The sequence below is a fragment of the Podarcis melisellensis genome (genome assembly GCF_964234715.1).
Source record: "Podarcis melisellensis genome assembly, chromosome: 9".
NCBI lineage: Eukaryota > Metazoa > Chordata > Lepidosauria > Squamata > Lacertidae > Podarcis > Podarcis melisellensis.
The window spans coordinates 42,763,572-43,051,929 of NC_138541.1; the positions used below are offsets into that span (position 1 = coordinate 42,763,572).

A 288,358-nucleotide genomic window follows, 5' to 3' on the forward strand; every position below is an offset into this window, starting at 1 on the left:
TGCAGTGATCAGGCAAGCTGATGACTGCCTAGCACTGAAAGAATAGGCATTTCCATATGGAGCGCCATTCACCTAAACACAGGCTGATTGTTGATCACTATTTCTGCTTCTATAATGGCAGTTCTTGAAAGAAACAGAATGCCTACAGTAACAAGTTCTTTTGTGGTCTCGCTCCCATACTATACAGTGAAAAGAAATGCAAAATTATACTGCGGTGGAAAAGAGAGACTCGTATTGCCTTGAGTAAATTATAAATCATCAAGAGGTACTTTAAGATCTTTTATAAAACGAACAAAATGACTACCTGCCAACTATGGAAAAACACAAATATATGTACTGAAAAACTGACAGGTAGCTTCTATTATGAATCAAGGGCATTATTATTCACAGTGGAAGAATCGATCATAATATATCTCCATAAGACTCTTGCTTTTCCAAGCCATTACTGTATGTCCTTGATTTCCCGTCCTGTCTCAATGGCGAAGCACAGCCCCTCCAGCAAAAAAATAGGAACATTCCTCCTTCAGGGTATTTCCAGATGATCTGGGTTGTTGTTGTTGTTAATCTTGATTTGATTGCAGGGAAATTAGATGACATTGGCTGTTGGGCATTAAATCTGATTTGTGGTGGTGAGGTGAGATGATGTTGCATCAAAGCTAATGATATATCACACTTTCCAGTGCGTTTCCTGGTCACCTTTCTTACCCCCAAAAGTCCAATCTTCTGGATAAGTGGGTTTGTTGTGCAAGACCTCCCAATCAACCCTCCAGCATGCGACTAGATCTCACTAAAAATAACGAATTGCCCTCAGACACACATTTCAGAGATGTATAACAGCAATAATTTTTCCCAGTTAGTGTCTCTAGAGACAGTGTGTTAATTTGATACATGGTGTTTAATTTTCATAAACACTAGAATATTTGTTTTCACTTCCCACCCACCCCTGGGACAGGATGAGGAGATATAAAACAAAGACAAGCGACCTCTGGCACCTTCTCCTAAAGAAGACTTTCATTGTTACAAAGCTCTCTTAAGATGGATAGCTTTTCTCTGTCTCCTGTAACTTTATTTTGTTGTATTTGTTTTAACTGGCACATGTCCTTAAATGATTGCTAGTGCTGCAGCTATAACCATGCTTTCGTACTATGTTTTTATGCTACATAAGTTAGTTTGGGCTCAGCCACACTTCTGCTTGTCCTGAGGAAACCTGCTGTTCACTGCTGAAACGGAACAAACACCAATCAGGTTTTTTGTGGAATGACATTTGTTCCAATTCAGCAGTAAACAGTTGGTTTTCCTGGGGAAAGCAATGGGAAAGGCAAAAAAAACACAAAAACATTTGGACCCCAAACCTCTCAGACTTATACTTTCTATGCATGGGGCAAACCAGAAGTGTGGTTGAGCCCAAACTGACTTTTTAAAAATGACATAAAAATAATTATATATAGATACATATAAATAAATGTTGTAGTTGTGTATTTTAATCTATAGTTGTAGAATATTTATTATAATTATATTTATTAAAGTTAAAGGTTAATAGGGCAAGTTAGAGAGCTTGATAAAATTTCTATTTCTGTTTTCACTTCTCCTTTGTAAGCTTTTATATTGTCCATAGAAACAAGTATAAAGGCTGATGAAAAGCAATCATTCATGGAAACCAATTTTAAAGGGCAAACTTTTAATATGCAATCACTCCATTCTTGCTTGCCTTTTTAATTATTGCTGCAATCAACATTCTTCTTTGTTGCAGATAATTCTGTGGCATAGTAAATATTGTGTTTAGACTCCCAGAAGAATCAATGAGTAGTTTTATTCAGTTCTTTTAACTACGCTGATTAAAGATAATCAAATGTAGTAGCTTTTCAATCCTTTTTCCTGCAGGGCAACAAGCGTTTGTTTGCCTTTGCCATGACTTCTGTGTCCTGGGTTTTGTTTTCAATCTCATGAGAAGGATTTATTTTTATTTTTAAGAAAAGGTTGTAAGTTGCTATTTCTTCCCTAAAAGTTAAGGTGTGCTGCATATTGTGATTTTGGGGGCTGACTGACAAGTTGTCAATACCCTTTTGAGCTTTGCTTCAATTGTTCTGCAGACTACAGAGTGAAGAGAGCAGGTTAAGAGCCCAAATATAAGAGGTGTCTATGTGCGGTGCCATGAAGCTTGGGTTGAAATTGCCTCTATGAAATGTGATTTGGAGGTATACTGATATTACATGCCCCTTTGGTACATGGGGTCCATTTTCCTTTCTCATCAAACTTGTGTTATTGAGTTCCAACTAGGATCTTTTCTAGGCATCAGTAAACTTTAAGTTAGTGATTGATAAGCGCTAAGACAATTACTGTTTTGTCAATGAATGTAACATATCTGTATACAGTGGTACCTCGGGTTACATACACTTCAGGTTACAGACTCCACTAACCCAGAAATATTGCCTCGGGTTAAGAACTTTGCTTCAGGATGAGAACAGAAATCGTGCTCCGGTGGTGCAGCCACAGGAGGAGGCCCCATTAGCTAAAGTGGTGCTTCAGGTTAAGAAAAGTTTCAGGTTTAGAACAGACCTCCGGAACGAATTAAGTTCTTAACCCAAGGTACCACTGTATGTCTAAGAGAGCTTCATACATTCATAAATGGAGTGATGACAGCTATCTTTCTGCCTAAGCCTATTTCATATGGTTATTTAAAAACAACAACAACGCCTAAACATTGATCGCAGACCACATTTTTTGCTTCCTTTATCTTGAGCTGTGCCTTTGAAATAGCAGTTTGGGATTTAAATGACGTTGCTTCAAAATGGAGCACAGAAAAACCTACCTACATAACCCTTAAATCTTTCCACTTGCCACAGGCAGAAGGGGGGGGGGAGACTAATATTTGATCCCTCAGTAAGTAAATTGTACTCTTTAAAGCCAGTGTACCTTTCATGGAAAACATAGAGCTCAAAGACGGTGTTTTCAAAAAACAACTGTCTTAAATGAGTTATTGAGCTGATCCTGGTGGAATCTGCACACAGATAAAAAAATGCCGTGAAAATGCTTTTTTAAAAAAAAGTTTTGAAAAATAGATTGAATTTGGCATAGCTCACTGTCGCCATATAGTGTCACATTTGTATATTGCAATTTATAACATTTAAAACTTTTCATTTGCAGCTGTATAGCTGAGTCCCCTCTTGAGACTCAGGCTGCCACTCATGACTGCATGACATGAGGACAGTACGAAACAGGGGTCTGTATAGATTTTACATAAGAATTCTGTTCATTGATATATGGTAGCTATCAGAGCCCTTTAAGATTTCACATAATATTTTCTTAAGCTTATTGAATTTTGTTCAGTACAAATATATGCAATGAATAGTTGATTAAATGAGCTGAATTTTTTTTAAATTAAACTTCAAAGCACTCTTCAATTAATAAATGTCCCATGCTTTTCATAAGGGAAAGGGGGGTTGGAAACTGGTGGCAAGAAGTCTTAACATTTTATAGGAAACCTATGGAAAATTCCTAGTGACTAGAAAATAGAACTAAATTAACCTTTCTCTCTCACACACACACACAAATTGAAGTCAGCATGATATATTGCACATTTTTATTTGTTCAATGGATTTATGGCAAATGAATCAATTGTACATAATTGTGCAATTTATTCTCTCTCTCTATTAATGTCTCGTTGATGTTTTTAGTCTTGTAGAAATTCATAGACAGGTTTTATTTTATATGTGGTAAACAACTTTGCTATATCTTATGAAAGAGCAGCTGATAAATTTTTGAATAAATAAATGAGAGAAGGTCATGACATCTCAAAGAGGTAAGAGTCAAGATTAAGTGATCTGATACAGTAAAAAGTGAAAAGCAACATATTTAAATGTATAAATGCAAAGCACAATAACAAAATGCCCATCCAACACCCTCTGGGTGCTCTTGTCAATGTGTTAAAATATTAGGCGAAAATATTCTGTGCTTGCAAATCAGTTTACGTATACAAAATAAATTATTTGGTTTCCTGGAGTCTCACTCCTAACACATCGATTCTACACAAACTGGGAAAGCAGGGTGGACACCTTCACATAGTGTGTTGTTGCAATAATGCTATGTGGGCTGATAGGAGAAGGGAGATAAAAATAGGAAAGGCAACTGCATGCTTATAACTGTTCCTCATGTCAGCCTACACTATAATTTGAAACACCTGTGAATCAGCAAGTCCATGTTTTACCTGAAATGGCAAATATGTACCTGAAACTGGGAAGTATGATCCCCCAATGAATGGCCACATATGGCATTTCAAGAACTTGTAGCTACTCAAGGTTTTCAGTGGCTGTTTTTACCAATAGCAACTTAACACAGAGAGATCCCATCCACCCCAGTCAATGGCCCACAGGAAAATCTGCTCTCCCCCCCCATACCTTCATTCTTGCCTGTCCCTTTCTCACCCTACCCTTTCTCACCTGTTGTCTGTCCTGGTTTATTGTTTAGCAATGGCTTTGCTAGAAGTTTGCCATATCCCATATATGACCACTCAACTACTAATTTCTATGTATATTTTATGTTAAGCAAAATTTTAAAATCCTTCCAGTAGCACCATAGAGACCAACTAAGTTTGTTGTTGGTATGAGCTTTTGTGTGCATGCACACTTCTGATTAAGCTGTACAGTGGTACCTCGGGTTACATATGCTTAAGGTTACATACGCTTCAGGTTACAGACTCCGCTAACCCAGAAATAGTGCTTCAGGTTAAGAACTTTGCTTCAGGATTAGAACAGAAATCATGCTCTGGCGGCATGGCGGCAGCAGGAGGCCCCATTAGTTAAAGTGGTGCTTCAGGTTAAGAACAGTTTCAGGTTAAGAATGGACCTCCGGAACGAATTAAGTACTTAACCCGAGGTACCACTATATGTCAATCCTCTTAAGTAGGTAATGTAAGTAGCTGAGGAACTGTGGGATGCTGACCATCTCCTTCATCAAATACCAAACAATGTGTGAGGTAGATGGTCCATTATAATACCCAACGGCACCATTTCTCCCCTTCCTTTCAGGAATAAAAATCACCTGAGCAGGTTGTGGAGGAAAACTAGCATTTTCTTGAAGGGAGCAGATGGATGATGCAAGGCCTACATGAGAATCTTCTGCTGGTGGATGAACTGGGATGGCTATCTCCTGCTCATTACTTCTATCGTCTCTCATTCTCCTCTCTCATTTGTGGTAAAGCTACACCACCACAAGCACAAGAGTATATAATATTTACATCACAATGTTAAGTTGTGGGTGAACATATCAGATGACACATCGATTCTTCAAACAGCTCTTCTTTATTCAGAGGCCAGAACAGAACTGAACTGAAGGGCTCAGTCAGCCTGCTTATATAGAGCTCCAGTACCACGTTACTGTAACAACTTTCTAAAACTATCCAATCACTGAACGTCACTTTCGATCCTTCATTTGCATAACTATCTACAGTATCCCCCTGCTGGCCCAGGGTGAGAACTTCAGTACATAACACAGGCAATGGAAAATCTTTATTGTGGAGCATCTTGCCTGATGGCCTGAACATATCTGGGGTTATAGGAGCCACAATTATTGTAGCACATCAACTCATCTTTTCACCAATTGCATGTACTGCTGCCATGAATAAGAACCTCTAACCCTGGACATGCTTGGTCACTTTTGGTTTCTGTGTGGCTGCTTGTCATGGAGAATTCCATACAAGCTCATAGCAATCAGAAAATATTCTGTTGGTCAAATTCTGCTTAGGTTCTAGTGCGGCCTTTGAGAACGCAACTTCTCCCATCAACTTCTGATGGGAGCTATAGTCTAAAATATCTTGAAAAATGCTGACCTATCATTATTACATTTCTTGTGGAAGGCACACCTTATCGGTACTTTATTCCTGCTGTCTTCCACAATAATTTTGAGTTGCTGAGTTGCAGGCTCAGAAAATTAATATAAGCCATTCCAATGACTCAGCCTTGAGTGTTATGACTCAAATGGTGCCCTTGCGGCACAGTCAGGGAATCCATTTCAGGAGCATCTGGTACAACTACTGGCGCTGCTTGCCCTGTTTTAATATTGATGGTGCTTCACAATCTGTAAGCAAAGCAAACAGAAGAGGATGGCTATCCAGGGAAGGGGGGTAGGTTGAGAAATAGAATTATGCAATATTAAATATTTCATGCAATATTTAATTAACATTAGATTGTTTTGACCTTATCCTTGAAATATTGTGCCAGCAGAATCATATTTAGAATGGCAGTAGAGCTGCAGAAAGGACGAGGACAGCTGTGAGTCCAAAATGACTCCAATGCACTGTAATTGTGTCAACTACATGTTGTAGAATATCTCCACATTAAAGGAGGAGGAAAAGCCCTGTGTTCTTCTCAAATCTAGCTTTTCCTCTAACTACTGGGAACATCTGCAACAGTCCAGGACTGTGTGCTTCAGCAAATGTATCTACAAAAGCAGTGAGGGCTTTCTCATTGTCCATTATGAAACAGGTTGTATGCAGAGTCCTTTGTATTGCTGACAGTGGGGTTTGGCTATGCCTGGAATAGTGAAGAATACAGTTCAGGAGCTGGAATTACGACACTGGAAGCAAAGGAAGGCAAAAGTCAACATAAATCTATTTAGTTGGGAGGCCAGGTCATGCTTTTCCAATCTTCCTCAAATGTGCTTGGTGACTAATGTCCTAATCTGGTGTTAGATTGTCCTTCTGAAGGGCATTCTAAAGACTAAAAGAAACTCATGCAACTTCTGGCACTACTGGTCTGGCACTAGTGCAGAGAGGATTCCATATAGGGTCACCCTCTCTTTTTCTGTATCTGCATTTGTGTAGAGCACACAGGTAAACTCTGCTTTCCGGGGGTCCATATAGCATGCAAAGCCAACCCTGCCCAGACACCCACCCAGCCCATCATAATGGGCACTTTGATAATATAGCTAAAATATATCTAAAGCCAGTGCTTTTTTTCTAAAAAAATATGTTTTGGGGTACTCTCATTTTCCTATTCATATTGAAATACTGCCCCTCAATGAGGCCAAATGTTATGTACTGAAGTCTCACCCTGGGCCAGCAGGGGGATACTGTAGATAGTTATGCAAATGAAGGATCGAAAGTGACATTCAGTGATTGGATAGTTTTAGAAAGTTGCTACAGTAACGTTGTACTGGAGCTCTATATAAGCAGGCTGACTGAGCCCTTCAGCTCAATTCTGTTCTGTCCTCTGAATAAACAAGAGCTGTTTGAAGAATTGCTGTGTCGTCTGCTATGTTCACCCACAACTTAACACCAAACTTAAATGTTATGGGATATGCATACCCCTGCGTCCCCCCAGAAAAAAGCACTATCTAAAGCACCAAGTCACAAAATCTGGCAAAAGGATGCACTGACTCTGCCCCCTTAAATTGTTCCTTGTGTAGGGGTGTGTGTGTTTTTATTTGGATTTGAGGAAGCAGTATTTTGTCTAATTCAGCTTAAGTACCCCCAATGATCTGGTCCATGGGGTCACGAAGAGTCGGACACGACTAAATGACTAAACAACAACAACACCCCCAATGACCCTTTACTCTACAAAAGTTGTAGATCTTGTAACACCCGGACCTTTTTCTGGGGTGGGGCAGAAGCTGGAGTTGGAGACAGTGGCAGACTTGGGGTCTCAAATTTTTAACAAGCAAAGCAAGTTTCCCTTCATACCTGAGATGTCCTTCAGGAATGCAGAAACCACTTTTCTCTGGGTTCTTCCATTTTGCTGCCCACATCTATCTACAATTTTTTTTATTTAAAGCTATAACAACATCTGATGCCCTCCTCTTAAATGGTGTGCTTTGGTTAGTAATAAACTCTCTTTAGCCCTCGGATTCGGGTTGTTGGGAAGGGTGGGAGTGTGGAAAGTAATTAAATTTTTCAAATTAGACCTCAATGAACAGTCTGAGAGAGAAGAACAGCTGGAAACTCAAATCCACTTCATCCCACAGCCAAAGACAATTAAGAAAAATCTGTATGTTGCTAAATCAAAAGTGTCAGCTGTTGAACCCGCCAGTCCCAAATACCCTGGTCTTTTTGGAACATAAAAAGTAAGTTCCAGTGTACTGAAATATTTCCACCACCACCCTCCCCACTGAGCCAGTTCCAGCTGCACCTCTATGTTCTACTCCATCAGCATCAACATTTCTCACAGTCAAAATGGTCTTCTCTACAAAAATTGAGCTAAAGATAAAATCAGATGGTAATGAGGACTCCTGACCAAATTTGATCAGATGCTTCAGAAATCCATAGCAGTGGCTGGTGGCATGATTCTCTTGTTTGCACAGTACTGACCAAGACTACCCCTGAGCCATGTATAGTGGTACCTCAGGTTAAGAACTTAATTTGTTCTGGAGGTCCGTTCTTAACCTGAAACTGTTCTTAACCTGAAGCACCACTTTAGCTAATGGGGCCTCCTGCTGCTGCTGTGCTGCCACCGTGCAATTTCTGTTCTCATCCTGAAGCAAAGTTCTTAACCCGAGGTACTATTTCTGGGTTAACGGAGTCCGTAACCTGAAGAGTCTGTAACGTGAAGCGTATGTAACCCAAGGTGCCATTCTATTAGACCACCCTGATCCATGATCCGGGGGATGGAAGCTAACATTAACAATCAATTCATGGTGGAAAAAGAGGTCCTTTGTGAGATGATGGTGTGGATTTTTCCTGGACTGAGTAGCTGCACATTCCTCTCCCCCCATGCAAATATAAACAGAATTCTTCTCATCTATATAACTACACCCCCATCACTGCACCGTTCTTTTAATTTTGTCAAAACAAAACAAAAAACCAACATCACTAAAGGAAAAACATTGTGTTTATTTTATTCAGTGATCATCATGTAAATGGATTCTAGTGGCATTAAAAGAGCATCCTTGTGCTGTGTTCTCACTTTCTCTTTAATGAACTATTCCCAGGAAAGAACCTGGGGACCGTAGGAAACAGAGGAGGAAATTAAAATACTGAGTAGCTTATTTGTCAGCGTAATGGTTGTTGATCAGCAATGCTGATATTTGTGCAGACTGGGAGGGTATCCCAGGCGCTAATGTGCATCTGACGACTCAAATTAAGAAAAGGTCAGTCTATGTCTGGGTTACGTTGAGGGATAGAGCAATAAGTAGAAGACCATCACAAGCATAATGGTTGTGGCTTAAGGAAATTACGTTCTTCATCATTATTTGCATAATGAGACCACTAATTTCTCTGCAGTCCATTATATAAAACCAATTTCTAATTTTATTTTAATATCTAATCAGATTATGAAATTAGAAGTGCTGAACGGATTTTATCGTAGTGCATCTCAAAATCTGGAATCACTTAACTCTTAATGTCACATACATATTTGATTTTCTCCCACATGTTTAGTTCAGTATATTTCAGGGGAAATGAAGACTAAAGGAGCCCAGAGGGCCCAAAAATTAACCACCACAATATTTTTCTTAAGAGTTTCCTCTAGTTTGCTTTCTGGTTTAGACAGCCCTATTCAGCTTGATTCTGTTGCATATTATTGTACATAATTGGCTTTGTCAGTGATTCTTGCACAAACACCCATATGTGGAGAATGGTGGTGTGAACCTGTACCAATTGACAGCCTAGCTGCCCATGAGATCTGAAGAGAAAATACCGGTCATCATAATCTCTTAACCAGCAACAATAGAAAACAAAACTTGCAGTCTGAAGTAAGCTCCGCTGAGTTAGATGGGGCTTATTGTCAAGTGGGCTCTGCCTGGCAGTACATGGGTGGTTTTTCAAATTTTGAAAAAGATGTAAAAACAATTAATGTAAAAATATGAAATTATACGGAGAAGTAATTTATAGCAAAGGGATGAAACTGTTATTTGAAGCACGAGCTACATCCAAATGACCCACCACTAAGATTGGTCAGGTTGACAGGTATCAGGGACAGAGCCTTTTTAGTGATGGCTCCCATACTTGTGGAATTCCTTCTCCCAAGAACTCTGATCGGCTCCTTCCCTGTTAATATTTAAAGGGACCTTAACACTTCTTAAGCTCACCAAGCTTTTTATTGCTGATTCCTCCCTTCCCACCCCTATGATTTTACACGATGCCGTTTTTTATTTATACAATTTGTTTTATTTGTTTTATTGTGGGCCACTTTGTGCTCACTTGCCCTAAAAAGTGGGATAGAATTAATAGCAGAAGCAACAACCACGAAAACAGATACAATAATATAAATTGAATATGGGCTCTGCAATAACTCACGGCGTTGATTCCTATAAGGCTTCACAAACTCCTGATAACTTAATTATGCATTTTGCCTCAGTGCAAAACCTCCTGGAAGTATGAACAAAAAACAACAACCAAATGCTTAATACCTCTTTATCTTGACTGCCACATGTGCATAAAGTAGTGTTTTCTTGTTGTAGGTGTTATTAAGCGCATTTTTTTTTTACCATGCTGAGGTCATTTAGATCCTTCCCAGCACCATCAAGTCATTCCCCCCTCCCTTCAGTTTAATTAGGGTCAAAATGATCCCGATGCCATTCCAGCGAAGTCCTCAGATTCACTAGCACACACACAAAGTGGTGTGCATAGATGGAAACACCAGAGAACAGTCAAACCCTTTACTGGATTACTAAGTTGTACATGCTAGGGGGAAAGGATCTGCATATTTTACACATAGTGTCAGTTATGCTATGACCCTAAAATATTAGATGATTCATTTTTTAAGGCTCCTTCTGAAATCAGAGAATGAGAAAGAGAGAACTACTTTCAATGAAATTTGGATTAGCAATGCTTTATTTGTTCATGTGTCTGAGGTATGCAAAGCTGTTGAAATTGGAACAACATTCTTAAATGTTGAGAGTTCTCAGCGGGTCACCTTGACAAATTAGACTGTTACCCAGCTATAGTTACGTAAGCTTTCAACAGGGAAATTATCATCCTAGCCCCAGGTTTTTCAGAAAATGACACTGAATGCAGTGATTTCACTTTTCTTTTGCTGAAGAAGAGTCTCACATTAGCATGCCCTACCTAATATAATGAAAACTCCCTCGTAAGTTCATAAATCTCTTTAAAGGCATCATAAATAGAACTATGAAATGAAGAAGTAGGTTTCAAGATCCTAAATCATCTTTGTTCAGAGAGACACACAAAGATTAATGCTCACATTCTTCTAAAAATTAGAGATATAATGGAACTAAATGCCAATAAATGAGGTGGTTAAAATTTAAGAGGCAATATACTGTTAGAATTATTCTTTTGCTAAATGAACTACAGTGGTACCTTGGGTTACATATGCTTCAGGTTATACTATTTCTAACCCAGAAATAGTACCTCGGGTTAAGAACTTTGCTTCAGGATAAGAACAGAAATCATGCTCCGGCGGCGCGGCAGCAGCGGGAGGCCCCCTTAGCTAAAGTAGTGCTTCAGGTTAAGAACAGTTTCAGGTTAAGAAGGGACCTCCGGTACGAATTAAGTACTTAACCCAGGGTACCACTGTATTCAAATATTTTTGTGATAGGATTAGGAGTGAAGGAACAGTTAAATTTTGGGTATGGTTATGTTGTGCTTTGGACTCTTCCCGATGACCAGTTTAATGAGCATTCTTTTTTAAATAATAATATTTTATTAAAGCTTTTTTCACAATACAATAAGATAAAAGAAACTAATCTAAATAAAATCAAAAAGAGCGAGAGGAAAGAAAGAAAGAAAGAAAGAAAGAAAGAAAGAAAGAAAGAAAGAAAGAAAGAAAGAAAGAAAGAAAGAAAGAAGAAAACACAGGGTCCTCTCTCAAAGTTGACTCTCTTAACCCTTGTCTCACACAGAAAGTGATGGCCCCTCCCAGCTCTCACCCTGGAGTTTTCCTTTCTTCTCCCAGTCCCTCACCCTGGGAGGTCTTCCCTTCCCTGCCTCTCACTCAGGCTCCTTCCACCAGCCATCCACTACTTTCGTGTGTGTGTAATCCTTGCACCCAAAAAGCAGCCCAGAGCAGAGGACACTAAAGGAAAACAAAAAACTGCATTCTTTCTCATCTCCTTTTGCAAAGCTTATGCAGAGGTTAGACCAGGAAGACTTCCAGACTGTCGTTATTTTCAGGGGGCAAATTCAGGACACACAAATAAAGCTCATTTGGAGCTCTTGTGGAATACACCTGCTTCCCTAAAGGTTTGGACGTTTTGCAATAAGGAAAGTGACGGGGAAAGGGACTGGAAAGAGTGTGGATGATGCTTGATGCAATGTCCATTCAAATCAAGATCAATGCTCATTAAATTGTTGGCAAACAGTTCTCTAATTGCTTTGCAAACAAATCAGGCAGAATGGTTATTAAACAGGTCACCTGGAATCGGTCTGCATCCAGCCTTTTTTGAGCATTTACATGACGGTGTTATAGGACAATGAACATAGATTCTGAATTCAACCTGATTTGCTTGCATAATGGTTATACATCTTCCCATTAATCACCATTCTTCCCACACCTTTCTGCGCATTTCCCTGTCACCTTCCTAACTGCAAAAAAATCATTTTTAAAAGTGGATTTATTGCTGATGGAAGAAGAGGGGAAACTCATTTTGCAGTCCTCTCTTTCCTCTACCAACCTGTTTGGTAGAAGGCAACTTTAAAAAAAGAAGAAGAAAAAACTTGTGTACTCTGTATTGCTTTGCAGGCTAGTAGTATTTGTTATCTTACTTGCAGGGCTGCTATAACTGATGCTCTCTGTTAGTGGGTAACAGTACCAACCTAAATTACAAGGTTGTTGCAAATCTTGCAGTATGTATAATGTTTCATATCAAGTGCTTTGGCTACTTGAAGGAGCCATAAAAATAGATGATAGCTAGATAGATGATAGAGATAGATAGATAGATGATGATAGATGATAGATGATGATAGATTAGATAGATAGATAGATGATAGATGATAGATAGATAGATAGATAGATAGATAGATAGATAGATGATAGATAGATAGATAGATAGATAGATAGATAGATAGATAGATAGATAGATGATAGATAGATAGATTAGATAGATAGATAGATAGATAGATAGATAGATAGATAGATAGATAGATAGATGATAGATAGATAGATGATAGATAGATAGATAGATAGATGATAGATAGATTAGATAGATGATAGATAGATGATAGATAGATAGATGATAGATAGATAGATAGATAGATAGATAGATAGATAGATGATAGATAATAGATAGATAGATAGATAGATGATAGATAGATAGATAGATAGATAGATAGATAGATAGATAGATGATAGATAGATAGATAGATAGATAGATAGATAGATAGATGATAGATAGATGATAGATAGATTCAGTGTCGTGTAGTGGTTAGAGCAGGGGTAGCTGATGTGGTGCTCTTCAGATGTTGTTGGACGGCAATACCCATCATCCTTGAACACCAGGGCAGATGGGAGCTGAATTCCAACAATAGGGTTGTGGGTTTGAGTACCACAATGGCAAAAAAAATCCCTGCATTGCAGGGAGTTAGATTAGATGACCCTTGTGGTCCTTTCTAACTCTACAATTCTTTGATTCTAAGCCCATGGAAGCCACATGTTGGCAGCCCCTGGATTGTTAGAATAGGAATGGGGGGGGTGGGCTAGGTTAAAATCCCCCACAGCCAAAAATCTCTCTGTGTAACCCTGGACCAGTCACTGTCTCTCATGCTGATCTACCCCAAAGGGTTGTTGTGAAGATAAAATGAAGGGGGACCCATGAATGCCTCCTTCCACTCCTTGAAGGAAAAATGAGAAATGCACCCTGTGATTAGTCATCATCTATTCATGTTTTGCTCCTGCCAACCTAGCAGTTCGAAAGCACGTCAAAGTGCAAATAGATATCGTAAATAGGTACCGCTCCAGTGGGAAGGTAAACGCCGTTTCCGTGCATTGCTCTGGTTTGCCAGAAGCGGCTTCGTCATGCTGGCCACATGACCCGGAAGCTGTACACCGGCTCCCTTTGCCAATAAAGCAAGATGAGTGCTGCAACCCCAGAGTCGGCCACGACTGAACCTAATGGTCAGGAGTCCCTTTACGCTTTACCTTTTTATTCGTGTTTTGCTTTTCCATACTGAAAATCTATTTTTAATTATCAGGACTATTTGTTGCCTATGTGCAGAACAGGGGTGTTTGTCTCCTGTTTTGTAATTACCTTAAATTTAGCATCACCTCTTGAGACACACTGAAGATCATTAAAATAGGATTAACGGAACAACAGAAACCTAAAGCAGATAATGCAACTGGCTTGGTTTCATAGTGCAGCTTTGGTTGTCTACACATTACCAGCTTGAAATGCAGCCAGGTCATTCTTTTTCTCAATTTGAATTGAAGCTGGGGTTTTTTTGGAGGGGTGAAGGTGAGGGAGAGAATGTATCAAGATGCTGTAGTATGTGAGGAATGACAGGATAGTTATGGATTGTGGCTAATGTCATGTGTACACCACTTCTGCATTGAGTGAAATGTAGGTGGGAACACATGCACAGCCTTTATTTCGAAAAATAATTATTGTGGGGTGGGGGAGATTCCACTCTGCAGATTCTACCCATCTTGACAGTTCTTGTAGATTTCCCCCTAGATATCTGCAGAATGTGATTGGCATTCTTTTTCATAATCTTTTTGGGAAGATCAATTTTATACGTGATGAAATGCTTGTCTTTCGAGTCTGTGTTTATTGTTTTAAAGTTTGATTGACTGGTTTTCTTGTTATTAGAGCTCGTGCTTCTGTGTTCTATTCTGTTTTTATCCTATACATTGCTGTTGTGGCTTTGCATTTGTTTACAAGTAATAATACTATGTGGTATACAAGCAAACAACAGATTGGCTGGTTATAAAAATCACACATCTAGGTAGAGCGATTAGACGCAAAGGAGGACAGAGTGTCTGTATCTTCCACATTTACGTAGACAAGGAAGTGCAGCTTTTCATGTCATAATGCTGCAGGAAAAGTTCTACCTATTGAAATCCCCTCAGCTACACACCATTCACATTTCACTCCACAGATTATGCTACCATTTTAATACTCCTGATTATGCAATTGGAGCATCATTGCTAAATACATAGTTCCTGACAATGCAAGCCCACACAATCTACTCCTCTCGGTGACCTAATTTATGAACATTCAGGTTGCTTCCATCCATTTTAATGGAGGCAGGATCTCTACACAAATGAAAGGCTACAAGCTCAGCACTTCTGCATTGTGTTGAAGTGTATGGATTGACCCTCACGGGTAGGAAAGTTAAGTCTTCTGCAATGATAATGCAGAAGACCACGGTGAGAGGTTTGGTTATCCCAAAGGTTGCTAGATGAGCAGATGATATATATATATATATCCCTAGCAAGACAGAAGTGCTGATGAAACTTTGAACATGTAAGCACTCCTGTTGACTAGGAAACGAGCTGGGAATGTATTCAGGGAGCTGTTCCCAATCTCACTGTTTGCGAAGAGTCATCAGAAACCCATGTTCATTAAAATGCTTCTAGCAGCCTTTTCACTGTATAAACTAACACAGTTGCTTTTTGCTGCTCTAATAATCAACAGGGTTTTTTCCCCCTTCTTATTACTTCTGGGTGATATTGCAGGGAATCCTTGCAGGGAATGGGAGATCACAAAGCCATCAGATATCTCATTATGTTTCTCTAGTAACCGAAGAACTGAGTAAAATGGGAGATGGGCCCGCACCACCAGCTCATGAAAAGGAGGTGACATTAAAGGAAGCAAAGTATCTGAAGAATCTGTGATCCTCCAGGCATTGCTAAACTAAAATCCCCATCATTCTGAACGATTAGCTGTATAAGCTGTAGATTACGTGAGTTGGAGAACAACAACATCCAAAGGACACAGGTCCCCTGCCAAGGGACAGTTTAAAAAAATCAGATTCAGATAAAGATATCTGTGAAATGGAGAGTAAACTGACCCAGATCCAAATCAGGAAGAGCTTTGAGAAGTGAGGTCTTGGTTATTTATACAGAAACAGAAAACTGAAATCTGGCATTTTTCATTGGTCAAATAAGTGAGCATTCTGCCGCACCTCATTGGACAAGAACTGTCAGATTTAAAATGATTGGCTTGAGGAAGTCCCCGCTGGAGCATAAAAGGCAGATCTCTGACCAATGTGAGTGGGTGGGTGGAAATGTCCCTGAAGGTGAGCAAAGAAGATTTAGCTAAAGGTGGAGTCAGTTGAGGGACCTGGGGAGCCTGAAGAAAATCCAAAGAGCTAAAATCACTGCTAGAGCAGAAGAAGAGCAGTGAAGAAAAGGAGAAATCCCAGAAGACAAGTTTTGAGGGAGCTCAGAAGCCAAAAGATAGCATGGAGTCTGTGCTAAGTTCCTGAGGCAAGAGAGGATTCCTAGACCAGAGGGAGGACTTTGGCAGGATCCCTCCACAGTAGCCTGAGCATCTCCAGAGGCCTGGATTTATGAGAGTCAACTTATAGTGGGGCTGGCATAGGATGACTGACAATTGGTTTTGAGTAGGGGGAGGTGCTATAGTATGCATCATTATTTGAAGCAATAGAAGCCAAATTAAGTTTGATATAAAGCAACCTTTAACGTTAGCAACATCATTTGTTTTATTTATTGTTATTTAAAATACATCTTGCTTTTTCTCTGCCTGATTTTAAACAGTGTCAGGACTGTTTCGTACCATGAATAAACCACAGTTACTGGTGGATGAATTGGGCTTTATAATTAAATGGTAATGAACTGCAGCAGCAGAGAAAGCAGTTGAATGATAGATGACCAGATGATAGATAGATGATAGATAGATAGATAGATAGATAGATAGATAGATAGATGATAGATAGATAGATAGATAGATAGATAGATAGATAGATAGATAGATGATAGATAGATAGATAGATAGATAGATAGATATATGATAGGTAGATAGATGATAGATAGATAGATAGATAGATAGATAGATAGATAGATAGATAGATAGATAGATAGATGATAGATAGATCTAGATAGATCTATCTAGATAGATAACAGTAGAGATTTAAAAAGAAATATCCAAAACTGGTAGCAGTGCTGATGGGACGATAACAATAGACAGAAATCCTCCACAAGCAAAAAATAGTCCCCTGGACCCATTTGCCTGTAACTTTGCATGCTTTATCCACACTGGAGGGACTAGCATGCTGATTTTACACACTTCTATCAAAAGGGTGCAGGAGTTACACTCATTTTTTAATTTCCTAATAATGAAGAGGGAAAGCAAAGCAGACTTAGACAGCTAGGTTGAATTGGGCAACCAAAGAACATGCTGGTCTGTTTTACAAAGTTCCAAATCCAAATCTAAACCAGTTCTTGTGGTCAACACAAACCCCTGCTGGCTGAGTAAATGAGCTGCTCCTACTGCTCCATTGGTGGACCACGGCTTTACTGTACCTGGGAACAGCCATTTCAGGGTGAAGATAAATGCATAGTCCTCTCCAAGGCCATTAAATCTTTAGGCACTATGTGAAGATGAGTGATAGCTCACAAAATGAAAAGATCATTAAGACATTTTTAAAAAGTTCTCATTGTGCCAGCTTCGCTGACCTTGACAGCGCAGCAGACTTTCGTTTTGTCAAGATGCTCCTTCTGGGTGAATCAATCGGGATTTCAGGCAAGAAGAGTGGAGGTTTTTTTCCACCCAGACAGTATTCTCCAGAGTAAAGATAATGAGGAGTCTCAGCAAGATGTGTACCTGTCACCTTGGCCCGCTGATACGAAAAACCGATGCTTCCAACAGGAAATGATTTAAACTAATAATTATCTCATGCATTAAATTCAATCAAGGAAAGGACAGCCTAGATAAATGCAGTTATTTATGGGAGAAATAGGAAGACTGTTTATGCCATCTTATCTTCATCAGTTTCTTTTTGCAGTAATTTTTCCCTCCTGAGCCTGAAAAAAATAATATTAAAGAAAACATTTTTAAAGATGTGCTGTTGAGACATGAGCACAGAAACACTGAGCGCAGTTGTGATTCTGTATCGTTTACTAAAAATGGAAGATATTTAATTTACTGCTTGAGCTCTCTATCATCAGCAGGAACTTAACCTGCAGAGAGAAATGTAAGTAGATAGAAGTGACATTTTGAGAGCTGCAATCCAAACCCCATTTGCGCAAGGCTGGAAAGGTGGGGTTGAATTGGAAGGAGGTATGTCTCCATACATACCTCTGCTGGCTTCCACTGACCCCTGACCTCAGAGTGACCCTAGGATCACTCCGCTGGTGCAGAGCTTCCCATTCCACCTGCCAAATGGGTGGATGGATGTACTGCCAATAGGATTCCAAATGGCAGCGGCAGTCCACAGAAAGTGCCAAAATGGATCATTCAGGGTGGGGAATGTCTGCGATGACCCAGGATCCGCTGGATCCTAATTCAGCCCCATTCTCATTGCATGATCCAGAAGATGGCAGGGGGCACATGAAGGCTTCTGAAATGTGTTTGCAGAATGGACAACATTCTTTTAGCCTGAAGGCATGTAGAAAAGAATGATATGAAAACAAATTCATATTTGCCTTCTACCCTGGCCAGCAGGAGCTGCAGATGTGGTGGTGGCCCTTAAGCCTCACTGTTGCCCCTAAGGCTTAGTTTTCTTCTTAAACGTTTTATGTCTATTATATGCACTGAACAACTGATGACTCATTGAGGTGTTGCTAAAAGCATGCCATGATAGGGTTGCCATATTTCAAGAGGTAAAAATCCAGAGACAAAAATTCCCCCTGGGTGGGCATGTAGGACTCCAAAAAGAGGACATGTCCGGGAATTCCCGGACATATGGCAGCCCTAGCCATGCATCAAGATTGCCAGACCCCATTTCCAGAAGTCTCTAATTTGTATTTAGTGCATTTGCAAAAGACTCGTTAGCAGTTGTTTTTATTTCAAGCTTCACATCCTTCTCATTTTTCTTAAGCACTGTACAGAAAGCAGCTGTACAACACTTTTCTTTGTGCTGTAGGCTGCATTACAGTCCGCACAGGTCAGAGGTTCCGCATATATACCCACACATACCTACCTTTCTCCTCCATGTAAGCAAGCAAGAAATACAATTACACTTCAAGTACGCAATCCAGCCAGGCAAACACATTTGAGGGGGTTGCAGAGCAGAGCCAGTGAGGGGTGTGACCTGGGGAGAAAGGGCATGGCCTGCAGAGAACCCCCATGTTTGAGGTTTTCCACCCATGATTTGCAATGCACCTCTTTAGATGTCTAGCTATAAGCACATCCCATCCATTTCTAAATGTTGACAGTGAAAATCTGTAAATAGGCATGGGATTGCAGCCTCAACTAATTATCTACTGGTTAAAGCTTGCAATTTGAAATATTTCAGATGCTATGAAAGCTCTGCCTGTGGCCTTCAATCTGTGATGGCCTCTTTCACACATGAAAGTCAACACTTGGGTGTTGCATATGTGAACTAACCCTTACTTTCCATAGTACTGTACAGTATTTCATAAAGTCTTCATAGTTCTATCATTTAAAAAATGGAATTAGCAGTTGGATTGCCAGCTGCTCCTTTCTCTAATAGTGGTCTGACTATTAGCTGAAATTTTCCATTGCTTTACCAAACCCTTATCCAGGCTTATCTCCAGGAAGATTTCATCCACTTACTTTCTGAACGTCTGGCATGGGAGCACATCCAGTAAATTTGACAAGTTTATAAATGTGATAAACGATCATTCTTTAACTTAACAGTATTAATGATTGATAATCACCATTACTTACTTAACCACCATTCTTACAAGGAGATCAAGGCTAATTTGTGCTAATTTGTGCTCCCCTACTTCATCCTTCCTCAAGACAACTCTTTGAGGAGGTTAATGCTGAAAGAGACTGAGTGGTCTACTGTTACCCTATGAGCCTCATGTCCAAGTGAGGATTTGAACCCAGGTCTCCCTGGCCTTAGTCCCACACTTTAACCACCACTGTACGCCACACTTGGAGAAAGTCCCAGTTGAAAATGGTTTTGCCTATGGGTGATGACAACCTTTAATTCCCACCCCCCTCCACCCCCCCCAGGACAGAGAAACTTTAGTTCTGAAACAACTGACTTTAGGTAGTTTCTCCAGTTAACGAAAAGCCCCCAAGCACCATGCCAGTGCCTAACCAAGCTCATCTAAATCCTTTTTATAACTCAGCATCCTTATCAACATTAGGTCATCAGTCGCTTAGCCAGAGAAATTGGATAATAATCTTTTTAGTCACACAAATATTATAAGGCTTAATTAACTGCTGTTTGCATAGCTCTTCGAAACAGAAAGCATTGTGCATATAACATATAATCTTGCTCATCGAATGACCGGTAAATGAATGGAAGCAACACACTGAGTATAATGAAAGTCATAAAAGAATATAAATGGTAATTGGGAAGAGGCTAAAGTGAGATCGGAATCTAAAAAAGGGGGGAACTTAGTGCAAGACATTGCGTACCAATGGCATAGTGTCGAATTATGGGGTTAAAGGCATTTAGGTTTGACTGACATGGGCCAACATTGACCATGGCTCTCCGTGGTCTCAAGACGCCTTTCTCATCACCTGCTACCTGAATATTCATTCACTCATGAATATGGATATGCATTGAGAAAATAAGGAACAAAGACTGGGAACAAAAGAACGTTGTCGTAAAACCAAAAGGCAGCACACTGTGAAAACTCAGATGTACAATAATAAGGCTGCAATCCCATACATCCTTACCTAGGATGAAGCACAGCTGGATAGAGCATGGTGCTGATAACACCAAGGTTGTAGGTTTCATCCCCGCATGGGACAGCTGCATATTCCTGAATTGTGGGGGGTTGGACTAGATGATCCTCAGGATCCCTTCCAACTCTGTGATTCTATAATTCTATGATTGTGTGAAGTCCTGTTGAACTCAGCAGGGCTTACTTTTGCATAGAAATGCTTAGGATGGTGCCACCGGTTGCTTAAAGCAAAACTGCGTCCGATGGCTTTCTACATTCTCATTGTGAATTGTGGCAATTACTGAATTGCAGAAGTCGGAAATTTTATGCCAAGACTAGGAGGTGACTGGAACTGAAGACCATGGATTGCAATTGTATCATTCTTCCCCAGGGAACCTACCAAACTATTTTGGTGTCTAAGCTTTCAATATACTGTATAAGTTCCTGGGGTTTATAACCTTTTCAGCCCCAAAAAGAAACTTCAAAGCAGAAAAACACTGGATTTCACTAGAAGGGAGTTTTATAGAAGGTCATTTCTTTAATGGCACTAGAGAACAAGAACTACAAAACAAAACAACTAAGGCAATTCATTTATTTTTTTTATGTCATTGTTGTGACTGTTATATGCCTTGTCTTTGCCTTTAGGGCTGACTCCGGCTCCTGCTTGTGATGATTTATGTATTTGTTGTCCATAAGACGGGTACCAGTCTTGCAGCTCTAGATATTAAGTGAGGCCACAAACAGGCAGAAAATAAGCAACCTCGCTTTTGTCTGCCTGCCTGTTTAACAAAAGTCTGACATGCAGAAATCAGGAAGTGAAGCTCTGCATGGTATAGAAAGTATATGATCATCAGCTATTTGCTGCAGAACAAAACTGCTATTAAAGGCATCTAGAGGGGCCAGTTCAAAAGCTGGAAACCCTAAAAATATGGTTATGGACTGCTGAGAACAAATTTGAACTGAAAAATTGGCTTCCCAGCAAGATCAAGCTGTCATATGATAGATAGACAAAGCCCCAAATGGCATCACCAAATCTTTAATTTTTTCTAGATATTTTCCGCTGAAACTCCTTTGAATTCAACGGGGATCACTCCAACCTAACGTATCTGAATGCAGTCTAAACCCTATAACTGCTTTGATCAAACATGTGATCACTGCAGGAACAGTCTTGGCTTTCTCATTGTTGGCTATAAAATTGCCTGCTTTCCTGGTTGGAGTTCAGTTTGCATTCAATTCTCTCTAGCTTTTGGCCCTTGGGAACAATTTAGAATCCATTGACTAAGGGCCAATCCTCTTCTAACCTGATGGAGCTGAACTGCACCCCCCCACACACACACAATCAAAAGGTTTGCGTTATGTCTGCCACTATGCCATTCCAATTGGACCTGAGTGCCCTCTCATGCAAAACGATTATTACTTCATTGATTATCATTCTATTATTGCATTTAGTTACCTTTACATCATACTAGTACAGTGGTACCTCAGGTTAGGTACTTAATTCGTTCCGGAGGTCCGTACTTAACCTGAAACTGTTCTTAACCTGAAGCACCACTTTAGCTAATGTGGCCTCCTGCTGCCGCCGTGCCGCCGAAGCACGATTTCTGTTCTCATCCTAAAGCAAAGTTCTTAACCTGAAGCACTATTTCTGGGTTAGAGGTGTCTGTATGTAACCTGAAGCGTATGTAACCTGAGCTACCACTGTACTTAAATTTTGAACACTTGGTAATCAGGCATAACTTTTTCATCATATATGGCTCAATTTTTTTGAGGGACTGAAAGAATAATCCTAGTAGTTACTGTACTGTTCTTAATCGATAACAAAATTCCAAATAATAATAATAACAACAACACTCACAATCATTAGCAAATGCAGACTTTGGGGAGTTTTGAATAGGGTGGGATTTAAAGGAACGGTCAAAATGATTACGTAGATATATAGCAGACAAGTGCTAAGAGCTCAGTACACACTGCAGCTGGAGCTAAATGTTGCTTTTTTAGTGTTTCTTTCAGTAAGTCTTAAGAATATATTGCAAAATGTTTGTTGCTATTTTTGAATAGCCATCTGCTTTGACCAAAAGCAACATGGAAAATATAAAACACATGCTGATTTTGACCTTCTTTGGGCAGTCTTCTTTGGAGTTAGGTAAACACATGCGGTGGTTCAGAAGGGATGAGCATGGCAACTCTGCCCCCTCCCATGCCATTTCTGTTGTCTTCCATGAGTTAGAGAGCGTATGTCTAAAGTTCTTGTGGAGGTTCCCTGAGTGCTTTAGAACCATGATTCTAAAGTGCACTGGGAGCACCCCAGTAGTCAGGACTGCCCAAGACATTTTGGCACCTGAGGCAAACCACAAAATGGTGACCCACTTCCAGGGAAGAAGGAGTGAGTGGAGATATACATAGGGAAGAAGGGGAAGGGGAATCAAATCAACCTTACTTGATGGTTGAAGTGGGAATCAAAGGTAGCTATGGTACGATAGCTCTGAATCGTGCTAGGCCACAGTGGCAACAACAGTGAGAGATGCATTTCTTGGGGGCCAGATCAGATGCTCCTGTGAATCCTGCCGCCTGAGGCAGTTGCCTCACCTTGCCTCATGAGTGGGCTGGCCCTGAATGTAGTGCAGGAGGCTCCCTGCTTCAGGTATTTAATAGTAATAACAATAATTTTGTTATTTATACCTTGCCTATCTGGCTGGGTTTCCCCATCACCATGGAGGGTGATGGGGAGAGGGGAGAGCTAGTGAATTCATGCTACCCCCTCTAAACTGATTGCTTAACTCAGAAGAAGGATACCTCCATAAGGCTTATAACTTACTGCTGTCGGTGCCTGTTAGCAGCTCACTGCTTCTGTTCATATACAGTGGTACATAGGGTTACATACGCTTCAGGTTACAGACTCCGCTAACCCAGAAATAGTGCTTCAGGTTAAGAACTTTGCTTCAGGATGAGAAATAGAAATCGGGCTCCGGCGGCGTGGCAGCAGCAGGAGGCCCCATTAGCTGAAGTGGTGCTACAGGTTAAGAACAGTTTCAATTTAAGAACGGACCTCCAGAACGAATTAAGTACTTAACCCGAGGTACCACTGTAGTGTCTGAGAGACCCTTATCTGTGTACCCCCTCCAATAGAGTTCCAGAGGGTGGGCCTTTTCAGTGATGGCTTGTGAAATGTTCTCCACGGGGGCATGCCATCCTTTGTCTGTTTCTAGATGCCAGGCAAAAACATTTTTTATTTGTCCAGGTCTATGGTCATTAATTTGGAGGACCTCTTTTAGTAGGATTGGGTGAATATGTGCTTTAAATATCTATATTTATAGATGAGCATTTTAAGTTATTGTTTTAATTGATGTCTTCATATTTAGTTTTAATGTTGCTCGTTATTTCTTTTCTTACTTTGTAAGTCACTTTGAGGCACTTCCGTGTAAAAAGCAACACATTAATAAAAACATTTTTAACAAATAACATTTTATTGCATTTTGAAGAAGTTCAGCCAAAAAACGGAAACACAATCTATAGAATCATCAGGTGTTTATTTCACCAGTTTTTTTAAAAAAATATTAGAGAGGCATGCTCCATTTGACATGGAAATGAAACAGTCAGAGTAGAGCAACCTACTGCAATTTTGATCTCGATTAGAGCCAAGAAAAAAAAATCCAGTGTAATTTATCACTCTTTTAAATTGCTTCCTTATCTCCCCCCTCTATCCAGCTGTATTCCTTTTAGCTTTAGAATTAATCTGTATTGTACAACCATGCTATTTAAAAAGCAAACAAACAGCAAAATCAATTTCCTTTATTCCCCTAGGGATGGCTCTCAAGCATTTTAGGGAAGGGGGAATTCTACATTTTTTATTTGAAAATAAATAATGCATGGTGCACATCTAGCACTCACTAAACCCTTAAATGCTTGAAGGAGCTTTGACAGTCACAAATCTTGCTGAGGAAAAGTCATGTGCCATGTACATTCCCCGCTCTGAAGCTTCTGTGTTGGTTGAAAGACTTTGTATACTTCCTTCAAACTTCAGCGGCTGCACATCTGTTTGCAATTAAACAAAATAACAAGAATCCCTTTAACTCTCCTAAGTCAGGGTGAAACTCCCCTCCCAAAGTTTACCCAAGGCTAAGCTGTTGAGGTTGTACTTTGAATGGGGTGTCTGCTTTGTAATAAACAAAATTAAGGTCTTATATATATATAAAATGTTCATAAATGTACCAAGCAAACACGTACATAAATATATAAACCACATGTCAGAAGCAGCACAAGAAGACAGTCCTGAAACCATTTTGATTCCCAAACTGACCAAATGTTTCTCTGCAAGGAGGGAGGGGGTGAGGGAACCTTCCCATTGTCTCAGGAATTAAGTAATTACCATCTCAAAAGAATGGCCAAACTACCAGAAAAGGCAGTCAGATAAGGCATTATCAGATAACCTGGCAGACAGGAAAAACAACAACATTCCAATTCCTGTTGTAGACCGCCATTTCTGTGATGTAGGTATGATGTATGGAGGGGTGGTCTTGAGCTCCAGGGCAGGGCAATTCAAAATGTCTATATAAGGGCGGGCACACCTTTGTTCTGGGCCCTCCTCTGCTCTCCTGTGTGTGAGGGGACAGCTTTAATAAAGATCAGGCTTACTAGCTGCTTTGCTTCTCAATGTTCTCTGGTTGGCCTCTGTTATTTTCTCCTACCGATGGAGAACCTACAAAAGACTCTATAAGGGCAGATTTTGTTTACAACAGCTTGCAATATTTCCTTTCTGAAAATCACCCTCCCAGCTGATTTCCACCACCACCCTCTGGAGAAATACATAATAATTTATTATTATAATAATAATTTATTATTTATACCCTGCCCATCTGGCTGGGCTTCCCCAGCCACTCTGGGCAGCTTCCAACAAATGATTAAAAATACATTAAAACATCAGTCATTAAAAACTGCCCTAAACAGGGCTACCTTAATGCCCGCCTCTTTCTCCTAGCACCAATCTCCCAGTTGCAGACCCAGTGGCTATGTTTGATAAAAATATAAGAACTTCCCATAAAATAACCAAGAAACTACACACAGCATGGAGTTCCACCCTCACTTTGGATTATTTCTGGGAGCTTGTATGAAGCCTGCACTGATGGGCCCATATGCAGATCAGCTGATGGGCAACTAGGCAACACCCTGTTATGAGTGCTTACTGGGGATCCTTAGGGATTTAATTTGGTCCACATTTTTAAGTTATTTGCATCCTTCGATGTATACACTCTTCCAAAATTTGTGATAAAGTTCTCAGCTCAAAAAAAGTTCCAATATTCAAATTAAAACATGTATTTACTAGGTTAGAGTGCAGACATAAAAGTGCACATTAGGATAAAATGTCTATTAAAATACATATGGTGTGTGTGGGGGGGGAGATGTTAAAATATAGTGGAATTTTCATGTGATTTTAAAAGAAATGGCAAATTGATGGGAACGTAGGACAGAAAAAAATTATGAATGATCATATTAAAAATTGACACAGATGGAGAATAGAATGATATGTCCATCCCCAGAGCCTCTGTCCAGCTCTACCCTTGCAAACATGTACCTGAGACCCCCACCCATGAGGAGGAAAGCAACTGGGGAAGAGGGGCTGAGAGGGCAAAATGCTCAAACGTTCAGCTTCCAGTTGCTGCTTTTCTTTTCACTTAGACAAAGGAGCGTTGTCCGTACTGCAGAACTATTTTGCTCAGGCCCTTGAGATGCAAAAGAGTAGCACTCCTTGAGTCAGGACCAAGAGGGTTGCAACTGTAGGTTTCCAGCGAATGGAAGAGAAATGGGGCAGAATGAGAACACCATGCTGTTCCTCGTGGTTTCAAGTAGCAATGAAGGAGAGCAAAGAATCTGCTGACTCTTCCAGGAACCTGAGCAGCTGCAAGCTGTGCTGTTTCTCCTTAATTCAAGCCAAGACCTTAGTGCCAGTTGAGTGTGTCCTACTCCCAGAATGGGGTTACTCTTCAGTGCATTTGCTTTTTATCCCTGTACATTTTCCTAACCCCGTCACTTAGGGCAAGGCAGAGGAATATGTAACCCTCTTGAGGTTGTTACTATAGCTCCCACTATCTCTGATGGTTAGCTCCATCTGGCTGGGGCTGCGGGGAGTTGAAGTCCAACAAGATCTGGAGGGTCACAGTTTCTCCATCTTTGATGTCGTGAATCAGTATATGACTTCAGGTAAGAGTTTAACTTTGTTTACTGGATTTCAATAGCCCAGGCATACCGAATGCAGAGTCTTGTGCAGCAAACTGTTTAACCAGAGCAGGAGGGAGAAGAAGGGTACATGGTAACGTGAATATTTAACTTTCCATTATGTTCTCTGTTTAGCAGATAACATTGTCCTAGAATACGTTAACTCATAAGAGTATGATGTAATAGTGCAGCTCATAACAACAAGGCTCAAGGAAGGGTGTGCAATGAAATATGAGATTCGGGGTTAAGTTCAGGTTCTCTACACCAATTTTGTCTGATGTTACTTGTAATGTTTCCAGACATACCAAAGGCCTAGGGACTGAACACATTTCCTCGCTCTGATTAAGAAACTACTCCAAATATATCAAAGACAGCATTTTATTTTATTTTATGCCATGGCTGATTTAGCACTAAATCTGAATTGAAGCATAAATATGCCACTAAGATGCCTGGGATGGCAGAGGGAGGAAATGCAGAACAGCTTCTGTTCTGGACTGAGCCACCCAAACAGATTCTGCTCTAGCCCAGTCCATCAGTAAGAGCAGAAGCAATCATTTCCATTAGTGTCAGGCATGCTAAGGGGAGCTAGGAGACAACTATTTGGCAAATGTGCTGTCCCAATGGGTTCAGCAAGAGAATGGCCACACTGCCTATAAAGTAGTGACTGAACCCAGAGGTGGGATTTCACTAGGCCCAGCAGAGTGAGATGATGGGGACAATGAATGGTGGTGGTGAATTGAAATACAGAGCTGTGCGAACCTGTCTGACCTGCCCTGGATCACCGAAACTAGCCTAGTGTCCTCAAGTGTGGTGGAGGATGCTGTTCCCTCAGCTGTGTTGAAGTAAGATTCAGTTACCAGTCTTGTTTGGTCTGGTACATGGGATGTGAGAGGGCGCCATCTTGTCTTTCACCTCAGGAGGCAAAATGTCTTAGGCCAGCTCTAAAGGTAAAGGGTAAAGGGACCCCTGACCATTAGGTCCAGTCGTAGATGACTCAGGGGTTGCGACGCTCATCTCGCTCTATAGGCCGAGGGAGCCGGCGTTTGTCTGCAGACAGCTTCCAGGTCATGTGGCCAGCATGACTAAGCCGCTTCTGGCGAACCAGAGCAGTGCACGGAAATGCTGTTTACCTTCCTGCCGGAGCGGTACTTATTTATCTACTTTGATGTGCTTTTGAACTACTAGGTTGGCAGGAGCAGGGACCGAGCAATGGGAGCTCATCCCATCATGGGGATCAAACTACCAACCTTCTGACCAGCAAGTCCTAGGCTCTGTGGTTTAACCCACAGCGCCACCAGCTCTACTCCCACTCATGACATAACCCTCCCTCTGCCTTGCAAGCAGGACCTAAATTAAGGCCCATTCAGTACCTGCAGCTTTTGAGTACCATGGAGCTCTGGAAAGTGCCTATTCTGCAAAGTGCCTCTCTGGGGGATCTGATATAGTGCAGTGGATTTGCTGTTGGGAGTGTTTTAACATTGTGCCGCTTGTGAGAAATGTAGCCAGGATCCAACGCACTGTGAAACTAGCTGTGTGAGCATAAGGTAGGCTGTAACGGCAAATTGCTTTGGAAGCCCACAGGAATTTCAAAAGCACTTTGCAGCAACACTGTTTGTGGCATGTGTGTGTCAATTGCTGAAAGACACAAAATTCCACTGGGCTACTGTGAACATTTCTTCGGATTCCAGGCATAGCATGCTGCACTCCAAAATAAGCTGAGAAAGGTAAATGGTTTTTAAATGAGGATAAATAAACAAGATATTATTAGTGCAGAGACAAAAATCCAGCAACAGCTAGTTGCTCTATTCTACTCATAATAATAATGGCTCCCTCTGGGATGCGAACACAATAATTCATAACAGCAATGATAAATAAAAGCCCTGGCATGCTATAACTGTCCTATGATAGCCTATTGTAGACTAAACAAATACCTAACGAAACTAATGAAATCTACAAAACTTCAGTGTGGTTTGAGGCTGAAATCAAATGCACACCAGGCTGGGAGTAAGCTCCAGTGAAATTAGTGGTTCTTGCATCAGAATAAACCCGGATGGGACTGGGCCTCACATTTGACTGGCTTGTAACCTAAATGTTCTTTGAAATTTGAAATACAGACATGTATAGATGGAACCAGTGGTTTTTCCCTGACTGTGGCTATCAGAATTTATGACTTTGTTTGCAGAATGAAGAGCCAATATTTGTGAGTTGATCAAAATGTCACAAAGAACGAATCAGCAATGTACATTGGTCTACATTTTATGTACAGTATTGAGAACACCCCCTTCATGGATCACTGCCTTGCCGTGGCAAAGGGGCTTGAATAACTCAGAGAAGCTATGAGCTATGCCGTGCAGGGCCCCCCAAGATGGACAGGTCATAGTGGAGAGTTTTGACCAAATGTGATCCACCTGAAGCAGGAACCGGCAAGCCACTCCAGTATCCCTGCCAAGAAAACTCCATGGACAAAGACAACAGACATATAAAAGATATGACGCTGGAAGATGAGCCCCTCAGGTCGGAAGGCGTCCAACATGCTACTGAGGAAGAGCGGAGGACAAGTACAAGTAGATCCAGAACTGATGAAGCGGCTGGGCCAAAGCTGAAAGGACGCTCAGTTACGGATATGCATGGAAGTGAAAGGAAAGTCCAATGCTGTAAAGAAAAATATTGCATAGGAACCTGGAATGTAAGAACCATGAGCCTTGGTAAGTTGGATGTGGTCAAAAATGAGATGGCAAGAATAAATATCGACATCCTGGGCATCAGTGAACTAAAATGGACGGGAATGGGTGAATTCAGTTCAGATGACCATCATATCTACTACTGTGGGCAAGAATCCCGTAAAAGAAATGGAGTGGCCCTCATAGTCAACAAAAGAGTGGTGAAAGCTGTACTGGGATGCAATCTCAAAAATGATAGAATGATCTTGATACGAATCCAAGGCAGACCTTTTAACATCACAGTAATCCACGTTTATGCACCAACCACTGGTGCTGAAGAAACTGAAATTGACCAATTCTATGAAGACTTACAACACCTTCTAGAAATGACACCAAAGAAGGATGTTCTTCTCATTATAGGGGATTGGAATGCTAAAGTAGGGAGTCAAGAGATAAAAGGAACAACTGGCAAGTTTGGCCTTGGAGTTCAGAACGAAGCAGGGCAAAGGCTAATAGAGTTCTGCCAAGAGAACAAGCTGGTCATCACAAACACTCTTTTCCAACAACACAAGAGATGACTCTACACATGGACATCACCAGATGGGCAGCATCGAAATCAGATTGACTATATTCTCTGCAGCCAAAGATGGAGAAGCTCTATACAGTCAGCAAAAACAAGACCTGGAGCTGACTGTGGCTCAGATCATCAGCTTCTTATAGCAAAATTCAAGCTTAAACTGAAGAAAGTAGGAAAAACCACTGGGCCGGTAAGATACAATCTAAGTCAAATCCCTTATGAATGCATAGTGGAAGTGAGGAACAGGTTTAAGGATTTAGATTTGGTGGACAGAGTGCCTGAAGAACTATGGATGGAGGCTCGTAACATTATACAGGAGGCAGCAACTAAAACCATCCCAATTAAAAGGAAATGCAAGAAAGCAAAGTGGCTGTCCAACAAGGCCTTACAAATAGCGGGGGAGAGAAGGCAAGCAAAATGCGAGGGAGATAGTAAAATATACAGGAAATTGAATGCAGATTTCCAAAAAAATAGCAAGGAGAGACAAGAAGGCCTTCTTAAACGAGCAATGCAAAGAAATAGCGGAAAACAATAGAATGGGAAAAACCAGAGATCTGTTCAAGAAAATTGGAGATATGAAAGGAACACTTCGTACAAAGATTGCCATAATAAAAGACAAAAGTGGAAAGGACCTAACAGAAGCAGAAGACATCAAGAAGAGGTGGCAAGAATACACAGAGGGATTATACCAGAAAGAAATGGATGTCTCGTACACTCCAGGTAGTGTGGTTGCTGACCTTGAGCCAGACATCCTGGAGAGTGAAGTCAAATGGGCCTTAGAAAGCACTGCTAATAACAAGGCCAGTGGAAGTGATGATATTCCAGCTGAACTATTTAAAATTTTAAAAGATGATGCTGTTAAGGTGCTACACTCAATATGCCAGCAAATTTGGAAAACTCAGCAGTGGCCAGAGGATTGGAGATCAGTCTACATCCCAATCCCAAAGAAGGGCAGTGCCAAAGAATGCTCCAACTACCGCACAATTGCACTCATTTCACACGCTAGCAAGGTTATGCTTAAAATTCTACAAGGCAGGCTTAAGCAGTATGTGGACCAAGAACTCCCAGAAGTGCAAGCTGGATTTCGAAGGGGCAGAGGAACCAGAGACCAAATTGCAAACATGCGCTGGATTATGGAGAAAGCTAGAGAGTTCCAGAAAGACATCTACTTCTGCTTCATTGACTATGCAAAAGCTTTTGACTGTGTCGACCACAGCAAACTATGGCAAGTTCTTAAAGAAATGGGAGTGCCTGATCACCTCATCTGTCTCCTGAGAAATCTCTATGTGGGACAAGAAGCTACAGTTAGAACTGGATATGGAACAACTGATTGGTTCAAAATTGGGAAAGGAGTACGGCAAGGCTGTATATTGGCTCCCTGCTTATTTAACTTATATGCAGAATTCATCATGCGAAAGGCTGGGCTGGATGAATCCCAAGCCGGAATTAAGATCGCCGGAAGAAATATCAACAATCTCAGATATGCAAATGACACAACCTTGATGGCAGAAAGTGAGGAGGAATTAAAGAACCTTTTAATGAGGGTGAAAGAGGAGAGCGCAAAATATGGTCTGAAGCTCAACATCAAAAAAACGAAGATCATGGCCACTGGGCCCATCACCTCCTGGCAAATAGAAGGGGAAGAAATGGAGGCAATGAGAGATTTTACTTTCTTGGGCTCCATGATCACTGCAGATGGTGACAGCAGTCAAGAAATTAAAAGACGCCTGCTCCCTGGGAGAAAGGCGATGGCAAACCTAGACAACATCTCAAAAAGCAGAGACATCACCTTGCCAACAAAGGTCCATATAGTTAAAGCCATGGTTTTCCCAGTAGTGATGTATGGAAGTGAGAGCTGGACCATAAAGAAGGCTGATCGCCGAAGAATTGATGCTTTTGAATTATGGTGCTGGAGGAGACTCTTGAGAGTCCCATGGACTGCAAGAAGATCAAACGTATCCATTTTTAAGGAAATCAGCCCTCAGTGCTCACTGGAAGGACAGATCGTGAAGCTGAGGCTCCAATACTTTGGCCACCTCATGAGAAGAGAAGACTCCCTAGAAAAGACCCTGATGTTGGGAAAGATGGAGGGCACAAGGAGAAGGGGACGACAGAGGACGAGATGGTTGGACAGTGTTCTCGAAGCTACAAACATGAGTCTGACCAAACTGCGGGAGGCAGTGGAAGGCAGAAGTGCCTGGCGTGCTCTGGTCCATAGGGTCACAAAGAGTCGGACACGACTAAACGACTAAACAACAACAACATTGAGAACACAATGAAATGATAACTGGACTGATGTTAGTACAAGGACATACTGTATGATTTTTGCACTGTGTAAATGCATTATTCAAAATATTGCACAAGGCACAATTTAGTTTGAGATTTTTCAAGTGACTGGAGAAAAGTATTTTAATCTCATAGGCATTTATTCTTGGCAAATTTATAATAATATATAAAGTTCATCATCATTATTGGTACAAAGTCTGTCCGTTACTTATACTAAATTCCTTGGTCACTGCATGGATAATAACAAGAACAAGAACAAATACCTGACCTGGACCCTTGGTGATTATTGAATTGACAGGCACAATCATTATATAGAAATTTTAACAGCTGTAAGAAAACAGTGTCTTTCCATTTGCTTCAATAAATTTATGTCAACACAGATCCCACAACCCAACTCTGTAACTATATATACTGAACACCAGAAAGCCTTCTAATATAATATAGTTATCTACAAGACTGTACAATACATTGTTACCCTGCAATCCAAAGCTCTGCAAGAGCCCAACCGAGCTCTGAGTTTTGTGTGAGGTGGTGATGGCCCAATCACTTCAGTGTTGGGGGGAGCGATGATGCTACAGGTGCACACGCCAACCTGCTGTGTAAGACATTTTGCGCTGAGGAGGCCTAAAAAGATGTCAGTTATAGGGAAATCAATGCAGAACAGTTGGAATCTAACTAAAGTAGCCTAATATGTTTAAAGTTATGTAACAGCATTACCTTTTATTATGAGGATGTGACTTCAAAAAAGGGTTATATAAGGATATAACGAGGGGGGCAACCCTCTTTGTCAGTTAGCCCAGTAAAGGGCTCTCATTGACAAATAAACTGTGAGGAAAATATCAGTTTATTTCTTAAAGAGCTACTGGAATAAAATACTAGATGTATATGTATTTTTTTCCCCTCTACATGGCCATAAATAAAAGGTCTATTTAGCTTGCCTTGCAATCCTGTGTTGGTGGTGGTGAGGTTTTATGGTGACTGCTCTGCCATATCCACAACCCCACCAGCTTATTTCATGGTGGTTGCTCTGCCATGTCAAAAATCCTGCCATGGTCAGCTTTATTCTGTTTCCACCACAATTTGGTTTGGTTGCTCATTCCCTTCAACTGATATCAGTGAGGGAGGGAGGAATCACTATGCCATCTTCAGGGCTGGTATAGTTTTCAGGGGCATGTCAGCAAAATGAGGGGACCTTGGATCTTGTGTCTCTAAGCCAGGCATCCCTAAACTCGGCCCTCCAGCTGTTTTGGGCCTAGCTAACAGGACCAGTGGCCAGGGATGATGGGAATTGTTTTGTAGTCCCAAAACAGCTGTAGGGCCACCGAGTTTGAGGATGCCTGCTCTAAGCCCTCCCCCCCCAAAAAATTATCCACATTCTACCTGCCCTCTTTCACGCTTAACACCAGTGGGTATCTGTGCCCACAGATCTTAGCATCTTCTCGGGTAAGGTACATCACCACAGAAAAGCACTTGCACCACTTCAAATGGTCCCTCAGCAGGCTTTTGGCCAGCTTTAGGGTTGCTTTGTTCATATTTTAAAAGCAGTGGATCAACAGCAGTTGTATAGGAAGGGTGGAAAAGCCATCAAAAGCCAAAAGAAAGAAGAGTAGATATGATTCCCAACGTGTGACAAGGAAACCCCTTCATCAAGGTGTTGTTGGTTAAAAAAAAAGAAATACTTCTGAAGAAGGATAGGTTGATAGGAGAGGGTTTTCCAGAGTAGCACACCTAAGCAGACTTCCATTTCCTCTTTTTTTATTTTATGGGGTGCTGGCTACCTTGTGGCTGCAGCCCTGAACATTTCCCCAGATTGCTATGGTACACCATAGCTGACAGACAACGAAGAGCCTCAAATAATCAAGTTAGTTTTCAGTCAGAAATCACAATGGATGCAGTCGCTGCCACTACCTTTCAAGAGGGTTAAACCATGAAAATCTGGTCACAGAGCATGAGCATAATTATACTACCGAATTAGGCTAATGACTCTGAATAGTATCAAGTCACTGGGACATATTTTATGTAATAACCTGAGATGCTTAGAAACAATAACAGTGGCTAATACTGCCTATTAGGTTGTGAGTCAGCCTGCATACTGAGTTAATCAAATGTGGCGCCTCAGAATTAGGACTTAAGTCCTAATTTACCATCTCAGTGTGCTTTCTCCCTGTGTACATTTGTGTAAATTGAGCTGCCCTTGGGATACAACTAGATGTGGCATTAGGAGACCTGGGACCAGAACTCCTGCTCTGTTTTTTTTGTTTTAAAGAAAAGGACTTTAATGGCAGCTGTGGGGTCAGGAGACTCTAATCAGGGCTGCGGCACTGGGCTCAGGAGTGATAAACCTTGCTCCCTGCCTCATTTTCCCAATTAAACACCCACACAGACATTTAAGCTGCTAGTTACCCTGTGGGACAAAATATACGGGTACAGGTAGTTTCTTTACAAAACTCAGTCAAATATATTTGTGGATACTGCTGTCAAAGTTACTGTGTGTATGAGCTGCACAATTTTAAGACCCAGTGACTTACAAGAGAGGGTGCTAAGCATGTAACCAACTATCACCAGTATAGATATTAAAATAATAGTCAGGATTACACATCACACCCCATGGATGCTAAAGGGTGTGATCCGTAATCCTAACAATCCTTATCTAGAGGGAGGTGCTGCTTAGCCAGGGTGATTTACTTCCTTGCATGTGTGCTTAACATTGGGGCCTTAAAGTGCTAATCCTAGGCTGGACAGGATCCACGACTGGCCATTTAGTTCCATTAATCCTGTTCATTTTTCATTTTGAATTACACACACTTTTAAATAACTCAGATGCAGTTAGCGATTCGAGTAAATTTAAGTATAATCTGCAGGTTTTGGAGTAATACTTCAATGGCAGTCTGTTGTTTCTGACACAGGAAGGTATTTTCTAAGACTAAGGCTGAAATCCTTGCTTGTGAGTTAATACATGGTTAGGATTCTGCTGCAAAACAGCTGCTCAAAGCAGAATGGCCTGATGCTGTTTAGAAGTGGGTTTCTGCTAAAGGCTTTAAGGGGAGCCTTATGTGGGGGAGGGGTCCATGGTAATCTACCCCATTTACTACCATTCCTCTGAAAATATTTATTTTCCCCATTCCTACAGTAATGATATTTGGGGGGGGGTCCCATTTTTTCTAATTGCTTAGTGTGGGGAACAAATACATAGGAATATAGATAGCTATCAAGTCGAGACAGCTGGCCCATCTGTCTAAGTATGTTCAATACAAACTGGCAGAGGATTTCCAAGATTTCAGGAAGGAGTCCTACTTGGAAATGGCACAGATTGATAGCTGGGACCTTCCAGGTATACCTGCAAGTATTCTTTGGGCAGGGAAGATAAAACCTAGGAAAAGAAGGGGTAACACCTCCCCCCAGGAAATAGTATGCATTCCCAATTAAAATATACTCTTTTAAATAAATACACTTAACAAATCTAAAGACAGAAATGTATCAATGCACAAAGAAAAAGACTCAAAAACGTTCTTTTGATGAGAGCTTCAAGCAGAAATAGACCCAACTTTCATTATATATTAGGGATTAGATAGATTCACTCTGGTTTTTACAAGCAGCAAAAAGGGGGAAGGGACCAGCAGCAGTTGAACCACAGATAGGAAAGTGACAGTTTAAAGTTCCTCAGTGAGGGAGAGGGGAAGATACTGACTTCTTTAAAGCATTGTGCTTGATCCCTGAAACTATATCATCTGTTGCGGGAGCTTTGGGAGCTATAGTCTTTCATCGTCACTGTCACTAATTTTCTTAAATGCAATGGGGCTCGCTTGCTTCAAAGAGGTCTTTGAAATGTCTGTATGCATGGTGGACATGGCTATCGTCTCGTAGTCGTCATCCCTCGGGTGGAAATCGCAGAAGCGAAAGAAAACCTGCAAATCCCTCTGGAAGTTCTTGTTGAGGAACCCATAAAAGATGGGGTTCACGCAGGTAGAGATCATAGCCGTGAGGTGACAGATCAGGAACAGCAAATTGTGGCTGCAAGAAGCAACAGGTAGAATTTCATGGTTCCAATCAAAGACTGTGTTAAAAACGGTCAGAGGGAGCCAGCACACCGCGAAGGCCACCACAATCGAGATGAGCATGATGTTGATCCTTTTCGTTTCAGTGGATCGGTATTTATTGTCTCTCATCTTATCCATCATGTTGCTCCTCCTTTTTAAGCGCATGTATATCTGCGGAAAAACAAAAATTCAAGAACAACTCTGTAACCTAAAACTATGGATCCTACAGGCATTTTTTTGGAGGAAACAAAGAACGGGTAAGACACATCATGAAAACAAGATTCTCTCTTACCTTTAAGTAGCAAATAAATATAAAGCAAAGGGGTCCCAAGTACTGTATCACCAAGAGAGCTGTGGTATACGAGAGCCTGATTGTCTCCAGTGGAAAGGAATCCAAGCACACGTACTTCCCTTTGTATTCCTCTATCGTTAGATTGGTGAAAGGTTCGTCGGTCAGTATGTGATACACCAGGAAAGGCAAAGATGAAGCCACCGCTAGAGTCCAGATCGCAGCAATCCCTATGTAGGCATGTCTGTTGTTTGGCCTCCAGCCACGAGGGTTGATAATCAGCTGGTGGCGCTCAATAGCAATGAGGACCAAAGAGAAAACCGAGACTGTGATGGAGACACACTGCACAAAAGGGTTCAGCTTGCACATGGCCTCGCCAAAGACCCAGTGGTCCATTAAGGTGTAGACAAAGGTGAAGGGAAGACACATGATGGTGATGAGGAGGTCCGAAAAGGAAAGGTTGACAATGAGGATGTTCGTCACGTTGCGCATCTCTTTTTGTTTTAAGATGATGATGATCAAGGCCAGGTTCCCAGAGATGCCCAGAAGGATGACGGCCCCGTAAGCCAGAGCCAAGGTGAACACCATCGCCAAAGGCACGTGACAGTCTTCATCCTCAAAGTGCACGAGTCCAGAAGCCTCCTTTGAGACATTCTGAATGGAATAGTTTCCTGCCGAGGAAAGAAGTGATGAATTCATGTTGGGTTTCCCCACACGCACACAACAATCTGGGCCCACGCTGAGCAGTGGTCTGAAACGGCAATCGGTTTCTCAGAAGCACATTCAAGACGTTAATGTTGTTCTCCTTACACAAAGAACAGGCTCCCAGCAGAAGCTGCCACAGAAATGTTCATGCCATCAATAATGCACAACCTGCAAAGGCAAAAAGAATGTACACGGATTTATTTTTCTTGGGTTTTCAAAAATGGAGGGATGTGCTTTGTACTTTATTGGAAAACCAGGGACCTCCTTAATCACAGTTGGTATATTTATTCCCCCTCACTGCCAGGAATAGGCTATTGTTTTCTATTATGGAGTGGCTGTTTAAACCTGAATTTTCACTGCTGAGATAATATTCAGAAGGGACTGTAGGGTTATCAGTTGCGTGTCAAGGCCCCAAGCCAGCCCCCCATAAGAAATAAATTCACATTAGCACAGAATTTTGGTTTAGGTTTAATGGGCAAAATTTAGGCCACAACTTTATTGATTACAGCAAATGTAAGTGGTATTGGCTTAGGCATTGGCAATAAAGTGGACTTCAGACAAGATCCAGGCCTCGGATTCCTTTAACGGAATATCCTTGGACATGGAGGGGCAGGCGATGGCTGACATGCCCTCCCCTACACATCAATAAGCCAATGCCTAACCGCCAAACCTTACAAAGTTGTGATGATTGCTAAGAGGTAGGCGAAAACCAAGTGGCCAATGCCAGCCTGCCAAATGGAAAAATTGCTACCTGGCCCCCGTCCCAAGACAGGTGACCAACCGAAGTCCAAAGCAAGGCCAGAGGACACCTAAAATAAAAGGGCGGGTGGATGGGTGGCAGCACAAAGCAGGTGCACAGCACATGATGCGCTGCCACTCATATAACCCCCCCCACACACACAATCACCTCTTTCAAAGTGATTGGCCAAGGAGGCCTGGGATGATTGTCGTGCCACCCCGGCATGGAAGGCTTCATTCCACCTATGCTGGGGTGGAGCTGTGTTGAGGACCTGCCCACAACCAAGAACATTTTCTAAAATGATCCAACTTCTCATTCCCTACAGCAGGCGTGGCTAACCTATGGTGCCTCCAGATCGCATTGGAGTACAACTCTTATCATCCCTAAGCGTTGGCCATGCTGATGGGCACTAGAATCCTACAACAACTGAACACCCACATGCAAAGCTCCCCTGCCCTGCCCAGAGACAATATTAATTAGACCTACATCTTCATACCCAGAGAAAGGATTCCTCTTTGCATAAAGCTTACTTGCAATGCATTGCACCCAAAGACAAAAAGCAATATCAGGTTAACTCACAGGCATCTGGCTGAAAGTCGTCCCTGGGGTGCGAGTTCCCAAGGACTTTGAGACAATAACCACGGGAGATCTACACATGCTGCTAGTTTTAGTGCCCAATGTTAAGCATGTTTACCCAGAAGCAGTGCTGGATTAACACACATGCTAAGTAATCTGCAGTTTAGCACCCCCTAGATACTAAATTTCAACTTCTACATAAATTATTTAAACATCAAAGGGAGCAGGGTGTAGAAATTATGAAACCAGACATTATTGTTCTGTTGTGTATATACTTCATAAGTATGCAATTATTGGTCACATCACGTACAGAAATAACCACAATTAATATCAAAATTTCATTCGGCCAGGTGTCCATAAGCTGTCAAAGAGCACTGGTGGCAGACCATACCAGGCTTGACTGCAGAAAATATTTGGCCTAATCATAAATTAGTCTCATGTCTCATTTCAAAGGTTCTTTTTTAAAAAAAATCATGGAAGTGATTTAATTTTGATGTCATGTGTAGAACACACCTAGTGCATGTTGTATTGTTTCTTCCAGTGAATAAGTGTTATAAATGCTCTTGTGTTGCTGGAACACAAAGTCTTCAAATATGCTAACTAAGAAATCATAAGGCAGCTTCACTTAAAGTTATTCCACATGCAAAAAGGCTTATTGCAAAAATATTTGTTTTAGTTAGATTGTTTCATTTTCGTCTGTCTCCTTGCCTATGTGGTGGAATGTCTGCAAATATAAAAGCGTGTTGTTTCTATTTTCATTGTCCTTTCTGTTGAAATAATAAACATTTTTTGAGTAATGCTCTGGGGGCTCTTAAACTTGACACAACCCTGCTCAGAAGTAAGTACTACTGAGTTGAAATGCAATTTTCTGCCAAGTAAGTGTGTCTAAGGTTACAACAGCGCAGCCTAATATAAGAGAGCCTCAACAGGAAATCTATCATTGTGCCAGCATAAACCCGCAGATGAGTTACGATTAAGAATGATGCCATGGTACGTTCATCTGCACTATTTTCTGACACTCAGTTTAAGGGTTTAGCTGCCATAATTTGGAATTCAGACTGAACGGTCACATATAGGAATTTTTCTATAGACCCAGAGCATACGAGATTCCAGCAGCAAGCACAGTTTAATGATCAAACCGAGTACTTCTTGAGTACTAACAAAACAACACATAACACATTCTTGGCCAGTTCAAAGCACTTATTCATTTGGAAAGGTCACGGAGCAGAGAAACACTAAGCAATCATCAATCTCATTCACATTAGGAATAATATTGCAGGTCACTGTGAGAAGCCCAGTCCTCAAAGAAATCCAATGGAGGGGGTCATCCCACTGAAAAATTTCCAGCCACCAGTCAGGCTGAGAACTCATGAAAGTTTTCTCAAAGGTGAAGACTCCTTGCCCTTCAATATCATCCTAATGCAGGATTAGCCAATGTGGTGCCCTGCAGAGGTTGCCACAGACTACAACTCCCATCACCTCTGACCATTCACCATCCCGGCTGGGGCTGATGGAAGTTATAGTCCAACATCAGGTCACCACATTGCCTACCTTTGTCCTAATATCACCAGAATTCAAAGGCCATGATCAAGACGTATTCCTTGGTTCTTCAGTCACATTGCAAAAGCATGAAGTTTGACATGCGCTGCAGAGTTAAAATGACAAGCGCCTAGAATTCTGCGTACGGATATAGGTTCAGATGATTGAAGTTAATTGCTAAGTATTTCATTCCAATAGATGTTGCTACAGGTTTGTTTGTTTTTAAATTTGTTCCTGTTCTTTATATTGTAATGTACAGCAAATGTCAGTGGAGCAGCACGGTTCAGAATAAATTCCATGCACATACAAAACTGAAAACATTTTACAGTGACTCTAAGGAGAGGGGTTAAAATGACTTGTGACCGACCCAGCTGAACCCAGGGCAGCAGATATATATGATGGTCCACTGAAGGTGTGGTAAAGCTTATGGGTTTGCCTCCTTTCTGCCTGCCTGTCTGCCTGCGATCTCAAAGACAGAAGGGCACGATGCAATAAATAGATTGAGGACTACATTTGGACTGGTAGGTCACTAGTTGTAAATGCCTGAGACAATGATAGATGATAGATAGATAGATAGATAGATAGATAGATAGATAGATAGATAGATGATAGATAGATGATAGATAGATGATAGATAGATAGATAGATAGATAGATAGATAGATAGATAGATAGATAGATAGATAGATAGATAGATAGATATAGATAGATGATAGATAGATAGATAGATAGATAGATAGATAGATAGATAGATAGATAGATAGATAGATGATAGATATAGATAGATGATAAATAGATAGATGATAGATGATAGATAGATAGATAGATAGATAGATAGATAGATGATAGATAGATAGATAGATAGATAGATAGATAGATATAGATGATATAGATAGATAGATAGATAGATGATAGATAGATAGATAGATGATAGATAGATAGATAGATAGATAGATAGATAGATAGATAGATAGATAGATAGATAGATAGATAGATATAGATAGATGATAGATAGATAGATAGATAGATAGATAGATAGATAGATAGATAGATAGATAGATAGATGATAGATAGATAGATGATAGATAGATAGATGATAGATAGATAGATAGATGATATATAGATAGATAGATAGATAGATAGATAGATAGATAGATAGATAGATAGATAGATAGATAGATAGATGATGGATGGATAGATAGATGATAGATAGATAGATAGATAGATAGATAGATAGATAGATAGATATAGATGATAGAGATAGATAGATGATAGATAGAGATAGATAGATATAGATGATAGATAGATTAGATAGATAGATGATAGATTAGATAGATAGATAGATAGATAGATAGATAGATAGATGATAGATAGATAGATAGATAGATAGATGATAGACGATAGACAGACAGATATAATGGAGCTATACTTTCATTTCAAGGATCTAATTAGCTGTGATAAGCACCTGAGTGGCTGTCTCACACACACACACCCGCCCTCCAGATCTCCTTGGAGCTTGCTGCCACCTTGTCAGGCCCCTATGCATTCTCCATCTACTTCACGAACCACCATAGCACGAATCCTGTGCTTTGTGCTTTGGATTCTGTAACCTGAAGCGTATGTAACCCAAGGTACCACTGTACTGTGTTTCTGAGCTGGATCATGCCCCACACTAGTTTAAAGTGGAAAATTCCAAGCACGGCTTCAGAGAGAGACACATTTAACTTGCGATTGAGTTTGGCACTGATCTAGACTGGTGCCCATTGGGACAGAAGGCAAGGAGACCAATAGGCAGAGCCTGATGATGATAGTTTTGTCCCCATCCTCCTCCCTGCTGAGTGCTACAAGGGGCAGGATGCTGACAGTCAGTGCTACCCCCTGGAGTGCTTGTAAGTAAGTAAGGATGCAGGCAGGTGGGGGCTGACTGAGGGCAGAGTGAGCCTGGTGCCCCATTCATCCTAATGGGCCAACCTCCACCATATATATATTTTGTGTTGTGACCTACCCTGAACCTCTTCTTTTTCTTTACTCCCCTTTGCTCCCACTTTAAAAAAAAATCCTTTTGGCCATGCTCTTTTCAGCTACCAAGAGACAAGCTCCCAGTGCACTGGAGCAGAGTTACTCCAATGGTTCTTGCAAGCAAACTCCTTCCCTAGTTAATATTCCAGCTGGCCTCTGGAAGAACAGTAGGGGGGCAAGCACAAATAAGCTATCCTGGTTGCTTTCATCTCTGGCAGAATTGCTGTCTAGCAGGGATAGGGCAGCCACTGAGGAGACAGGAACAAAATGAAAAGGATTCAAAATTAAAGAGGATTTGAGGAGGGAAAGAGCAAATCAATATTTATCCACGGAACTCAAATATACACACAACAGAGCAATCTCTTGCCATTTACGAAAAGGCAGGATAGAAAGACGGAATCAATGGAAACTTAAACCAGCAATTAATTGACCCACATTTGATGCAATCAATAGACCGCAAAGCCTTGTGGGGTATTTCCCCCCTCTTCGGAAACCTCTTCATGCAACTTAAGTTTCCCCTTAAATGGAAAGGCTTGAGCTGAAGGCTGAGTTTACCAAGGCAGCCCACAGCCTTGATCCATAAGAGCACCTACTATTCATTGGCTTATATCACAGATGGGGAACCTTTAGCTCATGGGCCAGAGGTGGTCCATGGGTCCCTCCAACCTGGCCCACAGCCTCTCCTCCTCAGCCCCTTGCCTGTGCTTAAAAGGGGAGCTGGTGCTAACAGAAACCTGACTGCTGTCCAGTGGGGTGAGAAGCGAATACAGTGGTACCTCGGGTTAAGTACTTAATTCGTTCCAGAGGTCCGTTCTTAACCTGAAACTGTTCTTAACCTGAAGCACCACTTTAGCTAATGGGGCCTCCCGCTGCCACCATGCCGCTGCCAGAGCATGATTTCTGTTCTCAACCTGAAGCAAAGTTCTTAACCCGAGGTACTATTTCTGGGTTAGCGGAGTCTGTAACCTGAAGCGTATGTAACCTGAGGCACCACTGTACAGCTGGAGAGGAAGAAGGGAATAAAATAATACACTCCAGCCATACTAGAAGAGTCACAGTTTCTCACACACACACTTACTGTATTTTTTGCTCTATAAGACTCACTTTTTCCCTCCTAAAAAGTAAGGGGAAATGTGTGTGTGTCTTATGGAGTGAGTGCAGGGCTGTGCAGCTATCCCAGAAGCCAGAACAGCAAGAGGGAATGCTGCTTTCACTGCGTAGCGATCCCTCTTGCTGTTCTGGCTTCTGAGATTCAGTTTGTTTTTTTCTTGTTTTCCTCCTCCAAAAACTAGGTGCGTCTTGTTGTCTGGTGCGTCTTATAGAGCGAAAAATACGGTACACACTTCCATTCAGGCACTATCAACTTTCAAGGAAGGCACATTTCAGCCAGGCAAAAGTACTTGTGAGAGAACGAGCAAAACTGGTGAGGGTCTGCGGCTTAGGAAGGGGAGGGAAGAGTCCTGAGGATTAGATAGGGAGGCCTACATTCAGCCCCTAAGCCTGAGCTTCCCCACCAGCTTAAGCCCAAACCAGCTTCAACGGTCTTTGGAGCTTGCTGGCTGCCCTGTTACTTGTCTCCGAGTTCTGATAAACAAACTAGCTTCATTTCTCATGGTCAGCAAATGCAACATAGATGACGAACATGAAAGCTACAATAGTGGAAGTGTGGTAGAAGAAGACATGGCATTTCAACCAGGGAGGTTATCATTCACCAGCATCCACTGCATACCCTCCAAGATTTCTCTGTTGAAAATAGAGACGTCTCATTCCATAATGATAATTTTACTATTTATACCCCACATATCTAACTGGGTTGCCCCAGCCACTCTGAGCAGCTTCCAACATATATAAAAACCTAATAAAACATTAAACATTTAAAAAACCCTTCCCTATACAGTGGTACCTCAGGTTAAGTACTTAATTCGTTCCGGAGATCCGTTCTTAATCTGACACACCACTTTAAGCTAATGGGGCCTCCTGCTGCCGCCGCACCGCCAGAGCACGATTTCTGTTCTTATCCTGAAGCAAAGTTCTTAACCTGAAGCACTATTTCTTGGTTAGTGGAGTCTGTAACCTGAAGCGTATGTAACCTGAAGCATATGTAACCCGAGGTACCACTGTACAGGATTGCCTTCAGACAGCATGTGGGTCAAATAACTCCATACCGTCCATCATTTCTCCAATAAAAATAGGGACATCCTAAAGAAAAGTGGGACATTCAGGGATCAAATCAGAAACCAGGATGGCTTCTGTAAATGCGGGACTGTCTCTGGAAAATAGGGACACTTGGAGGGTCTGCCACTGGGGTGTGTCTGGTTTTTTTAACAGGAAGCCTAACACAGGAGGTAAGATGAACCCAGGGCCCAAACAAGGTTTCAATAACAGGACTTAGACTTGGACTAGAAAGCAGAACCTCTCAGCATGAAGAAAAGGTGAGCTTCTCCATTTAAAAGAAGACCTAACCTGGGGGGGGAAACTGTAAAGACCTGATGAAGAGAGCACAGCAGAGGTTATATTTTCTGAGAATGCTCCGGAAAAATAATCTCTCAAAGGACCTGTTGATGGCATTCTACCATTGTACTGTTGAGAGTGTATTAACTTATGGTCTGTGCGTGTGGTTTGGGAGCTGCAGTCAGGGGGAAAAACAATGCTGTCCAGGGTTGTAAAGACTGCAGAGAGAATAATTGGGTGCACTCTTCCCACCTTGAATCAAATCTATGCTCCAGGTGTCATAAGAACATAGCTGTCAACGTTTCCCTTTTTTAAAGGGAAATTCCCTTATTCCGAATAGGATTCCTCGCAAGAAAAGGGGGAAGTTGACAGCTATGCATAAGAAAGCTGCAGAGATAGTGCAGGATAGTGTCACCCCGGAAATTATCTCTTTCAGCTTCTGCCTTCTGGAAGAAGGCACAGGGTTATAAAGACTAGCCGCCTGAGAAACAGTTTTTATCCAAATGCGATTTTGGTTTTAAACACAGTGTAAGGTAGTCTCTGTGAGAGTATATTGTATTTAATTATGGAGTATCAGAGTTTTTAGGGGGTTAACCAGGCTGGGATAGCTGGGATAGCAGGCTTGTTGGTTTTTGAATGTCTGATGTAGATTTTTTCAATTTCGTTGTTCTGTATGGGACAATGACAATAAAGATTATCGTATCGTATTGTATAAAATGCACCTCATCTATGCATCTAGAACTAAGAGGAAAAGCTTCCAGGCTAGATGGTGGAGTTGCATTCATGTGCCAACATCCCTAATTTTAGAAACATGTGGTGTGATCCTAAACATGTTTAATCAGAAACAGGGCTGCGAGTTTAGCGAATTTTATCAGCATGATGAATCCATTAAAATATATTGGTCAGCTAAAAAGGTTCCCCTAACTTACTGACCATCAGGTTTTAATAATAATAATAATAATAATAATAATAATAATAATTTTGATCTTGTTGTTAATTTATTTAATTTGTTATTCAGCTAATGGCCTCTCTGCAATTTACAGCCAGGTTTTAAAACATGCATTTGTAAAAACAAAAGCCACCAAAAGTTAAACAATTGATCAGAACATAAAATGAACACCAGATTCCAAATGGGATGGGGGCTTTATCAGCAACCTAGACTGGGAGCAATAGAAATCTTGGCTTAGCTGGGTCATATTCTCGAAGCTACCAACATGAGTTTGACCAAACTGCGGGAGGCAGTGGAAGACAGTAGTGCCTGGCGTGCTCTGGTCCATGGGGTCACGAAGAGTCGGACACGACTAAACGACTAAACAACAACAACAACATTGCATCAAATGCCTAGGTGGAGAAAAAAAGTCTTAATGTGGTGCCAAAAATATGTCAATGTCAGTTCTAGGACAGTGTGTCACAGTATGGAGATCTGGGGATGTCAGGGAGGAACAAAGACAAGTCCCTCTCTACTGCTGCCACCCTCCAAAGCTTTCTCAGACAGGGCAAACAGAGAAGGGGCTCAGAGGACACGCATATGGTTCAGTTAGAGTTTTCTTAACAACAACAATTTGCACAACAAAATTGATAAAATGGATGACAGAATTTACTAATAAAACAGCAGATGACAAACACCATCTTAGACAGGGAAGGGGAAACTGTGTTCCTGCAGATTTTCACGGATTCTGGCTCCAGCACCCATCCTTGAGCATTGGACATGCTGGCTGAGACGGATTAGAGTTGTCGTCTAGCAATATCTGAAGAGCCGGTGGCCCAGTGCTCAGGGATGGGTGTTAAGCTGGAATCCACGAAAATCTGCAGGAACACAGGTTCCCCTTGCCTGTCTAAGATGGTGCCTGTCATCTGCTGTTCTTATTAGTAAATTAGCATATTAGTAAATATGAAGCATCTATAAATTAGAAGAGGTTTTCCCTTCTGTGTGACAGAGAAGAGGGAATGCGTCTTCTCAATTATGCTTGCTGCAACAATACATGTATCATCATCTAAAAATGAATAGGGCATATTATTCCCTTATTTTTTTCTCTCCTTTATGCATATTGAATAATCAATCAATTAAAACTCATTTTGGGCTTTTTCCATGTTTGCACATTATTTAGCTGCTAATACACTTCCCCTCTATTTGAATTAGATGGGGGCTGCCCACACCTCCACATATCTGAATTTGTATATAAGGTGCAGCTTCAGTTCTTCCTATTCATGCCTGTAGCTGTTTGTGCTTATCTCTGCCTTCCAATTTGTTGATACTATTATGCCAGTTAAGTACTGACAGGGCCTGTGTGCTGGTAGCTTCATGAGCCTTGTTTTTAATAAACATTTCCCCACCCCACCCAAGAACTGTGCAAAAGCAAATTTGTTCGTTCCGTTTTCTGATTTTGTGCAAAAGAAAGAAAGGAAAACACACTGGAAATAGTTACAAGAACGGCCATAAAAGAAATGAAAGCAATGAAGAAGTACTGGGTATGGGAAGGGGAGGAGCAGAAAGTGGCAATCGCTCCAATCAACCAAAATCACAAAAACAAATAATAATACGTGATCCCGAGTGGAGTGGTTTGGAAGGGAATTTGCATTATTCCAGTATCAGGTGAACCTGAATTTACAAGCAGAAGCATTAAGATGGGCATTGTTCAAGGGTAACATCATGTGGACAACACAAATTAAATGCGAATGCAAACAGCTGCAAACACACAGTAAACTGGTGTGAAAAAGCCCATGATTAATCAGTTAAGATTTCTTTAATTGGAAAACTATCCTCCTTCTAGGCCCCATGGAGTAAGTTACTTCCTAAGTGTGATTAGTTTTGCAGCCTTACATACTGTTACACACAACCCCAATCTCCACAGCAGTGCAAGATTCCAGGGGACCAAGTGCTTACACAGGACCTGTGTTTCCTTTGGAAATGAGGCACAGCGGAGAATGTAGTTCATTTACACATATATACAACCTGAGTCCAAGCTGGAGGGAGGCAGCATTGGAATTAAACAGACACCTGCCATTTCTCTGCCTCTCTCTCCAGCCCACTGCTTACTAATTCTGTTGAATAACTCTACTACACTCTGCACGAAGCTTCTGCCCACATTACTTCTAACTCTCTATTCTCTTCCTAGCTTTTTGCGACACAGGCAGAGGAGATGTCCCACTCGCTTTGATCCTGTGTTGTGCTATATTACCCCCAGGCTGCCATCTCAAAGGGGATGCGTCTGACTTAATTAACACTTAATTTATGTTGATTCCCTTGGATTAGCATTGTCTAGCACACAGCCTAATCACAGGGGTTAGGCCTAATGCGCACACACAGAATCTGGCTTTTTCCTGCTTCTAACACCCCCAAGCCTTTGTTAAATTCTAATACTGCTGGTGCCAGGAATTTAGGAAAAACTTTGGTATCAGGCTGCATAGGTGCCACCCTAAACACACTAATAGTGCAACAACAACAATGGTGCAATCCTATGCATGTCAGTCTTTCTTACTTCAGTGGGGCTTGCTGTCAGATAAGAGGGAATGGAACTGCCTCTTTGGAATGTATTCCTGTACCACTTAACTGAGAATTAGCCTCATTGAACCCAATTGTTCCCGGTAGAACAGGATTGCACTGTTAAGTAAGGAAAGGCATGGTTAAGATCATGCTGGTGTTTAATATTCACACCCTGCCTTCTTTCCCATCTATCAAAACTTTCCAAAGTTGATTGCCCTGAGCAGAGGCTGCACTGCCAGGCAGAAGAGTTTGGATTTGATATCCCGCTTTATCACTACCCTAAGAAGTCTCAAAGCGGCTAACATTCTCCTTTCCCTTCCTCCCCCACAACAAACACTCTGTGAGGTGAGTGGGGCTGAGAGACTTCAGAGAAGTGTGACTAACCCAAGGTCACCCAGCAGCTGCATGTGGAGGAGCAGGGAAGCGAACCCGGTTCACCAGATTATGAGTCCACTGCTCTTAACCACTACACCACACTGGCTCTCACTGGGCAAGAGCCTATTCCTGAAAGGGAATCTTGATAATCCTTTCTGACCCAGATACAGGCAAATCCTCACATCAGAACGCAGGGGTGCCAACTTGAATACAATATTGGGGGGCATAATCAATCACAAGACACACACATGCACATGGTTTGAATGGCAATGCCCATCAATGGGGGTGGAGGGGCTCAAATATTTTATGATGGGGAAAAGGGACCTTGGCCCCTAGGAGTTTGCTCCAATGTCAAAACATAGCTCCAGAGGATCACAGTCACTGACCAAACTTCAATCCTTTCTGTTTCATTAAAAGGGCAAAAAGCAGGAGGTGTAGACAGAAAACTTTCATGGACCCCAATATAGCCCAATCCAGAAACCAGTTAAGCCAAAGGACGTAGGATGGGGAGCTGAGGAACTGGCTTCTATGCATGGCAAACTTTTGGACTTAGTGAGACTTGATTCCAAATAAACATGCACAACCCCACTCCCTACTCTTAAACACTAAGAAAAGATCTCTGTTGAAATCTTCTGAATACATTTATACTATTGTTGTTGGGAGAGACCTATTATTATTATTAAGTTGTCTGCCTTCACATATTGAGGATGAGATGTCAGGTTGCAAACGATGTACCCTCCCATGAGAAGATGCTCATTGAACTCAATGGGAGAAAATATACATAGGATGAGACTAGACATAGTCAAGTGCATCAGCAGAACGCGCTGTGTGTGTTTTGAGGGGAGGCAGAGAATGCAAGACTTCCAATTTTCCTCTTCAGCCTTGAAGCTCCCACATTAAGTCAGCATCTTCCACAACCCCCTCTCTCACAGGTTGCATAGCTCCTGAATCCTGGGAACCTAAAACAGCACCCTAAGAGGAGGGAGGAGGGGGAAATGATCCACCTGTCTGTGTCTGGACGCAACCAAGGGAGGTTAAGGAAGTGGGATCTAAACCGACTTCAATCCAATTCATCCTCACGACCAGTCTGTGGAGTGCAGCAGACGTCAGGCCGTCTTCCTCCAGTTGTCTCCCATTGTTTGAGCCTCTCTGCTTTCATGCAACAAAAGCCCCCACTTAACATGGGGAGAACCCTCCACCAACGACGGACCCCCTCGTGGGAATTGAGGAGACGTGGCTAGTTCATTCCATCTGCTCTAATTCCATCTGCGCTTGCGCTTTTTCTGCGGAGGAGACCTGAGCCTCCTCTGTGTCTTGGTACTGGGGAAACGGGGGTCATTTATTTGCCACGATCGCCTTCCCTTCCAATACAACATTACCCACAGTGCTGTCCTCCCCGCCCCCCGGGTCTCCTGGAGACCTCGTGCGCTCCTGAGCCGACCGGCTGTAACTTGACACCCACGCGGTCCCATCCCACCGCGTCTCTCCAATCGGACCCTCCAGTCCGGATCTGCCCTAAACATTAACTACAGGCGACTCCCTGCAGCCAAAGCTGCTGCGTCTGCCGAAGGTTCCTAAGGGTCAAGGTTCAGCGGGGTATTTACTGCCCCTTCCGTATACTTTCTGGAAAATACAGGCTTGGAGAAGGATGGGGAACCTCCAAATGTCTCCAAAGCCCATCACCCCTGACCACTGGGGATGCTGGCCGGCGAGGAGGGCAGGCGGAGCCCCACCACATCTGAAGGGCTACACAGGCTTCCCACTGTTGTCCCTTTCGACGGAAAGAGCGGTCCTACTTCCCTTCCGCGGGTTACCCGAACCCGAAAAGACTCTCACTTCCAGCAGACGCTAGATGGCCATCTGTCATGGATGCTTTAGTTGAGATTCCTGCTTTGCAATGGGCTGAGGGACCCCAACCCCCTACAATTCCCCTCCTTTCCTCCCTGTATACCAGCTTCTTCCCCATGTTTACATTCCTTCTGGCTGGGAGAGCCAGGCGTGCGGATGAAAGGGGCCAGAGATCGCGCGCCTAGGTCCTTCTGCGAAGCGCTCCGCTCCTCTGCCTGCCCTTTCGCCCTTCGCCGTTGCTGGCAGATTCTCCCCAGTTTTTCTGTATCGGCTGGTTTGAAGACCTACAGAACAGCCCTCGGCTTCTTCTTACAGCTTCTTTCCTTTCTCTTCTAGCAAAAAAAGAAAGAAAGAAAGAAACCCTTCTCCCCTCCTTCTCTCCCTCCTTCCCTCTCTCTCCGATCTTTTCGGAAGTTTTGGTGGCTTGAGATGCGCCCCTTACAAGATGCCCAACAGGCGCGTCCGACGGCGCTGCCTCGGCTCGGCTGGAGAACTACGCTCGAAGCGGTTCTCTTGCCATTCCTGCGAAGCCCGGGTCTAGCACGTGCCAGATTGGGGAGATGGCTCGTTTCGCGGGCACGGTCATTTCGTCCAATGTGCAAATGGGAACAGGTAAACGCCTTTAGGGGGTGGGGAGAGATCCGCTGGCTTTTTTTAAAAAAAAGGATAATACAGTAACAGCCACAAAAGAGTCTCTCACCTGCATTCTTCCTTTCTTCCAAGCACCATCCTAAGTGCTGAAGCGAGAGGATAAGAGACGGCTGACTTGGGAAGCGAAAGGCGAAAGAAGGACAGACCCGCTGGCATTTGCCCACCACGGATCCCGAAGATTGGGTGAGCGGAGCAGGAGGCGTCCCCCTTAAAGCTGAACTCCACCTTATTCTCCCACTCTCACATGACGGTGTGCGGTGCGGGATGTGAAGATCCCAGCACACGCGCCTCACCTTTAAGCTGCACATCTGGAGGTGGGTTGCCTAGTAATTCCGAAATAAATGTAATTAAGTATGGAAACTGCAGGGAAGGAGGGGGAGCGGGGAGGAAAGGGGCTGGGAAGAGCTCTCGGGTGTGGGAGACAGTTTCTGAAATGCTTCTGCAATCCGGATTTTTGTCGGCGTGGTGGTTTGCGAGCCTGCGCCACCTCGTGGCCGAAGCCCGTCGGTGCCGAACCCTTCTCTGTGCATGGGGTTATGTAAAACGATCATTAGCGGGAGTGGCGGCTGGTATGTGATTTCATGTGCGACCCCCCCCCCCCCAAAAAAAAACCAACCCTCGGTTTTTTCGAATGAGAAAATTCGACTGATGGAGAGGCCCAAACGCTCTGTGTGTGTGTGTGTGTGTGTGTGTGTATTAAAAAAAATCTGAAAAATCTGTGTATCTGAAGAGGTGTGCATGCACACGAAAGCTCATACCAAGAACTAACTTAGTTGGTTTTTAAGGTGCTACTGGAAGGAATTTTTTTTTGTTTTGACTATGGCAGACCAACACGGCTACCTATCTGTAACTAAAAAAAATCTATTAGTTAAATGGAAAACACAAAGAAGATGAGCTATCACTTCTGAAATCAACTAACAGAGCAAAAAAGGTAAAGGTAAAAGGACTGCTGACCATTAGGTCGAGTCGCAGACAACTCTGGGGTTGCGGCACTCATCTCGCTTTACTGGCCGAGGGAGCCGCCGTACATGTGGCCAGCATGACAAAGCCGCTTCTGGTGAACTAGAGCAGCACACGAAAACACCATTTATCTTCCCACCGGAGCAGTACCTATTTATCTACTTGCACTTTGACGTGCTTTCGAACTGCTAGGTTGGCAGGAACAGAGCAATACATTAGTCCAGAACTGGAGATATACCATTGCTATGCTGGCAGTACAGGGTACCACATCCAATATGTGCCTGGCGGAAGATGGCAGGGAGAAATTAGCATAAAATACAAAAGTGATGTTTCTGGGGAAATGACAGATAGTCTCCTGGCATCTCTGGAAACTCCAACCGCAGCCCACCATTCCACAGCTGTGCTGAGCCCAGCGATGCCACTCCCCCACAGAGGCAGTCAGTGAACTCAGCACAATTGGGACACACCCATTGCACCCCATCATCACCACAAAATGACAACACGGAACCCCCTACTCTGTTAAGCCATGGTGATGCAGCTAGCAAGCACCCTATTGCCACCAGTCCCCAGGCATGCTCTCAGGCAGGGCTTTGAGTCCACATGTGTTCCTTACTGTGGCATTTGCCCGTTCTTTTTAAAATGCCTGTACAGGGGAAGAGAAAGAGTTAATAGGTAGACTAATAGAAAAGCCAGAGGCAGAGCCTACCTGTTTATAAAAGGGCTTAGTCCATGGTTTGGTTGGTTGGTTGGTTGGAAAAAGGCAGTTGGGAAAGCAGTTGGCCGACAGTTGGAATTAGAGAGACAGTTAGTGCAGTTGGTTCTTGAGTGAGGGGAGGTAGAAGAGTTAAGAGACAGGATAAAATAAGACTAAGAAGGTAAAGAGTAACAACATTTTGAATGCAGTTAAAGTTTATTTGTGTTTGCAATAAACTACACTCTTCTTTGTTAACTTAAGAACCTGACTGAGACTAAGTGATTTACCGGGGAGGACCTAGTTGGTGGCAGCGGATTAGTGGTGTACGGGTCAATAGTCTATGAGATGACCGGGGGCTCCGTTCGAATGCCACACTTACAACTACTGTTTTTCAGCAAACACACACAAGGGAAGAAAGAGAGTCCACATGACATCACTTCTATATAGCTCCCTGGGCAGACCCACACGCCAACAGACACACTGGACAAGGGTGCAAGACCGACCCAGGGTGGGGCCAGGAGACACAGCAAGTGCAGCCACAGAACATATGAAATGCCTGCTGGATCAGGCCAGTGGCCCACCTAGGCCAGCATCCTCTTCTCACAGCAGCCAACTAGATGCCTGTGAGAAACCAAAACAGAAGTGCACTCTCCCTGTGCTTTCCTGGAATTCAAAAGCGTACTACCTCCAGCCATGGAACAAAAGCGACATCCAGCGGCTCATTGCATAGGGCAGCAGAGGGGAGCCTAATGAGGTCCTTGTGTTTTGATGGCCTTCCTAGTTAGCCTCCGAGGCTAAATGGTGGCTCAGTACCACTTTCCAAGGAATACAGAGAATATCACAGAATAAATAACTCTGTATGTGGTTTACAAAAATTCATTGACAGTAATGTACCAAAAAAGGAACCATGCAACGGTTGAGCAGTGAATTGCCATTGCATAGTTCCTTTTTGGCCTAACCAGAAGAAGATTCATGAAACAGAGATTGAAATCTCATTGTCAGAGTTCTGTTGCAATTGCACCAGCAACAAGTATACACATCGAGAATTATGCTCTTGGACTCATTGCAGGAATATTTGGAATGCCTTTTTTTTAAAAAAAAAAAACCTTGATTGCAGGCTTTGCTGGCTTCTTGCCACGGCCAGACATCCTGGATCCTTCTTCTTACAGCAGACAACTACAAAGATAAGAGTTTTCTATTTGGAATGTTTGACTTCGATATATTGAATTGTGTATGTCACTATGATTTCGGCATTGTAGATAGCATTTAAAACTCTTAAGCATTAGACGGTGTTGATTACTGTCAATGAATTTTTGTAAACCACATACAGAATTATTTAGTTTGTGATACGCTCTGGTGGCAGCAGCAGCCATCTTGCTTGTGCTCCCTGAGAGGTCTGTTCCCTCGTGGTACAGGGCATCTGAGTGAGCAGGGAAAGGAGGGACTGCGTCCCCTGCCCACCTCCTTCTGAGACCCATCCTGAGGCAGGCAGCTGATGCTGGGTCATATTAGGGTCCGACCATTGTAGTTGCAGCCCATGTGATAGGGCAGAGCCATGCAGCAGCCACCCTCTGGACACCAGTAGCTCTGCACCTTGGTCACAGCATACAGCTGTATGTACATTGAGCCTGTTTCATTGAACTTGTGTGCAGAACTCCCTAGGCCAGGCTTAGCAAAGCAAAAACAGCAGAAGTTTGATGCCCGTGGATGTGACTGTTGTGATTGGTGCAGAAAGGTGGTTTTTGGCTGCCAAAGTTAAAATGTAAGAGAAATATAGATTTTTGACACCCACGAAAAACGGAATAGATCCTGCATATTGGTGGCTCACGCTTCAGAGGCTGCGAGTCCAAGGCCACATTCATTTTTTTTAAAGAAAAGAAAGGAAAAGAAACCCAACTGAGAGCACCTTGTTTTGTAGCTGTTGTGGCAGGCTCCAAGCCAAGGGCCAGCTTGTCATTTCAAATTGCCGGATGAATGCCATGAATAATTATCAGTCATACTCCCAACAGACTCAGGATACTAAACAGATACACATCTCAGTGCTCCTGGAAGAAGACTATTGATTAAACAATAACTGGCAAAGGAAAGAAAATGTCAGACTGACTGCTGCGTTTAACCCAGATGCAGTACGTGGAGAGCATATCCATAAGGCCTAGGTGGTCAGATGAGGGTGTTTCACTAGCCCAGCTTTTTTCATCCTGGCATATTAAGCCAAACTCATTTTATTTTCTAAAGTCCCTCCTTTGCTTCTGGTTGCCCTGTTTAGACTGCATGTAGTTGCTTCTGAGACGGGTTTGGGATAACTGAAGCAGGAGTAGTCAATGTGGTGCCTTCCCAATGTTTTTGGACTACACCTCCCATCATCACTACCCTTTGGCCATACCAGCTGGGGCTGATGGGAGTTCTTGCCCAATAACCCCTTGAGGGTAACCACACAGATTACCACTGAACTAAAGCCTAATATCTTGATTTAACTTTAGTATCTCTCTGATATCGAGCAAGGGATGATCATTGTGCACCTAAAAACTCATTGGTGCTCCTAGACAGGGTTTGGCTCCTGGATGTTCAGGTTCCAACTGCAACTATGAGCATTTCTCCATAGCCTTGTTTGTGCACCAGCTGCATCCTTTTCTGGAGAAGGCAGATCTTGCTATTGCCAGCCATGCTTTGGTCCTGTCCAGGTTCAGCTTCTGTCACAAATTCTAAACCTTAAAAACTACAGGTGGTGCAGAGTGCCTTGGCCAAATTGCTTTTGGGTTCCCTTTATAGCTGAGGTGGGAAACTCGGCTCATGGGCCAAATCCACAACTCCAGGCCAGCCCCCTCACTGGCCTTGGTTCACACCCTCCTTGAGTGATTTTTGCCTGACTGGAAGGTGTCCTTGATGTCTGATAATGACTGTTGTTCGTTCGGATGGAGGACAGAGTGTGTGTATATTCAGAAGCTATGAATGCAGAAGTACAAAGGTGTCCTGGCTCCCAGTTTCAGACTCAGTATTTGGACTCTTGGCTCAGGTATGATGCTTGTTCCAAAATTCACTACAGCGCCCCAACATAGTTCATGTTACAGGTTACAAAGTCAGAAGGCACAGCAGAGCATTAAGGTACATGGCCAGGTGTAAGCTAAGATGCTGTCCAAACAGCTGCCATGTCCCATAAGCTTTCCTTCTGCAGAGTGGGGAGGACACGGTCATTTGTGTGGTTGTCCCCAACCTCAAGACTGGGCAAGCAAGTGGGCACTCCTTCAAGTAGGCTGAGCGTGCAAACTGTGTTCATGCCACTGAGGCTGCCTTCACAGCCTTGAAGATAGAGGTGGGGCTACCTTGATGTCCAATTTATCCATAGGCACCTCTCTTGAGAAGTATGGTTCTTTGCTAACAAGAGGTGGCTGTGGAGTCAAGTTAGCTGGTTGGGATGCAGTATGCAAAGTATCCATTGACACCTGGACCAGTTGCTGTCCTAACCACCCACTGGAGTCCTTACCTGGGTCCTGATCATTGCCTCCCAACCTGCTGGGTCTCCTCCCAAGTCTCCCATTTCCTCCCACTGCCTCCTCCCCATCTGACCACTCACCCATGAGGCGGACTGAAGCAGCTGCTTGGGGAGGCAGAATCTGATGGGACGGCAGCCCTGTGAGCGCTCTGTTCCTCCCCCACCCCACCAAACTCACCAAATGATACCATTAGTTTGCTGTGCAGACGAATCCCCTGCATGTTTCTCCAAAGTAGGTTTCAATTAGTTCCTTGGGACTTACTCCCAAGTTATTGTGCAGAGAACATTGCAGCTTTAATTAAACTGGGCTTTGAAATCCTGCCCAAAAGTGCCAAGTTCGTAATAAAATCAGCATCCAACAATCTATAATTAGGAAGGCAAAACAGATCAAGAATGTATTGCTCTTTTCTAGGCATTAAGGAACATTGAATTAGCCTTGTAATTAATGCCTACCATGCATTAAAAAACTTCATACTTTTATAACTCCCAGCCCTTCTCAAACAGATTCCTGCCTATTGACGTGTCTGCTTCAGTGGAAAAATGTAATCTGAAGGTTTATTGAGTGAAGCACACTAATGGTTTTGGGCTTTCCCTACTCCAACTCCTAAGGGGTGGGGATTATTGAAAAAATAAACAGTTGAAAACTTAACCCAGTTGCATTCATATTTTTCTTTAAAACCAAAAACCTCTCAGTAGCTGCTGTTGTGAAATATAAACTCCCAATATTTGCATAAAGGATTGGGGGTGGATTTGCATTGCATAATGACAAACACTGCAATCCTCTACTCACCCGAGAATAGGATTCACTTCAGATTAGACCTGGTTAAGTCTAAGAGTGCAATCCTATACACATCTACTCAGCAGCAAATCCCACTGAGTTCAATGGGGCTTATTCCCAGGTAAAGTGGGCATAGAATTACATATCTCATGGACTTGTGAGATGCACAGGACTTCCAGGAGTGACATCTGGAGACTGCAAAAGAGTGTGATGGAACCCTTTGCATCTGGCTATCACAAAGAATTTATAAAATGTTTCACCTGCAGAGTCCAGCTCTGTGTGCGCCTCTGTGCTAACTATACACCAAGCCGAGTGGACGCAAAATTGAGAAGATCCATAATTGAGAAGGTCCATGTGGAGGCACCAAATTTGGGCCTCACTCTGGGCACCATATTACCAAAGTCCACCTCTGGGAGTGAGCTGTGGAGAAAGAGGAGGCCAGAGCGGAGTGAATCTGAGCAGCACTGGAAGCCGGTTGGTGAGCACAGCAGAGGAGCAGAGCCCCCCTAATACAGCAGATGACAGAGATTTGTTCAGCGCAAGCACACAACACCACTATTCCATCATCCAAGCTGTTTCCCTATTAATTTCTGGGCACAAAATGTTTGTTTTCAGCCGTAGAAGTCCCTTCAAGTCTACACACATTTTTTCTATCATGACTTTAAAGCCTTAATGGCTGTACCCTTTGAACACTGTATTCAAGAAGGTGAGAGCTGTTCTTGGTGGAAGCTGTGAAGCTTCTTCCCCACAGAAATTACTTTTGGGAATGCTGCAACACTTTCTTATTTGGGCTGCCGGGTAGGATTCAACACCCAGTTGTGATTTAATGGATTAGGAAAACATGTCTTGAAATCCCTGTTCAGCCATCTCGCTCGCTGCATGACTTAAGCTGACACAGGCGTTCTCCGTCAGCCTAACAGACTGCCCTTTGGCTGCTGTGGTGATAAATAAACTCGTGTATGTCACCCTGACCTCCTTTGGTAATAATATTTTTTAAAGGTAAGTGACCTGAAACAAACATTGCAGTGTGGAGTGCTTTTGCTCAGGGTTCCAGCCAGCCAGCCAGCTATACCCTCGTCCAAGACACTCTAATCCATCCTGGATAGCTCAGTTGGTTAGAGTGCAATGCTGATAATGCCAAGGTTGTGGGTTCGATCCCCAAATGGGACAGCTGCATTATTCCTGCATTGCAGGCGATTGAACTAGATGATCCTAAGGGTCCCTTCCAACTCTACAATTCTATGATTTCTTTCATTTCTGTGATCTCTTGCCTGGTTTTTTGTTTCCCACCCACCCCAACAGTCAACCAGCAGTCACAGCAACTCAACACACTCAGCCTTCATTGGGTTATCCTCCCTACTTGCTACTTTTAACTATTTCCCCCTAAGCTTCTTTTTTTGTACTTTGCCATTCCCCCAAGTCTCCTGAGAATTCACTTTTCAGCATGGATGCCACCATTTTGGCTACATAAACGCCTGCATCTGCACTCTCGTTTGAACAATAGAAATAAAGAGACAGATAAATTAAACGTCTTGGGTTTAGCAAACATGAGCTAATATTCATTGGTTTTACGATAATGCATTCTACAGTTTAATACAGAGTTTTATCTTACTGATTTGAGCAGAAGTTTCAGTAGTATTAAGTGTCCCCTTGTCCTTCAGGTAGACAAGGAAAAAATCTAGCAATAAAAACAAATAGATTGACTTAAAAAAAAGTTATGACATCAGGGTGCAAAACTCTGTACACTTACGTGCAGGTAAGCTCTATTGAGCAGGTCCCAAACTCTATTCCACAAGCATCAGCTGGGTGGGCTGTGGCATGTCTGTGGATTTCAAGTTGAAGACACAAGATGACACATTCATCATATTAAATATTCCTATTGATTTTAATTCATAGACTCATAGTTGGAAGGGACCCAAGGGTTATCTAGTCCAGCCCCCTGCAATACAGGAATTAATAATTGCATTTTATTGCATCTTTTATTTCTGATATTGTATTTCATTGTATTGCAATAAAAGCAATATAATAAAACACAATGTATAATAAACAATTGAAGCAATAAAATACAATAAAAAACCATACAGTATTTAGAACGGCACATTATAATTGCTACAATAGGCAGAGAGATCCTAAAGTAGTCCACTGAGGCCCTAAGCAATTTGCAAGTGGTCTGGGGAAAGAATGGGAACTATTGTTCTCTTGAACACAGATGAACTTTCTCCAGAGTAAACTTACATAGCACTGTGTTGTAAAAGTTGGGAGACCCATACAGTATGTTCAGAAGGTATCTTATGTACCCAGCACTTTCCTAAACAGACAAAGAGACTGTGCTTTTAAACAGAAGTCACACCACACCACACATCTAAAGCAGTGTTTCCCAACCGGTGTTCCGCGGCACACTAGTGTGCCGCGAGACGTTGCCTGGTGTGCCGTGGGAGGGAGGAGGGCGAGTCGGGCGGCGAGAGGCCTTAGGCGCCCTGCAGAAAGGCTCCTCTTTGTGGGTGGGTTCTCCCCCCTCCCTTAGTGCATCATATTTAGTTGGGGATTCTGGAGAGGGGGGCGGGGGCGCGCTGGCCCCGAGCGGAACAGATGCGCCGTCGTCCCCACCTCCCTCTCCTCAGTAGCTCCGAGCCGACTGACTGAGGGTGGGACGCGGCCAGCGGCGTCCTCTCTCTCTCTCTCTCCGCCTCCCAGCACCGCTTTTCCCGAGGCGGGCGCGCGCCTAAGGCTGAATGGGAGCAGCCTGGAGGCTTGGCGGCCTCTCAGCGGCTCATGACGGGCGTCCCCGAGGCGGGAGGTGCTGAGCAGGGGCTCTGCGAGAGGGCACGAGGGATGCGTGGTGGTGCCTGCGCGCGCGTGACTTAAGAGGGCGACCTGCTCCCTCTCCTCTCTCTCCCCTCCCTCCCCTCATGGGCACGGAGTCCCCGGCACAGCTTGGCGCTACTACAGCTACAGCTGCTGCTGCTCCTGCTTGGATGAAGGCGGCTGCTTCTTCCTAACGCCCAGCCTCTGAGGGACCGCAGTCTCCCGCCCTTTTTTTTTTTTTTTTGGCGGGATGCTGAGGTAAAGGATCCCCTCGCGCGCGGGCAGGCATCTCTTTGGGCAGGGCGCGTGTGGAGGCTTAAGGTGGGGAGTGTGGAGGGGTTGCCGCTTGCGAGGGGAGGGTTCATATTGTATTGGGCTGCGGTGTGGGCGACACGGCTCTCCAATGGCCAGCCCGCGGAGGAACATTGAGTTGGAGCATTTCGAGGAAAGGGACAAAAGGCGCACTGAATAAAGTATTTTATAATTTTTCATATTTCTGTTTACTTAATATTTCATAATAAAGTAATTATAAAATACTTTCTTTGTGTTTATTTGATTCCTATTAAAGAGAGTTATATATAGTCAATATAGGCACAGAGTTAATTTTTTAAACATTTTCTAATGGTGGTGTGCCTCGAGATTTTTTTCATGAAACAAGTGTGCCTTTGCCCAAAAAAGGTTGGGAAACACTGATCTAAAGCACACTTATACCGCATTACATGGCAGGCTAGTGTCTGAAACAAAGATGTGCTCTCCCAAGCTCACATTCCCAACATGTTTGCACTCCTCTCTCAGTGACTTCTCTCCTGGCTTGGTCATGTCCACAGAATGGGAGATGGCAGGATCCCCAAGGATGTGCTCTACAGGGAGCTGGCTTCAGGCCCCAGGCCTGTTGGCGGACAAACTCTGTGTTAAAAAGATGTCTGCAAACATGGCATGAAGGCTGGCAACATCAACCCCACCATGTGGGAATCCCTTGCTGGCGACTGCAGTACAATCCGTAGCAGTGACTGGAGGAGGAATGACTGCTGGTAGGAGCACAGAGAGAAGAAACGCCATGCTGCATTTGCAGCAGCACAACTGGACACCATCATCTGCCCCAGCTGCAACAAAACATGTCTCACCTGTATCAGTGTCTGCAGCAGGTGCTGCAACCTTCTAACAATTTGACTTCACCCTCAAAGTCACATTCTTCCATTGTCTTCCAAAGCAGATGGATGCCAGCCAGCCAGCCAACCAACCAACCAATACCACTTTAAAAGTCATGGCTTCCCCCCAATTAATCCAGAGAACTATAGTTTGTTACAAGCACTGGGAATTTTAAGGAGCCCTCTATTCCCCGCACAGATCTACAACCCCCAGAGGTTCTTGGGAAGAATAATTCATAAACCACCATGAGAATGATTGATCAGTTCTCGGGATTCTTTGGAGAGAAGCCACGGCTGTTGATGTGCTATTATAGTGCTTTAAATGTAAGGTACGGATGTGGCCACATCCCACACTTCAGAACAAGCACTGCTTCTGTTCCTTTGGCTGTGGTATAAAAGTCGCAAATGTTCCACTGAGCAACTTCTAACTTCGCAGAAAGAAACGGCAGAGCTGTCACAGAACGTATAATCTAAAGTTCAGGCTAAGTTCAGCATGAAATATTCAGAAGTCCCTAAAACAGCCCCTTGACAGGGGTGTAACCAAGCATTTTTTGCACTTCTCTAAAAGATCCCCTTTCAATAAAGCTTTTTCCACACTCCTGCCTTGACGTCCCCTGTAATAATGATGTGACCTTTTGTTTCAGAAGAACTTCAAGAAAGTGTGACTCTTTAATGGCTTGCATAGATGGGATGGGGGAATAAAGACTATAGTCATCGCCATGGCTTTACTTCAGCCAGAAGAAATGCAAGGACATGAGCCCTGCTGGATCAAGCTGTTATAAAATTAGTTAACCCGTTTAGCATTTGATAGAATGTATAGAATTTAGCATTGAATAAAAATGTATGTACTTTTGTAATCCCTGCATCTACACTCTATAATGGAACCTATGCATCAATGTTCTAATTTCTATGCCGTGTGGACTTCTCAGCCCTGACCCTCCTATCTTTCTAAGTGCTGTTTGCATAGTTTAGGAATGGAATGTTAGTGTGAAATTACCTTGAATCCTTCCAGGCATAGGAAACTATAGAAATTGTATGTTGCGCACTCTTTGAGGGTCTGGATGTCAAGAAAAAGGACAATAAGTGAGTAAAATGTTAAATCCTAAGATGCCAAGGGGCACCCAAGATAATGGATGGAATGAGCTAACGAAGCCAAGCAAGACAGTTTTAGCTCCCTGACCTGTGACCTTCCCTTTCATGCATACATTCTATGAGCGAAAAACCCTATAAAAGCTGTGTTAAAACATGTCTCAAACACAGTTCTCCTAACTGGTGGTTCTCTGAAGTCCTGGTTTGAGTAACTGTTGCTATTGCAATACTGTAGCTCAAACTGGGTCCCTGGTGGATGCTGAGCTCATATTTCTCTCTTGGTTGTGTTTTTCTTTAAAGTGTCATTCCATCACCTGGGCATGAACTATTGAGAGGTGGTTTAGAAGTAAATTCTCACCGCAAGGCCAAAGACCGTATAGTCCAGAATCCTGTTCCCAAAGTGTTCAACCAGATGTGCCCATGGGGAGCCCAGAAGCAGAACCTGAGGGTAACAGCACTCTCACCACCTCCCCCTGTGTTTCCCAACTTCTATTCAGAGGCATACTGCCTCAGACAGTGGTAAAAAGGTAAGGTAAAGGTACCCCTGCCCGTACGGGCCAGTCTTGACAGACTCTGGGGTTGTGCGCCCATCTCACTTAAGAGGCCAGGGGCCAGCGCTGTCCGGAGACACTTCCGGGTCACATGGCCAGTGTGACATCGCTGCTCTGGTGAGCCAGAGCTGCACACGGAAACGGCATTTACCTTCCCGCTGGTAAGCGGTCCCTATTTATCTACTTGCACCCGGAGGTGCTTTCGAACTGCTAGGTTGGCAGGCGCTGGGACCGAGCAGCGGGAGCGCACCCCGCAGCAGGGATTCGAACCGCCGACCTTTCGATCAGCAAGTCCTAGATGCTGAGGCTTTAACCCACAGCGCCACCTGTGTCCCATCAGACAGTGGTAGTAAAACACAAACAAGTGGGACTTGGATGGGGTAAGCCATGGAGTTTAGTTTCTTCCCTTTTGAGCCAGCCCCCTGATCTTCTGACCCTTTGAAACCTTCTTTTATTTTTTCAGCTTTCCTTACAGAGCGTCTGTCACACTGCAAAGTGCAGTGTTGCTGAGATTCTGGCCATCTGAATCTATGAAAAATGTTTCAGTGCAAAATGCTCCTGTTCCGGATACTCCATTTCATTCCCTTTCCCACATTCCTTCACCCTGCATTCTGCGGCCACTGAGCATGCTCATTCCTGATTGGGCTGTTTTTGGGGTTGATGCCCAGAATACTCTTCTAACCCTCCCACCCGCTTTTGTATTTCAACAAACTTTGGGAGTTTCGCCAAGCCTCGGGATCCCTCCTTCTTGTGTGGGGATGATTACCACTTTGGCTATCAAAGGACCACCACTCTGAGATAAGAATGGGAATACAGTGGTACCTTGGTTCTCAAATTTAATCCATTCCGGGAGTCCGTTTGGTGTGGCTTCCTATTGGCTGCAGGAGCTTCCTGCACTCAATCAGAACTGCGGAAGCTGCGTCGGATATTCAGCTTCCAAAAAACGTTTGCAAACCAGAACACTTACTTCCGGGTTTGCAGCATTCAGGAGCCAATTTGTTTGGGAGCTAAGCCATTCGACAACCAAAGTACCGCTGTACATACATTCTAAATGTTTTAAACGTTTAAAATAAACACCATAACAAATAAAAAGAGCCTTTCTTTTGAATGCTTTCTTATGCAAGAGCTCTTGAAGCCCACTCCTTATGTGAACCCTGACAAAGTATGCATTTCCCTTTGTTATTGCACCACTGCTTTCATCCATCCATAAATCTGAAGTTGAAAGGCCAGAGTCAATTAGTGGGTTTGGTCTCTCTTCTACCCTATATGAACATTTCAAAATAATTGGACAATTAGCATGAAGGAAAGACTTGCCCACAATTATAAAAGCCCCCACCTTCTTGATCAAGGATGGAGGTGAAAAGAAATTATATTGCAAGGGGTGCTTTAAAGAAGACACAAATACCAACATGGAATACTCTACTGCAGGCATAGGCAAACTTGGCCCTCCAGGTGTTTGGGGACTAATAATAATAATAAATTTTATTTACTTTATCAGACTGAGGAAGGCTGAGCCATGCAATTATTTCAGGCCAGTTCCTTTGCAGTAGAGCAGGCATAGGCAAACTTGGCCCTCCAGATGTTTTGAGACTACAACTCCCATCATCCCTAGCTAACAGAACCAGTGGTCAGGGATGATGGGAATTGTAGTCTCAAAACATCAGGAGGGCTGAGTTTGCCTATGCCTGCTCTACTGCAAAGGAACTAGCATGAAATAATTGCATGGCTCAGCCTTCCCCAGTCTGATGCTCTCCATATGTCTTTGAGTACAATTCCCATCAGTTCCAGTATGGCTGTACTGTATTGGCTGGGGCTGGTGTATCCAAAACATCTGGAGGGTACCATATTGGCAAAGATTGATGTAGATGAAGGATGGGAACCTGCAGCTCTTCAGATGTTGCTAGACTGCAACTCCCATCATCCTTGACCATTGGCCATGTTGGCTGGAGCTGATGGAAGGTGAAGTCCAGCAACATCTGGAGAGCAGGGCATTTCCCACCCTAGTATAGATAATTGGTGTCATGATTCATATTCGTGCATGCTGCTGTATGTATAAAGTAAAGGTAAAGGTACCCCTGCCCGTACGGACCAGTCTTGACAGACCCTGGGGTTGTGCGCCCATCTCACTTAAGAGGCCAGGGGCCAGCGCTGTCCGGAGACACTTCCGGGTCACGTGGCCAGCGTGACAAAGCTGCATCTGGCGAGCCAGAGCCGCACACGGAAACACCGTTTACCTTCCCGCTGGTAAGCGGTCCCTATTTATCTACTTGCACCCGGAGGTGCTTTCGAACTGCTAGGTTGGCAGGCGCTGGGACCGAGCAGCGGGAGCGCACCCCGCCGCAGGGATTCGAACCGCCGACCTTTCGATCGGCAAGTCCTAGGCACTGAGGCTTTAACCCACAGCGCCACCTGCGTCCCATTGTATGTATGTATACACATTGGGAAATGATCGCCCATTGTTTCCAGTTGCACATACACAAAAAGGGTATGTACAATAATAATAATATACAAACCTTTTTCATACAGGCTATTTCCTATGCAAAAATGTGTTCCAGGTGGAATTTTGCTGTTTCAGGTAAGCCTAAGAGGGACTCTAAGAACATATAATTACACCTTTGCGCTAGAATTAATGGAGAAAGTGTGAGTGGATTGGTGATGTCTGTGATGAAATTAAGTCAGAAAAGAAGATAACTAGGCGTGGGGTGGCAGGGGAAGAAACTCATCCAGGAAACAAGAAACAGCTCCAGGGGGGCTGGCCCCTTAATTTTAAGTGTGGCCCTCTAGTCTATGAGCCTTTTGCATGCAGACGAACCCAGGGTCAGTTCCTGTGTCCCAAGGCAGGGCTGGAATGTCTGAAACCTTGAAAAGCGATTGCCAGTCAGTGTGGAGATCGATGGCTCGATGATGTAACACAGCCTCCTATGTTCCTAGATAAAATGAAGTCCAGGTGTGATGGGCTTGTAGGTTTCATTAAAGGGTCTGCTACCTTGCCCCTCCCCACAGCACTGAAAGAAGCAGATGAATTTTGAAATGATGCTTGGGAAAACATTTTGGCTGAAAAGCCAAAGTCCTGCCATAAAATGGTGAAGAGTGGCCTTTTTCGTGAAATAAAATAGGGAAATGCAGAGATTAAATTGACACAGAGCTCAGCTGTGGAACGTCATTTTAACACCAGGACTCCGCTCTGGACAATGGAAATAATGACATAGAGAGAGGGGATTGTTCAGCATATGCAGAGTGCATCTCCCTCTCACCTCGCACAGGTTAACAGCATGGCAGTCCGAACGGGAAGGGAAAACCCTTCCTTCCACCGCTGAACGATATTTTCCTAGTAACACAAAGTGTGAATTATGAGAAACAAATCTTAAAGAAGAGGAGAAAGAGGAAGAGGAAGACTTATTTCAAACGTGATAAATCTCCTTGTGTGACTAACTCGCCAGGCAGGATATTCCGCGCACGACCAACTTATCCAATATGCCACCATAGCAGAAGTTACAGCCCGAGGATTCTGCCGGTCTCCACCTCCTGCAGCTTTTGCAGCAGCGGACCCTAAAAAACGCAGGCAGGCAAGGTGCGGCTGGTGTCTCCCACCCCCCTTCGGCATCTTAATTGGGAAATCGACGCGGAGAGAGGAAGGGAGATCGATCCGGCGGAAAGTTAGCCGAGGGAGACGCTGCGGTCGGGGGGCCAGGCGAGGCAGCGCGCTGTGCGCAGCAGCAGCAGCAGCGCACATCTCCTTGGAACCGAGCGGACGCGGAACGGGCAGCCTGGCTCTTCCCCATCCGGCGCGGAGCACCTCGAGACCCCGGGTAAGCGCTGCTCTCCCCGCTAAGCGTTTCGAAAGGCAGATGCCCAAGTGCAAGGCAGCTTTAGCGGGTCGGCGAGAGCTGCTTCCTGGCTGCCCGGGGGCGCTTTTGATAGACCCAAACCAGGCACAAAGCGGAGCCCCAGGGGCGAGCCGGTCCTCGGGGGGCGCTGCTGCCGGAAGGTTTCTGGAAGCCGAGCTTAGCCTCCGGAGCGAGCGCGAGGTCCGGGGGAGACGCCGAGACAGGGCCCCGCTGCCGTGCCCCAGGAAGGCGCGCAGGGCCAGTAAAGAAAGACGCGCAGCCCCGATCCTCCGTAGCTTTGACTCCGCGTCGCTGCCTACGGCGGTTTCATCGACGCGCCTTTGAGATTCATAACCGCTTTGTCAACAAACCCGCCTTTCCCCATTTTCCCTCTTAAACCCAAAACACTTCTCAGCGCGCCCATCGGCTGGAGAGCTTGCGTGCGCCCAGAAGCTCCAAAAAGAGCGTTTTCTTCGCACCAGGAACCCAGGGAACTCGACTCCGTGCCAGAACGAATCTCTGCCTTCTCTTCTCCCTCCGCGGTCTGCAGTGCCGCGCGGTTAGGTGGTGGATGAAGGGGAGAAGGCGGCCCTGGGGAGGAAGCAGGGGCGAGGATCTCCGGGCCCTGCTTCTTCCACCCGCCCCTGGCGACGCCCTCCAACGCGCGACCCAGACGGGGGAACCCTTCTCTGAAAACGCCCTTACTTTGGATATTAGGGGGTTAAGGAACTTCTTCTCTTGCGGCGTCCTTCAGATAATGAGCGTTTCCTACTTTATTCAGCCTTGCTTGAAATAGAAGTGGGAAATATTCTTTTTTTATATAAAGAAGAAGAAGGTGGAAACTTTCCGCCACAGGCGAAGGCGTAATTCGCCAAACCGTCACTAATTGCCTTGTGCTTGACTTGGCTGCCAATCGGTTTCTAATTATCCCACGTTTCGTGTTTTATCTAAAGCTAAATCAAACTCTTGCTCTTTTGGGGAATATCAGCCAGGCTTCCTCTTAAACGGAGCGTTCAGAAACTCTGCCTTCTGGATTCGCGGTGGTGCAACAGGTTAGTTGTAATCCATTTGGCAGATTCACAATTAAAGATTATTTGTAAAGACCACTGAACCCACTAGGAGCTACTCCTGAGAAGATATGTTTAGCACTGCGTTGTTAGAATAAATTGTTAAGTATTTATGTGCTGGTTTTTTGGATGCATAGCTAATGTATAGAAACCGAGAACAATACAGTGGTACCTCGGGTTAAGTACTTAATTCGTTCCGGAGGTCTGTTCTTAACCTGAAACTGTTCTTAACCTGAAGCACCACTTTAGCTAATGGGGCCTCCTGCTGTTGCCGCTCCGCTGCTGCACAATTTCTGTTCTCATCCTAAAGCAAAGTTCTTACCCTGAAGCACTATTTCTGGGTTAGTGGAGTCTGTAACCTGAAGCGTATGTAACCTGAGGTACCACTGTACCTTATACCAAATCAGACCACTGGGCAACCTAACTCAGTGTCATCCACTGCTTAGCAACAGATATCCAGGGTTCAGAAAAATAGTCTTCCAGTCCTAGCTGGAGAAGGGAAAAAGCGAAAAGGCGGATCTAGACGGATCCTCGTGAATTCATATGATTTTTTCATTCAAATTAAGTAAAACCACCATGATACTAGTGTAGACCATGTCTTACTCTGTAGACAGCATCAAAAAAAGCATGCATCCACTATTTCGTGGGGCCGCAGGGGCACAAAAACCTGGTTAAAAAACACAGATCCTCATGGATCCTCATGATTTTTGCACACGTCATGGCCAGGGGCACAGCATCCACCACAAAAAATCACAGATCCACAGCTTCCTGGCCATACCGTGGCCCAAAAACATGGTTTTGAAGGCCAGATCCTCATGATTTTTGCACAAGATCAGCCCAAAGTCATCATCAGATCAAACATCATGGCCAGGGGCACAGCATGCAACACAAAAATCACGGATCCACGGCTTCCTGGTCATACCATGGCCCCAAAACGTGGTTTTGAAGGCCGGATCCTCATGGATCCTCACGCTTTTTGCATTGGGCCACCCTAAACTCACTGTCAAATCACACATCATGTCCAGGGGCACAGCCTGCACCACAAAAATCATGGATCCACGGTTATCTGGCAATGCCATGGCCCAAAAATGTTGTTTTGAAGGTCGGATCCTCACGGATCCTAATGCTTTTTGCATTGGGCCACCCCAAATTCACTGTCAAATCACACATCATGTCCAGGGGCACAGCCTGCACACACAAAAAAAACCTCGGATCTATGGCTTCCTGGTGATACCATGGCCCAAAAATGTGGTTTTGAAGCACGGATCCTCACGGATCCTCTTGCTTTTTGCATTGGGGAACCCCAAATTCACCCTTTATTCAAATATCTTGTACATAACCACAGATCTGACCACAAACATTATGGATCTACTGCTTCATGGCCCTGGCCAGATGCTACCCTGGATATACAGACCACTTTTTAGGTGGGTGTGCTGGGATAGAGGAAACGGCTGAATCTCTATCTATTAAAGATGGTCTTCCAATGGCTGGGCCAGAATGATTTTGGTTCAGTTTGCCTGCTCCCAGCTCTTCATGGGGTGCAATAGTCACCTGTAGCCACCATCAGGAGTCCCGGTGTGATCCTGGCGGCTTCTGTCTCTATGGTCACAAATGTAGCCAAACTGGCATTTTTTAATCTATGTCAGGTTAGGAGATTGGTACCGTACCTGTCCCTTTCCAACCTATCCATGGTGATCCATGCAGTAGTCACCTGCAGACTAGACTACTTTAACTTGCTGTACACCTGAGCCTTGAGGGCAGGGTAGAAACGAGAGAGAGAGAGAGAGAGAGAGAGAGAGAGAGAGATATGCAGGGCTACCCTTGAGACTGCTCCAGAAACTCCAAATGGTCTAAAATGCATGAGTTCTTACTTGGACTTTGTGGAGAGCCCACATTCAGTTGGTTGTTCATCAGCTGGATTGGCGCCAGGTGGAGTATTGAATCAGGTTCAAGGTTTTGGTGCTAATCTTTAAAGCCCTAAACAGTCTGTGACCTTTCTTATCTGTGGGAAATATCTTCCAATACACCCCCATGAGTGTGACGCTCATCTAACAGCAACCTACTGGTGGTCCCTGGCCCAAAACATATCCAGCAGTCCTCGACCAGAGCCAGAGCCTTTTTGGTGGAACGCTTTGTCTAATGAGACCAGGGCTCAGTGCAATCTATCTCAGTTCTCTCACTTGTCATGGTGAGTGGGCTTGCACATTCCTATGACCCTTGTGAGTGAAGCCGTTGGGAATCTCGTACTCCCAGCAGGGTCACCCATGGCGGTAAGGTCAAAGAAAATTAAATATGTTCAGAGTCCTGTAGTGATTTAATGCTCTTTATTGCAGCATGTAAAACAGTGACTGAATTTCCCCCCAAACCTCAGGCCTTTATATACATTATTTACACAATGAGTCCCGTCTGATTGGCTGATTCTGCTTCCCTCCTGGAGCCTGATTAATCTTTTCCTGCAAGCCAATCAGTTCTTGCATTCTAGGATCCTATTGCCTATTGTTCTAGGATCCAAGCTTAGTACATAACAGGGAAGGAGCTAGACAAAGAATGATCCAAGAAGTCCTCAGTGGCAGAACAGGCGGATGATAACAAGCAGTGTGTTACAACGGCTGTGAAGGCAGATGAAGGCTGCAGCAGATAGGATCCACCAGTTTGTCGTGACTACTCATGCCATCAGAACAGAGCCCTACTGCGAAGACTGTGCGTTGGTCAGCGTGCACTGATCTCTACACATAAAACAAATTCACACACAGGCGTCTTCCAAAAACCCAACCCAACCCCCACAAACCCTCCCCCCCCATGGCGATCACTAAATGGCTACAGAGGCAGGAATGTGAAATCTGGAAGCCCCTAGTCATGAACCGACACATGAGCAGTCAGTCATTCTGACTCAAGGAATGAGGCAGTTGAGCACCTCAGCAGCTGTATCCATGACTGAGCAGCCCTTTTAAGGATCCACTCTTCTCACCCAAAAAAGGGGAAGGGGCTGAAAACGGTGCCCTAAACATAGTCTGCCTCCCTTTTTCCCTGACTGGATTACCGCGCCCAGTGGGGTCACCACCCAGGGGTCGTAAAAGACAATTGAACTTTGGAACATGGAATATATGGACTGTCAGATAACACAGACAGCGAACGTCCTAAACGCAGCGCTTCAAGACTCTCAAAGAGCTGGCGAGGGACAACTGAAGGAAGAAAAAGGAGGCTACACATTCTTCTGGAAAGGTCAATCTGAACAAGAACATTGAATACATAGGTAGGCTTCGCTATGAAAAACGACCTTGTGAAGCTCCTGTCAGAAGTCCCTACTGGCATTAATGAGCGATTCTCAACCCTTTGAATAAAGCTCACAAAAAACCAACAGACTACTATTATAAGCACTTATGCACCAACACTGGGTGCTGATGAAGACATTAAAGACATTTTTTACTCTCAGCTGGATACCATCCTATCAGAGACGCCTAAGGAAGATAAAATTATCCTTCTGGGTGATTTTAATGCAAGAGTTGGGTGAGAGTTTGATCTGTGGCCTGGGACTATTGGGAAAGAAGGAGTTGGCAACAGCAACCAGAATGGAATCTTACTTTTGACGATATATGCAGCGCACAACCTTGTTATTACCAAAACACTCTTTTGACAGAAAAATAAATTTAAAACTTCATGGAGGCATCCTCGGTCAAACCACTGGCACCTCTTAGGCTATGTTATTGTCCATGCCAAAGATCAACTTGATATGCTCCTTACCAGAGCTATGACGAGCACCGACGACTGCTGGACAGATCACCAACTAATACGCGCCACGATGGCTATCAAGATTATACCTCAACGCAGGCTTCAGGGAAGAAAACCAAGGCACAAAATGAACACTCAAGCCCTTCACGTTCCCATTAAGCGGGATTGCTTCTAAATGACTCTTAAGGACCATCTGCTTTCAGAATTCCCTGATAACATCAAGGAACATTGGACCAAGCTAAAAACATCCATTATTGCAGTCTGTGAACAAACTATTGGATACCAAACCAAGAAACACCAGGACTGGTTTGATGAGAATGACAGTGAGATTGAATGCCATGATTGACCAGAAAAGGAAGGCATTTCAGATCTGGCAAAGAGAAGGAAACTGTGCCACTAAGAAAAAAACCATATGCCAATGCTAAGAACCAGAGAACTAAAAAACACCTGGTGGATTTAAAAAAAAAAGCTCAAGAGATCCAGCACTTAGCCAACACTCATGATGCACAGAGTTTCTTTAAAGCCACAAAGACCATCTATGGACCAATAAATCATGGCATATGCCCCCCTACGCTCAGCAGATGGTACCACACTTCTAAAAGATAAAGAAGCTATTGCACTGTGCTGGAAAGGACACTGCCAACATCTCCTTAACCACAACTCCCCCATAGCTGCTGAGGTCCTCTCACAAATCCCGCAAAAACAAATTAGAGATGAGCTTGCAGTATCTCCAAATCTGGGAGAGTTGTGTACAGCTATTAACCAATTGAAAAACAACAAAGCCAGTGGACCTGATGGGATACCTACTGAAATCTTCAAAGTGGGTGGAATTGAACTTACACAACAACTTCACAAGCTCATCAAAAAAATCTGGGAGAGAGAAGCGATCCCAGCAGACTTCAGGGATGCCAAAATTATCAATCTCTTTTTAAAAAGGTGACAGAACTGGGTACAGCAATTGTCTGCTGCAGTGGGGATTGCCTAGTGATAAATATGCTGTTTGCTTGAACCTGGAGGAAAAGAAAGACCCCCCAAAAAGCTGTAAGAGAAGAAGTAGGTCCTCTCTTGCCAGTTGGCATTTTACATCATGAGTAAAAACAATGGTTTCGTCTCCCGTGGTAGCTAACTGTACCATATACACTACCCAGAAGCAACATGGAGGAAAGTAAGACACAGAATGGGCCAAACTTGAATGAATCCATGTATTTGTTACAGTAAATTTATCTTTCCGCTTTCTCATCTGTGCCAGTAAGTGCATATGACCCCAGTGATAACTCCAGTTGAAAGGTGTTTTTTTTAAAAGAGATCTGGAAGATCAGGAAAGTGAAACCTCAGGTGCCAGGGTAGAATGTCTCCACATTGAGCATATTGCAAAATAAGTTATCAGAGCATGGAGTTCAAGACATTTCTGTCCGAAAGAGGTTGTAGCTGGTGAACCTGCTGGAGCTGAAAAAGACACTCCTAGCCACTAAAGTCATCTGAGGCTCCAATGACAGTGTTAAATCCAGGAATATCTCCAAGCTTCTTCCAGGGGAGTGCAACCACATCCAGGGCAGGCCGTCTCCCCACCTCTTAGACATGAGAAATGAGGACATGCAAAACCTCTGTCTTTTCAAGATTCTGCTTCTGTTTATTGGCCCACATCCAGCCCATCACTGCCTTTAAGCACTGATCTAACATCTCAACCACCTCTCCTGTTTCAGATAGAACAGAGAGCCAGAGCTAGGTATGATCTGTATATTGATGGCACTTTGTTCCAAATTTGTGACACCAAGAATCAGATGCCTGAGGTGACCACTATGTCCAATGGTAGGACTGGCTGCTGGGGTGAGGCAACAGTAAGTAAAAAGGCTGCCTATTTAGTTGGTATCATTCATGAATAATACTACAGTATGTTGCAATTCTGAAGAGAAGCCCATGTGGTTTGCTAATCCCTCATCTCCATAACAAACAACCCCTGATTCATTCATGTTAAGCTGTTGGCAGAAATCAAAAGTCTAACAGGAATACATTTTCACCCTCATGAAAGAAAGAACTAGCAGTGGAAAATCATGTCTTGGCCCTTCTTATATGTGGTTTGTAATCTATGTTCAATACATCTGATTCTCGGGAGCCAGGGTTGCTGTCACTCAAAATGATAGCACGTGCCTCTGCTGGTATTAAGGCATATTATAAACTAGGGGAGGCAAAGCAATCTAAAAGTTACAGTGGACAAACAGTAGGAAGCAGTTGTTGCCTTCATGCTTCTGACTTCCCAGAAAGCTTTGGCTGGAAATAGAATGGACCATCAATGATGATATCACTTCCTCCTTGTGATACGCAAATTCCTAATCCAGGGATGGGGAAACCTGTGGCTTTCCTCATGTTGTTGGACTTTAAATTACCGTACATCCATCCCAGCCAAGATGACCAGTGGTCAAGGATGGTTGGAATTGCAGTATGATGGCAAACATTTGATGGAAAACAGGTTACCTACCCGTATCTTAATCTATTCTCATTATGATCATCATGGTAGATGTGAGAAGAGCCTGTGAGTTTTGATTCTTTGAGCATGGCAAGTTGATCATATGCAAACACTGCCATGCAGAGAATATAATTTTGCTGGGAACCATGAGAAAAAGGACTTCTTAATGCATAAAGTATAGAGGCATGGTTGGTGCACCATAGACTGGAAACCAAAGACAGTTTATCAAGCAACCTCTATAGGCTAAAGTGCCATGGTTAGGAGAATAGGCTCGTAGTCTTTAATCAGAGTTATTTTAGAACACAGTGTCTCTCAATCAGTTGGAAAGAACAAAATGATTGTGTTCTCTTTTTTTATTAAATGCAAAATACTTGGGACAGCAATGGCCCCACTGTCTGGCCTTTGGCAGATTCCAGGCTTTGAATGAGTAGAGCATGAGAAAGTGTGTGCCTCTTTGTATAAGTGTAACCAATGAGAAAATATAATACATGAATCAGAAAGGTGAAGTCTGGGTTTGCTCAGATCTCTTACATCCTTCAGGCTAGCCCTGTTCGCCTAAGCAGGTTTAAGAATTCAATATACGCTTACTACCCATTTTTCAGAATGGTGTTAGAAAAATTATCCCAGGCTGTTTAAAGTATATAAGAGGTCTGGTTATTTCACAGTGGGCAGGGAACTAGTGAAGCCTGTGACCGAGATACAGGCAATCAATAGCAATTTTCATGCTGACAAAATATAGGCACCTGCTAGAGAACTTAAGCTGCTGGAATTATATCATCTATCTCTATTTGTTTTTCAAGAGTGCTGTAGAACTTAATGATCAAATATAAGGCAGTAACCTTCAGGGAATGTGTGGTGTCGTTTTGCAAAAGAAAATGGTATTTTATTACCAATCCATTTCAGGCAAAAGGGGATAGGGGGAAAAAGTAACTCACAACCCCAGCATGTTAATTGCACACAAAAATCCCTTATCTAATCAGAAGAGGTCCTTACTTCACCCTAGTAACCAAAATCAAGAGCCATCTCTTGACACCACTGAAGAGCTTTTTCACATTAATGCTGACTGCCTAGTGAGAAGAATCAACTATTGGAATAATTCCAGGGAATTCTGTATTTTTGTGAGGTTTTTATTTTATCTTAATTTTTTAAACAGAGACTGGTATTTCATCCCAGCAAAATTATATATAAGCAGACAAAATACTGATCCTCAAAATACAAATAATACAGCTACTGGTAGCACATATGCGGTACCCAAAATCTTGCTGGTACACAATCTGAAAATTTCCTTCCATAACAAATAATACAGATGTTTGTGGAAGGGAAAGGCAGAACTCACATTTTGCATAATACGAATTATTTGTATTGTAGAAAGTATGGCTGCTATTAACTGCTATGTGTGGGTGGAGAAAAGGAGTCGCAGTACAATAAAAGGGGGATTGGTAAAATAATTTTGTAGTCTCATTGGTTCATGCTTTAGTTGAGAGGCTCCCAAACTGTGGTCTGTGAATCACCAGTGTTTTGCGAGCTTCATTCCTGTTGTCCGTGGCATTTCTGTGGATTTGTGGTTGAAGGCAGAAGATGGCACATCCAACACGTTAAATATCCATACTCATTTCAATTGTATTTTTATTGCTTCTTTTCATTCTTTTATATTGCATTTTATTGTATTTGAAATCAAAATTAAAATCATCAAGTCATCTGCCAAAAGCCTCAGCAGTCTTCAAGTGGTCAACAGGAGGGAAAGGTTTGGGAACCACTGTTCTAGTTACCACCAGATATGATGTGCTGTACAAAAGACTGTCCTTGAAGTTCTGATGTTTCTTAGAACCTGCCTGTGTTCTCTCTCTCCTCTCACAGAAAAGAACCGTTTTCAGTACTATGGCTGGGTACTGCACAGAGTTTGGCCGTTGCATCCAAGAGCTGGAGTAGCCTCCTGCTTTTAGACAGTCAGCAGACAGTTTTTCACTTTGGTGAGCTTTTGCAAATTATTTCCATTAAGTTGATTTTACACTGCTGCTTCTTTTTTAGCTGATTGTGATATGTGTCGTTGTTTGTATTATTTATGTATTATCTTAGTTCTCTTGTTTTGCAACTTGCCTTGAGAAAGGTGGGAAATACATTTGGAGCATCATTTTTAAAAAGCTGCTTCTGAAAGATGATTGAGAGAAAAATCTGTTTTTTGAAATTTTTAAGAGGGAAATTTAGCTTTGGATAGAATACATTCTTTGGAATACATTTGCCATTTAACTTAAGTAAAATTACAGCACCACACTTATTTATTAGGTATTGAAATGTGGTTTGCATGAGTGCCCTTGTTTCTGCAGCTCATAATCATTCTATTTCTGGTTCCAAACAGGACTTCATTATGGACAGAGACCTCAAAGATTACAGTAACAGGACACTTGCCACAGAGAACAACTCAGCCCCTTCCAAGGGCTCCCATTTTCCTACCTGGGAAGACTATAAAAACAGTGTAGATGACATTCAGTACTTCCTGATTGGGCTTTACACTTTCATCAGCCTCGCTGGCTTCATAGGAAACCTGCTGATCCTCATGGCTCTAATGAAGTGCAAGCAAAAAACCATAATAAACTTCCTCATTGGCAACTTAGCCTTTTCCGACATACTAGTGGTGGTCTTCTGCTCTCCCTTCACCTTGACCTCAGTTCTACTTGATCAGTGGATGTTTGGCGAAGTCATGTGCCATGTGATGCCTTTCCTCCAATGCGTGTCTGTCCTGCTGTCCACCTGGATGCTGATTTCCATTGCTGTGGTCAGGTACCGTTTGATCCGCCACCCTCTTTCTAGTAACCTGACGCTGAGACACGGCTGCTACCTCATTTTCGCCATCTGGACTCTTGGCTTAGGCATTTGCTCCCCTCTGCTTGTTTTCCACAAGCTCGAAGATCTCCACCTGGAAGCACTGAAAAGCAAGCGCTTGTGTGTGGAGTCTTGGCCATCTACATGCTACAGGGTTGCATTCACTATTTCTTTGTTGCTCATGCAGTACATTTTGCCTTTGGTTTGCCTCACCGTCAGTCACACCAGAGTCTGCAGGTCCGTAAGTTCCAGATTGTCAGGCAAAGAAAACAAACTGGAAGAGAACAAGATGATAAACCTAACCCTCCATGCACCCAAGAGCCAGGGGCCTCAGGGACAGCTCTCTAGCTCCGAGAGGTGGAGTTATAGTTTGGTTAGGAAACATCGGAGGAGGTACAGCAAAAAGACAGCTAGCGTGGTGCCAGCAATATTAAGGCACCATCGGGGCAATACTTCTGGGGATCTCCCTGAAACATCAGGGACAGAAAGAAGTCATCTTTCGTCCAGCAAATTCATCCCAGGGATTCCCATCTGCTTTGAGGTGAAACCAGAGAGTTCTGAAACACAGGATGGGATTACAATAGCCCGATCCACCACTCGGATTAGGAAAAGGTCTCGGAAGGTTTTCTGCCGACTGACGGTGCTGATCATAGTTTTTGCAGTCAGTTGGATGCCTCTTCACGTTTTCCATGTTGTAACAGATTTTAATAGCAATCTCATCTCAAACAAGCATTTTAAATTGGTGTACTGTATTTGTCATTTGCTGGGCATGATGTCCTGCTGTTTAAATCCCATTCTATATGGATTTCTTAATAACGGCATAAAAGCTGATTTGATGGCCCTTATTCCATGCTTACAATTATCATAAAACTGCTGTAAATGGAACAATGAATCTCAAATTATTATCCTCACAGGTTCAAACTGTGAAACATATCATCTGACTGCTTGCCGAAATGCGTTACGGAAAGTTCCTGTTGGCCATTTAATGTGACAAAGGTTAACTCAGTGGTTGGATGATTTGATAACACTTCTCAGTTTGTAAACATGCCAGGTGTCAAGGTTTGACTGGTCAATCTACAATCCTCTCATCATTCCCTCTATGACAACCACTCATGTCAGATTTTCTTTCAGGAGGCATCTATTCGATGTACAAAAGAAACAGACCGTTTTCAATATGTACACCATGGGTGGCATCCAGCAAAGTATTTCTGGTAGTGCAAGGATTCTGACCTGTGCAAGGGAACTTCCCCTCCCTCTACCCATAAACCCCATGCCCTCCCCAAATCTGCTCCAGAGGGTTGGGGAAATCCCCCGGACAGATTTAGAGGATGCTCAAAGAGAAGAAAACAGAGGGGAAGGTCTCCTTTGTAGTCAAAAATCCTTGTGTCAGGAGCAGCACTGTGTTGGCTGCTACCAGGGCTTTTTTTCACCAGAACTCAGTTCCTGCACTTCTCAGATGCACGCCATTGCCATTATAAGAGAACAAGAGAGGCGTTCATGGTGAGTCCCGGAACCTCTCTTTCTAGAAAAATATCACTGGATGCTACCTTATAAGCAGAAATGCAATATTGAAACGCAGTTCCACAAAGTTCCTTCTAAAGCTGCTTTAACATCATGTCAAAGATATCTAGATTGCAAATCTTGTATTGTCATGAGGTAACAATCAAATATTAAGAACAATGTATCGTTGTCCTAAGTGAACCCATTGCTCTTTAGGCAATATTTCTTTTTAAATAAATTGTTGGCTTCTGTGTGAATGGAATAAATAAGGCAATCTCTTTATTGCTTGATATAAACAATTTCTATTTTAAGAAACTGGATGCTATTGGATAAACCTGGTTGAAAAGAAGCTTGTGCATACATGATGACTTTCTATTGTTTAGTACTACTGTATCAGAGTTTTTGGCTCTAGAAGCTTGCAATCTAAATAAGACAATAGAGGGAAGGAAGAGACAATGCGTTCCTGGTTTATAAAACTTTAACCAGCAAATTATCACCTTATTTCAATTCTTATTTTATAAATTTCCAATATTGTGTCCCTAGCTTTAGATACTTTTATCCAGACATTAAATACTTAATTTAGACATAATATTTATCCAAAACTTATCTTTTCTTAGATTTCACTTATGTTCATAATCTTTTCAACTAGCTTAGTGGTGCCATGTTATTTACACTCTTGCATCTTTCTTAACACTCATACAATTTGCAATGTTTTTGTAAATAGTCCTTAAATTTCTTCCAGTCCTCTTCCACTGCTTCCTCTCCCAGGTCTCGGATTCTGCCAGTCATTTCTGCAAGTTCCATATAGTCTATCAGTTGCATCTGCCATTCTTCCAGTGTGGGCAAGTCTTGGGTTTTCCAATGTTTGGCTACAAGTATCCTTGCTGCTGTTGTTGCATACATAAAGAATGTTCGGTCCTTCTTTAGCACCCTCTGGCCAACAATGCCTAAAAGGAAGGCCTCTGGTTTCTTAGGAAAGGTATACTTAAATACCTTTTTCAACTCATTATATATCATTTCCCAGAAAACCTTAACTCTAGGGCAAGTCCACCAGAGGTGAAAGAACGTTCCTTCAGTTTCCTTACATTTCCAACATTTATTGTCAGACAGATGATATATTTTTGCAAGCTTGACTGGAGTCATGTACCACCTATATATCATTTTCATAATATTTTCTTTCAAGGCATTACATGCCGTGAACTTCATACTGGTGGTCCATAACTTTTCCCAGTCAGCAAACATGATATTATACCCAATGTCCTGTGCCCATTTTATCATAGCTGATTTAACCGTTTCATCTTGTGTGTTCCATTTTAACAGCAAGTTGTACATTCTTGAAAGTACCTTAGTCTTAGGTTCTAACAATTCTGTTTCTAGCTTCGATTTTTCCACCTGGAATCCTATTTTTTTATCCAAATTAAAAACCTCTTTAATCTGAGCATAATGTAGCCAATCTCGCACTTTATCTTTTAATTTCTCCAAACTCTGCAGCCTCCAATTATCTCCATCTTTTTCTAATATTTCCCAATATTTCGGCCATTTGGCCTCCATATTGAGTCTTTTCCGAGCCTTAGCTTCCATTGGTGATAACCACCTTGGGGTCTTGTTTTCCAGGAAGAGACAATGATAAGAAAGAACCAGCATTACATTTTAGCACATACCCATGTTGTGTATATTGAGTGCTGTCTCAACTAAGTCATACTCAGAGTAGATCCACTGAAGTCCATGGACCTAAGTTACTCATGTCCTTTAATTTCAGTGGGTATTCTGTGAGTAGGATTAATGTGGGATGCAAGCTACGCTTTAGACAAGTACAATAGAAGCATGTGCATCAGGGAACTCTTGCTTGAGATTATTTATTTAGAAAAAAAATTGTATAACACTTCATTTTTCAAAAAAAAATCAAAGCGGTTTACAACAAACATACATAGATATACAGTAAAAAAAAGAGGCAAAAATTTAAAATCAGCATTCAGCTAATTAGTTTTGCTGGAGTGCAGCTTTGAGAGAGGAGACAGAAAAAAGTAAATACTCTGTATCACTCCTGTTCTGGAGCCACCTACTGTATTATATCACATCAGAGACTTCAGTGGGATTGCATGAACGTAAATCCTTGCACTTTGGTATGTCTGTACTGTGGATCAAGCGGCTATACTTTAATACCAAAGTTTAGCTCAGCAAGGGGATGTCTTGCTTCTGAAAGAATTGAGCTGTGTTGCTGATCTTTTCTTTAAAGTGCAGTATGACAACTTGGTCATATCTCCCATTATATCTCTCTCAGCATAAGCATATCTTTGTGCCCCAGAAGGTGCTATAATCACATTGGCTGTTTTCCAATTTGGCTACAGCTTTCCAGTTCTGCTCTAGCTGCCTCTCTAAGACCCATTGCAGAGCCTTTCTATGCTAGCTTGGCAAGTGTGAGGTTGTGTAAATAAAAGACAGATGGGACTATAGGTTTAAGGATGTCAAACTGGTACCATGAAAACATCCCATATCCCCATCATGTCTGCTCTTCAATTGTAGGTGGACCTTTCAATGTTAAGTTTTCAGATTACTGGTACTCCAACATAAGGAATGGGACTCATTCCCAAAAATTGTGAAACTGCAGTATCCCCCTGTATTGGGGACAGAAGACCCTAGTGACTGTTCCTGTCATCTACCACCATTTCAGAGTGAAGAAAAGAATCTGTGGCCCCCAACCATGCTCTTATAGCTACAGTCTAGACTCTCTAACTACCCAAGCCAGTTGATATATAAGAACTGATCAATATTGCAGCCTGCCTTAAGTGCACAGTGGTGAGTTTATGTGCAGAATCCAATACAAAGTTAAAGTCTGGCAAACAAGAAATATCAACACAGATAACTGGTAGTTGATCCAGGGTCTTAAATGAAAAATTAAATTGATCTTTGGGAGCAGAACAGCAAGATCTGATAGCAACAAGCCGAGAATAAATTCATTAAATTAGACATTTTAATAAATCCATAGGCTTACAAAGAAAAACATGGATAAATGAATGCTCAAATGAGTGTCTTTTTCTAACTTGTTATTTATATGAACACATCTAGATGAAATTAATATTATTTCATGCTGTTTTGCATTCATTTTGTGTGTGTGTGTACAAACATAGAATGATGAGAAAATTGAATAAGCACTAAAATGTTGCAGCAGTATTTCTACCAGGTAGTCCCTTATTTTCAACCAGGCAGCATGGGATTGGTACATAGTGAAATCCTGATCTTATGGTCCTACTTGACTGGCAGCTTTTATGCTCTTGATACGTTGGTGATTATGTTAGTGTAAGATAGCGCCCATCTCATGCATTCCTAGTAGCAAAAGAGAGAGCAAAATGGTATCAGTAGAAATGAGATTACGTGACAACATCCAGAGAGAATGTCCATGGTAACACCATTTACCAACCACAGCAATTATGCATTAATGATGACCGCACCCCAAGCAAGGAAAGCACCAATCAATACTCAGTAATTGCAAAGTATGCAGCATATATCTCCCATCACCCTTGAATACTGGTCAGGCTGGCTGGGGGTGATGGGAGTCAGACTCCAACTGTCTCTGGAGAGCCACAGGTTCTCTGTCTCTACACACACAATGCACGAGACAGCCAATGATACCCTATAGAGCAGGCATGTCCAAAGTCCGTTTTGGGGGGCCAATCGGGCCAGTTTTATCTAGCCCCTCTCAAAAAAAAGCTCAGCAACTTCAATCCTTTAAAAAAGCTCAACTTTAATCCTAAAAACTTTGGCTGGCCCTCACACATGTTCACTTCATCAAATCTGGCCCTCTTTGAAAAAGGTTTGGCACCCCTGCTATACAGCATGCACATGCACCAGAACAAGCCCTCTTAGTGCAATGGACAGGTCAGAAACAGCCACCTGTGAACTCAAGCTCCAGCCCTTTCCTTAGTTTGAATCCCATGTCAGCCTGCTAACAACTGCCCTTTTGCCAGGGAAACTGTAGGAGCAAAGGAAGGCCTCACGGCCTTATCATAACTGGTAACCGCCCTCCAGTGCCAGCACAATACATTTTGGCACCTGAGGTAAACTACAAAATAGCTACCCGCCCATCACCAGACAATAAGGGATGAGTGAATATCTACATCAGGAACAAGAGGGCAATAAAGATATAAGGATCTGCTGCCCCTGTGGATCCTGCTGCCTAAGGCAGTCACCTCACCTTGCCTCATGGATGGGCCAGCCATGCCACCCTCATTACCCAGCAGGTAGGAAGCCTGCATGGAGAACCCATGGGCTCCCAAAAGGGAAGGGCCTGAATCTCACCATGGGAATAATGTTCCCACAGAGATTGTTTTCAAAACACTCCACCAAACACGCACACATTGGCATCTGTGAGGGGAACAAGCATTTTGCAAGGGCTACATGTGCAAGGAAGAATAGCAGCAGCAACAAGCTTAAAGCAGGCCATACCAGGAGCTGCCTGGTAAATCTGTGGGCAGCTTCTGGTAAGAGCAGCAGAATGGAAACCAGGAGATACACAAGGCTTGCTATAGGGAGAGGCTGAAATTACTTGAGCTGTGGTCCCCATTGCCTTACTAGTGCTTCATCATTTATTTTCATAATGCATGGAGCTTACCTGCTTATTTCTTTGAACGGTCCCTGAGTTGGATGTGAGTCACTAATGTGCATCTCTGCTTTACAAAGGTACCGTTTTACAATGTTTTACATGGGATCCATTGAAAACCTCAAAACAAGACTTGTCCTTTGCTTCTCTATCTAAGGTGTGGATTCTGTCCACAATCATTGTCTCGTTGGCAACACTAGCCATAAATGATTTCACACCTCCTGGTGATTGAATGCTTATTAAAGGATACTGTTATGCTTGCTAAAAGACAAACATATTGGACTATTGACTTTCATCAGCTGGTTATAAATATCAAATCAATTTATGAAGGAAACAGGATGAAGATCAGCACAGCACCTTTGACAAAGCAGTCCCCATGAAGCCTGGAATAACTCATCTATGAAACTCTCACTCTGTGATATGACTCTCTTGCTAAAATGTGTCAGATAGGTGACAAACAAGTGAGCACAGCAGGAAAATCCTCTTGCATCCTAGAGTTTAGAACAGGGAGGGCAAATCTGTGGCCTGCCAGATTCAAGAGAAACACAATAACAGCTAGCTTTTAGCTGTTGCTCAGTCAGTGGGTAAGACTAATGATAAGTAAAACACTGTTGTCTCAGTTCTCTTCTCTGCTGGTCCTTCCTAGGTAGGCTGTCTGATTATATCCATGTAGCCAAAGGGAATTTTAAGAGCATGGTATAATGGTTGGACAGTGTTCTCGAAGCTACGAACGTGAGTTTGACCAAGCTATGGGAGGCAGTGGTAGACAGGGGTGCCTGGCATGCTCTGGTCCATGGGGTCACGAAGAGTCGGACACGACTAAATGACTAAACTACAACAACAACATAATAAATATTGATTTTGTTTAGCAACACCCACTATGAATCTATCAGTAATGACAGATACGGGCTGTAGGCAACCTGCTTTCTCTCCATCCCATCCCAGGGGCAGTTTATTGCCCCAATATACAGCAGGACACAGTCTCCTCTAAGATATTTCACACTGCGTGCACTGCTGCTCTATCTCACCATGGCTTTATTAAAAGCAGGGCACTTAATAGGAATACTGCATGTGAAATTAACAAGCAGATACATTCAACATGTCTTTACAAATGCAGCAATGAACACAAACAGAAGGCAGCAGCAGAAGCAATGGAACAATTTTTAATTGGATTCTGGAGTAGCCTATTGCCCTTGTCAATACCTAAACCTCTGCCACAACTCTCATCTTCTTTGCCCGAATATTATTAATTTCATGGGCTACATTAATGAAAGAATTTTAATGAGATTCTAATTGCAGAAATAACTGCTAGCCTGCTTATTTGGGTAGCAGTGCGATTTGCTGCAAATGCCATTGTCGCTTTCATAGATCCTTGGCCAAATTTCTCAACTTGATGGTGTGATAGGAAGGTGGTTTGATCTTTACGTAAGGTCTAGAGAAATCAGGGCAGGTAAAGTGCTTTACAATCAGTTTGGTTTTGTAGCATAGAAGGCTGAATGATTTCCTGGAATCAATATTATTAAAATATGGTTGGGAGGGGGCAGGAACATATGTCACCAAGACAAAGCATGTTTACTTAAACTTCCCTAAGAGTGAATCTCAAGAAAATTATGACTGAAACAGGATCTGGGGTCTTAGTAGACCACAAGCTTAACATGAGTTAACAGTGCAATGCAACAGGAGGGGGGGGAGAGATAATGCTATTCTACACTGCATTAACAGAGGCCACAAGCTTAACATGAGTTAACAGTGCAATGCAACAGGGGGGGGGGGGAGAGATAATGCTATTCTACACTGCATTAACAGAGGTAAAGTGTCCAGATCAAGAGAAATCATAGCACCGCCCTATTCTGCCTTGGTCAGACCACACCTAGAATACTGTGTCCAGTTTTGGTCACCACAATTTAAGGAGGAGATCGACAAGCTGGAATGTGTGCAGAGGAGGGCGACCAATATGATAAAGGGTCTGGAATTCAAGCACTATGAGGAACGGTTGAGGGAGTTGGCTATATTTAGCCTGTAAAAGAGGAGACTTGATAGCCATCTTCAAGTATCTTAGGTGCTTTCGCATGGAAGATGGATCAAGCTCCTTTTCTCCTGCTCCAGAGGAGGTCCGAAACTAATGGATTCAAGTTACAAGAAAGGAGATTCCAGGAAGAACTTTCTGACAGTAAGCGTTGTTCAACAGTGCAATGCACCCCACCCAGAGGTTGTGGACTCATCTCTGTTGTAGATTTTTAAGCAGAGGTTGGATGGCCAACTGTCATGGATGCTTTAGTTGAGATTCCCGCATTGAAGGGGCTTGGACTAGATGACCCTTCCAACTCTATTCTAATGAATAAAGAATACTCAACATCACAAATGAATCATAGAGCTTAAAGCATAAGTTTGTTTTCACTGTGGCATACTGATTGATTGATTGATTGATTTTTTAATTATTAAATTTATTACCCACTATTTACTAGCAGGCTCCCAGGGTGTGTTCCAACAATCAAAAATTCAGAATTATAAACAGTTAAAACAGAATACCTACAGTTAGGTTGCTAAAAGTCATGCCTATAGCAAGGATGTTAAAAGAAAAAAAATATTTCTCATTATTGGTTGCTATGTTTACTGACATATTCAGTCCAAAGGAAAAGATGGAAAATCTATTCTGAGAGTCTTTTTTTATTTACCAGTTAGCTAACTTACCATATCAGGCAGCAGAATATAAAACCAACCTGAGACAAGACAGCTATTAATATATATTCATATGGAAATATTGTCCACTTCATACCGAGGAGGTGATTATTTTACCAAAGACATAATGCAGCACAGGAGGCTGGTCTGTTAGGGTGAATGGCATGTTGCCTCACCAGCCTCTGTAGGCCATCATTCAGCCCCCATCACCACCTGCCTGCCTTCTTCATTACAGCTGGTTTAGGGGCTAGACTGGTGCTTGGAAGTGGTGTTGGGCTGGATGTGGATCAATAAATTGAGGGTTAATTATGGTAAGACAGAGGTGTTTGAATTCTGGAGTCTGAGAGATGAGGAGATGGTCTGTTCTGGCTGGTGTTGCACTCCCCTGGAAAGAGCAGGCCTATAGCCCAAAGGGGCTCCTGGAGTCAACAATGTCACTAGAGTTTCAAGTGCCTTTGGTGGTTAGGAGTACCCATTTCCATCTCTGGCTGGTTTGCCAGCTATGACCACTTTTCAGCAGAGACGATTTGCTACTGTAATCAACACAGCACAAGACTCTGAATCTCAGTGTCATGGCTTCAAGGCCCACATTGGGCAAAAGATTCCTGCATTGGACTAAATGACCCTATGGATCCCTTCCAACTCCATAATTCTATGATTCCAGATTTGATCATTGGAATGCTTTCTATTTATGCCTACTCTTGAAGATGGTTCAAAACTTCGACTGGTCCAAAACACAGCAGCCAGATTTCTAGTTGGGGTTCCATTTAGAACTCAGCCCTTTTTAAAAACAGCTGCACAAGTTGCTAGCTCATTTCTGGGCCCAATTCAAGGCGCTTGTGTTGGTGTTTAAAGCTCTAAACAACTCAGGCTCCAAATATTGGATGGGCTACATCCTTCCCTACAGAGCCTCTTGCATGTTAAGGTTAGCAGAGGGGGACCTCTTGGTAGTTTCATCACACCCAGAAGTTCAGGGAGTGGCATCCAAGAGGAGGATATTCTTCTAGATGTCCCTTGGAAGAGACATTGATTGCTAAACCACTCTGGCAATTGTAGTCCTGTGAGGGAAATAGAGGACTTCTAGCACCCATAACAAACTCAATTTCCCAGGATTCTTTGGGGGAAGGAATGACCCTTTAAAGTGGTGTGCTGCTGCTTTAAATGCATAGCGCAGTAAAATGATAAAGTGTCTTTTTAGCTCCTTGACTGGTGTGTCCTCAAAGACTTCCATGACAACTGCCTGTGGTTAATAAATGACACTTGCTCATAGCATGTAATGGAAAATGTGCTAATCTTATTGTTCCAGCCAAATGAATGAGCGCTATTATTTACTCCTCAGTTATTGTGGTAATTCTAAAATCAATTAAAGATTTGCTGGTGTGTTGTTTAGCACTGACTAATCCTACCTTCCCTGATAAGGACAGCTTCTTAAGTTGTCTAGTGGCACAGCCACAGGGATTAGCTGTTGATCAGCAAGTTTCTTTTATTAAATAAACCAAACATATGATAAAGAGCAGGATAATTTAAAATAAGAGAGATCATTTTTTTTTACATTACTTGTACTTTTCCATTCTGTATCCGGGCTGTAGATGCACATCACATTTATTATTACTCTTACGACAATCAGTTAATATAGGACTTTCATTTTGAAAAGTGGTTTTTGGTCTTTTGGTTCTTTTAAACCAAGCAAGACCATTAGTAGATTGTGAATTGGACCTACTTCCCCTTATTTTAATCCTATAGTTGGAGTGGAGGGGAAATATAAATACTATGCACTATAGGAGGCAAGCTGTGTAGTTCTTGTAATAAAAACAAGAACACAGTCGAAACCTGTCTATAGATATTTGAAAATGTGTTTCAGTGTTTTAAATTTAGAAACTACTATTCCAAAATGTTAATAGAAAATGCCCTATCAGACCCTAACTCCCATCTATATCTTACTGAAAAATAATATTTATCCAACCAGACTATGTCCAGATAGCAGCTTCTTTGAGTGCTAGTCTTTAACACTGAACTAGAAGTACAGTACCTTTAAAAAAACATAGGAAAAGAGGTACCAATTTTCATGAGGATTTGTGCAATAATCCTCAGGGAACCTGAGATGTAGATTCTGTTATCCACTGCTGTGCTGATACTTCCCTGATCTGCCATTTTCTTTCCACCCTTTTTGTAAGGTGCAGAGAGAAGCACTTTAGCCTCACAACAATCAAGCAAAGTAGATTAGATTGCAAGAGAGTAACTAAGTAATCTAAAACCACTGAATAAACCGCAGAGCCAAGATCCAAATTACGAATTGTGTGCGCGGGTGATCTATGCCTCCCTTGTCATGTGTAGTTGAAGAAACAAGCAGTGCAGCATAATCATATACTGTATGTTTTAACATGCCCCATTCTACACCTCCCACTGTCAAACCTGACACTCTAGCACTGTATAAAACTAGCTCTTGTTTCAGAAGAATTTTTTTATATATAAGCCCCCCCCCCAAAAAAAAACCCCTCTTGAACTGAATCTGTATCAACTGAAGCATTCCAATAAAGTACAGTAAATTTCTTCAGAAGCCTTGTAAATGTATTCATCTGTACCTAAATCAGACTTGGCAGAATATCATGACTGGCATCTGTAGTTACCATAATCAAGGCTCAATAAAGGGCAATCTTCTCTTGAAGCCGTGAAATCGTATTCATTATTTCTCACCTCACTCATGTTATTTAGAAAACCGCTTTTCAAATACCTTGACACTGGATGCAGCATTACAAAAAGCACCTCACGTTTCCCTACACAAATCAGCATGGCTGTCTAGCTAGAGAACATGAAGCCTAATAGTCAGTAAGCCCTGAGAATTAACTGTGTTAGGCAACATATAGATAGCAGGCAACAACATGGATAACCAGAGTTGGCCCAGCCATTAGGCAGGATGAGGCCACTGCCTTAAATGGCAAGTGCCCCCCAGGTGGTACACCCATGGGTGCCATGGGCATAGCCAATGGGCGGGGAAGGGAGCAGCTGCCCCCCAGTCAAGTAAATCAATAAAAATAACTAACTGTCCCCCCTCATGAAGCTTGCCCCTGCTAACATAAATCCTGGCTATGCCCATGATGGGTGCCCTGCCTGCCCTGCTGCCTCCACCAGAAGTGGAGAAGCACTACTGTCATTGGTGCTGATTTTGGGCAACAAAGCATCCATTTGGGGTGAAATATTCCAAATTGGCACCATCTCACCTAAAATCAGCACCGATGCAGCAGGGTGCATGGCAGTGGCTGAGCAGGCAGCTGCAGGAACAGGTAGGCAGTGGCAGAAGTGGCGGCGGCAGCAGAGCAAGCAGCATTTTCAATTTCGCCTCGAGTGGTGGAAAAGGATGCGTATGTATATAACCATCCAGGCAGTGTGAGCAGTGTAAATTGTTGTAAGTTGCTGCCGTCTTTACAGAAGGAGATAGGGGGCAGCGCTTGGTGCCAAGGCTGCAAATCTTATGTGCCTTTAAATAGGAATCAGTCCCACGAAATACTGTGGATTGTATCCAGTGGTGGCTTTGCCTTAATGCAAATAACTTCCGCTTTTGCAACTTGGGGTGGTTCTGTTTTTCCTTACCTGACTCCTTCTAACCAGAGCCATTAAGCAGGGTAAGGCCACTGTCTCGGGTGGCAGAAACTCCCCAAGGTGGCATCCCTGCAGATATCCTGCCTGCTCCTGCCAGCAGCAGGAAGTGGAACCACCATAGGTGCATCTATTTTGAAAGAATCCTCGCCCCGAATGGGTGCAATCTTGCCTGAAATGTGTGCCCATGCTGGTGGCACTTCACCAGTCATAGCTGCGGCAGAGTGGCAGCAGAGCAGGTGATGTAAGCAGCTGTGGCGGTAGGTATGGTGGTGGCAGCAGTGGTGGGAGCAGAGGCAGGGGCAACACTTCCCATTTCGTGCTCCTGAGAGTTGTAGGACCCTCCAGAAAAACCATTTTGGACTTGTGAAGACCTTTTAATGTTGTGAGCCAACGTTTCCATAGTTTGCTATGGAAAGATGGCATACAAATAAACAACGGTTCATTTGGATGCTTGTTTTGCTAGCTGATTCAAGTGCCCTGTCCCAATTTACTTTATCAATGGGTGGTCGTCTAGTGGGTCATGGGACCTACTGCTATTTCTTTTTAATAAGACCAGTAGTACCCTGGAGGAAATGTGGGGCTAAACTGAATAATAAATTACGTTAAAAGAACAGCAACAACCATTCAGCCTCCTGCAACCTCGTGGTAGGTGGCCGCTTCTAAGTAGGAATACAGTATTATTATTACAATTTATTTATTTATGCCCTGCCTTTCCCCCTGAAGAGGACTCATTTCTTGAATTCAAAATAGAAGTTCATGTTCTTGGGGGGACCAAATTAGTGGTGGATGGAATACGCACCACACTTTTAAAGCACATTCAAAGCACCACTTCCCAAAAGCACGGGAGCTACAGTTTGTTAAGGGTGCTGGGAACTGCAGTTTTGTGAGCAGGGATAAACTTGTTTCCAGGATTCGTGTGTGCGCTCTCAATGTGCTCTAAAGTTCTGTGCATGCAGGCGCTATTGTGAATAAAACTCACCAGAGAGCTAATTTAAAAATAGACCTAGAACTGAATAGCTCTCATTCTAAAGGATCCTTTTTGATCGTTAAAGGAGCTACTGTAAACGCTCATAAGAGGCAAATAGCACACACGCAACCCGCGTATTTTGCGCTTTTTCGACGCGCACGCAGCTAAAAGAAGACTGATACTTTCGCTCTTCTGACGGTTGAACAACACCCGCTCCTCCCAATCACAGCTCGGAAGCAGGAGTGACGTAGCCAACGGCGAATCACCGGGAGGCTGCTGTTAATTGGCGGGAGGAAGCGGAACTGAGGGCTCGTGAGTCGCAGGGTCTAGCCGGGTGGTTTACAGCGACGGACTCCTTCCCCCACTCTGAGGCGCACGCCGCGCGTGCCGGGAAGCTCTGCTTGGTTTCTTCCTCCGCCAACATGGTGAGCTCGGGAGGGCGATTGGGCTTCGGAAAGAGCGGAGGCGAGGGGGAATGTACACGACTCTTTACCGAGCGCGGTTGTCGCAGCAAAGGCCCGTGCGAGAGAGACAGGCCTGTTCCGGCTCGTTTCCAGTGGCTGCAACCCACGAAAGCTCTGGCCAAAAATAGGTTTTCTGTCCTTTAAGGGGCCCCTGAACTGCTGCGGCCACTGCAGCAGGCCGCGAATGCTGTTGGATTGCAACTGCTACTATCGGGGGGGGGGGGAATTATTGGTGTATATGTGTGTGTGTGTGTGTGTGTATAAACACACATATATATTGATTTTGTTCTGTCTCTATGGGTATAGGGCGGTATACAAATTCATTAAATCATCATCATCATCAGGACTTGAGTCCTACTGTGAATTCAGTGTGACTCATTTCTAAGCAGACGTGCCTGGAAACTACATTGCAAACGGTTAACAACGTTCCGTCCCCCCACCCATTCACACCTGCTTGTGCTTAGTAAGTTAGTAACTGGCTGTGTCCTGTCGATGATGGTTATTTAATGTTTATGGAGAACATTTGTGCCCTGCTCTTCAGTCAAAGAGGCTCCCAGAATGGCTTACGTTGGCCATCAATTGAAACAAGGCAGTCCCTGACTACAGGTTTTACAATCTTAAAACACAGAACACTGTGGAAAAGGGGGTAGGGAGGGAAGGGGGGAAAGAATGGAGGCATGGGTAAATAAGTAAGTACGTAAGAAAGAAAGATGCTACAGCCAATCTGGCTGCCATATATTGTAGAAAAGTACTGCATATAGTAAATGGTTGTCTGTATTATTGCTTGTGTATGAGCACATGTTTAATCACTAGTGGTTATTCACTGCTAGCTAACAGCCAGCCTATATCAGGTGTTTGCAGCATTTGTTCCTAGATAATCTATGGTATTTGGCAAGTTATTGGTAGCATCTGTGCTCAGATGCTACAAGAAAAGGTTATTCTCTGCACTGTATAATTAATATTTTTATTCTCTTGCACAATTATTTTCTGCTAGTTTTAGGGAAGATGAAGAACCTATAGGGGGCAGTGAAGTCTCTCTTTGAGTCCTTGAGATATTTTTAGGAAGTCCTGTCTTAGATTTCAACAGGTTTCCCCCTCAAACTTCCAAGTACATCTTTGTGACCATTCTTCTTTTACATGTTATGTGGAAATGTTTTGTTAACTGAATCATTATATTATTTTGGTAATTAATAAATAATAATATGAACTATAAAAATGAACAATAATAAGCAATACTAATTTTGTAGCACTTTAAAGTACCCAAAGCACTTCACTTGTATTGTGTAATTGTAGTTCCTACAATAATGTTGCATGGTGAGTCAATATAATTATCTCCCATTTTGCAGATGGGGTGGGATTGAGTTTGAGAGTGTCTTGCCTCAGGCCATCTAGTGAGTTTATGACAGAGGTGAGATCCAAATTTCCTGACTTCTGATTTGTAGGTCAGTCTCTTAGTTGCTGCAGTATGGAATAGTGTGGTGATGCTACTCATTCTGTAACCACCCATAGCCTTTACTTGGAAATAAGTCTCATTGATGTTATGTTCATTGATCTTTTTTGAGTAAATATGCTCAGTGCTTCAGTCTAAGACTAAAATTCTATCCATTAAACTTAGTGAGATTTCTGCAAAACATATTATTGGGCAGCATAAGTGCATGAATAACTGCTTTTGAATACTTTTCATCATCACAAGAAATTCAGAAGAGGAGGTGAAATGTTTTGGCTTCATATGGAAAAATATAAAATCTGATTTGAAATGCTTCAGAGAAAATTAAGGCTGTAGTCCTGTGCCTGTTTACCTGGAAGTAAGCCCCATTGAACTCAGTAGGGCATACTATTGAAAAGAGATGCATAGCATTACATTGTGCAATACTTCTATTTTTGATTGTCACCCTCTTCAAAAATGTCCCCAGTAATACTGTACTGAATACAAAATGAAAAACACACCATCTGCGCAACCTATTATCATAATTTGCTGCAGAGGAAACACATTTTTATTTTAGTTCTGGATGTCCCCCAACTGTGTGAGTTGGCTGGCAGTAAAATAAAAAATGTGATGGAACACTATGTTTGGAAAATGATTACCCCCTTCTTAAACTAAGCCTGCCAAGGTGGAAATGTGCTTTTCATTACACAAGACTCTGGGAAAGTTTGTTGTACATAGAATAATAGTGTGATTTAGAACTCTTGGTGATTGACACAGAATATAAGGGAGAAAGCACGAAGGGCTGTTTACTCAAACCTTTAATTTTGAATTGAGTTTGGAAGATAATAGGGAGATTGTGTCAAAGAATACACTTGAGGTTAAATTATATTGGAGCCATCCTACATAATCAACAGAACAATCCTTGTGGAAAGACAGCATATAGGTAGAAGGGTCCAAGTGTAGCCTTCTCCAAGATATTCGGGTTTTATATGTGTTGACATTCAGTTATACAACCCCCACCTACACATCCAGTTTGATAGCTGAATATGAGTGTATTGTAATGTTTCTGACTTTAAAAATCGCTACCGGATAATGCAGCCTTTATGGTACCCTTCTGCGGTATGAATACATAAAATGTTGCTATTCCAATTCTCATAATGCACCTTAGGAAAATACACCCTTTAACCAAAATCGTGCCTGATTTTACAGAAATACATTTAAATAGAACAATTAAGCAACTGTTACATTTGTTAATGAAGTTGCTAATATAGGGTGTGCAGTTTTGTCTCTGGCTTTCTTCTCTTTTCATACCAAGAATGTTGTTGAATTCCCATCATCTCTGACTCAGCCATGTTAGCTAGGAATGATGGGAGCTGAAGTTCAACAACATCTGGAAGGCTACTGGTTGCCTCTCCCTGCAGGAGACAAATACAAGATATACTTTACTATAAATCCAGAAATAAACTTTATTTTGATGTTTGTAATTTCTTTGTAGCCCATTCAGTGTATTTTTTCTTTCTTCATAGTGGTAGGTTTTCATTCTATTCTGGCTACTCATCTTTATCTCTCTTTTTAGGGGGAAAAACTTTTTAGCAATTCAATATTTTTCATCTTTTTTTAGTTATAGCCCCTTCTATTCTAGAGTAGCTGGCAGGATAACAGTATGCTGAATTTGCTTTGCCCACTGTATTTGTGGATAGACACCAAGACTTCACGTGCTGTTTTTATTGTCACCAGTGTACTGAGGAAAACTGAGGGAGAGGGAAATGGGTCCTGGAAGTTATACAGAATTTTCATATGTACTAGACATGCAGTTTTCATTGGTTCTCTGCAACAAAAAGTATATTTTATCTATTCTTAATCTTCTGACAATCAATTTCACAGAGTGACCCCCAAGTTCTAGTCTTAAGGAAGAGGGAGGGGAAAAAAATCTCAGTTTTCTCTACAACAGGTGACTCTGGCTCACAGGCTAAATTTGGCAGTGTGATAGTTTTCCACAAACCATGCCCACCTGCCCTACTTCTGATTTCATAAGTAATCTTAGCTGTGGGCAGGTAAAGACATGGCTGGATCACCTGTGCAACAGAGCAGCTAGCCCCAGCTAGCTGTCACATATGGTATATGAGTAATAGGGGAAGTTTCCCACCTTGTTCTATTCTACCCATAATTGTGTACACCTTGTCGATGTCTCTATTTGGTCATCTTTTTCTTCCCTCTAAAAAGCTCAAACACCATAGCCTTTCTTTTGTGTGGAATGCATCTACTCTTGGATTCTTTTGATTATCCTAGTATGTACCTTTTTCATCTCTCTCTCTCTCTCTCTCTCTCTCTCTCTCTCTCCCCCCCCCTTGGTGATTAGAATACCATTCACCTGCTAGACACTATGCAGATAGTAAGGCCACCAGTGCATCTCATTGCTGTTTCCTGGTTCACAGCTAAGAGTCCTGGGATTCAGAAAGCTGATGTACTATAAGTGTTCGTGGAGTTGGAGGACAACAACACATTTAATGCAGATGTAAAAACTGAACATCCATAGTGGTTGTTTGAGATTAATTACCAAGTGCCTTATATAGATCCTGTTCATAATTCTCCCCTTGGTTGTTTTTAGTGCTCCTTCTAATATTTGTTAGTATGTTCTCATTATTGTAAACCTAGTTTTGGCATCAATCCTACAAACTGAATAACACTGTCACCAAGACACATCAAGGGCACTGGATGTATTGATTATTATCACTAACATATCAAGAGGTAGACTGCAACAGGAGCTGTGTAGCCAGTAGCACCCCCACAATCCCATTGCACATACCAGCCAGGGTGAAATTTGCTGGGGGTGGGGAGGGAAGAAAAACTGGCCCTTCACTGTTCCCAGGCTGGTACAGCAAAGGCCTAGATCAAGTCCATTGCTGCCACGTGATGACAGCAGTGCTCAGGATCCAGTCTGTTAGCAGTGGGGTGTCGGGAATAAGTCTTATCAGCTGTGCATTTAGAAATTATTATTGGTATGTAAATTTGCTTTATTGTTTTAGCTGGGTGTGTTTGTATTTCATCAATATGTAGTTAAATACATTGAGTCTATTAAAATCTCTCATTTTAAACCCTTACTTTGGTAAATAGAATGTTTTAAGTGACATAATCTGTCTTGAATTTAAGGTTTGACTGTTTATTTTTCATCAGGTCCTGCTGCTTCTGAGCTGCCTTTCACCCGCATGCAATAACTCCCAAGAAGCATTTGAAGGAAAATACTTCTCAAAATTCTTACTGTGTCTTTCTTCTGATTCTTTTTTTCAGCCTAAAGCAGCAAAGGGCAAAAGGGGAGCACAGGAGAAGAAAGTCATCCATCCCTACAGCAGAAAAGCTGCTCAGCTTACAAAAGAAGCACACAAACAAGAAAGAAAGGAAAAGTGAGTCCCTTTGTACTCTTCAGAGGCAGGGAAGAGAAATACTGTCCTGCTGGGTTCTTCAGAGATTTTTCTTGCCCTAGAAATGTCAAGAAATAACTGAGTTTGCAAAGCTTCTCTTAAAGTGGGTTAACAATAAGATGAATTTACAGGTAGATATCTCCCTGACAGCCAATTACCACTAAGGCCATAAACACTTTCGCCTGTGATCTCACAGGATTGCTGACACATTAGAGGCTGTGATGGAAAACATCAAGCTACTGAAAGGCCTTCCTCTCAACCTGTTGCATCTTGACCATGCAACCACTGCACAAATATTCTTCAGCATAACTGTTTTCTGATGTCTGCATCAACGAAAGCGACTGTCAGAAGATCTTGCCATTTCTCATGATTCAGTTTTATAACGCTTGACATTTCTCATGTGGTTTTCGAAGGAACAGAATTGTAGAGTTGGAAGGGACCTTGACGGTCATCTAGTTCAAGCCCTTGCGATGCAGGGATCTTTTTGCCCCCTTTTGCTGTAGGTCAGGGGATTTTCAGGAGTGGCTTCGGATACAGGGTAGGCAAATACAGTTGGAGTGGAGAATTGGGAGACATTGGACAGGTGGTGTAGACGTTCACTTGATCCTGCTCCAGAAAAGCAGTGCTTTCTTGGCTTGCACATTCTTGACTTACCTGTGTGCATGTATGTGAAAGGGGTGGGGGAAGTGAGAGGTTGCATTTTTCAGGGAGCGAGTGCTGTGAAGGAGCATCTGCTAAAGGTCTGCAAATGCAGATTGACTGAGCTTCTACATATTACCTGCTCTGGGTGAAATGCTCTCACTAGATCCCAGGAAAGGAGGTAGAAGAGGAGAAGCTAGTACAACAGTCAAAGTCAGCAGTACCAGAGACAATGACAGTGGCTTTTCTCCTGTTTTACAGCTGTATGGATCAGGGTTACAGCCCATGAAAGTCTGGTATATGTGTGAGAGGGGGGTGGGAAGGGTGATGGTACACAGAGAAGAAGGTATAAGGAACCCATTTGCACTACTTCATAATAATCTTTAACATTTTGTGACCTTAAAAAAGCACACTTTTCTGTAACATAGTGTCAGAGCTGCCTCCAGGTCCCAGCTCACAGAGGACCAACGCTAGCCGGTAGTAATGTACAAAAGTCTTTATTGAAGTTCAGTTTCCATTTACAAGCTGCAGCGTGCAGCTCTACGTCTAGAAGCTAGATCGGCGAAGCTCCGTCTGAGTCTCCACCCCCTGTACACCAGTTTAAGACTCTCGCCTTACTCCACCTCTTCCGTCGCTCCTTTCTCCTCTGGGTCCTTCTGCCCCCCGGGGTCTCCTCCTTCCTGGACTCCTCTGATGCTGACCCCCCTGACTCCTGTCCCTCCTTTCGGCGGGCTTTAGGACCTGGCTCCCTATCCGGGCTACCCACTGTGCCGCTCGCCTGTACATTTGAACTTGGCGCGCGCGCCCAGCTTCCAACCTTCCTCTTGCCCGTTTCCTCGCTCTCCGATGGAGGCGTGGCCAATCCTGACTCATCTCCTCCCGCTGGCAGTGCGCAGCCTGATCCCGATACCTGGGACTCCTCCCCCCTACTGCGCTCTGGTGGGGAAGCTGGTCCTGATTTCCAACTGCTGCTCTCTGAGTCCCCTCTGGCCCCTTCTTCCTGGGGTGTCCCCCTAGGCACCCCCCTTGCTCTGACCATGGGAGCCCCTTTCTGTGAGTCTTCCGATTCGCTGGAAAGACTCAGAGACCTCGGACCACTGTCATCGCTTACGTTTCCTTCGGATTCCTCCCCCTCGCTCTCCATTTCCTCCCTTTCCTGTGCTTCTGCTCCTGAGCCCCTGACACATAGTTTTAATATACAGGCGGACTCTTAGAATAGCATCTATATTGCCAGTGAATCATGCATCATGCACATATTTTAAAGTGCCAGGACATTCCTGTATTTCACAAGAAGTAATATGTCAACTGAGATTCTAACTGTATTTATATCCTAGAAATATACGCCTTCATGTTGACATGCAGAGCTTTTTACATATAGGATGCTCTTTCAAAGGTGTTCACCTTGTCTTCCCGAGTAATGATGTTTTGCTTCCGTTGACTATTATATGGCAAAGTATTTATGGCATTTGTAGGCGTGTAATGCTATTTCTATTGTAAATATATGTTGCTCACCTATTGAAATAAAAGATTATAAAAGAGCAAAAATACTTCAAGGGAAAATATTGAACTGACAGAAGAGGACTTTCTGGAGACTCTAGCAAATGATGCATAATTTTTCTTCCTTTCTCACCCCCAATATTTACTTCATTCCTCATCTACTTACAGCTATGCCTCAGCTCAAGAACTCCCACTAGCAGCTTCTCTGAAGATCTGCCACAATCTGAATTTGTGGAATAGCAATGCTAGTAAACTTAGTCATAGTATGGATGACTAACTTTATTTTTATAACTGCATTCAGGCATGGCCTTGCCTGTATCAGCTATTACAAGAGAAAATAGAGCTGGGTATCATCAGTATACTGATCCTAATCTCCTGTTAACTGCCCCCAGTGGTTTCATATAGATTTTGAATAGCATTGGGGACAGATTTGTGCCCTATGGCATCCCGCAGGGGGCTGAGCCACAGTGACCCAATAATGCTCTTTGGTACTGACCCCATAAGCAGGAGTCAAACCACTGTAAAACTCTGCCTCCTTCTCATGAACGTGAGAAATTTAATCTTACCATTCTGTCTTCCACCCCGCTATGTGTGTGTTTGTGTATGTGAGAGAGATAAGTTCTTTATATAGGGAATTATTAAACTGGAGCTATCCTTTTGCAGGTTGAAAAATGAAAAGGCTTATCGTCTCAGCGTTGTGGGTGAGTGTGAAAAACTATTTTATTTTTAGGCTCCAAGTTCAGCAGAATTAAGTTTTGTAGCATGCCTTAAGCCTTTAAGCCTTTCTGGAAAAAAGGCAGCCTACATAAGGCAACATGCTCTATACCTTTAGAATGACAATGCTCTCAGCTTGGCTTCATGAAAGCTGGTGAAGTCACTGCTACTGGGATACTTGGTTCCTTTGATGTCTGTTCTTTGAAGCACTTGCAGACATTTCTATTACTGCTTCCTTGTGGAGCTGCAGTGGGCATTTTGGCATCCTTCAGAATAGAATTGCAAATAGAATTTGGCCACATGTGGCTAGCTAAAGGTATCAGCTTTTTGCTTTGGATTTAAAGTGTGCATCTTGGGAACTGTGTTGTGTGATTTTTTTAAAAACAAACAAACACCAGTGTTTCTAAAGTTCTGATTTGCCATTACAGTGGTGCCTCGCAAGACGAAATTAATTCGTTCCGCAAGTTCTTTCGTCTTGCGAGTTTTTCGTCTTGCGAAGCACGGTTTTCCATAGGAATGCATTGAAAATCAATCAATGCGTTCCTATGGAAACCGCCTTCAGACCAGGTCCGGGGACAGTCTGTCCCCGACCTCTTCTGAAGGCTGGGGGGGGGGGGCGGACAAGGGCTTTTCTTCCCACCCCCAGCATTTTAAAAAAACCCCTCCGCTGTCCCGGGGTTTTTTAAAATGCTGGCGGGCGGCAGCGAAACCTTCGCTGACGCCCGCCAGCATTCTAAAAAACCCTGGGACATTCTCCGCTGTCCCGGGGCGATTTAAAAGCCCCCGGGAAGGCAGGCAGGGGGGACAAAGACTTTTGCCCCCCACCAGCCTTCAGAAGAGGTCCAGGACCTCTTCTGAAGGCGGACGGGGGGCAAAAGTCTTTGCTCCCCCCCCCCCCCGCCTGCCTTCAAAAGCCGTCGGGGAGAGCGGAGAATCGCAGCGCTCCCGGGAAGGCAGGCAGGGGGGAGCAAAGACTTTTGTCCAGGACCTCTTCTGAAGGCCGGCGGGGGGCAAAAGTCTTTGCTCCCGCGCCTGCCTTCAAAAGCCGTCCGGGATAGCGGGAAGCGCTTCCCTGCTATCCCGGACCGCTTTTAAAATGCTGGCGGTGGGGAGCAAAGCCTTTCGGCCCCCGCCGGCCTTCCTGGACCTCTTCTGAAGGCCGGAGGGGGGGGAAAGGCTTTGCTCCCCACCGCCAGCATTTAAAAGAGGTCCCCGGAGATTTCCCTATGGGCTTTCTTCTTGCGAAGCAAGCCCATAGGGAAAATCGTCTAGCGAAGCGACGCAAAAACCGAAAAACCCTTTCGTCTTGTGGGTTTTTCGTCTTGCGAGGCATTCGTCTTGCGGGGCACCACTGTACTCACATTTAGTGCATCTAAACTTTTTTGCCTTTTACAAGCAAGTGGACTAACTTTGTTTTCTGCATCACATTGCCAAGATGCTTAACTAGCAAATACCTTGCCTGACTCCTCTTTCTTCTCCTTCAGTGAGGGAATGGGAAAAGGTTGCAGCTCAGTGCTTGAACATACGTTTTACATGCAGAAGGTTCCAAGTTCCTTCCTTCCCCACAAAGGATTTGGGTAGAAGGGTAGGGAAGAACCTCCTTCGACATAGGAAGAGTTATGGCATATCCTGGCAAGCAGTGTTAGGCTGGCTGGACTAAATTGTCTGATGGTGAGGCAGTTTTATCTGTTCACTGTTAGTATTAACAATAGACACGGCTCCTGCATATTGAAGTTTTAGTTAGGAACATCACTGTCACATTTGTGCTCATACTTTTTTTCAATCAAGACAAGGAACTCAACTGGAGTCACACAATCAGGTGGCACAAATATCTTCAATGAGCTGATTTTTTTTTTTTAAAAAAAGTTACAGCTACTACTAAAAATCCCTCTGGGTGTATCCATTTATATTGTCACATGTTATGTTACTTTATGCAGCTGGTCTGTTTGAGAATGTTTAAGAGCAGTTGCTTAGAGAAAAGTAAGCAGCAGGACAGATGTGTGAACTGACTCCATGTGTAAAGTGTCTGAACTCATATGCGTCTTTTCCTGTAATATATGTTGCACGTACAGTGGTACCTCAGGTTAAGTACTTAATTCGTTCTGGAGGTCTGTACTTAACCTGAAACTGTTCTTAACCTGAAGCACCGCTTTAGCTAATGGGGCCTCCTGCTACCGCCGGAGCACGATTTCTGTTCTCATCCTGAAGCAAAGTGCTTAACCTGAAGCACTATTTCTGGGTTAGCAGAGTCTGTAACCTGAAGCGTATGTAACCCGAGGTACCACTGTACCTTCTTTGCATTTGGGGGTTTATAGCAGATACCCTTGAGCTGAATTAAAGACTGTCCTTGACAGATAAAATAAGTGACAAAAGATTGCCATAACCCATCATGCCTCTTGGGCATTCTTCTGACTTCTAGGACATGCATGGCTCTTGACCACCTTTTGTCTTCTAACAGCCACTTCATGGGAGTTGGCAGCAGGGGCCTGTCCGGGAGCCGAGACTTCATTCTTAGATCCCATACAACTCTGTGGAACAAGTTCTCATCATTTAGCTAACTGCCCCTTAAAATATTTATCTCTTATTTGTTCCAGAAACAGTGAGAGGCTTTTACTTCACCTGTGTTATACAACAGGCATAGTAAGCTCTTGAACACTTTTTTTTTCTTATAGGGGAAAAATTGCTTTGGTTCCAAAGTCACCTTGATCCCGACAAAGTGGAGTACACAAAAAAAGAAGCCTGTGAACTAACAGAAAAGTAAGTTTGCAGCACACAAGGAAACAGAAGGCCTGTTTTGGTGGATGCAAGAGTGATGAGGTGCCTTCTCCCAGCTGGTGTTTAAATGCATGGGATGCCTTTCCTTTGCCATTATTTTCCCCTTGATGTTCACCAACTCTGTCTTATTTCAACATTTTATGTGCGCTCAGTTTTCACGACTTTGTAGAAGACTTAAGTATTACATGGCTAAAAAAGTAACTGTAATAATTAGTAATGTTCCAGAATCATTTTATTTCAGTTGCACAGAATTATTTTGCACCTATTTACAAGTATCTGTGAAATACTTGACCTCGTTTTTTATTTAAGTTGTTTAAAGCCAGGAGATAGGGAAAGTAAGTGAAAGCAACATAAGCAATCTAGTACTTAATGAATTGATGTTATAATCCATATGGTTGGTGAAAATGTGTTCAAAAGAGGTGACACAGGTCTATTTTCTCCTTCCGAAAGCTGCTTACTGGGTGGGGTGGAGGAGCTGGGACAATTTCCCAGCTAGAGGGTCTCAATTGCTTATCAAGAGGAAGAGGTGAGAAGACAGCAACCTTGCTCTTCCTACAGCAGGCTTTAGTGTGAGTGTGTATGGTACTATCCTGGAAGCATGAATAGCCCTATACTCTCCAATTTTATTTCTACCTTCTGCGAAGCTAGCATAGTGGCTTCACCCTGCCACTTTGTTCCCTTCATAGCTTTCTCCTGCTCTGTCATGTGAAATCATGGGTGGGGAATGCTTTTCAGATGGAGGGCGTCACTACATGGCAGCTATGAGTGGAGCCAAAAGTGGATGGGGCAACCCCAAGTCTCTCACATAGCACACATTCATTCATTCATATTCTCACACACAAACACCCACACCACGCTGCTCTTGTTCCTCCACTCCTTTCCTTTGCAGCAATGACACCTGAAGAAGCCTCCCTTTGGAGCCAGTGTAAGTCCTTTAAAAAATCTTAATTGCTTCATCAGGGATTTCCAGAGGGAGGGTGATCTCAGATATACTGTCTGCAACCCCTTCTGCCACCCCACCCCCAAGCAGTTAACACTTCAGTGCCAGTGGAAGGCATTTTTCAAGCCTAATTGCTGCATGGAGTTGGAGCTAGGAGCAGAAGGCCCTGTGGGCTGTATCTGTCCTACAGGCCAGAGGTTCTTCACTCTTGTGATGCATATAGATCATAGGTATAGACCAGTGTTTCCCAAACTTGGGTCTCCAGCTGTTTTTGGACTACAAGTCCCATCATCCCTGACCACTAGTCCTGCTCGCTAGGAATGATGGGAGTTGTAATTCTAAAAGAGCTGGAGACCCAAGTTTGGGAAACTCTGGTATAGACAGTGACTTGTTGTTGTTAAAAAGGTGCCAGTACTTAAGACCTCTGTTAGAGCTGGTTCTTGTGGGCTTTGTAGAGCAACTGCAAGGGTGTAATGTTTGAAGGATGAAAACCTTTCCCCACATTGACATTTTTACTGTGATACAGTTATTTGCAGCGTTTCAGCGATGAGTTGGAGCAGATTGAACTGCGTAACAGTATTAAAGGACGGCAGGGCAGACAGCACAGTTCCAGAGAAACAGCCATCAAACAGACTATGGAACGTGAAAGACAGATGTATGAAGGATATGGGCTAGGTATGACTGCGTTACTGCCTTGCCATGCTACTGAATCTGTTATGAATAATTTCTTGCAGGCAAATCAGAACTCTATACAGGGCAGTAGTTCACTGGATTTCTGCTTTTGGACATAACCCCTTCCATAACCTGAACAGTTTCCTTAGCATTATTTTCCTTTAATTTACTGTGTGACACCCTCCCCTCCCCAGTGCAGTTGTATCTCACATGGCCTTCACAATAGTGGGTTAGAATCTCCATGGGAGGAAGCTGGTGAGTAGATATTTGAGTTGCTTGGGAATCCTAGGAATCAAAAAAAGGCAGTGCAGTTTTGAGAGGGTTAGTCTGCCATCTTGATTAAAAACGACATCCATTTGTATCTAAACGTAGATGAAAACCTGCCTTTGATCTCAGGACCCACTGTGCAAAATTTGGTTACAATATCTTAAGGTTTCCAAATGCAGAGTAAACAGACAGACACAAGACAGGCAACTCTGTATTATTCAAGAAGCAGAAGGAAAACTCATTTTAAAGGTTGCATGTTGTATACAAGCTAAAAATACACCTCAGCAATATTCAGAAAGTGTGATTTGTTGGTGACCCTTTCCTTGTTACAGGTAACCTCCAATAATTCATTCCTTGTTAATGCTCCTCCTGTGGATGTTGGCACAATGTCTGTACCGAGCTTCAATTTAAGGAAAATTGTTGCAGCAGATAGTGTAATTAGAACCTGCAGTCTAAAATCAAGAAGTCATTTAGACCATGTAGCGTAACTTAGTTTTAAAACCTTTGGCATCTCCAGGAAGTCTCCCCCCACCCTGCAGTTTCCTTTCTCTTAATGAGAGAGAATTTATGTAGGCTTGATTTAATTAATTCTTTTCTTGCTGAAGATAAAGTTTCTCATCCCTTTTCGGAAGAGAAAAATACGACTGTCTGGACTTGTATAAGCAGCAAAATAGGAAAGCTTATGTGTCCTTCCAAGATTTGTAGGTGTTAAGCAATGAGTAAACTGTCTCACTTTATGTTGTCATGATGCGTGGTGGCGCACTGCCCTCCTAACCACGCCCTGGAGCCAGTTTGGGGCATGGCAGTGAGGGCAGGGAAATCACAAGATTGGTGGCAAGACTTGCAAGTGCCCACACATCTGTTCCTGTCGCTACTGCCATCAACCTGGTACTCCTCTGCCATGCACTCTGGCTTCTGTCACAGGGTTCCATTGTGCCAGAAGCAGTTTACTCATGTTGGCCACATGACCTGTGTTGGCCACATGACCCTCATGTTGGCCACATGACAAGCTGCCTGCAGACAAACGCCAGCTCCCTCGGCCTGAAGCGAGATGAGCGCTGCACCCCATAGTCGCCTTTGATTGGACTTAGCAGTCTGGGGGTCCTTTACCTTTTACTCCTCTGCTCTTGCTGTCACACCCCATCCTGGTCCTGGTGAACAGTAGCACTACTGCAGTTGAGAGTGTGGTGTGATGGCAGCTCACATAACACAAGTGTTTGTTCAGCAAGCTGCATATGTTTTTTTAAAAATAGTACAGTAACAAACTGGGCTGTCCAGGCAAATGAGCAGGTGTTGCCTAAAGATCAGAGGCTTTCTGGCAATTGGAGACAGGGGTTTCCAAAGAGATTCTGTGACCTTCCCTGAGTTTCTATACCTGCCTTAATATATCAAACCCCCAAACACGTGGTTGATGTTACTTTCCATGCATCATTCTTTTCACTTTCCTTTGCTGTGCTGTGTCATTGGCTGAAGGCAAAACGGAATTAGGAGGTTTTACTGAAAATTTTATCTTCCCCCTTCCTGTTCCCATCAGTATGGTACATGAGCAGTTTGGGCTTTCAAGCACTCTGTTCTTGGCTGTTAATAGCTCCATTTTGGGGAACTGCATGCTGATGTCAGTAATCTGCAAAATAAATCCAAAATCTTACACCCCTGACACACACAATGGCTGTATGAATCAACTACTAGACAATGGACAGTTTAGTGTTAATTCAGTCAGAGCATTGCAATATATATTTAGTGTCAAAGCGTCCATCAGAATAATCTCATGCAGCAGTCAAATTGGGAACTGCATGCTTTAATGCTCTCAGTGTCAAGAGTGTTCGTTCTGCACCGATAATTTTTTTCTGCTCTACCTTTCTCACGATCACCTATGTTGAATGAGCAATTTGCTAGTATTACTACCCTGCTCTGCCCCAATCGGCTCCCTAAAATTGCAAGGCGGCTGTGACACCTGCTTGTTATGGGTCTTACTTCAGTGGATTCTCAAATGAGCTAATTCTATTTGACAAAGAAATATACTTCTCTGATTAGGAGTGGTTTGATTAAAAGCTTTAAATCAACTAAAATGGTGTCCCTGATTGGGCATCAGATTTTTCAAAACATATTTTTAAACACAAGTGTTTCTAGAAACTCCATACGGCAAGCACCACCTTGAAGCATTCTCCCTTGTGTCAAACACAGGAGATATGCTTCTTCTAAGACTATGTTTGCTGTAATACTTGTTTCATCCAAAATGAAGGGGGGGGGGAGTATTCTTGCTTCAGAAATGTTTATTAATTATATACAAATTTAATCAGCCAGCTAACACTCCTATGCAAATTTAATCAGTCAACTGACACTCATATCATATGATCAATTTAAAGTGTCTTCAATTGAATTGCAGCCCTGCTTTTAATGGTAGCTTTCTTTAAACAATTTGTTTTTTCTCTTTGTTAGGGCCATGACCTTGAGACATCTAAAGCAGCTACCATTTCATTTCAGTGCAGCTTTCCCCAACCAGGTGTTCTCCAAATTGTGGGTAGGGGGCTGACTGGGACCAAGAGGAGTTGTAGCTGAAAACATCTGGAGTTGCTATGATTTTGACCTTTCTAAGTAGTATAATCAGTAGAAAAATGATGAGAATTCAAGTAGATGAAGTGCACTATCTGGCAAGGTTTTCTTTTGTTTCAGAATCTCTGAGCACAGATGTTATATAATCTACGGTGTTGTGCATTTGGAGATACTGTAAGATTTAGTATGTGACCAGTAATATAACCACAGCTGTAAACTGTTGGACAAAGGAATCAGAAGTGAGGTATTATCATTATCACCACTGATACATGCACAAAGATCATTGAGGTTTAGCCAAATTCAAAAAGCTCTCAAAAGAAGCACCCTCCCCTGATGTACAGTAGTACTTAACAGGTTGGTGCTAAAGATGCTTTCCCTAATAATTATTTATTTCATAGTAGACAGAATTCTTGGCAAGAGTCCAGTAGTTGTTTTTTGTTTTTTGAAGGTGGAGAGTGTGGAAATTCTCACTTTCTTCTAGGTACTATCAGAAGCAGAAGTAGAGGGTCCTTCAGCTAGCTTTTTAAAGTGTCTCAAATCAAAATTTCTATTTAGAAATGGTTGGATGATCTTGGTTTTTATTCTGTTTCCAACAGAGATCCCGGACATTGTGAACTCTAAGCACCTTAAAACATTCAGGTGAGTTGTTTTCTTATTTAAACTCACTCATGCTGTAGCAGTTCTGGGGGGGGGGGATGTCAGTATGGGGCAGTCTGCATGTCAGAACAAAGTTTGGTCACTCCCAAGTCCTTAATTTAAGGCGGACCACCTTAAATTCACTGGTAGAAATGTTTGATTAGCAGTGGTTTCCATGGTCTAAACTACTGTCATTTCCCCTCCTTTCCCTACTTCACAGTACCTGGGATGGTGATTTGCAGAAGCTACCAAACATTAAAATGAGGAAGATATCCAGTAAAGATGCTCTTAGCAGTTTAACTAAGAAGGCAACAATTGAAGCTGAGATGGACTTGGATGCAGCAAAGGATACAGAGAAACAAATGCTTGCTGGTATGGGAAATGACAGTTGAAGCAAATTGCCAAGCTGCTATTTTAATGTTCAGTTAGAGCTAGACTAAATTACATTTTGAGTGTAAATGTGGCAGGACCCAGCTATCTTGACTATGACCAGCACTGTAATTTAGCCTTCAATTCATGATGTAATAAGATGATGTTGCATCATTGTCTTTTGAAAAACATTAAAATATTTTAAGTTCATAGACGTAGCAACTAGATGCGGGGTACTTTGACCATGCTGAATTTATTTAAAGCAGCAGGAGAAGGGAAGGGTGAAAAAGCTACTCCTTTTGACAGGTTCTTCCCAGCTGGTTTTTTCCTGGAGTGTAAGGAGTGGTTTCCTTTCAGACCTGAGCTCAGCAGTCATTAAACCTGCTGGGGTATATCAAGCTGGGAAGTAAAATAGAGACAAGGAGGCAATTTCAGTCCCCTTACTCCTGCCTGCTCACACTCTGATTTAGCTACATTCCTCCTTGCTTGAATTTGGTGGCAACCTGACTCCTAAAAGGGGTTCTGCTGCCATAATGTCTATTTTGGCCCAAATGGATCCATTTTTATCATGTGCTTTCAGGGTGTTGCTCAGTAAGTTTAGGGCAGGGATGGCTAATCTGTGGCTGTCCAAATGTTGTCAGAGTCCAATTCCTGGCATCCCAGTCAGCCATGCTGTCTGGGGCTGTTGGGAGTTGGGGTTCTGCAACATCTGGAGGGGTCAGTGGTTAAGCACTCATGCTTGGGCTAGGAGGAGGATGTTAACATGGTGCGTTCTTGAAAACTGGTGTCTCCTTGCCACCCTACCTCCCTTCTTCCTGGCTAAGACTGTTATATAAAATTGTCACCGTGTAGTGGCAGCTTTCAGGTTTTACCAGTGCAGAATTTGTGGGTGCCAGTACCTCCTGCAGTGCCCTCAAAAATCCAGAGTGTATGACCACTTGGCCCTCTTGCTCAGTGCCTGTTTGCGCTGGCTTGGCCTGTTGTGCACTGAAATGTTCTTTTCTCCATAGGTGGTGCATGGTGGGATGTCTCTTACCATTTTGTGGCCTTGTTATCTTTTTCTGCTCTTTAGATCTTGCAGCCTTATTGTGTTGTGCCACATACACCCCTCTGCCCCAAGTTGCCGCATCATTTTCTCAAAATTGGAAATGCATCCATTGGCTCGGAAAGGTTGGCAATCCATATTATCAACATATACGATCGCACTTTAAAAGCAAATGACTTACAAGTAACCCCTAGAGGCATCTGTTTAATACAAATACAAATTTGTTCCACAACAATTAGTAGTTTATATTAAGTTTCTTTCCCATCCCAAATACCTTTTTAATACACAAGTCACCCACAAAAGCATCTAAGCTCTTTTGCAAAAGAGAACTGGGTAAAACAAGTAACAAAACTTTTGGGTCTCAACAATATACACAGTAAAATATTTGCATCGTAGATTGCATTGCAGTGCAAGTTTCAAAATTTGACTGCTAATTTTGGTGGTGGAGTTGTGTACTGATGTACACATTTTAGAACCAAACTATTGACTGCTTTCCAGCTGTGGCAATAGCACCAGTAGGCTGCTTAGTTATGCTTGTAAAGCTAATAGAACAATCCATAGGGGAACGCCCCTGATAGCCCCATACAGAGTTGATGAAGACAATTAATTTGGCATTTAACACTACCTCATTGTTAACATTTCACCATCTTTGTTTTCTAAGGGTAACCTTATTCCACCATGTAAACATTTTCTTTGATACAACTTCTGATATCTCTAATGGTCATCTATTAACTGGCACTAGAAAAGACAGATAACAACTATAGTCTGTGTGTGACAACTGGCATCTCCATTTCATGAAAAAAAGTGGTAACTATTCCTTCATAGCTGCTTCAGCCAGCTGCATTGAATTTCAGAAGCATCATCTTAAAAAGGAAAGGTCTTGCTTCTAAGCAATGGAACACATGGTCCTCCTGGTGATAAAAAAACTATTTCTGCCGTATGCATTGTGATTTATAGTCATGCCCGTCTCCATGAATCCAATGCTTGATTGCTATGCCATTGGGAGAAATAATCAGTTGGCCTTCTTTTAATGTGCTAAATGCATGGGGACCTGAAGATGAAACATTGATGATTTGGTTGCATTTTAGTGGAATTCGGTAAGCAATTTATATTGTGCCCTGTCCAGTATGGTGCGATGTGCTGCAGCTGCCTTATCTTTTAAAGTATTTATATCACAGTAGTCAGCTGTTTATGCAAAGCAATGGTACATCATTATAAATGGCTATAGCTGGGCAGGAAATCACCAGGTTAGCTATCACTTCAGTTTATAGTTAGACTATATCTGGATGTGTGTGTGTCTTTTTCCTAGTGAAATGGTTATGAACCACTCAGTTTGGAATTAATGTTATTCTGATCTTAATTTTGTTCAGTCCCTCCTATGACCTCTATTCAAATACACAGTGTTCTAAACCCCACAAAGAATTTGTGCGGCTCCTTCATCTGACAGTTTAAATGTTAAAATGCATTTCTTCATTTTAGCATTAAAGTCTTCATCGATGGGTTATTTATGCAACTTCTACTCAAGATCCCCATTATCAACTCTTTTTGCTAAACTATTATCTTACATAATCTCATTTTAATGTTTCCAACTAGTGCCATGATTCCAATAAGAGAGGCCTTATTTCAGCTACTGAAATCACTGGGGAAAGGCCCATTAATTTTAAGGAGGCTATGTGCTTTTTGCAATGTCTCAGCTTATCCATCACATACATCTGCTGAGTCTTTTCAGAATCTATGTCTTACTGTGTTTTATAAGTATGAAATGTGAAATGTAGTCCTTTTTAAAAATTACTTAATCCACTGCAGTTTGCCACCATAAGTTCCTCTCATTACTAGTAACACTGTTCTTGTATAACTCACATTACTTGGGCACAACTCACAATACATTCAACAAGCATAAGAGTGGTATAAGGACAGGTGCAGTGCCCTTTCTTTTTAGGACATCCAATCACTTAGTCTGCTGAGGTACATCATTCTGAAATGGTATGCCAAAGTTATTGGCTTTCCCCCCATGCATGTCATCCCTGCTGGGTACAACATGATACTGATATATATCTTCTGCACTTTCTATTTAGTCACACTTCAGTCTTACATTACTATGCTAAAACCACAATAGTAACAACTGAACTACTGAACCATTAATGATTCAGCTTTACTCCTGTATAGAAGGTACCACATACTTTGTCAATTTAGTGGACATCAGAGAGATACTGCCATATGGGTAATGCTGCCTACTTTGACTCTTTCAATACTGTCCTAACAAGTTTCTGAATCTGTTCTATCCTGATCTCTTAAACAAAAGAATAGAATTTAATCTCCCACCCTTTGCATATTTTACACACTAATATGTAAGTACTAAAAACATGTTTTCAAGGTTTCCTGCTGCTCTGTCTGCAATATATCTCTGATTATAGAACATATTACCCTTTAGCAGGATTTTGGAGGTGGCAGGAATATTCTGTCAATTTTAGCTCTTATGAATAAGCAGCAGTCAAATTGCTGCACCAAATGAATATAAAAATGTGAAAGAAAATGATCATTTGTGCATACAAGGGATATTTTCAGCTACCTAGTTTACAAATACTCACATTTTAAACATACGTTTTCAATGGTAACTTTTGGAAAGGATTTCCTTCATATCGCCTTCAAACCATATATGCTGCAGGTCAGCCACATCTTTGTAAAATCATCACATTACGAGGTTCGGGTACTTTGTGCTATGGTGCATATCTGTTTCCATGACTTTAAGGGTAAATGTGAATCATTTTAAAAATTGCCTTGAAGAGAGTGTGTCCAAGATTACGATAATTAGCAAAAAAGACCATAGAAACAAAGAGATGTAAGGGTTTTCTCCTTGTAAACAGAACACTGGTAGTAAATCTGCATATGCAGCTCTTTTCAGCCATAAACAGTGGTACTTGCCATGTTTGTTTGCCTGTTCGAAAGTCATCTCTGATGCGCTTTCTTCTTTGCATTTTCACTATGCTTAGCCACTTCACAATTACATTCCAGAGGTAACGTGTAGCGACTCTTGATCGATTTCCCCATTTGTTCTTCCCTCAGATTTACTTAGTGGTTTTGCTGTTTTAATGTGGCTGAACAGTAGGAAAGCACATTACTTTGTTCTTCAGTAAAGAAAGAGAAACACAGTTTCCATCAAACCGGCATCACATCAGAAACAGTTTCTTCTCCTGATTGTTGAGAGTTTGTACCTGTCTGTGATACTGGCACCACTACGGAGTCTTTGATTTCAGTGTTCTGATTGGAGGAATAATTTTTCTCCTCTAGTTTTTTGGCAGTGTCTGGACAGTTTTGAACAAATATCACTCGATTGTAAGCCTTAAGCCTCCGCCACAATTGAATGTAGACTTTACATTGCACGTACATGAAGACAAGGCCTCCCGTGAACCCAATGGCCACCACAACCAATTTTGTCCAAAATGGCCACTCCAGCACACCTTTCAGAGTTAAAAAGGGGGTGAAAGAGGTAGAGTTAATATTACTGTTTCATTTCCCTGCAAAGTTGCTATTTGCTTCTAAATTGCGCTTAGTGAAACCTCCTGACACATGGAGGCTGCAAAGGCTCCCCCTACCAGCTCAGTTCCTAAGGGTTCCTCGTGTTGAGCAGTGAAGCTCTGAAGTTTTCTTAATATTATGGTTTTAGATATAGGAGGGTTCCCAGTAATGAATTTGCCTGTACTGAACAGAAAGAATAATTATTTGCTCATGCATGCAAGCTAAGCTTTCCTGACATTTATGTGAAAGGGTTCAATTCCATGAGATTAGATGGGGGAGAAGCTCTAGGCTGTCATATCCTGCCTATGGAGTTCCCATAGGAATCTAGTTGGGTACTGTGAATAGGACACTGGATTAAATGGGTCCCTTAGGCCTCTTTAAGTTTTAAACCGGATGTGGAAATCACTTGTTTGGGGGAGGGGGTCACCCCCTGTCAGATATCCACATTTGCAATTGACTTTTAGGACCTTCAAGTCACTACTTTGGGCAGAGCATTTCTTTTTAACATTTATTTACAGAAAATCCTTTTATCCAGGAGATATTTCTCTTGAGTGAGTTAAGATTTGCTAGAAGAGAAATTGTTTCCTGCAGGATATAACTTTTAAAATGCTCTTATGCCGCTGAGATTAAGAATCTTGCCTATTTGAATGCCAAATGTATAATTTGCCACTGCATAATTTAAGCTTGCCGAGGGCAGTTTTACTGGGTGTATGAAAATGTTAAACACATCAGTAAAATATCATTTGAGTTTCATTTATTTTTTGCCTAGCAGGATCTCTTAAGCTTGAAAAATAAAAATAAGGCATGCATATATACATTTTTAAATGGAAAAATGCAATGTTGGAAATTGTATTTCAGAGCAATCTTGGGCACAGTGATACTCAATGTGTTTGTTTCATGTAGATATACTCAGATGCTTGTCTTTAGACTATCATTACACCCAGTGGCTACTTTATGAAATAGCCAGGGCTGCTTTGTAAAGTCAGAACGTCTTCTGAGAATAGATAAATCATGTTAACCATGCCAGCATATGCTTCATTTTAGAAACATAGGAAGGAGCCTCAGACCATTTGTCCATCTTGCTCAGTGTTGTCTACACTGACACTTTGGGGGTTCAGACTGGAGACATTCTCAGCCCTATGTAGAAATGCTGGTCATTGAGCCTGGGTCCACCTGCATGCAGTGCAACCCCATTTTGAATAATTGCTCTGTCAGCAGGGGTGGGGAGCAATGCAGAGCAATCAAACCCCCCTAGATGCTGGAATTCCCAGGAATTCAACAGGTTTTGAAACCTGTTGCCTGGAGCCTAAAGGGCTAGAAACCTGCTTCTTTTATGTAAAAGCCAAAGTTCTCAGAACACTGGAACTAGGGAAGTTGGGTGAATGCTCCCATTTGAACCTGTTGTTTTTGGTTCTGTGCGCTCACTTGCCTTTACAGTTTTGCTCTGTCTCCATTTCTAAAATCATACTACCTATAAGAACATAAAGAAAGAAAATGATAAATACACTCACCATTGTCATTGCCTTGCTTAATTTCCTCAGCGGTCCGATCTATTAGTACATACAGTGACCAAACTACGCAGGTAATAGCAATAATGTGGAATGTGACCGAGCAGACAATCTTCCTCCTCTCACTTGTTGTCATCTGTAGTTTTTCCCACTGCAAATGGCAAACAGAAATGGTTGGGTTTGCAGGAGTTCTTATGTTACTAAACTCTCCCTGCCCCGCTAAAATTAGCAATGAGGATGACTTAATTTTGAAATCCCCTACTTGTTCTCTAAAATACAGGCATTCAGGGCTTCCTTAATTGAAGGGAAATAGCAAAATTAATAAAATAAGCTCAATTTTGGAGAAAACCCATGATGTATTTTATTCAGGCTTATCAAGGAAGGCACCCTCTCATTAGTTTTGTGACGTGCTGAGCAACTGTTTAAAAGTTTCCCTGTTCCATTAAAGACTATAGTAGCAGCTACCAGCAAAATAATATTCTGTATGTGCAGTTTGATTTTGAAGAGAGAATTCTGCCACTACAGGCACTCTTGAAATGGGAAAGTTTATCTCCTTTTAAATTAGTACAGTTTTTATTGGGGCAGAACCAGGCCCATACTGGGCGACTCTGAAGTCTGTTGCATGTATTTAAAATGTCTTCTGGCAGGTATAGAGGCCTAATATACACAAGGAAACTAAATGGCCTCTAAGGAATTCTTGAGTAAGACACTCAACCCTGAATTCCAGTGGAGTTCAGGGTGAATTCAGACATCATGCTAATCACATGGTTGGTTCCTTCTCTGCTTTTAACAAGAAGTAAATATCAACTGAAGGTGTAGGGTCTTATCTGGATCATGCCCATGGTTTGCTCCCATCGTGGTCTTAACCTGGATTGCCTTCCTACCACAGCTGCTATTTAGTAACAAAATAAGAAAGCAAGCGAGGGCCAATCATACAATGAATGCCACATTTACTTTGTCCCTTAGCTATCATAAGGAACGTTGAATTAACCCAATAGTGGGCCTAGAAACTTAAGCAAAAAGCATTTTTCTTCTCTAGATCAAATGTGGCTTTTTATCCTCATGCAAATCATGTTTTCCTCTTTCATAAGTAGATTAAAATGCTGAGCTGTTCAGGCTTTTCATCTTTTGAATCTCGTTAATATTGCTCAAGTGGTGGAGTAATGCAGTGCAACACTGCCACCTTCCTGCTACTTGTAGTACTACATGGCTGAAGTGCATGTTCAAAGCAACATTTTAATATGTGTGCTACATTTCTTCCAAAATGACTCCAAATAGTTGATAAGGCCAGAAGGGAAATAAAAAACAAAACTTGGAGAAAGATGAAGAAATAAGGTGAGTTTTGCATGCCAATGAAATTGCTTTCAGCTTCAAACAGAAGTTGCACACATTGTCATAAGCTGCTCAACTTAAAATTGCTTTTTGCAATATACAGTACTGTGACGTTTCCAGTGCAGTATTGCCACACTAAGTCAGAAATATTTCTATTTCTCTTATTTGTAACAAGTTACATCCTGCCTGTCTTTTAATACTATTTAAAAGAACGCCATCACTGAACAATGATGTGTGCCCCTGCCCCCATGGCAAAAGAAAGGAAACTATGGCTGCTTAAGACAGAAGTGATTACGAGATTTGACACACAAGCAGAAAACGTACATTGCAGTAAGCAGAACCATCTGCCCAAGATGTGTCAGTAAGGTGTTAGAGGTACTGTTAGATTAGAACTCTAGCATCAGATTAGCCACTATGGGAACATCTTTCGGCTGAAGAGCAAAGGATGGGGATATACTTTATCGACCCCAACAGGATACCAAGTCAATTATGCACAGAAGCACAATACATTTATTTGGAGAATTTTTGGGGGAGTGGGCACAGCAGACGCCTTTCTTTAAAAGATGTGCAAGTGAAAGCGATCAAAAATCATAAGAATGACTTACACTTTCTTCATGCTCACTGCTACTAGTTCAAACTTGGAAAGAAAAATCAACTTAATGATGCTTTTGTTTGGCCTGCCTCCCGCTTTTTCATATTCCTTGAGTTTTACATTTTTTTAAAAAAAAATCAAGGGACGAGCAGAAGTGGACATAGTGCATTTTTTCTAAAAAAAAATATGTTTAGGGGTACTCTCATTTTGACTCAAGAAAATCACCATTTTATCGTTCAAAATGGGGGGGAAATACAGTAAATGGACAAAAGTACGAAGATTCACAAAGTGTTCAGGGGTAAGCATCCCCCTGCATCCACCCAGAAAAATAGCAGTGGACATAATAATGCATGCCCATCCATCCCCCCATTTAGGGTATTTCTTTTACAATTTCATAGATATCATGCCACCTAATTGTTGGGCAGCTTACCGTATATCCTGCCTTTCCAAGGTGTCTATTAATAGTGTGTAAAGGAATGCAACCATTGAACAACTCAAAAATTTAACAGACAGATTAAAACACCAAATAACTACCTTGTCGGTCAGAAAGGCTCATGATCACAGTCTGCTGTATTCGACTTCCTCATTCAAACCAAGTGCAAACTAAAGCTTTGTGGGCAAAACATTGCAATAAAGGAAAATGAGACTGGGACAGATGAAGGAAAAAGAGAGAGCGTGAGACAGCATAGCTCTTGGGGAAGGGAAAATAGCTAAAGAGCCATGGGTGCAATGGAAGGAGCAATAGCATTGATAAAAGTACTAGAAAGAGGCAAATGGGGTAGAAGCTGGAGGCAGAAAATGCATATGCCTTCCCATAGTTATTTGACTGGCCACTTCAAAGACAGCTTTGCTGAACTAGGTAGACAATTGGCCTGGTCCAGTTTGCTCTTCTCATGTTCCTAAAGAAAGAGCTAAAAAGCCACACTCAACAGGGAACAAGCCAGGAAGAGAAGGAAGAATAGAGTAGGAACATATTATACCAGGTCAAGACTTTGTCTGTCTAGCCCAGGATTGTCTACTACTTGATTATTTTGACAATTTGTAATTTCAGGCGTATCTAAAGGAGTATACCTGGACATGCCAAGGACTGAACTCGGTACCTTTTGCATGCAAAGCTGATGCTCAGTCACTGAACTATGACCCTGGTCACTGATGTCAGATTATTGTATTTTCTGTTGCAGAGAGTCAAAATGAGAATAAAAACATGGATTTTTAAAAAGTAAGTTTGCAAGCTCAGAAATATGTCCCACTTTGCTGAATTAATTGCACCTAGTTATATCACAATGTAGTAATCCAGACATTCCAAATTTCAATAGTGTTACATTGAAATGTTAGGACTAGAAGTGCAGCCTGTTAGACACTAGAGGGTAGCAAAGGACTGTACAAAAGATGTTCCATATTCTCAATGATTTAAGCACAACCATGGATGTCTAGATTAATGTTAAAATATATTTCTTAGAATACTGTATCTAGGCCTCCCCCCCCAAACTACATAGGATTACAAAAACAGAGTAACTGAAAAACAATCTAATCAAAAATAGCATCTAAGAACTTCAATCGTATTTAAAGATAGCCACTAAATAAAACTGCCTAAAAATGGAAATTAAACGATACCACTGAAAGAAAACCTTCAATTTCAAAAACAACGTATATTTATAGACTGACTGTTCCATCTGCCAATTTTATATTGTTTTCATTTTCAATTATCAGCTCTGTCATTAGACTAAAAGCAAAAAGGGAATTATATTGAACACCATATAGTTTTGACACTGCATTTCATTTTGGCTTGAGCCTTCTGTAAAACATGAATCCAAACAGCTGTACCATCATTAAGCAGAGCATTTCCTATTATTTAGGCTTGATTTGCATAGTTGAAATTTAAAATTCCCATACTTTCAAGCAGCTGGTGTTCTTGTTCAATCATACATGTGTCCGTGATCAGATGGGGAAATATTTGTGCAAAGCAGGTCATGCTCTGATTCTTGTGATCACACCAGCTGGGGAATGTGAGGTATAGCCGAGAAAATGGCTGATGGCTTTCTTAGTCTGCAATTTAATTTATGCCGTTTCCTGCCACAATTGTGGAACAGCACTTTTGAGATGAAGTGGAACCAGATCATGTGAAACAGTCCTAAAGATTCTGCCTCATTAATTCTCTTCTGCATTATTTGTTGACACATTTCCACAGATCTGGGCTTTGCTTTTCTCCCGCACTGCTTTAAATACAGGATGCTATCCCAGAGACACTGCTTTTGCCTCAAGAGGCTCAGCATCTCTAAACTTAACTAAGAACACCAGGAGAGCAACAGTGCAGTAGATGCCTCTCGTAAGTGATGAAAAACATTTTTAGTTTGCCTTGGGCAGTCAGCTCACAGTGGTGGTCTGCATAAAATACATTCTTATATTTAGCTGCTGCAAAAGCTACTACAGTGGAGCAGCTCGGAGAGTTTTATTTATTTTCATTTATTGAGTTTATATACCACCCTTCTTCTGAAAATCACAGGGCAGTTTACATCTTTAAAACATAAAATAAAAACACATGAAGTCTCCAAAACACTTGACTATAAACTTGTTGCTGTTCTTTATTTATATAGTGCTTTCTTACCCAAAGGCTCCCAAAGCGGTCAACAAAATATTAAATAAAAATAGTAACTAAATAAATACAACATAAAACAGCATAAAAAAATCACTAAATGACCACCAGTGCACCTAGGAGCAAGCCCATGCATAATCAACCACCCAAAGGAAACTGCCCTTAGCCTCATCATATCCCCCTCCCAGCAAGGAATAATCTGGGTAGCCTTAGACAAGTCAGTGTCTCAGAGCCTTAGTTGGCAGCATGGTCATAATAGCCTCCTTTACAGGGTTGCTAAGGTTTGTGGAGAATGCTCTTAAAGCCCTTTGGGCACTTGGAAAAGTATAAATGCCAGGCATTGTTATCTTATTTGTGCATATTAAGCTTGCCAGACACTTGGTGGTGGGGTCTCTCGAGTGCTAGTTCTGCAGAAGATGCACTCCTTTAGAACAGGTTCTTTCACCCCAAGTCACTGCAAGGTGACTGTCCAAAGCAGCATTTTGCAATAAACTAGCCCCACTCAAACATCCAGGGCATGCAATGATAATTCAGTGAATCGGGAGAAATCACTCAGCCTGCCTTTATTGTCATGCCTATGCTGGCTCCTCCCCAATGCTATCCACATGTTTAAGAGCATGGCTGCATGGGGCAGGCTGCCAAGACATGTAAGCTCTCCCCATGAGTTAGAAACTTGAGCGCTCAGGGACAGCCTACTCATATCATACAGAGTCAGTAGTCTTTATACTGCGTCAGACCACTCACATTGTCTATTTTGAGTGGCAGGCTCTCCCAAGAGTTTTGTAGTCTTGCCACCTGAGATCCTTTTAAGTGGACATATCAGGGCTTAAACCTGGGGCTTACGGCCTGCAAAGCATTCACTCTATTAGACAGCTGTTTAAAACAATCATGTTTAGATTCATCAAGCAAGCTTCCCCAGAACCACAGAGGCATCCTTTCAAAATACATTCTGAATTTGTGCAACAGCTCTCAGAAAAGCATAGGCATTTCTTCATCAATGTTGTATAGCAAGCCTCCTGCCTCACGCACATGATCTCCATCAAGGCCTCCCATAACCTCCAGCTAAATGAAAAGGTTTGGCTCACAGTAATTTATGTACTCCTATAATTTTGCATCTAATTACAAGCTTCCAAACCATATGCTATTTACATAGACAATTTTGTCATTTAGAGATGCAATCAGCCTGTGTGTGAGAGAGGGAGAGAGAGAATATAATTAAAAGTGCAAATGTAGAGACATTTCATAACTGTAGTACCCTAGAACTGCTTGCAACAGGGGAAAACATACCTTTGTAGTGAGCTTCAAAAAGAATGAAGATGATAAAGAAGGCTCCTCAGAGCACAAGAAATTCAGTAATCTGCTAGCAAAGGAGAAATGACAGCTCCAAGCCCAGGTCAGTTACTGTCCTGAATGCTAGTGCCATTGAAGCAACTCAGAGAACTGAGTGGTTCAAAGGGGACATTCTAGGAATGTAGTGAATGATCACATAGCAAAAGGGCAAAAGATCTGCATTTTGTCACATTCCCAGGCTTCTTGTCAGGGAAATTTTAAGTCTGAGAAAATGTGTTAACAAACAGTAAAAGGTAAAGGACCCCTGGATGGTTAAGTCCAGTCAAAGGTGACTATGGGGTGCTGCGCTCATCTCGCTTGTCAAGCTGAGGGAGCTAATGTTTGTCCACAGAAAGCTTTCTGCATCATGTGGTCAGCATGACTAAATTGCTTCTGGCACAACAGGACACCGTGACAAGTGCCAGAGCGCATGGAAACGCCATTTACTTTCCTGCCATAGCAGTACCAATTTATCTACTTGCACTGGTATGCTTTTGAACTGCTAGGTTGGCAAAAGCTGGGACAGAGCAACAGGAGCTCACCCCACCGCGTGAATTTGAGCCGCCAGTCCCCGGACAAATAGCACAGAAGTCTGTTATAGGCTGTGGCCTGGTTCATGCACCGTGCTAAAACAAGCCTCAGGTTAGCATGAACACGTGAGCTTCGGGATGAGTGCACAGCAGCTTTGCTCCTCCCTGCCACCCCCCTTTAAATAATTTTTAAAAATTGAAACTTTTTAAAATATAATAAAAAAAATCAAACTAATCTAAATGAAAAGAAGGAACAGAGAGAGCGGGGAAGGAAGTTAACAACAAAAAACAGAGAGCCCTCTGTCAGAGGTAGATTTTAACCCTTGTCCCACACAAATCGGGGTGGACCATCCCAGCTCTCACCTGGGAACTTCCCTTTCTTCTCCCACCCCCCGCCAAATATCTTCCATTCCCTGCCTCTCATGCAGGGTCCTTCATCAGATATCCATCACCTTCCTATCAGTATCCTCATTAACCCTGAATAGAGGACATTAAAATAAACAAGTTCATGTTGAGCAAAGCAGCTACAAGCTCTCTGGGAGCCTGATGTTCACACCAAGCTAAAATTTGGCTGTGTGCATGAGGCCTGTGAAATTCACCAATGACTTGTTAGCAGTCTTGTAACAGTGCCGATTTCCCGCTGTAGAGATGGGCTGGATTTGTTCTTCCCAACATGTGATCATTGGCAATTGCCTCTCACAGCCCTATAACTGAAGACACAAAAATCGAAAGTGTTCCGACTTACTGCTCACATTTTCTACATATATGGAAACGGATATAATTAACTTCCAATCTATATACCTGCCAACATTTCACAGATGCACAGTTGTGGTTCTTTGTTAACTCCAACTTTCTTAATCATTGTGTTATACATTTTTCCCACTGTTTAAAAATGGAAGGAGAAGGCCACTATATTTCTAATTAGATTTCCTCGGGTGCAATTAAATACACTCATGGTAGCAGGAAAAGCACAGAACCTTTGCAGAGAGTTGCATGCAGCCTCTTTCTCCATGAATTCAGAATGCAAGCCAAAACTATATCAGGTAAATTATGAGAAGCAAGGCTTTCATTACATTTTTCTACTGCTGTTAAAGCTGTTGAAACATCAGGTGTGACCTACATTCTGTAGATACATGCCATTCCCTTCCATGATTTGTAAACCTCTTTCTTGGTGGCAAACAGATCACCTCTACTTGTGTAGGTTCTGAGAGAGGCATGCTATCCCACACACGGTGGGGCCGACTGCAGACAGAGAGCCTTTATGGCATATCACAGTGTGAACCAGCCTGCACCTAAAACTGAGATCTGTGACCTATTTTTTTGTTCAAATGTTTGCCGAGGAAAGCCTGCACTGTAAAAACTAGTGGGCATGATCATTTATATACAAATTGGCAATAGCTGTCTGTTTATTGCTAAAAAAATTAAAAAGGCTGTATCAGGAGGACTTGTTTCCTCAAGGCATCACAACCAGATTTAAATGCTGTAGAATTAGTTTAACTTTAAAAGCCTTAATATACACACCTTCCCCTGAGACTCTAGCTGTTTTCCATAACAACATGATAGCCAATAAAGAAAAGGGAAATATTGTGCATAACGGTTAAGTATTTGACCTTATGTATTACCAGGAAAGACAGTGATTTAAGGTGGGCCATGTCTGAGGCACAGTTTACTAGTGGAAAGAAAACACTGAAGCTGGTTGCCTTGACAACGTGCCGCAGCGGTGCTGAAAATTAAAGGAAACATAGGCCTCTCTGTCATGGGAAAGGCTTGCAAAGCATCCACCAAATTAGGTTAAAAGAAAACTAATCCTACAGCAAATCAGTGTTACCTGTTCTAAGCAATATCAGCCATCACTTTTTATCATGATCCTTGTTATAAAACTGATGGGAAATCAGAGTGATTTATATAAGCCAACGGTAATAGGCAGAGCCACAACAACAACAATACGTTATGGTGTTGAGAGCTCAAAAGTTTCTGATTTCTCCCAGGAAATTGTGCAGGTCACTAGAGGTTCTTTGTGGAACCTACAGTGCTGAGGGAAAAAGGAGAGAATTCAAAGAGGGACTAGTTTAATTTCTCAGCAGCATCTCCCATAGCTCTCCCTGCAGGGAATACTGCTTTCAAGAGCCAATACTGCACGGCATGGTTTTAAATAATGAGAGTAAATAAAAAAGATCAAAGTGAAGCTATGTTTTAAAACAAGACATCAATATCATTCAACAGCCTGGTTACTTTGTAGCTCACAGTACCCAAAGCCTAATTTTCTCTGTAAACACTGGATTCTGAAGCAGACTCACCAATATATCCGTGCATTCCTGTTTTATTTGCTACTTAAATATATTACTGACTTCAGGGCATTAATTGAATCCCGTTTCAAACAAAGCATGCTATCAAGCTATTTGAACCAAGGAGCCAAATATTTCAAATATCTTTGACAGAATCCTTTGATTGAAAGTATGTTGTTATTGTTGTATGCCTTTCGGCAGGGAGAAAAATTAAAAGCCCCATTGATTTCAGCAGGACTTACTGCTATGTAATGGACTGCAGCTCTGGAATGAAAAGTAACTCTTGGCATAACACTACATACCTGTATAGATAATATAATGTTCCTAATTGGTCAACTGTGGTTAAACAAAAAGTATTATGGACTCCCTCCTCACCACCATCGCTCTTCCAGAAAACCACCGTACCCATGTGTGACTAACTGCTTCCAATGCAGTCACATAGGTGGAACTAACTAGAGTTTCTATTTGGCTTCAGATCTGAAATAGCTTTCATTGGTTTTAGATAAGCTAAAGGGGAAACATTTGCCTAGTTTTAACCATGATTAATGTTGTCAATATGATTAAGCATGATTAGGCCCAGTTGGAGGAATTCCCCAAAGCTGAATTGGTTAAGATGTTACATCTGCCCAGGCAGTAAGCTGGTATCGTCAGGGCTGGCCCTCTCATCAGCTAAGTTGAGCCTCTTGTCTTGAGATGATGGCAAATTGATGCCCCCAATGCATTCACCACTGCCTGCAGGGCTACCAAGCACCAAGGCTTGCTTTCTCATGCTGCCTTCCAGGCTGTCTGGCCCCTGGTCGGTTGTCAAGTGGCTGATGACAGCTGCCTAGGACTTCAGGAATGCCAGCACCAGTTTGCCACTGCAACCAATTGGTGGTGGACCTCCTAATGTGCTCTCTGGGTTACAACCTTTGCCTTGACCTATTGTGTGCAAAGCTGCCCAGAGAGTGCCTCTTTAAAGTTGTTAACTACTACTACTACTGTGAAACTTTAAACAGTATTTACTGCTGCAGCCTGCCAACAAAGATTCTGAGATCACCTTACCCACAATGCTATGCTTTGAGGACAGACTCTTCTGTAGAGAGAAATATTGTAGGAAATGATGGCCCTGGATGGAAGCAAAAACAACTCAAAGATCCAAGAGTTCAAAGAGATGAAGCACCTTCTCTAGGAGGAAAGCTAATGTGCTTGGGCCTTTTTACTCTAGAAAAATATGACTGGTGGGGGGCATTCTCAAGATTTATAAAATTATGAATGGTATGGGGAAATGGATAGGGAGGACTTTTCCCCCACCAACATTCTCAGTAGCCTGCCTACCTCTAAGGTTTGGAAGGAATGTAGAGTTCTATGCATGTGCCAATGTATGTGCCTTGAATTTCACCCCACATGGCAGAAAGGCTGTGCTGGATAATTTCCAGCTGGCACAAGGCGTAACTATGCTGGTAAAGTACCTTCCCAAACAGGAGCAAACCTGTATGACCCAGTGAGTATAACTGAAAAGTGGGATTTCTAATTAATGTCTGGCCCTAAAATATAAGATAAAACATTGGGTGTACCTGTTAACTGGGAGAAAAATGCTTGCTCATGTAAGTCAGCTTTAAAAGCTATTGCGGATTTGGGGTTGTTTTTTGTCTATGAGTCAGCTGCCTGTGAAGTCAGGGCGTCTGATACTGTTGCACTGCACTGCCCCCCAGAAATGAACCAGAAAGCCCTTGCAGACAGGGACCTGTGCGCGTACACTGCCATTTCTAAATTTTAAAATCTATGGGTCATCATTCAAAGGAAAGAAATATGCTCGTATTCACCCCTCCCGAAAGACTAAGAAAAACGGGAACAATGTGTTTCAAAAGAAATATAAACCTCAGAGACCAAATGTCTATAAATAAATAAAACCAAAGAATTAAATAGGCAAAGTCATTTGAAAAGTAGTCATAGCAAAAAGCTTTGGGGAAATCTCTGTTTGGAGATACATTACTGTGTTTATGTATATTTTAATTCTGGTATCTGAATTAAAATGTACCTGAAGAAGTATCTGAAGAAGTGTGCATGCACACGAAAGCTCATACCAAGAACTAACTTAGTTGGTCTTTAAGGTGCTACTGGAAGGAATTTTTTTTAATTTTAATTCTGTCATATGGATCACAGTAGCATGTTGATTGCCTTTATATTTTTATCATGTTTCACGCTTCAGATACCAGATTAAATATACATCCGGTTCTCAGTTCTTTTTTAAAAGGGGGAAATAGTTTCTCTCAGGAGTGCAGAGATATCCCGTGATGAAAGGAGGTCAACAAAAAACAACACTAAAACAAATGAATTGTATAATTTAGAGTCTCTGCACTGCATTGCAAATCTACTTTCTAGTTTTCAAATACAGAATGGGAAAGCAAATTAAACTACTTTAAAGCCATTAATAATGGTAATAAACATGGGAGAGGGGAAGATGATAATATACAGCAAACACTTTTTCCTCTATAACCCTGCTCTTCCACTGCTGTCATGAGTGCCTGCTCAAAAGTACCCCTCTGCTTTTTGAAATGTGATTGGTAGGGACATGGAACAAAGGCTTTCCAGCTGCATTGTCCATGCTGTGTGACTCCCTATCCAAGATGGGCCAACTGGCCTTCTCTTTACTGGTGTTTGGTGTATTGTTATGAACTTTTGTTTTGCTATGTCTTTGGATTGATTTGATTTCATGGAATTGTAGAGTTGGAAGGGACCCTGAGGATTATCTAGTCCAGTCCCCCTGCAATGTAGGAATACACAGCTGTCCCATATGGGGATCAAACTTGCAACCTTGGCATTATCAGCACCACGCTCTAACCAACTGAGCTATGCTGCAAGGGTGACAACCAGCCTTTTGGCCACACACCATATTGAATGAAACGTAAATTTCACATTTGATCAAAACTGTACACTAAATGTAAATTTAAAGTTAGCATTTGATGAGTACATCTGATCAACATATATGAATTTGAAAGCTTAATGCTTCATAGAATTGCAGGACTACAAAGTTGGAAGGTACCACAGAGGCCCATCTAGACCAACCCACTGCAGTGCAGGAATCCTGCCCACAGCTGTCCCTGGGTGGGCTCAAACCAATGACCTTCTGGTTAACAGCCAGATGTGCTGACCCACTGCAGTTCATCAAAGGCCTCCTTTCTTATTTATCTATGAAAATATTTATGCCTTTCAACCCCACTGAAGCCTAAGGTATGCCCAAAACATCAAGTTTGAAAACAATGAAACAAATAAATATAAATTCTATTAAACAATAGAACAGAAATGTAGACTCCTAAAATCACAGAGCAGCAGGGGGAAATACACAAGGCGATGCTGGTTCACTACAGCTGCTTTTAAGACTTATCCAGACCCAGCTCCCTTTCATAGTTATTAAGGAGAGATTTACCTGATGTCTTCAACTTTGTTGAAATTAAATGAGATAGGCATGTATTGTTGGTTTGAGACATAAAAGCTCAGAATTTACATTTTTTCCCCACCCATCAATCATGCTAAAATAAGTTCCTTTTAATGGCAAGCCTGTATGTATTGTAACTAGAAAAGCAGACGGTATGATGATAATCTGAGCTTAGATTCAATATAATTAACAGTTATAAGATAGCAGCACTGGGAATGTTACAAGGATGTTATAATAAAGCCAATCACAGCAGAAACAAACTTCAGTAATCTGGGCACAAGAAATAGGATATGCCACATTTCAGCTTCCATTTTCTGCTGCACACCTAGAATGTTTCTGTACAGTACCGGACACTGAACTTTCATGCAGAATTGATCTTTTTGGAAAGATATAGCTTTCCCCACTTTAAAACAGGAAATATTTTTAGGCCCCAAGGCTGAAAAATACAATGATCCAACCTGTAACACCAGGGAAATGTGATCCTGGCAAAGTGCTTTTGAAATTAATAAAATTAATTTTAAAAGTGTGTTTTTGGAGGGTTGTCCCAATGACTCTGCTCCAGAAAGAGTTACCCTTGCCAAACACAGAGACTTCATTGATTTCAGCTGTATTGAGATGTGACCAACTGTGGCCAATGCCTTCTGAAGAATATCTTTTCAAGAAGTAAAGAGAAATTTGGGTTTTGCAGTGATCTCTAAGTTTTGGACTTGGAGTACGGTGGTATCAAGCAGTTAATGAAAACCTTTCAACTATGAGTAGCCCCCCCCCCAATTAAAATCCACACAAAAGGTACAATATAATTATGTTATTGTGTGCATGGCGGGGTCTTTTCAGGGTACAATTCAGGTGCCAGGCTCTTCCTTCCAGAGGGAGAGGGAAGAGAAAACGGCAGATGAATTTTGAAAGTTGGCTACTATTCCACTATAGAACTAAATTATGATCCCAATTACAATCTGAATTTGTAAAAAATTGTGGCTCTTTCTGGGTCTGATGGTAAAGAGCAAATAGTGTTTCTGTACTTAATACTGTTTCTGTACTTAATACTGTTAAGTTGATGATCAGAATAGTAAATAAAACTTCATAGGCTTCATAGACACTTATTAGAAACTGAGTTCAAATCGCGGCAGCTTCACATCTTCTAGCTCAAAATATTTATCATACAAGGATTTGTTTCAGATTCTACTGTTTGATTCATATTCAGTTTCAGATTTGATTCAGATTCTACTGTTGAAGAAATATCACTTCCAGAAGGGAGCTGGAAGTATGACTAGCTGGCCAAAAATGCAGAGCAAAGTGCAGGAACACAGTGAACAACTGTGCAAAAATTATTGTCACCAAACCAGTCAGTGAAAATTTAATCAACAATTGCAAGGGGTGAAGAGTGAGAGGAGCCTGTAATGACTTAGATAAAACTTAAATTGTATTAAATCCTACCATTAGTTGCATACATGTCACAAATTCTAGGAATTCACCTTCCTTCCTTCCTTCACTAATGTCAAAAGTGAAAAGGGACTTGGCTACAGCCTGTTATGACCATTACTTTCTGGCACTCTTATATTAAATAATAACAACAACATATTAATTTTCATTACCAGCATAAAGCTTTTGGGACTGAAGGATAGTGGTGTGTGTGTGTGTGTGTGTGTGTGTGTGTGTGTGTGTGTATAATGTGTAGCACCACTGCAAACTCTTTCTTTTCAGTCAATGTTTGGATTGGGCCAAGAATGTGATTCTGCAAGTCACTTACCAACTTCAGGTCCCCTTTTGAAACAAATGGATAGAGATCTTTTGGGGAACCAAAATAAAAGGAAGCAAGCAGAGGAACAGGGAAGTGTGCTCCCTGGTGCAGAAAAATGTGGTTATAGGATTATGCTACATGTAACAAGTCAGTGAATAACAGGGTCAGCCCAATACATTTTGCTGCCTGAGGCAAAGAACAAAGTAGTATCCCCCCACTTCTACTCCATGCACAGAAGCTGAATAGACAGGGAGTTGAGTCTAGTGATGGGATAGTGTCCTGCAATTGTGTGAAAGGTACCTCATAGGCCACAAATCTCTCTCTCTCTCTCTCTCTCTCTCTCTCTCTCTCTCTCTCTCTCTCACACACACACACACACACACACACACACACACAAGCAATATCCCAGAGCCGTTCCATGGCTTTAAAAATGCTGCAACTGCACACAAGCACAGACAAAGTGCAGAATGTGATTTCCTAATATATTTCTTTCACCTTGCTCTTTCTTCTTGCTTTGTGAAGCGCAGTTCTAGCACTTCTGGTTTAGAAGATATGTTCAAAGGTATATTGGCAACAACGCCCGGTGAAATCTCAAAAACTGGCAGGGCTGCTGAGTAAGATTTCCAGGGTCGGAATGCAAGGATTTGCAAAGTGTACACTGGTTGCAACATTGTATTTTTGGTTCACAGAATTTCGGTTACCATAGTGCCAAAATCTGTGTAGTGTCTCAATAGTCCTTAGTCCTTCACACACAGAATATCCAGAATTTCAACAAACTACACTTATGCATACCATGGATAGGGAGCACCATGATTTATCCAGCCAAAAAAGCAGCCTGACATTTGCTCTAGGGTGAAGGGAGCACTGAGGAAGAAGGGATGGCAAATCCCATGTGAGCCCTGTCCTCCCTCTGGAAGGCAGCTAAATGTGCAGTGATATCAATAGGTTCTTGTGTCTTGAGCCATTTTCCATATCTTGGCTATAGGGTCTCCCTAAGGGGATGCCTCCTTATTGAACCATATCTATACATTTTAAAGCGCCCCCCCCCACGCAAGAATCCAGGGAACTGGAGTTTGTTAAGGGGGCTGGTAATTCCAGTTCTAATAAATAGTTCCCAGGAATCGGGGCGGGTGGGGCAGGGATGCTTTGAATGTGCTTTAAATATAAGTTGCCTATGCAGCCTAGTGCAAGTCTAAGTGCACTTGGATGGGGCTATTTTTTACCTTTTCAAGTATACTGTAAGATGCAGGGGGGAACAGGGTTCCGTGATCTGGAACAGGTGAAGGATGCTAATCACTAAGATTAATCTACTGCCCCATTTACTACCATTGTTACACGCTGATGTTAAGCTCTTTGTGGCATATTGTGAGCTTTATGGAGTCTTATAGGCTGGACTTCCAGCTACAAGAATTCTTAAGTTAGGACTGTGAGGGCTGTCCTATAAAATTATGAACATCTGATAGCAATATAAAGCTAACTATTCAATTCTATGGGACACTTTCACCAGTACAAAGGGTATATGAATATTGTCTGTAGAATTCACTGAACCCAACAACAAGAAGGTACAGCAAGGACCGAGGAGTTTTTTAATGGCTCTGCGATTCCAGAAGGTGTGACATAGTACATTTTTGTCTGAAAACGCTTCTCTGTTTTCTAGCATTCCTCCGTATGTAGAAATGGTAGCCAAGAAAAACCTGCTATGCTCCTGTTAAAATGACCTGTAGAAGTTGGAAGCAAACTCTTACTGATTTCATTGTGAACAGCTTCACACCTACTCTAATGGTTCCGACAACATTCTTGTGAGTCTGCACTATGAAGGGGAAGAGGAGGAATGTGCATAATGGTTTATATATTTGTTATGTTCAAATGACTGAGTGGGATTAGTGAAGAGTTCAGAAAGATTACTGAGATAAATTGGAGACATCAGAAATTACCGAAGGTTCAGATTTCAGCTTGTGCAAACTGTCATGGCTGTTAATGTATACATAGCTATTAGTGTAGAACATATTAAGGGCTGATCAATATATGGACCCCTTGAGTTCTGCCTCTGCAGGGACAAGCAAAAACACTTGGTTTATAATCAAGCTTCCATTAATTCTGTAACATGCTCAGTAGAGAGAAGAGCAATTTCACACAAGACAGACACTGTAGATTATTTGGCAGAAATATATAACAAGGCCTGTTTGAATTCTGTGATAAATAAAAATAAATAAATCCATAATTCTGAGCCGAAGTACCCTACATTCTGCAACATGAAAAGCAGAATTTTGCAAACTATATATTATTTTTAAGATTTTCCCGATTTTCCCTCTCATTGTGAATGATTTATTCTCCTTCTATCAGTCACATAGATAGGAAGCTTTATTGTTTACTGAAGCTACACACTCTGACCACTGGAAACCTCAAGCAAGTCCTTTGGCTTCTGACATTTCACTAGCTATTGCTCACACACTTTCAAGCATATTTTGCAATAGAAGAGCCAGAGACATGCTTTTTTAGAAATTAAAGCTAGGAAACTTGGGGATCTTGATCTATTATTCCTAGTGAATAATACATATGGCTGCTTTTCTGGTCATCTATGGAATTATGGCATACATACGGGGGTGTGGGGGTGTATAAGCAAACCTTTTATTAGCTTTTTGGTGTGTCTTAATTCTGCAAAGTGCCTAATTATTTTCATAAAATAATTTTCATATATTTTATTAATTCAAGTAAGCAAGAACCTGGCATTTGCAAACTCTGGAATTTGGCGAGAAACTTTGACAGTCGAATTCAAAAACTGGAGAAATAGTGCTGATGTGGAAACCCTCAAATAAATATGTGATTTCTGAAAGCCAAGGGATCAAGTCTGTCCTCTTGAGGATTATCCTATGGATGAATAATATCTGGTAATGGTAGCAATATCTGGTAACAAGAATAATCATGTGTATGACTTTTAGATAATAACGTTACAGGCTCACTGTACAATATGCTGCGAACAAGATAGAGTGGGGGACGGGACACAGGTGTGCTTGGCAAGGAGTTAAAAGGTTAGGAGTAAAATGAAAAAAAGAGTGAGGAACAGGGCCATGGACAGTGGACTGAAGGCAGAGGGCCCAAAGCAATGGCTGGGGGATGGGTCAGTTATATGAAGCCAGCTGCATATAAGGAAACTGGATACATCTAGGGGTAAAGGTAAAGGGACCCCTGACCATTAGGTCCAGTCGTGACTGACTCTGGGGTTGCAGTGCTCATCTCGCTTTACTGGCCAAGGGAGCCGGTGTACAGCTTCCAGGTCATGTGGCCAGCATGACTAAGCCGCTTCTGGCGAACCAGAGCAGCACACGGAAACGCCGTTTACCTTCTCACCGGAGCAGTACCTATTTATCTACTTGTACTTTGACGTGCTTTCGAACTGCTAGGTTGTCAGGAGCAGGGACCGAGCAACGGGAGCTCAGCCCGCCGCAGGGATTTAAACCAGCGACCTTCTGATCGGCAAGTCCTAGGCTCTGTGGTTTAACCCACAGCGCCACCCGCGTCCTACATCTAGGGATACAATGTGGCAAAACTGAGTGGACTATCCAATTTGGGTCCATGGGCCAAGGACTCCAAAATAATTGAACTGGCATGATTTGAAAGTGAGGGAGACTTGATGTTTCCACACCGATTTCAGCAAAGCAGCAACTGACTGTGCAAGATTTGTCGTATGTACTTGATGAGCTTAATACAGAGTCTCAATCAAGGTAACCGGAAATGAGCAACCTCAGAAACTGTAATACAATGCTTTGCGTTAAGCATATGCATAAGAAATATGCATTGTAATATTCCAGCGGAAGGAAATTAAAACAAATAGCAGTTATAAGATGACAAAGCTGAAATACGAGAATTGATACAGCACGAGATCGATGGTGTTGTAAAATACACACTCACAGAGCTGCATGCATCAAACAAAGCAGAAGAAAGGATGACCTAGACTGGAAATGTTAACTTCAGCTTTGGCAGCTCACATCGGCTGGATTTAATTCTTAGCACCGTACCTTTCGAAGAGGCTTGAGCTTGGTCTCCATTATGAAGTCATACTTGCAGAGTTCACAGCAGCGTGTGTCTGAACTCTTAATCCACTGATGCAGACAGGCCTGATGAACAAAACGCAGGGTCCCTGTGCAGCGACACGGTGTGATGAGGGGGCTTTCGTCATCTCCCTCACAGTGACAGATCCTGACAGGAAGGACAGCAACAACGAGTGAGCAAAGGTAGAGTTTATTTGCACTGCCTTTCATACCAAGGGCTGACATTCAAAACACTCTGAAAGTGCTCAACCTTTGAGATTAGATCTGAGAAATGTATTCCTTTTCCTGTTTGTTGCTTAGTTACTATATGTTCCATTTTTAGCATTACTCAGACATGGAAACATACAAGGTTTCCCCAATGACACATATCAAACTCTCCTTCTCCCACCTTAATATTTTAATATAACATGGCTAATTGAACCCAGCAGCTCTGGGCTTGTATGCTCCTTCTTGCATGGCAATTCCATGCTTCCTACTTTGGTTCGCAATCAAACCATAGTTAAATTTGCTGGCTCAGAGAAATGGTTAAGTGTTGTTTTTTGTAAACTAGAATAGGAACTACTGTGCATAGCATCACTGTGCATGATTGAGATTGGGTAACAGAAGGAAATATGTTGGTCCAAGGCTCCTGACAGCTTGTTCATGGAACCTGATTTTGATGTTCCACTGGGTTCAATAGGATTTACTCCCTAGGACCAAAGGCTAACTCTCTCACTTCAATAAATGGTACGTAGATGTGTCCTTAACTGGGCTGAATCCTGCCTACTGTTGAAAATTAAGTTCAATACTCTTTAAACATAGACAGTTTACACTAGAATTCTATGCATGCTTACTTGGAATTAAGCATTAACTGTGTTCAATGGTATTTGCTGTCATGCAAGTGCGTACAGGATTGCAGTTTATGGCTCTTGAAATTCCAACGCATATTGTAGTCATACAAAGGAAATGTAATCTGCATCTCAACTAGTTTTGTGCTGAAGTTGCAACAGCTCTGAGTAAGATGGAATTGGAATCACCTTCAAAGATTGGCTATTTTCACTCAAAAATGTAAATGACTGCAACTGTAAATGTGTATCCAGTTTTAATTTAGGGGGGAAGCATGGCCCAACTATTTGGTTGTGGTCCTGTAGAAGTGCATAGGTTCAACAGAGAGTGAGTATTGTGTGTGGTTAGTGTTGAATGAAGACTTAGGAGATCAGGGTTGAAATCCCAACACAGCCATAAAACCCAACACTACCTCACAGGTAAAAACAGGGAAGAGGAGAACTATGTGCACCACCTTGACCTCCTTGGAGGAAAGTTGGGATATAAATATAGTAAAATATAAATATATGGGATTTATGAACAAGTAACCATGGACACAATCCAGTTCTCATGAGCTCAGTAAATGGACTAGGTGGTATTTAGAGGGGGGGGAGGGAGGGGAAGAAAGAGACCAACAAGTTCCCACGTGGCCCTAGCCAAATCCATTACTACCCACCCCATCGACAGTGCCTCATCCTTTAGAAATAACTTACCGAAAAGTGGGGAAAGAGGGAAGCAAGTTTTCCTTGGCATACTAATGCATTTTCCGATTGATCCTGTTCCTTAAGGGCAGCATTGCAGGAAACAGTTTCCTGTCTGGAAACTGTTTCCTTCAATGGTAGGAAACAATTTGAAGCCCATGTAAGATCAACACATAAATCCATCATCAATCTACATAGGGGTTTCACTCTGTTTCCTACATAGAAAGTGTTTTCAGTGCAGGAAATCTGTAATGTGTGAAGCAACCCTGAGTAAAAAAAAAGAATAGTGATATGTGAGGCAGTAACACCCCTAGCAGCTAATTAACTTTTGTGAGTGTCCTCATGATTTCGCCGGTGCTCCAATAGCAATTTCTAAGTCATACCCTTTGCCAGTTTAGATAAAACTTTTATCTCACTGTAAAACATTACACGAAGAGAGCAACATCATTTTCTTTTTAAATTAAAGCCATTTCCCAAAGGGGAAATACAGGGCTTTGTTCATTTTAATCCCAGCTATATATAATTTATTTTACAGACTTCAGTGTTTAAGCCATTTAGAATTTAGACAAATAAATTGGGTACCCAGGAGTCCTTTTCAACCACTGTCAGAATTGTTTTGAATTTTAACAGCTAAAATATCAACCTAAAATTCCACTGGGATAGACAAATAAAATGACACAGCCACTTTGAACACACAATGATTCTTCAACAGAAACACTTAACACAAAACACTGAGTGAATTATAAATTAAAAACGTGTAATGAGAATATTGAGTGCTGTGGCAATAGAAATAATGTCCAGAGGAAATGATTATGGAAACAGCTTTAAACATATTAAGTGCTCTTGTCTTCTGTTTGTTTTTGCTCTGTTTGTAATTTATTTCCCTATAAAAAGATTGGTTGATAATGATGGGTTTGCCTAAGGACAGAGAGAATAAATATGTCTGTGCATGGATGCAGCATGAGAAGGATAGTGGGAGAGCTTGAACTGCTTTGTGTCCTCTTGATGAGCTCCTCCCTCACCATTACTGAAGACTTGACGTACCCAGAGCTACAGAACCAGGCTGCTTCTGTACATCAGGTTCTATAAATAAATGCCCTCTTTGTATGCATCAATAAGAAATGTTGGGCAGGTTACAGCTACCATGCCTCCTTCACTGTTTGCAGGTCAGTGCTAGACGTATACCAACCCTAAGAGCAGGGAAAATAAATACTATACAAGGAGTCATGCCATAGAAAGCACTGTGCCAGCAGCTACTGCTTCTAGAGACTTTGCTTGGCTGTCACCTGATGAAAATGGTAGTATATGGTTACCAGATTTTTTTCAATGAATCCAGGGACACTTTTTTTTTTTAAGCTGAGTAGCAGCAGGGAGTCAGTAGTGGGGATGGCGAGGCAAAAGACCCTGGGCCCAAGCACACATGCATATTGTATAAATTGTATAAAGGTGCAAAGCCCTTCTTTCACACTCTGTGAAACATAAATACGCAGGGTTGTTGTTCTTTAAACTGGGCAATGGCACACCACCTGCCCGTGACTTCCGAGCCTTCCCCAATCACCTTCCCCCTTTGTTTTGACAGATCAGGGAAAGCTCGGGAGTCACGGGCGGGCGGCTGTTGCCCAGGAGGGGCCAGCCTGGTAGTGCAGTTGGCTCTGGCTGGCTGCTCGCTGCTGTGGCGCAGAAAAAATGGCAGGCACCATGGCAGCAAGCAGCTCCTGAAGCCAGCCAGAGTCAACTGTGCTACCAGGCTGGCTCTGGGCTGCTGAGGCTGCCGCTGCCACGTTTCCCAGGGACAGATTTGCAAATCTGGGGACATTCTGGGGAAAAATTTGCAGAACCGGGGACTGTCCCTGGGAACCGGGGACGTCTGGTAACCCTAGGGTAACAGGATTTGTTTATTACAACCTCTCCATTGCTACACTTGCCCAAAATAGCCAGTTGTATTACCAGGGGCTCAAGAGCAGAGCTCCCCCCCCAACTCTGTGTTGGGTTTTAACATCTCTTTTTTTGCATACCGGAACCTTTTGCTGTCGGAGGCAATGGGCAGCACAGTGCTGCGCCCCAACAGCTTTGGCATCCTGAAAAGGTGCACTGCTTTTTCTAGGGAAAAAAAAAGCACTGCTCAAGAGGATAGCTGGAGGATAAGAAACAAGGACATATAGGTAAAATCCACTGGAAGCACTCTTACACCATTTCAACAATTGTGGCTTCCCCCAAAGAATCCTGGAAGGTGTAGTTTGTCAAGGGTGATGAAAGTTGGTAGGAGACCCCTCAAAAAGAGCTACAATTCTCAGCACCCTTAACAAACTGCAGATACCAGGATTCTTTGGGGGAAACCATATCTGCTAAGGTGGTATAAAAGTGCTTTAAAGGTTTCAAGTTGACCAAACTTCCTTAAATGGCAAATATGCTTTAGGAGGCGCCATGCAGCACATGACAGCTTTACACCGTGCAGGGAATATCTGCCCTAGGGATGTACCAGAATTTCAGCTAAAGTGAACAGTAATAGTAGCTAAATTACCCACCCAACAGATTATCCTTCACTCAGAGAAAGATAAAACACCTCCAAGACAGGCTTATATGGCAATGTCACTTCTAAATGTGGAAAGGAACCTCAACCTTGATGCTCAGTGTAAGCTGTGTTTCTCTATCATCAAGCTCCAAAGTCATTTTCATATGGTAGCACTGAACCTAAAACTTAAGATTCCTAAATACCATTAGCTCTATAGCTTTCTTTGGATTTGCAGGTTGAATGAAGAAAATACTTCTGACAGTGTGAACCTTGTCCCCACAACTGAATGATGCAGCTTGGATATGGCTTTCAAGTCTGAAAGCAGAATCTCATGGAGACAATGTTGTTTTACAAATTACCGGGTTGCAATTATTAAGGTTAAAACAGCCAAATCTGTTGTCCAATAACCTCATCACAAATATGAGAAAAAACCCGCTGAAAAACACACCATGTTCCCTAAGATGAAAACAATGACAGGTTGTTGATGTTGTTGTTTTCAAGCTTCATCCTGTCTCCTCCTATAACTGGAACTGCATATCCCCAACATACTATAACTGAAAATACAAACTTACAAGGGACAAGGAAGGAAGTGTTAAAGGAAAACATGTGTGAAGACAAGGAATTAAGATCAATTGCAGCAAGTTCTTGCTGACAAAAAACATCACAATGAAACGCTCTATGCCATGACAGGTAAGAATCACATAGTTCCAGAAACTCATTGCTCGTTTCTGTGGCAAGTGGAAGTGGTATGTGGACTTTACTGTCTGGATGCTTGGAATATTTTTTTTCCAAGTTGGTCTTTAAGGTGCTACTGGAATGTCTTTCAAATATTTTTTTTTATCTTTCATCATTGTTATTTTTTCCCCATGTTTGTGTATTTTGGGGATAGGCATGTTGAAAAATTCCATTGGAAACGAAAGTAGAATTTGCTACTGTTTTTGACACAGATTCAGAATGAAAATCAACCCAGTGAATACAATCGGTATTTGCTCACAACATTCTTGTGTGTGTGTTCTTAAGCTCTCAACCAATACGTAATTGATTACTGTTTTAAAAACACATTGTTTTGCTCCTTCCTTTACACAGAAATGACTGGTGTGGAATAATTATGTAATTAATTACATTAAGTTCATAACTTACATAATACGTAAATTATGTCAAATAGCATACAGCAAGAAGAATAACAATACTTGGTGGACATGGAAACAGCAGGTTGTAATGAAGATGGGTCAGAAGAAAAACCACTATCTTCTTACACTCCTGTTTTGGAGTTTGCTTAACACTTAGCAATGGGATTAAAGCTGGGTTTTGTTTGTTTGTTTGTTTGTTTGTTTGTTTGTTTGTTTGTTTGTTGCAAAAAAGAAGAATAAATGAAATCCATGTCTGAGCACAGAAGTATAACAGAACTGCTAACATAATCACAAAGGATCTCAAAACAAGAAAAAGGAATTCAGCTATTTTTGGTGACCAGATCTCGGCTTTTGCATGGACGTTTCCCATGCATGAAGTTCCTTTGCCACATGCCTTGATAAAGTATGAAGTCATAAGGTTATAACAATAGCCTTCTGGATCAGGTCAGAGACCCATCTAGTCCAGAATACTGTTCCTGCATTGGTCAGTCATATGCCCATGTTAAGCCTGCAAGTAGGGCCTGCGTGCAACTCTTCTCATCTGCAATTCCCATTAACTGGTATCGTCTCTGACAGTAAAGGAAGAACATAGTCATTGTGGCTAGTAGACACTTTCACAGAGAATAAGGCTAACTAACCGGTTTCCTGTTTTATCCAAACTGGGAAGCTATGGTTAACACCAAAATGTTAAAAACCAATTTGAAGTTGTTTAATGATCCTGGCTTCTTTTGAAGCTGGAAGCATAATCAGAGACCTGGCTTATCAAGGGATACCATTAAGGAAGGACAGAAGGGCAAAAGACCTTTTCATTTCTCATTATTAAGATGAGAACAATTATCCAAATGTAGCCTCTATGGCCTAATACCTGTGAGCCACAGCATTTTGGTTTCAGTTATATGAACATTGTTCTTGAACATTTCCACCCCTATCGTTCAGCCTGGGCACTGAGATCCAGCTCTGAGGGCCTTCTGGCAGTTTTCTTCACTCAAGAAGTGAAGTTACAGGGAACAAGGCAGAGTAGTCATGCCTGTCCTGTGGAACACCTCCTGTCAGATGTCAAGGAGATAAACAACTACCTGGCTTTTAGAAGACATTTAAAGGCAGCCCTGTATAGGGAAGTTTTTAATGTTTGATGTTTTACTGTGGTTTCATAGTTTGTTGGAAGCCACCCAGAGTAGCTGGGGAACCCAGTCAGCTGGGCAGCATGTAAATTAAAATACATATAATATTGTTGTTGTTGTTGTTGTTGTTATCCCCCTCCTGTTTCATGGGCGTGCCAGACAACTGTTGTAGGGTGGAGATTTAACCTGTCACCATGATCTTCAAGTCACCAGTCTATGAAGTAATGAAACTGTTTAATCATTTTATATTCTGTTCCTTTTTTTAATAAAATGGTTGCTTTCTTTTTTTAGAGTGTGTTCTAAGCCAAAAGGTTCAAAGTTAAGAGGAGGGTCAAAAGTTAATTTGGCGGTTAAGAGGAAAATGAAGCCTGAAGATAAAAGGAGGGTGGGCAGCCTAACCAATTAGGGGAATTGGACTCTATCCTCCCCCCAGTTGAAATAATGTATTTAAGCAGGGAGGTGAAGCAAATTAGACAAAAGACAAGCTGAACTATAAAGTTATAAAACACGCTTGCAGCACTGTAGAAGAAAGAAGCCATGACAGAAGGCCACAAATGGAACCAGAAGCAGAATTCTGAGAGAACTGGTTAAGTATTGGCTTAGTGAGGCAAGCAGCCTAGTATACGTTTAGCTGGCTGCTTATTTTGCTCTAAGGGGGAACTGATTAAACTATTTTTAAAGTTTTAATCTTAAAGATCCTCTTTAAAAAAACCGCTGACTTGCCAGTCTGCTTTGGTAAAAACCACATTTGTTTGCATTTAAATATGGCTGCTATCTTCTTATTCATGCCATACTTAATTGCCTTCTTACTCCACCCAGTATTGAGAGCTGGCTTGGCCAGTTTGAAAAAGAGGCTTGATTAGTAGAGACAGCGGTGGAAAAGGATATCTGCTTGGTCGCAAAGGCAAAGTTAGCAAAGAGGAGGAATTGCGTTTGCTGGCTTGCCTTCCTTCCTTCACTTTCAAAGTGCAGGCTAAATCTCATGCTGTCACAAATTCCCATTTCAGGTATTTGAATAAGAAGGGGGAGGGAAATTGGGCAGATTGTTCTAAAGTGTATGTTGAAAAAAAGAAAAGGGTGGAAGATCAGATCCTGTACACTACAAAATCTTAAGGGTAAACAGCTGATTCAAGCAGGGCTATGATAAAATGTGTTTTAAAAAAGCACACCCAAATTGACTAATTTCCTCCCAATGTGAAGTAGCTCTAAGTGAGTTCCTCCTCACTATACATACATCAGCAACATATTTTATGATGACAGAAGTATAGCCTGACTCGGTAGATGACTGAAAAGCATCCCCTGTTTATCCAGTCACTTCATTCTCAGATACAACAAATTTGCATTCACAAAGTACATGGTTCTGTTTTCAGTAGTCTATGTACTACACTGCTATTGTAACATATGGAAAGGCTTTTATGGAAGACAAATCCCTTTCACCTGACCCCTACAACTAAGTTTGGAAAATATCAGATCAGGTCAACAAATACACTGAGATGGCAAATAGACCAGCAGAATTCTCAACTCTGTTCCACAGCAGATCCAGTTGACATAGTATATTTCAGGAGCTGCTCGCTTCTGAGGCACAGGAAAAATGGTGGGCTTTTCAAAAAGCTTTTGATAAAGTACATCACTAAAGACTCCTGAGTGAGCTTAGCAGACATGGGATAAGACATGGGTAGGCAAACTAAGGCCCAGGGGCCGGATTAGGCCCAATTGCCTTCTAAATCCAGCCCACAGATGGTCCGGGAATCAGCATGTTTTTACATGAGTAGAATGTGACCTTTTATTTAAAATGCACCTCTGGGTTATTTGTGGGGCATAGGAATTTCCTGCCCCCCCAATATAGTCCGGCCCCCCACAAGGTCTGAGGGACAGTGGACCGGCCCCCTACTGAAAAAGTTTGCTGACCCCTGGGATAAGAGGAGAGGTCCTCTTGTGGATTAGGAACTAAATAAGCAAAAGGAAGTACCATATTTTTCGCCCTATAGGACACACTTTTCCCCCTCCAAAAATGAAGGGGAAATGTGTGTGCGTCCTATGGGGCGGATGCAAGCTTTCGCCGAAGCCTGGAGAGTGAGAGGGGCCGGTGCGCACCGACCCCTCTTGCTCTCCAGGCTTCAGGAAGCTATCCCCCCAGCCCGGCAAGCTCCGGGAGCGATGGCAAGGTTGCGCACAACCTCACCATCACTCTCGGACCCATTCTGGGGGCTGGGGTCAGGGGAAGCTCGGGCTTTCCCCGCCCCCAGCCCTGCAAGCTCCGAGAGCGATGGTGAAGCTGCGCGCAACTTCGCCATTGCTCTCGGACCCTTTCTGGGGGTTGGGGTCGGGGGAAGCTCAGGCTTTCCCTGCCCCCAGCCCCGCAAGCTCCGAGAGCGATGGTGAAGCTGCGCGCAAATTCGCCATCACTCTGGGACCCGTTCTGGGGGCTGGGGTCGGGAAGTTATCCCCCCAGCCCGGCAAGCTCCAGGAGTGATGGCGAGGTTGTGCGCAACCTCGCCATCACTCTCGGACCCGTTCTGGGGGCTGGGGTCAGGGGAAGCTCGGGCTTTCCCAACCCCCAGCCCCGCAAGCTTGGAGAGCGATGGCGAAGCTACACGCAACTTCGCCATTGCTCTCGGACTCGAACTCTCCAGGCTTCGCACAGCTCTCCGCAAGCTGTGGGAGCCCGGCGCTGGGCTCCTACGGCTTGCAGAGAGCTGCCTGTTCTGGGGGCTGGGGTCCGGGGAAGCTCGGGCTTCCCCCGCCCCAGCCCCGCGCCTGGGGGGGAATAATTCCCCCCCTTTATTTCCCTCCAAAAAAACTAGGTGCGCCTTATGGGCCGGTGCGTCCTATGGGGCGAATAATACGGTAGATAGTAGGAATATACGGTTAGTTCTCCTGATGGAGGGATGTAGAAAGTGACGCCCCTCCAAGGACAAATACTTTTAATTCATGGATCCAGCACAGATTCAATTCCTGGAATAGCCAGGCTAGTTTCCTGGTGAGGTAATGACCCTTTAAGTATGGGCCATTAAGAGAACAGTCTCCAAGGGCTTTTAAAAAGGATTGGATGATTGTGCCTATTAGCCAGAATGGTTATTTCCACCTCCACTGTCAGAAGCCAGTATGGCTCTGAATACCAGTTGCTGGAAATCACAGGTGTGCAGAGTGCTGTTGCAAAAGCTATATTCTCTGCTACTGAGCTGCCTGTATCTGGCAAGATATTGAGCTGCCAATACGTGGGTCCATTATACCAGCTGGAACCATCTGAGCAAGCAGTGGTTCTCTAATCCAACTGCGCAGCTTTCAGGTGGCTCTGCTGGATTTCAAGATAGCCACTTGTCCCAAGTATGTCGCAGCAGTAGCACCATTGTTCAAAAGGTTAGTGGTAGATTATGTGAAGTTCTGCATTAACCACTTAACAGTATAAATAAAATATGGTTGACGATGAGGGACAATCATTAATTGATGCGGGACTAAGTTCTGCATCCAGCACTCTTTTCACATCCACAGATTAGTTAATTGATTGATCAGTTTTACTGAAAGGTAGCAGCAACAGGAAGAAGCAGATGCAATGGGACTGTTGCCACAGTCTATTTTAAAAAGGTTGTTTCCTGGACTCCTGACACTTTACCTGTCTTTTTAAGAAGTATGCGTATGCAAGTTAAATTACCCAATGTTCAAATGAGACAGTGTAGTAGATAATCTCTCTTTTCTCAATGAATATTTTATTGCATTTTCCCCCTTCTTTTCAAAAAAAATGATGACTATCAGAAAACGGACTACAAATTGGCTTTTGACTCAATGCAGGAATGTATCTTTCACTAAAGTAAAAACAGGAAAGCCTGTTTTTAGCTGAATCAGTATTATTGGGTCATAAATCTCTCCTACTTGTTCTCTGATAGTTTAACAAGTAAGATAGCTTACTGGTGATAAAAATTAGCATGCAGCAGTTTTTGCAGCATTTACTCTACATGTACTTACTACCTCTCGGTGTGATACATTTAGGAATGATTACAAGATATATATCACTGTCTTGGAGAGCTCAGTTTGTGTGCCAGCATGGAAAAATAGTGGTCTAATTTTCATTACAGCTGAAGAGACAGAAAACATAAATGGAGGCCTGCTGGATAAGACCAAAGGCCCATCCAACCCACCACACTGCTCTTACAATGACCATAGACAAATGCCTAAGGGAAGTCTGCAAACAGGATGTGAATGCAAGATGTGATGTTGTCATGCAACACGAACACATGCTCCAGGAAGGTTGGCCAATCATAGCTTCCAGTTTTGTGATACCCATCACCTCAGGAGCATAGCTGTCAACTTACAGATTTGAAAATAAGGGACCAGCAGCCAAAATAAGGGATTTTCCAGGCACAGGTATGTTGAACTTCTGAGCCCCTCTGAGCCAAAGGCAGAAAGCCCAGCCAGCAGCCAAACGAAGCCTCATCAATAAGGGACAGCAGCGGGACAAGGCGCTGGGATAAGGGACTGTCCTGTCAAATAAGGGACGCTTGACAGCTATGCTCAGGAGTCATCATTGATTCAACTTTTTATACACATTGATTATTTCTATTCCAGTCCATCAATATATGGCCCAGTCAAGTCTTCACTATATATGAGGTCCAGATGATATTAGTTGCACACTTCCTGTAGACATTACTATATTTACACTATAGTAAATTACAGCTGTGACTCAATTATGTACACAGGCTGATGCATGCAACTAAATCCGTCGGCTCATAAAACACATTTTAAAGCAATCACCATGAAATGCAAAATCCCCATAAAACTCTGCTTTGTGAACAAGTCCCTCGTGGGTGTAGCTCCAAGGCCCCACATAACTGCCCCCTTTTTAAAAAAAATCACATTGCCCCAAAAGGTGCACATGGTCTGAGTTATAAAAACAAAGTCATGCTTCACTTGGTAGGCTTTGATCATGCCTATGTCTTGGTTGTAGGGAGAAGACAGGCTAAGATCTACAACAGGATCTGCTGCCCCTGTGATCCTGCTGCCTGAGGCAGTCGCTTCATCTTGCCTCATAGGTGAGTCAGCCCTGAGCTAGAGCATAATTGCTTGCAGTCTGGGGGAAAAGGAAAGCCGATTCTAGCACAGGCACTATTGATAAGATATATCAGGCAACTGTTTTTCCTTTATATAAAGTAGTTCTAACTGATTGATATTTTCACATTTGCCAAATTTCTATATTTCGAAGGCAACTGGTGCAATCTCTACATCCAAAAAGTAACAGCTGATTTTGAGCCTTATCCACTTATATGACTCAAAACATTTCCTCATTTCAATTCCACTTATGCGCACTTCTGCCTAGGTCATCACAAAAGAAAGCCAGCAGATCTTTTAGCAACATGTAAGGACCAGTCACACAATAATTACATGGACGATTTACGGCATGATAAGGGAGTAAAACAGGGATCTTGTGATATCTGCTGCTGTTGCTTTTCAGTGGATTTTAATGTTGCTTATTGTTTGATTAACTGTATTTTTTTTGGAAATTGCATTAAATTACTGAAAGCTGCCTTGTGTAGTACATGGGGACTAGAAAGGTGGGATAGAATTTTATTTTAATTTTTTAGAATAAATAAAACTGGAGGAAAGCTTATTATCACAAATCTCCAACAGTAAGTAACTGGATCAGGGGCAAAGGACCAGCTAGTCCAGCATCCTGTTCTAACAGTTGCCTATGAGAATTTTGCAAGCAGCAGCTGACTGAAATAGTACTCTTCCCCCTTCTGATTCCCAGGAACTGTTATTCGGAAGCATATTGCCTCTTACAGTGGAGGCAGAACTGTAGCTATCATGCCTATGTTCATATAATTATATAGGCATAATAACTTGCATAGTGCTACTTAAAACTATAGATTGATGACAAGCCTAGGAAAGTAGGTTATAATTCATATCATCAGGAGAACATATACTTTTCAATGCAATAGTGTTCTTGCCATGCACACAGCGTCTCAAAAATCCCACCCCAACATAAAAGAAGGAGCACTCTGAAAGAGGATTCTGTATCCTATTGCATTTTAACAACTTTTTAAAAAATGACCCAATATCATGTCTCAAGATGGTTTTTGTGATTCCAAGATTAAAGTCTGTATGAAACCCAGACTACCTGCTGCTGTTTAGTTGCTAAGCATGGTTCTTATGTATCTAGACACTAAAAGCAGTATGAATCAGGGAGGAGCACTTAGAAATTCCTTTTGCATTAGAAGACAAACCTGCACACTTCGAAATCATCAGACAAGTCGTCATAAAACGCAGGTTTCTGAACAGCAGCCGATGCAGCAAGCCCTGTCCCAGCAGGTACTCCATTTTCTGGAACTGACAAAATATCACTGTCTGGGCCTTTCTCTGAACCACTTTCACCCTTGCTTGCTTTGACTCGTCTCATGTTCCTTGAAGGCTCTGGATCCTTGCGGCTGCACTTGTCCTGGTGTTTCCCACCTTGTCTAAAGGAGCTCCTTGCCTCCACAGAAGACGGTGAGCGGCAGGTCTCTTTACACCGTGAAATCCTTCTCCTGCGGTGACTAGGAGTGCAGCCTTCAGGCTCAATCTTCTCCTCTTGCTTCTTTTCCCCACCTGTCCCCATAGTTACAAGTTCAATGGCATTCTTCCTGGAAGAATCATCTGTCCGAGTGTTTGAAGTACTCCGCCTTCTCATTCTCCTGGGCATGTTGGCTCTCTCTCTCTTTCTAACCAGGGCCCAGTGGTTCTCATCTGAAGATGATGAATCGGATGATACTTTGCGCAAGGCATTCCATGCACGATTTGCAATGTTGGGGTGCAACTTGCCACCCTTCTCTCTTTTTTGCTTTTCTGCATGCCCATCATTCTCCTCAGGCTCTTTCCTCCGCCTAACCCTTCGCTTCACTTGTTTCCTACCAGTTTCTTTACTAGCTGGACTCAGTACCGTGACAGGGGTCGAGTTTTCAAACTTATCTTCTGATATGTCATGCAAGGTGGGAGGTCTAAACAAAGCAGCAAGCGAAGGAGATGGATGGAAAATGATAAAACGAAAAGAGAGAGAAAGAAACGAAACAAATCAGGATTTTGAAATGAAAACAAAAATAATTATGACTTAAACAGAAAAAAAAGATATGGAAAAGACATAACAAAACACTGAAAATGACAAACCAAAAGTAGATTTGAATGTAAATCCATGGAGGGGGGGGGATTAGGCAAAAGCAAGAGCTACGGTTCATTAGATAAAGAAGACTATGCATCAATCATATTAGGACCACTCTTTTATCACGTACCTACAGATGTCCTGAGTAGAAGGGCAGACAGATAACCGTGACTGGCTTCTGGGTGCTGTCCCTGTGGTAGGACTGCTTGCCTGTTGAAAGAAGTTAGATAATTTGGAATCTTTATCAATGAAATAAAGAGTCGATATTTTACTGCTTTTCCACATGATTAAAATAAAAGTTAACTTGTGCAGCTCTTTACGATGTTTTCACATCCACGCACTTCTAAAATACAGGAAGTGCCTGCAAAAGCAAAACCCTTTTGAGGAACTAAATGTTCTAAGGGCTACAGTTGCAGTCCACATACATATTTTATCTTGTTTGAGGAACAAACTTCTGCAGGCTAAAGGTTTCATTTTGCAGTCGGGTCTACTGAGAGCACAGAGCATGAAGGAAACAACAGCTGCCAAATTTCAACAACGATGAGGCTCCTTACTGGAACAAAGTGAACTGCACTGATATTGTGCTGAGTAAGGGCTGAGGCAGGGCTGCCAGACCGTTGCAGTGTGGGAGGGCAGAAGCAACATGAAGCTTAAATACTATTTTTAAAAACATCATCAGAGCAATCAAGTTCACTTTCAGAAACTATTTACGTGTCCAAACATCTGAAGCAAAACACTCCCACAGTATGAGCGAGTCCCATCATAAAGCAGCCACAGCAATTTGCAGACTAAACCTGTTGACTTGTTCTGGCTAGAAAACAAGATTGTTCCATAGTAGCTAGAAGGTTACTAACAATATAGTTTTGCACATAGCTAAACTCTGTAGTTAGCTTAATTGTTAATGACCCGAAGGCTTATGTTATGCACCAGCTACATTACTCTTAAAGCTCTGAACTTGGCATAAACTTTGTGATTAATCAGTATTCTGGCTGGAGGTATAGCACAGAAGACTGCTTAACACACACTGTTTCACGGGACAATGTGAATGTCTTTAGTATTATGAACAGTTTCTGAAGTGATGATTGGACATACACATTACTCTGAAGACATGCCTATGAATATTAGCTGTTGAGGAACAAAACCAGGACATTCAAATCCTGCTTGTGGGGTTCCCATAGGCATCTTGCTAACCGCTGTGGGAACAGACTGCAGGGCTCTTCCAATGTTCTTATGTATAATCGGCCCATGTTGCAAAATACTTCATTGAAATGCTTTTTAATGTAGGAAATTTGTCATGTTGAAGTGGACCAAAAGCGAATACAATCAGGCCTATACAATATCCTAAGATTCACAATCAAAGTATTACAGTTAAAGACAACACTATTTCCCCTACCCTTACAATCATGTATTGCCACAAATCTACCTCAGAGCTCTCAGGAATATATTTTTTTCTTAATTTTGAACAAAAAAAATCCTAAAAATATTTCTATTATTAATTATTATTATTATTACATTTCTATACCAACCTTCCTCCAAGGACCTCCCACTCTCCATTATTGATTTGTTCCCCCTCTCTCATTTTATCCTCAGAACAACCCTGCAAGGTATATTTGGCTGAGAGACTATGACTGGCCCAAGGTCATCCAGTGAACTTCATGTCTGAGTGGAGATTTGAACCTTAGTTTTCCAGGTCCTAGCCCAACACTAACCACTGGCTCTGTCCATTACTAAAAGTCTTCTCCATTATTTTCTTTGTGTAAAGTGGGTGTGGTTAATCTACAGGCCACATCTGGACCCTGAAGAGACTTTCTGTAGACTCCACAAAATCTGTCGCTTTTAAAATAACAGAGCAAGTGTCAGAATAACAAAGAGCTCCTAACATGAATTTGACCAAACTGTGGGAAGAAGTGGAAGACAGGAGTGCCTGGTGTGCTCTGGTCCATGGGGTCACGAAGAGTCGGACACGACTAAACGACTGAACAACAACAACAAATGTCCCTTAATAGAGGGAAATGGCCAGTAGGGCTCAAAAGGCACAGTTGAGCTGGGGGGTTGCCACTGCTGCTCCTCCTTATATACCAGCACCCACCGCCTCAGATGTCCCTCACATGCTGCCCAATGGTAGGGCTGGCCTAAAGTCAGATTTTCACCAGGCTGAGTTATAAATTTAGATGCAGATCACTCTGCATGTTCATTTCCATTTACACCACAATGCTAACTCAGCTGATGTGTATCTACATCCAGGGCCATTACATGTGACAATGTGCACTGGGACCTTTAGGCTGAGTAAAACCCACTGAAATTAATAGAACTTACTTTTAAGTGGGCATGCATAGGTTTACACTGTTAGTTTTTAAGAGACATCCACACTTTGTAAGCTTATTGTCGCCTGGCTAAAGATGACAGTATAATTCAATTATAAATTTAACCAGCCTGGAACATTTTGGGACCCATTATTGCTTTTTAGAAACACAGAACTTAAATGAGTATGCTCGATTGCTATTCTTTATTGCATAATGTTTCTTTGCTGTGGTGATCCTAACACACAACCCACAGCCAGTCAGATGTGTCACATCAAACTTTGTGCAGTAGAATGTACAAACGAGACCTATGTTGGGAGGGGGTAGGAAAGAATAATTTCTTGTTCTTGAGGGTTTTCTTTTTCCCATATGCAAATATTTTAATTAACATTTCTGTAAGAAGAACTACAAAATTGGAACATTAGGGGAAAGATGCCTGCTGCAGATATTGGCCACAGCTGGTGGGTATATGACACATATTGCATTCCTTCTTTTCTTAACATCTGTGATCAGTTGCGGTAACTCATGCGGGAGTTAGGCATGCGTATCCAGAGATAAACACAGCCTTTTTGTGTGTGTATTTCATGTATATTTATTCAATTTTTATGTTGCTTGTTTTCATCCTGGAAACAAAGCTAACTGAAGTAATTTGGGACACCCACTTTGTCTCCTGAAGCCTTCTGGACTACTTATTGCTTTATTATAAGCGGGCTGGGAAGGAACTGCTTCCTTTTCATCCTAAATAGCCATCATATGTACTGGGCATAGACCTGGGTGAGGAAATCCATGCCATTGCCGGATAAAAATCACTTCAGCTTAACAGAAGTTGCAATCCCATGCATGCTTTTATTACTTTTCTATGAGGTAGGAATTCTTTAAAAATTCAGACCGCACGCTGGAGTAAAAATGGACCAATCCATGCAGCCCACCACTACCTATTTGGAATTTTGCAATCTACAAGCTTTTGCAGTTATCCTAATAAAAGCAACATCGTTCTTGGCTCTTTACACCTATCAAATACATATTTTATCTTAATAGATTTATTTGTTTGTTTGTTAAATGTGTATACCACCCCTCATCTGAAGATTGCAGAGGGGTTCAAAGGCATAAAAAATATATAAAAACACAAAATACATAATGAAAACAAGGGGGAGACAAAACCAATAATCTCCCCCCTCCGCCGTCCTCCCAAACTTATTATTTTTCCACAGCTGGTAGTCAGTATGGTACAGAGGAAGCAAGTATATAACATGGCACACAGCAAGTACACAACATGGCACAAGGATTGTATATTCACTGCCCTCCTGGAGGATGACAAACAGCTGCAGAAACCATGTTCAATTTAGTCAGACAGCGCATTGAGTACATGATTCAAAATTAAACGATTTTTAAAAAATATAAATTCTAATGCAATTGTCACATCAAAGGAAAAAAATTAGAAAATATGTGCAGCACATATAGAACTACTAATATGCAAAGTTAACATGTAAAACTTCGCTGTCGCAACCTCACATTTAGCACGTCATGATTGTAGGCTGTTACTTGATTGGCTACACAAAAGACTTCTATTTCATTTTATGACAGCATAATTACTTCAAATGGCAAATTCCTTTAATAGACACTTCATAAAAATACTTTATTTTAAAGTGCTATTTAAATGAAGGGAAAAAGTTACACCAGAGGACAGCTGCAGAAAACTCATCAACGCAGATTGTCTCAGTAGCATAATTGAAGGCAGCAATACAAAATTATGTTTTGCAGCAACATATTTATAAACAAGAAAGTGCATTTCTTTATGGGAGCAGAGCTAGGCCTCAGAAACAGCACCAATTCTACCAGATTAGTTCTGGCCTTCTGAAATGTTTCTTTTGTCACTATGTCAGAACGTAGCAGTTACTTGGTGCTTTAGAGCACTCGCATTCAACAAATGTGCCGTGAACCATAATTGGGTCGCCACCCCACTTAAGATGGATCACTGCAATGCTGCTGTCCCCATTCAAAAAACTAAAACAAAATCCTGGCGAATTGTTCTGATCAAGGGTGAGGTGCAGAAGCAATAGGAGCTTAGATCCCCAGTGGCCATGAGTGGAATTCATCATCCCTGCTTGCCCACTACACGGGGCAGGTTGCATCCTAATTCCCAGCTAGTGGTGTGTTGGAGTTACTGCTCCATCTGGAGTTCTGCTACTTGAGCCGGCCAGGGCAGAATATGTGCGTGTGAAGGGGGCTATTTGTGAATTCTGGTGTGCCAGCTCCAGGCTGCCACAGCAGAGAAGACACTCTGGCTGCTGGAATAGTTTAGGATCCAGAAAATCCAAAGCTGGTCCAATTCTGCCCCAACGCCATTCTTGGGGGCCTTACATCAGCTACGGTGGTGGGAACACCATTAGTGGCTGCCTGTTGACTGCCTATGCCACTGGTGGGTGCAGTAGGGTCCTCAACCTTGGCTGCAGACACCCCTCACCTCCCAGGCAGGCAGAGATCACCAGTGCCAGGTGGAAGGATATCTCCACCATATCTTACCACCACCACAAACACGCACACACATGCACACACACACACACACAGCGAAGAGTAGGGCTCAGGGGTTAGAATTGATCTCTCAAAGATCAATTCCTCCTATGGGATATCTGCCATCTTCCTTAAAAACTCTGGATTCTGGAGTTTTTTCTTATGAACCAATAAACAAATAAAACAAAACCACTATATGCTCCCGTAACTAGGCAGTAGGGAAAGCTTCAGCCACCTTGAGTGCATGGAAGCATGGGATATAATTTATGGTCACGAAATATATAGACAACTCCACAGAATTGTGACACTAGTAAAACACTCTGCAAATAAATTGGCACATCATTTTCAGCCTCGCCAAAACATGATCCAAAAGCAAGGCCGTCAGTTACACCAAGTTCAGTTTCAGAGTTAGTGTCTTTTATTCTGGCATGTAAGAAGGAGATGTCAGGTATAGTCATTCATTCCATGGCTGACACGTTAGATCACAGCTTTTCATTTCTACATAACTTAAGTTTTGAGTTTTCACTCTTCATTTTGGCCAGTCCTCACCAGCAAGTTTGAAATGTAGCTCATTTCTCTCCCCCCCCCCAACTTGTAATGCTTTCACTTGCAACATTAGTGACAGCAAAGGGGTGGGTTCCTTCCAACACAATGAATGCGATGTGTCCTAGAACAGCATTAGCTGCCATAGTAACAAGCTCTTCTCCAGTCAGCATCATTCACAGACAAGATTGTTGAAATAATTGTCCATATAAATGTCATCATATTTGTGTAATACTAGAAGTCAAAATCAGAGGGCTGTGGTGGTATTTTCCAAACCTTTACTGAGAGTTTGGCACATATGCTGATGAGGATGGCTAACTACATCATATCTAATCAGGATCAGAAACGCCTCCCTCTATAATAATTAAGGGGAATGGCTGTGAAGCAATTCACATACTTAGCTGAAAGGTACTAAAATACTGGAAGTAAAAAGTACTGATTTGAAGATATGAATACAGAAATCAAGGCAAATTATTCTACTGAGGTCAATATGACTGTGCAGAGGAATAAGGGCATGTTTACAAAGACATTCTTGGCTTTCATTTTCCTTTTAACAGATGTACTCAGTAATATTGTTATAGCTTTTAGCAAGTCAATTTTGGTATGTGCAAGTCAGTTGCTCAATTTAATAAACATCTGTTTATTACCCTGTTTAAAAACAAGCATAGTATGGTTAATTGTTACATAGGAATGCATTATGTTTGCATATGCCTCTTTGGAAAGTCCACACATACCAAACCTTTAGTTGTTTATACAGATCATATCCTAGTGTGTGTGATGATGATGTGTCTAAGCCAAGATGAATTACAACAGGCTTTTCTTGCACAACCATTATATTTATAAATAAATATCTACCATGCCTTCTGATTAAATAAGTCACTGAATCTGCATAGCAATTTTTTAAAATGCATCTTCACTTCCACCGGCTTAAAGAGATCAAGTGTATCCAGAAGCAAACTGAAAATGTTCCAATATAGTTTAAATCATTGAAGCTGCAAACCATTTTAAACACTCTGAAATCTTACTAGGGCATAACCAGACTCAGACCTGCAGCCATTGGTGTAGCCAGGATTTGGGGGGGGGGCAGGCTTTTTGTTAGGGGGGGCCATAACTTCAGCTGGCTATGTATTTTTACTGTTTTTTTGGAGGAGGCAATTTTCCCTCCCTCCCCACCCCGCTACACCCATGCCTGCTGTGTTATTTGGGAGGAAAAAGAAAATTCTAAGTATGAAAAGCAAGAGAAAATGCCTAGAGCAGTTTAAGGAATAAACAATCTCCAACATGCTTGTTCACTACTAGAGACGCTTGCACCTCTCCGAACTGGGAGACATGAGTATGAGGGGCCTTAGGTCACAGCACCTGCCCATCCTTCAAAAAAACAACCCAAAGCGGGAAGTGGCATACACATGGCGGCCTTTCTGGAGCAGATGATTATTTGGTTGTGATTGAGTTTTATCTACTTTTTACTGTTAACATTTAACTAAAAATTTCCATCAGGCTTTTATTGGCACATCATATTTTCGCTTTATTACTTATTAGGGACGACCCGATTATTAAATGCCAAGCTCATATTTGTGGCCAACTGACAATGGATCAGTTTAGAACAAAGCGACTCGTTCTTTTTACTATGTGCTAAATTTTAAATATGTGCGATGAAGAGAATCAGTCTTCAAAGAAATCCTTTCACTCCCACACATCCGAATGTGGTTGTAACAAGAACTATTCAGTACAGATCTATGCTAACCATTCATTAAAAAAGAAGCATTTTTAAAAATAAATCCCTCTTTGAATTGCTTATACTTCTCACTGAGAAGACAGGGAACCCTCAAATAAAATATGTGAACATTTCCATACAAGCAGATAGTCTCACACACACCAACGTATTACAAAGAGTGGACTGTATCACACCGAAAAGAAACAAATCTAGATTCTTCTGAAATTGTTATTGTCATATTAACTCACACATTTCAGAAGCAATTAAACACTTAGAAAGAAAACACAGAGAAGGTAAAAAAAAAAGCAGCATGCTTTACACTGTAGAAATAGATAGAAACGTCTGCTGGGAGAATCAACACTAAAATGTAAAATAATTAATGTGAAATTCTAGATAGAATTCCTAGATTCTCCTGCAAAAAAAGGTAATTTCCTCCAAAATGGTACACCTGCTCTCACCGTTTTAGCTAAAGGACAGTCAGGGAATGATCCAACCCCTCTCCTACATGTATGCATGGAACTGCACATGAGGTAGGAGGCTGGAACTCATCACTATGGCAAGCACTCTCTGCATGCATACAAAGCTACAAAAATATTTGAGAAATAAAATGTACGGTATTTCCCCCCTCGAGACAGAGAGATGCATGTCCCACCCCTGAAAGAAAGGGGGGAAACATGGATTTTCTGTAACAAATGCCATCCATATAAACAAAACACCAGCCGATTACCAGGAGAAGTGGACACTTTCCCATCCTTCCGTCACTTGTGCAGATTCACAAACTGCCACCAGAAACCTTTATGTGTGTTTGTGTGTGAAGTTGCCGCTGGCAGGTAATTCAAAAGAAAACACTACATTGTTTGAGCCCTTCTTTGATGTGTCTTTCCACTGTATAAATGAATATCAAGAGGAACAGTAAATTTGGCAGGTGGAGGAAAAGAGATTTACAATTGCTTGCCTAGGTTGGCAGGTTTACTCTAGAATGCCGCTGCTTTCACAAACACCTAGCAACTACCGTGCCTTCAGGTGTAATAAGTTACTGTTCATATTACCCTCTGATGTAGTGCTCACCTTCTCGTATCTTGCTCAGCAGCTTGGTCAACTATGTTTATGCAGCTATTTCTTCCTTATTCATTCAGACTCAGGAAATCAATTTCTTTCTCCATTTATTCAGAGTTTTCACCTAATCTGATTTTCATGCTCCAAATGACTATTATTATAAAATTTATTAATCTCCTTCCATAATCTCCTGTGCTCTTGGCACCACAAACATTATGGAGCAGGCTGAATATCTATATCTTCAACCTGCTTTTGAAATGTGAAAATATATGGAAGGCAATTTGTCAAGAGTATGCAAAATAAATTTAGACACACAAACACACACACACATATAGGGAACGGAAAGTTTGAGAGAGCAATATTCAGATCTAGTGAAGCCAATGGACTTTATACTGTTGACTTCAGTGAGATGTGGCTTGTTTCCAGAGTGACACATCTTGGCCTTGGGTGGGGAGAGGAGTTTAAGGCAAAACCTTGGTTTAGTACTATGAGAGCAAGCCATAGTGATTCTTAGGCATGCATACTCCCTTCTCCAGTGCAGCCACAAGAAGGTATTGGGAAGCTTTCACTTCTGTTTTAAATTAACCACAGCTTTTCATGAAATCTGAACTGGGACAAAATATGGTTAATTTTAACTATGGTTTGCTGAAACAATTCAATTTCAAACCATAGTTTATAGCTCACTTGAGCAAACCATAGTTGAGGTTAACCACAGTTTTCTATTTAGACAACACAGCAAAAGAGAAGCTTCCAGACTTTCTCCTTGTTGAGAGGAATAGAGGGCATGGGAGAGGTGTCTGCGATCAAGGCTTGCTTCAGTTCATTCTTGTAATGCTAAACCACAGTTTAGTGTTAAATGAAAACATACTCAAAGTATTACAAAGCCCATTTAAAAATGCAGCCGAATCATACTCATGTTTACGTTCTACTGTATTCAATGGGACTCACTCCCAAGTAAGTGTGCCTCAGATTACAGCAAAAACAGTATATGTCACAGCAGGTCTGCCTGAGAGTAGTTCGTAACTTACCTTTGAAATGTTACTTGAGCGGCTTGTTGAGCGGCCTGGAGATTTCTCATTCTGTAAAAAGAATAGTAAAGGTTGCTTAGCTTCTGTCTAAACCAGAAAATTAAAATTTGCACAGCATTATCTTTTGCTTTAACTCTCAGCATCTGAAAATCTACAAAGTTCATGTCATTGAAGGATTACCAGCTGGTATCCAAAGAAGTACTTTAAGCAAGCTCAAGACCTCAGGAATTTTAGTTATTTCTTCTTTCCACAGCAGATCTTTATGTTTTAATCATAATTTTAAAAATCCCCACAATCTGTTGTCCAAGAAAGGAAGTTAGAAGCCCCTTAGGGCATGTGGAACTAGTTATGCATTTCTTTGGTTTCTAGCCATTGTTTAAAATTACTTAATAAATGTCAAATCTGGGAAAGAGAGAAAGCTGACAGTCTCTGTAGCTTCTGAATGTTGCTCTGCACAGCTGCAGGCACTATATGTGGGATGCCACCAAGAACATGAGGAAGAACTAGCTATGTATCCTAGACATTTTCCAACAATATTTAAAGCGTATTTACAAATCAAAGAAAACCATGTACATCTAGGCATAAAACTATCTTGACTCATATGAATGGAGCCTGACGCTAAAACTCAGCTAGATATTGTTATGTATAATATACATACACAGACACAAGGAGTTAAAGGAAAGTATTTCTTAAGCCAGGGGTCCCCAAACTAAGGTCCGCGGGCCAGATAAGGCCCAAGGGACTCGTTTATCCAGCCCACGGCGACCCCCGCCACCCGCTCTTACCGGCGCTGTGCTGCGTGGGTCGGAGGGGCAGCAGAAATAGCTTGTGCACATGCGCAAGCATTATTTCCGGTGCATATCTGGGTCAGAGGAGGCCTGTGCACATGTGCACAAGCTATTTCCTGTGCTCCTCCGCCCCGGAAGTGCGCTGGAAATAATGTGTGCGCATGCACATGGGCACGCACTCCTCCGCATGATCAGCGCTGGAGACACCAGCTCGAGGTGCGGTAAGCTTGCTGACCCCTGGCTTAAGCAGTAGTTATGCCCAGGTCAGCAGAAAGATGCCTCCTAGTTGAATGGTACTTAACTCCCAACACAAGTAGGCATATATTACAGAAACTTGCCAATGATTAAGTCCTTGAGGGATACCAACCATCAAGCAAAGCTTGAATTTGTCATGTTTCCAGTAAGGATTCTAGACAACAACACCCTGCAATATCTCAACTATGAAGCCCCTATTTCTTTTCATCCTGAGAAGCAGCAAAAAAAGAGAAGGTGGTGATGTTCTGAGAGGGAAACCATCTTAGTAGGACAGATCATAGTTGGATGACCTACAATTTTGTCCTTGGAGAAACAAGTGAACCCAACTACAGCCAAGTTTGTTCTTTGGAAAATTGGACAGAGATGCAAAAGCCGGGGAGGTGGGGGAAAGTAGAGGAGAATATCTAAAAATGGTTGTCGGCACAATGGGTGGGAGAGGTGCATACTGGACTTTTCTGTGTACTTTTAAAAACATAACTGGACCACTGGTACAAGCAGAGATAGAGCTGCAATCAGTGGCTCACCATGTCTCCACACAATACTTCAGTTAGAATTGCTAAGCTAAAGCCTATGCACAAAAAAGAGCAAAATTATGTTCATTTCACAATGCATATGTAAAGATCCTGCCATAAATATTAATGTATTTACAGACGTTACTTGCTAATTGCTAAGGCATATGTCAAGCGCATTTAGGTTACGAACATCTATGGCAACAGAATAAAATACAGTACTATTTCTATATTTTCCCCATCAGACGTATCTCTTATTCAGCTCTGGAATGTTTCTTTAGTTTCCTACAACATTAATCAATGCATCCAAGTAACAACTTAGTTTTTGACTTGTCTGAGCATGTCACAGTCACCTTCTGTTGCTTCTTTGCTCATGCCTAAATTACAGTCATACCTCATGTTACGTCCGCTTCATGTTACATTCTTTCAGGTTATGTTCTGCGGCGACCCGGAAGTACTGGAAAGGGTTACTTCCGGGTTTCACCACTCACACATGTGCAGAAGTGCAAAATGACGTCACACGCATGTGCAGAAGCGGTGAATTGCAACCCCTGCGTGCGCAGACGCACCGCTGCGGGTTGCATTCTTTTCATGTTGTGAACGGGCCTCCAGAACGGATCCCGTTCGCAACCAGAGGTACCACTGTACCTGGAAATCATTAATAGCATGTGAGAGTGCACCAACATTTAATACTAGGTTAAGGCTAAGGAAGCTTGAGTATTCATTTACAGTTTTACAAAAGGTATGAACAGCAAAGTATATTTTTGTTGTTTCCTTTACCCCCAGCCTGCAAACATGTTCAAGTTGCTGTGCAACATGTACAAGGTACACTAGCCTGTCAGATAAAGCATGCTTTTATAATTAAAACCATTTATATGTTTCCAAGCACAATTCGCAGGCTATACATGAGAGTCAGGCATGCCAACTCTAGGGGGCAGAGATGTCGTCAGCCCCTTCAATATTCCTTAGCAAAGGGCTCAGCCTCCCAAATATTCAAGGCGCAAGGGAGACCGGCACAGCCAGGCGTAAGGCCTAGCTGAAAGCTGCACTGGCTCAGATGGTGTCAGCAGATGTTGCACAGGCTGGTGCAACATCGCACCAGCCCAAGCCAGTCCCTGTAGCATCTCCTGACACCAGGGGGACTTGCATGGCCTAGTAGAAGGCTGAACTGGCCTGTGCTGAATCTCCCATCACTGCACAGGCCAGTGCAGACTACACCATGTCCGCTACACCATGTCAGTCTGGCCTGCATGGCGTTGGAAGATGTGTATGACATCATGTGATGAATGTCACACAGATATAAGAAGGTAGGTCCTAGAAAGAAGAGAAAAAACACCTAGCAATTTTATCTATAAAGGATTTTGCTGGGCTCTCAGTCCGTGACTTCCTGGCTGCACAAATATATCACACAGCTTGCTTGAGATTTAATGTTTTCCACCTTGACTCCCAACAGAAGCCTATAGTCCTCTTCAACATTTAATGATTTTGTTTTAGAACTCCTATTTCTGCTTTAGAAAGTTAGTGGCAATATGTTAGTATTAACATGGTTGCTTCTTTGGAAAGTATGTATCAATTTCTAGAGAAGTGGGCATGTTAATGTCAAATAAATGAGCAACTGTTATGAAAAGCTGGTGTAAAAGTTATGCATGTAACAAAAATAAAATTATGACAAGGGCCAGTGTATATAAAAACAAAGCCTCACTCAATACTAAGTTCTATTGGGTGTTTTTTTTTTAAAAAAAAGAAAAAATCTAGAGATATGAAAGAAGCAGAAATAAAGAGATGCTGTCACCGCCTTTCCAAACCACAAAGGAGAATAGGTAATTTTTTACACCAGGAAAATCTATAGAATGAGGCTCACAACTACCATCTTTTATCATCCTTTTTTCCAGTATCTCAATCAAATTTAGGCACTTTGATTAGTATTCCTTCTTCCCATTCTGATTAAAGTACATTTAACCTTCAAATAGGGACGCATGTGGCGCTGTGGGTTAACCCACAGAGCCTAGGACTTGCCGATCAGAAGGCTGGCGGTTCTTATCCCCGTGATGGGGTGAGCTCCCATTGCTCGGTCCCTGCTCCTGCCAACCTAGCAGTTCGAAAGCACGTCAAAGTGCAAGTAGATAAATAGGTACCTCTCTGGCAGGAAGGTAAACGGCGTTTCCGTGTGCTGCTCTGGTTCGCCAGAAGTGGCTTAGTCATGCTGGCCACATGACCCGGAAGCTGTACGCCGGCTCCCTCGGCCAGTAAAGTGAGATGAGCACCGCAACCCCAGAGTCGGTCACGACTGGACCTAATGGTCAGGGGTCCCTCTACCTTTTTTAACCTTCAAATGCAGCATACGAAACATATAAGAAAGAATGAAAGGCACATGTCTGTTCCATTTCTTCTTTCCTTATTTAAAGCTTTTAAAAATTCTATTTCTGAAGTAAAGTTTTGGTTTGAAGAAATGTGTAAGGGAATTCACACAACTGAATGTAAAGGGTACACAGCATATAAACTGTCTTGACTTTTATATGCAAGAGATCAACAGGAGATCAGCAGGTGGCTAACACGAAAGCTCATACCAGTAACAAACTTAGTTGCTCTCTAGGGGTTAGAAAGGGTCTTGCAAACAGTCTACTTCCCCCTCCCCCCCAAAAAAAACTCATAAAAGTATATACAGCCACAGGCAACTGAAAATTGGTAGGATTTGATTCCTCTAATCAGTGGATATTTTGTCTCCTCTCATTGAACCTGATGGGGAAAGGGAATTCAACCCAAATTGGAATGAGTGGTGGGAAATAAAAAGGCAATCTCAAGCCACAGTCAAGGTCAGTTGGTGGGTCTGTCACAGTAAATAAGTGAGCAAAGAAAAGGACAGAAGCAGTAGAGCTGGAACCTGACGCTAAGCAGAGAACATAAAGGCTTAGAGGTTTGAGATGCCTGACAGAAGCCAACAACTGAAATGACTCAAAGAAGCTGAGGAGGTCTCTGGGTGAAAGTCACTGCCCCAGAGGCAGCCTTCGAGAAAGTACTAAGACCAATTCAGTAGGGTTGCTGAGTACCTGACGAAGCAGAGTTTGCTGGCACTGAAGATTACAGCAAAAGTCCTGATAGAAGCCTGATAGACGCGGCTGTGGACCTGAGTGAAGACTGCAAGTAGAGTCCTCAATGCCTATAGGTGAGGAATTGAATCCCTTAGAATAGTCTTCTTAAATGTTATAGTGCGTAAGCCTTTTAGTTAACGAAACAGTATCCAAGTAAAGTTCAACATATGAATTAGTATTACCATCTTTTTACATTGTTAATTAAAGTAAAATATATTTTGTGAAGCTTTCCACTGCTTTGTACCACTCTTATGCATAGCTACTGATTGGTAAACCAAGGCTTTGACTTTGTATTTATAGAAAGTGGCAGGAGTAAAAGGGTTGGATAGATAAGTAAAAGTTTTCAGCCTGAAGTAGAGAAAGCAAAACAGCTGAATTGTGTTTCAACAACAACAACAATAATAATAATAAAACAATTGTGTCGGAGATGGGGGTAGTTCGTTACGATCTGGTGGCAGTGCGGTGGGAGTTGTGACAGAACTTCATCTAGCTCTGTTCTTAGTGGAGCAGAGATTTATCTACAAAATATAAATGTTTAGATTCGTTAATTTAGAAGACAAATTGAATTATTTGGGAGCCAGAATAGCTCGCAAGGAAATCCATCAGGCCATGCTAATTGGCAGACAACAGTCAATTAACATCCAAGATGAAAGAGTAGCCAAGTACTTGACAAACAGCCAAACGCATTTCAGAAAGAAAAGTACATTAATTAAATACACAGAACAGAGGTGCCTCAATTAGTACAGAGCTGGAAAACAACCTTGTTTATTTTATTTACAGCACATAAAATGTGGATCTTTTTTGTACCGTCCTAACAGTACATTCCTGCACACTACTCAAAAATGAGTCCCCCTGAGTTGGGTAGGACTTACTCCAAGCACATTGGTAGTGGATGACAGCAGAGCAGATTTGCTTTACAGAAGCCGTGGGGGTCACAATTCATTCCATGAAATCATTTTTAGAAAAAAGCAAATTTGCGAGTAAGAGTCTTGGAAATCAGAGAGCTGAAAAGAAATGGCTGTTACTTCTGCACCTTATATGTTGATGTAGCATAAAGTGTAAAATAACTACAAGAATAGGTTTTGTTGTACCTAACACTTTCCTTCAATAATATGTTTTGTAGGCCAATAGCTCTTTTAGCACTATTGCTAAATTTTATCAAGTTGCAGAGAGAGCCACATTCCTACTCTATGTCTACCAATTGTATATATTAAAATAGATGCAGTAGCTATTTTCCCACTGCACAAACTGGTTATTGTTGCATGCCAAATTTATATACAATAGAACACCGGATCTTACTTGCCCTGTCAGCTGTATTTATTTGGATATTCTGCATTTTGCTCCAAAAACAAATTTCATTTGCCATGAAACTCACTGGGAGACCTTGGGTCAGTCATCACATTGAAGGATTGTTGTGGGAATAAAATGAGGAGTGAGGTAATGAATGCTGTACCTTTACTGGTCAGCCATTGGATGAATGCTATAGAATATTTAAGTTATTACATTTAGAATTCTTAGAAGCTTCCACCATGAGCTCCTTGGTGGAAGCTTCTAAGAATTCTAAATGTAATAAATTAAATATTCTATAGCATCCATCCAATGGCTGACCAGTAAAGGTACAGCAACTTTTTTTTAAAAAAAGGAAATACCTGGACGCCAAAAATATTCATGAAAGGGTACATTTTACAGTAGAACCTCGTTTTTCGAACATAATCCATTCCAGAAGATCGTTCGACTTCCTAAACCAGGCATCAGCAAGTTCAGCCCTCCAGATGTTTTGTGACTACAACTCCCATCATCCCTGACCACTGGCCCTGTTAGCTAGGGATGATGGGAGTTGTAGTCCCAAAACATCTGGAGGGCTGAGTTTGCCTATGCCTGTCCTAAACGTTCGAAAACCGAAAACTGAAAGCAGAAGCCTCAATACAATAGGGAAACTCAAAACAGAAACTGTGTGGCACATTCAGCTTCTGAAAATCATTCAAAAACTGAAGCAGTTACTTCCGGGTTTTCGGCATTCAAAAGCTGAAATGTTCAACTTCCGAGATGGTTGAAAACCGAGGTTCCACTGTATATGGAATTTGAAAAGTGAATGCTTGAAGGGTAAATGCAAATAAAAGTATCCTCTTCTCCCTCTCTATGGCCTATGAAAGCTCTTTATTATGATCAAACACTGACCTCACTCTCCATTAAGATGCTGCTTTTATAGAGCTATGGCAGCAAACATCTCACATAAGCAAGCTCCATGCTGATCTCCATGACAACAGGTTATATTCTCTACCAATAAAAACTACTGTGTCCAAGGTTATTCCTCTTTTTCTTTTTCCTGTGCAACTGGCATAATGCAGAAATATAAAGCTGCAATGATTAGCTATTCATTGTGAGATTACACTTAATGACAAGATGTCTGCAACCCTCCAAAAATCAATGAAATAAAACTTTTAAGACATTCTGATAGTATGTTCATAGTAGATGCTTACATTTTGATAGTCTTCATCTTGCTGGTTAAGTGAATATAGCCTTTATTTCTACTAGAATCCTTTCTAGTAGAAATCCTTAGCTGATGGATTTCTAGCTCTTTTGTAACTGAACTATGGGATAATCCATTCAGACAGGAGAGCAAACCATGGGGATATTGGAAGTGTGCTGATGTGGCAAAGGGTGTTTGCCCAGGCCACAGTTTGCCATGCTAAGATGCAAAGGGAAACTGGTTTCTCACTAACAAGAAACTTGAAATCTCTTCCCTTTGTGCTTGCAGGAAGGGGCAGAGGAAGAATATGCTGAAGGCCTATGTGATTCCTTTCCATATCTCCAGAACATAGTAGGATTCATAATACAAGTGCACTCTAGTATGTAGCCTTTCCTTAGACTTGGGAGATTTCCTGAGCTGGTCTGGGCTAGGTTTTGATCAAGTGATCAAGTGTCAGATGCTAGCACAGTAACTCCACAAAGCAGTTGTCTAGCTAAAAAATAAAATAAAAAATGTTTTGGTAATCTTAGTGGCATTCTTGTTGCATCCACTTAAAACCACACAACACCACCTTGTCATCTAGGCCGGGCATAGATCACTTGACACAGTTGCACAATGCAGTGCTCACTGTTACAGACACATTCAGCCTCAATTTTGTGTGGACCACACAGGACTGAAAGTTAGGGATGGGGCACCTCTGACCCATGGGCCAAATTTGACCCACAAGGCTGTTTTCCCCATACTCAACTTCCTAACATCTGACATCATTTGCGTCATCGGGTATGGGGCAGGTTACATGACCATTACATTGGCTACATGATCAAGGTCTCCGTGAGGAATTCAATAATGCAGCTAATCCCTATATAAAGCAACTCTGTCAGCCCCATGTTTGTGGCTTGGGAAGTTCTAAGTGTAGGGCTGTTGTCAGGGTCCAATAAGGATCAGGCCCACTAGACCAAAAAGATTCCCCATCCCTGCTATGGAGCCTTGCAGCACAACCCATCAATGAGGGTAACACCACATCAAACATCAGTTGCTTTCCTATATTCATTGAGAAATAAGTTGTTGAAATAGATAGACTGGAGGCATAGTGACAACTTTCTACTTTATACACAAATGTACTGAAAAATACTCACCACCCTCAATCAAAAGCAGCAGAGGATAGCCTGGGTAGAGAGAAAATGAGAGGGTTTCTCTCCTCTCTGCCTGTGCAACAGCGATACCAGATCAGTCAGGAGGAGGAGAAACCTAGCTGTCATTTCTTCAACTTCAGAGAAAAGAAAGAGGCCACTCTGTGGCCTGGTTTGCACATAACACTAAGGACATGAGTTGTTTAAGAAACCACAAGTTAAACACAGGTTGTCTCCAGATGACTGGAGAAATAAGTCATATTTCCCTCCAATGTTTGTTTTGCTTTCCAGCTACTCTTGCCTCTTGTCTTTATAGCTGAATGAATTTATGGAGTAGGGTGTTCAAACAATCCATGGTTAAGACACATTATGGTTTATTGCCTGTAAACACATAGTCCAGGAAATCATGGCTTAGCTGTGCAAACCAACTAGCTTGGCAGGCAAAGTCAAAGATAATAATAATTTATTATTTATATCCCACCCATCTGGCTGAGCTTCCCCAGCCACTCTGGGCAGCTCCCAATCGAGTGTTAAGATCAGGTGATGAAACATGTGGCTGCTCTACAACTCTGCAATGATTTACATTTATTAATTGATTCTTATTTATTGATTATTAATTGAATTTAATAATCAGGCTTTGGGGGAGTTTTGCTTAAGTACAATATTTTTCCTGTTTTCTATTTTAAAAGCTTATTTTTGTACAGAATACAACTGAATACAAAACAGCTTGGGGAAAATTGAATATGGTAACCAGATTGTTCAGTTTAATAAGGAATTGAAAATTATGCTAAATTGCAAATAGTGTCTTTAACAGGAGGCATACCTACTATATTAACACATGTTTTGTGCAAAATGCAATATTAAAAACTATATAACATTTTCTAATTGAAATAAAATCTAACAATCGCATAGCTCACCTGTATCAGAAAAAAGTTGCAAAAAGTTACATGTCATAAGATGGGTTTCACAAATTGTCTTTGCTGACTTATTGCATTTTAAGGAGCCTTAATCTGAATATGCTAATATAAAGAGACATGAGGCTTAAGATCAAATCAGCAATCCACTGTCCTTTAGATGACAGTCTTCCATTTATTCCGAGTTTACAGATAAAAGCTTTCAGGAAACAATTACCTTATGTGTCTTTTCCATTAGCCATGCAGTACATGGAACTGACCAGTTGATTTTTATCTTTTGTCACATTGTATCTTTTGTGTGTTAGCCTGATCTTTCATTCTCTGGACAGACTGGAGCATTCCCTTTATGTGGAGGAGGATCAGGAAGAAGTGTCCTTGCTGCATACTATAGGGGTGAGGTTGGAAGAATGGGTAATTTAATTGATGGTGAAGCGGGGAGTGGATAAGATCTAGTACTGCTCATTTTATCTGGAGCCTAGTAGGGGAAGGGTTTAGCTCTTTGTCTGGGTCCTAAACAAGAATTCATTGAGAGAAAAGTTAGTAAGAAAGAGTGGAGAGGAGCCCTAAGAGGGAGATGAAGGACTTGGAGGACTGGAACTTGCTGTTGAGTGAATACGTTTACAGTTGCCAGAGATGTTTATCAATTTACAGGTGCTCACTGTATATTTTACATTTATTTAAAAGTATATTATAATTTTTTCCAAAATGTTTTGTTGGTATGCTTTTCCGCAAACATATAAGGAATATATGCAATGGAAAGAGCAAGCAAGTGAAGGAGGCTAACAGCACTGATTGAAACCAGCAATATAAAAGCAGCAAGAAAATACCAAACACTGAATCACAGAATCATAGAACTGTGGAGTCAGAAGGGACCCAGAGGATCAAATGGGTCAGTGCCCTGCAATGTGGGAGTCTCAACTAAAGCATCCATCACAAATGGCCATCCAACCTCTACTTAAAAACCTCCAAGGAAAGAGAGTCCACCACCTTCCAGTGGACTTGGTTCTACTGTCGAGCAGCTCTTACCACTGGAAAGTGCCTTCTGATGTTTGGTCAGAATCTCTTTTCTTGTAACTTGAAGCCATTAATTTGGGTCATACCCCCTGGAGCAAAGGAAACAAGCTTGCTCCATCATCCATGTATCAGCCCTTTAGATATTTGAAGATACGCCTCCTCTTTTCCAGGCTTTTCAATCTACTTAACTTTTTTTATCTACAAAAATATCTTTGCTCTACAGATCAATTCAAATAAAAAACCAACTCTACAAAATGACTGAACTAATTGTAAACCTTACACATTTTGGGAGCTAATAATGCTTGATGCTGAAGAGGAAATTTTTTTGTTGAGGTTTGGAAACATTTTATGGCAACAATCAGAAGAAAACTGACTTCCACCACAAACTGCATCGAAACTTAGTCTCATAGAAAAAACGGACAGGTAACACACCTCTTAAGTCATTTGAGATGGAAAGTAAACTGTCTTATAATGCCCATTTATCATGTAAGATAAGTGATGATATAATTATATGAAAATACATGGATTGTAAAATAAATTGCCATGAATACTTGATCAGCTAAAGAAGCTATAGAAAAAAAGTTTTAATACGAAAATACAATCTGAGTTTGGAATAATCTCTGCCCAGGTTCATATAAACTGTGTTCAATACAAAATTATTGATTGTGAGAGACCAAGGCAAAGAGTGATGGCATAAATTCTAGAGCTCAGATATTTCGGTCTCTCCCTAGCAGAGAAGTCATGAACAGTTATTAATTCAGAGTAAGCTTGCTCATAAGGCACTACCCTTTTATGCCTTATTGTTTTACTAAACCTCTGTGAAGTCTTATTTGCCTCTTCCATCAAAAGTTGCAGCAGCATCCATCCAATGACTAACTTACTAGACACTTTTGCTGAAAGATTAGAGAGCAAGAAACTGCCTTGGGGGGGGAAATGGGGAGCAGCTAAGTGCTCTTTAAAGAGAATGGACCAGATGCTGACTGGTAGTATAAGCATATAATTTTTCAGACTGCCATCACTGGAGCAAATTAAAGATGTGATTTATGCAAGATCAGTGCAGACTCTGTGCACTATGACTCCCAAGGATAATTATTATCTATGTTCTGAAGGACAAACTACAGTTCTGTAAAGGTCACTAAGCACTATAGAATCTTGTGTGCTGGAATCTTAAAGGAACAAAAAGAATACCCAAGGACCTGCAAAATGATGGATGAGAATAAACTACTGCTGTGTTTATAGCACTGTCAAACATTATATAGGAGTCTTACTTATTCCCCTAAATGATAGGCATCTATCTAGGCACTAGTTATAACTCATTTCTGAGCATCACTATATGCCTAGGTACTACCTAAATCAGATCACAGCTGATAGCCAAGAAGGAATGAACAGCAATAAATGATAGGTGCATCCATACTTTTTAGCATGTAAAACCTGAACATTCTCAGACCTTGCCAACAGCCAGAGAGCTCTGGGATCCAATATAAACATTGTGTTAAGCATGTTATTGGTCCTTGAGCAATACTAAATAGCAGCTACATTGGGGAGGGATCTAGATTTTGATCGAAACATTACCACACTTCTGAAATGGAGTGCTCCACAACTGATATCTAATAAACAACTGATACCTACCGTAATAAACAATAGTTTATTAGTTTAGACCTTTCCTTTCCCTCCTACAATGGATACAGCAAAACAATTTTACAAATATTCATCTTGATTATCATTTTCCAAATCTGAAGTCAATGCAATGAAACTAAATTCAGGACTGATTAAGAAAAATATTTCATCTGCTAATTTATCTCAAAGCACTTAATGTTTTGCTCTTATATTTATCATTTTAACTTCTACATTTCAAAGTACATTTTTTGAAACATTGCAAGTGATTTATTTTCTTAATGCTGTAAGTTCATTAATTGTACCACTCTATAGGGCCCATTTGGTTGTACTAGATTTCTCCACTGCTCAAAATTTAACTTGAATCATTTGCATTTAGAATCTTTTCAGCATTTTTCAGACAAACTTAATTTTCAGCACTAAAATAGCTAAACAAAAGAATTTTTTTAAAAAGACAACATGACACTTTCCTATTCATTCAATGCAAGCTCATTGTTTCTATAAAAACACATTTTGTTTTTAAACGAAATACTCAAATTTTGTTGCATTGTTTTGAGTTCCTAGGCTATATGAAAATTTCTATGGCCCCAGAGTATGCATTCTATAATCAATGAATGCAAATAAAATTTTACAGTTTGTTTAAACAAAATGTGAACTTCAGCAGCTGTATTGGGGTGAACTGGAAAGGTGTAGGCAAGAAAAAGAAAGCTTGGGTTGATTTGTAACACACATTCCATTTTTACATTACCAACCATTGTGTTTCTCCGAAGGTTATAGTTACCAAATAATTCAAATCCCTTTGTTACCAAAATCTCATCCCAGATCAACAACCACAATCTGTTTTATCTGTTAAATGGTTTCCTGCCTTTCTTCAACAGTTTTCTCAGTTGCCTTGAAGGGCAGTAGAGATCCAAGAATATAGGAAGTAAATAAAATGTGTGGCCCTAATAAAAAGGAAAAGGGTCGCCTGACCATTAGGTCCAGTTATGGCCAACTCTGGGATTGTGGTGCTCATCTCGCTTTATTGGCCAAGGGAGCTGGCATACAGCCACCTTGAATAGTCACTTTGAATTCAGCACTAAAATATATAGAGATTTAAGGGAAGGGAAAGGATGTGGGTGGTGCTGTGTGTTAAACCACAGAGCCTAGGACTTGCCAATCAGAAGGCTGGTGGTTCAAATCCCCGTGACGGGGTGAACTCCCGTTGCTCGGTCCCTGCTCCTGCCAACCTAGCAGTTCAAAATCACATCAAAGTACAAGTAGATAAATATGTACCGCTCCAGTGGGAAGGTGAACGGCGTTTCTGTGCGCTGCTCTGGTTTACCAGAAGCAGCTTATTCATGCTGGCCACATGACCCGGAAGCTGTATGCTGGCTCCCTCGGCCAATAAAGTGAGATGAGCGCAGCAACCCCAGAGTCGGTTACGACTGGACCTAATGATAAGGGGTCCCTTTACCTTTACCTAAGGTAAGGGAAAGGGGGAATCTTGGCAATTGTAACAGGTTTTCATAAGTGCTCCGTGGTGAAATCCATGTGTTGTTAAGATGCATAATAATAAAATATTAGCTAACTGCAGGGGCCTTCTGAATAGATGCCAATTTCACTATTAGTAGGAATGACATAGCAGCCTGTGTTTTGTTGGCCCCAAAATGGAAAGTGAGCAAGGTCCCTTGCAAAGAGGATTGGCAACTTAAGGTTTTAGAATATGCAGAACTTGCAGTTTTAACCTAAAGAATAAGCGAGCACGAAGAACATATATTTTAAGAAGAGTGGGAAATATTGACTGTATGGAAAATAATTGTACACAGTTGAAAACGCTGGCAGCTTTAACAGAGCTTTATTTATTCAACAGAGTAAATAATTAAAAATTAGTCCAGTAGCACCTTAGAGACCAACTAAGTTAGTACTGGGTATAAGATTTCATGTGCATGCACAATTCTTCTTTGTATTTGAAGAAGTGTGCATGCACACGAAAGCTTATACCCAGAACTAAGTTGGTCTCTAAGGTGCTACTGGCCTATTTTTTTATTTCGACTGCATCAGAGCAACACAGCTACCACCTCAATCTAGAGTAAACAATATTTTATTTATGTAAAAGTGGAAAATTGCTTTGAATAGTTATAGTAAAATATGCAGGAAACTATGATATGTGATATGAACCATGGAAGGAGAAGGAGGGAAGTCATTGGATGTTTTAAAGTTTGTAAAATATGTGTGTGTGAGAGAGAGGGGGGGAGGGGGTGGCTGAGAGAGACGAATGACTGAATTTATCAGAAAATGCCTAGTCACCATCTGTGATGCTTACATGAACTAAGGAAGACCTAAAAGTAATAATGGAAATAGGACATAATGGTCTCCTGCTGCTGCTTAAAAGCCAAAACGAATAGTGACTCACTCATGATTATTCAGAAGTAGGAGATATTGATCTTGGGGCAAACGGCTGCAGTGACATTTTTATTATGCCAGGATATTGAAAGAAGCATAGTCATTTGCATTGTTATAAGATCAAGGCAGGTACAGTGAAATAGTTGAATATTCTTCAAAGTGCTGCATGGACCACAGCAACAGACCTGAACACTTCAGTCCACTCCATATGTATAAATTGCAGCAGAGACCACAGCTAAGTGTCCCTACTCTCCCTCCCTCAGTTAAAAAGAAAACAAAAGTAAGCTTGCTATGGGTTTACTTGTTGAAGAGGACTAGGGGGGATTTTACTCACCACACAACTGACTAATTCATGATGAGATTTTTCCCTTCTCATAGCAACATGCATAGTTGATAGATTACAAAGTATACTCAGTACTTTTTTTTAAAGAAACGTAGGTGTCTGTAATCATCACAAAGTTGTTACAGTAAATGCCACACTTTTTAACAACAAAAAGAGGTGCCGGTACTGGGTACCCTTGAGTGCCTCCTGAAAAAAGCACTGAATATACTTGTTTTGTTCTCAATAACAACAAAATGTTTTGAAGTTATTCTTTGTCACAACTTGCAATGTTGGTGGGGAAGGGGCAGGATCCATAGTCTAATAAGGGGACCCCCACAAGGGAGCTTGGGTAGGGCTATCCTAAGGCCTCAGCTCTACCTCAGGGGCTGGGGCTGGCTGCCTTGCACCCAGGTTCATGTGGGGGCTTACTGGAATGGCCTGAACCAAGCTGAACCATTCCCTAAATTCTGACAACTCCCTCCCTTCAGATCCCAGCCAGCAGGCTTGATATGCGACATTGGTCAGCAATTGGGCTACCCTAGTCCAGTATCCAGCTACATTATAATCATAATGGGGATTGACCTTGACATAATCAATAAAAAATGTGTGTGGTGTTTGCTCCTTCTTGCTTGCACTCCTGGGCCTGAGGCACCGTAAGTTGATTATATGAGAGAGAGATGTTTTCATTTTTGTACATAAATGTAACGAAAGTAATAACGGGCTATCACATGGCACTCTTTATTCAAAACTATCCACAGGCCAAGCAGCAAATGTTTATTATATGTTAATATGTAAAATGAACATTAAGGTTTTACACTGATCTCCTATGCATGTCTAATCAGAAGCAAGAAAATCCCAATGAGTTCAATAGGGCTTATTTTAAGGTGAGTGTTCACGGGATTGCAAAGAAATCTATTGTACAATAAATTTGTCAACAAACCACTTATGCTTTCTCTTGTGCAGCGATGTTCCACTAGGGCAAAATATTTTACCAGAAGAACAAGCATACAATTAACTGATTTTAATATAGAACGACACTGGATTCGGTCCATTGTTTTTATGTTACTTTACTGTATACTGCATAGACATTTTTAAATACTAAGTGATTTAGAACTGCATATATATAGACATAAATATATAAAACTTGACAAGAAATGTTTCTCAAGGCTGCACACACCAAAAGTGAACATCATAGTAGGCTGATATCCTAACTATGCAAATTAGCGTCAAAACATCCAAGATTTTCCAGGTACCAACACTCATTAATCACAGTAGACTAGGGATGAATAAATGTAATTCCTGCATCTTATGCAGTCCATTATATTTCAGTGAAAAGCAGACAAAATAGAAAATTGTATTGAATTTTCTCATGTATAAAAGAACAAATTGCATTCAATCTACTTTTTTTTATCTACAAGAATCTCATTACTCTACGGAGTTGTTTAAATCAAAAAATAATTCTACAAAATGACTGAACTTTACACATTTTGGGAGCTGATAAGCAACAAATTTCTAAGGAAATACACAGGAGAAACGACAGAGCTAGCTAACACAGGTATCATTTAAGAAACAGTATTATTGAAGAGCAGCTTTACCATGGCTCCATAGCCTGTATTTACAGGAACATACCACTTAAAATGCCAAATCACTGGCTGCAAAAACAGCTGGAATTACTGTATACCCCTGAAAACATTCTGTACCATAAGCAACCATTATGGCTGCATGCGACAAAAGCAAAATGAGAAATCACTATACCTATATTACACAATTGCAATTCCTGCAGGAAATCTTGAAGTCTTACATATGGAAGCCCTGCTACGTCTCCTCAAGTGAGGCACTAGGCACCCTTTAATGGTACCCCAAAATCTAGCACTTGACCCAGCATGCCCAATGGAAGGACATTGTATTAGACATTGACATTGACATTAGACATTGTATAACACACGGGTTATGTCAGTATGGCACAGTTGTTAGAGTGCTGGAGGCCAGAGTGCAAATCCCTACTCAGCCACAAAGCTCAATGGGCCAGTCACTGACTCTCAGCCTAACTGACCTCATAGGGTGGTTGTGGTGATTAAATGAGGTCAGGGAGAACCATGTGAACCACCCTGAGCTCCTTGGAGAAAAGGGGGAAATAGATATGCAATAAATAATGGAATTTCTGTGTGGGATCTCTGTAAGGTCTGAAACAGACCTCAAAGAACAACATTCTCAACAAACAAAAGGAGCAATGTATTCCTGAGAAGGAGACTTCAGCACAAATTAAACAACTTCTTTAAAACAAATCAAGTATTTTACAACATACATTCTAAAAAGCTACCCACACAGTACCTTCCTCACAAGCCTTCTCATTTGTTCTTAAAAGTTTTCATCCAAGTTTCCCTCAAATCCCCATATAATTATAAAGTTGTGATAATATCCTCAGCATACTCGTTTTGCCTGCAGGCTGCTAGCAGGTACTCTTTCGTTCTTAGGTAGCAAATTGTGTTTTGTCTCATCACTGCTAAATGAGTAATAAAAGTCAAGTTTCTAAACAGAATGTCTGGAACCTGAGTGATAAAAATGTAAAATCCATGGAGTCCAAATGTAAAAAAATCAGTGGGACCAGATGCTGGTAATTACATCTAAGCTATCAGAAAGGCATGAAACCAAAACAAGGATAAAAACAACCTTTCAGTTTATAAGAGAATCAAACCTGAGGACAAATCAGTCAGTTCAAAATCATTCCTGTGTGGTACCAGGGATAGTTCTGTCGGACCATTTCTCTAAATTACATTGATCTTCATGGAAAAAGGATTACATTTCCATGCTAACAGAAGACACATGAACTGATTTGTGTGTTTTTTAAAAAAAAAATGGCAGGGGAATTTCAATAATATTTCAATTTCCTTTAGTTTTGTTTGTTTGTTTTTAATTCTACAATAAGATAAGCAAAATATGACTCCTTGTGTTCCATATAAGCTTCCAAGCACTTTCAAGTTGTTCATGGCAGTGGATTCAACTAGCAATTCAGATAAAATACAGCCAAGTAAACAATGTATTTCACTGCCTCTGTGATATCTTAGTGTAAAACCACCTGAATTTCTTTGATACTTTCAGAAGAACTCCAATTACTTTTCTAATTAATTCAAAAATCATTGCTGTTTTTGTCCTATGTTGCTGTATTGTATTTAACTCATTATTGTACAGCACACCAGAATTCTGTTAGCTGTTGTATAAACAAGCAATATTTATGTTTTCCAAAAAGTAATAACAGCAAATGAATGCATACAAAAACCAAAGGTAAAAGCACAATAAATCATGTTTAAGATAATCAGAATATATTTAAATGCTTGGATGAATTAAAAGAAAATGCCTTGAAAAGACAGAAGAGTTGGTGCCAGGCATACATCTCTGATTGCTGTATTGTATTTAACTCATTATTGTACAGCACACCAGAATTCTGTTAGCTGTTGTATAAACAAGCAATATTTATTTTTTCCAGAAAGTAATAACAGCAAATGAATGCATACAAAAACCAAAGGTAAAAGCACAATAAATCATGTTTAGGATAATCAGAATATATTTAAATGCTTGGATGAATTAAAAGAAAATGCCTTGAAAAGACAGAAGAGTTGGTGCCAGGCATACATCTCTGAGGAGGGCAGATTGTTGGGGAGGTGGTACTTCTTCAAATATTATGGTTCCAAGGCATAGCATGCTCACACTGTGGAGTCCCTATTGAGTGAGAGAGCTTACTGAGGGGAGTTGTCTAGCCTACTCCTCATAAATACATTTGATTTGATAACTGGCCTCTGGACATTACGCAATAGGGCACCTTCTAGCTGAAGCCTGCATAGCCAGATAGATGGGAAGCGCATCATAGCACATTTCCATGCCAGGAGTTACAGTATAATCAAAATTGTACTTTGTTGTGGGAAAAGATAACTACGTATTTGCTCAAATTAACTGCATGTACAATGAGACAGAAGGCTCCAGTGAGCTATGATGAGAACAACCCCTTTCACCTTTCCAACAGGGAGGTTAATTGCTTAGTCCTTGCCTGACTTGCTAATTTTCCAGAACAGATTTTCACAAGTAACAGGAAGATTACCCTCTGGTAATGTTACAGAGAAAGCTTATGACTGGCTTTCTCATTAATTATTTCACACACACTCTCTCTCTCGCTCTCTGTTATTTGTATACAAAACTAATACTCCTCAATCACATGGAAATCCAGGACTGCATTGATGCAGGTGAACCATTTCTGCTATACTCCAAAGAGAATCTAGTAATCACAATCAACACCTCAAACATATTTGGAGATTTGATTATAAAACAAAGGCACCACTGTCATTTGGAAACAGAATGGTTCTTGGGGGACTATTTCTAGCCCCAAAGTGACAGGCTCTATACCATCCATACAGATCTCAGAAACTGGGAGTCAGCCAAAGGAGGTGCTTGCTTCTAGCACTTGATCCTGATGAAGACCAAGAAACTCTGATGTCATCAAACTATAATGCAAGCAGCACCTTTTACATGGATTGTGCCTAGATTTCCTTTTTCAACCAAAGAACCAAGAGACTGTTTGGTGCCAATGCTAGGCTTTATATTTCTAATCTCATTTCCAATGTGTATCCAGTTACTGTTTTCCCTTAAGAAAAATATAATTGTGTGAGATTTAGAATTTCTCTCAGTGTACTCTTTGCTACATTTATGGCTGTCTGTAAGACAGGTAGACTGCACTGTTGATTTAGGACCAACTGCAATTAAAATACTTAATTTTTAAGGTTTCAATAGCAGCCTTTGTGTACGTATGCAAGTCCAAGCACAATCAGGATTAGGAACACGGAGCTTAGCCTCTTCCCCACACCACGATCCCTGTGAATATCTCCTATGAAGCTGCTCTTAGCCTAGAAGCAAAGGTTAATTGGTGCCAATAGCCTTCAGAGTCTAGTCACAGTTGGGAGGGTAGAACCAGAGGTGTAGCTAGGGGTTGGCGAAACTAGCCCCACTGACAATGCAGGCTTGGCGGGGGGGGGGCACAGAAATCACCAGTGTATGGAACATATAATGTATAGGTGTGTTGCAGCAAGATCAAATGCAGGAAAGACTTCCCGTCCTTCTTGCACCACAGCACAAAGCCGTGCGGTGAAGTGATTTGGGTGGGGAGATACAGCTCCTTCCAAGGGCACAACGGACCCTAGGTACACCTCTGGATAGATCAGTCTTAATCCAGTTAGTTTCCATTCCATATGTATTCACTAGAAATGGGATAGAATAGACGCAGAAAAATCCTTTAAAATAAACTGCTTTTCTTCTTCTCTTTTTACATATGCCAGCTGTCTGGAACTGCTAGTGTGTGATACTTCTGCCACATGTGTGGAAAGTCTTGCTGCCATTAACCCTAAGAGGAAAAAAGGAGGTGTGATAATGTGCCATCACTTTCAGGGAGGTTGTACAAGGGGAAAAGGGGGAGTGTACAAGGGAAAAAATGCCTGCCCCTAAGGGTTCAGGGAAACAGACATCTTTTCCCATGTACGTTCTCCTTGAGAGTGAAGACATGCTGTCGTATCCTGTGGAAACTGCAGTAAGATTTACAAAATGTGCCGCATAAGTAACACTTTCTAGCTGTTCCTGGGCTCTAGTACGTGTAAAAAGGAAAAGGAAAAAAGTTCAGCTCTCAGACCACATTGTAACGGAATCCAATAGGAGTGCAGATTCCAAAGCAGACCCACATCTGATCCACGCAATAGTCTGGGAGGTGAGAATTGGGCTAAGTCTGCTTTGGGTTGCAAACTCACCAAATATATTCTCTATCTATACTAAGGAGTCTCTGTAGGAAAGGGGGCACGCTAAGTGCCTATAAGAAATCAGTAAGGTGCAATGGGTATCACAGGTTTCAAAAATGATTCATCATAAATCATTGAAAGCATACCCAAAATAGATCAGGTGAAAAGAAAAGAGGGAAATATGTCCAGGATGGCTAGCAATGAAACGTGGGTGGTGGCAATATGTACACATCATATTGCTAATAGTTCAGTCTTCAGCTATATGTAAAAAGATAAATCTTTATGTATAAGCGGAAAAACAAACACGAATAGCAGATCCTCTTTTTCCAAGAGGCATTAACACCAATTCACTGGGTATACTAGCAAGGAAATGGAAGGGAAGCCATAGTTTATCCTCCTCCTCTTAGATTCAAGCTAACGATAGCATTTTATAATCCTACTGCTAGTAGCTATCTTGAATAATGTAGTTCCCAAGGCAGCAAAAATAGTTTTTTCATATCTTCTGGAAGTCCCAACGGTATAAATGTACACATTGGGGGTTGGGGGTAGGACAAAAAACATGAACTTTTTTATAATGAATCTTAAACAGTGTTGTTGAGATTGATTTGTTGTATAGCATCCATTCAGACCTGCAAATCAGGCTGAATTTTATTTTCTTATCTAACAGAACCAAGAAAATAGTATTCAGAAATAATGGTAACTGCATGGGAAATGGGTGAGCTACAATGTTGATGGTAAAAAAACACACCCAATAATTTCTTTTCCTTAGAGAATGCTTGAATTGTTAAATTTAGTGGCATAAACACATAGCTAAGACATTTCAGTAAACCATATCTGAACTAGATTTCAAAATGCTTTTTCTGTATGAAAGTGTAAATTTGTTCTCTGGCCCACTTAAGATAATTCTCTACATATATTTAAATGAGGGAATAAAATGAATATAAAAATGGCTTCATGCATTAGCTTGAGTCATAAGAAGTCATTTGCTTTGCCTTTGCTTCTGGTGTCTGTATCACTAGTATGGGATAATATGGGGAAGGGAGATCTGGGCCAAGGGATGGAGTTATCTACTAGTTCCTCTCAACCTCATGTTATCTTTTAGGATACTAAATGCTGAGGCTCTTCTATATACGCTATCGCTCTTGACTGCCCAAGAGCTGTGTCAATAGTCTGAACCAAGGCCTCATCTGCACTATACATTCAAAGTAGGATTGTTAAGTTGTGGGTGAACATATCAGATAGCACAGTGATTCTTCAAACAGCTCTTGCTTACTCACAGACCAGAACAGAACTGAACTGAAGGGTTCAGGCAGCCTGCTTATATAGAGCTCCACCAGAACGCAACAGCAACCATTTTCTGTAACTATCCAATCACTGAACGTCACTTTCGATCCCTTATTTGCATATGTGGACCTGAGTGAAAAACTATCTACAGTATCCCCCCTGTTGGCCCAGGGTAAGAACTTCAGTACATAACAAGGATCATACCATGTTAAAGAGTCATGGCTCCCACCCCCAAGAATCCTGGGAACTGTAGTTTATTAAGGTACCATGAGGTGTTAGAAGTTTAGCTCTGCGAAGGGTTCCTAAGAGTTCTTTAACCATTAATAATTATTCTCAGCAAAATCTGGGAATTTATGCTCCATTGAGTTTCTCATTTTCAGTTTCAAGTTCTCCTGATCAGAGAGTTGTAGGCATAGCCTAGAATTTGTAAGCAAATTAAATTAACACCCCCCAAAAAAAACCCCAAAGGTTTTAACAAACTGTGCTGATATTCACTCAAGTTCCAAAATGCCAAGAAATAGCAATTGGGAAATTGCAGCTGTTAAAGGTTGTGTTCTTAACAGTTATGTTACTTATAGATATGGTATTCTATTTTACCCGTGGTTAGTTCAAGCATCACTATTACCTAGGCGCTCAACAGGTGTTGCTGGTTGTTGCCATTCTCAGGTAGGAATTACTCACTGGCCAATTCGGGTTGCACAATTAACACCGATTTGGAGTTCTTGTGCAGCAACACTACTTTCACCCCAAACTAGCCTTTTTGCAGCAAGGAAAGTGAAAGTCATCCTTTCCCCTTCTTTCTAACATTGTCTCAAACTCTGCCTTCTCTTTCCATATATCTGAATTTCTTGTCAGCTTCCCAAGGAAGAGTCTAATTTGTAGTAAACAGATTGAACTTTGCTCCTTTTTCTTTCACCTTTTCAAAAGTTTTTACATGCTCCCAATCCTGAAAGATTTCCAGCTTATTTTCTAGCCACTATTAGTAATTTCCCAGCGTCAGTCTAAATTAAACCTTTCATCTTCTATCACAGAGGCTGACAGGGAGGTTTTAGGTGACAAAAAGTCCAGGTCTCCTTTTCTAGAAAAAAGAAAAGTAAGAAAGTAGAAATTAAGGTGATGAAAAAGGTCTTTTCTTTTATGGCAGCTGGGCAGGTGGGTAAGTTTAGCACACTCTTCTCAATAGCCACAAGAGGAAGCCAATTTTGGTTGCTATCAAGGAGCAGCAAATTGTTAATTGTATTTTTACTGCCAGGAATGGGAAAGGATATGCCAAAATAAATTGATCAGCCTTACACCCTGAACTGGAGTTGGGGGGAAGGGAGAAGCATTTACTTCTTCATCTTAGGCAACAAAACGTTCTTGGCTGGCCCTGCTGCCCACTAACTGAAGTTCTCAAGGAGACTTACAATTCATTTAAAACACAACGAAAAGGCCAGAATTCTAAGGGAAAGGTGAAAGTGTATGTAAGATACCAGATGTTCCAGCTCACTGCCACTTTGCTCCTGTAAGTTTGCCCAGATTGAAAAAACGAGCTTCTCTGAAAAATTTGTAAGTCAAATAAGTGTTGGAAATGCAAAGAGAAAGAAGGTACGTTCTATCATATGTGGTGGTCTCGCAGTAAGGTTAAAGCTTACGGGGAAATGATATATAATGAATTGAAAAATATGTTTAAAATAATATTTGTTAAAAAAACAACAACCAGAAGCTTTCCTTCTGGGAATTATAAGGTTAGAACTACCCAAACAGTATAGAAATTTATTCATGTAGGCGACTACAGTGGCAAGAATCCTATTTGCCCAAAAATGGAAAGAAGTAGTCCCAACGAAAGCAGATTGGATACAAATACTCATGGATTATGCAGAAATGAAGAAACTTACCAGAAGAACAAAAAATCAAGGCGACAAACCTTTTTGAAAGGAATGAAAGTGGTATATTGAGTATTTACAAACAAACTGTAAACAGCTTAAGACACTGGCAGGATTATTGTAAAAACCTGCAGTTTCATAAGAGTAAATAATTAAAGTAGATGAATAAAAAAGTAAGAGTAATTTAGAATATACAGGAAATGGTAAATATAAACCACAGAAAGAGGAAGGATTATGTTGAGTTTTGAAATGTTAAAATGACTGTAAAACTATTGAAATGTATATAACTGAAAATAAAATTAAAAATTATTAAGAAAGAAACAAGTTTCTCTGCACTTTCACATGAAACTTTCTTCCTTCTATTTTGATAATGGCAGTGCCCCCCTGAGGCAGAAATGCATCTTGCTCTTGCATTTGAGAGTTGTGGTGCCAGTTCACAACTGCGGACTTGGCTGCCATTGATCTGATATTGTACACGGTCTTACATAAAAGTCTTTATTGATTGAGAAATCATTTTGGGGAAGCGTTTTGTCTCACAAATTATATTCTTCATTTGAAAAGGAAACATTTTTTTTCCTTTCCTTTCCTTTTTTCAAATTTTCAGGGGAAAAAGGCTTTGGAGAAAAGATCCAGGAAAGAAATTCCCCGCACCTCCCCATTTTTTCTGGTCCCCACCCAGGTTTCATATCTCTAACAATACCAATGTTACTTAAGGGCTTGTCAGCTGGAAAATGTACTGAATTCTATGTGAAGTGCAACAGGCTGAAGTACTGTTATGCATTAAAGATGACACTCCTATCAGGAGCTAGTCTTCCAGCTACAGCTTCCAACCTGCACTATTGTTGCTAGCTTCTGAATTCCAACAAAATTATATTCTTTCCAGTAAAGCATCAAGTTCTAAAGTGCAACAGAATAGAGGCCACGGAAAATTCAGGTATCTGGGAAGTGGGGGCTGCCGTCATATGCACTTAGAAGCTCTAGAAAAGTAGCCTACTTATCAACACAAGAACATGCTCTCTTACAGCTTCCAGACCATTTTGAAGTCAGCAGCACACATACTTAGACAGTGGCTAGACTTCATATGTCAATTTCCCCCCCTAAGGAAAGTGGACTGGAGGGTGGGGAGAAGGTGAGAAAGTACTAGCAGACTTCTTCCACAAACGACTCGCTATCCCTTTCCAAGTGCCCAGTGGCAAAAATAATGTGCTCATCCTGACAAGTCTCCCAGAACAAATCTAAAGCATTTGCCTCTGCTGTCTTCCACAACTCAGCCCAGCTTGCCACATTATCATTCGCCTTAGTAAAGAAACCTGATTTCAAACAATTATTCACTTCTCTTCTGTTTTGATGTCAGGTCCGTGTTTCAACAACGGAAGGGCTGTTCCTTTCTTTCCCATTCCCTGTTCCAATGTTTCTTCTTGACAGCTCTTTAGTAATGCTTGACTGGATAGGCCTGCCTCATGTAAAACACCGAAAATGTTAAGCATTCCTGAAGAAAAGCAAAGTGTGAAAACTGACATGCCATTTGTTTTGAGCAAAGCAGCAATTCTCTATCACTTTAATACAAGAGTTTGGGTAAGACTTTCACTCAGAATAAATGGTTCTATTCACAAAATAAATGTCCTAGACAAAATATTGAGAAGGCAGCTAAGTAAGTAGATGCAATATGCTAAAAACAGGGTGTACCTTGGGCACATGCTACATTGTAAATGTCTACGAGTTACTCTGCTTCTTGCATGACTTAAAATGTCTATTTATAAAGTATTGTTTTCATGCAGTAAGCAACCAATATTAAAGAAATGGTAGCAACTTTTGAAGGGAGTGTATGTACAACAGACAGGCAAGTAAATAGAATGGAGAAAAATAATAGCATGCTAACAGGTCTAGAATTGTGGCCTGTTGACACAATACAAACCTGCACAGTGTTACTAATGCCCTTATTATTACAATGGATGTGGCAGAGCTTGATTATGCATTGTTCTGGATGCACAGCAACAACTTGTGGCTCAAGACACAGCACTGCAGAATGTCAACACTGTTCCCCAAAGCCTCTGTCTTCATCCACTAAACTTACTGTGTTAAGGATTTTTTTTTTTTTAAAAAAAGATACTGGCAAAGAGAGTGCATAAAAGAATCCAGTAAACAAAGTTGCCACAGCTGGGCAAGTATGCAATGCAACATCTCCCCCTTTATTCTGGCATATCTGCCTTTCGACAATCGGGTCGCTAGGCAGTTGGCAAAACATCTTCAGGCCTCAATCATGAGCAATTTGGTCATTCAAACTCTTATTCAGGAAGCTGCACCTCTCCAAAGTCTGGCTGCACTCCTGTGCAAAATATTTAAATACTACTGACTTCAGTGAAATTCAGAGTTGCGCCTAGCACTAGTATGGATCTACACAGTTTCTTTAATAAAAAACTGGGCATCACTTTCACACACAGTAGTTGTACTGGGATATTTATAAATATTATGAATAAGAGTGATTTAGAGCTGGTAATGAACCTCCTAATGGCAGGTTGCATGGAATTGCATTCAAATCGAAACCTAAAACCACTCCTACTCCCAACACAGTACGAATGGCAGCTAAGAGCTGGGAAAAATTAGCATCCCTCAAGCAAATAACCTTCAGCATGAACAATAGGCAACATATAATTTTCAGACAAAAACAGATTGCACTGATTATGTCTTTGGAACAACTATTCAGAGCAGTAAAATATGGGTCGCATTTATTCAGTCTCTTACATTTGTTCAAGATATATAAATATATATTTACTCAGAGTATACATATTGATGTTGATGAACATGCCCAAGTTAGGACCATTAAATTCAAATGGTCTACTCTAAACAAAACTTAGTTAAATATCACTCACAGAAAGTAAAATGGAATGTAACTTTTCCAATACAGTGGTACCTCAGTTGCCGAATGGCTTAGCTCCCGAACAAATTGGCTCCCGAACGCCGCAAACCTGGGAGTGAGTGTTCTGGTTTTCGAACGGTTTTTGGAAGCCGAATGTCTGACGTGGCTTCCACTTGAGTGCAGGAAGCTCCTGCAGCCAATCGGAAGCCGCACCTTGGTTTTCGAACCGTTCCGGGTGTTGAATGGACTCCTGGAACGGATTAAATTCGACAACCAAAGTACCACTGTATATATTTTGGCTGTCAAAGCCTGCGATCATCCACCCTATGGAACATATGAAAAACAATATTCTAAAATACATTTTCTTTCTTGTCCATGTCATAAGCAAGTTTACAAACCAAGCAAAGCAGTACTTTTAAATAGGGGCTCTCTGTTCATGTCATGCATTGACAACTATTAAAAATAGCCGAACATATCTGTTTGTAGGAGGGGTCATTTTTACCTTAACAATACTCTTGAAGCTGCTGAAAAGGAAATTTTCTGTTTATAGATGTCAAAGCGTGCAACTCTGTATTCACCTTGATAGAACAGCAATATTATTTCAACAGCCAACACATGCGAGCCAAAAAATTAAAAGGGGAGAGGTGGTTGGCAACAAAAGTACAATATACTTGAAAAGCTTGAAGAAAGAACAGTTTGCATTCAAAGCAAAACAAAAAGAAGCAGGCAAAGCCAAAATGGTTTCAAATAAAGTACAATAAGGCGCAAGCACTACTGTTTTTTTTAAAAAAAAAGTTAATTTAGCACCTTTCAAAGGTTGCTGGTATGGATTTGCACATGCCATCATCATGAAATAGAACTTTCACTCACCAAGGCAGAGATATGTGAAGCATCACCTGTGACCTCAGGGGTTCTTGTGCTGTTTGGGAGTCTGTGAGGATTACGAGCTATCGCTTGGCACCAGCCCAACATTTTCTCCTTCCACTTATCCCTTTTCAATTTCTGAAATTCTGAAAATAATTCACATTCCCTGAAACAGTGGTATTTTTAGTTTGTTGCATGTATGTGTCTGGGCATGCAATTATATATATATGCATGCGTGTGTTTGATCTGCCTATGAATAATAAAACTAAAATGACGGGGGCAAGGTGGAGTGGGGAATCTAGACCAGGCTTCCCCAACCTGGGCCCTCCAGATGTCTTTGGCCTACAACTCCCATGATCCCTAGCTAGCAGGACCAGTGGTCAGGGATGATGGGAACTGTAGTCTCAAAACATCTGGAGGGCTGAGGTTGAGGAAGCCTGATCTAGACGCATCAATCCTAAACACACTTCTATCCAGAAACGAGTCCCAAATAAATGTGACAGTGGCTTCTGGCATACCTGTGAAGTTAAACTATAGGTTCTTTACTGTAAGTAAATGTTATTGGATCCAGATTTAGTAGACCAGAGATTGGGAGCCATGAACAATCTGAGGGTCGCATTACCTTGTTGGAAACATTCAAGGGGGTATGTGTCAATAGTGGGTGGAGGCAAAGGAAAAAATAGGCAGAGCAAAAGGTGTAAGCAGGCTACATTTTAGCAATTCAAAAGTAAGAGGTTTCTGCATACATACACCCCCAGTGTAGGCAAACAAGAGTTATCATCACAATTCAAGAGCACATTTCATCAAGGCAACAGCACCTGAGGAGGGCATGGGACAGGGTCAGAAAGGGGTATGATGCAGAGGGGTTGTTTGGTCGACAGAAGATACTGATAGCCAGAGAGAGAAGTCTGGAGATACACACTGAGCTCCAGGCCTGAGGTGCCCCACCCCTGGAGTATAGCCACTGGATTAAGTGGGATTACTCTAAATCTGGATCCAACCCAATATTTTTAGGACTGAGATTTCATAGGAAACATACAGAAAATTACTAAAATGCATATATACTGGGAGAATTATGCACACAATATTGCATTACATGCATTAATTAATGCTTTCTTCAGGTTCAAAATGCCATGTACCACCAGCAGATCAAATACCACACATGAATAAATATTACATTCTAATAACAAAACTTCTTCAACTGAAAGTATATTCCACATTTTCCAGAATTAACCCCATTACATTCAAGTTTATGTTACTAAATTTTAAAATGTTCAGATAAAAAAATCCCAGATCAACTGCCTTTAGACTCCAGATTTATGAAACCAATAGTGTACTTCACAGCTGTATTCTGGATCATACCCTGTTAGAAATGGTACAACTCCAACAGTATTATCTTATGCTTTTTTAAAAAGGAAAATGAAATGAAAAACTCAAAGACATTGCATGCGATCCTAAACATGCATAATTGTAAGTAGGCTCACTTGGAACAACCAAAGTTTCCTTCCCAGTTAGTAGGAGGATATAAAATTGAAAATAATTCAAAATATAAGTTCATTTAATTACATCAGTTACATATCACGTGTACTGATTTTTTAGCTTATTTCAGATGGTGAGAACAGGTTTATTACCTATTACCTAATACTTTAAAGTCCGAAAATGAATTTCCTTTTCACTTAAAACTAATGTCTACAAAGTCACTGTAGCAAATAGGTGCAGTTGTGGATGTCACATATCCGTCTACTTTGTTCTTCTTTTATTGAAAATCCCTATGCTGAATATGATGAATCTGATACTTAAAAGACTTCCTGAATAGTTTGCCTCACCAGCTTTTGTTCCGACCTGCAATAAGCCAGGTGGGACTTGCAGTTACTCTCCTGCTCAAGTACAGTCCACTCCATTGTTATAACCACACACATTTCCACCATTTTGATTTAATGAACATTTCACTAATTCAAAAATCAGCATTCATGAAGGTAACCTACCATAAACCTCCTAGTATGGAAAGCTGTGCTCTCTGATTGTCTTATATGCATCTTGCTTAATTAAACTTTCCAAGAGTAATTATCACCAAAACGTACACTCCATATTTTTTTAGTGGAATTCAAGCATGTAGCCACAATTTATGTTGAATAATAAAAGCAATGCTGATGACAGTTAACACAAAACTTTTGATTCAAATCAGATCCAGTACAGAGGTCGCAGTGCTGTTACTAAAACGGACCTTTCAGACATTCCAGGTTCAGATATGCACTGTGTACTATGCTATCTGTCATTCACACCAAGCTTTCTGAAATTTATAAGTCTTCTAAAAGACTTCAAGAGACCCTTGAACAAAAGGATTCTATGAACTGGTGTATTACATAGAAAATGCACAATGTCTCATAGAAAATCCTTCATTGCAGAAGTACACATTCACATTAAGTGATACTTGCCAAAACAGCCATTAACTCAACAAAATACGTATCAGGAGAAAAATGATGACCAATATGAATACTATGGTATGACAATGAGGAAGAAAATTGCTGTAATTCCAAACATTGCCTTTTGGAGATAGTGGCAATGTGGCTTTTATCAGACCAGTTCAACCCTCGTCACCACTGCACCACCCTCATAAGGCACTACAAGATTTCTGAAGCTTCCCAAAATTTTAGGGTTGGTTTGTTGGGTGGCTAGCAGTTTCTCTTGAAGGAATTCCACTTAGTTGTTCTCTGGGTTCCTGCCTATAATGACAACTCACCAAGTTTTTACACAGCCCATTAATCTTGACATTCATTCTAGGTAAAATGTTTTGCCCTCTGCCAAAATTTGGAAACAATTGGAAATGCTGTTCCAAAGCTGAAGGCTGCCAACTAGACTGATTGGTCCCCTTTAACAAATTCATGCAAAAAATCAGGCACCTCTAGAGGCTGAAGGAGTCATTATGCTTTGGAAAAAATGCTGCCTACTCAACCTGTGAATATAAAATTTTTGCATCCCTTGCATACTTCTGTTGTCATACTGCTCAGTCAGGGTCTGATCACAGATGAAAATCAAGACAGAAGCGCTCAGGGATCATTATAACACACAGCAATATGTCATTGGGTTTGAGAGTTGGCCCCTTTTGACAAATTACAATAAAAAACAAGCATAATAACTAGTACTTTCTTGCAAACCTAGATAATGTGCATATTCTGATGCAGTGGGGGAACACTGCAATTCTGTAATTTTAAACTGTGTTGCACTCCCACAGAAATGAATATGATCTTGAGCTAATATTCACATACACGAGATTATTTGAAATTACTGTGACCAACTGAGTCTAAGAACACCAGGCCAATAAATCCATACAGTCAATATCATAAGTTCATATAGGCTCCCCAATCTTGTATATGGCTGTTCCTGGCTACAGCTGTGCTGGAATGTGGTGAGTGACACAAGCATTTTGTCCCTTGATTTGTCCCTGGAAACTACACTTGGGTTCAAACCAATATTTTTAATAACTCAAGGGAGATGTAAAATTTAAAGAAAATTAATACAAATTACAGTCTGATGTATTAAAATTAACATTTGTTTCATCTACAAAAGGCAGCTCTCTTTTATTAATGCCATGTAATTTAAATATCTCAACAAGAAACGATTTGAGACACTTTTAAGTCAAAAGTTGATGCTGTCTGATTCCTTAAGACACACAAATGGCATTAAACAAAAGGAAATGAAACACAAAGCATTTTCCCACACATATATTGAATGACTTATTCCTCTTTCTTGGCAAGATTCCTAACAGCGACAGAATGAAGGAATTTTGCGAGTTATGAAACACATTAGCAAAGATGGACAAAAATGCCCAGGACTAGAATGGTTGTGGGGGAGGTATCTGAACTCCTATGTGCTAACAATACTCTATTTTATTTATAAAAAGTTTTTCAAAAAACTAGGTGCAGTTTCCAAACCAGCCTTAAGGAAAGCACAACTCAAGAGTACATTGCAAAAAGTTAAAATGCCAGCCATTTGAACCAGTTGCAATGGCTGACTGGGACGATGTGAACAATGAGCCTGTAGGTCAAAGATAATCTAAATAAATAAATGCAGATATAATTGGATCAGGGTCCTGAGAGATGTGTGTGCTCCCCCCCCCCCACATTGTCTCTCAGGGTAGTTATTCAGAACCATTGAAGGGCAAAGGAAGAATATGTGCCATAAAGAGAAAGAGCCGAGGACTGCTAGACCTCTAAAGCTCTCATACACAGACATGTAGCTCATGCCCAACACCAGTACTTATCAACTTAGTGCAGTCTGTTAAGAGGGCTGAAAAGGAAGACAACCTATCCAGGGATAATGGTTTCATGAAAAGGGGAAGACAGCTGTATTCCCTAGTTTGTTTTTTAAAATGCAAAAATAATAATGGCTTACATTGTATGCTTTTTTCAGTTGCTGGTCTTGCTACGGCTATCAGTGGTCATGTTTTTATCTTGCCAGATTGGATTGAAGGCCTACAAATGGCTACTTTCCTTGAGAATATGAAAGGAACATAGGAAGCTGCCTTATAACAGTCAGACCATTGGTCCATCTAGTTCAGAAATGTCCACAGCCTTCCCGGGTTTCAGAAAGCAGCTTTTCCCAGGCACACCCGGAGATGCCAAAGATTGAATCTAGCACCTTCTGTGTGCAAAGAGTGTGGTCTGTCACTGTCACCCTAGGCCCTTTCCAATCTTGAGGAACAGCAATATGGTGAGCTTGGCAAACAAGAGGGAAATTTGACACCGGGAAGGCATATCAAATAAACTGAAAGTGTACAGTGGTACCTCGGGTTAAGAACTTAATTCGTTCCGGAGGTCCGTTCTTAGCCCAAAACTGTTCTTAACCTGAGGTACCACTTTAGCTAATGGGGCCACAGGGTTTAGTGAGCGGAGTAGGAGACGCAACCAATCTGCCACACACTCAAAAAATCAGTGGGGCTATAACCATCACTCTTGTTTTAAGTGTGTGCTGACCAGTTTATCCTAACTTTTTAAAGAATGTGTGTGCAGTGTATCTCCCCTCCTAAAAGGGAATTTTCCTATTCAGGGTACCAGCCAGGCATTGCTTCCAAGCAGAACTTTCGACTTTTCTTCATTGTCTCACATTCATTTTTTTTGTTTTACAACTCTTGTTCTTTATTACATGCTGCTTAGCATCCTCATTGGGCTGATCTTTGTGGTTTACCAACTCTGCAACCTTTTGGGTTCTCCCAGTCTTGCTGATGTCTCCTCATTTTTCACTGGCTCTATTTTGGCTATAATCCTGGTGCGTGGTATTAGTAATGGGTGACATCCCAGTAAGTCATACAGAGTCTGCTCCTGAGTATGACTAACATTGGGTATCACCCAATTATTTCATCTTTGTTATCTCTACCCAATTAACAATATGATGAAATCTCTGTAGCAACAGCACGATAGTACAGAAAGCAAGTTTATAGATTCCTATAAAATTCAATATTATGTCAGGACATAACTAGTCTCCACCTCCACACACAAAAACACTCTATTCTATTTTTAGAACTCATCTGTCACTAATTCCCACTATATTTACTTCAAGAGAAAATTACCCCTTTGATCCCTGTTCTCTGTAGCAGTTTAGCTAATGCCATACAGCATGTATTTATTCAACAACTTTTAAGTTCAGAGAATTACTAGGAAATGAATGATCTAGAATCAAATACAAGTGCAGCTTTTATTTCAGACAGCTTGACAGAAGTCCTAATTCTTTGACTTGTAGGAGTCCAAAATAATTGGTTTTCATTAACAAATGTTAAATATTTGTTATTGAAACTTGTCATTAGTTAATTTAAAACAGCAGAAACAAGAATTTTACAGAAACTTCCTCAAAGAAAGGTGAAAAGTACTTGGAGAGAACTAAGCAGATGCCTGTCTTTTGTTTATTGCTTTGCACAATTAGATGGTGTATTAACCTGGAATACACTATTAACAGGCTTTGGGGAAAATATCTAAAAGTAAAATATCTTGGAATTACAATACTGTGAAATTACAACATTTCCCACTGATGCAAGAAAGAAAATGTTTATAAAATGATATATAAATGGTGTGATATATCCTGTAAGATACAGTACAAAAAAAGTATCAAACTATATTATGCCACAAATGCAGACGTAGTGCATGTTTGGTGGTACTGGAAAGTTATGCATTAATTCCTGGGAGGGGAAAGGTGGAAATCATTTAGGCAATGATTAATTAGAGAGCTAGAGAAAAGGACAAAAGAAGGATCATAATGTGTAGCTAGGAAATCTCTTGAAAAGAGCATGGATGCTGATTGCCAAAAAGAAGGAGGAAAACCCTCAAAGGTTTATATTAACAACTGTTGCAGGAGAAAATGGTATATGATGAACAATATGAAGCATGGGCAAGTAATGGGAATAAAAGAATCCCCTTTTAAAACCAAACGGGGTTAAACACATAGTGTAGAGAACAGAAACTACTCTAAAGAAAATACAGTGGTACCTCGGGTTACACACGCTTCAGGTTACACACGCTTCAGGTTACACATGTTTCAGGTTACATACGCTTCAGGTTACAGACCCAGAAATAGTGCTTCAGGTTAAGAACTTTGCTTCAGGATGAGAACAGAAATCGTGCTCTGGCAGCGCAGCAGCAGCAGGAGGAGGAGGCCCCATTAGCTAAAGTGGTGCTTCAGGTTAAGAACAGTTTCAGGTTAAGTACGGACCTCCGGAACGAATTAAGTACTTAACCCGAGGTACCACTGTATCTTAATGGACATCCTGTCAAAGTTAAAGGTTTAAGGACTTAACCTAAGCTTCCTTTATATATTTCAGTATGTCTCATATGTTACTACCAAAGCAAAGGGGAGATTTTTTCAAATGCAGTACATGCATACATATTTAAACCTCTGAGATTCATTAGAGGGACGCAGGTGGCGCTGTGGGTTAAAGCCTCAGCGCCTAGGACTTGCCGATCGAAAGGTCGGGGGTTCGAATCCCTGCGGCGGGGTGCGCTCCCGCTGCTCGGTCCCAGCGCCTGCCAACCTAGCAGTTCGAAAGCACCTCTGGGTGCAAGTAGATAAATAGGGACCGCTTACCAGCGGGAAGGTAAACGGCGTTTCTGTGTGCGGCTCTGGCTCGCCAGAGCAGCGATGTCACGCTGGCCACGTGACCCGGAAGTGTCTCCGGACAGCGCTGGCCCCTGGCCTCTTAAGTGAGATGGGCGCACAACCCCAGAGTCTGTCAAGACTGGCCCGTACGGGCAGGGGTACCTTTACCTTTACCTTTAAAGCAGACCCACATGTACAATGAATAGAAGTTCATATACAGTACTGCAAAACCTAGATTATTTTCGCCCCTTTGTGTGAAGTTGTTAAACTGACTGCTTTTCACATCACGGAGCAAGAGAGTGAGAGAGTGAGCGCACAAATGAGAGCCTGAATGCTCCTGAGAACAATTGTGTAAATATTTTACACACAGCTGATAAGAGCCTCGGCCAGAGAGCATTGCTGGAGAAAGAAGAGTAAGATAGCTGTCCCCATGGATCCTGATATTCTCCCACACAGGGCTCTGATATTTGTACACACAGAAAGACAGCATGATGCTCCTGCAAGGTCTGGGGGTGAAATTATGCTAAATCCTAGGCAGTAAGGTAAAGGTAAAGGGACCCCTGACCATTAGGTCCAGTCGTGACTGACTGGGGTTGCAGCGATCATCTCGCTTTATTGGCCGAGGGAGCCAGCGTACAGCTTCCGGGTCATGTGGCCAGCATGACTAAGCCACTTCTGGCGAACCAGAGCAGCGCACGAAAATGCCGCTACCTTTCCCCCGGAGCGGTACCTATTTATCTACTTGCACTTTGACGTGCTTTCGAATTGCTAGGTGGGCAGGAGCAGGAACCAAGCAATGGGAGCTCACCCCGTCGCGGGGATTCAAACCACCAACCTTCTGATTGGCAACCCCTAGGCTCAGTGGTTTAACCCACAGCGCCACCCACGTCCCATATCCTAGGCAGTAATGTTCCTCAAATACTTGTATAAGAGCTTGCACAGTAAAACAAACAAACAAACAAACAAACAGGTATTACAAGATAATAACAAAATGAGAAAGTATAAACTTTGGGAAAAACTGGCAGCAATAAAAACACAGTTAGTAAAACATAAAAAGTCATGGAAAATAAAGCATTGAGACTAAAAAAGATAGAACATAGAGCTGGGTCACTGTCAGCCTCCCAGGGAAGGACATTGCATACACAGAATACTACCAACTGAGGCAAGACCTAAAACCCTCTTCTCAGCCATCACCTGCCTCAATTTCTGATGGCAGGGCCACGCAGAGGAGGACCTCAGATGATGGTCACAATTCACACTACATGGACAAGCTGGTGGGGAGGCAGGCAAGTATCCTGGTCTCATGCTGTGCAGGGCTTTAATGGAAAGCGCTTTAAAGACAGAACTTTGAATTGCGCTTGGTTAAGGAAAGGACCAGTTTATTATTGATGTGACATAATAAATTACAGAGATTCATTGCACTTCTCACCTCATTAAGAATGCCTTCAGTTCTATTTACATCATGTTCTGCTTTTTAAGAAATCTGAACAGCATTCCCTTTACCCAGTTTCAGAGTGTGAGTGTAGTAAAAATGCTATTTTTATTTGAAAAGGGGGAGGGTTCAGCTTTCAACACTTATTTCAGCAGTTGTAAAGACTGCTTCAGGTATTCTTTTCCGACAGCTGCTGTACTTGCCGCTTTCAACCCTCTGACCTTCTCAATTTTTCCATTGTTTAGTGAGAAAACAATGGACAAAAATGTTAACGGCACACTAAACTCCAACACTAGAAGGTGCTGAGAAACCTATACATGGTTGGGTCATTCCTAGCCAGTTTTTCTATGGTTTGCTTCAGCGTGCTTTAAATAGAAACTAAAGTCACAAGATCTTAATTATGTTCAAATTGTCCATACTATTTCCCCCCTCTAATTAAAGATCAATTTAAAATAACAACTTGAAAACCTCAGCTATTATAATCTCATTAAGCTCTTTTCCCTTCTAATTCATTAAAGGGCCTATTTTCTCCTCTAATAATCCTTTCCCTTGCAAATGCTGTTAAAAAATATTCTCAACTACAATGTGTTGATAACAAGCTAACACAGTTACCCCCCTAGAAACGAACATTACATAGTTATTTATAAGAATAGAGAAAATCCCTTTATAGTTTACTTATGTAATGGATACTAGTTATATAGTCGGTCACAGGTAATTACCGGCCTACCACAATAATCACCTGTAAGAGGTTCAATAACTAAAATCCATTTATCCTGAAAAATTTAGACTCCACCATCTGCCATTTCATTCTGTGAGCAATGATGGGATTTAAATAGTGAACTTCAAACTTCATTTGGCATATACATAAATGGCAGATCTAAAAGAAGTTTTTAAAAATACCATCTACATTTTAGATGGAATTTAGATACGGAAGGAACAGACCATACATGGAGTGTGATAGCATAGTCTTATCCCCTTTCAGCCTCGACCAGATCATATGCTAGTTTGAGTGCAAACATATACCTATAAAACATTAAAGCAATAATGTATTTAAATCATACTGAGTCCTTGGCTTTTGAAGTTTCACAATGTGAAAGCCAGTTCTGGAACTATAGTGGGATGTTTATGTTTCTCCTTATTGGTACAAAATGTCAAGAAGGGCAAACATTTCTGCCCTGCCTTTTCAAACATTTCTTACAGGAAAATATCAAAATGTAACAAAGGCTGAAAAACAAATAGAGCAGCATTTTAAAAGCAACATGCTAAAAGAAGAAAACCTATGAAATGAACACCATGAAATCACCAGCAGGGGAGAAACACTAAATTAACACCCACCTACCCCAAAAAAGTTATTTCCCTGGTGCAAAACTGACATCGAGGTAGGTACAAGGTGAGCCACCCTGGGGAGAGTATTGCCACAGTCAGAGCAAAATCACAGAAAAGGCCTTTTCAATAGGAACTTCTGAATACACATCCAACATCAGTATCACATGAAGGAGAGGGCAGGGCCACAGCTTCCAGCTCCACTCTCCCATCCCCAGCAGCCCTGCCCCCTGCCACCCACACTTGGAGGTTGCAGTAAGGGTCTACATGCCTTCCTGGCTTTCCTCCTTCAGATTTTCACCAAAAGCGTATGGAGCCAGGGATGCAGGACTGCAGATTCACCCCTCCCTCACATGTTGTCAATCATGTGTGATTAAGAACACTCAAATAGAGCTATGATTATGGCAACACTGATTGTGTAGGTGGGATGACAGCTGAGAGGATTAAGTAGAAAGTTCAGATTCTGCCCCCCCCCAAAAAAAATTTTGGGGGGAAAACTTACAAATGCGGAAATGGCTTCATACTCTCAATTATCGGCCTTTGACCCAGAGAAGTGTCTCATAATCCCACAGTCCACCAAGTTCTCCATCACACATGATTCTGCATATTATAGGAAAAGTCCTAAGACTTCAGCTAACAGGTACATGAAACAATGTGGGAGGAATTAAACGTTGTGTTATTATGATCAGTTCCATCAGTGCGAGCATTTCTGCCTGTCAGACAGAACAATCTTCTCTCTCCTTCCCCATGCACTGTTCTGAGGGCTATCTCCTGCACCCACCCCAGCCAATTTGGGGAAGTACAAAGCATGTTTTGGGGAAGGAGATGGGGAAAACAATGGTTGCACTATTGGGGCTTCTTGTGGTGGCTCCAACTCTTAGCCTGATCCTCAAGGGAAGTTTTTCATAAGCAAGTCCCTGCAACTTCAGTTGGGGAATTCCAAGCGGCCTTACTTCACCATCTAGATATGAGGTCCATAATTAATTTAGCTAAGGTCAAAGTATAAACTGGTACAACGCAAATAAAACATCCTTATTTTTTGATAGTGACAGAGTCCAGTCCCAATACTTTTAGTTGAATCTAGAATACATCATTGTGCGAGACAAACTGTACAGAATACATTGCTTATCTGCAAAACAAGTGTTTAAATATTTAAACCAGGATTTGAAGTGTTTTATGCTGCTTACTGATTGTTGGCCCTCTACTTAACGAGAAACATTTTGACACACAATTTCTATCATAAAGCAATTTGCATATGTTTATAAGAAGAGTCCTTGAATTGCAAGCACCTGACTTAGGAGAAAGACTAATCCCAGGTGACCAATATTCTGTACTACTCTCATGACCTGAAGAATACTTCACACACACCCATATTCATCCTATGAGCTGATTATCAAGTATCCTTTCTTGTATGAATTAACTACCTGGGTTCCTCAGTCAAATGTGAAACATTAGCCAATGTCACTGAAAGACAAACTGCTGGCTAGGATATTTTCCTCACTTTTCAACTCTTAATCTTTCTTGCTGAGAACACAGAGAACACAGAGAAGGTTAATATATATATATATACAGAAGGAATAATACTATCTTCAAAATAGGCAGCCATCCCAAACAACTACTCTAATTGATTTGAATGCTCCTGTCATGGGGAGAAGTGCCTCTCAACACCTCCCCACTCTGAGTTTGGGGGCAAGTTACTGAAACGGTTGCCTGCCTTTCCTTGGGGCCATGAAGTGTTTGAGAGACACTGGGAGTAAGCAGAGAGAGGAATTCCTGGCCACCAGTTTGGGTGGACTGGGTCAGCTGATCTTTAAGAAGGTGTCCCCAGACAAAGACTTGTGGCAGGACTTTGATTTGTAATATGGGGCAGGGGATGAAGGGGATTGGTCCAGGGGCAGCAAGAGGAAAAATAATGAGAGAATTCTCTGTCCGCCACTCAGAAAGTAGATGTGTTCCTAGAGTTGTGTCTTAAAGTCCTGTCTGCAGCTACAGAGACTGCTTTGGGACTAGAGTACGAGTCTGAAGTCTCTGATCCACAACCAAAGGAGAGACTAAAGAGAAATTGAAGGGCTCCAAAAAGACTGAACCTATGGTTTGAAACCCAAAGTAGCTGTTGACAAACTTGGACTGTTGTAGCCCCATCCAAGTCCCATTGCTGAGCAATCAGGGACTACAAGTCTCTGAGGAACACTTGCCTGAGAGCAGAATTCACATATGAAGTCCAACAGTCCAGAGGTCAGGAAATCCAAATGATTGCAGAGTCAAGGGTCTAGTCCAGACATCAGGGAATCCAGATAGCCACAGAGCCAAGGGTCCAGGCCAGAGTGAAGGACCCAGCAAGAAACAGCAAGGCAGGGGCAAGAACTGCAGGTGCTGTTACCAGCATCTGACTGCTGCTGAGAGCTCTGTTTAATAAGACCAGAGCCAGCTGGTTCTCATCAGTGCCTTCTCCTCTGTGAAGGTTGATCAGCTGCAGGTGGAGTCATTCTGCCTTCTTCTCCTTCAGGCTGCTGTTCAGCAGGTGAAGATGACTCCTGGCCTTTGACAAGAACTTTGTGAAGCCATCCAGAGCAGTGGAAGAGGAGCTAGTGGAGTGTGCAGACAGGCAGGCAGACTCCTAGCTACTCTAAGCCACAGTGAGGAGACATTATTTTTACACACACACACCCCTGGGCTTTGGCCCACCCTTTGGTACACTCCTGATCAGTGCCATAGGAGGTACTGGTGGGCACACTGCTGCCAGCAGGTTGCATATTGAAATAACCTGATCTAGACTGGAAAGACTTGAGTTCAAATCCCCACTCAGCCACAAAGCTGAGTAACATTAGTCTAACTTTATTTCTCACCAGAGTGCATCTCCTGAAAACAAAGGGAGAGCGGTACCAATAAGCTCACTTCTACAGGAATTCTGCACATGCCCCAAGATGGTGTGTGCATTTTGGCTATGCTGGAAGAAAGGAGAGTACTAATGTGGTAAACAAACAGCAAGCCTCCCCAACATGGTGAAGCCGTTGCTGACAGCAGTAGGTGACCAGACACAACAGGAATTGATTGAATTTGCCTAATTAAATCCTCAGAGTCCAGTGCTACATATAACTCATAGGATACCTTAAATCCAGCCATTAACCATCCCTTGTGAGTAGATGGATTCCTTCCAGAAAATTTATCCTGATTTGATTAAAACAAATAATCTTCTTCTTCTTCTTCTTCTTATTATTATCATCATTATTATTATTATTATTATGCTTCCCTTGAGAATTCTAAACATGGACTGAAATAATTTGTACCCCCAATTTGTTCAGCTTTTTGAAACCCCGCCAGAAGACTGCTTCACACTGCTCTTTTTCATACACTCCAACTCCTGCAATGCTTTGATTAGATCTCATTGGTTCCTATACCCCTGATTCTTGAGCAGGTTTATTACATTTCTATTTCAGATTAGTAAGGCATTCTTTTTCAAGAGGTACTAGCTGGCATCTCCCAAGAGGGATGTTGTTGTTGTTGTTTTACCCTCTTTTTATTTTTAACAAGGAGGGCTTAAAGGAACTCAAGGGAATACAAGATACAGAAGGCCCATGTTTGAGGTCAGCCGTCCCTTCAGGACCACTTCTTTGACAGGCAGAATGATTATCTTAAAACAGCCAATCCCTGTCAGACCTCCATATCCCAGTTGTGATTGTGAACTGGCACACAAGCAGATCTGTTAACAGGGTAACAAGGTATGCTGCCTTGAGGATAAAGACAAAGGATAAAAATGTAATTAATACCCGGTTTATTTTTTTGTGAAAACTCATATTTATCCTTAACCTTTTTGTTGCAGAACTAGACCATCTAGACATTTTATTAGCACAAGAAGGGGGGAAAGCCCAAAGATTAGAATCAGGATATAGAACCTTTCATGCAAGATTAACTATCCTAAAGCTTTCCTGAGTACATAATTTATTTAGTTCTGCAGCTAATGTTACAACAGATATTTGGATGCCTTACTTATTGTTCCAAGGTCAAAAAGGTAAGTTACTTCTGAGTATATATGCAGACAATTGTGCACATGGCTCAGATTAAATAATATCCTTTAAGACAGGGCTGCTGAAACAGTACTGGGTGGCAGCACCTTAAGCAATCTGGAAAGAGCAGCTAATAGCAATTTTATCTAAAGGACAGATGTGAAATTTGTTCAACAGGTGATGATAGAAGACTTTAACATTCTGCATGTTTGGGGGGGTACAGTGGTACCTCAGGTTACAGACACCTCGGGTTACAAACACCTTGGGTTACAGACTTTGCTAACCCGGAAGTAGTACCTCTGGTTAAGAACTTTACCTCAGGATGAGAACAGAAATCGTGCGGTGGCAGCACAAGGCTCCATTAGCTAAAGTGGTACGGTTAAGAACGGTTTAAGGTTAAGAATGGACTTCTGGAATGAATTAAGTTCATAACCAGAAGTACCACTGTATTGTCCCCTTATGTGGGGAATGGGAGAAAATAGTGATGTGGTTTGCACAAAAAGCAAAACCATAGTTTAGCAATATTTGTGAACCCAGCAGCTTAACTATGATTTATTAACTATGGTTAAAGAATGCTTGTTAACCAAGGTGTGTAGTTGTTTTTATAAACTTTAGTTAATGTTTACCAGAGCTTCATGTTGAACCTGGACCTCCTTCTTAACTATGGTTAAGGGAGCTGTCACCACCCAAAAGCTACAGAGCCACAAGTGAAGAGCAACAAAAAATTAAAGCTGTTTTCAAGACTTGGCTGCTCTCATTGGTGCTTTTAATTATTTTGTGGTGTTAGAAACAAAGGTTTAAGTTATCATCTTCTAAGTGCCTCAGCTTTAACTATGGTTAATGTTAACAATGGTTTAGTGTAATGTGCAAACCACCCTTGTTTATTTGCTCTTGCAATGAAAGCCTTCTAGCTGTTCCAGGAAATCACTTCCTTTACCTGGAAATTATACCTGCCATGCATACAAAGGTGGGTCTTTTAGATCTGGCAACCCTTTTCACAAGGGCATGTGAAAGGGGTGTTTTGGTTTCCAGATGTTTGGGACTTGAACTCTCATCAGCTTCAGGCAGCAGAGTTGTAATTCAAAACATCTGGAGAAACATCTGCAAGGCACAAGGTGAAGACTGCTCTACACCATGTATAATTTATAACCTGCTATCATATCCATAGGGACGCGGGTTAAACCACAGAACCTAGGACTTGCTGATCAGAAGGTCGGCGGTTCGAATCCCCGCGACGGGGTGAGCTGCCGTTGCTCGGTCCCTGCTCCTGTCAACCTAGTAGTTCAAAAGCACGTCAAAGTGCAAGTAGATAAATAGGCACTGCTCCGGCAGGAAGGTAAATGGCGTTTCCGTGTGCTGCTCTGGTTCGCCAGAAGTAGCTTAGTCATGCTGGCCACATGACCTGGAAGCTGTATGCCGGCTCCCTCGGCCAATAAAGCGAGATGAGCGCCGCAAGCCAAGAGTTGGTCACGACTGGACCTAATGGTCAGGGGTCCCTTTACCTTTACCAAATCCATCTTGCTAATTTTTCCCTTGTGTAACTTCTCACAAATAGAAGATAAGGAACCAAACCTGTCTCTAGTCTATACCATTTCAAAACGTAAGTTGGAGAGGGATGTTACACTGAATGCTCCTCCATATTTTAGAAGAAAACAAAAAACAAAAACAAAACCTTGCATCCTGAATTGACACAATGCAGAAGAGGTGCCTTGTCTAATTGAAGGTACTGAAAATCTAAGCAGGTACTGAAAATGGCCTGTTTTCAACAGATGCAGCTTGGACACTGAGAAAATTTGGCACATTTTCAGATTTAAATGGTGCAAGTTGAAAATTGATTAGTGTGGACATGTTGGTTGCACTCTTCAATCAACCATAAGCCATAATTAGTTAGGAAGCCTGCTGCAGTTCTTAGTCCTGCCTTAGCTATATGCAATTGTTATTTAAGCAAATAACAATCTTATTTTGACACTACCTGAGCTATAATGAAGCCTGCTTTTCTGTTTAAATTAGTATGGTCTTATTTGTGCAATTTTACATAGAACAGATGACACTAGGGTTTCTGTATCTAAGCGCTCACCTTTCGCTACGGGTGGTGTTGCGGTCAGGCATCCAGGTCCTTGCAGTGATCCGACATAGGGGCGGGGAGTTCATGCCCCTCTTGTGCTGACCCCGGCCATGTCACTGGCGCTGGGCGGGTCCACATCCTGTGTGGCCCTGCTGGCCAATCCGTGTCATCAAAGGGTGTGGCCGTGATAAATTTAACCACAGCGAAGATATGAGGTCTCTCCACTCTTACCCTTTAACTGGATCTCCCAACCCACCCACCCTCTTTTTATGCTTTGCTATGACACGACCATGCTATGGACAAATGTCGGCCACCATATTGTTGGGGCCAGGTAGGAATTTTTCCACTTGGCAAATTGGCACCAGCCATTTGGTATTCGCCAACCTTGTAGCAATTGCCAGAACTTTGAGAGGTTAGGAATTGGGTAAACCTTTGTTTGGATGGAGGCAAGTTTGTAGCCTCCACCTGCCCGTCCTCATCCTGTTAAAGAGATCTGGGCATGTAGATCCTGTCCGATGCCTGGACATGGGCTAGGGCCATGGCACAACAGCAATGGAGACCCCTTGGGATGTCCCTATTTGATGTAAGTCATAAGGCTCCTCCTATTGGTGGTTTACCCTTAGGTGGACTCTCTGCAGATGGGCAGGAGTCAAAATATAGTTTGGCTTCACCTAATGCCTAAGCCAAACCACTCACATCTGTAACCAATAAAGTTGTGGCTTATTTGATCACACACACCTAAATACTTGTGTCTGTGTGTTCATTAATTACTAGGGAACTGTGGGTCACGGGGCCTTGGCACGCAAGTGATAATTTCTAAAAACCTGAAAACCTGGAAGACATTAAAAAATGATCTCATATTGCTCAAATATCATATCCTGCCTAATTAGGAAATTCTATCTTACTGAGCCTCAGCATTCACTCACTCAGTGATAAAATATGCTGCCCAAGGAATTTAAAAGGCATGTATGTCAAAGCTATTTAGGTTTCACACCTAGGAGAATATAGCTGATGACTTTAGAAAAAAGTTTTATAAAATGCTGTGGCGATCACCATTTCAATCATATCCTACAAATTATCCCCAAATCACCCACATCTTCTTTAAGAATAAAGTGCTTTAACAGAGTTTAGAAAGAATGATCTGAGTTTAAGCAGGAAAAGGATATACCCTCTTCTTCCTTCTGATAATGCTCTGTTTAAGATTCAAGATTCACTGGGTGATATCTGATATATATGTACTGAACCTGTCCACTGATTTCAATGAGTCTACGCAAAGCAAACACTGGTTATCACCCATGATTGATTGACTCTTGGGCAGAAAACCCCTACCTGAAACTCAGGATAGGATTTATTCAGCAGAACAGTTTAGAACTTTATATTATTTAAGAGCAATATCTACATTTATAAAAGGAAGAAAAATATTACAACTCAGTAGGTGTCATTATAAAACTAAAAGATAATATATATTGTATCTGTGTTTATTTATGTTACCTACCTTGAGTCATGAGATACAACAACATGAATTGAGAGAACAGAGCATAAATAAATCTACCAAGGCGATAACTATTCTTCTGCCATTTCCTCCTTGGAACAAAAGCCAACCCTATTTCCAAACAAGCACTCTTGTAGCACTAATCACAGATGACTCACAGTGTCATCTGGTTTTGCACTTAAGCACATAAGAAATTACATTATCCCAAACATGTGGGTTAGTAGGAAAACATAATTTATGTATTTGCACACATTTTGACCTTTTAAAAAGAGCATTTATGCAAACTGTATTCTCTACTTAAAAGTAAGAAAGCTAGCAGAAACGACTCTTGCAGGTGCATCTTCATATGTATGTATGAATGAATGTATATTCATATGTAAGAATGTAACTACTTACATTCATAAATAAAGCACTGTGTGTGGTCGGGGCATGTGTAACTCCATTAAACAGATGGAAAACCTTCTAGGCCTTTTAATAGTTGTACTCCCTCCAGAATGGTGTTATGCTACTTTTTTCAATAAAAAGTTAGTATGCAATTTTAATGTTGCATTTTTTCTGGATTGCATTTTATTGATATTTGTAAGCCACCCTGGGAAAAACATGATTGTAGACTGGGGAGTTAATATTATAATGAACACATAAGCACATGTGTGACTGTGTATATATTTGTCACAATATTTCAAACCCTCCAAAAGCATAAAACTCTTTTCCAAAATTCCCTTAATCTTTCACTAATCAGGAAAGGAGGGGTAATGTGTTATAGTGAAAAGATAAGGACTAGATTATTTGAAGGACCATCTTCTCTCCAATGAATATATCCATGTATTATGTCTTTCTTTGTATTCAGAAACCCGTTTAACTGTTATGTACGGCCACGGTTGTGAAATTCCAGCTGGCACTTTTCCCTATTTTGCCAGGCATTTGGCTTATTTTAATTATTTTCCTGTCATTGTGGTTTCTGTTGATGCTGTTCCTGTTACTTTTAATCGTGTTATTAACTGTATTTAATTGGGTTGTATCCAATGCTGCATGCATCCAGTTCCACTTGCACAACAGGACATCTCCTTCCTAGCCCTGTGAGCTGTCAATATGTCCTCCAACCCTCTGGAGCAGATTTTGCAGGAGCTGCAGGAAAGAGGAGAGATAGGAAAAATTCCAGTGTGTAAGTGGCAGCAGAGAGGGTGGAGCCAGGGTGGGCATGATTAGCTTAGTATACATGAACATATTTTTAAGTCTTGTGGACAAAGGCAGTCTACAGGGCCAAAATTAAGCCCAGGCAGGAAGAGGTCTACACATAAACTAAAACAGGAGACAACAGAAAGCTTGGTAAGCAAAAACAAAACAACAAACAGGAATATTTTTTAAAAAAACAGGAATAAAGAAACATAGGTATACAAAAATGGGCATGACTATTGTCATAAAGAAGCAGAAGTTTTTAATATTTAGCCAATTTTAATTATAGCATTCTGATATTTCAGCCATTAGTTTATGTATCTTTATATTACAGTATCTATAAATCTAAATTTAAATTTGATAGAACCAGAGATTGCTTGAACTCAGTAGTATATGCTACAAAGACACTATTAGTTACTGATTTTATGCTTATGCAAATAACATGCTCTCTGAAATGTATTTCTTTTTGCTCTTCAAGCAATGTAGAAGATGAAAAAAACCTTTATAAAGCAGCTGGTCCTTATCACTATATATGTAAAACAGTCTTTTATTCTGTAACTGTAGTGCAGAGATTTCAGAAGACTGTTCCAAAATGTATTAATGTAAGCAGTTTAATCTTGTCCCACTGTGGCACTGTCTCCTTTGAAGTGATTTAATCTGAATCACACAAACACAACTTTACATTTTGTTAGAAGTCTTTAATTCTTCAAGCAACATTCATCTGAGTTGATCTAATGAATTATATAACAGGGGAGAGACCAATGTGACCCTTTTTAGTAAAAAGATTTATATCAGTTGTTTATCAATCAACTGTGATGAAATTTCAAGATATAGAGTGTGTGCTAAAATTAGAGGTGGGCTGGTGGAGGGTCTTTCATGGCTTTGGGACAGAAAGAGATTTATTCAGTGCGGGAGGGCTGGTTCAGTGGTTCACTATATTGCAAGACAGGACGCGGGTGACGCTGTGGGTTAAACCACAGAGCCTAGGGCTTACCAATCAGAAGGTCCCTGCTCCTGCCAACCTAGCAGTTCGAAAGCACACAGTGCAAGTAGATGAATAGGTACCGCTGTAGAGGGAAGGTAAACAGCGTTTCCGTGCGCTGCTCTGGTTCGCCAGAAGCGGCTTAGTCATGCTGGCCACATGACCCGGAAGCTGTACGCCAGCTCCCTCGGCCAGTAAAGCGAGATGAGCGCCGCAACCCCAGAGTCGTCAGTGACTGGACCTAGAGGTCAAGGGTCCCTTTACCTTTACCTTTATACTGCAAGACAAGTCCTGCTTTCTTTTCTTTACGTTTTTTTTAAAGCCTTGCCAGCTGCTGATCCCACCCAGCAAAACACTCTTCCCAGTTTTTCTATCTCATTTTCTCCTCTTGTTGGTTCAGACTTCAATGAAATGACATAGCAAGGAAGAAGCAGCCAGGCAAGAAAACCTGGGAGAAACTCATCCAAAATAACAGGACTAAAGAGTGCTCGGGACACCTCTCTAGATTCATCTGTTATAACAGTGAAGTGAAGGTCTCAGCGGATGCAAGTGGTTTTATCCTCATAATGCTTTGGAATGTTTAGATCTGGTTGCTGCAGGCAATTCCAGAGAAATATTTTAATCAGAATTTGCAGTATCATGTAAAAGAGGTGGTCAGGTGATCAGGTTTGTGACACTGAAGCACGGCCCATTACTTCACCTGAGTCTAGAAAACAACCCCACTTCCAGTTTAAAGAACATAACAGAAGTTCAAGTTTCACTACTCATTTTGCTAATCTCATAAAACACTTAAGAAAATCATAATACGCTATTTCCCAAAATGCACAACAGCAGCATAAACCAATAGGTAATTATAATTGCTCGTAACAACAGCAGAGAGAAAGTGACATGAATTCCGCTCCTGTCACCAAAGTAAGCAGCATCTCCTCGGGGCATTTCAGCAGGCAAAAGCAATACCAGGTTTCTCTATGTCTCAAAGGGAACAAAATTAGCCCTACTGTGAGATGATATTAGAATGCGTATTATATTAGTATACTAATGGGGATAAAGAGTTGCTTCACCTCCCGGGATAATTATGTGTAATCTAATTTCCTGGAAACAGGTTACTGCACAAACCAATTATAATAGCATCTCCTTTTAAAGAATAACTTGTTCCCTGCAAAATACATTTATACATTAGTTTGCTTGCTGAGGGGGAGAAGAGGAGCAATGTCCCTCCCCCACATGCTGCTGGTAGTGATGAGCACGCCAGTATTAAAAATAACCTCCTGAAATTAGCACCAGATTTATGTGTTATACTGTTCTCCATTTCTAATTAATTCCACAGAACTGTTCTTCATTTCAAAATTTTGTTTTCTCATAATCAAAGCAGAACTGAATCTAATCAGCATTTTATCTTGGAAACTATTGTTATATTAGCAAGTGCTACACTACTGACTTGGGTTGTTCATAAAAGGATAAAAACAGACTGCAAGTGGAACACCACCATCAATTTATGAAAACATTACTATAAAGCCCAAACTTTCCAACTTTTAAATTTCATGATTTATACTGGAAATGTGTTGTTTTTACAAAAAATACATCAATTGATGCCTATTTAGAAGTAGACATCTATTTAGCAGTAAAGTGATTTGAGTTCAGTGAGGCTTTGTGATGTTACAATACAGTTAATCCCACCTGTGTTCCTTTATTATTATTATTATTTTAATTAATATTATGCTTTGACAATATGTAGCAAAAGCTACATTATACATCAAACATTCTTGGTTCTCATGAAAAAGAAAGAAAGAAGTGAACTACAAAAGAGGGGGAAAGGAAAGGAAAGACAAGGAAATGACATATGAAGAGGGGAGAGAGACAGCATAACAAATACTATATAATACTATGAAAAAATTAAAAGGAAAGGGAAAATGTTGCAATTTACTTTGTCATTCCAGAAACGTGAAAACTGGTATGTTTATTTAGGAAACTATTCGCATTACAAAACCAAGTGGTAAAGTTTACGGTTCTAAACTAACCAGAGCTAATGTGCTCAATTACTGTTAGTAATTTTTAAGAGTCTTCCCTAGCCAAATAAGCTCTCAATAGCTTTTCCTTCCAGCTAATTTCCCTGCCCTTCATTCACCCCCCACCACTCACTCACAACCAGAAACAGATGCTGTACAGCAGTTTTCCTCTGCTTCCAGCTCCTCCTGCTGTTTTAACTTCAGATATTTCAAGGACTACTGCCTTGAATTCACTCTCTGGTCACCCTGCTACTTGAAGCCCTCTTGCACTGGGCTCTGTTGCCTAATGGATGCTGCATGTGTTGCTGCTCTGCTTTGCTACCAGCTCCAGGTTTTCTTCCAGCAGCTTTCTCTCAGATAACCAGGCTTATTCTTTTCTCTATGCTTCCCCAACCAACAACTGATCTACAGCTAACAGAGCTTTTCTCTCCCCCATCTAGAAACTCTGACCAATCATGTTCTTACCCCTGTTTGGACCCTCATCTAGTAAGCCTTCTTTCAGTGGACCATCTGTGGTTCTGTATGGACATTCTAACTACCTATCAGGCTTAATTACCCCCTTCACCTATCAAATTTGTATTTTATCATACACCCAGTCCATATATAAACAGAATTTGTGACTTTTTTTTTTAGTTTACAAAAGGTAAGAAGTGCTGAGTTTATAAAATTATGTATGGCATGGGAGAAAGTGAATAGAAAAAAGCTGTTTCCTTCTCTCTCACAACACAATAGAACTCATGGACTTAATCAAGCTGAATGTTGGAAGATTCAGGCAGAGCGAAAAAAGTACTTATCAGAAAAGTGTAACATATAACAAAAAATAATCTGCAAAAAAACTGTGCCCCTCAAAGGTCAGTACTGCACCCCTGTGAGGTCTGAGTCCTTGGTGGCTGTCCAATCGGCCTAAGGACAGCATAAGCCCTGCCTATCTGCACCACTCCTTTGTGGGAGGAGACTCACCATATATTTCTGCAAAGGTATATTGAAGGCACACATCAAAAATTTGTCCATTGTGGTGTTTTAGCTTTGGTAATGTCAGGGGCTGGACTTAGGGGGGGATGTGGGGACCTCCTCTCTTCTCCTGAACCTTCCCGAGGACAGGAGGGCAGTATAGATTTAGAACAGTGGTTTGAAGAAGGGCATAGTTCAGAGGCTGCAGAGAACAGAAGCTGGGAAATATTGGAAGAGGAGCAGCAGGAAGAAGAAGAAGCAGGGCAGGGGCGTAGGAAGGTGTGGGGGGGTGCAGTCCGATCCGGGTGTCACCCTGAGGGGGGTGACAAAATGGCGGGCAGCACTCACTGTTCGTGTGTGCAGCCGGGCAGTTCGCCCTGCACCGGGTGCTAGAGAGGCTTCCTCTGCCACTGCACCAGGGAAGCGACAGCTGGCAGACTCAGTGTCCTGGAAAAACATTCCTGACCGCCCACCCTCCCATGACCAGGCAGGCATTGAGGGTATTAGAATAGAGAGCTGAGAGGCAGAAAGCTCAGATTAACCTACGCAGGAGTGACGTCAAATAGGGGAGACGTAGAGGGGTTGGAGCAATGCCATTATTAGGGAAGGCTGCATTCCTTTGTAGTTCTCTGTGAATTACTGAATAAATTGCTTGGTAAGAACTTTTATTGTTTCTCTGATTCTGGGCTGCCACCATGGGAGGGATCTGATCTGAGGTAAGGCCAGTACTGTTGATATGAAATACCACGTGCATAGCAGATGGGGTTCAGCATCAGCCTACACAATCTGCACTATGTCACTCTCCTGATGGGTCTTAGAAAGATGCAGGTGACAGGTCTAGCTTCTGCTATGTCTGGCAGCACTTGTTTTGGAATATCAGACATGCAAAGCATATAATCCAGAAAAATTATCAGAGGAAATTTCACACACACACACACACACACACACACACATCTTAATTTATGCTTTATTTGGAGCATTTTTTAGAGCAGGGGAATATATCCATGATTAATAAGCTGCAGTGAAGTACAATAAGTCTGTTACTTACACACATTTAGCTTGTGCGCATTCAGCTTTACGCATGTGGCAATAAATAAAAAGGGGATGGAAAGGGGTGGGGTTTGGAGGGGAAATGATATTGGCAATCCCACCCACCATTGAACCCAATGTGTTTTGACATGTGGTTTTGGCTTTAGGCGCAATCCCTGAAATGTAATCCCCATGTAAGTTTGTGGACCTCTGTATGTACCATGCCAGGAAGGTGGGCAACGCAGCACAATCCTATTCATATCTAATCAGAACTAAATTACATTGAGTTCAATGGGATTTACTTCCAGCGAAGTGAAATAGGACTGTAGCTTTTAAGCTAATAAATAATAACAATAATAATAATAAGCAATACAGTCTTATACTTGCCTGGATCATGAGAGTGCCGTTGCAATGATTACGTTATTTTAGAACTGATCTAATAAGCAGAAAATGAGAGCTCCTCTTATTAACTTGCTGTTACCAAAGCAACATATGTGAGCAGTAGGAGATCCAGAAAGATGCATAATTCTTTCTTACATTGTAATGAGCTAATTAGTTTGTGGCCTTTGCTTTCAATTATTTATTGCTAAAGATTCTGCTCTTACTCTTCCCCAAACATTACACTGTAATTGTATTCCAGTTTTAGGGCTAATTTCATTAAGGAACATGCTTCTGAAAGATCCTACATTTGCCAGTCCTGTCTATTCTCTATTAGTTAAGAAGGATGAGAGATCAGACATACGAACACTTCTTCTGACAAATGTATGCGCCTTTAAAAACTATGCAACAAGCTATAACTCAACAGGTGTCATTTGTTTCCTAACATGGTGATGCAATGATGATAGATGCTTTATCTACTGGATTTAACATATACGTACTTGTTAAGACTATGTACTTGTCAAGAGTCCTACCAGAAAAAAAGTTGAGCAATCTTATCTAAGTTATGAGTAGCAGGGACTTCAGGACATAAAAACTGGCAAGGTCCTATTAAATAAATTATCATGAATCTAACGGGCCTGATGTTTAAGGGATATGACCAACATGCTCAGATAGGAACTCTTTTGTGTAAGAAGCAAGAAGTATGGCTTCACCATTGCGGGTGAAATCCTATAAGCAGGACAGATTAAATTGTAATTTGGTATAAAGAAGCAATTCAACTCCCTCTCCTATTCAACGAAAATTCATGCTCTAGCAGCACTTCAGATAATAGCTTTTGTTCCCAGTGTAAGCATCGACAAATATAGGTAAAAGGGAAATGGTTTTGTCCAATTCCACTTTGTACTCCAGCTCCATGGTCCAAACTCTGTGTCTAGGGGGATGGGAAACCCTTTGAAACAATGTGCAAGGTGGTGGAGGGATAAAGGGGAATGGCAGAAAATTGCCTCCCCTCCTCTTCTATTAGCAGATAACTCCACTGGATCAAAAGCTGTTGATCAAAACCTACAAGCAGGATGACAACACTGGATTTCACCCGCAACAGTGAAGCCGTACTTCTTGCTTCTTACACAAAAGACAGCAACGTAGGAAAACTACTGCTTAGTAGAGCTGTTACATTAGAAGTTTCTTTATTCAAATGTGTGCAAATCTAGGCTGCAAAGCTAAGCACGCCTTTTCTGTTTTCTGCAAGAGCAATGAGTTCTTTTTTAGATATTCCATATATCAGCTTGCTCATTCACTCTTTTCTATCCTCTAAGGCCAAAACATTCAAAGTGAATTTTAAATTCAGTGAATCACACAATCTTTGAAACTGTTTGGATTAAGTAAAAAAATACTTTCAAAGATTGCAGTATGGGTGCTTGAATGCTCATTTGTTTGATCTCTTGTGCTTTAGTATTCTGTCATTTCTCCATTATGTACTTTGGTATTCATTCAGTTTGTTGTTCCTTTGTTGTTTCTTCAAACAAAACTTGCAGCATCAATGTTGAAAGCTGGTGAAGTAGCGATCTTCTTAGATAAGTTGGATAATTAAATGAAGACCCAAACCAATAAACAGAAACTAATAAAAGCAAGAGATTATATTTCACAAATTTATTAAAGGTACAAATTAAGGACAAGGTATTCATTACTCTGTGTGAATAACTCAAATTAAAGTTGGTTAGTTAATATGCATAGCAGTTCCTTCAATTTACATTTTAACTGTGAGTTCTGAAACTGAAATGGGGTTCAACTCCTCAAGAAGTTAAGACTGTGATCCCTAGAAGTCAACAGCATGCACACAACATTCTGAAATTCAATGCAGTAGTTCCCACCATTAAAATGGAAACTCCTTTTTAAGCCTTGTCATGTTTCTAAGCCACTTTGATCCAGCATTGGCAGTTACTGGGCAAAACACACAAGACGCCTCATTTTTTATTTTATTTTAAGAAGGCACTGTTTGAACTTGATAGCATTCAGTTCTCAACCCAGTCAGTCCGTGTTGGTTTCCACTATCAGGGAGACTACATCTTTATATGCCTTTTAAGATGTCAGTATAACTAGATTCATGATTCAAGTTTTGCTGCTTGAAAGCATTTCACTTTTAAATGGGCCACAGAGAATATAGATCCCTAGGAATCAATGGCAAATGCAGCTATGCTCACTGAAACTAAGGCCACACTAGTTTTACACAAGTTTTTGGGCTTCCTATGAAAATCTAAGCTGGGGGGGGGGGGAATGTTTTCTCAATACCTATGGCACACATATTTAATATGGGGGTATATTAAATGACCGCTTGAAAACCCTATGACCCTGTTCTGTTTGTACAGCTACACCACCAGTTACCACTGCTACAACACAGCCATGTTTAACAACCAGCAGCGTCAACAGCATAACAATAAAAATGAAAATATAGAAACAGTGATAGAGACGCCCAGAGCATCCCATGAAACCTCAGCACTATCTACTCACAATTCTGGGGAGCATCAATGCCCCCACAATAGCCATGCACGAAAAGCACAGCTGTGGCTTACCTGCTCTATGATATCACAGCAGGTTAAGAGGCCTGCATAAATAGAGCATGCAGCACTGTTGTTCAGAGGAAAAGGGCAAAGGATGAGATTTGGGAGAGAGAATGGGAATTTCAATCCCCTATGGAAACATTTGAATCTGGCCACCCTACAAAGCAAAGCATATGTTTTGAACTCCAGGAGGAAAAGGAAGTGACAGCAGGATCACTTGAAAAACAGACAGCCTCAGAACCAAACATACAGACCATAGAGTCTTTATAGCAGATGTGGGGAATCTTTGGCCTACCAGATGTTGCTGAACTACAACTCCCATCAGCCTTAGCAAGCATGGCCAGAGTTGGAGGACAAGTTCATGATATGCCCCCACCCCCCTTTTTTGTAAACCATTACGGGTTCATTTTGCAATCAAGATTTTGTTAAATAAATAAATATTTATGGCACCTTTGATGTATGGAATAATTTACATTATTCTTATATTATTGAACACCTCTTTGATGTAGGGTTGTGGTTCCCCCCATTTTACAGACGGACAAGAGAAGCTAGGAACTTGGCATAATGCTGTCCTTTGCCCCTTTCTCAATTGCTTCCCGTTATCCCCACAGTTACCATTTGTCCTAGCAGGAAAAACATACATGTGCACATTATGTTACATCATTGGAACTCATCATAGAGCCAAGCCATTTTAGTATTTTTGCTGGGGATAGGGATAGACTATATAATCTAGAAGGCACTAGGAAGGAGCTGTTTAGAGCATTACAGAAGGCAATACTGATGCACTTAAACCCAAAATAGTAACTTAAAATCTAAAGCATTACAACTCATGACATTTTAAAAATGCTTAATGGCAACTTGTACAACAGTTATGGAATTCTTAATTTATAAATACACAGTGTGGCTCTTACACTTTATGAGGAAGCTATAATTTGGAAGCTTTCAGCTTGTATGCGGTGCATAATTTCATACTGCTGTAGCTAATTAACATTTTTAGTGTAATCATCTGTCTTGTTTTTAACTTTAAGTCAAAGAAAGCACAAAATGGAAGTTTTGTGAGTGCATACCTAAATTGTGGATGTACTATCCAAGATATTCTTATAAACCAATATGATGACAAATGAAATAATTTTCCAGACAGCTCAAAACAGATCTATAGCACTCCCTGCAATAGAAAGGTACAGAAATCTCTATAGATGTAGGCTAAAAGAGACTCCAGAGAACAGGCAAAAATTACAAACATCCCCAGACATAGGAAGATAATGGGGACCAATTATTATGCAAAGCATCTACGTCTGGATCACGTGCAGGAGACAGTACAGAAATACAGATTTATGACTATAATAACAAAAACTATATTGAAATGAAAAAAGCCAAACCAAATACAGGAGAAAGGAAAGGAAGACAAGGCAGGAAGAACATAGAAAAGAACAAAATGTGCTTCTGAATAGCAGCTTCCATGAATCAGCCATGGTTTGTTGAGCAAGTCACAATACGTCCCTCAGGCAAGCAAAGAAACTGCAGTTGTTTCACCCAAGAACCTTGCAGCCATGAACTAGAATTTCTAGGCAACAGCTAGCCAAGCCAACAAACAAGCCAACCCTGAAGGGTGAAGTGGAAATAGTCAGTATTGGATTTTCCTTCCTTCTAAGAGCTTCCTGTACCATCTTAAGTAGATGTAACAATAAGGGAAACTACCTAAAAGTTAAGTTGTGCCTTCAATATGCAGTCTTGCATAGATGTTAGAAAAGTAGTAGATTGGTCTGTCTAGCTTTTCCTCCCTTTATAAAGCAGCTGGAATGCAAGGTGAACTGGCTTAAGGGGGGGGGTGATTACCATGGTAGTGTTGTGCAGGAAAAGGAGCCTGTTGCCAGTTAAAATGATGAGAAAGAGAGAGCGCAAGAGAATTCTTTCTGGCAAAGTGGAACCAACAGTCACTTAGTCTAAGGACTGGTTTCATTTTCTAGCTACTCTTGCCTCTGTAGCTTGGAGAGCAGCTGGGGCATGGCACCAAAACAAACCAAGGTTAAGTGAAGATCCTAGGTCTGGATAGAACAACAAACCAAAGTGAAAATAAGACAAGATTCATAAGCTGTGTTTCCAAATTGTGGCTGGTTGTCCAGGGTGGGTTTGGATGTGCAAAGAAGCCACAACTGGAGCACACAAACTACAAATTAGCATTACAAGAGAATGTAGCCCATGGAGTTGCCAGTGTGTGCCTTCATTTTTGCCTCAATTCTGCTCTGAAGCCTGACCTGTCTCACTGCTTTTATGCATCTCTTTGCATTGCCTCACCCTTTCACACAGTGCCAGTCTTTTGGCCACTTCTGATTCCAGCCTCAGATGCAGTACACCAGCAATCCCCAGTGACATCACTTCCAGGCAATGCACTCTGCAGTCAAGCCACTCAAATCTCCTCTGCACCAGGTGAGAGCTGAATCAGGCAGCAGCTACATCTCACATCTGATACTCTTCTGAAAAAATGATGTCCTAAGCACTGAAGTTCTTGGATGCTGCTGCCAGTGGGAGAACAGAGTTCTATGCTAGATAGACTGGTGCTATGATTGATTCAGTATCAGAACCAGAAAAGGCAACTTCACATGGAAACCAGGAAGGCCTTCCTAATAAGCATGCTCCATTTCCACAATGGAGAATGTGTGATGGAGACATTAATTTAATGGAAAGGTGGCATTAATCTGGTTGGAATTAGTCCTTATTTTGCTTTATATGCTATTAAGTTCTGATTCAGACCTTTGGTAACCATCCTCAAGATCTAAGGAGAGACATGTATGAAATTGCTTACTTTTCTTATCAGAGACAAAATGTATATTCAAACAGCAACTGAGTTATCTTCATATCTGTCTATTATAAAACATTTCCTTCCTTTTTAAAAAAGAAAGAAGGAAGGGGTAGGCTTCTTCCTTTTATAAGCATCCTGCTTCTGTGCAGAATCATTCTCACCTTAAACTAACAAAGATATGTCACCTTTTAACAACACTTTGCACTTGAGAACTCCAAAGTGCTTTACAAATACCTGTGACTTTTTCTTTAAATGGGTCCTGGGGAGAGAGAGATTTGCAATCCCCACTGAGTTCAGAAAGTTCAGATAACCTAGTGTTAAAGAAATGTGCTCTAGTCTTACCTGCATGAAACTTTAGAAGTCAAGCTGAAATCACTAAGTCCATTCTTTTCCTGCCATTTTCTATGTCACTGGGTACTTGCCTTTTTCTCTGAACCACAAGAAAAAAAATGCCTTTCCTAATAGAGGAGATACTCTAGCCCCCTGATCATTTTTGGTTGTCCTTTTCTGAACCTTTTCCAACTCTACAACCAGAACTGTACACAATATTCCACATGCGGTTGCACCACAGAATTATATGCTGGCAGTTTTATTTCAGCTCTTTTCCTAATGATCCATAACACGGAATCTGCCTTTTTCACAGCTGTCATGCACTATCCACTACAACCATAAGGTCTAATTCCTGGTCAGCCACTGCCAGCTCACACCTCCTGAGAGGGCATGTGAAAATGATATTACTATTATTTTTTGCATGAGCAGGTGTCATTTTTACACTTGCTTTACACTGAAAGGGAAGCATCTGCCTAGCCACTCCTGGAAATAAAGTACTGGACTAGATGATACAGGCATAGCTCTTCTTACATTCTGCAGGCAAGGCCATTATTATATGCCTAACGTGCATCACATAACAGCTTGGAAAGGCTTTAGGACAATGCCTGCAAGACACCACATCACATGATGCCAGAGTGTCACATGATACAATTGTTAAGTCAGCTGCAGCTGTTTCTAGCTCTCTTGTTTCTCCTTGCAAGCCCTTATGCTTTAGATCCCATGTTCCAGTTAGAAGAGCCCAAATATACCCTGCTAATGCTATAGTCAGATGTTCTTTCAGTCACCGGCTTGAATTTAACCACACACACATGCTCTTATTCCCAATTGAAAATCACTATTACATTCAAGTCACTATCATCCCCACCCCCAATTTAACTACCAAGATGCGAAGCTATGATAACTTGCTTCTACTTTCACATCAGGGAGAGAAAAAACATCCATTGTGATGCTATTTATCATTGCATCTCTGTCAGAAAATTTATACATCAAGCTTCTGCCAGGTGTATTCTTGTAGTATCACTCCTCATAGTATTTCCTCTCCTTTATTCATTGGGCTTTTTCCCATCTGACAAGGAAAATACAATTCCCCTAACTTCAAAGAAACACCCAGCCATGCACTTGCCATACAAGGTATTGGGGTGTGTTGTGCAGCATATTAGTACCATTTTTTTTTTTTACTAAAACTAAGGTGAAATATTTTTCCTCACTTGATAACTAGAAGTCAAATATAGCAATGCTGCCTCCTCAACTGCACCTTTTGTTGTATCTATTTTCAATTCACTGTTTCCCATCTATTAGAAAAATATACACAGAACTATTTTTATTCACCCATCCCATGTGCAAGTGGAAAAAAGGGAACAAGAGACTAGTGGTTCATCAGTCTGTCTCCTTGCTTTTATGCATTTGGACAACTCTTAAGACATCATCACCCAATGTGGCAACAGTTCCTGAGGTTGAGGAGCCAGTTTGAACACCATTGCAAGTCACTTTGAATCTGAGATGGTGGACCAAAAAGTCCAATCTATGATTTCTATGATAATTTGATGCGGCACTGCCCAATTTGGCATTACAGTTTCAAACTCTACCAATTTTGGCATCTCTGGAGATATCATCACCCAATCTAACGTGATGGCTCCCAAGATCAGTGAGTGGGTTTTGGTTTACGTTTAGTCACCATCAGATACCATTTTGCATCAAGATGAAAGACTGAACTATTCCAAACTGCACTGAATTGTACACCTCTGAACTTAACATTGCCCAATTCACCACAAATGTGGGAAGAAGGTAATTTCCACAGCCTCTGCAAAGGGCAACCCAAGGCCAGTTTGCAAGAAGGCTTTCAAACAGCCCCACACAGCAGCAGCTAGCTAATGGCATTATTGGGAACAGCTGGGACCTGAACCACACTGAACCAAGACCCACTAAGGGCAATGATGTGCTGAGAGGGCTGCAGAATGGGGAAGCCAAGCAGCCAAATACATGCAGTAGCACTGCAAGAATGAACTACCATTATTGCTGTAGGGTGTGCTTTACAAGCATGTTTCCTGCAGGGAACAGACTGGCAAAGCATCACTCTGCACAATTGAGCCAGCCTGTTGCAGCTGCAGTGTCTCCTTCACCTGCCTCCACCTGAATATTACATTACTCTCAAATTTATTTGGGGCTAGATCTCAGTTAGGTCAGGGCCCTTTATGCACAGCCCTAAAGTAAAATACGGTATTCATTTATAAATATAATTTTAAAAAATTATTTTTACCTAGAATTCCTGGGCATGACTGGGTACCTTCAGCTAGCATAATAAACATTTTGGAAAGTTGTTCTCTGTGCATTTAGATACATCCTAAGACGTTGTAACCAAATTTTGGGTGATGGTTCCTGATATAACGTAACAGATTTTTGTCTATATTTGGATACAATTGGACACACTTAATCAAGATGGTGGAAAGAATTTTTCAAAGTGCAGATTTTTTGGTTTCTTAGAATTCCTAAGCAAGGCTGGGTACAAGGGTACAAGGCTGCCAATGAACTATGAGTTCAAGCTATAACTTATATCTAACAATGCAATTTCCCACTCTTCCACTATGGTTTCCCTAGCCAGCTTAGGGAAAAATGCATTTTCTGCCTACTGTTTAGAACTCACTGAAATAATAACAGAACTTAAAGTTGAGCCATCTTGTATGAGTACACAGAAAAAACATTTATAATACAAGCACTGTGTACTTCTGAAGTCTGCAACAGGGAAACTCTGGCAACATATAATTAATCTAACTGAATGCAACTTGCAAAATGGAAGGATTGCAGGGCAAGGGGAAATTATAAAATATTGTTGATTGAGTATTATTCATGTATAAACACATACATTCTGTTTTCCCCTCAAGTTAATTTTATCAGTATTATGTTTCTGTAGCTGCAGTATAACAACAGACGTTTTCCTCTCTGGATCAACACAAAGCAACTTCAACACAAGTGATTTCTGAAGTCCAGCATAAGGGTCTAAATTATCATCAACATCCAGTGTCACAGTGAAAACACTTCACAGAATTCTGCATCTTTTATATCGACCAGACTGTATAAAACTTCAGTTATCTACACAAGACTACTCCCGGTAGGCCAGTTTAAATGTCTCGTCTGCTACACGTAGAGCAAGCACAGAGCTGGCCTGGCTAAATGTGCCCTATGCATACAAAAACCTACATGCAAAGTGAAAAACAAACAGCTTCCAGGTTTTATGTGCACAGACCAGCCTCACTAGGACTGGTGGCCTGGCTCTTCACACAAAGTCGGATCACATCATTCAAACATCCAGCAAAACTTACTTCTAAGTGTTTAGGTCTAAAAAAGATGCAGTGTAAATATCATAGGTTCTGTTTTCCCTATACCCTACCTAACATCATGGTCTTATTACAACCTGCCCCAGTAACATTCTTGCAAACTGGTCTGTGGTGCTGCAGAACAATTAGAAAATCACAGTGCCCTACTCCCTCTTCCAGTGCATCAACACAGGGTTTGTACATGTTTTACTGAATAGCAATAAATACCTGCTGTAGCTAGCCCACTGGTTACAATTTTTGTAGGTTGCCACAACTTGGTTAACACAGTTCTGTTGTTGAAAAGAAACTCTTTCGGTTTTCTTTTTCCTGAGAAATTATTTTTTATGCTGCACTCAACTTGAACACTTTGTTTACAATGTACTGAGAGAGCAAGATAGTCTGCCCACCCAGTTCTAAATTAATATGAATTAGGTAAAGGGACCCCTGACCGTTAGGTCCAGTCACGGACGACTCTGGGGTTGCGGTGCTCATCTCGCTTTATTGGCCGAGGGAGCCGGCATACAGCTTCCGGGTCATGTGGCCAGCATCACTAAGCCGCTTCTGGCAAACCAGAGCAGCACACAGAAATGCCGTTTACCTTCCCACCAGAGGGGTACCTATTTATCTATTTGCACTTTGACATGCTTTCGAATTGCTAGGTTGACAGGAGCTGGGACTGAGCAATGGGAGCTCACCCCATCATGGGGATTCGAACCGCTGACATTCTGATCAGCAAGTCCTAGGCTCTGTGGTTTACCCACAGCACCACCCGCATTATTAATTCAGAGATTCTTCTTCACAGTGTGTGGGATACAGTGAGAGAGCTTCAAGTTTTAATTTGCAACATGTCAGTAAATATTTAGCTGCATTCATACGGAAAAGGGTTCATGGAAAGTCCCTTTTCAGTTCTTAATAATATTAGATACTGTAAAGGATCACAGACGTCTTTACAAAGAAGTCAACAGATTAGTATATGCATCAATACACCACAGAATGGGCAACAGCTACAAACTATAGATTTGCCATTACTATGTCTAAGATCAAATTATTGCAACACCTCAAAACAACTGGCTAATTGAATAACAGCTAGTTAATAGAATATGTTGTTACCTCTCACATTCTTATGATCTTCTGCAGAAAACAGATTACAGCATTGAAAGTTTGAGTACAAATGTAAGTTTAGGCATGTTATAGAATGTTATAGGCAGAAGAAATGAAATACTGAAAGGAAGAACATTAAAGCCTGAAGTGAAGGACATTTAATGTGCAGATCAGTGGAAGAGCACAACCACAAATACCCCTTTAAAGCCTTTCCAGCTTCCTTAGAGAGGCATGAAGAACACCAACTCTTTTGTCAAGGGTTTCGGATATTGTTGAGCAGCTGAGTGGAGATCTACAAGGAACCCTTTACGCTCTACAAAATTATGAAATGACATCAAGTATCCTAACACATGGAATGGAGAAACATGGTACTCAACTGATCATTGGTTCAGCCTTCCACCAATTTCCTGTTGTAAAAATCAAACCCCAATTGTACCATGTGATGAGGCCATTTTCATGACTCATTCTATGCAATTTATTCTAATTACCATTTCTAAGAGGCAAATACTCTCCTGTTAATTTTGTACTTTAGAAAAAATACACAACGATTCAGCTTTTAGAAGCTTGAAATATTAAGTGCAAAAAACTAATTTTGTAACCAGCTCCAAGTGACTTTATGGCTAAATATATTAGTTTTGACTTATATTATTTATAACATAAAGAATGTATATAAAAGTGCATCAATACAATATCACTACAAACCTTGATAACTGTCCAATGTGCTGAAATTATTCATTTTGCAGCTAATGTTTCTGTACCTCAATCTAGAAGCTTCAAAATTAATGTAATCTCAAACAATTTGTTGGTGGGGGGTTGAAGGGTTTTAATATATTTCATTTGAAAATCCAAGGTTTTCAATAAATAAACATTTTGCTATATATATTTGTGGACTAGACAGACATTTCTAGTTACTTTACTAGAAAAACAGAATTTTAATAATGCATTTTAATATCACTCTTCCTCCAAGAAGCTCGTGGTGGTATAGGGAGGGGAGAGGCTAGCTCAGTGGTAGGTCCCAGAGTAAATCCCCAGCATCTCCAGGTGGGGCTGGGAGGGACGACTTGTCCAAAACCCTGGAGACCCACTGCCAGTCAATTTGGCAGAACTGAGCTAGATTGATGAATGCTCTGATTCCTATGTTTCTATTCCTCTGCCCTTCTCACTTTACCCTGCCAACAACTCTGAGTAAAGTTAGGCGAAGAGACTTGCCCAAGGCCATCTACTGCACTTCATTAATGACTACAATGCTTTACAGTATTAAATGGAACTTTTCCTACTCCCACATGCTCGTTAGGTGATTAGCTTAGCAATATTTAAGTTGCACATAGCTTTTTTTTGTTGGATTTAAGTTGTTCTTTTTTAAAGAAGAATTCACTGGAACCAGTCCCACTAAGTTAAATGAGGCATATCCCTAGGCCATATGCAAAGGACTGTAGTCTTAGAGGAATTTACCAAGGTACTAATCATATATTATCATTTTTTATGTTTTAAATTTGTTAGTCACTTTATCTTGTCCAGGGCAACCCAAAGCAACTTAATTTAGTGCAGTGCTGGGGAAGCCAGAGGCCAAACACATCCCTGCATATGAAGTACAATGCTAATATTAAAGTGAAACTAAAGTTCTAGTTTTCAACTACAGAACTAGAAGAAAGTTGGTGAACTCTACTTTCTGAAAAGTAGGTCTGAAACAAGGTTTTGTAGCACATTTCTGAAGGCTGCAAAGTACTTGCCTCCGAAAACCCTCAATTCAATTGAAGAAGAATGGTTACATAATGCTTTAGACTAAGTTAGAGCAACAGATTTTAAATGATTACTTTTATTCAACTCATCATCAATACACTATTTGGATTAGTAAACTGTGCTGCTTCTGAGATTAGTGAATTGCATTTCTAGCAGTTGTTCTTAACAAGAAACCTGAATGTGTTCAATCTGTAACCAATTCCAGTTACATAGTCAACTTATTAAATAAAGCATCTAGTAAGAAACTGCTGCAGCCAAGCACTAAACTGAAGAATAGCAATTAATATTTTCTTTTGCCTTATCTCCATAAAAAAAATGTTCAATATTTTACAGGGATTGTAGGCAGCAATGAAGTGAATACAAGGCACTTGTTTTGGCCTAAGTAATTTAAGATTTGCACTGGAAGATGTTCAGAGCTTTACATTTTAGTTCTCAGCTTAAGAGAAATTCCCTGACGTACAGAATCCAGCTATAAACAAGAAAGCATCATCAGTACCAACCAAATTGTCTATCCCTCACATATGTGCACCTTGTTGAACAAGCATAAAACTTGGGAGACAAACACACAGAAATAAAACATGTAGCACAACATAATAATTACTAACATACATATAGCCTTTTAAAACATGTAATGTGCTTCACATTATATCACTGCAACCCTGATAAAAATAACTAATAGATCAGTGTTGTCATCTGCAATATCAGGAATGAAAGCTGAGAGGGGAAGAGAAAATGGCTTGCCTATGAACACACAGTGAGTTCATGGCAGAGATAAGATTCATACCAGAGATTTCCCAATTTGTAACTAAATATCTTAGCCACTAGACTGCGCAAGCTCTCATAGACCTGAACTTTATAGCAAAACATTAACATTCTGCTGCCTACCTTTACTGCCCTCACTAGCATGCAGCAGGAAAAGCTACATCTACCTATTATTCTGTACAGCAGATGGTAGACACACAATGGAATCAGGCATGGTCACACTGCCAAATTCCCCTGTACAATTGAGACACAGCTGCATGGAGAAAGGCAAGCATGGACTATACTATAAACACAAGGAGCCAGTCAGTCCTTGCTGATATTGGAAAAGGTGCAGCTATAACAACGGCTATGACCATGCATCTCCCCATGCAAATAGTGGGTCTCACAACAGTCTTTTTTCATATCATCATGCACCAAAGTACACAACTGCAGTAGAGACTTCGTCAATGTGAACCAATCTCAGGCTGTGAACCTGAGCACATTCACTTTCAAGCCTTGCATTTAGAATTATAGTCTAAAGTGGCAATTCTATGAATGCTTTCCTGGAAGTAACCACAACTGAACACAGCAAGACTTACTTCCAAATAAATACGTCAAGGATTGTGCTATTCTATTCTGCACCTTAGTAGCCTAAATGTTTTTAATCATAGCTGCTTAGTGGAGGAGCTAGTTCAGGGAGGTTTTCAAACAGTGTTCAAGAGTCCCATGACGGCTTATCAGATGTTCCCTAATAAATCAAACAGTAGCAGAAGACAAGCTTCCCTGGAAAGACAGCTTGCTCCCCATGCTCTGTCTACATGTGGTAGACTTCATTCTCAGTTCCCATGGGGCAACAGTGAGATTCAGCAGACCTTCCAGTGCCCTGGGGGAACTGCATGTAAGCCCTAGACTGAACATGTCCCAAATCACCTTTAATGTGGTGGGGTTCCATAGCAAACAAGTTTATATGGAAAAAGATTCCCTGAAAGAAATTCATAAACCAAATTTGTAAATTCGTTAAGTTAATGGGCTGATGTCTCAACTTCATCCACTATTTCAGAAACATAATATTCAGCTCTCATTTCTCAGAACAGAAAACAGCAATTCCTTTCATTATTATCACTTTTAACAATAGAAATGCTGAAGAAGGGAACTACTGACTATGGGATCATTTCCTCAAGTGGTAAAGTTGGGGATCTTTTGATGTGGTCAAAGTGAAGAGAATGGAGGATATGGAGAAAGAAGAATGTGCCCCCAAGATTAGTCTGGCAAGGGATTTAGAAGAAGGGTTGGAGAAGATCAAAACAGTAATTCCAAGAAAGTGTCCTCCAGTCTTACAGTTCTATAGAAGAAACAGCTATAAGACCAGGAGGCTATTTTACTGATCAGATCTGCTAAGATGACCCCAAGTCTGGAAAGCATGTAGAGCTGAAAGAGTTCCAGTTTTGCAACCGAAGTTGATGCTCACTTAACTTAAAGCAAGGGCAAAATTAGGCTTTATTTCACCTGGGTCAAAGACCCGGTTAGGCAGCCCCCATGCACATTTGCATGTGTGCACACACACAGAGGCTGGGAGCCTCAATGGCAACCCTCTGGAGGCTGCACCTGCACAAAAAGCCTGGCTAGCGCCCCCTCTCCCCCAGTAACCACGGCACTGCTTAAAGACCATGGAGCAGTAAAAACAAGAGGGTCTTTTCAGACACATTAAAGTACACTGAATGCTGCTCAAAACTGCATATCCTCCCCCAATTTACCCTCAAACAAGTCATTTCAGGTACACTGTGAATCTAGGCTACTCATACATAGAACACACTGTTCAGGATTGGACCATGATTTCCAAGGATCTGAATAAAGCATTCATGGATCTACTAGACGCTCACGACTGTGTATGAACAGTTTTGTGTAGGAAGTTTTGTTTTCTTTGAAAGAGGAGTGATGTGAATGAAAGTGGAAAGATTCTGCACAAGAGAGGACAATCTTATCTTTTCTCATTTTTTTTCATCAAAACCTTTGTTTTTCCGATGGTTTCTGAACCTTCTTGAATACTGCTTCCGTAGCCCACCATGAGGTTCTGAAACGCAATGCTTTTAACAAGCAGCTCAAGCTCAAATTAAACTAAACTCAAATTACACACAACTAAGCACCTCATTAAAAAAAAAAACCCTCCTCAAAATGAGGAAAGAATCCATTAAAGAAATCTATCAATTTGTCTGTGTTTGCATAATGGGTTCTGGAAGAGACAAGAGCTCAGTTGTGGAGCATCCACTTTGCATGGAAAAGGTACCAGCTTCAATCCCCAGCATCTTCAGGTAGGGCTAGGACACATCCCTGTTTGAAACCCTGGTGAGCCACTGTCAGCCAGTGTGGACCAATGGTCTGACTCAGTATAAAGCAGCTTCCTACATTCCCATGACAACAACTCTGTTGCCTCACCCTAAAACACTTACGTAACTGAGAATTATGCTGTTAACTCATCATTCTGCCAACTTTATACTTTCCCCCTTTTCCAAGCTTTTTTTCCCTCTCTGAACCACTTTCACTTTAAAGTTGGTCCCTCAACAATAAAACTCTTAATCTGATACTTCACAGTTTTCAGCATCATGTTTGATTGTTCATTTCAGTCCATTTTAGGGGAAACAATATTTAATTGCTTTGGAAGAATAACATCAGAAGAGGCTGTAGCTGGGAATAAGGGAGCCATAATCACTGCATTAGTTACAAGTCAACTGCAAAGGCTAAAGGAGGCTCTCAGCCAAGTGTTAATAAATCTACTGCTATTTTACACAACTAGACAAATTGTGAAGGCATAAGCTGTTGATATCTGAAACCAAAAAGGGGGTCATATAAACCATTAAAAGAGAGTTACAGTAAAATGCAACATGGAAATGCAGTCAATTTTTCCCCAGTCAAACATTCAAATATTCCCATTTGTTCTCTTCCTGCCACAGTTATTCACAACTGAAAATGTGTGTGTTAAAGGTTAATTATGCATGTTTACTAGGCAACGTTTTAAAAAAGAGCCAAGTGGCTTCAGGAGTCACAGCAGTTAGTTTTCCACACACCATCAAATAATTTAACTACAAAGTCACCTGCATATATTTACCTTGTGTAAACTGGAATCTGTGCCACAAAATACTTCTGTACGTCTGAATTAATGCTTGTGGGCTGTTAACTATATACATATAAGCATTTAGGAGCCCATAATTTATTATTCAACAACAAGAGTTTCTTCCATGTAAGACAGAGAACAATGGAAATAGGAGGGGGGAAACAGATGGGTTTCACATGAAAACAGAGAATTCTTAAATATGCATGCACGTCACACATGCACATTCAGTGGACTACTGATATTGCTACTTTATTGCCTTTTTCCATTTAAGAAAGGGTTTGCTTTATGTCATTCTTTTTGCAACAGTCTCTACTACCACCACCACCACCACCCGCCTCCTCTGGAACAAGAAGCTTCGTTGCCTTTCAGCACAGCCACCTGAAAAGTACAGAAGGAACAATGCCCATTGTCTGCCTAAGTCACTGGACCATATCTCTCCCCTGCACCCAGAGACACACACTCTCTCTCTCTCCTTAGGGGAGTCTCACGCGAAACATTTGCATCCTCTTCTCAGCGCCGTCCCTTATACATGCGCCAACCCCTCCCATCACCCAGGGATGCATTTGAGAATCCTGCATTTCAGGCGTCAGCGAAGACTTGCATCTCCGCGCGCCGCAACCATGTGTGCAGCAGCTGCCCTCCCAACCTCACGCCCCCTGCCTCTATCAGCGGGATGGGTGGGGGGTGGGGCATGTGGATCTCCTACCACCCTCCTCCCACCCTTTGGGGCCGTGGCAAGCGCGATTTGCCCCGGCCGAGCGCCCCTGCTCTCTTCTTACCTCGACTTCCTTGTTCTTCTCTTTGTTTCTGCCCATCGAACTTCTCCCATTGCTGGCCGTCTCCCGCGCGGGGACTACGGAGATCCGCTGGAGAGGCATTTTGACAGGGCTGCAGGTTGCCGGAGCCTGATTGGACGCCTCCGAGCTCCGCTCTCTCCGAAGAGCCCACCTGTATAAGAATTGTTCATATCCTTGCGTGGCCAGACATGGAGCTGCTTCGAGCGCGCGCAGCTTGGGGAGGGCGGGGTGGGGGGGGCAAACCCACGCGGTCTTCCCTCAAACAATAACAAGAAGAAGAAAAAATGAAATATATTTATATAAACCACATCCACCCCGGTTAACCTAAGCAGAAAGAGAGCGGCCAAAAAAGAGGCGTCATGATAATCCAGGGAGTTTGGGGGAATTCTCCGTGAGGCGAGTTACTGCGGGTCAGGAGAACTCCGCCGCTTCGCCAGTGGCGCAGCCGCCGCCGCCTCCTCTTCCCCCGCCCGCTTCCTTTCTCCAGAGCATTGTGGGAGACAATTCAATTTCTCCGCTGCCCTAATAACTGTCATGGAAACCGAGGGGAAGCTGGGCCCCGGTTAAAAAGCGCTTCCTTTGGCTGCTCCTTCCATATTTGCTGCGCCGTTGTCGTCGTCGACGGCTTCTTTTCTGCTTTCCTCTTCCTGAGGGAGCGCCTAGCCGGAGCCCGACCCCTTCGCGCCGCCGCTTGAAGTAATAATAACAGAAAAACCGAGCGCGAGGCTGCAAGGCGGCTTAGCGTCCTATTTTGGAGCCAAATCCCCTCCTCGGGAAGCGCGGCGAGCTCGCCGTGTCCTTCATGCGCCTCGCGTAATCTGTTTAGGTTTCAAAGGAGCTGCCTGGGACCTGGGGGGGGGGGGAGCAGCTGCGGTTGAAACGTAATGCTATTAAAAAGTGGGGGGGGGGGAGTGGCACCCACAATGAAGCGGCTGGAATTGGGTCTGCCCCCAAGGTGCCCAGGAGAAACGTGAACCCGCTCCTTGCAGCTCCTGCACACTAGGGCGCACAGCCTGCCCTTCCTCTCTCAGCCAGAATTCAACAAGGTTTAGCTTTGGATTTAATGATCACGCTTCAGCTCCGTGGCATTTGCCTCTGAGGATGTCCAGAGTGCCACGGCAAGGGTTGGAGATCAGCCAGACTGGAGCCTCGGGACAACCTGTTTAGACCTAGCCCAGGATTGGAACTTGCGAAATGCTCACCTGGCGCTTTAGGAGCTAACTCCAAGGACCTCAAAATATTTGAAGGGGCCACCGGCACTGCACTTTGTCATTAATGGGCACTGCATCTTGTGATTGATTATGCAGGACTTACCTGTCCCCTTCCCAATATTTTATTCAAGTGTTGGCACCCTGCCAAGGGCATGTGTAAAGTGCATTTGCCTTACCACTGAATCATCACAGCCGGTTGAGATTAAATAAGTAAGCTTTTACACTAGGACTTTTGGGGTTTTTAGAGATTACACTGCTGCTGAGTAACAATCACTCACACCTCTCTAAAATAGAGGTAAGGTCATCACTGGATGTGAATTTTGAACAGGCAGGCCTCAAGTTACCGGTATCTGTCTGCCCCATGAAAACAGTATTTTGGCTCTCTTCAGCACCATGGAGCTCAAGGGTTTTTCCGAACTTCATCCCAGTTCCCCTGTTCCACAGAACTGGAACAAAGGAATTAGGCAAAATAGTCTCCTGGGGGAGACAACTGTCCTTGCACCAGAGACTGGGTTAATCCAGGATGCACAGACAGAAATTGTATACTTCCTAGTAATTTCTGATTATCCCAGAACCACTGGAAATCCAGGCTGGGCCTTTTTCCAGGCAGATTTGAACTTCTGTAGCCCTAGCTTTAGAAATTAAACCCTGATTCCTAGTGCATAGAGATGATGAAGTATGTTGATTAGGAGTTATGTTTACAAAACCCACCTATTTTGATAAAATAAAAAATACTTTCTTTAAAAAAAAATTATCCAACTTAAAACTTTTGCTATGCATTGTAAATGTTCTCAGCTTGAGACCTCAGGACAGAGAACCCACCCAGAGCACGCCCACAACAAACTGCTTGGTTATGAAACCCTCTAAATGCCAGTGACATTTCACCTGTGTTGTTTGTTCCAAGCAATGTGTTCACATGTCTGCAAAACCTCTTGATGTAACTGACTAGAATTTTGGGTGTTATCACGTACAATGTTATACCCATAATCAAATTTAAAAGTAAATACATTGCCATCGCACTGGAAAACATACCAATGGCTATAAATAGCCCTGTGTATCAGTCAGAGATCTCAACAGGATTAAGCACTAATCAATTTAATCCATCTATGTATTTCTCAATGGGGAAGAGGGGGAAGGAGCTTATAAGGTGAGACAAACAGTAAGCCTAACTTGCTTCCTTTCCCAGACTAGGTCAGCAGCCTATTTAGGTTAGTGGAATTCAGTATCCTATGCTATTATCTAATGCAGTGACCCTACACACACTTATTTGGGAATAAGTTCCATTAAATTTAATGGGCTGTGCTTATGACTAAAGATCCCTAGGATCCAGTTACAGATAGGTAGCCGTGTTGGTCTGCCATAGTCAAAACAAAAAAATTCCTTCCAGTAGCACCTTAAAGACCGTATCTGAAGAAGTGTGCATGCACACGAAAGCTCATACCAATAACTAACTTAGTTGGTCTTTAAGGTGCTACTGGAAGGATTTTTTTTGTTTTGATCCCTAGGATGAGACTGTAAATAAAATGAATATTGGTCTGCATGACCTTTGTGGTCCCTTTCAACTCTATAATTCTATGAATGTATAACCTTTGAGTGTGTGTTTCCAACAACCCCCATTCATAGTTCCTATGCATTCTCCCAGGGTGTCAAAGTGAAGATTCATTGGGGGTGAGCAAAGGATGTGTGATTAAAATAAAGTTGTAAGAGACTGTAGGCCGTGGGACCTTTTGAGATAGTAAAGCTATAATTCCAAAGGAACTAATAGTATATTAAAAACTAATACATCTCCAACCAGATGTCAATGAAATAAACAACTATCTGACTTTTAGAAGACATCTGAAGGTAGCCCTGTTTGGGAAGTTTTTAATGTTTGATGTTTTATTGTGTTTTTTGTGTTCTGTTGGAAGCCATACAAAGTGGCTGGGGAGGCCTGGCCAGATGGGCGGGGTATAAGAAATTATTATTATTACAGTGGTACCTCGGGTTACATACGCTTCAGGTTACAGACGCTTCAGGTTACAGACTCCGCTAACCCAGAAATAGTACCTTGGGTTAAGAACTTTGCTTCAGGATGAGAACGGCGCGGCGGCAGCAGGAGGCCCCATTAGCTAAAGTGGTGCTTCAGGTTAAGAACAGTTTCAGGTTAAGAACGGACCTCCGGAACAAATTAAGTACTTAACCCGAGGTACCACTGTATTATAAACATGTCTTGTGAAAACAATGCCTTGCAATGTATTTCTACCAACAAGTTTTAACATACCACCAGTTATATTGATCACTGAAGTATTAAAAGGAAAGGAAAGGGAAAAGTCTCAGTACCATTTTCCTGCTTGATCTGGGATTTAATGGGGAAGGTGTGCAAATGACAAAACAGAGTTAGAATGGCATACCACATAAGCAGTAGGTGTTTAAATTGTCTGCTTGGCTGGCTGCCTGCCAGATTTAAAAAGCAATATGATCAAAACATTTAGCAAAAAAGTTAACACCACCTTTCACATTCAATTATGAACATTTGCTCTTCCAAATGATGATGGACACATAATTCAGTAAAAGCACAAAATTTGGTCTCTAGACTGAAATCCTTAAGGCTGTAATCCTATGGGGGTAAATAGTCTCATTGAACTCAGTGGGGCTTACCTCTAACAGACACATATAAGATTTCACAGCAACTTCCCCAGTGCAGAATTCACTGTGGTAAATACAATATAAATACTAGGACATATTTACCTGTTCGCTATATAATTATCATCAATGAATTATTATTCTCTTTTTTGGCAATGAGGTTTTGTTTTTGCTTTTTTAAACCCAATAAAGAAAAACTGGGCCCTCATCTATTCTATACATTTAAAACAAAACCATATCACTTTATACAGCTATGGCATCACCCAAAGAATCCTGAGAACTGTGGTTCATTAAGGATGTTGAGAGTTGACCACAGACCTTCATTTCCCTCCCCACAGAGTTACAGCCTAGGTTTTCCTGGGAAGAGGGACTGGTTGTTAAACCCACTCTGATAATTGTTGCTCTGTGGAGGGAATGTAGGTATCCTGCATACAATTACAGTTTTGAAATCAGTGGTTAAAATCCATGCAGTTTTGAAAGGTTTGGTCTGCCATCTTGACACAAAATGGCACCCAATTGTAGCCAGGAATCATCATGCAAAATTGGGTTATGAGCTCAATGCAGACCAAACAAACAACTTTCCAAAATAGACAGTAGTTTTAAAACATTTTAACCCACTTTCCCTCCAAAAGAGGTGGCTAAAACAGATAAGACACTAGTTACACAAAAGAAGGCTTTTACAATGTTATAAAAGGACATTAATGAAGTAGCAAGGTGGGTTTCTGTTGTGAGTCACTATTATTACTACAGTCACATCCCAACATTCCTCCAAGGAGCTCAAGGTAGTGTACGTTTTATCTTCTCAGTAATCCTTGCAAGGTAGGTCACACTAAGAGACAATGACTAGTCCAAGGTCACTCAGTAGGCTGAGTGGAGATTAGAACCCTGCTCTCCCTGGTCCTAGTTTCAAGCCTCTAATGTCACCACAACACTGGCCTATGACAGGCACAGCTGCTAAAAGGGCCTTCTGCCCTGTATCAAATAGATGTATTTGTTTTTATATATGTAAATGTTGATATTTCCACTGCAGAATCACATGGATATTTTTTTAATGAGAATTGATTCATACACAGAATCAAATAAATAAACAACTATGTATTTCAGGGATCACTGAGACATGCAAGAGAGCAATCTTAATAACCAGTCAGGAGCACACAGAAGAAAGTGAAAGGATGAGGTCCTATTGAACTCAGTGGGAGTTTACTTCTGAGTAACCATGCCAAGACTGGTGCTCCGTGTAATGTTTTCTGGCTCTCAGTGGTGACATTAGAACAATCAGAAAACTGAGTGTTTCCAAATGCCAGGCAATTTGCTCTTCTTTAGTTCAGCTCTGCTTCCGTGACCAATAAAAGCAACAAAGAAAGGGAGGGAATGTAAAAGCAAGGCCAACGTGAAGGAAAAAGCTTAAATAGTCAAGTATTAAGGGTTGGCAGAAAAATTAGGCAACCAAAGTGTTAGAATTCCTATTGCTAAAGTGAAGCATGTGGCTGTAAAACCCTGAAAGGTAGGAAAACAACATTCACTGACTCACCTATTGTGGGCAGTATTCATTATACTTTGATTATTCGTCAGAGAACTATTTCTGTCCACAGATGAAAAAAGACAAAAATACTTGAAGGACAGATTATGCATTCAGACACAGAAGACATATTTCAGCGTGAGCTGAGCGAGAGAGAAAAATGGCATTCTGTTGACTTTAGTAGATAGCAATAAAGCTAGCAATATCACATTTAAAAAACAGCTCCTTGAAAATAGCATACGAACGTGCAGCTCAGTTGTATCTCTGAATAATATTTCCAATGCTGAAAGCACTATGTAGATTTAATGCTGAGATATAATTTGCAAATATTCTTAGAAACAAAACAAAAAACCTCAACAGATTACTATTTAAGTCAACTCACTTCTGACAACTCTCCTTGCTACATGGGATGATACAATGTAAATACTGAAAACAAAATAAAAGAATTCCTTCCAGTAGCACCTTAAAGACCAACTAAGTTAGTTCTTGGTATGAGCTTTCGTGTGCATGCACACTTCTTCAGATACCAAGTGTGCATGCACACGAAAGCTCATACCAAGAACTAACTTAGTTGGTCTTTAAGGTGCTACTGGAAGGAATTCTTTTATTTTGTTTTGACTATGGCAGACCAACACGGCTACCTATCTGTAACTGAAAATACTGAGTTTGCATGATTCCCCCGCCCCTCATAGGCTATTTTTGACATATGTAAAATTAGCTTTTATCGTGGAGCACCAAATTCAAACCTCAAGGGAACACATACAGTTCCAGCAATGATGTGACAACATCTGTCAGATTTTACAGTGGCCAGAGAACTGTATTTTAATTGCAAATTCACAGTGTAAAGCTACTACTGCATTTTAATTGCCACATTCTTTCTCAGTGCAGAGCTATATAGGAAACTGCTTTATACAGAATCAGGCTGTTGGGCTATCTAGCTCAATATTGTTCACACTGATTGGCAGCAGCTGAGACAGAGTTACCATATTTTCCAGTCTTGCTTAGAGATGCCAGAGATTGAACATGGCATCTTTTACATGTAATGCACATGCCCGCAGAAATCATGTTTAATCAAAAGCCAATAAGGATATCAGTGGCAATGAAAATAAAACCATTCAAGCATTTATTTATTATTTCCATAGCCCTTCACATGAATAAACTAAATCAAATCCCTACTAACCATTGGACTCAGTCAGCTGCATAAATATTTAAGAATAGCAAAGGTAAGAAGACTTTTGCATCTTTAAGGCCCTCTGGCGGCTCATTTACCCCAAACCAATACAAATATATTGCTTTGTTACACATATACACAGCCACAAAATACATTTTAAAAGGTTGATTCTTTGCTCAGAACAAAGAAGACATCAAACGCTTTGTGGCACTTGCTGCAGTACATAAGGCTTTCTTTCTTTAAGCAAAAGAAAGTTTGAAAAATATCGTAGCCAAGAGAGCAAAGTTTTTAGTTGAAGTTCCATAGGACTTTCAGCTATATTGTGCTCCCCATTTACATTATCATGAGTCCGCCAAGGCCCCATTTGCAACAGGGGCTAAATTATGTTATTTTTATTCACCCATTATTATTATCTATATGTGTGGACCAAACCACATAGTGCAAACGGTCCAGGGTTTTGTTTTGTTTTTTTGAGTTTGAATGGTTGTTGTTGTTGCTGCTGCTGCAATATGTAACATTGTTTCCAGACTATTCACTGTGTGAATTAATAAGAGGAAAAGAGAAGACTGAGAGGAGATATAATAGCCATCTTCAAAAATCTAAAGGGCTGTCACATGGAAGATGGAGCATGCTTGTTTTCTCCTGTTCCAGAAGGCAGGACTCAAACCAATGGCTTCAGGGTATAAGAAATGAGATTTTGACCCAACATCAGGAAAAGCTTTCTGACAGTAAGAGCTGTTCGACAGTGGAATAGACTCCCACGACAGGTGGTAAAATCTCCTTCCTTGGAAGTTTTTAAGCAGAGGTTGGATGGCCATCTGTCATGAATTCTTTAGCTGATATCCCTGCATTTCAGGTTGTTGGACTAGATGACCCTTGCGAACCCTTCCAACTCTACGATTCTGTGATTCTATTATTGCACTGTACAGCAAGTTAAGGTTTTAGAACAGAATTTCAGGGGTTGTACAGACCTCATTCTGACCTTGAATGCAGGGCTGAACTTAGTGTTGTTTTATATATGATGTAGAAAATTATTTATTTATACACCCATGCTTTTACACATCATTGATCCCAGGCTCTGTCTTTTGCATGAAACTTTCACCTGAGCTTTGGGAATAATAAAACCTCTGAGGAAGTGTACGTTCTTCCCCTGAAGCCGTTGCCTTAGCATAAGGATCTGTACTGGTAAATATTCAGCTATTATGTATGTCAAGTAATACAATAAGCGTCCCTAGACAAGATGTCAATGAAAACTGTAGTTGTTTATTAACTTTGTGGAAGTAATGTTTAATCTACTCCATTTCTACCTTCATCAAGTCTTTTAAATAAATAAGGAAAGGCTGATGAAGTGGGATGAATTAAATAAAGTTTGTTCTACGTATGACATGTAAAGATAAATAGGTAAAGGTTCTCTGGATGGTTAAGTCCATAGGCGCCGACTCCATGGGGCCAGAGGAGGCCCGAGCCCCCTCAAAAATTCGTTTGGGGGGCTCCGCCCCCCCAATAATTTAAGAAAATTATTAGTTATATTATGCTTTGTAAAATCACAAAATTATGTTGGTATTTTTTATTTTCCTTGTTTGACGATAGTTACCTTTTAAAATACATTCAGTAATGAGTTAAAACAAAGCCACTCCTGATCTAGAGAGGGGGTGGGGTTGCGGGCTCTCGACCCATCAACAATCTTTCGGGGCTGGCGTCAGCCCCGCGAGAAGCGGGGATTCCCCCTAGCTCATTAATATTCACCGCCCACGGCGGCAGCCAATTGGCTGCCGCAAAGGGCGGGCCCTCACAGGTTCACTTAAGGTCGGGGCAGCCCGGGGCTCGCCCCTTTCATTCCCCCAGCAGCAGCGGTTTGGAGGTCTTGGCCCCCCCCAATATTTTTTATAAGTCGGTATGGGCCCCCGCCCCCCCAATATTTTTTATAAGTCGGCGCCCCTGGTTAAGTCCTTTCATAGGCAACTATGGGATTGCGCCACTCATCTTGCTTCAGGCCGAGGGAGCCGGCTTTTGTCCACACACAGCTTTCTGGGTTCTGTGGCCAACATGACGAAACCACTTCTGGCACAATGAAACACATGATGGAAGCCAGAGCGCATGGAAACGCCACTTACTTTCCTGCCACAGCGGTACCTATTTTGCTACTTGCACTGGTATGCTTTTGAACTGCTAGGTTGGCAGAAGCTGGGACAGAGCAACAGGAGCTCACCCCGACCTTCCGATCAGCAAGCCCAAGAGGTTGTGGTTTAGACCACAGCACCACCCACGTCCCCTATATGACATAGCGAACACTTGAGTTAAAACTTTTTTCTTTGAATTTGATACTGCTTAACCCATGTTATATGTCTACATATTTTACTTTGCAAATTGTCTTTTAAAATGCAAGTCATTTTAAGATGGAAAATAGTCTTTCAGATAATACCTTTTATGCAATGAAGGATAATGGGGGCAACATAAACTACAATACAAAATTAATAAAAGGGTGGGTGGGAATAAATTATGGAGCTAAAATATAAACTATGTAACATAAAGGTAGCCAGTATAGACTACAACTCCCACCAACCCTGACCATTGGCCAAACTGGCTGGGGGTGCTGGGAGTCATAGTACAGAACACCCGGAGGGCAACACTTTGGCTATTCCTGATCTACCAAGACTAGACTGGCAAAGACCATGTGGTTGATGCTGTAAGCTTTTTAACTACAGCTTAGTCCTTTTGAATGCATTCATAAATGAGGGTGTTCAATGAATTAATAAAACTTATTCAGTTGCCTAAAAATGGATGAATGCTAGATAACGCACACAGCTGAGCACAAGCACCTCATAGGATCCAGTGCAAACATCCAAACATCTGTCTACGAACACTAGTTGCCTTGTGGTGCTAGGAGTCAACTCTCTTGGCAGCAGAATAGCTGACCTGGGTGTTGCTCTCTCTGTGTGTCCCCCACATTCCATAGGGTACAGCTAAATTACAAAGGGCCACTGTGTGGAGACATACAGCATGGAGACACACAGCTTGCTCCCTGCCCCTATGTGTCACAATCTCCCTATATGTTGGCCATACCCATAGCAAAAGAGAAGCTTTCTCTGGGAAGTGGGCCAGGGAAATGGAACAACGGCGTTTTTCCAGAGATGGGATTCTACAGCGGTGGGACTGATTACTATATGTGCCATCAATTTGTTCTTTTTGTAGCTCCAAATATGTGGCTTAACTGAGCTGAGCTGCTCGGAGTTCAAGCTCTTTAAATAATTCTTCTAATTTAGACCTGAACTCTCTACAGCAACAAGTTCAAAGGAAACAGAAACAGGAAGTGAAGTCCTCCAACAAAGAAAATTTCAGGGAACACATTCAGGCCAGTATTCTTGTCTTAACTTAAAGGGTCTAGCACATACAAAGGGTTATAATTACACAACCTACAGTACAAGCCTTTTCAGCACAATTGCACCTGAAAACTTATTTTCAATGGCCTTCCTTTGCCTGTATTATGACTATTGAACTTTATAAAGCAGACCATCTAATTCACCGAACTCCACAAGTCATTTTCCTATGATAATTCATTTTGGAAACTATAATTTTATTATGTGTTTTCCTCAGAAGCCCCAATGTCTTAAGTGTATATCAATAAAGCTAACTGTGCTCTTCCTTTTATTTTGTTGATGTTGTTGCCTTGTCACTGAATTTCTTGCAGTTCTCAGTTTACAGTGTTAAAATTTGCTTTTGGTATTATTTCTCACTCTAGTGCCATTTTCCAAACTGTCACATATATAAAAATATGAATGAAAGAAAAGATATATACTTTCTCCTATCTCCCAATAATTGTCTAAAATTGAAGTCTTGCAGAGAAAAATGTCTCTGGGCTGTTATTTTTTATATAAAACAACACACCTGTGTGAGGAGGATTAGGAACGATATAGAAGAGAATGAGATCAATGGCAACAAGACAACCACCCTTGTTGATGAGCAAGATTTAGAAAACCCATTATCTGTTAGTTTTCTTGATTCATATACAGCTCTAGCCAAATCACAATGTTAAAACTTTTGTGCTAAACTTCAATGCAAACATGAATTTTGTTATCAATGTCCAAATTTCACATAGGAAGATGCAACTTTGCTTTGTACCACAACTCAACTATGACCACAAAGAAGTAAGTAGCATTTTGGTGGAGTAAGATATTCACTATTTTGCTGTCTTGGAAATCCTTGTCAAAAAGTCATGAAGACAAACACAACAATATTTTAGACTTCAAGCAAAGGAGTTTCATTATGGTGGTGATGTGGAAAAAGGATTTTGATACCTCTTGCTCTGAATCCAATTAGTAGTTAATGTCTGAGTTTCCTCTTCAGTAAATGTGTCTTGCAGCTGCCATGGAGGTACCTTGTTCCAGAGATGCATTTACTGCTGCCATTTGCTTTAAAGAAGAAATTTTAATTTTACCCTTATCTGGCATTGGGCACCTTCCCTGGGACAGAACTGCAGAGCTAAATTAGTCCTGCTGAGAATTGCTGTCCTTTAGACTAAATTCACTGGCAAATGGCCCAATTCAATCAGCACCATAGCTATGATATGAGTTGGACACAGTATTGTAGAGACTTTTGATCACAACAGCTTGCTGTTTAACTATCAAGTATTTTACATGTGTTTATACATGTTCCTTGCCCACCCGCCCCCAAAACAGATAAGTAGTATACAATGACAGATTTCTTTAATATATTTTTTCCATGCGTCACTTGTTCAACACTGCCTTAGAAGTTTACCGTTAACAAGATGTCATGACTGATTTTTGCATACGAAGTTGCATGGAATTAACATAATTTGCACATGCTGTTCAAAGCACACTTGATGGATATACAGGAATTTCACTTGTTCTCCCAATTTTCATTCAGATTTTATGATCCAGTGAGTGAAAGACTTAAGCCAGGTTTGGAATTCTCAGCTAAAGAGCTCCACAGGGTTCTGTTGCACATATTGGACTCAGTGTGAACCTGCCTTGTTCACTTCAGCATCAGGGAACATTGTACCTATGCAAAAGCATTGTTTGTGCCATGCATACCCTGGCATTTCGGTGGAAGAGGAAAGTGCACACATCTATGAAACTGTGTCAATGAATGAATATATAAATGCAATAATGTCTTTTTTTAAAAAAGAACAGACAGCCTTCCTGATGCATGGAGGCAGAGACAAAACTGACATCTGAACAAGTGTTTGATTTATTGGTGTATATACACCTATCTATTCTGTCATGAAGCTGTGCTGAAGCAGAATTGCACTGCAGCTTGAGAATTTGCTGTGAGCTCCGTTTCATTATAACTTTCTTTACCCTTCGTTCCCAGGAAAGAGTTACATGCACGTTACATGCTTTCTGTCATTAACAGTGCAATCCTATGGACGTCTACGCAGAAGGAAGCCCTTTTGAGTTCAGTGGGATGTATTAATCCAGGTATACATGCATAGAAGGTGTGGGGGAATCCTGGAATCCTCCTGTTGTTGCTGCACTCCAACTCCCATCAGCCCTAAGCAGCTTGGCCAATAGCGACGGACAGAAGTTGAAGTCTAACACCTGGAGGAAATATCGCTTCCCCACTCCTGGAGTAAGGTTGTAGCTGAAACAGTTATGTAGGCAATTCCAACACAAGAGAAGAGTGCTGCATGTATACAGGATTCTTAAACTGAAAAATTATTAGAACACACTGGTTTTGATTTGTTACTTTTAATTTTTTAGAAAGATGCATGTGGGATTAAGAATAATGAAAATAAACTGAACCCTGCTGAACTGACCCTTCATAAATGTGCTATAAGAAAGAAGGCAAGGCAAAATAATTACAGCACAAAATGTCAGACACTTCAAGCATCAAACAGATTCTCTTGCTCTTTGGGTTTTGAAAAACGGATATACTTCTGCTCTAGTCTGTAACCTATGCATTAGTCATGGCAATATGACAGCTTATGTCAAAAACATAGAAGTGCATATAATTATTATTATTTTTTAGGACAAATCTGTGCTTCCATCATCTAGAGACTGCACATACCTTACACATTCATTCATTCATTCATTCAAACAAACAAGCAAGCCACTTTGGAAAGAACTGAAGAGATGCCCTGGGAAAAAAGAATGGATTGAGTAATTCCATTAAGACTGGTTCTCTCATCTATAAAATATTTTTTCCCTGATTCTGCATCAAGCTCATCTCACAAGATGACCTTTTCATTATTGTTAAATGATCATGCAATGCTGTGAGCTTTCAGAACAGGTATGTCTCTCTCTTTTATGCTATTTTAAATTATTTTTATCCCACTGTTCAACCTCTCAAAAAAAGTATTGTTAAAAACTAACCCACATGATGGAAGCACACAACAAAACCACAATAAGTAGCCCAAGCAGACTTTATCTAGCATGTTTATAGAATCCAGAGAGATTCTACACTGGAGTTTCTGAAATTTGTGAGAATGTTCCTGGAAGCTGATGGATCCTGATCATTTCCTGACAGCTCTCGGAGGTCTTCCTGTTGGTCTGGTGGGTTGCCCCGTCAAAGCCCTTGTTTGAGCAGTGGAATGGGAGACAGACAGGATAACCTGTGGCGAAGACTATTGGGTCCAACCCTACTGTTAAATGGAGCAAATTAATCACCTTATATAGCAGGAGCTAAGTGTTTAGGGAGTGATAGCAAGGTGTCAGTCGGCAGAGCTGAGGGTGCCTGGTGGCCTGCCTTGAACCCCCAGACCAGTCTGCTTCCCTTGGGTACAGTGGAAGATGCAGCTTCCTCTTCACTATGGAAGTAAGATTCAAATGCAACACCAATTGACTTCTGTATATGGGAATGGAAGGGGAAGCCATCTTGTCCTTTGCCTCAGGGAGTCGAATGTCTTGGGCACGCCTTGCCTTGAAACCCTCTCCTTCTACATAGACTCCAGCCAGATCTTTGGTATACCCAGCAGGAGTGAGCCCTGCCCTCACCAATCAGCTGACACTTTGGGAATCATGCCCTCATGGGCCAACTTGGATTGGCCCACAATACAAAGATTCACCATCCCTGGTGTATAGGATTGCCTCCCCGGCATGCATGCTATACATGCATACATGGGAGTAAATCTCATTGAACACACTGGAACTTAAGCAAGCACACTGAGGGGAACATGTCATTTTCAAAATGTGCATTTACAATTCCAAAGTCAAAACCTCTCATTCCAAATTTGGCCAGATTTGGTATTTAGAAATATTTCTTTCAGCTCCTGTGATCCCTCCCCTCCCCTGACTGATTCCATCACTCCATATACTTTTTTCAAAGACCTGAGCTGCATTCCTGACATTTCCCCCCTTGACTCAGTGATATCGAGGCCTACAAAGAAAAAGAATGAAACATAAGAGAGCTGAAAATCATATGAACCATTAAAATATCAAAGGCACAATCCTGTTTTCATGTTTCCAGACATCTCTCTTACTGAACAAACTTGCTGATTTGGAACCATTGTACAGCAGTGGAGTCACTGTAGGGTTCGTGCTTCATTGTGTAATATGTGCGAGGACTGTGAAAATTATTATTATTTTTTTTTTAAAGTGCACTCGCATCCTGTAGCATTGCGGGTCACACTTTCAAATTAATAGCAGGTAAAATCAGCCAACCTTATCATTTCGATAGACAGCATCTCTTCTTCCTGGTTGTTATTCCTAATTGGCCTTCTCCGACATCCTGAATAATTGCTCTGTGATATTGCTTGAAAGGAAAGAGATAACAGAAGGATGCACTCAATGAGTTATGCTTGACCTCTGGGGAGCATCTGCTCTGCATGCAGACGGTCTCAGCTTCAATCCCCAGCATCTCTAGGTAGAAACAGAAAGACTCCTGCCTGAAACCCCGAGATGCCAGAGAGGTGCTGCCAGTCTGCAGAGATGATACAGACCTAGATGAGCTAGATATAAAGCAACTTGCTGTGTTGCTTCCTCATTTTGGTCCCATCTGCACAAGCAGGATCACACCACTTTAAACAGCCAAAGAAACCTGATAAACATAGTTTGTTAAGGGTGCTGAGAACTGTTAAAGGTAAAGGGACCCCTGACCATTAGGTCCAGTCATGACCGACTCTGGGCTTGCAGCACTCATCTCGCTTTACTGGCCAAGGGAGCCGGCGTACAGCTTCCGGGTCATGTGGCCAGCATGACTAAGCCGCTTCTGGCAAACCAGAGCAGTGCACGGAAATGCCGTTGACCTTCCCGCTGGAGTGGTACTTATTCATCTACTTGCACTTTGACGTGCTTTCGAACTGCTAGGTTTGCAGGAGCTGGGATCGAGCAATGGGAGCTCACCCCATTGCAGGGATTTGAACCACCGACCTTCTGATCAGCAAGTCCTAGGCTCTGTGGTTTAACCCACAGCGCCACCTGTGTCCCACTGAAAACTGTTAAAGGTAAAGGTACCCCTGCCCATACGGGCCAGTCTTGCCAGACTCTGGGGTTGTGCGCCCATCTCACTCAAGAGGCCAGGGGCCAGCGCTGTCCGAAGACACTTCCGGGTCACGTGGCCAGCATGACATCGCTGCTCTGGCGAGCCAGAGCTGCACACGGAAACGCCGTTTACCTTCCCGCTAGAAAGCGGTCCCTATTTATCTACTTGCACCCGAGGGTGCTTTCGAACTGCTAGGTTGGCAGGCGCTGGGACCGAACAACGGGAGCGCACCCCGCCGCGGGGATTCGAACCGCCGACCTTTCGATCGGCAAGCCCTAGGCGCTGAGGCTTTAACCCACAGCGCCACCCGCGTCCCCTGAAAACTGTTAGGAGAACCCTATTCCCATCACAGAGCTACAATTCTTAGATTGGTTTCACAGTCAACTTCTCTTTCCAGGGAACTTTGTCCCATTTCTGAAATGGAAATCAACCCAGCAAATACCATCTGCCAGGCCCGCCAGCTTGCAGTTGCCACATGCACACGCCAGTGTGTGTGATGATATTGCCTGTGGCAGCAGGCATGCTGACGTCGTGCACGCATGCCCCTGTGGCGTGCGTGGCTCCAGCCCCAAATATTGTGGGTGCCCAGCCCCTTCATGGGGAATGTTGTGGGGGTTGGAGCATCCAGCCCCCCCCAACCTGATGCCTATGCCATCTGCATTCACTTTTGTTGCTTTGAGCCTGCAAACAATACATCACTGATTACCCCCCCCCGCCCCGCCACCATTTGCATTGTGCTCACTTTGTATTACAACGAATGGGGTGGGATCAGTGGCGGAGCTTCATCCTCTGGCACTGGGGGGGGCAGAGAGCAGGTGTGGGTGGTGCCAGCGCATGTCCTGGGGCATCGTGCTGCCAGGGGCGGTGTGCTCCCCCCACACTCCTCTTCCTCCACCAGTGGGTGGGATAACATAAATGACCATGTATTTTATATAATTAATTGTATAAGTGATGTAATTTCACTACAGCAGGCAGCAGGGCTCAGAACATAGTTTTTGGCTGAACACGAACTGCAATGGAATGGAAACAGAGCTGCATGCAACAAATGCAAGGCAGAACTGAAGACTATGTGCTCTCTTTTTTTTTGGCATCCTTATCAAAAGCACTTACATCACCAGATGTTCATGGTATAAATGTAAAAACTTTGAACCCGAAGGAGCTTTTCCCAGGGTGAGTTTCAGCCATTGCATTATGGCTGCATAATTTGTGGTAGGTACAAAAGCCCTTTATTTAATAGGTTGGGCCCCGTGTATATTTTGTTGAGAGCCTTCTTATACTTTTTCAGAGGGTATAAAGAATATGGAAGCTAACTACTTTTGAAAATGTAGTTCCCCTACCTGAATAAGAAAAATCCAGGCCATTGAACCTCATTGAATCTTGCTCAGAGCCCCTTAGCTGAAATCTGAAATGGCTCCCTTATAGACACTGAGAGCCATAACAGATATCAAATTATTAAACGACGTTCAGAATACAGTAAGAGCTATTTGGCAGCTGAGATAGAAGGTAAATATTATATTTTAATAGCCAAACTTGTTTCAGTGCAAAGACGCTTTCGTCACTCTCATCATTCAAATGTAATTCCTGTTAAGATCAAACTCTTCCAAAGTATGCAAAATTTTTAGCTTTTTTCGTCAGAGCTTGTCCATTTATTTCACCTTCAGGAAGTCATAGTTCCCTCTCATTTTAACAAAGCATGAAATTATGTTAGAGTAAAGTAAATTATCCTTAGGAACACCAGGGACAGACGTTGCATTTCCTAGTGTAATTGGTTTAGATATATCAATTTATATTTTCCATTATATCCTGTATATAAAAAAATCTACATAATACATAATGAAGCAATAGAAGGAAGACCTTTACAATAATTTTTTTTTTTCTAGATGTGCTAAACAGCTTTATACTAGCTTATGATCAGGATGATGCTTACTGAATTCAGAAAAGGGCAAAATTAAAATTTGATTCTCCTCAGATAGAACCCCACACAGAAGTACAGCAAAAAACCCACACAAAAAAACCCTATTGTTTAAATCCACATTTAATTTAGAATAGTGTGAGCAAAGGGCATATCAGAGATGGAATGTTTTCATGATGCCAATTTTATTTATTTTGAATTGCCACACTCCCTTCAGAAAGAAAGCTCTTTCTCTGGTTGGGAACCTTGAACAGTTTTCCCTAAGCCCTGTAGTCTCAGTCCAGTGAAACTTTCTTGGAACTCAAGCTGTAAGCTTCCCTCGGGAGAGCATTCCACAAGTGCAGAGCCACTGCAGAAAAGGCCCGTTCTCGTGTTGCCATCCCCCAGACCTCTCATGGAGGAGGCACACAAAGAAGGGCCTCAGATGACGATTGCAGGGTCCAGATCAGTGGGGGAGATGGTAGGAAGTGGGAGGCTCCAATTCTGTATACAGTGGTACCTCGGGCTAAGTACTTAATTCATTCTGGAGGTCCATTCTTAACCTGAAACTGTTCTTAACCTGAAGCACCACTTTAGCTAATGGGGCCTCCCGCTGCTGCCGCGCCGCCGGAACACAATTTCTGTTCTCATCCTGAAGCAAAGTTCTTAACCTGAAGCACTATTTCTGGGTTAGTGGTGTCTGTAACCTGAAGCGTATGTAACCCAAGGTACCACTGTATATCCATATCAACCTCACCCTGAAAGGTCCTCTCCCAGCCCAAAAAGAAGGCTTTTGCAAAGGAGTTCAGAACTTGGCTAGAGATGAATTAGGAATTGTTTAAGTAAGAGCTTAAGGACTCCAGTCGGTGTGAAGCTGATTTGACAAACAATGAATGCATCAAACAGCAATATTGGGGGGTGGGGGTGGGAGAACAAGCCGCATATGCATTTTTGGATAATGCTGCATGATCATGGATTAAAAACCCAGCCCTGGAAATGCAACAAGTGCACAGTAAACAAGAGTGTGAACCTAATTTTGTTTACTATTAATAGAAAAAAATAAGGTGACAACAACTGAGCTGCATTTCTGAACCATGCTAAATTGTGGGAGAAAGAGAGAACTAAACTGTTTTATTTCAAATTCATTCTTTCATTATGAGCAGTGAAAGCTATATCGGTCTCTCCTGCATGAAAAGGTGATAATAGATGCAAAATTGTACATGATAAACCAATTATCAGCTGGATCTAAAAGTGTGATCTTTTATTAAATTACTTTGGAGGAAAGAGTGATACATCCAACATTTGTCCAACCTCATTGTTTAGCAAAGTTAAAATACTATGCCCAGAGAAAGGTGCATCGTTCCATTAACATTCCATCAGGCATTTCACTTATTTCTTGTTGGAAAAGGAAAAGCAGTAAATCGCAGAAAATGACATCAGAATAAGACTGTGTTGAAGGACTTGTCATGCTTAGACTCCAAACACCCTTCAGAGTTGCAGTACATTAAGGCGGATTCATGTACAGTGGTACCTTGGTTCTTGAACGACTTAGTTGTCAATCAAATTGGCTCCCAAACATTGCAAACCCGGAAGCAAGTGTTCTGGTTTGTAAACATTTTTTGGAAGCCGACCATCCAATGTGGCTTCCGCTTGAGTGCAGGAAGCTCCTGCAGCCAATCAGAAGCTGCGCCTTGGTATTCGAATGGTTTCAGAAGTCGAACGGACTCCTGGAACTCATTAATTTGAGAACCAAGGTACCACTGTATTATCGGGGAAAGATGGGAGTTTATCTTCTGTAGGCATCATTAAGAAGGGACTAATGACACTTTGGAAAAGGAAATATTGGAAATATTTCTACCATACCTGCATCACTTGCCCCCTTAAAGAAAACCTTATAGAAATACAAAATGCCATTGTGGACAAGATATGGGGGTGGGGGGCACTTGTAATGATTTCCTAAAGCTAAAGGTAAAGGGGTCTCCTGACCATTAGGTCCAGTCGTGACTGACTCTGGGGTTGCGGCACTCATCTCGCATTATTGCCAAGGGAGCTGGCATACAGCTTCCAGGTCATGTGGCCAGCATGACTAAGCCACTTCTGGCAAACCAGAGCAGCACATGGAAACCTTCTGGCCAGAGCAGTACCTATTTATCTAGTTGCACTTTGACGTGCTTTCGAACTGCTAGGTTGGCAGGAGCTGGGACCGAGCAATGGGAGCTCACCCTGTTGCAGGGATTTGAACTGCTGACCTACTGATCGGCAAGTCCTAGGCTCTGTGGTTTAACCCACAGTGCCACCCGTGTCCCTTCTGATTCCCTACAAAGAACCTATTGACCTCCCAATGTTTTATAGTGCTTTCAGGAGGTTGCAGAAGATAACAAAGGCCCTTGTTAGAATAGCAAGGGTCATCTGAGTGGCATATTATTTTCTACAGGAGCATTACTATGAACTGCTGATGTACAAAGGAACCAAATAATTATGTATATGTTTATTTTCTATAAATGTGGACAGTTGCATCTCACCTGTGTTTTAAAGCTAGTTTGTGGCCAAGGATGCAGCCCTGAGAAAAATAGACAATAAAAAAAAATGTTGAGAGAGAGAGAGACTGTGTGCACTAATAGCTTGCATCAACTTACCATCAGTGTGTGCATGTAAATTCCCTGCTCTGCCCCTCTCAAGTAATATAATTTTTTCATTGGGGGAGGCAGGGAGATTAGCAGTAAATTAATCCTTTGTTGAGCAGAAAGCTATGCATGTGAAAAAAGGATAGTGTGTTCAGGGAGGCATTCTTGAAAGCAGAATAGTCAAGATATTTGTCCTCAAAGCTCTTATTCCTTTTGAACAAAATCAACCTCATGTGAAAGCAGTCACAGGTCAAAGCCAAAACCAAAATTCAAAGGAAGCCACACACAGTTCAAAGGCATGCAGCAGATAAAAAGTGTAGACCCTTCAAAGATATGTCCACAAGTTTCAGTGTTATTTTCTCCAAACGAAACAAAACAAAATGAACTCTCACATCTTCCCTATTATTTTTTTTAAAGGAAGACAGTCTGATTGGGGCATTCTGGCTGATGTATCATAGTGTGTTTTCAAAAGGGAAATGGCAACGATAAATTAAGGGGTGAATTGTGATTATACTCAAGTGCTGCATTGGCTTCTGAAGACTTCATGTTACACAAAAGTTCTCAATAACTCCGTCTCCTCTATACTTCATGGCTTAACATTATATCTGAATGCAGACAGTGTGGTGATTGAAGGGCATGATAGGTGGAAGCTTCATTCTTCTAATTTGTGATTATAATCTACTTTGCTTTCAATATGTCAAATAAACAGCAGCCATTCCAAAACAATCAATCAATTGTTTAATAATTAATACACATAAAATATAGTTAGACCTCCATAACTGTCCATGCTTTGCTACCATCACTTATTCTTACATAGTTAGTGAACCTTGCCACTTCCCCTGTTTTCCAACAGCTATCCAGCTTTTTTGCACTATTTCCTACTCATTAATATAGCAGCTGTAGTTCGGAGATTCCAGATTAGTTTAAAATTGGTCTTGTCCAGAATGTTGCTTCAATTGCCTAACAAAACACTGATACAATTAAGAGTGCTATTGTCAGATGTTATGGCATTGATTTCATGTAGCATCATCCTCTAAAAGAGTTAGTTTCAAGCAGTCCCACGTAAAATCACTTCCTGATGGCTTTTATGACTTTTATTTAGTTTTGGTAGAATAAAAGGCTGAACCAAGAAAGTATTTTATTTTACTATTGGTGAATAGTGATTACACAAAAACTAGGATAACTGTTGATTATCCAAATTCCAAAGCTGATAAAGTTGATTTCAGTAAGTTTTCTTTACTGGATGCATTTCCCCACTGCAACTCAGGATGCCATGGGCAACCAAAGCAACTTCCTGAGGGTGGGGCAAATGGGAGAAGATTATCTCCCTCTGAGGACTGGCCTGATCTGGGGGCTGGGAGGTGCGCTCAGTGTTGCTGCCTTTGCCTGCCTCCAACAATTGCGGTCACTGTTGCTTTGGACAGCTGGTTAATGGCTGGAAGGAATTTCACTGATGGCCTTAACTGGACAACCAACCAGCCATGAGGTTTCCTTCTCCAGTATAGCAAGTACATCCATTTGTTGGCTACATCAGTCCTGACCATTGGTGGATGAGGGCATTAGGCAGGATCCATAGCTTATGAGGGGATCCCCATAAAGGGTCTTGGGGTAGTGGCAAAAAGCTTCAGTTCCAGTGAGGAGCCTGAGCTAGTGACCACATTCCCATGTTGCTTTTCGGGCCCACCTGCTGGATCCCTGCCATTGTAGGCCCCTCCTCATTGCAAATTTATTTGGCTATTCCAGCAGCTGGACTGGGTGGTGATCTCAGCCAGCAACTAAGCTATGCAATGGACGGATCCTTGCCCTATGCCACACCAAACCAGATATAAAGTTGCGGCCATACTTAACCCACACTCTTGTTTCAACTTATTATTGCTGCCAAACTCTGCCTTCCACATTGGTGCACCTGGTGCTCAAGTAGAATCTAGCATTGTGTTCATACAGATTCTCAGGAAACAACCATTGCTATTAACATAGCTGTTTAAATCTTTTCATAATGAAGGAATATCTTAATTTAACGAATGTGGCAGAGGCACACAATTACACCTTACATTATTGAAAATCTAATTTAAACATATCCTGGAAATATGAGAATGACAACGCACCTCCAGAAGTCAAGCGCTTTTATCTTGGAGGTTTACAAAATTGCTAGTTCACATGCTGAAGGGAGGTTTTAAAGATTTGAACAAAATGATGGTAATTATGATCAGGGAAGCAAATGTCACCCATGTAATTTGCAGGAACCTTTGACTGTATTCTATGAAATGAATAAAGAATTTGTGGCAGAGATTATCATAATATGAAAATTTCTATATAAAAAAGAAAAAGTTACCACTGTTGAAAGAGTCTGAAATGCATTTTAGAGATTGCCCGTAATCATTTGGATCTTAACACAGAAATGTTTGTGTCTTAGTATAAATGATGTTGTAGCCATCTGGATTTATTCTGCAATTCTGTAACTTCTTCCCTGGAAGGAAGTTATACCAAATTCAGTAGGACTTACTTCTGAGTAGATATGTATATAATTATAGCAATCTTAAAATCATCCACTGGATGCAACTGCAGTTCATTAAAATAAACCAGGCTTCCTCAACCTCGGCCCTCCAGATGTTTTTGGCCTACAACTCCCATGATCCCTAGCTAGCAGGACCAGTGGTCAGGGATGATGGGAATTGTAGTCTCAAAACATGTGGAGGACCAAGGCTGAGGAAGCCTGAAATAAACAAAGATGGTGGCAGGGAATACCTTAAGGCAGTGCTGAGAAAATATGTGGCTACCAGCTTCTTCCACGATTCACCCTGCTGACTGAGATGCCTCCACCAAGAACTTCTTCCAAAGCATAGCAGTATGGGCAGACTTTTCTCTTTCCCATCAGTGGCCCTACAGTGACATCCATTGATTCCATCCTCGCTATCTGCTGCTGCTCCTGTAAATGTTCTTTAACGGCGAGGGCCTGACTGCATGTGACATTAACAACACAATTAGCAATCCTGCCGTGAGGTTTAAAAAATTGAAAACAGGTTCATCATTTTTATAGATTTATTTTTAGATGGTATTTAACACTGAGGCAGCTTAATCATATATACTCAATAGTGAACCGATCTTGTTGGAGATATAGGATGCCTAATGCTGACATTTTACACATCCTTTGGAAATGTCCCAGATTAAGAACATTCTGGTCTGATATCATTAAGGCAATTAAAATTATTATGGGGAATATTCTACCTAGTGAACCACTGATTCTTCTTTTCAGATATATCGAAGTATAGCCAAAGCCAAAGAAGCCATGCAGAGAAACAGGTGACACAGAAAGAGTCATTTGAACAACTAAACTTAATATCACATCAAAAACTGGTTGTGCAAGTCCTCCCCCCCCCCCCAATTTGAAAAGCAGTTTACCTGGCTGCATGGAGAGCTGCCATTGAGGAGAACAAAGGCCACCTCCCTCCATCACTTGGGTTCACAGAAGAATGTATTGTAGTTTTTGAGGGGTCAGTCTGGATATTAATGGGTCCCTTCCAGGCCTGCGATTCTGTACCCAGTCAGGTTCAGAATCAAGTAGAAGCAGCTCTTGAACTCTTCAGACCAGCCTGTTTGCAAGATAATTGCCTTAGCTGGCAGTTAAGTTCTGTCATTTACATGTCCAAAGAGGTTGCCCTGTTGCCATAGAGACAAATGAGTGGACCTTTTCCCAGCTCACCCAGCTGAATGTCATGTTATCCTAGGATGGAGAACAATGAGTCAAAGGAGGCTCTGTTTGTGTGAGAGAGAGTTTGGTTGGAAGCTGAAGGCATAGAGGCTTTGTCAGGCTCTGTGCTGGTCCCAAAGGTCTGGTATGGGGACCTAACAAACAGACAAGTTCTGTGGCTTGTTAGTGGTGTGAGCTCCTCCATCCTAGCCTCAGGTTTGGATTTGGATTTGATATCCCGCTTTATCACTACCCAAAGGAGTCTCAAAGCAGCTAACATTCTCCTTTCCCTTCCTCCCCCACAACAAACACTCTGTGAGGTGAGTGGGGCTGAGAGACTTCAAAGAAGTGTGACTGGCCCAAGGTCACCCAGCAGCTGCATGTGGAGGAGCAAGGAATCGAACCCGGTTCACCAGATTACGAGTCCACCACTCTTAACCACTACACCACACTGGCTCTTCATTGATGGTTGTATATATATATAAATACAGCCATATATGCTAAAGACACCACTGTATCTGTTGATATTCATTCCAAGGAAACCAAAGTCTGGGAAAGGGCAGGCACCCCTGGAGTCCCTTACCACTTGGAGAGTTGGGTGTGTGTAACAGTATTTACTGTCATTATCATCACTTATTGTTTAAAATTCTTCACATCCTGGCCATGTTTCCATCCCCTGGGGTGCAATTTTTGCTACCATGCCTTGTTGTTTCTCAGCATCCAGCAGGTATATTTGCAAACACTCTCCATGGTTCTAACTGTGAAATGCATTTTGTGGATCAGAGACCTAAGTTTTCTTTGTGCAGCTCCTACAGGAAAACATTCGAAGATGCCAGGGAAAGAAGAGTTTTGCTCATTTTCAGAAAGAAAAGCATTACTTCATGGTATGAGTTCTCTCTAAATTCAGCTCAATGAAGCATAACACCACACAATTTTGACTATCGCTCTCTCAAACATGGCTCAGCGTTGGAGAAAAAGAAATCCTGATGGCTGGCATCATTACAACTCTCAAGTATTTCTTGTTTGATGAGATATCACAAAGGAACCATGCAGGGATGAATACATAACTAGGTCCTCACTTACCCCTCAATGTATTATCTATTTCTGCAACATTACACATGTTTATGGGATAAAACACTTCTTCATTTGTAGGTTGTGAGAAGTCTGGCTTTATTCTTGCACATAGATATGTCTGATTAAACTCATTTCCTTTATTGGGACTACTTACTACACGTGTAGGACTGCAGTTACTGTTCAGCAAATCCTGATTATATGAATTCACTACTTCACAGTTTGTTTTATCCAGTGACAATGGTCTTCCTTTGGCTATATGGCATAAACCTTAACATGTGAGATGCTGGAGCCCAAGTCTGCAAACTATGAAAGCTGTTCTTTCTCACTAGCCTAGAGATGTCTGTGGGACCTTGACAAGACCTGTACAGAATACATAGCCTGGACCAGGATAGGCTGACCACAGTGGTCCATGCATTGGGAATCTGAAGACTAGATTAATGCACTTTAAGGAGGGGCTGTCCATATATCTGGCCCAGAAAATGGAGATGGACTAGAGAATTGAGTGATGGATTTAAAGTTGCTTTTATCCAAAGAGTGCCTTAGTTTGAGATCCCAGCTGATTCTAGTGTGATCTCCAGGGAAAGTCTGTGTGAAGTGTCTGAGCAATTGGTGAAGCCATGTTTAGCTTTGAAGAATCAGATTTCACATCAGGCTTAGCATCTCAGACCCTCCACATGTCCCTATTTTCCAAGGACAGTCCTGAATTTACAAGAAGCTTGTTCTGGTTTCTGATTTAACCATGGAATGTCCTGCTTTTCCTTAGGACGTCCCTATTTCCATTAAAGAAATCTTGGAGGGTATGGAGTCTCTATACATAATTTATTCTGAATTAGAAAGTTCATAGGAGGCCTTAGAAAGACTTCAAGGAAGTGTAGACATTCTTTTACTCCTAGGTAAGTGTAAATAGAATTTCAGCCTAGGAGTCTAATTACATATATGATGACTGCATTTAAATAGTAATAGCAACACTGACAACAAATCAGAAAATTACTTACAACTCAAGGATGAGCACAGTGCAAAAGCAAAAAAATCAGAATTTTCATGTTATATCATCCTTTAAAGCAGGATATACATACACATGTAAAAAAGTGTGTGTGTGTGTGTGAGAGAGAGAGAGAGAGAGAGAGAGAGAGATTAAGCAGCTTTTAAGATTCATTTAATTGAATATGATAAAGTCACACCTATTCTTAAACAACACACTTCTTGAAATTGTGGGATGATAAGTGCTTAAATTTGACTAGATCCCACTGGGTGCGTGTGCATGTGTGTAATAAATAATATTAAAGTGGATAATTATGATACAGAATTGCACAATATTACTTAATCATAAACAAAGTGTCAGCAGGCCCATCTGTGATTATGCTGTGTGTACCCAACAAACTTGATATATTGCCTCTTGGCTTATGCCAAGTACTTCCTGAGGTCTAATTGTATATTGCTTTCAATTAAAATGGCATAAAGAAAGACCAAAATGCAATATGCTAAAGGAAGTGAGTTTCAGTATAAGCACTTTAATGTGAAAATGATATCTCTGGCCTCATAAACATCTGTTTACAGCCATGTAACTAGCTTATTGTTGGAACGATCTACTGGGAAATTCTTCCGTTCCATATGCCCATTGAAACGAATGGGAGCAGCATGAAAGCCATGAATAGTGGGTTGTGCTCTACACCCTTAGTCCAGAAAAAAGCAATTAGAAGTGTTCTGTGAAACAGATTCATTATTAAGAATTGAATGGCAGAAAAACAGGCATATTAGCCATATTTTTAGTCTAATTGCTGTAATCCAGCGATGGCAATCATGTGGCGATCAGCTGCAGCTTGAGCACAAAAGCTAGCTGTGAGAAAAATAAGCCCCATGTTTAGCAACTGGCTGATAGATATAGCTCTGGATGAGCTACTGATCAAACAAATGGGTTCTGTTTACCTACCCATGGCTTAATTTGTGGCTTGAATCAAGCCCACAACTATGATCCCTGCTTGAGAGCCACACATAGCATTCAGTGAAGGAGGAAAAGACTCTGTGTTCAATTCTCACGCAGTCTGGGCAGCTGGACTGAACCAGTAATGTTCAGAAGATGGTGGAACTATGGCAAAGGGGAACCTGTGGCTCTCTGGAAGTTGTTGGATTCCAAGTCCCATCAGGCTCAGCCAGCATGAACCAATAGTTGGGAATGATGGGTTTCTGAGTCCATCAACATCTGGAGAGCCATAGGATCCCCACTCCTCTTATGACAGATAAACAACTCCACTTAGGAGAGGTGAAGCAGACAATGTGAACCGCAGAATTGGGCCTCGAGATTGCAACAAAACGGTGGTCAGGGAGGCGCTGCTGTTGCCCATATTCCTGTTTATGCAGGGATAAAACAAAACAGATTCGAATGCTGTGTATCAGAGTGTTAAGATCACCCTACACTGTATGACAGAAAGAAATGCATCTCTGTCTTTTAAAAAATGGAATTAAAATAGCAACCACAGTAGTGGGGTAGAATGATCCTTGCATTGGAACAGATAAATGACAAACTGGCTTGAGCTTCTGATGGGTTGGGCTTCAATAGTAAAGGCTCAAGGAACAAGGAACTCTGCATTTCACCTTTCCAAGCCATTACGAGTTTCCTTGCCTCAGCTAACAACTTCATCAGCTGATGAAAGTGTCCCTATTGTGTGTATTAGTGCTACTGGTTAATGCCCAAGACACCACAAGGTCCCACTGAACCACCCTTGACCAGAGTTCAGAACTGCTTTTGTTCTGGCACCTGTCACACTTTGCAGAACACATCACAGCAGTTCCAACCGTGCCTGACTATAGCACTGTCATAACTCCCACAATTTGAAATAAATTACAATTGCTTTGTTCAAAAAAGTGCCACACGCTATGGTGATTTTTGTTTCAGGGTATCACATGCCTTCCTTTTCTAAGTTACATAATCTTTTTTTCTTTTTCTTTTTTACACGGGACCTGTAACTGTTTATTTAATTTTAGGCCATCTGCTCCACAAATGTTATTGCTAAGCTATTTCCCGAGTCCCATGGCAACACTGAAAAGCACCAAGATTCCTGCTTTTCTTTACAGAGATGCTATGAAGATTTTACTTTTCTCATTGTAAGGTACTTTGTAGCAGTTTTGCAGAGCAAGGGGGAGCATGCATTTTGTAACGAATTTATTTATTTAGAATATTGATATACCGCTCTTCACAACACAGAGGTAAGAACAGCAGGTAAAAGCTTACAATCGTATCATACTTAACAAGCCTTAAGAAACTAAAAAGGTGTTTAGCTGTTGCCAAAAGATAATCATGGTGATGTTGTATACAAGCCTCCCTGGGAAGGCCATTTCCTAACTGCTCATAGACAAATAAGCCCCCTTTCTATCTGATACCTGTGAAGCAGAAGCCCCTCAGAAAAGGCTATAAAGCAGAGGATCTTGAAGTGCAAACTGGTTAGTATTGGAGTAGACCAGATGTGGTTGGACTGCAATTCCCATTCTCTCTGACTGTAGGCTATGCCAGCTGAGGTTCATCGGCGTTCTAGCCCAACAACATTTGGAGGGTCATAGGTTCCCCACACTTGGAGAATATGCTCCCTAAATAAAAATGTTAATTCACCTGGATCATTTCCAGTGCACCTCTCTTAAAAATGAGGATTTATGCCTGTGTCTTTGGAGAAGGGGACGACAGAGGACAAGATGGTTGGATAGTGTTCTTGAAGCTACCAGCATGAGTTTGACCAAACTGCGGGAGGCAGTGGAAGACAGGAGTGCCTGGCGTGCTCTGGTCCATGGGGTCATGAAGAGTTGGACATGACTAAACAACAAACAACTTTGGAGCCTGCACTCCATTCTTTTCTGTTGTGTGTGTTCTGCACAAGGCCTTTGTGGTGAGCTTTGATGTGTAAGACTTATCACCATTGTTTATTGTCATCACCCTACTTCTTTAGCAGCATAATCCAAGACATGACTGGATTCTACTGAGTTCATTGGGCGTTATTCCCAGGTAAGTGGGCCTAGGACTATATCCTTAACACAGCATATTCTATTACAATCATTAAAAATGAAAGCGTAGGTGATGTAAAAGGCTGCTTTACAAAAGATGCAACATGCAATGCAATCCTATATACATTTTGCTGAGTTCAATGAGGTTTACTCCTACATAAGTAGGTATAGGATTATAGCCATAGTTAAATAATTTCATTCCAGAAGGGCACTAGAAATGGATTATACATAAATACTGTAAAGCAGGATTAGGCAGCAATCTCCCTGGCATGGGAGTAAGTTCCATTGAGTAGACAGATATACAATTGCACTGTTAGCAAGATCGGTCATAAGCCATGGCCATGCTGTTGATAGATTTTACTATCATTAAATCCCGCAAAATATTAATTTTAAATGGGGTACAACATAATTAGTGAAAGAAAATGCTACGTAGAGCAAGAACGTCCATCACATTTTAAAAATTACAGGGCATGGGGTTATGGACTTGAAATGACTCTTTCATTTAGCACTATTAAACAGATTCAACCAGACTGCTAATTTTATATTTCATTCTGTTTTTCTGCCCCCTTATTTACAGAGCGCTGCCAGATCTCAGTAGTTAGGAAGCTTGTCAAGAAACTCCTCTTTCATATTAAAATTATGGGTTTGGTCTTATATTATTTAGGCAGTTAATGTATTTTTTAAAAAAACAAACAAACCCAGAAACATATTTATTAACATTTTCTCAATATTGCAGATAGAAAGAACAAACAAACAATAACTTCTGAAATCTAAGAATGTAAAAGAACTCAAAGGTGTCAGGTGCACTTAAAATAGCCTCTACTTCCACAAAAATACAAATAAACTGAATTCATAGGGCTACACCAAAATCTCAACTCTAACTGTACAAGTCTACACATATAGTTATAAAATATTTGGGTGTGGGTGAATGCAGGTGAATTGCCCCATCGCAAACCTGTGTCCTTACCTGTTTGCTGTGTGCGTAAAGCATACCTCCACTAACTTTTACATGACTCTGAAAGCAGTAAACAAACAGGTACTCCTGCGATCCCACCATCTCCAGTGCATGTTTGCTGGATGTGACTAGGTGCATGAGAAGAGGGATTTTATTTCTGTACTTCTTCAGTTCAACATTTATTTATTTTTTTAATATAATTTTTATTAGGTTTATAATATACAAAATTCAAATTGCAAATACATGTTTCCATAAATCTAATGGACTCCCCCCATCTTCCGAGCACTGCATTCTCTGTAAATCCAACACCTCAGCAATTTGTTGACTTATTTTAAACATAATAATATATCTTCCATTTTATCGTGATATCTGGTCTCTAAACATTTCAATCCAAATCCATTAATTTTTAGTTTCAACACAATAAAATTATTTCATTACACCACTTCTGTCTTGTTGTGCCTTATTTACCAATTCAAAAATTTACCGATACTGAAGCTGTACTTTCCTAGAAAGGAGCATTTTTTAACATTCATACAACTTATAATGCTTTTTCAAATAGTCCTTAAATTTTTCCCAAACTTCCTCCGTTTCTTCTTCTCCCGAGTCTCGAATTCTGCCAGTCATTTCAGCCAGTTCCATATAGTCCATCAGCTACGTCTGCCATTCTTCCAGTGTGGGTAGATTTTGTGTCTTCCAGTGCTTTGCCATCAAGATCCTTGCTGCTGTAGTAGCGTACATAAAGAAAGTTCTATCTTTCTTGGCCACCCTCTGGTCTACCATGCCCAGGAGGAAGGCCTCCGGTTTCTTGGGTACGGTAAATCTAAGCACCTTTTTTAGTTCATTATGTATCATCTCCCAGAAGGCCTTCACCTTCGGGCAGGTCCACCAGAGGTGTAGAAATGTCCCTTCCTCTTCTTTACATTTCCAACATTTATTATCAGACAGGTGATATATCTTTGCAAGCTTGACTGGGGTCATGTACCACCGGTATGTCATTTTCATAATATTTTCCTTCAAGGCACTACATGCCGTGAATTTCATTCCGGTGTTCCATAACCTTTCCCAGTCTTCAAACATAATGTTATGCCCCAAGTCCTGCGCCCACTTTATCATGGAGGATTTAACAATCTCATCCTGTGTATTCCATTTAAGCAGCAAGTTGTACATTCTCGAAATTAGCTTAGATTTTGGCTCAAGCAACTCTGTCTCTAGTTTCGATTTTTCCTCCTGGAAACCCACTTTTTTGTCCGCTTTAAAAACTTCCTGAATTTGAGCATAATGCAACCAATCTCGCACCTTGTTTTTTAACTTTTCCATACTCTGCAACCTCCATTTATCTCCAATTTTTTCAATTATTTCCCAATATTTAGGCCAGTGGGCCTCCATATTGAGTCTTTTACGTGCTTTGGCCTCCATCGGTGAGAGCCACCTCGGAGTTTTACTCTCCAATAAGTCTTTATATTTTGACCAGACCATAAAAATTGCCCTTCTGACAATATGGTTTTTGAACAATTTATGAACTTTAACCTTTAACCTTAACTTTAACCTTAGGTGCCTAGGGCTGGCACCTAAGACCAGAAAAGTGGAAATCTGCCCAAAAACCTGCTCCGACCACAACGCTTTGAGAATGGAATTGAGATTAAATACAACCGGATCTTTCAGATGGAGAATGAACGACGCTTTTTTAAGAGATCAGGAGATTGTTAAGAAGGCCCAAAAAGTTTTAAAGGATTATTTTGAAATAAACTTAAAGACAAATGTGGAAAAAAGAACAATCTGGGACGCAAGTAAAGCAGTTATGAGAGGGTTTCTAATACAGCAGAACACGATTAAAAAAAGGCTCTGGAATGAAAAGAAGGAGAAGATTTTGGAGAAAATAAGAGAAGGAGAGAAAAAACTGAGATCCAGGCCTAAATCAAAGGAAGTATTGAGAGAAGTGAAGTTTATCCAGGCACAATATTCGAAACTGATAAATCAAGAGGTGGAATGGAAAATTAAACAAATGAAACAAAGATCCTTTGAATCTGCTAATAAGTGCGGGAAGTTGTTGGCTTGGCAGTTGAAAAAGAGACAAAAGCTTAACACAGTTACAAATCTAGAGATTGAAGGGAGAATGGTTCAGAAACCCGAGGAAATTAGAAAGTGTTTCCAGAGATATTTCAAAGAACTTTATTCACAAAGGCCACAAAAAGGCTCGGAGGTGGACCAATTTGTCACAACTAATGGATTACAAAAAATACCCCAGGAAATGAGAGCAACCCTGAACTGTAATATTACAATCCAAGAAATTGAATGCGCCATTCAGAACCTCCAACTGGGCAAGTCTCCGGGACCTGATGGACTTACTTCCAAATATTACAAGGCATTGAAGGATTCATTGATACAACCATTGTTGGAAGTTTGTAACCAGATTATGGAGGGGAGGAAGGCACCGGAAACGTGGAAAGAAGCTTTCATCACGTTGATACCAAAATCAGAAACTGAAAAAACTCAACTTAAAAACTACCGTCCTATCTCACTCCTAAATGTGGATTACAAAATCTTTGCAGACATTTTGGCAAGCAGGTTTAAGAAAGTATTAAATGAAGTGATTCATAAGGACCAAGCAGGCTTTCTCCCTGGCAGACATTTATTTGACAACACAAGAAACATCATTGACATTTTGGAATTTTTACAGATTAACTCAAATACAAGAGCGGTGTTGATCTTTATTGATGCGGAGAAAGCCTTTGACAACATTTCTTGGATGTTTATGAAGAAAAATTTGGAAAGGATGGGAGTAGGGCGGGGGTTTGAAAATGGAATAGAAGCAATTTATTCAGAACAAAAAGCTAAATTGATAGTAAACAACGTGGTGACAGAGGAGTTCAAAATTGAAAAAGGGACACGACAGGGGTGCCCTCTATCTCCTCTGTTGTTTATTTCAGTCCTGGAGGTGCTATTGAACATGATTAGAAATGACCGGTTGGCACAGGGAATTGTGGTCGGAGAGAAACAATATAAACTGAAAGCATTTGCAGATGACTTGGTATTAACATTACAGGAGCCAGCCTCTAGTACTAAAAGAGCGTTAGAATTAATTTCTGACTTTGGTCGGGTGGCGGGATTCAAGCTGAATAAACAAAAAACTAAAGTTTTAGCAAAAAACTTGACAACTACTGAAATAGAGGAGTTCAGAAAAGAAACAGAACTAAATGTGGTTAAAAAAGTAAAGTACTTAGGGGTGCACCTGACCTCCAAAAATTTGAATTTGTTTAAGGACAATTATGAGAAATGTTGGTCAGAGATCAAAAGAGACTTGGAAACATGGTCAAGACTGAAACTTTCCTTGTTGGGCAGAATAGCTGCTATAAAGATGAATGTATTGCCGAAAATGCTATTTTTGTTTCAGGCCCTCCAGATCGTGGATAAGGTGGAATGTTTTGGAAAATGGCAGAGGGATATATCTAAATTTGTCTGGCAGGGCAAAAAGCCCCGAATAAAGTTTAAAATACTAACAGATGCGAAAGAAAGAGGGGGGTTTGCCCTGCCGGACTTGAAGTTATATTATGAATCTGCAGCCCTCTGCTGGTTGAAGGATTGGATTTTGTTGGAGAACACCGATGTCCTCGACCTGGAGGGATTTGATAATGCTTTTGGGTGGCATGCATATTTGTGGTATGACAAGGTTAAAGTTCATAAATTCTTCAGTTCAACATTTAAAGGGGGGGGACCACTCTGCAAACGGATAGCTAGACACTGTGTCTATCAAAACAGCAGCAGTAGAACCAATGGTTCCATCAGATCTTCCTATGATATGCAGAGAGGTGCTAGGGTGGCCAGAGGATGGACATCTATTTGAAGGTCTCCCTGGTCCAGCAAATAAACAATTAATAAATATCAGTTACTTGCCGAAAATGTTTTTAATGTTTGATATTTTATTATGTATCTATATGTGTTGGAAGCCGCCCAGCTGGATAGGATATAAATAATAACATTATTTATTATTATTGTAAAAAGCAATAAAACCCTTTTAAAAGCCAGATGGAACACTGGGTTTTAAAACACTTTTAAAAGCCAGATGGAACACTGGCAAAGGAGGAGCAAATAACCACAAAACCTCATTCTTAGTGCCATCACAGAAAAGGCCATCTCATAGTTATATGAGCTAGCTTGGCCACAGGGATTTTGACACTGTAACCTTAAGACTTGATCACTGAAATGTGCTGTATGTGGGGCTTCCCTAGAGTGTAACCCAGAAACCACAACTGGTGCAGAATGCAGCAGGCAGATTGTGGATTGGGATACCCCGCTGACACCATATAAGGGGGTGGCAACTTACCTGGCGCGGGGGCAGGTAAGCCCCACCCTGCATCATTGATCACAAGACAGCACACACACAGTATTTGAATGGCAATGCCCAACAACTTGGGGAGGCTCAAATATTTTATGGGGCGGCAAAGGAACCTCAGCCCCTAGAAGATGGTTCCTATACCATATAACATCACTGCTGAAGGAGCTGTACTGGCTGCCAATGTACTACCAGGCACAGTTTAAGCTTCTGCTGTTAGCATTAAAGTGATCAGCAACTTGGGACCAAGATATCCCTACCTGGAAATGGTGCTAATATGCCTCAGATATGCACTTAGCCTTTACTAGACCCAGGGCTTTTAGTGTTGAAGCTCCAAGTGTCTGGAACCAATAACCAGCTAAAATAAGACAGGAGCCTAGTGTGATGATATGTAGGCACCCAATTTTGTTTCAAAAAGCTCTCCATGAGGTGTAACCTAGTCATTTACAGGAGCTCGGTGTTATATATCTAATGAAACAGGTACATTCTTTTAGAGTTTATGTGGAGAGTTTTATCGTTTTGGAATTTGTAGAGTTGGTTTTGTTGTTCGTAGAGCTTGTGTCTCATTCTGTTTTTCCCATGTATACTGCTTCAATGACTTTGTGCTGTGAAGCGGTCTATACATTTCTTAAATAAAAATAGTTATTGTTGCCCCTACCTCGGAAGGTGGTAAGAGGGGCAAAAGGGCATCATTAGACCACCTTAGTAGATGGGCAGTCTTAAGTGACCATTTTGAGCCTACTTGAGAAAGAGTCTTACCTTGTAACCAGTATGCAGCACTACAGCTTTTATTACTACAAACAGATGGTGGGTGGAACTCAGCATTTTCAAAAAGCTGATGTAATATTGTTCATAAAAGCATTAAACAAGAAATAACCCTTAATATACTCTTGTTTCATCTCCTTTGTGACAGAGATGCTGTTTTGTAACACTCTGTGGAGTTAGTTCATATCCTTAGGCTGGAATCAGAATGCTAATAAAAAACCCAACCTTTATTAATCTTAACAATTTGCAGTTCAGATCGTTTCAAGTTTGTTCCCTGCCCCCCCCCCCACATACACACCATTTTCTATGTCAAAAATGGTTTTTAAATCAAGACAAGCAGGAGAAAAGGCCTATTTTTAAAATCATATTTGCAAATAAGATCTGCAAGTGAAAGGAAACTGTGCGCAGTTTCATATCCTGCTCTGAAACCTCAAGGATATATAACTATCTATTCTGCAAGGGGGAAAGGGGGGTAAGGGAAGAGGGGAAATTGATGGTGGTGAGGAAGGGAAGAGAAACTTTGTTTGCATGAACTACCTTCTCCTCGCACAGCCATTAGACATAGCTCTATGTCCTTTCATAGGTGTCGACAACAATGCTGAGTTCTTCCATCTCCAAGGAATGAATGAATATTTCCATCAGCCATTGGCCATAGCAATTAAACAACAATGCAATATACAGTGGTACCTCGGGTTACATACGCTTCAGGTTACAGACTCCGTTAACCCAGAAATAGTACCTCGGGTTAAGAACTTTGCTTCAGGATGAGAACAGAAATCGTGCTCTGGCAGCACGACGGCAGCAGGAGGCCCCATTAGCTAAAGTGGTGCTTCAGGTTAAGAACAGTTTCAGGTTAAGAACGGACCTCCAGAACGAATTAAGTACTTAACCTGAGGTACCACTACAAAGAATAAAAAAAAAGGTCAATTATATAAAATACATTTTAGGGTCTTGAATCAATAGTCAAATAGTGGATCTTATTCTGATTGCCCCAGCTAAAAACCTTGCAACCTTTGCTGTCACCTGCTCATCTTGATCTGCCAAGAGAAAGGACACTGTGGCAGTGGTTGGGCGACCCGGAATGGACAATAAAAGAGGGGTGATAATCTCATTCCTCAAGTCTTTATAAAGAGTGCAAGCCAGAAGGGCATGAGCCGCCGATTCGGTACTGCCATCTCCACAGGGACATGAGTGTTTTCGTGTGGAATCTGTTGGAATCGTCCCTCAAGTACAGCCAAGGGCAATACATTCAATCTTGCGAGAGTAAAAGCGCGTCTATATTTTAGAATTGCTAGGTTATGGAGATAGGGTGCCAGTGAGTCAAAATGGGAAAATAGTCATCCCATGGGCAAAATTTCCTTATTGTGGCCAAGCTGCATCTCCAAGGAATTTATTTCTTAGAATTGATATCACAGGGAGGAACTGCATCCAGCTGTTGGGCCAGATCCTTATATTCCCCACCCCTACAAACCGCACATTCCCACAAATGTTTTTGCCTAGCTAGACTGGGCCCTTGAACTCCGAGAATGTTTCATGCTTCCCTGGAGAAAGGACACTGCTAGGGTGTAGAAATTTGCCTACCGTACGGAAGTTAACACTTGTTGGTCCGCATATTTTTGCCTCTGACCCTGCCCACCACTGACATGTGTCCATCAGAAAGATTGTCTAGAAGGGAATGTGGATGTCAGAGTGAAAATGTTCCTTACTCTTGCCTTAGGAACAAGGAAAATCACACAGAAGTGGGGATGGGTGGGGGTGGGAGCGAGAGAAAAAGTCTGCATAAACAGTACCATACAGTTATAGCTTTTCTCTTAGTACATTGTTTTTAAAATGAGCTCTTTCTTTATAGGTTTACTATCTTTTCCAGACAATGCTGTTGAATTACCAGAGATCTATGTTATTGGCTTTATAGTCGTCATGATTATTCTCGGCAAATTGCTCTAAAATGGGCTTTGTGCTGCAAATCTAAAATTATTAACCAGGAGCTTCCATGAAGGAGACGCAGCAATAGTGGTCATGAAAAGCGATAAAAACCTGCTAATAATGTAATCACTAGCAATCAGTAATCAGTCCAGGGTAGCGTATTTACTTCTCCATTGTGACTTAATTACATTTCCTAGGTGACTTCATATTGTGCCAAAATACAATTACATCAAAACAGGAACTAAACCAAGAGGATGTTGCAGAAACATTTCAAATGCTCCCCCCGCCATAAACAGTGACTTGAAGTGAAACAGAAAATACATTTGTAAAGAACCAACATTTTTTCTTCATTTTTTTGCAAAGGCTATAATTCTCTGGGTTATTAGAAGCCACTCAGAGAATGGCTAAGCAACCGGTACTGTATTCATTTATCCTTTTGTCCTTTTAAGCTCTCAAGCTGCAGTGTCTCCATAGTAACTCAGTCTTTTCACTCTGAAATCCATTAGCTGGATTCAGCACTACCATAAAATCAAAACCGGGAAATTTTTAAAAAGTGGCTTTAAAATTTATAACAAAGATTACTAGAGGGGGAAAAACATTCCTTTAAAGGCTGAGTTTAAAAAAATAAAAATCTTAAAACTTACTTTCTTTCTTTTTTACAGCTTTTCCTGTAAGTGGAAAGCTAATGGACACTATTCAGACTGTCATGTCAAACACATCGTAGGATGTGCTAGTTTTAAATTACTTTCAAAACAAACATTTTCCTCTAGAATGTCATTTCAATGTGCTTGTTTTTTAATTTTATGATGATGAAATAGTAGTACTATCTCCAAACAATTCACTTAAGGCCAGAGGACGATAACATTCAGGTTAAACCGTATATTTTCTAATGTCAAAACTTGTCCCTGTGCCAATTAAACGTGTTGTTCGTACTCAAGGTATTTATTACATGAACAGAATTGTCACACATTTGCAACTAAATACATCTTGAGTGTATGTATATTGAAAGACTGTATTGTTTCCTTATGTCCTCCTACATCTCTATACAGCTTATAATGGGCTGGATCCACTGTAGCTTACTAAGGAGTAAGCTACAGTGAACACAGTGGGGCTTCCTTTCGAGTAAACATCTATAGGATTGTGCTGTGTTAGCTGAACATAGTCATGACTTGCCCCATTGAGGTCCATTGGAACTCAGTCTGGATCCAACCCCTTATACAACTCAGATGATTCAAAAAGACTATGAATACTGTGTTGACCACAGAACCACATGCATGACTAATTACACAGCACACTGCCTTTATATCTGAATATTTGTCTATCCAACCCATCATGGTCAATACTAGTTGGCAAGTACTAAATTAAAACACGAAACCAGCCACAAAATATTTGGGGTTCAAAACCAAGTGGACCATTTAATATTACATGAATAAATCACCTGATTGTGAAAAGCACTGAGGTGCTGCTAAATATTTCAGCATATTAATTTATTTCAGTATTAAGCAAATGTATTTTTTCAATCACCAATGCAAAGCATTCAACACTTTAAATGCATAATATTTTATATTTGAGAAAGATGTTACCTTCATATTCATTCCTGATCTTTTGTAACTTGTTTCAGGAAATACACACTTGAGCTGTACCACAGGAAGCAATAACCCTGACATTAAAAAAACAATATCCTTGATCAAAGATTAAATATGTTATTTAAGATACGATTTTAACAAAAGTTGCTGGATTCTAGGAACATCAGCGCAGGTTAGTGGGATATTTAATACTGTGCAGAAACTTTCCTTCAGATCCTAAACGCATTACACGGATTTATCAATGATTTCAGTGGAATTTCTTCTCCTGTAATGGGTGAAGGGAGATAACTTTCACCCTTCACTCTATTTTCTACTGCTTGCAATATGAAAGCAATATTGAAAAAAAGTATTTTATCAAAACTAAACTTAGAAAAAAAAGGTTTAAAGCAAACTGAGATGAAGCCCATATTCTTCTGCTTCTCAGAAATATGACACATATCCCTGAAATAGAAACATGAATGCTGAAGATTCTCTTCGTTGTTATGAAAGGAGCCACTTACTTATGATTTCTGTGTTCGGAATTACCCTTCTTTTTGTCATTTATTCAGCTTTGACTTTGAGTAAATGCCTTCTTTGTGCCTCTGTACCATGAGTGTAAAATAAAAAATGCAGAACAATATTTATTACAGTTTGAATACTCTTGATGCCTGAAATCTTCAAATATCAACGCTGCAAACAGCAAGTACAACATATTATTAGTCACCTTTTCTATGTGCTACCTCCGTAAGCCCTCTAACCATATATACACTGTGCACATCATTTTGTGTATCTGCACAAGAAATGTCCTATCACAATAACAATTACTGGAATCATAGAAAGCCTTTTCACTGTGGCATCACTGCACAAATCACTGCACCACCCCCAGTGGAATAACATTGCCCTGGTTTGCACATACAGTGGTACCTCGGGTTACATATGCTTCAGGTTACATACGCTTCAGGTTACAGACTCCGCTAACCCAGAAATAGTACCTCAGGTTAAGAACTTTGCTTCAGGATGAGAACAGAAATTGTGCTCTAGCGGCAGGAGGCGCCATTAGTTAAAGTGGTGCTTCAGGTTAAGAACAGCTTCAGGTTAAGAACGGACCTCTGGAATGAATTAAGTACTTAACCCGAGGTACCACTGTACCACTAAATCATAGTTTATCAAACCATGACTTGGTGTTATGTGTGAACCTTGCCTAGGAGCTTAACTACTGGTGTTTGCTGCCAACAAATCACAAACTGAAGTTATGGTTTGTTGTTGGCCTATGAAGTTTGGCCTGCTTTACGGTAAGTATTTTGCTTGAGGGTTCTGTTCCTGGCCCCCACATGCATTGGCAGAGCGTGCATGAGCCCACCCAACCCCATTCCACTCCCATTCTGCCCTCAGGTCCAAAATGACTCATGCATTGGCAGTCATGTGCCAATTGGACATTCAGAAAATGGTTGCTGCCTGTATGGCTTGGTGTTATGTGTGAATCCAACACCTTTCCATAAACATGGTTTGCTTGACAACCCCACCCCAGATGCTCACTAAAGCACATAGGTGTGAGGCAAGAGCAGCTGGAAGGCAAAAGCAACTTTGGAGAAAGATGCCATGGTTTTTTTTGATTACCTGTGGGACAACTTGTGGTTGACCCATGGTTTTCTAAACCATGGCTTACAGTTATGCCTCCCTTAGGATTGCTGGGACTTGACTTCATACCGTAGTACTGGAAATATGAGAAAGAAGTTTCAGCACAGTAGTGTACAACTTGTGCATTTCTGTGTTCGTTTCCCTGTTCACAATCTTTTTAAAATGGAGCCAGAAACTAAGTTGTTTCATTTGTGACTGACAGTACAATCCTGTGCACGTTTACTCAGAAGCAAGTGCCACTGTGTTCCAATGGATATTACTCCTTAGTAAGTTCATTAAGGATTACAGGGTCAATTCTGGGAAGCCTTTGTACAACATCTTAGTCCTCTGCCCCACCTCAGAGATTTAAGGCTCTGTCAATTTAGGTTCTCTAGGTTACTCATTTTCCAGTCTTAAATTCAGTTTTTCACATTTTGCACCAATCTTCTTTTTTTTAGAATTCAAATGGAAATCCAGTATTTTATCACAATTAAAACACATTTTAAATGGAGTTTTGACTAATGTACACATTTTTGTAAGCAAGTTCAGCTAATATAATGCATTTTGTGTGCTATTTTCATTATTATATTCATTTTTATGCACATCTCCCCGTAATATATGCTTTTTTTATAAACATTGGTTGGAGAGGGGCAAATTTCAAAGGACAGTTGTGTTTCATATTGCATATTGTTTTGAAAATTACAAATTTGATAGATTCCACCTCAAAAATGTACAGATTCAAATTTCTCCTTCCCATCTCCCATTGTATCACGACAAACTTACTAAGCCTAAGTAGTGAAATAATATTTTATACATTTGTAACCCTCCTATTTCTTCCTCTGTTGGCTCCCAAGTGTCTATAAAGACTATAAAGAGACATCACTGTGGGCAAGCTTCCCTGGACTGATAAAACAGATGAGCTGGGCAATCAAGGATATTGTCAGAAACAATTCCTATGATAAAGATAACAGGGGCAATTTTCCCTGCAGTGTATTGAGGGAAATAGCTCTGGGGCATAAAATAATGGCATGTTATTTTAGGTGTGTGTGTGCATGTGTGTGCATGTGTATTTTCAAAGTTTTGCGCTGCACCAAGGAAAAAACTTTTCCTAAAGTAGCTACAATTTTAATAGATGAATTTTCATAGTTAATATATGAAATGATACCATCTGCAGGAAGAATTTTCCTTTATGTGGTACAGCTCTACCTTTGTGACTACAGCGAAACCCTCTTACAGTCAATAAATAAGATACTTCAGAGGTGTTTGCACACATGCTCAGGCATGCATGAGAAAGACAAAAGCATGAGAAAGTTATTTGCTTTTTCCTTTATATGACAGTCTAACTCATTCATGTAATGGACTGAAGTTCCTTGATTTCAATGGATGTATTGCGAGTATGATCAACATTGGATGTCACCTACTATTGGGGGGGGGGGACTTAAATCTTCATGCTTTTAAAAGTCTGATCAATTATTATAAATTTTATTTAGAGCACTATATTATTTGGAAACTGAACAAGACTAAATCTGTTGGTGCAGCAATTCAACAAGGCCTTCAGTATACTCTGCTTCTCCATGTAATTTCATTTGGACATTTTTAAGAATGACATTGATCAGAAGCAGGGAAACCATTATTGTCCTTATCTGGTTTGACACAGACCCATTTTACAAGCCCATATAAATCATCACCTGACTACTGTCTTCTCCATTTCCTAACACTCATTCATTGATCAGCCTTGTGCTACATCAAGGGTGGAGAATTCCCAGTTTGCAGTCTGGATAAGGCACACAGCTATTTTATCAGGCCCTCTGGGTTCCCTCACACCCGTGAGATGTTCAGTGGGGAGCAGCTGGGAGGAAAAGGGGCTTTAATGTTGTGAAAAGTGTGCAATTGTAGCTCCTTCCTCCGCAGGAAAATCAAAGGAAAGGGGGTATGTTTCAGCAGAAAGGAAGATACTGTATTTTTCGCCCTATAGGACGCACTTTTTCCCCTCCAAAAATTAAGGGGAAATGTGTGTGCGTCCTATGAAGCGAATACAGGCTTTTGCTGAAGAGTGGAGAGCGAGAGGGGTCGGTGCGCACCGACCGCGCCGGGCTCCCGAAGGTTGCGCAAGCTTCCAGAGCAATGCCGAAGCTGCGTGCAGCTCTGGGACCCGTTCTGGGGGCTGGGGTCGGGGGAAGCTCGGGCTTCCCCTGCCCCAGCCCCGCACCTGGGGGGGGGGAAATAATTTTTCCCCCTTTATTCCCCCCCAAAAAAATCTAGGTTCGTCCTATGGGCCAGTGCGTTCTATAGGGCGAAAAATACAGTATATAGAAAGGGTAATACAATTTGCAATTGAATGCATGTAACTTTCAGGATGCAATTGCATTTTGAAGCTTTGAGACAGTTAAGTTGCACAATTATGCTATTTGCATTCTTCTGCTCAGGTTACCGAGCTCTTTTTGGCTTTTGCACAGTCAGAACAGATAAAGTGGGGTTGAAGAGCTTATTTTTTTGCAATATTTTAAAGGCCATAGAGGAAATGGGAGGTGAAACTACAGGGGAGTTACTAAGAATTAAATATTATTATTATTCAATTTATATACCTCCCTATACCCGGAGGTCTCTGCTTCCATGGGAAATAGCTTTGAATGTAATTGCATATGTGATTGTGTTTGTTAAGTGTGCATGAATGTGTGTGGGTCTGCCCACATTCACTACAGTGGAACCTCAACTTACGTACGGCTCTACTTATGTACGATTCCAGTTACAACCTTCAGTAGGTGCTTCGACTTATGAACTTTCCTCTAGATACGAACAGAGGCCTTGCCAGCAGCTCACCTGGCCAGCAGCAGGGCAGCACTGGGGCCTCCATCACCGGGGTGAGGCCTCTGGTTTACCAGAGCTCACCCCGCACTGAGGCTTCTGCTGTCGGGGAGAGGGCCCTCATCTCACCCCCTGGAACTGTGGAAGAGGTGCCAGCTGCAAGATGCACAGCAGGGCACACTGCAGCCCCAAACCATGCCAAGGAACTAACCTGAGGAAGTCCAGAGAAGAACCTGGCCTGACAAGAAAAAAAAAGTGACCCTAGCCAAAGTGAATCAACTCTTTACTGACCCTTGCCCCACCCCCAGCTTGTAACCAGGTAAGCCCGCCCACCCTCAGTGCACGTAAGGAAAAAAAATGTTAATTTTTTTCCCATCTACAATACCATATTATTTATTTGATAGTACAGTACATTGAGTATTGCCTTCATTTTATGGATCTATGTCTCGTTAGACAGTAAAATCCATGCTAAATTGCTGTTTTAGGGGTTGTTTTTCATAGTCTAGAACAGATCAATTCACTTTTCCATTGCTTTCTATGGAAAAGTGTGCCTCTACTTATGTACGTTTCTAGTTATGACAGGACCTCCGAACGGATTATGGTTGTAAGTAGAGGTTCCACTGTACTGGAATGCAGCCCTAACAGTTTTTCAGTGGGCTACTGCACTACACTAACCATACTGGTTGGGGCTGATGGAAACCATAGTCCAAAACATTTGGAGGGCACCAGATTAAGGAAGGCTATTCTACACTAAGGCTGCAGTACTATGCACATTTACCAGGGTGGGATTCTCACTAACCTTAATGGGTTTTACTTCTGAAAAGACATGCCTAGTTGTGTTGTAAGACTAGTTGGTTTCATATCTACTCAACATTTGTTAGTAACGTTTATACAACTGTTCCATGGGAGAGAAGTAGTTTTACACAGAGGAGAAATAGGGAGACCTTTCCACTGGCTCCAACTAACCACCAGAGCAGAAAAAATGGGGTGTGTGGGGTGGGGTGTGTGTGTGTGTGTGTGTGTGTGTAAGTGTTTGGGATTCTGGTAACTTACGCCTCCCTGCAATGCTTTCCAGTTCTTCCAAACTACTTCTCTAATGTATTTTATAGACAAATCTGGCTTGAACCAAGCAATAAAAGCAGTGTGGGGAAATGCAACTAGATGCAACTATTGCCTTAAACAGAAAAACATGCATTTAATTTTAGGACCCAAAAGAAAAATGACATAACAATCAGTAATAAGGCAAAATATGAACTAATGCGAAAATGGTGCTGGTTCAGCACCTTGGAGAAGTCCACAGCTTCATTCCGTTCAATTTGTCAGTAACGCTCAGAGTAATTCTTATGAGGTGGGAACCCGATAGCTCACTTGAGGACATACAAGTTCTGCTAGGATATCACCAGGTTTTGTGAGAACTGACCCGTGTAACTTTTTTCTCCATTTAAACTCATTTTTCTCAGGACATCAAATACTCAGACTTGTAAACTGGGTTCCAACCAATTTGAAATATACCTATGAAGTCTATCTACCCACTGAGAGCTGCAATGAGTACAAGTGAGCTTGGGGACATGGAAAGGAGAGATAGTTTTAAGCTCAGCTAGGGCCCAAGTCATTTAGCTGGGGATTGTAGGTTTGTGTCCCACCTGGGTTGTTCCTTGTTCTTCTAAGGATAGATCAATTGGTTAGAGTGTGGTGCTGATAATGTCAAGGTTGCAGGTTTGATTCCTGTATGGGACAGCTGCATATTCAGGTTGGACAAGATGATCCTCATTGGGCGTCCCAACTCCATGATTCTTTGAATCTATAAGGCTCTATAAGGAGGTCCTGCAACGAAACGTGGCAGTGTGGGATCTTCCTGTTCACTCCATTGGTCATGTCCCTCTCCAAGATATACTATCCTATTCCATCTCCTACTTAGGTTTTCATTTCTCCATTCATTCAGTCAGTATTCTGTAGTCATGGGCCATGCTCAGTCTTCATTGAGCTGCTTTGTTGGGGGGGGGGGAACGGCGGCTTGTTTCCGTCCCTTCAGGGTTTTCTTGCACTACTGCAGACCTCAAGTCTTCTGCTGCTTCCTTCTTTTTTCTGTGTGTGCAAGGATGCGTACAGTGCTGTTTTGACTTGATTAGAGAAGAGCACATCATGGGCGGAAACTAAAGCTTAAACACTGATAGGGCAGTTTGACACCCAAGTGATCAGTATGTGCTTAATCACTTTTGTCTCATGACCACTATTTGGTTCAATAATAATAATAATGCAGGAGTTCAATGTAGGATGTATTAGATCAATTACAGCATAATCATAAGCAGATTTCTAGCATATAACTATCACTCAAACCAACCAAATTAGGAGGTATTTATCAGCTTAGAGAGATTTTATCTTTAAAAACATAATAAAGGAGATGATTAATGTTCACCAGCATGTTTTTTTGTTTTTTTAAGGGGGGAAAAATACTGAAAAACAACAGCCCTTCATCTGTTAGAAGTTTGAGGATAATATTTTCTGTCCGGAAAGATTCTACAGAAAAATCTGTTATTCGTGAGTCTTTATTTTGCTTAAACGAGTCACTGAGAAGAAGAAAAATCCCCCTTTATGTTACATTTATGTTAAAAGGGGTCAAAGTCAGATCAGTTTCCCAAGCATTTACATCGAAAATCAGGCTTTATTGTGCTTATGACTTGCTAGGTCAGGGACTCTGGAAATAAATCTGCACCAAAAGGTGCATCTAGATGTTCATTGAAATGTGTGCTTAAGTGCCAATGTCATCTACCTCTACTGAGATTGTATTTGAATATACACCCCAAGTGAAGATCTACCCGTTAATAACCACCATGCAGGGGTGGCTGGTGTCGTTTTACAGGATACATTAAGAGATCCTGTAAGCATGAACGCTGCATGCTCCCCAGACAGGTCATGTAGTAGAAACATCAACCAGTCTGGAATAGAATTCACAAATCCTTCCTGCCCCATCTCAGCCCACCTCTCTGGCAGCACTGCAGCACCCATGGAGTCCCTTCAGCCTAGGCGGATGGATGACAAGGTCCATGGTTCTCAATCCCACTGGACATCTCTTCACAGGGGCATTCAAATCCATGGGTCTTCTGCACTGGGCCCTTCTGCACTGGGCCCTGCACTGGGCCCTCCCTCCTTTTGCTTCAAAGTGGCTGGATGCTACATAAAGCACAGCACTGGTGATACAGTTGGCTCTCATCTTAATTTCATCCATTTAAAATCAAAGGCCATGATAAAAAAAGTCAAGTTCTAAAAAAAAAAAAGTGGCACAAGTTCCCCTTACTGCATAAGTATAAGGAGAATGCAATCAGCAGAGGTCTGACAAGTATTAGCAAGCGTCAATAATTTTGGAGTGTTAGAAGCTCATCAGCTAGAAGATTCTGTCAAAATGTTGCTGTTCAAGGTTTTCCAGTAGAACTTCTTCAACCAAGGCCCAAAGTGCTTGATTTCATAATTGGATCACAGCATGCTCATTATCCTTATATATGCATAAAGACTGAGAAGAGATAGATCCGAGTTTACCATATTAGTAAGTGCTTCTGAATCAGTCCCTGAATGTAATAGCTGAGTCACTCTGTAGTAGTTTGGATAAAAATCCCCCCAAGCCACATTATTAAATACCTTTCTCTCTCCCCCCCGCCCACATTGCCTTTTGTCAAGGCTGCAAATCGGATTCATTTGCATCCTCATTTTGACTCATGAATGATATCTGCTATATTTAAAAGAGTTGAGGATTTCAATCCGCTTCCTAATTGACAAGTCTCTACATCTTACATGCAGTCTAATTGGCACTCTGCTGGCAAAGCCCATCCACAATATCTTAAATAGGACAGCTAAGGGTTTAATTCTCTTGGAGAATGAACTAAACTTTCAATGCAAGAAGTATCTTCATTTCTCCCACTTGTCAGTGAAACCTTTCAATAAAACAGAAAAGGATATCAAATTTTACAGTGGTGCTTTTGGCAATGAGCTTATTAACAGAAATGGGTGGTTTCACAACATTCTTCACTATCTTATGCTTAATGGGTGGGTGGGTGATGGGGGAGGGGAGAGTAACAGAGGGAGGTGGCTTCTGTGCTAAGGATCCATAGCAAGAGTACAATGCCTCTGCAGTGCTATTTGGCTGGAAGTGCAATTGAAATGGTGTTCTACTCAATACCAACTATAGTGCTAGATTCCTCACAAAAAGGAGCCTGTGCTGATCTGCACTGGCAAGACCCCAAGTATGTTAGCTGAGAAGTGAATGCCATTTGGTTTATTGGAACTTACTGCATATAAGGTATTTTTAAACCTGTAGCCTTTGATCAGTCAATACCTCCCCACCACCACCACCATAAAAACAAAACAGTGAGTAAATGCCCCATCTATGCAGGAAAAATGAACTGACTGATAAAGGGCTGCTTCAATAAATGAGAGAACAGGACATCATTAAAGTGAAGCTAGCAGAAGCTGGAGAAATGTCATGCAGGTTTGGCAGAACTGGAAAAGTTCAAAAGATCTACTGTGCAGGTTGGGCGAACAACGCTCAAGATAATAGGGGATATTCGATCTGGATGGTCAGGGGTATTAGGAAACCAAAGATCATGGCTTTGTTGCATCACCGGGGGAAATTTTCTCTTTCATTCAAACACCTACAAAGAAATAGATCAAGTTGAGCTTTGAGCTGATTGGGTTTTGACCGTGTTTCATATAGTTTCAAAGCAGTTGTCCTAGTGAATTTTCATAGAGAGCCAGTGTGGTGTAGTGGTTAAGAGCGATAGTCTCGTAATCTGGGGACCCGGGTTCGCGTCTCCGCTCCTCCACATGCAGCTGCTGGGTGACCTTGGGCCAGTCACGCTTCTTTGAAGTCTCTCAGCCCCACTCACCTCACAGAGTGTTTGTTGTGGGGGAGGAAGGGAAAGGAGAATGTTAGCCGCTTTGAGACTCCTTAAAGGGAGTGAAAGACGGGATATGAAATCCAAACTCCTCTTCTTCTTCTTCTTCTTCTTCTTCTTCTTCTTCTTCTAGATTCAGTATGTTTGTTAAAAAGCACTCCTCTTTTTGAGTTTATTTTATTGAATACTTTCATTTTATTGCATTCATGCCCATATTTAAATTATCTAGTAAGCAAGTCATTATCATTCTTTGGTGGTGGTGTTTTGAAATTAAAAATAGTATTTTTAATTTGTTTTAGTATATCTGGTTGATTAGATTAATAAACATACAGTATGCAAGTTCAAGTCTCCCACGGTATCTGATTAAGAAGTCAAATTTCTGTACTATTTGCAAGAAAGACCCCTCCTGTGCTATAAAATCAGTAACACTTAAAAAATATGAAATCTTATTAAAAAGAATTAGAGATCCCAATAGAACGTGTTTCTGTCCAAGTGTAATACACATACACACACACACACACACACACACACACACACACACACACAGAGAGAGAGAGAGAGAGAGAGAGAGAGAGAGAGAGAGAGATTCATTTAGTCTGTTGTATTATTGAGCAGTTTGGATGTACTCAGAAACTAGGAAAAATCATATAGCAAAGGACTATGCAGTAGTTGCTTAAAAACTTGTCACGTGGGCTTAAAAACCAGATACAGTGGCACCTCAGCTTACAAACACCTTGGGTTACAGACTCCGCTAACCTGGAAGTAGTACCTTGGGTTAAGAACTTTACCTTAGGCTGACAACAGAAATCATGCACCATTAGCTAAAGTGGTACCTCAGGTTAAGAACAGTTTAGGTTAAGAATGGACCTCCTGGAGGAATTAAGTTTGTAACCAGAGGTACCACTAAACTTCTGCCCTGATTATCAAGCATTGAACCACAGCATTACCACCATTCTCTATGGAAGTCTGAAAATATGAGAAAGTAAAGGGATGGCCATGCTAGACTTTACTTTGTGGTCAGAGACTACGATCAAGTCTCAATTGGTATATGCCAGGGGTCTGCAACCCGCGGCTCCAGAGCCGCATGTGGCTCTTTTACACCTTTGCCGCGGCTCCGGGGCGGATACTAGTGAGGGGAGGAGGCGCATTGTGTGCCCCAACATTCCCCACTGTGGCAGGCGCTGTACTGGCTGTGATGTCGCATGGGGGCGGTGCGTGCGTTAGTCACACACCGTCCCGACGTCACCTTCCCGCCTGCCCGCTACATTGTAAGGGGCATGTACACTGGTCACTGCATTGAAAAGGGGGCATGTACGCTGGTCACTGTTTTGAAGGGGAGTGAAGAACACACACACACACACACAAAAAGGTAACTTGTTAATTTAACGTTTATTTCTATGAGGAGGAGTAATTCTGAGGGGTCAAACAAATAAATAATAAAAAGTGACAAAAGAGTTATTTTTATAATGACGAGTTTTGCGGCTCCCAGTTTTTTTCCCTTCGGAAACGGGTCCAAGTGGCTCTTTTTGTCTTAAAGGTTGCAGACCCCTGGTATATGCAATAAGCTTTAAGTGCCTATTATGTGACTTGCGGTTGTCTAATGATTCCTTGGTCAACAAGGCTGCCACTGCCTCTACCACTGTTTTCTTGTTGGACATGACACATATATATATATATTAAACGATACCTTGACAATTGAATCAGCTTGGTCCATATCTCTGTATTGTATACACGGACTCACAGCAGCTCTTCAGGCTTTCAGACAGAGAACATTCTCAGACCTACCCAGAAATGCTAAGGACTAAACCTATGACTTTCGGTATGCAAGGCAGATTGTCATAGTCCTATGCTGCCAGCAATGACAGAGCACAGTGGAGGGAGAAGCCAACCAACCAGCCAAGTCTCAGTGGGGTACTTGCCTGAAGGCAGAGTCCATATGCAAGGTTCTGTCCAGTCCTAAAGTCAGCAGTATCTCAGTTCATGTAGTCAGATGATCTGGGAGTCAAGAAAGCTGAGTGTCCAAGGTCACAAGAAGCAACAAGGTCTGGCCAGGAACAACGAATGTTGTTTCCAGCAACTGACTGAGGCTGGAAGCCCTGCTTAAGAAAGCTGGAGCCAGCTGGTTCTCAACAGGAGCAAGAAGGCTGATCAGCAGCAGCTGGAGTCACTTCGCCTTCTGCTCTTTCAGGCTGCTACTCAGCACGTGAAGCCGATTCCTGGCCCATTTCACTGATGCTCTTCCACTAAGCTTGGTCCTTCTAAAATATAAGTGCTGTGGTTCAGCCCTAACTGAAACTATGGGGGCTGGCTGAAATAATGCTTTAAAAAGGACCTCTCTTCTCTAACTCACAATCAGGTGCACAATAAAGCTGTCCAGTAAACTTTGCCATATCAGAGGTTGGGGTTGCTTTGCAAAGCTAAACACTGATAAGAGTTGGCTTTACCTGTGCACTGCAGGTGCGCTGTAAGAAAAACCACAATACCATCCTTAAAGGGGACAAGGGTGGTAAAGGAATTAGGCTTTTGGTGGCCATTTCTCTCATGTGCCTTGTCAAGTTATTAAAATTCAAATGATATGCCTCTTTCCCTCAAATGTTTAAAATGGAATGTTAAACCTTAAATTTATGGAGAGGGAAATTTTAGCTGCAAGGGCAATTCGAAGGTAAGTAATGGGATCTGCAAGAAAGGTCAAGGTAGGATCATTGCTAAAGTGGTTTAAGATGACACACAGCAGGGATTTTTATATGGCTGCATCGCAAGGAGCAGCTCCAATTATTTATGACACCATGAAAAGATGGTGAATAATAATTCTGCATCACTCTTCCAACGTTTTATTACAAAATGAACGCAGGCAACAAAGTAGGGTTCTCCTTTCCTTCCAAGATAGTTCACCTGCATTTCAAATGCTAGAAGTTTCTCTCTTCCCGACCCAACCTTTTGCTTCACCTCTAGACCTTTGCTAAAACCATCCAAGATAAGCAGCATGAACACTAGAGAAAATATTGCTTATTTATGAAATAATTAAAATAAAATGCTGCCATCATAAGGATTTGGAATTTTAACATTTGAATAGTGGCTATTATGTTTTAATTTCTGAACACAATGAATGTTACATTCTTACAATTAGACAGGAGAGCTGAACAAATACTTGATGAAAGGCAGCCAATTAACACAATTTCACAGTTAAGGAACACAGGAAAAGTCCCAGCCATCCTGAGAGTCCATTGCAGCTCATTCTCATTTCAAATACAGTATTTAAGGAAGTTGTGTAATCATACAATATCATTTTAAACTTAGGTCACACTGAGATTTAAGAAATAATATCACTTTCTCAGAGAAATAATTATGCATAGGATTGGCTATGAGCACATTCACAGCCTTCCCCTTCCGCAAGAAAAGCAGAAAAACAGTTTGATCCTTAGTATCTTCATTCAAATACTCAAGAAACTGCACACAATTGCAGCCTGAGAAGTGGAACAAAAAGCCAGCATGGTTACTGCAGCGCTTATAACCAAGAACTAAATGTTGCTAGCCAAACTCCACATCTCAATAACCTTATTTTGCTGAACATATCAGGACTTGAGGATTTATTTTAAAAACAACAACAAACAAGCCAGGAGATCTGATGGAATGAGTGCAAATCTTATTTCTCTGCCCTTTGGCCAGCAATATAGATTGGGTCAGACTGGTCAATCTGAGAGGAGAGAAAATTAAACGGCAACAAGAAGAACTGCTGCAAAGGGAAATGGGCGAAAAGGAGAAGCAGACATAGGATGTGTGGAGGAGCAGATAGATGCAGGAGGTGGGGTAATGGAGAACAGGAGGAACTAGAGACAGCATCAGACAGACCAACATCTCACACATGAAAAGAAGAAGCCAGCCCTCTAGATACAGAAGCCTGTGTGGAATGGAGAAGAAGGCCAGGGAAGGGAGATAAGGGCAAGTTTGATATCCACAACAATATTAATTCCGGCTTTATTTCTGAGAGGAAGGCCTCAGAACTCACATATATTCCACATCCCTTCAAAGAGTACCTTGGGTTAAGAACTTAATTCATTCCGTAGGTCCGTTCTTAACCTGAAATTGTTCTTAACCAGAAGCACCACTTTAGCTAATGGGGCCTCCTGCTGCCACCGCACTGCCGGAGCACGATTTCTGTTCTCATCCTGAAGCAAAGTTCTTAACCCGAGGTACTATTTCTGGGTTAGCGGAGTCTGTAACCTAAAGCGTATGTAACCTGATGCACATGTAACCCGAGGTACCACTGTAGTATGGGAAAATACCCTTTGTGGTTTCTGGCTAAACACCTAAACTCCATCCTTTCCTCCTGCACACACACACACACACACACACACACACACACTTCCATACACAAGGATGCAATGAAGTTAGCTCTGGTCATGTAGTGTAGACCCCCATCCTTGTGAATATGAAGTAACAGTTGGTAAATAACATTTTTTGTCTAGCAATGGGACTCCTGTGTGTGTGTATGTGTGTATGTTTCCTTCTCAACTATGCTAGCAATGTGTGAATGCGACAGAACAGGTGGTGGGACGAAGTAACTTCAGGCAGCTCCAGCTTCCAAGCTTTTTAACTCTGCTACATATCTACACAACTTATAAGCCAACTAAACTACTTTTAAAAAAAACTTATCAGTTTTAAGTTTCTTTTAGTGCAAGAAGAGAGCTTCCAAAATCTGCAGCTCTCAAATGCTAGAACTGGAGTACAAACAGGTCCCACTTACCAAACACAATGCACTCCCTGGAAATCATTCATTAGGCAAGTGTTCACATAACGAGTCTGCAATTTCCACTGATTCCTATGGGAACATTTCTAATATGTGATTTGTCTTATCTCTCTCCTCCCTCCCTTCATGGCTGGAGCCAACCAGCAAAAGAGAGAACAGAGGAAAAACTGATTTGTCCAATTTCTCCTACTCTATGATTTGTCCAATCTGCCTCCCTTGCTCCCTGCATGGTTTCTGCCTGAAAATGGCTGCTGCTGACCAGCAAAGCACAAACAAATAAGGAAATGAGAAAATTCTGGCAGTTTGAGTTTCTGAATTTGAGGTTTGTATAGTCAGGTTTGGGTACTAATTCCTTGTGTTTGGATAAATGAATGTTTGTGTAGTGAGCGGAAAGCAGAACTTGCATATAGATTACAGTAATTAAGTAATGCACCCTGCTCCACACACAGAAATCTCATAGCATTCATAATTTGCTCCAGTTGCAGACTTTGGGTTTGGCTACTGCAGAATTTTGAAGGTGGGTATTTATCTCATTAGAACCCAGGAATTAGAACCCAGGATATACTCAAGCAAACATCAAAGCAGTGGAACAAAACACAATGCCCATTTAAAAACAAAACATCACTTCACCTGCAGAATACACAAGCAGGCAACAACTAGTGTCCAGTTATTTTTGTTAGAAAACGGAACTCTGAATTTCAAATAGTTTCTGAAGGCAGTGTGTAATCTTGCAAAGTCTATTGTAAACTCAGTGAATCAATAACTCCTCTTTATATAACCTCTCCAGGAGAAAAAAAATGTCACAAGAAGCTGAATAATAAAGCTTAGCAGCAAAATGTCAGACAGTTATTACTGGCTTTATTTTAATACCTTGAATGGGTGTTACTATGACTGAGAACACTAAGAAATGATTAAATATGGAAGCAAGTGAGCCACTTGAAGGAAGATACAATGACTGATGGTGATTTTGACAGCCTGATTACACTCTGCATTTTATTAAGGTACATGTGACCTTCTAGCCTTTTGACTCAAAATGCAAATATGTGATAATTAGTGAAAGAAAACTTCCTTTCAATACCATGACTGTGATAAAAGAACTGTCAGTAACATGCTGCACTTGGAATGCATTTAGGGCAATGTGTGACTGTGATATTTTACAAAAAGATAATGCCATTATTATTATTATTATTATTATTATTATTATTATTATTATTATTAATTTTATTTTTAAACTACCTACAATTTTCAAAGCACTGTACATATATTAAAAGATAAAACTGACTCGCAGTCTAATAGACATCCTATAAAAGGGAAACAAGATTAAACAAGATTATATAATAGTCTACAGTATTTACTTTTCAAAGAAAAAATGAACTTCTAGTGATTACTGGACAAATGCACCAGATTTTAAGATGAATCATATGTGAAGTTGGAGAAAAGTGCTTCTACCTACACATACACATAAATGCTCCCTTCACCTCTAAACGCCACGGATTGATCTAGAAAATCACAGCACAGTGCTAACCATGTCTAATCATAGATAAGTCCTGTTGAATTCAGTGGGGCTTACTCCCAGGTAATTGGGATTAGAATTGCAGCCTTAGTTGCACTTAGTTTCCATGGAAATTAAGGGGAGAACATAGACATGACTTGTCCTGTTTATTTCAATAGGAACAAGTGGATCCAAGCCCCTGCTGTCATCTGAGAAATGCAAAGCATCATTTTATACTAACATAAGATATAAGCTCTTGGTCATAGAAGAAAGGTGAGCATGATACCTATGGAGGTCCTTGACTTCAAAATGTGTAATTCCCTATCAATAAAAAACCACAGATTCTATTACAGAACTTCAACTGAAATCTGAGCCGGGTAAAAAAATATATGATGGGGCTATAGATGCCTAAAAAGGGTGTGTGTGTAAGATTGCTACAGCATTTCTTCATTGTGCCATCTCATCATTACATTTTTTTAACCTACTCGCAGTAAATAGTCATATTATGGATCAGTCAACTACATCTGCTACAGCCCTTCTGCTTTGGGATCTTTAGCCTAACTGTATGGAGTCTAAAAAGGAAGCATGAAGTCCTTGGCTAGTTTGCTAAAAGACTTGTCATTCATTGGCTGTTTTCTCAGATTAAAAATGGAGGGCCATGCCTAAACTAGAAAACAGCAGTACTGTATGCTGATTGGTCAATTCAGTTACAGAGCACTAAAAAGGTTATGGAACCCCTCTCTAGCTGATACATTTCACAATACCTAAAAAGGTGCATTAGCTTTCTGATCCTGTTTTCTCATTTTTGAAACTTAAATATAACAAGCTTTCTCATGCACATTCCTTAAAGTGCCCCAAGGTTCAGTATCCATATAAAAGTGTTTTAGTCTTTCTATGATTGTTGGAAGCTGCCTTGTATTTTTAGGGAAAGCAGTATAGAAATATTTGAAATAAATAACAATAGATAAATTTGTATCCATCTGACAGGAATATGTCTTCCCATGCAGGAATAACAATATGTTAGAATTTTGCTAACCAAATTGAAAGGTTGTCATGTGAAAACATCTTTAAAAAGTGCTTGCTTTTTATATTTTTATTCTCTCCTTTGGCCCTGCCAAAATCTTGTTTTATGTGATTTCTGTCAAGAAATCCTGTCTATAAAGAAGGTTTTGATTCCATATGCATACAACACAGATCCAACACATCTGGCTAGTTATTAGAATGGAACAACCCACACATCCAGATTTTCTGGAGACGGGCAGCATGAAATTTATTTGAGAAAGAAGGATAGTGTGGCAGGTAAAGACTTCTTTTTCCACAAAGATGGAATAAAAGGCATGTCCAAAATACAAAAGGTCCAGCTAAGCTGGGTTACCATAGAAACCAGGTTGCTATTACAGACTAGGCAATGTTGTTTTTGCTCTTTGTTAATGCCAGAAGATAGAAAGATGGAGCCTGACCTGGGTTCACATCCTTGCTCAGCTTGGGCTCACTAAGGTGGATCTGGGCAAGTTGTTATCTGTCCATCTCCATTTCCTATTGTAAATGAGGATTATGGTACTTTCACTGGCTTATAGGACTCTGAAATAGTAAGGTAAAAATATAATGCAAGTCTTTAATCACTTAATTAGTGTGATTATCAACTAAACCTTTAATCAAAAGTGCAAACTTGCCACATAATTCATTCATAAAACCAGTGCAGGCTGGTCTACTAGGGCTACTGGGCACAGTTCTCCCAAGAAGGATGTCAAACAATTTTTAAAAGCCCTCCTCCCCAAAAAATATCCCCTCAAACCCATACGTTCTTTCCTGTCCTACACACATTTTATTGTTGCTCAGAGAACCTCTGCAGACATTTCTGTCAATCTACTGTTCTCTGTCTGATCAAATCACTCCACCATTCAGCCAGTCCTAATCCAAATGTAAAGCTGTGGCAAAAGACATCTCTCCCGTGTGCCTCTGGGCAAGGCAGGAAACATGTAAGATTTGAGTATTTAGGACTGTCAGTTTTTCAGCTTCTGTATGGGAGAAGGTAAGGCCACATGAACATCTATCCTCCCTGCCTTCTGAGCATGCTTAGAGCTGTTTCCTTGAAGGCTATACCAGCAAACAGCTCAAATCACATTGTTTGTAGGTATTCTTTTATTGATATTTGCTAAGAGAATGATGATGGACCATGTATGAGTCTCTTTCTATAATAAATTTACCTATTTTTTACTTCATCATTTGCACTTGTATTTATGAATGATGGGACAAATGGTAGGTGGCTTCTGTGTGGGTTGCAACTTTCAGCACTTGTGTTATTGGAACTGTAGCATCCCCCCCCCCTTAGATACCATGAATTTTTGTACACAATACCTGGTTAGAGACCTGCTTTCCAAATGTTGGAGAAGTGAAGATTTCAAAGGGTGACTGAGTTTTTGTTCACATATTGTTTCATGAGGTGTGAATTAGGTGGGTTCGCCTTTCAATGTGAATGGAACCAAATTTCTCTTGCATCTCTGATTCAGATTCAGTATACATGCCAAGATGCCGTGGGGGCAAGTGTATTAGATCTACAACCATCACTGCTGTCCTGAAGTTGGAGGGTAATCATCTGAAGTAGGTAGTCTCCAGCATTCATGGCGGTTCCCTGCATGTCTTTGAACAGTAGAAACTCAGGGTTCTAGAATGGGCGTGGAACCTCCCAAATTTCAGCAACCTTTTGCTTCAGATGACTAGCCTCCAACCTGAGGAATGGGCATGGAACGAGTACCCACTCATACCATGACCATTGTTATATGTGTACCTAATCCAAATGCCTAAAGAGAGCTCATGTTTCAAGACTTACATGAAAAGCTCAAACGCATCTGGATAGCCAATGATTTCTGACTAATTCTTAAAGCACAAACAAGCAGTCATCACCTCAGTGCATTAAATTAGATCCTGCCTTCACTGCTGAGCTATCTGTGAACAAGATGCAGAATGATGAATAATGCAGGTGTTTACACAAATAAAAAACCCGATCTATTCTTTTTTTCCTCCACGTACATTTAGAAGTAGAAGAAAATTGAAAGTGATTAATAGAAGCATTTGAGCAAATACCCATATGGTAATGTTTGGAAGACTTCTAGATGACAGTTGTTGTTTTCAAGTATAAATCTTAAATATGCAGGCAGCACTTGCTTTGGTGAGATCCAAAATACATTTTGTGAAGAAAAAGATGTTAGAAAGGAGCTAGTTTTAAACAATTTAATGAAAAATGCAGCTGTTTCTAAATATCAAATGTCACCTGTTACAATATGATTCCATTTCAAGTTACAAGATGACTTAATTAATGGTTATATAATTGTTGTTGAGCTGGGCAGGACAGTGTGGTTTTCCTCTTTTGCTACTGTGCAGTGTGACAGATATACCTGGAAGGGTGAGCAGGTTGCAAGAGAAAGGAAAAGTTTGTTAGGATGGAAGAGATAATTACCAATCCATTTTAATAGTCATAGTAACTTTTCATTCTAAGACCTCGGTGGAATGGTTCAGCAGTGTTACAGCTCCTCCTGTTAGGAAATCAAGCTGTTTCTCCTCCCGATCTAAAATAAGTGATTGTTGCAAATATAGAGGCAACAATATTTGGCCTCAAATGTTTCTCTGCAACTCTGCATAGAATCCCTTTTATGCGCTCAATACAACCAGTACTTTATGTATGGAAGCCGAGTTCATTCTATTTGCAAAAATAGAAAAAACTTAGTCTTCAGTTATAGGGTCCAAAAATACTTCACTCATTAGCACCTGCTATTGGAATTCCTAATTAAACAATCTATGGCCTTTTAAACTATGTGTGAGGTTATTGTTTTTTGTTGTTACTATGTTTTGTGTTGTTGTGTCTATATATTGTAAACTGCCCTGTGATCCTCGGATGAAGACCAATATAGAAATTTAATGAATAGTAAAATAAAATAAACACAACCATTCTGAGGAAACTAGAAGTGGATCACCACTGTCCTGAATCATTCTTCTTTTTCCCTGTGAAGTTGAAGATTTTGATATATGCTTTGAAGGAACTGGTAAAGGAACTGGAAGAGCATTAGCTGCATTTCACCATTTGAATGGAAGCTCCAATCCCACCTAGTCATAACTGGAGCAGGGCAATCACTGTATCCAAAACCCATGTTTCTCTTTGTTCCTTCTGATCACCATGACTGCTTCAAAAACATACTGGAGCACAGCTGGTAGAAGTACATGATGACTTTGATGTAGCACCCTAAGCAAAATTCAGTTGGGGGAAAATCCACACCATCTGAAAAAGCTCTGTTGTGTTTCGGTGCGTGCGTGCAAGCAAGAGAGAGAGTAATGCATATTTAACACAAATAGATATTTGTTTTAGTTTTTAATTACTTGGTGTCTGTCAAAATATATTTCCATTAGTGAGCAGCACATTCCCCCGGCCTGCATATATTAGATAATCTCCTGTCACTCTACACTAAAAAAAAATACCACTACTGGAGTTCTACCAAATCCCTAACCTATCACAGAATGCTTGTGTTTTATGGAGTATTTTCAACAGATCAAAAAGCAAGTGGCCTATTAATGAGCTCAAGGAAAGATGAAAGAGCAGAGTATGATTTCAGATGCTTAACGCTTAGCAGCTTTGGACCATACCTCCTCAGGGACTGCCACGCTTCCTTTGTATGATCTTGACAGATTTTACTGACGCACTCCTTCCTGCCTTGTTTATTTCCCCCTTGTGTTTTTCATGTTGCATATCTGTATCTCGCCGTTGTTAGCCATGTTGAGCACCATTCAATGGGCTGGCGAACAGGCAGGCAGCAGCAGCAGCAGCCACAACAGCCGCAGCCCCAGTTGGCCAGCCATGATGTTGATGCTGGGATCAGGCTGCCTTGTGGGCAGCAAATTGTGCAATCCACGACCTCTCATGGTGCACTGCTTAAGCCATGTGACTCAAACTAAATTTAAATTAAATTGGGATTTAAACTAAATGGGGTATTTTGTGTTGATCATGTGTGCTTTGTTGCATTTTAACGACTGTTGTCTACCATGAGCTGCTTTTACAGGGCAGGATAGAAAATGAGCTAACAAAATAAGTAAGAAATGGTGAGTTATTCCTATGAGTCGGTGGAGTCTGATGTACTCCAATCTCTCTTTTGAGGGAAAATGCCAGAGAACATTCTCCAAGCTTGTTTTCTCAGAAGCTGTGCCTTTCATGCAGTAGCAAAATCAATGTAAGGTTGTTGACAACCAGCACAGTTTATGGCATAACTGGCCTGCAAATAATCTCATCTCTTCTTTCCCCCTGTTTCTTTTATCATGACAACAGGATGGCATTTGATTTTCTTCCAGTTCTTAGTTCAAAACCAATTAACATTGAACATCTCATGCAAGGTCCTTCAGAAAAGAAGCACACAGCACAGTTGCTCACTGTTGAACAAAGGTGGAAAGTAGAAAGTATGGGGTCTAACAGAAAACAGGGATGGGAAATGATGGGAGCAGTAAATTTCATTTCAAATTCTCAGATATTCTTTCTTACTGTATAGTGAAGGAGAGCACCTCCTGTGCAAGAAACTAGAGCAAAGAAGTGTTTGTGAAAGGTGAAAAATTGATGTGATGATTTCTGGGATGGGGGAGTTATGTGTCAATTCATACATTTTGCCCTGAAAAAGTATTTGCAAGAAACAGATAGTTTTGCACAGTATGGAAAGCTGACATGGTCCCTCTTCATCTACTCCACTCCATTGTGTGAATAGGTTGAATAAGGATCATAGCGAGAAATAGCTTCTTCTAGTAGAACAAGAATGCCACACACACTAAACGTTTTATTATTAGCTCTAATACTGATGGATGGAACAATTCACTGTGAAGTTATTATCTCCTCTTGGAGAAAAAAATCAGCAGCAGTACTTAGACTGATTCAAGCCTTCAAAAAAAGCATGAATGACAATTTTGCTGGTACACACATTTCTATTTTATTTCTGTGGGCTGTTTTGTCTGCTATCAAGTCAGTATTGAGCAACGTCGGGCAAGTAGAAAAGGAATCACATGGTACAGCTACAGCTAGACATAAAAGGTTGACTTGTCTATTCTGCAAAAGGAGCTGTCATTAGATAAGCAATGGAAAATGACACAAGGAATTATAACCTAGCGTACACCAATTTTCTCAGAATGCTACTTTAGAAACCCATTAATGGCACTATATCTGCCTTGATTCTGAATTTTTAAAATGTCCATGTCCGGGGGTGGGGGAAGATAGCACAGGGAATCTGCAAAGCCAGAGAGAAATAGTTTTATGAAAGTGGCAGATGATCTCAACATAATCTATATCGATTTATTGTGTATAGCCAAAGGCCTTTACAATGAACACAATCTATATCCATTTTTATTATTTGAAATCTTAAAGCAAATGAGAAATAGGGAGTAGGAAATTCAGATCACTTTATTTTTATTTTAAAGCACAGAGGTCTTGGGTTAGGTTAATTGCTGATCAAGAAAATGGCTCTAGCTTCCAATAGGTTATTTGGTGATTTCTACATAAACATTCATTCTACAATTGCTATCCATGTTAGAAAAAATGAATCTAAGTATCTAGTCAAGGATCTAAGCCTTGATGTCTTTTTGTGTTATAGTAGCTGGATATAAGCAAGTCTTTCTTGGGAGAACAATTGAATGGGAAGTTCCATAGATGGTGATAACATTTTCTAATCAGGAAGTTATTGTTATAAAATTTGATGAGATAAGCTAAAATGAAGGTCCCTTTGCAGGGTAAGAATGATTAAAATCCATATCAAGTCAAACATGTACAAATTGCAAATTGAAGGTGTAACTTTTGCAAGAAAAGACAAAAGATCGACCAAAACTAAAGGTTTTAATCTTCAAGATAAAGTTTTTAATTTTATGGGATAGGAAAACCATCTCAAAATCAATTTAGGTCTTTGCTTTTTCACTGACAAATTTTACACAGAATGTCAACATGGGAAAAATGGGGGCTTGACAGTCACTTGTTTCTGCTGCCAATGCTGTTCCAAACTGGTAATGTCACTATAGGACAATTCCCTCAACTGGGTAACCTGCTGCCTGGTCTCTCCAGCTTTACTCAGTCAGACAAGATAACAGCCAAGCAGAGGCCTGGTTTCTTTTGTGTGAGCTCATGCTGAAAGAGAAAGGAATGGAAATGATTTCCTGTCAAAGAAACTTTTCGCAGGCTGGAAGCTCTTGTTCTTGCACCTACTAGGGTTGGAACAATTTATTCATTAACCAAGGACCATCCTTATAATGTGTCACACTGGTCAGTGCCTATAGGATCTCTACCAAAGAATATGTGACCTGTGGACTGTGTTTAGGGTTGAATCCCAACAATTCATAGGATCAGGCCCAATATAAACTGGTATAAAATAAGATACAGCTTCACAAACTTTTGTTGATAGAATCTGATCTTCTAGATCCTCACAATAACATGCACCAGATAAGATAGAATGAGTTTTCAGAATGAGGGCTTGCCTACACTTCCACTTGTCCCAAGCCTAGAAATCATGGGTCCAAGCGGTTTCCCCCTTGCCCCTCTCCTTCCCTAGGGAAAACCCCCCACTTTAGCTCTAAATCATCTGATACCCTTATAAAATGTGTTTTGGGGGGAGGATTATTGGTTGGTTTTTGTTCTTGTTTCTATTATGTATTTTGTGGGTTTTATCCTGTGTTTTTATGTTGTGAACCACCCTGAGATCTACAGATGACAGGTGGTATAAGAAAGAAAGAAAGAAAGAAAGAAAGAAAGAAAGAAAGAAAGAAAGAAAGGCACAAACATCAGTCCAGAGTAAACATGAATTGCCATTTGCAGCAACTGAGTGCTAAAGAGTGGTTTTCTCCAGGGGAAAGCACTGGAACAAGAGGAAGTGTGGATATGCCCTTAGATTTAACATACCATTAAAGTGCAGGACTCATTTATTGTTCTGATGATCCTAGTAAAATAGTTTCACAAAATGCCACTGTGTACATTGCGGCTTAAGGTAAAGGGACCCCTGACCATTAGGTCCAGTCGCGGATGACTCTGGGGTTGCGGTGCTTATCTCGCTTTATTGGCCAAGGGAGCCGGCGTACAGCTTCCGGGTCATGTGGCCAGCATGACTAAGCCACTTCTGATGAACCAGAGCAGCGCACAGAAACGCCGTTTACCTTCCCGCCAGAGCGGTACCTATTTATCTACTTGCACTTTGATGTGCTTTCGAACTGCTAGGTTGGCAGGAGCAGGGACCGAGCAACGGGAGCTCACCCCGTCGTGGGGATTTGAACCACCGACCTTCTGATCGGCAAGTCCTAGGCTCTGTGGTTTAACCCACAGCTCCACCCGCATCCCTCACATTGTGGCTTACTCCCAGGTAAATATGCAGAGCATATTTTTATTACCTTGAATCATATTTTTACTGTTTTGGGATTTGTTTTTTTAAAAAATGATGTTCTTACATCTAAGTACTACTTCAGTTGTTACTATAATTCCATTGTACAGCTCATTTTGGTGCTTCACTAAAGGTGGTATAAAAATGTTTAAAAATTGCATCCCCACTCCAAGTGAGTCTTTGTGGAGCAGCAGGGCCACTGCTGCATCTGCAGACCTGTTAGTCATGGCACCTATGGGAGAAGAAAACTGAACCCAACCTGGACCTGTCTCCTGCACCAGCTCCACGCCAGTGCAGCAGTCAGACCTGATGCCATCAAGAGACGACTGTGAGAACAGCTCAGGATCCAGCAGCTCCTGGGCTGGTTCAGGGCTACTGTCTCTGTGCCCTTGGAATGAACACTTCCAGGGCTTTCCATTGACTCCCATCAGCAAGGTACCTGCCAGTATGCCTTCCAGGTGGCCATATGTTTGGTGGGTGTAAGAGGAAGATTGGTCATTGCTCCATTGGCAGCAGCCAACAGGATGCCAGCTGAGCTGGGAGAGCTGGGTGGAGGGACACCTCCACTAATCCAGCACAGTGGCCCAGCGAAGTGGGGTTGGGTTGCTCTGTTGATATGAGCGGCATATGTAGTGCCAACAGTTGGTGTGGCATTGCACTATTTGCTTACAAATCTAGGTAGCAAACGTTGGTTTAACAGAGCAGTGAAAGGATCTGCTCAGTCTATTTCAGGTTCCACAGCTGCTGCAACAGGGATCCTTAGCTCTATTTTTACTTCCTTATATGACCTTCCTCAGTTGGGGTGATTATTGTAAAGTGTCTTGCACTATCATGCAGTCATTCAGATGTCAGATGCATTTATTTGACACACTCCATAGTTATCACTTCCTTATGGCTGCAGTCTTGAATTTAAGCTAAGCTCTGTGGAAGCTGTGCAAGGCAGAAGGAAAGAAGAAGAAGAAGGATGTTTTGCAAGCGTATGTTCTCTAGGTGGTAAAGCCAAGGTCAGGTCACTGATAATGTTGCACCTCCATCATTTAAGGACTTCATGAAGAGTTCAGTATTTATATATTTCCTTTCACTCTGTTAACCTTCAACCCTTTGGCACGTACTGCAGCGAATGCTTCCACTTATTCCCAGGTTTACAATGGAGCAGTAAACATTCTTCTAAATGACAGGATATGGAAAACCATTTTACACATTATTTGCAAAGGTCTCAATGTCTAGAGACTGCCAGTGATCAATCCACATGTTCCTGCTGCCTTCCACCCCTTGTTTCTACAGACTTCAAAATACCTGCATGGCAGCGTATGCTTCACAGCCTTTTTGATTCATGATGGAAGGAGTTGACACAATTTTAACAAGCTAATAGCATAGACAGTCTATTAATATTTAAATTTGACATGACAACAGAAGCACAACATGATCAAATTTAAGGATGTGTTTACTGACATCCTTATTTAAACAGTCCTAATAGGTGAAGCCTCAAAAATAGATGAATAACATACTAATGATCTTCCAGAAATGCCTTTTTTCTAGTCATTTGGTTAACCCCAGTAACACTGTAGCAATTTATTCTGGTGGACAAGCTTTGAGATACACAGGTAATGAGAGGTTTTGATGTACACAGGTTACATGTTAATGAACAATAGTCAAGCTGAAACACAAGACTTACTGCTCCAGATACAGCAGTGTTACTGTGCATTTCAATTTGACATGAATATAATCACAAAGGAAATCTCCAAATAAAAATTAAAGTTATTTTGGAGAAACAAGCTGTGAAGGGCTGCAGAAATTATCACTAGCAGATTCTAGCCTTCCAGACCTCCTCAAATAAAGTATAAACTGTCAGAAAATGCTGCATCCTCTGCATATTTATCTGTGTAAGCTGTTTGAATTCTATGTTAGGGTTGAGCTTTTTTTATACCAAACCCAAAGTTGAGCCAAAAAAAAAAAAGAGAGATTTACTTGCCTAAGATTCAGGATGAAGCACCACATTTTGGAAATTCCCCCAGATGTCAATTCTCCCTTTGAATGTCAGTAATATCCAGGAAAATCCAGATGTATGGCAGCCCTATTCTATCTGGTTTGAATTGTACTGTATTGGTGTAATGATTTGTAGACCTCTTTGCAAACCTATAAGAAAAGAACCTAATTGGATACTGCCATGCTTTTTGTAAGTATTCAGATCATACCTGACCAAAGGCAAGCTACGGTTTTACTTTGGACTGAACCCGCATAAGGTCTCAATGTCAGAAAAACCTCACACATGAGAACACATTCAGTTTTACTTTGTTAGCAACTCATTCTGTCTTTCTATCCACCGGACAGCAAAATATACAAAACTTTACATTTGCCTGGAATAAGTATTTGATGTCAAGGGAAGGTATTGTAATATGGTTCTGGGTAAAATTGAGGATGAGAACTTTGAAAACTCCCTCTATTGGCTAGAATCCCATTGTACAATCTTTTAAGGGAGGGTGGCCAACTTTTTCAGCTCAGAGATCCTCCCTGGTTGCTTCGGTTAAGAGGTAGATACCCTCATTCTTTCCCCTCTCTCCCTGCCATGGTTAGGAATTTTGTGACACCTAGAAGTCTAACCAGTTTATTATGGCACAAACGTCTAATGGCTGCTAGCCATAATGGCTGCATCCTACCTCCAGTATCAGAGGCAGTCTGCCTCTGGGAATCACAAGTGGAGAGAATGCTGATAGGTTGTGAAGCACTCTGAGATCTTCAGATGAAGGGTGGCATACAAATTTAACAAATACTACTAGTATAACTAGGCTTGCCATACATCAGGAAAATTCCTGACACGTCCTGGTTTTTGAGTGTAAAAATGGCACCGGGAGGGAATTTAGCCAAATTGGCAAAATGTCAGGGGAAAACCCAAATTTATGGCAACATGATGGGAAAAGCAGCAGAAACAGCTCGATAACTTTAAAATCACTATTTTGGGGATTGGTTTCCCCTCAAAAGTTCAACAACTTGGGTTTGTCCCCCCCCCCAAAAAAAAAAGCTTTAAAATTTTGGTGGGTTTCTAACAAAAAGCACAACAATTTTGCGGGTGTCAAAAAAAATTCTTTTTGAAATATGGCAACCCAAACTATAACAGGTCTAGTCTGGGTGCTTCCCACAAACATCTGGTCGGCCATTGTGATAAAAGAATCATGGACTAGATGGGCCATTGGCCTGATCCAGTAGGTTTGTCTTATGTTCTTATTAGAATTCACTTTAGCAGATACATGATGTCATGACTGGGGTTGGGGGTGGGGAGCTTTCTGAGATCCTTCAGATTCCTGGGCCACAGGAACCTTGTCTACTTTTCCTTGGCTCTAGTTACTTCTCACAAATAGAGGTGCCCTAGCCCAATGACAGAGGGACCCTGGTTAAAAGTATCCCAGGTAGCCTGTGATGGGAAAGACCTCTGTCTGAGACCCTGGAAAGTGGCTGCTAGTCGAAGTAGATAATATTGAGCTAGATGGCCAAATTGTCTACTGAGTATAAGGCAGCTTTGTATGTTCTTAAATCTTCCAACTTCCAGGGCAGTGGCAAGGAAAGGGAGTAACAATATTCAAAAGTACAGCTGATCAAAACCATGTTTCAAGCTTGGCACATCACCTTCCTTAACAAAGAATAGAAAGAAAGAAATCCTTTAAAACCAGTATTGCCCATTTTATGCAATGGTCAAAATGTGAATCACGAAAACATCCCCCCCGCCCAACTGTTCTGAACAGCTTTCAAGACTTCTGCCTACAAATAACAGACATTAGACACATTTTCCTAAACCAAGTTGCACATTTATTTTGAAGGCAACCCAATTATCTCTGTACTGAATGGCTCAGCTGGCTAAATTGAAGTTTATATCAGATGGCAAGAAAATCAAGAGACATGAATGTCGGAAGAAAAAGAATGCCACCCACAAATAATTTTCATTTTTAAAACATAATAACAAACAGCCTCTGAATCAAAATCAAGCCACATTAATCACGCTTTTTAAGCTATTGTAAAGGAAACAGAGGAGAATGTGCTATTAGACAGGATTGTCAGCTTTCTCCGAGAGCAATGCAAGATAATTACCTGCTAAAGGAAATATTAGAAGTAATTTCTACTCAACAAAATGACTCTGCTCCTCCTCCACAAGGCTTGCCAAATAGGAATTGCCAGCACAGTCTTAAAGAAGACTCAAAAAACTATCACTGTGGTGTTGTTATATTCAAATATAACAACATAAAGGATCTGCAGACAACCAAATAATCATAACTATCTGAATCAAAATATAGTCTGGGCTTGGAAGTTCCCTAAGCTTAGAAGGATTGGGTCCCTCTCTACTCCTATGACCCTTCACCAAAGGATAGGAAAGAATTCTTCCTTTTCGCTGTGAGAACCTTGCTGTGTGAACCTGACAAGCACACTGTGGCTCCAACCTGCCAAACCTAATGCCTCAGAGATTTTCCCCATCAGATCTCAACTGGTCTTTCCTGCCTGAATGGAAAGTCAATTAAACTAATCAAAAGCACCACTCCAAAAACAGGACTCCTAGAAGTATGAAGTAGGTGGGCAAGAGGAGTCCCAAGTCCAATCAGGGGCTGCTTCCAAAATTCCTACTCAGCCCCCAAACAGGCAGCTAGCAAAGCCCGTACTGAAGAGAGAGGGAAGGAAGACTCTGCAAAGAGAAGAGGTGGAGGCAGCTCATAAAATTGGGCTTCTTCCCTATCCTGATTGGCCTGACAGCCCACCTGACCCTTCCCCCAACCCCTCCGCTGGTCAAAACTACTTTGAGTTATCTTCCCCGAGGAGCTGGTGTGTGGCAAATTCTTTTTCACTTGAGGGTGGGAGTGGCATTATATTGCCAAACATCATACTGCAGATTTTGGGTGGAGTTTTTCATGTTCCCCACTATATGTAATTTCACATATACGTGTGGTACCCAATAAATTAACCCCCACGTAAGTGGCAAGATGCCTGAATTGGGACTACTGTGTACTAGAGACCTGCAGCAGCATTTTGGCTGGGAAATTCCATGGTACATGATCCTCCTCTCCAGCTACATGACTGTGGGAGGATCTCTGTTTCTTTTCCTGTCCACATCCCTAATACATGCTCTCTCTTTTTCCTCCCACCCTCTGTCCTTTTGGTCTCTGCCTCCCTTCATCTTCCCCCCAAGATGACATTTGTGATGTTCATCATGCAACGGCACTATTACAAGATTAATACAACAAGAAGGCCTTTTCTTCTTCTTTTTACAGTCTGTTCAGTGCATTCATGACACTTGGCAGAAGCAGGAGATACACCATTCAGTTCAATGCTAGGAAATGGGGCTGCACACATGCACCCTTCCATTGATATGAATGACGCAGACCCTGCTTGTATAGAGTTACATGTGTGCACTGGAGTACCAAAGGAGTAAGGTAAAGGTAAAGGGACCCCTGACCATTAGATCCAGTCGTGACCGACTCTGGGGTTACGGAGCTCATCTTGCTTTATTGGCCGAGGGAGCCGGCATACAGCTTCCAGGTCATGTGGCCAGCATGACTAAGCCACTTCTGGTGAACCAGAGCAGCACATGGAAACACCATTTACCTTCCCGCTGGAGCGGTACCTATTGATCTACTTGCACTTTGAGGTGCTTTCGAACTGCTAGGTTGGCAGCAGCAGGGACTGAGCAACGGGAGCTCACCCCATCACAGGGATTCGAACCGCCAACCTTCTGATCGGGAAGTCCTAGACTCTGTGGTTTAACCCACAGAGCCACCTGAGTCCCTTACCAAAGGAGCAGGATAAAGCAAATAGATGATAGATTAGATAGATAGATAGATAGATAGATAGATAGATGATAGATAGATAGATAGATGATAGATAGATGATAGATATAGATAGATAGATGATAGATAGATAGATAGATAGATAGATAGATGATAGATAGATAGATAGATAGATAGATAGATAGATAGATAGATAGATAGATATAGATGATAGATAGATGATAGATAGATAGATAGATAGATAGATAGATAGATAGATGATAGATAGATAGATAGATTAGATAGATAGATGATAGATAGATAGATAGATAGATAGATAGATAGATAGATGATAGATGATAGATAGATAGATATAGATGATAGATGATAGATGATAGATAGATAGATGATAGATATAGATAGATATGTACCTGAGTCTGTAATCCAATACCCACTTACCCAGGGGAAGCAGTCCCACTGAACTCAATGAGGCATTCTTTTGAGCCTACATATAGGATTGCAGCCCAAATGTATATATTTTTTTTAAGCAGGTACTTTAGAGTGCATTTACCCAACAACTTGTAGCAACCTGACAGCAAAACATATGAACAGCATTTCAATCCTGAGCTCCCTAAGCAACGTTATTACTGTAGGTGCAGTTAATTTGGTATTT

The 288,358-nt window shown here is 41.4% G+C and overlaps 4 protein-coding genes across 19 annotated transcripts; 2 read left to right on the forward strand and 2 right to left on the reverse strand.

The window, feature by feature from the left end:
* Positions 1-35,718: 35,718 nt before the first annotated feature.
* NPY1R (neuropeptide Y receptor Y1) lies at positions 35,719-56,318 on the reverse strand. 4 transcript variants are annotated; one of them, XM_081926122.1, is made up of 3 exons: positions 52,766-56,318; positions 36,717-37,586; positions 35,719-36,595 (listed from the first exon to the last, which is right to left on the reverse strand). In XM_081926122.1, exons 2-3 carry the CDS (start codon positions 37,410-37,412, stop codon positions 36,137-36,139), a joined length of 1,155 nt encoding a protein of 384 aa, XP_081782248.1. In that variant the 5' UTR covers positions 37,413-37,586; positions 52,766-56,318; the 3' UTR covers positions 35,719-36,136. The 4 variants fall into 4 exon arrangements, with proteins under 4 accessions (XP_081782248.1, XP_081782247.1, XP_081782245.1 ...); XM_081926121.1 differs by having other exon boundaries at positions 52,673-56,318; XM_081926119.1 differs by lacking the exon at positions 52,766-56,318 and adding an exon at positions 51,149-51,761 and having other exon boundaries at positions 36,717-37,384.
* NPY5R (neuropeptide Y receptor Y5) lies at positions 51,307-78,159 on the forward strand. Of its 6 annotated transcripts, none has more exons than XM_081926138.1 (3): positions 66,371-66,423; positions 67,395-67,493; positions 76,058-78,159. In XM_081926138.1, exon 3 carries the CDS (start codon positions 76,067-76,069, stop codon positions 77,387-77,389), a length of 1,323 nt encoding a protein of 440 aa, XP_081782264.1. In that variant the 5' UTR covers positions 66,371-66,423; positions 67,395-67,493; positions 76,058-76,066; the 3' UTR covers positions 77,390-78,159. The 6 variants fall into 6 exon arrangements, 5 of the variants coding, with proteins under 5 accessions (XP_081782266.1, XP_081782267.1, XP_081782264.1 ...); XM_081926137.1 differs by having other exon boundaries at positions 66,382-66,423; positions 66,857-67,493; XM_081926139.1 differs by having other exon boundaries at positions 66,389-66,423; positions 67,430-67,493.
* An 11,987-nt stretch (positions 78,160-90,146) lies between these two features.
* On the forward strand, positions 90,147-106,442 carry TMA16 (translation machinery associated 16 homolog). Of its 2 annotated transcripts, none has more exons than XM_081926246.1 (7): positions 90,147-90,286; positions 95,040-95,152; positions 97,970-98,007; positions 100,693-100,777; positions 102,262-102,410; positions 105,824-105,866; positions 106,084-106,442. In XM_081926246.1, exons 1-7 carry the CDS (start codon positions 90,284-90,286, stop codon positions 106,253-106,255), a joined length of 603 nt encoding a protein of 200 aa, XP_081782372.1. In that variant the 5' UTR covers positions 90,147-90,283; the 3' UTR covers positions 106,256-106,442. The 2 variants fall into 2 exon arrangements, with proteins under 2 accessions (XP_081782372.1, XP_081782371.1); XM_081926245.1 differs by lacking the exon at positions 90,147-90,286 and adding an exon at positions 91,710-91,733.
* Positions 106,443-107,450: 1,008 nt separating this feature from the next.
* On the reverse strand, positions 107,451-221,069 carry MARCHF1 (membrane associated ring-CH-type finger 1). 7 transcript variants are annotated; one of them, XM_081926082.1, is made up of 9 exons: positions 220,232-220,340; positions 198,095-198,368; positions 179,851-179,990; positions 152,714-152,764; positions 143,692-143,771; positions 142,654-143,403; positions 130,135-130,315; positions 112,305-112,452; positions 107,451-110,735 (listed from the first exon to the last, which is right to left on the reverse strand). In XM_081926082.1, the coding sequence occupies exons 3-9, from the start codon at positions 179,950-179,952 to the stop codon at positions 110,434-110,436; spliced, it is 1,614 nt and encodes a 537-aa protein (XP_081782208.1). In that variant the 5' UTR covers positions 179,953-179,990; positions 198,095-198,368; positions 220,232-220,340; the 3' UTR covers positions 107,451-110,433. The 7 variants fall into 7 exon arrangements, with proteins under 7 accessions (XP_081782208.1, XP_081782207.1, XP_081782209.1 ...); XM_081926081.1 differs by lacking the exon at positions 198,095-198,368 and having other exon boundaries at positions 220,232-221,068; XM_081926083.1 differs by lacking the exons at positions 198,095-198,368; positions 220,232-220,340 and adding an exon at positions 197,640-198,080.
* Between the last annotated feature and the right edge of the window lie 67,289 nt (positions 221,070-288,358).

Excerpts from the sequence above, each read along its gene's own strand:
- MARCHF1 (XM_081926080.1), bottom strand. The coding sequence starts at position 197,271 with ATGTTGTTGTATCTCATGACTCAAG. Across the intron at positions 143,404-143,691 it reads TCTACTCAGGACATCTGTAG|ACCTCCCACCTTGCATGACA; the intron begins GTACGTGATAAA and ends TGCTTTGTTTAG. Across the intron at positions 130,316-142,653 it reads GATGATTTCGAAGTGTGCAG|GATCTGTCACTGTGAGGGAG; the intron begins GTTTGTCTTCTA and ends CCTTCCTGTCAG.
- NPY5R (XM_081926140.1), top strand. The coding sequence starts at position 76,067 with ATGGACAGAGACCTCAAAGATTACAGTAACAGGACACTTGCCACAGAG.
- TMA16 (XM_081926245.1), top strand. Across the intron at positions 95,153-97,969 it reads AAACAAGAAAGAAAGGAAAA|GTTGAAAAATGAAAAGGCTT; the intron begins GTGAGTCCCTTT and ends ATCCTTTTGCAG. Across the intron at positions 98,008-100,692 it reads TTATCGTCTCAGCGTTGTGG|GGGAAAAATTGCTTTGGTTC; the intron begins GTGAGTGTGAAA and ends TTTTTCTTATAG.
- NPY1R (XM_081926119.1), bottom strand. The coding sequence starts at position 51,407 with ATGTGCAGCTTAAAGGTGAGGCGCGTGTGCTGGGATCTTCACATCCCG. Across the intron at positions 37,385-51,148 it reads GGAAGAAAGGAAGAATGCAG|GAAACTATTCCATTCAGAAT; the intron begins GTGAGAGACTCT and ends TTTCCTCGGCAG. Across the intron at positions 36,596-36,716 it reads TATTTATTTGCTACTTAAAG|ATATACATGCGCTTAAAAAG; the intron begins GTAAGAGAGAAT and ends GTTTTTCCGCAG.